General features: G+C 46.3%; 1 protein-coding gene across 2 annotated transcripts; it reads left to right on the plus strand.

The window, feature by feature from the left end:
- Positions 1 to 3,390: 3,390 nt before the first annotated feature.
- Positions 3,391 to 213,257, plus strand: LOC144798908 (cadherin-1-like). 2 transcript variants are annotated; one of them, XM_078670010.1, is made up of 16 exons: positions 3,391 to 3,789; positions 4,758 to 4,869; positions 90,440 to 90,654; positions 103,540 to 103,689; positions 103,892 to 104,047; positions 106,189 to 106,333; positions 114,822 to 114,997; positions 123,239 to 123,367; positions 125,133 to 125,318; positions 149,521 to 149,768; positions 153,941 to 154,086; positions 164,361 to 164,585; positions 166,093 to 166,311; positions 174,613 to 174,743; positions 176,623 to 176,766; positions 211,701 to 213,257. In XM_078670010.1, the coding sequence occupies exons 1-16, from the start codon at positions 3,730 to 3,732 to the stop codon at positions 211,905 to 211,907; spliced, it is 2,649 nt and encodes an 882-aa protein (XP_078526136.1). In that variant the 5' UTR covers positions 3,391 to 3,729; the 3' UTR covers positions 211,908 to 213,257. The 2 variants fall into 2 exon arrangements, with proteins under 2 accessions (XP_078526136.1, XP_078526137.1); XM_078670011.1 differs by having other exon boundaries at positions 3,397 to 3,789; positions 103,543 to 103,689.
- The last annotated feature ends 7,107 nt before the right edge of the window (positions 213,258 to 220,364 follow it).

Genomic DNA, 220,364 nt, shown 5'->3' on the forward strand with positions numbered 1-220,364 from the left:
AAAGAAGGGCCTCATGTACATTCCTCTGAGAACTGCGAGTGGAGTGCTAAATCCAAATGCCCCTTGACTCTGGCTGGATTCTTTCAAACCGAGCAGAAGGACTGCTTTAGCACCAGTTTTATGGTCTCTGGTTTATACTTTTATTTTCTAACTCTGCCTTTCCGAAATGAAAATAAATGGCCTATCCTGCGTTTGCTTCCAGTTTCCATTTATGGTCATTTACGATCATTATCTCAGAATGTTTCATCTTCCAGCGCTCCGAGACCGGGCTTTCTCACACATTTCCATATGAAGGCCTCAAAGTGCTGATCTGTGCGCGCTGAATGGACACGGCAGTTTTTAAGCACAGGTAGTGTGAGTTTATCTGTCTCAAGATATCTTTTTTTTACTTCAGTTAGAAATTCGAACTACTAGATATGTTTGTATTTTTGTTGGCTAATCTGTAGCTGAAACAAAATTGTGCAAGCCTTAGCTGAATAGTTGTTGTGGAAATTCAACAGGTCTTTCTTATTTTAAAAAAAAAAACATAGTAAAACTAAGGGTTTCGCATTTTAAGATGCCAGGTGTTTTGGTCGGCTGTATAGTGCCCCACTCATGATATTACTTAGAGTACCACAAGACAAGATGTTATATTGGCAGAGGCCTATGGTGTGCCCTTACTGCTATTGCAGGCACTTCCGCTGTTAGGAATGTAGGTCACTTGTAGTGTGTGTAACCCTGATCTATGTGTCAGGGAAGAATATGCTATACCTGTTGTATGTTTATGGGTGAATGTGTTTGTGTGAGAGAGAGTGAAAGAAGCTTGCACAATGGCGTCTGCTTGCACTGTTCCTTGCTGTTGGCAGAGCTTTGTCTGCTGCTGTGCTCCCTGTTACTGAATCTAGGTAAAGCTCATTCAAGTATACAGAAGCCAGACCTATTGACTTTGTTTCCATTCTTTACCATGCAGATGTGGCCATTTATGGTTTGTTCTGGAATTGCGGCATCCCTGACTGTAATCTATGGTTGGCAAGCATTAGTACATTCAGAGGCACAGCGGGCGATGGTTGACCTGCGGCACCCGGGGGCTGCAGACAGAGAAGGGACAGGAGAGGGAGGGAGCCTATACTGTGCGCAGGCGCGGTTCGTCCATTGGGGCGTGGGGGCGTAGCCCCCCTGCCCGACGCCGCCCGCAGCTCCCTCATGACAATCATGTCAATGAATCAACATGACGTCAGACCCCTGGGCGGGCGTCATGTTGATTCATTGACATGTTTTTACGGACGGCAACACAAGTACGCATGCGTGGGGACGGAGGGTGAATTTTTACCCGTGCCCACGCATGCGCAATTGTGTTTTGGCGGCGTTGCGCATGCCCATCAGGAGCCGTAATGGGCGTGCTGCGGGCGAGAGGGTACCTGTGCCCCTGGCACCAGGATTGGCCAGGGGCGCTGTGAGCCTGTGACGTGTGCGGGACCGGCAGCAAGGTAAGAGTGTGTGTTTTTCGGTGTTCCAGTAAACTAGCTTGTACAAATGACTTGAGATAGTTCAGTGTGTTAATGATGTATGGATGCAGGATGGGTGGGTGGATGGATGGATGATGTATGTATGGATGCATGCATGCATGATGGGTGGATGCATGATGGATGGATGGGTGGATGCATGAATGAATGATGTATGGATGCAGGGTGGGTGGGTGGATGCATGAATGATGTATGTATGGATGGATGGATGGATGCATGGATGCATGAATGGTGTATGGATGGATGCATGATGGATGGGTGGATGGATGGATTGGTGGGTGCATGAATGAATGATGTATGGATGCAGGATGGGTGGGTGGATGGATGGGTGGATGGATGGATGCATGCATGAATGATGTATGGATGGATGCATGGATGCATGCATGATGGGTGGATGCATGATGGATGGATGGATGGATGGATGGGTGGGTGCATGAATGAATGATGTATGGATGCAGGATGGTTGGGTGGATGGATGGGTGGATGCATGAATGATGTATGGATGGATGCATGCATGATGGGTGGATGCATGATGGATGGATGGGTGGATGCATGAATGAATGATGTATGGATGCAGGGTGGGTGGGTGGATGCATGAATGATGTATGGATGTATGGATGGATGCATGGATGCATGCATGATGGGTGGATGCATGATGGATGGGTGGATGCATGATGGATGAGTGGATGGATGGATGCATGAATGATGTATGGATGGATGCATGCATGGATGCATGCATGATGGGTGGATGCATGATGGATGGATGGGTGGATGTATGGGTGGGTGGGTGAATGAATGATGTATGGATGCAGGATGGGTGGGTGGATGTATGGGTGGATGTATGAATGATGTATGGATGCATGCATGCATGATGAAGGGATGCATGATGGATGGATGGGTGGATGCATGAATGAATGATGTATGGATGCAGGGTGGGTGGGTGGATAGATGGGTGGATGCATGAATGATGTATGGATGGATGCAAGGTGGTTCGGGCTGCGCTCGATCGCTGCGGTGCAATATGCAAATTAGTTTACGCCTCTCCACTTTCAAATGTCACCAGCCGCCCCTGACTGTGCGGTATCCCTCACAGCTGCCTTAAGCATGGTCTTCATCACTATACTGTGCCTTATCACATGAAACTACATTTTTGCATGGACTTCTACCACCATACTGTGCCTTTTCTGTTACAGCTGCTGTTAGCATGATTTACCTTTACCTTACTGTTAGTTATCCCTCTCCACTACCTTTAGCATAGTCTTCCATCACCAGGATCTTTGAGGGGCAGAGAAGGAGCTACCTGAGGCTGAAGCTCCATGTGCCTCTTACAACTGTCAGTCTCGTTCGCTACGCTCCCTCGCCATAGGGCACTCATCTCGAACTTTTACGCCACACCACTTTCAAATGTCACCAGCCGCCCCTGGGTGAGACCCGGGACCGTTCCCTGAAAACAGGGACTGTCCGGGGTAAATCCAGAACGTCTGGTCACCACACTCCCTTTCAAATTAAAGTAGCTCAGGTATTCCGTACCCATGTAAAATACAGCTCTTTAGAGTATCTGTTTGCTCTTTAGAAGTGCTGTAATCCCCCATTAAATGAATTGCAGCAATCCTGGGAAGCGCGGGTGTTCTCCCTTTCAAATTAAAGAAGTGCAGACTATTACTGCCCATTTAATGCACTGGCGCACACTAAGGTGAAGTGCTTCCTTGATAAAAAAATAAATGCACCTTTTTGAATGTTTGAACATATTCTAACAGAACCAATCCTCCTAAAGTGTGAGCCGGCGGCGGTAGGACCCGGCGGGAGCCGCCTCCCCTCGGGGTGGGGCGCCTCACCTGTGCTGGGTCACGTGCCCCGGGCTGGGCCGTGTCCGCGGTCAGCGCGTGCTATAGACAGGAGGAGGGGCGGGGCCTCGCAGAGGAGCAGCGACTGCGACGAGGCAACAGCGGGTCTGAAGCCTCTGGGGACAGCGGGACCCCGAATACCGGAGTCACAGGAACCTGCACTGGTCAAGCCGGAAGCTGCACTTTTCACACGGGACGCCTGAACGGGTGACCTGTATACAAGGCACACCGCCGACAGTATTTCAGAGTGCACCTGGGAGCCTGACCTGTGGATATTGGGCACCTTTTACCGGCCTCTGAGTGCTGACCTCTTCCTTCATTACTGGGGCTGACCTTCAGCGCTGCGAGGACCCCACAGCAGGCGCTCTCTGAACTCTCGGCCAATGGGCGGACAGCACCGGCCCCTCCTGTGGGGCTTTGGGTTTCTTTGCTTCCTCTTGCAGGTAAACTCGCGGTACAGACCCGGCCCCAGTTGGGCGCGTGAGCGGAACTTTTGTGATAATTCTTTCCATAAATACTTTTCCAAGGGGACCCTTACCCGACTGACCCGTTGCACTTCACTGACGGCTGATCAGGTTTACGGCAAAATGTATCATTGTAGTTTCCAAATGGAACTTTACCTGACTGGTCTAATCCTGTTGCATCTGCCTGACTTGCCTACCTGTGTTCATGCCTGCTGCATCTTCCCATCGTAGTGCGTGCCTAACGCTTCCCTCGTCTCCCCTGCCTGACTTTTGCCCACCTCATCGTCGCCCCTACCTTGCAGTTCACTCCCAACGTCACCATGCTAGCCCCCGCTCTCCCTTTATCCCCTCTGCCTGGCTCGCTCGCAGCCGCCCCTAATCTTCGTTTCCAGGGTGGTTCGCCCGGTCAGACTCTACCCCCTCGCCTAACCTGCTCCTAGCTAGGCCTCGTGCCTCCACTGTCATTCCTGCCTCACTCCCTTCCACCCTCCAGCCGACCTCTCAGGTCTTTACCCGACTGGCGCTCACATCCATTTCTTGACACGTCCTGTCGCCCAAAAAGTAGTATTTGAGTCCGAAGATGGCCGCCCGGACTGGGAGGGGAATAACACCCTGCTTAACCGCACCTGTAATGAAATGTTGCAAGTATTAAATAGAATTGTCTTTGCTCTCCAGAAACTCTGGCTTTCCAATGTATTTCACCGTGATTATGTGCTGTCTCTTTGGGTCTAATTCGTCATGAAATCCTTCAGCAGAGGGAGTTGCAATGTGTAAATTAGATCTAGTAATTTGTAATGGTAATATCATCTCCTTTGTGTGTGACAAGATTGCCCATGTCACATAAGGTATTTTGTGGAGGTGTCCTTGCCTGAGTGCACCTTAGATTGAGCACCTCCATTGCTGGTTGTTTAATAGCTGTTTTTTTGTTCATTTCTTTTCTTGGTTAGGTTGGACGAGGGCTTGGTGAGGGAACACTATGCAAACCCGGTTTCAAACCTGAGAATTACACCTTTGCAGTGAACAAGAGGGGGCTGGAGTTTGGGACTGTGCTGGGCAAAGGTAAGGAGCAATAGGATGTTTGTCCATTCGATGGCCAGTTTTGATTCCTGTAAATTGGTGCAGTTAGTATACCATTTGCTTTGGCTATATTGTGGGGGTGTATATCTATGGACCTACAACTCATAATTCAGTGTGGTGAATTAGCAGCTACAGTACTTCGTCAGTGAACTGGGAAAGTAGGCAATAGTCTTTTTTTCACTCTTTTCCTTCCAAACTGCTGAGGATACAACATCCTCAACCATGGAAGAACCTAGGAGGCATCTCTGTGTGTCTTGGTAGCAGAACAGAGAATGGCCAGGGCCATTGGAATTAGCGGATTTTGCAGCACTGGTATTTACACTTAATTATGGATTTACCCCATAATCCATCATCTTCTGCATAATCTGTAGATTTAAACAAACTAGTTTCTAGATCAAACGGATCAGAAGTTATAAAAACACTGCAACTCGTGTTGCTGCACATTGAAAAACCCTCCTTTAAGTTGACCGGTTATCTTTCTGTTGCTTATTGCTGTATTTGTGTCAGACTGGTACTAATGAGGGTAACACTTTTTGCCCAATAAGTGTTAAGATGTATAAAAATGGCAAAATAGAGTTAATACTATCACACAATGCAGCATATATTGCCTTTTCTTTCCGAATACTATGGTAAACCATGCCACATAATTTTGTCCTCCCCTACTGCATAATTCCAGTTTCCCTGAGAATCTGTTTGCTTCCCATTGGGCAGTCTATGCCCTGCGTCCAATCTTTGTTGCGACCTCCATCAGAGCTTGCAAAGAAATGGCAAACTAATTTCTCCTTTTACAGAGCCTCCTGGGAGCTCTTTTGTCAAACATAAAAACTCTGCCTGGGTATTTCCAATCTCACTCAACTGGCAGTTGCATCTAGACTTTCTGTTTCCCTCCTTTAGTAAACAACGAGTTTCTGCTGCTTTACTACTTCCTGGCGTGTTGCCTGTGTCACAGCTACTAGCTTATATTTCCCATTCCCACAGAGGTGTTTCAGTACATGGTCATCTGTGTCACGTTCTAATGCTTTGCATTGATTCCAGCCTGCAAAGTGCTGAACTGCCTGCTGCTGGCAGGCACTGCACTTTACAAACACTAAATGAGATGTCAAAGGGCACACCGACAACCTGTTCCCCTGGGCACATTCAGCTCTCTACAAAAACAACCAAACCACTTGTGAGAGACCCCCAAAACATTTATTTGTTTGATGCACATATATTGGTACAAAAATAATACTTCTGAGATAGTCCCAGACAATTTTTACATGGCCAAAATCGTTTTCTATTAGACCCACCTATATATTTTGGGTGAAAGATTTTTAATAGTCACTCCTTTGATTTGAAGCTGTAACACTCTTAAAGCAAGCCTTGTAATTTCAAGCCTTACCGTTTTGTGGCTCTAGTTTGAAAAGGTAGAATGTGTATCAGACACAATGAATCGTAGAGTTGCAAAACTGATTAACACGTGTTGGCCCATTCGAGTTTTCTAATTTTTTGCCTACTTATGCTGTACATAGGGCGTGGTCAGCGAGAAAATGGAGTAAATCTGTTTCATAAGTTTACGCCTATATGTGCCAGATGTTTGGGATTTACAACCTTCCCAAAGAGTGCTTTTAACATTTCTGAAAATTGCATTTCCGTGTGTACCTTTGTTATCACTTGTATTAAGCATTCCGATTACCTGCAGATTTAGGTTGTAGGCGCAATAGCTCATTGCTGTCTTTTTTTTTTTAATATGATCAGTTATTTTCTATGGTGCAAAATAATTTCTTTCTATCGGAACGTATGTGCGTACTTCTGGCTTTTTCTCGCTCTGATGAGAGGCACTTGTTTGTTAGTACTTAAATTAGATATGCCGTGGGTAGGGGTAGCCAATAGACATCATCCTAAAAATGTACAAAGTTGCAATTTAGTGGTAGTTGCTAAAATTTCATGTCTCTTCCTGTTTTGCCATGGGAGCACATTTTTCTCCACTGTATTCACTGTCATTTGCGGGTAAATACGACACAATTTGTGTCAATTATGTTACATGCGCACACTATATTGAGCCTTTATTTTTTTATTGCTTAATCAGACTTCCGGGTATTAAAGGGTGCCTAGAAAATAACCTCTCTCCTAAAGGGGCATGAAGAAGAGTGTCAAAATAGCAGACAAACTATAATTGGACTAAAGTTTTAGCCCGTGGGAGTATGCCGGAAATTCTGTAATTTGAATGACTAGGCACAGTTTTAAAAGAGATTACAATTAGGATATGAAATGTAGGAGGAATGTTCACATCTCAGATTGTGGCTAGATGGGGACCTCCTTCCCACCCCATCTTCAAAAATAGATTGGTACTTTCCCATGTTAGATTTGTGCAAGTGGCCGCAAGCCTTAATATGTACAAGGCCGGTGGAATTCTCTCATGCTGTTGAGTTAGATTTGACTAAACGCTGCTAGAATGGAAAGAGTTAAAGCCTTGTATAGTGATCATTACTGTGCATGCCACAGTGCTAAACCCTAAAGCGAGCATGTTATAACTAGCTCTGGGTAAAAGGGTGTGAACTATTTGACAGCCTCTCGCAACACTCTGGTTGACTGTGTAACACCTGAGTTCTTGCAGACATTTTTCCAGGGGCCAAAAAGTACGGTCTGTGGCATAACCGAGGGTCGCATAGATTGGCTGGAGGGTGTAAGGAAGACGTAAGGGAAGCAAAGCATGTGTGTACGGGTTGTGGATCGTGAGTTAAGTTATTTTAGGCCCACAGTCTCTAGAAAATACCTAGATTTGGCAGTTTTGTGTCATGCTGAATCAGAGTTGGTATCCCTCCTCTGTGCCCTGGGGTAAGCCTTCGTGCTTGGTATTGCTACCTTTTGGTAAATCAAGTGTACAAAGGAAGTAACTTGATTATGGAATTGGAATCGAATAGAATCTTCAGGAGTGCCAATGGCATGTGCTATTAAAAAAAATTCTTGACAAAGGCCCCCCGAACAAGATTTGCACTTCACTGAGGCGGGCAGACATAAACACCCAACTCCACTGCTAGACATGGACCCGTGGGAAAACTTTAGCCATGGCACTAGGAGACTTGACTTTTAATCCTGGTTTTACCACTTTGCCAAAATATGCTGGTTGTGAACGGAGTATCTTGTGATATAATCCAATGTACTAAGCTGAACGCTCCTGCGTGGTAATGAAATGCAGTTTTTTGAATTTGAAGAAACAGTATCATATTTTTACATGTCGTGCCAAGATGTCTTCTAAAATGATGGTTAACCTAAAGATTAGTGGTGCAGGACTCCTTTGTTGCTTATTTTCCTTTACTTAGGTTAAAAATGCTTGCTCTTTATTTAATGTCGATCACTTAAATATCATCTCAATGCTACTTTTCACCAGGGGGCTGCATGTATAGGTCAGGAGGGCCACAAGCGGTACTGGGCGTCCTCTGAGTATGACACAGGGCTAGCTTTGGTGTGACCCTTGTCTGGGCGCTGACCTGCAAGGGGGGCATTGACCTTGTGGGTGGCGGGGGTGCTGTGTTAGCAATACCTTACGATTTAAAAGCACCTGCTGCAGACTTCCTTGTGTGTCCAGCTTTCAGGCAGCAATTAAAATGTCATAATATCTTTTGTAATTAATGTTGCAACCAGAGAGGGAGATACGTTTTGTCTAGTGGCAGTTTTTACTCGCTAGGAGTTTATAAGCCTGCTGCAAAGAACAGATCTGTATTTAATGTGGATAGCTGAGTGGCTTAGTAAAGACAGCCTTTCCCAGCGCTTTAAAACGAATGAAATGTATTTGAGAGAGGGGCTATGGAGAGATGAGGGGCAGTTTTGACAGGTGGTAGTGAGGGGGATCCAAGGAGGAGGTGCAAAAAAGATTCACACTGGCCGCCACCAGCGCTAAAGCCTGCCCTGCCTGGTTTAACAAATACACCAGCCACTTTCTTCTTTTGAGGCTTCTTCTATTGATTACTACATGCCTGGTACAATTCGCTGGGCTAGTGCTCAGTTTATATTCTTTGATGTTGTGGTTACGAGGGAACTTTGGGTGGCATTTTTAAGAATACTTAGACAGGAAGTAACTGAATGAATTGCATATCGTTACTTTGCTGATCGAGTGCTTTTCGTTGCCCATTGCTGACCTCAATCAAAGCAGTTGTTCTACAAGGAAATCTAGCCTTATCTGGAGGTAGTGTGACATCCATGTCGGATAAAGCAATTCAACCTTTAAGATGGATGTTTTTTAGAATTTCGTGAGTATTATGTTGTGAGACTGAAATATGTTATCTGTAGTTACTCTAATGGGTGTCTTACTTCTGTAATTTTGGAAAATGGAAGCAGAGTTTGTGGCAAGCAGGTGTTTGCAGCCAGCTGGGTATGCCCACACATAACAAGAAACAAAACAGATGTGTGGAGGGTCTAGGGGAATATTTTATGACCTGTCTGCTCACTCCCCTGTATCAATATGCAAAACACACAAGAACAGACCAGGTCAGGAAATGGTGTGTAACTACCACAGCTACTGTGAAGCAGAATAGGTGGATGCGTTGAACAAGTTGTTGAAAACAGCGACTGTTAATAACAGAAGGCTACAACAATTTCCATCAGACCCCCCTCATGGTGGAGTTTTACATCACGTGGAAATTGCTGATCATACCATACCGAATCCGACCGTAAAGTGCCGGTACGGACCAGATGTCAAGAGTCTCCTAATAACGTACATCCTAGAGTGGTATGAATTCTAAAAAATGCAGTGCTTATATGGTGATAGTGAATAAAAATGGCTACTCAGACCCCAGGCAGCGTTTGGACAGGAGGCTAAGTGTCAATGTTTAAAAACACGCCAGGTACTAGAGTTAACCTATGGCGCTGTGCAGTACGGTCGACATGTTTCAGCCTGATGGACATTTAGCCCGGCTTTCTTCAGGACCTTGGATTAAATTAGCTACTGCAGGCATATGCGATATATTGCATAACAAGTAACAAGATTGTACTACTAGAGAGTTACATCTATATCATGAACTTAGATACTTAAGTGTCCACTGAGAGGGAAGATATGCGTCTTCTTCCTATCAAAAAACAGAAAAAGTTGGACAATATGTAAATCAACACTCAAACACACACATACACCTAAATATGTACACAGAGACCGTATAGCCACACCTGCAGGGATAATTTGTATCCTGCACAGTGAAAAGCATACTAGCTTGATTCCCCCCCCCCGAGGCATTTCCTCGGAGTGATACTCACCCAGCTTTGTGTGGGTGATGACCTCACCTCACCCGGCGACCGCTCGGGAGTGCGAGGCCCCGCTCTGCAGTGTAGAGAAAAAAGAACACCGTAAGCACACTACTTTACAGTATCCAGACCAATGGTTCTACACCTAAAACTCAACACACGTGTGATAGTGCCCTACTGACACGCCAACCACCTACAACTCAAGGATTACCAAGGGGCGCGTAGGGATTATACTTGTTGATATGTAAGTCATGTCACAGGGTTACTGCTGACTCGAGTATTAGATTCAAAATGGCTTCTATTACACTTATTTTCAACACACTGTAGGAGGTGGATTAGCAGAAAAATATTTCTTAAAACAATGGGTAGGGGTACTAAAAACGTATAAGGGAAGCTAACTGGGCCACTCATAGTTTTGTACTCCTCGACTATCAAAGGATATCTAGCCGACAGACAACCCTCCCAAAAGCAAAGTATGAAGGAGGAACAGGGTAATCCTGGCTACTTAAAATCTTACTCCCTTTGCAGAAAATAGCTAACGTAGCGCCCTAAGAAGGAACTGACTGCAGTTATGAGAAGACACCAGACGACTGACCTGTCCGTCGGTGCCCTGAATCCGGTACCGAGCGGAAGTGGAGGTGAGCGGGATGCCGCCATTCCTCCTTTAATAGCCTTCGTTGATGACATAACAAGACCTCCATAGCCTAAAGACTGGGCCAATTGACAGAAGGCGACGCTGCTACTGTAGCGCATGCGCGAGAATTAGTAATCACTATTCTCTGGCGCATGCGCAAACCTGAGATAGCGCGCATCGAAAGTATGCCGTATCTTATGCATGTAAAAAGGGGGTAAATATTCTAGAATCATGTTCTAGAAATATTTACCCCCTTTTTACATGCATAAGATACGGCATACTTTCGATGCGCGCTATCTCAGGTTTGCGCATGCGCCAGAGAATAGTGATTACTAATTCTCGCGCATGCGCTACAGTAGCAGCGTCGCCTTCTGTCAATTGGCCCAGTCTTTAGGCTATGGAGGTCTCGTTATGTCATCAACGAAGGCTATTAAAGGAGGAATGGCGGCATCCCGCTCACCTCCACTTCCGCTCGGTACCGGATTCAGGGCACCGACGGACAGGTCAGTCGTCTGGTGTCTTCTCATAACTGCAGTCAGTTCCTTCTTAGGGCGCTACGTTAGCTATTTTCTGCAAAGGGAGTAAGATTTTAAGTAGCCAGGATTACCCTGTTCCTCCTTCATACTTTGCTTTTGGGAGGGTTGTCTGTCGGCTAGATATCCTTTGATAGTCGAGGAGTACAAAACTATGAGTGGCCCAGTTAGCTTCCCTTATACGTTTTTAGTACCCCTACCCATTGTTTTAAGAAATATTTTTCTGCTAATCCACCTCCTACAGTGTGTTGAAAATAAGTGTAATAGAAGCCATTTTGAATCTAATACTCGAGTCAGCAGTAACCCTGTGACATGACTTACATATCAACAAGTATAATCCCTACGCGCCCCGTGGTAATCCTTGAGTTGTAGGTGGTTGGCGTGTCAGTAGGGCACTATCACACGTGTGTTGAGTTTTAGGTGTAGAACCATTGGTCTGGATACTGTAAAGTAGTGTGCTTACGGTGTTCTTTTTTCTCTACACTGCAGAGCGGGGCCTCGCACTCCCGAGCGGTCGCCGGGTGAGGTGAGGTAATCACCCACACAAAGCTGGGTGAGTATCACTCCGAGGAAATGCCTCGGGGGGGGGGGGGGATCAAGCTAGTATGCTTTTCACTGTGCAGGATACAAATTATCCCTGCAGGTGTGGCTATACGGTCTCTGTGTACATATTTAGGTGTATGTGTGTGTTTGAGTGTTGATTTACATATTGTCCAACTTTTTCTGTTTTTTTATTTTTTTTATTTTTATTTAGAAATTTTTTATTGGTATACAAAAGAAGGTCGTACAAAAATATATATATATATATATACATACAGATATAGGTACACAGATGGCGGTCATATCTATTGTTCTCCCTCCACTGGAGAAGAAAAGAGAAAAGAAGAAAAAAGGGGGGGGACGCACGTAGTTGTCCTTGATTGTCCTTTATTGGGTCGTCCTCAGGAGCTCATCGAGCGGGTCCCACATGTGCAGCTTGGCTTTGTGTTCTTTCGAGAAGGTGCCTGTAATGTTGTCGGCTCCCCTCAGGAAGGTAATCCAGTTGATCCATGTTTTAAAGCTTGCTTTGGCTGTGTTTTTCCAGTTCGTTAGGATCATTTTGAGGGCTGCTGTGAGAAGTAGGTCTAGGAGTTCTCTCTCTTCTTTACTTTTTAGGTTCGCTGTTAGGTGCTCAGTCGCCAGGCTGACGAAGCTGATCTCCAGATGTGTTTTGAGCATATCGTTCAGGAAAGTGTTGATTTGTGCCCAGAACTTCCTGACTTTCACGCAGGTGAAGATAAGGTGTTCGAGGGTCCCTTCCTCTTTCAGACAGTTCCAGCATTTGTCTGAGTCTGCTATGCCGACCTTGTGGAGTTTGGATGGCGTCCAGTATGCGTTGTGGAGCAGCCAGTATTTTGTTTGCGCTAGTTGTGGGGTGATTTTGTTTGTTGTCGCTGAGCTCCACATTATCGCTCGCTCCGTTTCATTTAATTGCCTGCCCAGGCGCGTCTCCCATGTGTTGGTTGCTTTTTTGTTCTGCGCCATCTTGGATGGGCTGAGGAGTTTATAGATTTTTGCCGTTTGGTGACCTGCTGAGTTGATGAGCTGCAGATACTTGATGATCCCCGGCTCTCCTCCGCACAGGTTGGCCTTTGTTATTGCTGTCTTAATTTTTAGGAAGTTATAGAACTCTTGGTTCGGGAGGTCATGTAGCTGCTGTAGGTTCTGGAACGTCAGCGGTTTTTTCTTTGTTTCCATTTGACTGGGCGTGCTGATGCCTTCTCCAATCCACGTGTCATTGTGCAGTGTCGCCCCTTGGTAGGTCACTTTAGTGTTGAACCAGATGGATTCCCAAGCAGTGCCTTTCAGTTTCTGCGCCATGTGCCTGTCCACTTTCAGCAGGGCGTCTCTCGTGTGTTTTAGTATGGCGCTCGCTTTCAGTGGGTGCCGGTTCGCTGTTAGGAGTGCTATTGGCTTGAGTCCTCCTAGGATGTCTTGTTCGACCTCCAGCCATACTGGCATGTACGTTTGTGTGGCATCTACCCAGGCGATACCCTGTCTCGCCAGACATGCCGTCTGGTATGTCTTGAAGTTCGCCAGGTTAAGGCCTCCGAGGTCTCTTGACAGTCTTAGTTTTTGTAGGCTTATCCTTGGCTTCTTGTTTTTCCACAGGAAGATGTTTATGAGCTGGTCCAATTTTTTGTGAAATGTCTCTGTCATTGGGAGTGGTAGCATTGATAGCGTGTAGTTTATTACCGGTGTTATCATCATTTTGATCGTTTCGATGCGTCCCCACCAGCTGATGAACTTTGGTGACCATAACTCCAGTCTCTCCTTTATCTTCTTCAGCGTGAGGTCCTCGTTGTGTTGCAGCGTTGACGTGAGGTCTCTCCCAAAGTGGAGCCCTAGGTATTTCAGAGGTTTCGTCTGCCATGCTAGGCCGGAATCGCCTAGGACTTCTCTTGTGGTGTGGACATTCATTGGCTTACACTCCGATTTCTCCTTATTGAGTTTGTAGCCTGAGGCTTCTGCGTATTCACCTATTGTGGCCATCAGAGCTTTTATCGACGTGGAGGGGTTCGCTGTTGTGATTAGGATGTCGTCGGCGTATGCTGCTAGTTTGACGGTCTTCCTCTTGAGCTTTACGCCTGTTATCTCAGTGTTGTCCCTGATTCTGGCTAGCAGGGGCTTTAGAGCGAGCAGGAATAGTCCGGGGGAGAGAGGGCATCCTTGTCTGGTGCCTCTGCCCAGCGTGAGCGTTTCGGATGCGCTCCTATTTACCACTATTTTCGCCTTCGGTTTGTTGTAGAGGGCCATGACCATCGCCGTGTACTTCCTGCCTAGGCCAAAGGCTCCCAGACAGTTACCCAGGAAGGGCCACGAGACTCTGTCGAAAGCCTTCTCCGCATCCAGCGCTATCATGACTGCCTGCTCGTTGCTGCTTGCTGTGTGGTTGATCAGGTGGAACAGTAACCTTGTGTTGTCCTGCGACAGTCTGTTCTTTATATATCCCACTTGTGAGGGGTGGATGATGTTCGGCAGGATCCTGTTTAGTCTGTTGGCTAAGACTTTTGCGTAGATCTTGCAGTCGACGTTTATTAGCGATATTGGTCTGTAGTTCTGGGGATATTGTGGGTCTTTCCCCTCCTTGGGAATTATGGTGATGTTGGCCTCGCACATGGACTCCGTCATCCTCCCTTTCTGGATGCATGTGGAGTATGTTTGTGCCATCAGTGTCTTGATGTGTTCGCTGAAGGTTTTATAGAATGTCGCCGAGTAGCCATCTGGTCCTGGCGCCTTGTTCCGTTTCAGTTGGCTTATGGCAGTTCCAATCTCTTCCTCCGAGATGTCAGCTTCGAGCGACTCCCTTTCCGCTTCGTCTAGCTTCGGCAGATTGGTTTTACTGAGTAGGTCACGTCCTGCATCTTTGCTCAGGTTTTGATCCTTAGTGTACAGTTCTTGGTAAAATTGTCTGAAAACCTCTAGTATTCCTTTGTTCGTTGTTTGGGATTTGTTCGTGCGGTCAGTTATCGCTGCTATCGTGTGTTGCCTTTGTTTTGCCTTTAAGTAGGACGCCAGCTGTTTCCCTGCTTTGTTTGCTGCACATAGGTTGACTGACTTGAACTTCGTCAACCAGGAGCCCGCTCTTTCGCTTAGGATCCTGTTCAGCTCGTATTTCTTTTTTGTGAGCAAAGTGAGCGTGTTTTTGTCCGTTATGTTAGCACAGTGACCTCTCTCCAGTGCTGTTATTTCCTCCTCGAGCTCACGGAGTTTCTTGTTCCGTCCTCTGTTCATCCTGGCCTTGATGTTTATCAAATTCCCCCTTATTGTCGCTTTGAGGGCATCCCATACGGTGTCTTTCCCTACCTCGCCATTGTCGTTGTGTTCGAGGTACTCTTTGATTGTAGCTTCAATTTCTTTGACGTTCTCTCTGTTCTGGAGGATGTCATCGTTCAGTCTCCACCTCCTCGTTGGGTTTTCATTGTGTTTCCCACTTAGAGTGAGTGTTATGTGAGCATGGTCTGAGACGGTGATTGTGGCTATCTCCGTGTCTTCTATGAGGTGCGTGTGTGTGTTGGACATCAGTATGTATTCGATCCTGCTGTAGGAGTTATGTGGGTGTGAGTAGAATGTGTATTCTCGCGCTGTCGGGTGTTGGAGCCTCCACGGGTCTGCCAGTTGATGTTTGGTGCATAAGTCTTTCAGGGTGTTGTTGTTGTTGTTGGAGTTGTGACTTGGTCTGTTTGGGTGTCTGTCTGTTGCCTGGTCCATCGTCTTGTTCATATCCCCGGCTGTGATCAGGAGGTCCTCTTGGGGGAGATCTGATAGCTTGCTGTCCACTCCCAGCCAGAATTGCTTGTCTTCCGAGTTCGGACCATAGATATTGACCATGTGGATTGTGTCGCCTCCTCTCTGGGCGCTTGCTATGAGCATGCGGCCATCTTCATCAGTGTCCACTGCTAGTGTTGTCATGTTGGCCTTCTTGCTCAGGATGGTTATTACTCCTCTTTTTTTCCCTTTTGCCGGTGAGCAGAGTACCTCCCCTATCCATCTGGCTTTGAGTAGTTTCGCCTCCTCTTTGGAGTGCTTGGTCTCTTGGAGCATGTACACATCTCCCTTTAGTTTGGACAAGTAGTCCAGGATTTTCCTGCGTTTGACTGGGTGGTTCAGTCCTTTAACATTCATGGACACTACCTTCAAATCAGTGGACAGGCCCGCTCTTGTTGGGTTTGTCATGGTGGTTTCGCTTCGTCGCTTGTGCTTTGCGTTCTGCGGCCCCCCCCGGGGTGCTGGATGGGAAAAAAAAAATAGGAAAAGTATAGGGTGCCTGTGGAGAAAGGCAAGATTCTAGGTCCTTTGTTCATGACGCAACCGGCGGCTCTGCCATGTACTGTCATATCTGCCGACTTCACTCCCCCCCCCTGGCCCGACCCCCTCCCCCCCTCCCCCCTCCCCCCCGTCAGTAGTAAACCGGGTGTGCGACAGCAAGGGTCCTCACACTCCCCCCCCCCCCCCCCCCAAGTTCTTCCTGAGTCTTTTAGTCCTTAGCGTGTTAGCCAAAAAAAACCCCGCCCCTCATGGTCAATTTCAGAAGAAAAGGATATGGTCAGCGGTTGCCCGCCCGTTCTTCCCGTGGCCACCGTGGCCTTGCTGAGGTAGGTATGGTTGTTCTTGCTGTTTGGTGGCTCACGGCATGTTCTGTATCCCGGTGGCTGTGGCCAATCTTGTTCTGTGGCCATCTGAGGTAGTATGTTGTTGTTGTGTGAGGTAGATTCCCTTTTTTGAAGTAGGTTGTTGTTAATGTCAGAGTTTCCTTGCATGGTTGCGCATGCTTGTTACTCCAGGCTATTGTTCGTAGCAGTCAAGAGTCTCGGTGGTTGCTGTTGCTCCTGTACATGGTTGTCTGCGACATGCGTGTTCCTTCAAAAGCACTCCTTCTTATTCACCTCCTTCGTGTGTTTCGTCAGAGGATGCCCTTCTCTTTGCCCCTGGGCTCGGCAGCTCCATCTCCTCTGGTTCCGGGTCTCGTAGGTATCGGTGCAGGTCGTTGGGGTCATCGAAGATTCTGCTTCCGTGTCTGTCTGTCACTCTCATCCTGGACGGGCCTGCAAATGTAAAAGCAATGTTCTTTTTCCGCAAATGTTCCCTTTGGGCTAGGAAGCCTTTCCTCACCTCGACTGTTAGTTTGGAGAAGTCCTGGGTGATGGTTACTTTGCTCCCGTTTATCATCATCGGGCGGCCCTTCCTGGCTACCGCAAATATCGCCTCTGTTTGATTTTCTCTTAGTGGTCTGCATATTATGGGTCTGGGGGCGTTGCTGTTCATTTGCTTCCTGGCTGGTATGCGGTACGCTTTGGTGATCTCCAGCGGTTTGTCGAAAGTAAGTCCCGTTATTTTAGGTATTAGGGCCTCCAGCATGAGGGCACATGCTCCTGGTGTGTCTTCTTCCTCCTCGGGTACTCCCAAGAGTCTTATGTTCCCCTTGCGACTCCTGTCCTCCTGCTCCGCTACGGCCTTCTGTAGTGCCGTTGCTCTCTTTATCACAAGCCCCATGTCCTTATGTGTTATATTTGCGTTGTCTTCTAGCGCACCTATTCGCTTCTCTGCCTCGTCAATTCTTCCATTGGCTCTGCTTTGCTCGGCTCTGATTGCTATTAGCTCCATCTGGATGCTGTCTACTGTTTTTTTCGTGGCTTTTGCCAGCTCGTTCCCCTCCGTTATTTTCTTCAGGAGCATGTCCAGCGTTATGGTGCCATCCCCCTGATTGTTTCGTTCTTTGCCCGGTGAGGGCGGTGTCTCATTCTTGCTTTTCTTCAAGTCGTTGGCCCCTTGTTTCCCGTCCCTGCCTGCCATGGCTTCTGTTCCTCTTTTGGCCTGGTTGAGACTGAGCCTCCCTTCTGTTAGTGGCTGTCTTTTTGCGGCTTTGTCTCCTCTTTCTCCCTCCTTGCCCCTCGAGGTGCAAATCGGCGTTATAGGGTCGTCTCTGAACCTGGGTGGCCACCTGACCACTCTGGTTTTAGTCCTAAGCTCCGCCAGCCTTCTGCGCTGTTCTCTGCTCTGGCCGTGTCCCCTCTACTATTATTATGCTCCAGCTCTCGCCGCCGTCTGCTCAGGCTTGTTTGTCACAGCGTCAGTGGCCTTATCGATGGCTCTCTGCCTCCTCCCCTGTTGTGTACGTGCCTGGTGCGTGACTGATTGCCCCTCAGTTCCCTGCTTCGTTGGAGAAGTGCGGGCTTACCGCTCTGACCTGCTTGCACTGTGTTGTCGGCTCGCCTAATGCCAGGAGAATTTTCGCAGTGAGGTACTTTGGCTTATAGCAAGATGGCCACCCCCGCTCACTCCCTCTCTACCAAGATGGCCACCTTGTTTTTGTCTTTTCTGCTGCCGTTGCAGCTGCGGCCTGGCCCCTCGATAGAATTGTGTGGCTGAGGCTGGTCGCCCCTTAGTTCTCCGCTGCGTCGGAAAGAGTGCAAGTTTGCCGCTCTGACCCACTCGCGCTGTGTTGTCGGGCCGTTTATCGCCGTTTGTCGCCGTAATGTACTTGTGGCTTTAGCAAGATGGCCGCCCCTGCTCCTTCCCCCTCTACCAAGATGGCCGCCTTGTTGTTGTTGTTGTCTTCCCTGCTACCGAAGCGGCTGTCGGCCCCTCTGCCGCGGTGTGTTACTGCCGCCTCGTCAGCATTCAGAATTGTGAGGGCGGGGGGGGAGCTGCCAGTTCGTTCCTTGCGCTGACCTGCGCGCGCTGCTCCGTTGAGCCGGTGCTCACTTGCGTGACTGATTGCTCCTCAGTTTTCTGCTGCGTTGGAGAAACGCGGGTTTACCGCTCTGACCCGCTTGCACTGTGTTGTCGGGTCGTGTAATGCCAGGAGAATTTTCCGCCGTGAGGTGCTTTGGCTCTAGCAAGATGGCCGCCCCCGCTCACTCCCTCTCTACCAAGATGGCCGCCTTGTTTTTGTCTTTTCTGCTGCTGTTGCAGCTGCGGCCTGGCCCCCCGATAGGATTGTGTGGCTGAGACTGGTCGCCTCTTGGTTCTCCGCTGCGTCGGAGAGAGTGCAAGTTTGCCGCTCTGACCCACTCGCGCTGTGTTGTCGGGCCGTTTATCGCCGTAATGTACTTGTGGCTTTAGCAAGATGGCCGCCCCTGCTCCTTCCCCCTCTACCAAGATGGCCGCCTTGTTGTTGTTGTTGTTTTCCCTGCTACCGAAGCGGCTGTCGGCCCCTCTGCCGCGGTATGTTACTGCCGCCTCGTCAGGATTCAGAACTGTGAGGGCGTGGGGGGGCTGCCAGTTCGTTCCTTGCGCCGACCTGCGCACGCTGCTCCGCTGAGCCGGTACTCACTTGCTCGGTCCCCGCACGCCGTGACAGCCTCTCTCTCCCTTCTTCCTGAGGCAGGGGGGGGGGAGCGGGGGTGTTGGGCGGTCGGTGTTGCGCTCTAGGTGGATCGGCTCACCTGTCTTTGTGTGGCTCGCTGTCTTCCCGGTCTTCTGACTCAAGCCGCCATCTTGGGGTCGCTCCTCTTCCCCCCTGGTCGCTCACCTTCTCCCCCGCCGCCGCCTTATTCTTGGCTCTTTTTGGTCGCGGAGCCTCTCGTAGGGTGCCCGTTTGGTTCCCTCACACTTTTTCCGGGGTTTGGCTCAGTTTCTCTCCGTTGGGCTGTAGTGCGCGCCGCTCGTTTGAACTTGGGGTCGGGAGCTCCGGACTTAGGTCTCCTGCCTCCTTGCCATCCAAGCCACGCCCCCCTTTTTCTGTTTTTTGATAGGAAGAAGACGCATATCTTCCCTCTCAGTGGACACTTAAGTATCTAAGTTCATGATATAGATGTAACTCTCTAGTAGTACAATCTTGTTACTTGTTATGCAATATATCGCATGTGCCTGCAGTAGCTAATTTAATCCAAGGTCCTGAAGAAAGCCGGGCTAAATGTCCATAACACACCATTTCCTGACCTGGTCTGTTCTTGTGTGTTATGCCCACACATAGTCTGTTGTTGGTGGGTAAGTGTAGTGACCTTGAATTGTAAGGGAAAACTCTGGTTCTGTAATTTCCTAGATACTTTTGTGTCTGTTACTCATGGCTGTGTGGCCATGTATCGTGTGTGCGACCAAGGCACAATTTTTAAAATTCACTTTGAAAGGGGTCCCTATTGAAATTTTTGTTCATCTCATTAACTTTACAGGCAAAATCACTCATCTGTTTCTCAACATCTCAACATGTAATCCATCTTAGCCCCTGTTTACCTTTCACCTTCTACTTAATCTCGCATTGAGCACTTACTTTTTCCACAAGCAGGGTATCTGTAGTTTTTGTCTTAAAACATGTAATTTCTTTGTAGTTCACTCTATGAACTGAGTTCTCCCCTAGGTATCTGGGTATGGTCAGGTGGGCGGGTGGAGAATGTGCACGATTAAAGGCTGAAGGTGGTGCTATTTTATCACTGGGCGTCAGTGTCTCTTAAAGGTGTTCAAACTGCGGGCTCACCCAACCCTTAACCTTCCTGCAGAGCAATAATCACATATGAGCCAATAGTTATCATTTTACGGTAACTTCCATTGTATGTGTGAGTGAAGGGGGTATTCACATATGTTAAATATAGACAAAAGAAAATACTGTCTTTGGTGGGGAATGAGAAGAGTTTGTGAGCAGGGATGGTGAAGGGGAGGTGGTGCATGGATGTGCAGGCAGGAGGACCGCGTGAAAAAGACTGATGAAGAGGAGGGAGATGATATGCAGAGGAGGGATTTCAGAAACATCTGGGAAGAAAAAGGGCACAAGTGTCTAAAAAAACAGTAAGATTGCAGAGTACTGGTGTGTAGTGGAGTATGTGAATGACTGAGAGACTCTAAAGACCCTACTAAAGATTGTAATAATGTTTGATTGCCAGTCTAGTGATATCTGAATATACGAAAGTATAATTGCTCAGGCCGCACCTCTTTGTTGTATATCTTTGGTCTACCTCTTTTAAAGACCTCACCCCCCCTTGTACACAGATGGAAGTAATCTGCATGTTCTGTGGCGTCTCTCATCATTAGTCCTTGCCTCCTAGACGTTGCATTTGCTGTATATCGCGAGATGTATTGCCTGCCAGTTGTACTGTGCCCAGCCATTGATTTCTATTGGTGGCTTCATTATTTCTCTAATTTGCTTTCTTCGATTGTTCGAGTGCAGTGGCACTGTCCTTATGGGGACTCAAGGAATTCAGCCCCCATGCAAATAATGTGATAGTCACTGCTCTCTTAGTGGTGTAAGGCCATCCCTGTAGTGCACACATTCATTGGTAAAACTCCAAGCTTATTTTCGCAGGCAGCCACCTCCCACATGCCTTACAGAGGGAAAAAAGTAGATACCTTGTATTTTCTTCTCCAAGGCTGAACTCTGTTCATGGCACGGACAAAATTCCCTTTCCTCCAGCCTGGGGGAGGTGAGAGGTGGGATGCTCAAGCCAGGGCCATCAACAAAGATGTGTTTTCGGTAGAAACCTGCTAGATTCCTGGAGGCTGTAGCTGTGTCTGTGACTCAAGGAAAGACTCTGGCTCGGGACGCAGGAGGTGTGCAGGCTGAGGTCAGTGTTTCTTGTATGGATTTTTGTCCTGCAGCTGACCAATTCTTTTTCCCATTTGTATTAGAAAATAATCACTTGCGAGGTGCCCATTTTTAAGAATTGTTTTTTTTTTTTTTTAAATGCCTTTTTTTGTGTATACTGGGTTATGACTTTGATTGCATGGTGCTCATAGCTGGTTGACTGTCAGGCGTGGACCTGGGCAGGTGGCACACAGTTTTAGTAAATGTACATATACTCGTCAACTTCCAGCCTTTTGTCAGGAGGCCTATTATGTTATTTTTCCTAAAAATGCCATTACAATTGGTTATCAAAAAACACTGTCCTGTGACCTCGTTTCCAGCGATGTCCTAAAGGTCAAAGAATGTGCCCTAAAGCTCAGCCCCTCTGGACAATTTGGAAGTTGGCTCCTATGTTAGTGTGTGGGGGCTTTCCTGCCCCTCTTATTTGTCCTTCTGGATCACTTCTATTGTTCAGCTGCTCTCTTTACACGCGTGACTTCTTTCTTTTTGTTTAAGCACTTGTTTTCCAGCTGGCCTCGCTCATGTACATCTCACCCTCCTCGGTGCTCATGTATGTTGCTCTTTCTCTGCTCGTATTTTATGCCCATGTGTGCTTATCTCCCCTGCTTTGCTTTCCCACAGCGGGTTTCTCCCGCTTTGCACCACATTGCACACACTCTCTTGTCCGTCCCCGCGTATCTTTCTCGGTGTTCTGCTACATCCTTGCGCCCATGCTGTTTCACCCAACCACTCTTCTATTGCTTCCTCAGCGCTCCGTGATTCATCACAACCCTGACCCCCCTCCCCGTGTTACTTTTTTTGTGTGCAAATCCAACTCAGATTGGCAAACAGCTTTTTTTTTTTTTTTTTTGTTCCTATTGTAACTCTAGGGCCCTAGGCCCTCATGCAGCACCAGTCACCACGCAGACACATAGTTGGGGTAACTAGAACTCGCCCAGGGCACATGCGCCCTGCCCCTTTTATCAGCAGGGTCACCTGACTGGTTACGCCTAAGATGGATGGGTGTGGGGCGAGTGTAGAGGCCAGCCCTTGGGGAGTGGCTGCTTACATAGAGCATATGCTGGTCACTGATCACTGCATCTGTGTCATTTTGTAGTGCATTAATATTTGGTGTGCATGCCTGCAGAATTATACAGCCGACCACGTGTTTTTTTTTCTTCCTTTTTGTAAAGCAGTGCTGTGCAACATCTGGGATGCTGTCCAGCAGAGCTAAAAACGTTGGCAAAGCTTAGGACCAAGGGATAACTATATTGGCTTTGCCAATGCTTGTTTTTGTGGAGATGATAAATCCCCCTTCTCTGACATCTCAGGCAGGCCCATTCACTTCTATGAAATCTCGCACTGCTCAGCAAATCTTGAGGCGTAACGCGGAACCAAAAGTACTTTGGTGTGGCGACCACTTCTAGGTCTTCTCTCTGGGATTTTGTCTACTAAACGTGTTGGTGATATTTTTATGTTTCAGTTTACACTTCACCTTGTGATTTATTTCATATGTTCGTGGTATGGTGGTACTAGGATTCTAATGCTGGTGTTGTGCTTTACTAGGGTTGCACTACACCCTGGGATTTGTTTTACATTCGCGTTGTCGATACGAGGGGATCCCATTACTTTTTTTCATGATTGGCGGCATTTCTAGGCCCTGTGTTTTGTTCACACTCTCATTGGCAATACTGGGAATTCGGTGGTGTTCCACTTTAGGATGGCCTACCTACTAGGCCTGGGCAGCAAATTCCGTTCCGCTTGCGGAATTTAGGTAATTTCACGTTCCGCGAAGAATGTGAAATTGCCCAAAATTCTGCGTTCCGCGACTTTGCGAAATATTTTGCTTGTTTGTGTTCCCAAAATGCGTGTTCGTGAGAATTCCCCCCGATCACACAACAGCGATAGCGAACAGTAAAAAAGCATTGCGAACAAGCAAATACGCGTGTTCGCAGAGATTTTTTACCGTTTCGTGGAGTAACGCGATTAGGCAAATTCCGCCCACCCCTACTTACTACACCTTATGATTTGTTTAACTCGCTTGCTCTGGCACGATTGTGTATTCCAGTTCTTATACTTTACAGACGTTTCCTTTTACTAAAACTCTGTACTTAGGCGAATGAAACTTGGAGACCCGGTTTCTTTTTATGCTTTTCACGGTTATTTACCACGCCCTGTAATTTATTTTACACACTCGCAGTGGCCATGCCTGGTGTTTTTTTTTTTTTTTTTTTTTTTTCTTTTTTTTTTTTTTTCTTTTTCCTCTTTCATGAGATTTTCACTAGGCCATGTGTTCTGTTTTACACAGTCCATGGGTGATACAGGAGGATGTGTTCGATATTACGCTCTAGAGAAGTTTTTACTGCACACTTTTGTTTTTTGCGACCTGTGAGAACGTTTGCACACTCACGTTGGAGCTATACTATTTTATTTTCTTTTATTTGTTAGCTCTTTACGGAGGTTGTTTCAGGAAAGGGAGGAGAAGGCGCTAGTTGTAGGTCTTGCACAAGCGCAGGAAACAAGTTGGCACCGGTCGGCCGCTTTCTGAATTTAGGGAATGTTTGCTCAAGGCCGAAAGGGTCGCCGCGCAGGCCGCCCTGAGACATGCGCACCTCTGCGGCGTCCTGCCTGGTACCTCCGCTCTCCTTTGTGTGTTAAAAGGTGGCAGTGACACCTTACTGTGTATCCTGGTAAACAAGTGAAAAACAAAAGCCTTTTGTGTTTGCTGATATTTACATGCTCTGTTTTATTTTGTGTGGTCCGCACCCCCCTACCCATTGCTTTTGCATAATTGCTTTTGCCTGGAGGCGCGAGCTTCGGTATGCGGTCTTTGTGTTGACACACACTGACGCAGGGGAGCTGCTGATGCCCCGACAGGAGGAGTTTTGCAATTTGACTTTAAACAAACAGCCGGCAGGGTGGGTTGCACAGGTAATGAGTTTTGCTTCTTTTTCCTGTTTGGCATCCAATGCTGTTTGGCATCCAATGCTTGGAAAGCAGGACCCCTGGACAGTTGAGTTTTCGCAGAACTGAACCACCATGAGCGAAATAATGGATACCCTGAAAATGATGGAAACATTATTTGTGTTGAGTGGGGGTGGCATTTTGTTGTCTTGCGTATTGCACAGCTCGTCGCTGCCACTGGTCGTCCTGAAGCACTGTGCAGACATTGTGCACACGGTATCTACAGTGTATGTTTAAAGTGCGTTCTTTCTGGTAGGCCTTGGATGTAGCTCGTGAGATCCTGAGGGGATCGCCATTGTGGCTGCCGACTTGGCAGTGCTTAATTTGTGCTGGTGGCTGGCACTCTTTTCTGGGGATCGAAATGTGTCATGATCAGACTTTGACAGGGGGAAGGAGAGGGAAACGTAGACAATGATGAGAAAAGGAGGCAGTGGGATGAGAAGAATATGCAAGAGCTGCCTGTCTGGTGTTTCCAAGATATATATATATATATATATATATATATATATAACGCCGAAACGCGTCTGCTGTTAACAAATCAAGCCAACATGACCCTGCGAGTGCTCCAAAAATGTGTTTTCAAGTTGCTGTGCAGCAAGAATGAGGTCCCACCCTCATCGTATGGAGACAGCACCCGCCCTGTGTTCGGAGTTTGAGGTGGGAGTGGTGTTAGCGTGGATATATATATATATATATATATATATATATATATATATATATATATATATATATATATATATATTTTCACTATCGGATATTTCCCTGGCCCTCCACCGCAGCCTGAGGTGTCATGAAATGACTGTTACCAGCGGACCTCTACTGTGTTCAGAGACGCCGTCACTGTACCTGCGCCTCTAAAGAACTCTAATATACGGAGGTTGGTGGAAGAAAGTAAGGGACATTTAGTTATTTAATTTTCAGCATGTTTCCCCACCGCGCTGCACCGAAGTATCAGCTTGTGGCATTATGGGACTGGTAGTTCCTTGTTATTCATGCAAGCGTAGGTAATGAAGTGCAGGTGAGCCAACCACCACTGGGGAAGGAGGAGCCTGCTACAAAGATTTTTAAGTGGGTAACATGCTGTTGGGATTGTAGCATTCGATAAAGGCATCTCGCCGAAACCGGTCATGCAAGCCTCCCATTAAAACTACAAATGAAGCCCCGCTGTGTCCTGTGATTTCTAATCCGAAACGGAATAGAAGTTTGCTTTGATTGAGATATATCTATATCTATATATATCATCCAAACCTTCGTTTCGGAAATACAAAAAAAGGCGCTGACTCCGTGGGATTCTGTCAAAGAGGAGTTTTTATTCACCCAATGATGATATATATATATATCCGTGTTACGGTCCCAGAAGAGTCCAGTCAGAGTTGTTCATACACTGAGAGTCTGCCCTGTGCCGATGTCCACTGCTTCTCCTCCACCTTAGACAGTCATAAGTGGCCTCGAGGGACGTCTTAACCAGCCTTACACCTCCCTTCAGGGGATATTCCTGTAGGTGTTTATTGCTCATTTTTGATTGGCTTCAAGTCAGGAGTTTGAATTCCAGGGCTATTAGAAGATTTCTGTGGAGCCTGGGTCCCTCCAGCATCAAGCAAGGCCCCTCTGGGATGCATGGGGCCCTCGGGTAAAAAGAAAACAAATTCCATAGACATATTTTAAGGCTTTGCCGGTATATGATGGCGGAGGGCTTTGCCCGCCTCGTTATTAATTCATCAGAAAAGCAGATGAGGCCTGCTTTTTGTATTAAGTAAATAAATACAACAGTAGCAGCACCAGGTAAAGAGCGAGACCTGGGGCAAACACCGCTGCCAGTACCCCCACTTGCGACCCGGTTGAAACCTAAACCACCCCCTGCTTTGATCAGTGCTTTGTAGTCTATTTGTAACAACAATGGATCTCTTTGTGATCTGCTTCTCGTGTGCAAGGCTTCCATCACAAACGGTCATGGAGCTAGAGCTAAGAGGAGACCATGAGATTTAATGGGCCAAACCATTGTTTTCTTGGGTTCAGAAATTCTTACACAATTCTGAATTGTCTTGTCAATTAGTTTGTTTATAGACTGCATAAATGGAATGATGAAACAACCACAAAGTCTTATGTTGCAGAGGAGTGCAGGGTGCGGAGGCCAAGCCAATAAATACACCTTAAGTAGGTGATAAACAAGTTCCTCAATCTTCTGTCACTATATTTAGCGTTACCTTCAGGTATACTGTGGCCATACTAAATATCTCATGACGTAGGAGGCTTTCACAGCTTTTTGTCCTTGTGAGGTAGAGAAAACAAAGAGACCGTTTAGTCAACTATATATACTACATGATTGTTCTGCAGTATATGTACTCAAATAGGCGTTTTTTTTTAGTTGTTACCACCAAGTTGAAATGGTCCGCATTTTGTCTGCTGTGGAAGGGTGAAATGAGGAGTTGCCCTTGTTGATGAGTCTGCGACCATAAGATTGCAGTGTCTGCTGTGTGGGTTTTAAACATCTTAGCTTCACCATGGTGCCGAGACTTCATTAATGAGAGTGCTAGATGTAAAACACAGGCTGTCACTAATGGCGCCCCTGACCTGCAGGTGAGTGTTTACTTTGTATACAAAGCCGGCAAGGAACCCATTTCAAGACTGTTCCTAATTATGTAGTGCACGAGGTGTACTGAAAGGCTGTTTTGAAGGTCTGGCACATCACAATTGTGCCACCTGCTTTCATCTACTGTTAAAGAGATTTTTTGTCTGGAACCAAGATGGGTGTGATTGTGGTAAGGTATTGAGACTGGAATAAACTGGGAAAATGGATGGTAGGGACAATGACAATGGAGTTTATATTATTCAGGGAAATTTGAGACTGAAGTCCTCTTTGTTGTTTTGAAACTTCATCTGTAAAGTGTTTGTAGTGCTTAAACCCTGGCGTGTGAAAGTGCTAAGATAGACTAGGTCTGACAGAGAAGGAGAGGCTAAAAGTGCCAGTGCCAACATTTTCCGAACCCGTGCTAAATTGTGGGGGAGGAAAGTATAGTGCCCCCAAGTTTTTTTTCTTGGGAAACTGGCACTGCCCAATGACTGGTTGCCGAATACCATGGCTGCCTTCTCTTTATTCTCTTTTGCACACCCTGCACTACTTGAGTCTTCTCACTTTTAGAGGTTTTTCTTTCCTACTTTCTCCTTTTGTCCCGATTTTCCACTCTATTTTACCTCCTTTTCACATTTCCCCCTCTTCTCCCTCTTCCTCTGGGTCAGTCTGTCCGTAACTGCATATTTCTAAAGCTGCAAAGATGGCCACCAAGAAACTAACCCTAAAGGACCCAGTCTCTAGCTTTATCCTTTCTCACCGTGTACTGTTACACTCTCAAACACATGTAATACGTGTGTTCCAACTCACTAGATATTTTCCTTGTGGTGCCAAAGATTTCTCCGGGCGGACACAATTTAATATTTGTAATTCCCACTTTCTAAGGTGCTCGGCGCGTCACAGTACGCTTGTGTAAGGTACTTTTGTGTTATAGGAGACCTCAAATTAGCTGGTCTGTTAAACATTAATAGTGTTATCAGCCTCCTGTGCTCAGCATTCCTCAGTTGGAGAAACTTGATAAAAGTTAGTTTCTGTTTGCTTTTCCCATCCTTGTTGGAGCATGGGTTGCAGGGGGAGAGATTTGTCAATTTTGGGTATAGCTCAGAGTTTAGATTTTTTTTTTTTTTAAATTATAGCGAGTGCCCACGTTTGCATAATACATTTTGGCACAATGAAATAAGATTTTCTCACAATTTTTATGTAAAATGTTAAACAATGCAAGTAAAGTAAATATTTGCAGTGGAGACATTTCCTCTGGGAAAAATAGACCCCCATCACACATGTCCAATGTTTCGAGTGAGATTTAAAGGAGGTGCAATAACAAAGTCCAAAAATCTGTTTTGTGCTGCGTTTGAGCTGAAAATAAATTCAGTGTTTGAAGTTAGTGTGCTAAACAAGCGAACAAAAACATATGTAGGGTTATGAATTGCATAGGGTCCATATCGCCCTAGGGGTAATTGCAAAAAGTGATGTTCTTTGATAGCTTTATTTTGTAACATTTATCGGCTTAACTTTTTGCTTATTACACTGATCAATTTTCTGTTTAACCCCTTCGACGCTCGTCATGAGTTGCGCCTCTCGTATGCTCATGACGAGCTGAGCTTGTCATGAACCGCGGGTTTTCGCAAAAGTCCGCGCACAGCGGGAAAATGCGCCGCACGCATGGGGTTAAAAATCATATTTATCCCAGCATCTGGGCCAAATGCTATTGATTTTGGCAGACACTTGTTAAGTGTCTTAGGAATCTTCGGTTATCTTGCTGACCTTGGTTTCCACATACAGAGCAATTCATTGGACCTTGGCAGGGGTTCATACTCCATTCAGAAGACCCCTGCATTGAGGAATATTGCCCCCATTTTATTAATTTGTCAGAGTAGTTGTATCTTTGAGATCTCCCGATTATTTCCCCTATAGGCCAGTTTCCAGAAAACGTGTTTATAGCCACCAAGGCCACAGCCACTAATTGTCAGTAGAAATCCCCCTCCTTCACACAGCCAAAGCCTTAATCTGTGTATAAGTCATGAGTAAAATGGATTACTCCGAGTCTTCTAAGCAGCCTACCTCTCTAGCCACTTTCTCCTCCAAAGAAAGTATTGAATGTCGCTGCGTTCTTTAACCTCATCATGCAAGCACATACATTTGGCTGGTTATTGGCCAAAACCAACTTCTGTTCAAACATCTGACTAGTTTTTAAGGTTCTCCCGTTGTCCTGCTGCCACATACCTATCCAAAACCCATCTCCAATTAATTCCAAGCCACTACATACTCTTTGCCAATCAAAATCTCCTTGCTGTAGGTAGAAAAGCAGGTATATGCCACGTCCAGATTATGTGCTTTCATTAAACTCACTGCTTAGTTGACCTTCTGACTTTCGCTTTGCAAGCCATGCTCAATATCCTCCTGAAAGAGTACCATGTCCAACTTTAAGGCCAGAATGTCCTCTCTAACATTGTTGCCGTCCCTATTTCTCCACACTGCCTCCGCCCTTCTAAATAATTAATATACATATTGTATTTGGTGCATTTGTTTGTCTTGTCTCCATCCACACCCAGCATTTGCCATTGCTGCAACCAAACTCCTAGTTGTAACCTCTGAAACTGACATTTTTCTTAGGTGCAGTTCATATCTGTTTTTAGCCCTATTTCTAGTAGATGCACTGGTGTTCTTCAATGCATACAAATTGTCTGGAAAAGGGATGTTTCTATTTGGTGATCAAGCATTTCACTGTATAAACTGAGATACAATATGTTGGGCCTCCTTTGATGCACTGCATTGTATGTTAGCATAGGCATAGAGCCTCATATCCCCGAGTATTCTGGGTAATCAAGTGAGTAGTGATGCATGGTTAGTGGACTGTGGGTTTCAATAATGATCTGTGGCAAGCAGTTTGGTGTCATCCATGAGGTGAGGAGGGTTCTCCAAACATGTTGCAGCAAATTCTAGGTGCTCTTCACAATGGAGGGAAACCAAGAGGTTTAAGTCAGATGGTACCATCTGGTTTTTGCCTTCGAACTGTTGATTATTCTATTGCCGTGGAGTGCCTGCACCAATGGGGTCACTGAAAAAGCCACCACTGTACTCCCATATAGTGTTGCGTGCCTTGAGTCTATTTATTCACGGTTTTTGTTCTTTTGCATAACCCTCTGGGGCAATGGAGCGTTGTAGAGATTTAGAACAAAAGAGCAGACAACAATTGGCGCCGCCCTCCAGTTGCTTTTCAGAGAACAATGCATGCAACCCTTAAAAGGCCAAAAAAGCTGGACAACTGCTCTCTTGCTAGGGAGGCATGCCATGAGCGTTTCTTGACCAGGTGCTGATAGACCATTTCCAGGTGTCACACATCAGTAATGATTGAAATGAGAATCTAAACCGTACACATTTTTCTGCTGTAAACAAATTCTATCCTATCAGTAGTGAAGCCTTGCTTTATGGTGCTGTCTTTATCATCCCTGTGTTTGCCCAGTTTATTGCATTGCTACTAGCTTTTATTAATCTGTACCAGTAAGGCCATCTATAAACCAAGGGTCATGTTCTTGCCCTTGCTGGCTTGTAGTGGGTCCACCATATCACAACTCCTCACACAATATATAGTAATTGCATGTAAAGGTCTTTAGCACAAATCAAGATTTAGTTAGCATCATTAGAAGATTTACTTCATTATTGTCTGGCAAGGCAAGTTTAACAAAAAATATATATTATAGTACAAGATTACTTTTTTCTTGTGACTTTAGTTATTTAGATTGGTCTAACTGGATGAGAAAGTTGCAACTAATGTTCAGTGCATGCTAGTAGCTCGGTCACTCACGTCTTAGGGGTTTTAAGCAGGGTCACTGGAATTATGTGTCAGGAGAGGGTCAAATTATGCGTCAGGGTTGAGTACATTATGGAGCAAGAAAAGGCAAATTCTTTAGCACATTTTGTAATAGTATTGCTTCATTATTTCATCATTTTTAAACTTGGCAGCACTGTCTGGCTATTGGTTGCACCTCATTAGTAAAGGTTTAACACTCAAATATAGCAATAACCAACAGAAAGGTGACTGGCCCAGCTTTCCAAAGGGCCTTCAACTGCGCTGCAACACATGTTGCTGCATTTTGTTGAAACTTTTGAACCATATGAGCTAGAACATTTTTTTGTTAATGTGCAGATTATGCGGAAGACGTGGGATTATGTGGCAAATGCAGCAAATTTATCATTATGCAATAAGTGCCCCTGCCGCACTTTTGGATAAATCTACTGGGCCTGGTTTTAAGATTCTGCAAAGGACAGGACATGATTCTTCGGTAGAACATTATATGAAACATCGGTTATGTTTTTAAAAAGGCCTTTCTGTCTTTGTTTACTTTAGTTATCTGTCAGGGGTCATTAAGGTAGCTCTAGAACCCATTTTAAAGGTTTTTTTTTTCTTACATTTAAAGTTTGTAGTGATAAGGGGGAAGAATACTGGCTTGAGGAGATTTTCCTAATTTTTATACCAGCTGTGATGTAAAAATATCAGTCAAACCGGTATAAAACCGGGCAGGAGCAAACCCTTTGCACGTCTAATACGCTCCTATGAGAAGTAACGAGAGAGTCCAAATGCCCCACCACTTATTGTTGAACAGAACTTCTACGATCGTGAAGGAATAACTGTTTCAGTTGTTTTAATGTCTTATTACGTTGACCATCCTTTCTCATTCACACTGAAGTATTATTGCTTTCTTCCCAACCATTTTTCCTCTTTTTCAAATGTTTTGTGCTCTGCCACTTGACTATTAAGTAATTGCTTGCCACGTTCTCTTTTTTGATTTGGCCCAGGGACAGCTTAGTTCATATGCCCGTTCAACAGAAATCCTTGCACTAAAAAAAAACCTACAAATATTTAAAATGCTGTCTATCTGGCACTTTATGGCCCCTTGCCATGCTGATGACGTGTAGGATACATAGAGGAGCGCATTGCTAGGGGAGCCTGCAGGTGGTTCTGGGGGGCAGCGTGCATCCTGTACAGACTTGTGTTCAGTGGCAGCGCGTGCCTTTCTGCAGCGGCAGCGGCGCGAGCGGTCTGAACCCTGACCCTCTCAGATCCGAGCATAATGCAGAAGCACTTATCAAGTGCGCTTCCAGGAAGAGGCGGGACGCGCAGAATCCACAGCAGGTTCCTGGCTGCTTCTCTTCTATTTTGTATTTATTGGTAGGAACTTGCTGTCAGACATGTTGTGCCCGAGTAACTATAATACAACCCGAGAAAAGGGACGGAGCTGGATGTAAATTGTGTGGTACTTAGCAGCCACCTCCTTTTCAAACCATTTAAATAAACACTCCGTCTCCTAGAGCGGAAGTGACGTCTCGTTGGCACAGGACGTTCCACATAAACCTGCCTGTGGCCCCTGATGGTGCAGCGCTGATAGCGCGTGGTGAGGTGTGCGTCGACGGTGGCCTCGAGCAGGCCTGCTCCAGGTTTCACGTCCCCCTGCGCGTGAGTCATGCCTGCCCCGCCCGGCCCCGTCCCGTCCCGTTTCGCCCGCGTGTTTGCCTTGCGTCTGCCAGGTGATGTCACACTTTCGCCTGAGCCAGGTGGTGGAGTAATGAGGCTCACCTGCCTGCCGGAAGCAAGCGCTGATGCAGTGTCCCTGGGAGGACCATATTTGGTGGCCATTGTTTTAGGCGCTTTCATATTGACTCCAGCGTCGCTCACCTGGACCCGAGCACTTTCCCACCATTTCGGGCACGCCTGGAAACTCGCAGCTTCCTGTTCGAGATTTAGTAACCAATGTTTATGTTCTGCCTTTAGCGCAGTGGTGTATCGGAAAGGGCGTGCGTGTAAAGACGAAGTGATAACATCCTAATTAATCACTTTGGCGTAGCGAAACTAGTTTCTATTGAAGATTATCCAGCAGCAGATACTCTGCTCGAATCATTATGCTAAATAACTGGCCAGTTTTCTCAAGTATGTTTCATTTAAATTGCTGATTTAAGAATCTGCAAAAAGCTATTGAGCGAATTTTAAGGCCTCTAGCAGAACCCGTTTGCTTGCTTTTTCACAGTATTTCAAAAATCAAAAAAAAATCTGCAAGAGTTATGGACTTTGTAACCGTCAAGAAGATCAAAAACCCTGGTGGTCTCTCGAACTGTTGCAGCATGTTTGTTCCCCGGACGGTGTGTACATAGCTCTAGAACCAGTTCGTCCTCCCTGCCTTCCGCTATTACAGGAAGAATCCGACCTGAGACTACGGTTTGTGCAAACCTTTGGAAGCACCTTTTACGCCAGTCGCAGGAGCCTTAACTCGAGCTTTGAGGTGTAGCATTATGTTGCAAGCGGTTAAAGTTTTACAGGTTGGTACTTACCAACAGTATTCAGCATACTGGCCTATCTATAGAGAACTCTGGAATCCCAATCCTTTTGTGGGTTTGGGGCCTATTCCAGTTCTGAGTTAATCTGCACTATTGAAGTGACTGTTTCCAATCCCCTTTTGGTTAGCTGGTGTGGTGAATGAATGGATGGATGGATGGCAGCAGGGTCTGTTAAACCATTTTATGAAGGGGTTGAATCTCTTGTGCCACTGTTCTAATTTCTTAAGGTTGTTGAAGACTGCCCTTTCAGATTCGAGCAGGTGTCTTCGAAGGAGATAGAGGCACATGCATCCTCAGATGTTGCAATAATATGCTTATTTACTTGAAGGGTTGTGGATGATATGTTCACGGGAATCAGTGTATGTATGTCTCAGACACTGCTTTCCATCCTTACAGTTTTATTCTTTGCATCTTAAGGTGGCAGGAATATGTGTGCTGTCTTGGCTTACAATGTGTCTTGGGCAGAAGAAGCTAAAGGGAATCCAGAGCTCCAAGAGTTGCACCCCAGCAGGTCAGCTTACCTCCCTCTCACATCGGGCCAGATTTAAATGTAATCTTCCGTGGGCTTTCTTCATGTCCAAAGAGGTTTCTAGCTAAGTGACATTCTGTTTAGGCAAGGGAGAGTATGTGCTCCTGGGCCTAATGTGTTGAGTGGAAAACGTGAAGTCATGGGTACCGGTGCCTCATTTCCGCATCAGATTGCACAATGCGGAGCCTGCCCATTTTTCTCCTCATGCCGCACATCTATTCTAGTTTTAAGCACCACGTAGGCATGTAAAAAAAAAATAACCTAAATTAATTGTGGGTTTTGTAAAGGGCCATTTGCCAGAGATTGGACGGTCTCCTAGCCCTTTGAAATGACTAGGACAAAATCGGGACTTAATAATGTAACCATCAATAATCTTGCAAAATCGGATACGCAAAGTTTATAAATGGGAAGTATCGACGTAGGATCAGGAGGCTTATATTCAGGATACCCACAACACATTCATGTACGTAAAATGAGTGTAAACCAAACTCATTTACATAGTGTCTATCCTAAGTATGCAATACCGACCCCGTCCTCATCGACCTACGTTGTACGAGCCATGCTAATTGTATTTGGATGATCGGTATTCCTTAGTAGAACAAGTGCTGTTTAGCTGTGCGTGAGAAGTTAGGTCTGGTCTTGGGCGTAATACAGGAAGTTCGATCTGTCCCTATCATGGCTTCAAAGAGAAAAACAGTTCTTTTTGCCCAGCCCTGCATCATTAACCACCACCAACCAGAAGCATTCTGGAGTGTGGCTTTGTCTGATGACATCTACTTGGGTTGTGGAATGGATTGTGACATCACTCACCGGATGGCGACTTTAAATAATAGTAATCCTCACATAGCACACAGCACTTCTTCATGGGTGTCTATGCACCTTATAAAGCTTGCAACAGAACTGGTACCTGCTAGGCACGTGGTGCCTATTTTGTCGTTCTCAGCAGTATTAAACACACAAGGGGTGCTACTGGTCTGAGTGGACTAGAAAGTGTCTGCTTTCTCCTAAATAGTGTGTGTATAAACTGAAAAGTAGTGAGAGATGAAGAGAATACCCATCAGCCCACCCATTGGCAGAGCTTCATCATCTGGGATTTTTTGAATCTGAGTTGGTATCCACTAGATTACTCACTATTGATATTGTGAGTAGGTTCTAGTAACGGATCCACCAATGATGAGTAGGAGCCAAAAGAATAGTGGTGGAAAGAGCTGAGGGCAAAAGGTTGCAGTGCTCAAATGTGTGCTAGTGAAAAACTAGTGTGTTAAAATTGACTAAAATGGTGCCAAAGGGTAATTTTTATTCTGGTGGTCACCATGATGACAAGGTTAAAAAACAGAGTGTGGATAGAGTTTCAACAAATACTTCTATCCAGATGGTAAGTTAACTGGTCGACATGTTTCAGCCAGGATTGGCTTTCTTCAGGACCTACGATAACAACACTACTGCAACTATAACCAAAAAAGTGTAACTAAAAAAAGTGTATTAAGAGTTACATACCATGCATAAATAGCCTACCATCTAACAGATTTAGTGAGTGGTAGCTTCGTGAGTCATGGATGTCTGAATCACCTCTCCCAAAATTTGCTTGGGAGTGGCCTCACCTCGCCTGGCACTCGCTCAGGTAATGAGGCCCCGCTCTGTCCGTCGGTACCTCCGAGCCCCTCTGAGCTGAGGGGAAGGTGGGGCTCGGAGGTACCGACGGACAGAGCGGGGCCTCATTACCTGAGCGAGTGCCAGGCGAGGTGAGGCCACTCCCAAGCACATTTTGGGAGAGGTGATTCCGACATCCATGACTCACGAAGCTACCACTCACTAAATCTGTTAGATGGTAGGCTATTTATGCATGGTATGTAACTCTTAATACACTTTTTTAGTTACACTTTTTTGGTTATAGTTGCAGTAGTGTTGTTATCGTAGGTCCTGAAGAAAGCCAATCCTGGCTGAAACATGTCGACCAGTTAACTTACCATCTGGATAGAAGTATTTGTTGAAACTCTATCCACACTCTGTTTTTTAACCTTGTCATCATGGTGACCACCAGAATAAAAATTATCCTTTGGCACCATTTTAGTCAATTTTAACACACTAGTTTTTCACTAGCACACATTTGAGCACTGCAACCTTTTGCCCTCAGCTCTTTCCACCACTATTCTTTTGGCCTCCTACTCATCATTGGTGGATCCGTTACTAGAACCTACTCACAATATCAATAGTGAGTAATCTAGTGGATACCAACTCAGATTAAAAAAATCCCAGATGATGAAGCTCTGCCAATGGGTGGGCTGATGGGTATTCTCTTCCTTTCTTTTCTTCTCTCACTACTTTTCAGTTTATACACACACTATTTAGGAGAAAGCAGACACTTTCTAGTCCACTCAGACCAGTAGCACCCCTTGTGTGTTTATTACTAGTTAGATTTGGGGATAGGGTGCATTTGGGTCGGTAAACTTTTTTCCCCTTTAGACCCGCTCACATCATTGTGTTTTTTGTTCTCCGCAGTAGAACATTCTCGGCCAGGGTTCAAAGCCTCACGACCAGCTGGTGACATGCAGAGCTCTACTGCGTGTGCATGAACCAAGTGTGCTCTCTTTACACCTAGACTGTGTTAGAAGCTCATGTGTGGTACTAGCATGGACCCTGCTGTGAAAATAAGAGTTCCACCTGTGCAGGAGCTTTGATTGTAGCAGGCCACTAATCCACAGGCCTGCCTGGCCGGTTTGAGACTTGTGTGGGTGTAGCCAGGACAACCTGCCATCAGACAAGGAAACTGCACAATAAGGGAGTGTTTCAGCCAGGAATGTGCTTTAGTGCTGAGAAACCGGTTTTATATCTAGCTTTTTTTTTTGCAAAGGTAGAGCAGAAGTACTGGCTAATGGCGACAGCTTGCTTAATACCTGCCTACCTGGTGTGCAAGAGAGGGTCTACTCTACCCTTTCCAATGTTGGTGGTGGGGGACGCTTTCACAGTTTCACTGTGGACAAGAATCTCCATGTTAGTGGTGGGGTAGATATGCTCTTGGCCTGTCGGTTGTGTAGGCTCAAATATGAAGCATTGTGTAAATAGTGTGGCGGTGAGGCCTGCTGGGCACGTGTGGGCAGTGGGAAAGAGAGCTCGATTTGAGGTTTGGGGATGCTTGCTCTACCACTATTGTAGTGAGAGAGGATATCATGTTGATTCATGCGAATGAGAGTTGCCTGCTTAGTCTGTTTGTGGTGACTGACTTGATTTTTTTGCAGTGGTAATAGGGAGAACACCTGTATTCTTTTGATGGTGGGTGGAAAAATATGATTACTTTTACCCACGTTAGTGTGAAGGGGGATGCGCATAAGTTTGTGGAAGAATACACACCTTCTCTTGTGGGTGGGAGGCTGGCGGCAGGCCAGCATGTGCTTATCAGCAGACGTGCATTTTTTTTTTTTTTTTAGCATAATGGGAACTGCACATGTTGGACTATTGATACGTGACGCTTGTTTTTCGTGGTTGTGCCTTCTTTTCTGGAATGTAAATTATATGTGGGTTTCTGCTGGTACGGCAATCTTTAGGCATGGAATGTTGAAGGTCATAGTCTGTTTTCTTTACCGCATTATTTTTGCTTTTTCACTTTTGCAAAGAAATGAAACCTTTTAAATGAAAGGGAAAGAAGGAATGGAGAGTGATAGTTGGGGAACCGTGTTTTTACAACGAGAAAGAAGTACCCATGTGGCAGTGTGACCCCTTTTAGAAAGGTTAAGATCCTGTAGACAGTATGTCTGAATAAATAAAACACATTGAAACCATTCAAGAATTCGTTTTTGATCTTATTGGCACATTTGAGAATGGACATCGAGGGTAAATGACTCGTATTTAATGAGGCGTTATGGTACCTTGAGGTACCAGCACTTAGTTTAATTGTCCTACATAGTATCCCACGTGCTCCCTGCATCCATGATGCTAACATTTGGTTAAAGGCATTGCAGCTATTCTACTGGGGGTTGGACCGGGGAAGAGGGGGGGGTCAGGTCAGTGTGTGGCAACTTGAGGTGTGATAGGGATTGGGTGCAGGGTTTATGTCCATGTTGCACTCTGGGCCAGTTGCCGTTTGTTGGGCCCTGTGCCAGAACTCCGCAAGAGCCCTTCAGAAAAGGACATGTAATGTAATACGATGTGACCCATGTCACTTAGCTCTGGCACCCAATCAGAGGCTGAGGTGGGGAGGAGCCTGGGCAGTGGGAGGGGTGAAAGGAGTATTGGGGATAGCTTGCAAGGGAGCAGTGGAGCCGAACAGGGTTCACCATTAAAGAAATGGGGTGACCCGAAGGTACTGGACCTGGGTAATGTATTAGTATAAACAAACAACGGTCCGAGACCTATATATTTCAAAACATGCAAAAAATCAAAACTTTTTCAATTAAAAGGCGTATGTTATTTAAACAACCCTGTTCAATCAATGATGAACATATGGAAAATAGGCAACAGCAACAAACTCAAGATATATGCAATATTTTTAATCTATTGTCAAAATGTAATAACGAAAGCACTATTCACAGTATTATGTACTATTCCTTATATACGTTGCCCCGTATTCAGAGCGTGCAGTAGAAAAAGAGGTGTCAAAAAGAGCGTGAACGTGGTAAGGAGAAAGGAAAAAGAATCACACAGATTTGTAAACAATTATTCTAAATCATTCAACATGAACACCAGCCAATGAAGGCCGGAGCAGTATATATCCTGGCCACTCCAATTAGTCAGCACAATTTCCCTTATTTTATTCCAAAACATAAGATGTAAAAAATGTCTGCACTATATCATAGAGGGAGATATAGTTAGTGGTCCAGGTTTTTAGTAAATGTCGTCGACGTTTCGACTCGTCTTGCGGCCTTGCGGTGGGTTATGCCTGGGCCATGCGAGTCTTCTTCAGGACAGGTGGAACGGGACAATAAGGGATCTCATTGATGACCCTATGAGAGATAAAAACCCATTAGGGTTGGGGCTGTTGCCTAGTCACTTAAAACAAGGGCAGGATTACAAGAATGCTTACCCTTCTAGGGATATAGTGGTCTCGGTTCCCACTCCAATTGGCTCAGTCCTTTTGAATCCAAGAAATTAATCCAAGTATTCTGGAAAATTAATGAGGAGCCCATATTTAAAGTCATGTACTTAACCTAATGTTCATATCAGGCAAGGAATTATTAAATAATTACCTCTACAATGTTGTTTAGGTTTCCTATCCAAGGTGGATTTACATGTGCCACTACATGTCTTTAGAAAACTGGTTCCAACCGTGGGTATTGGACACTTTCAATTTAAATTTGGTCGGGCAACTCCACACGATTTAGTTAGCCTAAGAAATGAAAGGAAGACCAAAGAGTAAGGGGAACACCCAAAATTGTGGCGCTTCACAAAAAGGACTGGTTAAATACACAATGTCAATTACCTGAGATAGTTAATTGTGTGGCTTAAAGTTGGTCACTGTATCGATGAATGCAAAATCAGGCAGCGGAAAGAAGAACCCATAGTAAATGCCTATTATCGATCAAAGTCTAACACAAGCGATCCTATCGAGTGGGTAGGAATCACGTGGCGTGCTTACCGTGGATTAAGGCCGGAGGTCCTTAAAAAACCGCACGCGTCTATCGGAAACCACAAAAGAAATGCTCGGGAGTGAACCGGAACATTGCCTAGCAACCTACTTTTGTTGAATTTGGACCACTTCCTGCTCGCGGAAAGCGAGGAAGGACTAACCCGATGCATGTACAGGCTCCGTTGTTCGAATTGAAAACAAGGGTTACGGGCAAGGGGACGGATTACCCTCATCGTAATGCGCGTCAGGGTAGTGTTTTGGGAGCGCTAGAGGTATTTTGTTATTTACCGCCACCGATATTGGTGATATTACGGTGTATGGAATGAGCCTAAATATTGATGGATAATAAGCACACACCACTCCTGGCTGAGTGTATAGACAAATAATTGTCTATTGGCCAATTTATACCTACTTAACATGCATTGTTAACCAGCCTTGATAGAATATGTGGCGGCCATTTTAGTTTGGGAAGACCGATATGTCAACATAATTCCCATCAATATGCACACAATTTAAAAACCATATTTACAACAGCATTTCATATGGCAATATTTACAAAACAGCCACTATTCCATACTTTTTACAAAATACATTAACAGAACAAACAAAACCAAAATACAGTGTTTCATATAGTCATTATCTGCAATAGCTATGGGGGGGGGGAATTAGAGAATTGCCCCCTGTCTGTTAATTTCCTCCAATTCGTTAAGTCCCTTATGTGCAGTGTCTAGAAGATATATCCAACGACATTCTCTTCTACTCAAAATGCTCTGAAGTTCACCTCCTCGTGGGTTAACATGTACCTTTTCCACCACCCACCATCTAATGCTTTCAGGTGGATGTGCGAATGTCGTAAAGTGTTGCACGAGTGGGGCTCCCACTGTCTTACACCGTATCCAACTAACATGTTGAAGAATCCTGCATTTAACTCGCTGTATAGTTTGTCCCACGTACATAAATCCGCAGGGGCACAAGATGGCATAAATTACCCCTGCGGTGTTGCAGTTACTATGTGCTTTCAACGTGTGTGTCTGATCGTTGTGTGAGAAGGTTATGCATTCGATGGTGAGGGAACATGCTTTACAGTTTCCGCATTTTTTATGTCCCAATACTGGCGGTAAGCCCCATAGTGTGGTTTGGGAAGGAACCGATGTTGTAGGGAGGAGTGATTTTATTAGGTGGTCCCTAATACTCTTCCCTTTCCTAAAGGCATGTAAGGGTGTTGGAAGTCCACCCACTTCGTCTTGTACTAGATGCCAGTGTCGATTTATGGCTTTCTTAATCTGGTTGCTTTTGGTATTAAACGTTGTCACACAGACTAGCCTTTCTTCACCTTTGTCCTTTTCTTGTACCGTAAGTAGTTGGTCCCTATGATTGTGCCAAGCTCGCTTGCGTGCCTTCTTAAGTAGGCGTAAGGGGTAACCCCTCTCGCTGAGTCTGGCTATCAAGAGTGATGACTCGTCAAAGAAATCCTCCTTCTTAGTACAATTCCTTCGGAGCCTCAGGAATTGCCCGAACGGGGGGTTATCCCTGAGGTTCCGAGGATGGTGGCTCGAATACCTAAGGAGCGTGTTGCGCTCGCTACTCTTTCTAAATAGGGTAGTGTACAAATGTCCCTGTTCGGACCTTATTTGTATGTCCAAAAAGTTGATCATGTGGTTATCGCATTCCAAGGTAAACTGAATATCGGCCAGTTGTTGATTGAGCCAATTGTGGAATTCAATCAAGGATGGTTTATTCCCATTCCAGATAAGAAGGACATCATCGATGTACCTGGCCCAAAGTTGGATTTGGTCTCTGTATGGATTTTTTTGGCTCAGCACAAACAAGTGTTCGTATTCATTCATGAATATGATAGCTAGGTTGGGTGCAAAGCTCGCCCCCATAGCCACGCCCTTCGTCTGTATATAGAATTTACCTTGGAAAGTGAAGAAGTTCTGTGTCATTGCTATATTTAAGAGTTTCAGGATAAACTCAGTTGGGACCCTGTGTGGGGCCGGTCTTCGATTCAAAACCGTTTCAATGCAATCTAGTGCTGCCTGCTGCGGAATATTAGTATATAGGGCAGTAATGTCCATGGTGGCAAGCAGGTTGGTTTTCGGATCATATTGGAGCCCGTCTACCAGCTGTATAGTGGCCGTAGTGTCACGTAAGTATGTAGGGGTAGCAATTGCTATGGGTTTTAGGAATGTCAATGTATTTACAAAGTGGTTCCAGGACAGAACCACACCCCGAAATGATGGGTCTCCCCGGTGGATCCTCTAAACGTTTATTCACCTTGGGGAGCGTGTAAATCGTTGGCATGCGTGGATACTTATTATTGAGAAAGTCAAACTCCTGTTTTGTAATGTACCCTTCCTGAAGTGCAAGACTGGTCTCCGTGCTCACTGTTTGGCAGATCATCTTGGTCGGGTCTTTTTTAAGGAGCTTGTAATTACCCTCAACATGCAATTGGGATAGTATCTCACTTTTATATTTCTCGACATTTTGGATAACAATTGCACCCCCCTTGTCAGCGGGCTTCACTACAATGTTGGTGTTATTTTTTAGGGTATAGAGGGCCGTCTTTTCCTGTTTGCTCATGTTAAATGGTACATATTGTCTGGTATTTAAAATCTGTTCCACATCCCGTATGACCACTTGTTCATAAGCTAGAATCTTGCTATCCACCATGTGGGAAGGCGGATTGAACTTAGAGGGAGGTCTCAGTCCGCTAGCTGAGAAGATTGGATTATGGGGGACCTTCAGGAAGTAGTGTTTTAGACGGACCTTCCTGAAAAATTGCTGTAATTCAATCTTAAGATTGAAGTCGTTGGGCATGGCTGTAGGGACAAAAGAGAGCCCTTTGGAGAGCACACTCTGTTCATCTTGGGTCAGGGTATGGTCGGATAAATTTATGACCGGATTTTCTGGTCTATGAACTACCACCTGTAGTGTTGGCGTCTTGTCTGGATCTCGCCATGTGAGTCCGACTGAAACGTTTTCTTGCCCCTGCCTGTCCCTCGATTCCACCCGTGTGCCCCTGGGTCGTCCCCAGGGACTTTAACCAGTCCTTTTTGTGAAGCGCCACAATTTTGGGTGTTCCCCTTACTCTTTGGTCTTCCTTTCATTTCTTAGGCTAACTAAATCGTGTGGAGTTGCCCGACCAAATTTAAATTGAAAGTGTCCAATACCCACGGTTGGAACCAGTTTTCTAAAGACATGTAGTGGCACATGTAAATCCACCTTGGATAGGAAACCTAAACAACATTGTAGAGGTAATTATTTAATAATTCCTTGCCTGATATGAACATTAGGTTAAGTACATGACTTTAAATATGGGCTCCTCATTAATTTTCCAGAATACTTGGATTAATTTCTTGGATTCAAAAGGACTGAGCCAATTGGAGTGGGAACCGAGACCACTATATCCCTAGAAGGGTAAGCATTCTTGTAATCCTGCCCTTGTTTTAAGTGACTAGGCAACAGCCCCAACCCTAATGGGTTTTTATCTCTCATAGGGTCATCAATGAGATCCCTTATTGTCCCGTTCCACCTGTCCTGAAGAAGACTCGCATGGCCCAGGCATAACCCACCGCAAGGCCGCAAGACGAGTCGAAACGTCGACGACATTTACTAAAAACCTGGACCACTAACTATATCTCCCTCTATGATATAGTGCAGACATTTTTTACATCTTATGTTTTGGAATAAAATAAGGGAAATTGTGCTGACTAATTGGAGTGGCCAGGATATATACTGCTCCGGCCTTCATTGGCTGGTGTTCATGTTGAATGATTTAGAATAATTGTTTACAAATCTGTGTGATTCTTTTTCCTTTCTCCTTACCACGTTCACGCTCTTTTTGACACCTCTTTTTCTACTGCACGCTCTGAATACGGGGCAACGTATATAAGGAATAGTACATAATACTGTGAATAGTGCTTTCGTTATTACATTTTGACAATAGATTAAAAATATTGCATATATCTTGAGTTTGTTGCTGTTGCCTATTTTCCATATGTTCATCATTGATTGAACAGGGTTGTTTAAATAACATACGCCTTTTAATTGAAAAAGTTTTGATTTTTTGCATGTTTTGAAATATATAGGTCTCGAACAGGGTTCACCAGCAGCACTACAACAGGGTTGGGGTAGCATGCAAACTCTTTAAGGCTTTGATTGCTGGGCCTTCTAGATTCCAGTCTAGTGATGCAGCTCGCCTACCAAAGTGACAAGTTGACAGAAGCAGCAGGGCCACTAGAATGAGCGTTGCGGGACATACAGAAAAGGAGGTGGTGAGCATTAAAAGGAAGGTCTGGTACAACCTCAGGGGGGGTGAAAACGGGGTGACTGACCTCAGCGGGTACTAATGGGCTGTATGGGTTAACATGAGGGAAGTGGGAGTTACCAGTCAGTGGACACACTGGACAGAGGGCCAGGTAGTCGGGTGCTGTGTGTTACGCTCATCATCAAAAGTGTGGGAACTGATTTACCCCCCAAAATAGCATGGAAACCATGAGTTTATCAGATCAGTGGGGATTGAGAGTTCCGGATCCGGAGTCACAGGCAGGGAGTGTACTGAAGGGAGAGTCCGGAGAGTGTCATGGCATTGTGGGAATGTAAAAAAAAGTGAATCCAATTATTTGAGGCGAAGTATAAGTTAATAGTGAAAGGTAGACAACACCATGATGATTATTAAAGAGGTAGAGAACACCATGGTCATTAATGTCCTTCCCTGCTCCATGGGATGGTGCTGAATTGAGGGAAGCTCTCGCCCCCTCACAGGAAGCCCTACCTTTTCCCCTCCACAGTTCTGAAGGAACATACTTGTTCCACAGCCAACAATGCATCACCTGGACCATCGCAGTTCTCCATATACCCCTCGCTGCATAGATCATATACAGGGGCTTTTCATGGCCTGATCACACACTGCTCACTTGTGCCCAAAGTTGTGGTGACTGCTTGTAGCACTACTCATTGTGCCACCCTCCCTCTGCTACTCATCAGCGTTGCCGTTTTTGCTGCCCCTCTTACTGATTGGCTTTCAGATGTCCATGTTTTCTTGGTGTTCCTCTCCAAACCCCCTTTTCTTCTATTGGTGCTGATCTTCGCGGTGATTTGGGCCCTAGCGAAGTCCCCCCACTCATTGATAAGACAACTGTACCGCTCTGGACTGCCATGTTTTACAAATGTGGTTTGGACGATCACATCCTCACCACTGCATGTACTACGTACATCAAGGGTTTGTCTGGCAAGAACGCCTACGATACCTCTCCGCCCACCTCGTTGATGATGTGGAATTGACTTTAGGATGGGACTCAACAAGTCTACTATTGGCGAGTTGGCCTGGAACCAAAGACTGTGGTTTGTTTGCATTTTGCACAATTCAGTGCAATGTTTGCCAATTAAAAGCTAAAATATTAAACGAAAATCCCAGAAATCTCTGGGACTTTCCGACTTCACTCACACCCGGGCAACCAGCGGGCGCTTCCCAGTGAAATTGGGTTTTACCATTCCAGGCGCTGTTGCTAGTTAATTTTGCTTAGAAGAACACATAAGCTGTGGAGCGAGGGAGGGGGCCAGAAAGAAGAATAAGGAGAACGAAGACAAAGAGCAATTTGAAGCAGTAACTAGGCCGCAGGTAGCCATACAGCTGTATAAATGGTCGGTGAGCCACAGGCTACTGAAGGCTTTTTGTTTTGCTCTATAAACTTATGGGTAATTCTGTATACAAACAAACAGGTTAGCTTAAAGAGCTACCACTCTAGAGACAGGAAAAGAAATGTAAACGAGACGTTTAAAGCCTCTTTCTGAAACATATTTTGTGCCCGGTTTTGCCCCAAAAAGCTGAACAGGTGTATATTTGCACACTGAAAGTTTGTCTTGTTTACTGCTGCTCCTGGCAATCTGTGGCCACTTTACTGCAGAAAAGCAAAGTACAACAGACATACCAAAATTGCAAAATAAAATGTTAAAGTGCGTAAACTTTCTATCATGTAAACCAAAATGGCCCATTTTACAAACTTGTTAGTATCAATGTGGAAAAATTGTTTTTATCTGGTTGTTATGGTAAGGTGAAAACCTGGTTAAGTCTCGGATTGAGGGACGTAGGTTCAGTGGTTGTGTATGGACTGGAACATCACGCAAGAATTCTTGGGCGGGTCTTTGCCTTGCAATATCAGTCTGTTCAGCTGTTTGCAGCAACAATGACATCAAGTAACAGTTTCTGGAGACTCGTTGAAGGTGGGCGAGCCAACCTATTAACAGGAAGAGCTGAGACCTAACCGAACCTAAGGTCTGGCTGGCTTCGGTCTAAGAGCCTGTGCACGAACTGAGCCATGAAAATAGTTTGCATGTAAATTATGCAATAGATATCATGCAAAAACATGATAAAGTTGCATCGAAAGTTTAGAAAATGTTTACTTAAATATGCGGAATCCTATCACTGTAGATTGCCACTGATTTGAGAGGAATTAAGTGATTGTTTTAGAACATGAATTTGGAAATATTCTGGTTGGTTCACCACTGATAATTTAGCATGGCATCACTGCCTCGAAGGCGGTACTGAATCCTGGCTATATTAAGCACGTTGTGCAAGTGACCAGAGGACATATGCTTTCCACCTGGGGCTCCTGATGGTTTTAGAAGACCGTCGAATGAGGGACCCTGTCGGGGTCAAAAAACCTTTCCACTTAATTTCTTAGCCTGTAAGACATCGTGTGGTGAAGTTTTCTTCCGTGTACTATGCAGCTGCACACAAGGTAGCAGACGCAAAATGCCCCGCCAGGATGGTGTCTGTGTCCACTAAGGGGCACGTGCAACGAGGCCCTTTGGACCACCCACTCCTGGATTGCGGTGCCCTGTCCTCCTCTGGCTGTCTACAGCGGGTAAGGATGTTTGTTTCTTGCCTTCCTGAAGATAGTGTTCTTCTTGCCTCCTTTATGGTGTTGAGCTCACAGGTATTGTTATCCTGTTTTTTTAATAACCTGCTCAGAGGGGTGTTGCCCGTCATGTGCTTTTAGCTCAGATTGGAGGGAGTCACCAAGTACAGGGTGTGTCCTAGTATTTTGGGAAGCTGAGTGGAGGGTTACGCCCTACCGCCACGTGATGGTGCACCTCTCCGATGGGTACAACCTCAAAGCTAGTTTTGTGTGGTCACAAGAAATTATTCCTGGCTGCGAGCTACCTCCAGAGTGTAGCATCCACTGAGGGCTTCAGACAGGGCATGTTGCTTGCTCAATTAGGCAAGAGCATACTTGTCAGTTTTACAGATTTGAGCAGTAGGCTGCTGTTTGGCAATGCTACTGCCTACAGATTTATGTAAGCCGCCCTCCTACTCTCGGGAAGCTGCGGCCTGAACCTGTTCAGAGGTCCAAGCTAGCTCCCTGAAGCGCACACAGTGCCCCGAAAGGCGTGCTTACAGCAAGGATAACTCACTGCGTTGCACTGCACATTCTTGCTGGTAAAGAGATGTTCGTGAGGTTAAATCTGCTATCCGTGCTTAAACGTCACTCATGAGTCTTCTTATTTCCTCGTGTTATCTGGCTTAACGTCACGTGATATTTTTATTACATTTGGGCCCCTTGCTAGGTAATACGATTTCCTGTTATGTGGTTATTTGGCCAGGGTCTTGTCATCCATGTGACGCCATCGGCTTGGCAGTTAGAGGGATTAAGCTGAACACTCTTACCTCCTTTATGGCTACGGAATGCTGGCAGGCTTGCATCAGTAGTAGGTCAGCCAATCAGAGAGCGGAATGTGCTGCGTGCTAGGCAGCGTCTGTGAGGTGGAGATCTGAGCAGGTACTAGTGTGCTACTAGCAACGGACCCGGCTATGCAAAGTTCGGTAGGGCGCATTCCAAACAGTTGAAAATGGCGCCACTCTGCTTTTGAACTGATAAGTAAAGGTGCAGCTTTAGAACCATTGCACAGAAGTTGTATCGAAGGAAACTGTTTACATTATCACTGATTAAAACTGTCTTTGGTTGTAGTTGACTATTTCTAGTAGATGCCCCAGTCCTTTCCTATTGAGAGTGTATAAAAACAAACAGTCTAGAAAGATGAGGCTCGACCCCGTATTGGGGTATGATGATTGGGAAGGGATACTGCACGGTTTTGTTGAAGAGTCCTAGTATCCAGACTATTTCTAGTAGGTTCGCCGCGGTGGGTAGATTTTAATGAGATTGGCTATACTTGGAATCTAGTATGTGCCCTTGCATTGAAGCAGGGTGTACGTCAAGCATAACTGGCTGGGCTCTTAATTTGCCCTACTGAAGTTTAGATTGGCTGTCACCATTACCTGTTGGGATTTTCCCTCTCTGGGACCATAACATTTTGTGATTATCACCTAACGTGGGCCCTTTTTAACCTATAAACAAGCTGAGGCCATTAACAGCAAGGAGTAGCTAATGGAGCTCCTGTTAAATATGAAATGTTGAGCACATCATTCGGTCTGGGTGAAATTTAAATTACGCTTGCATAATATGTGTAATTCTGGGAATTTCACGTTACACAATTCTATGCCATTATACTTGTAAGCATGATTGAGCTCTTTGCAGTAAAACCTTATCACAAATGGCGCAATTTGTGGTATTTTACTGTAAAAGTGTACAGGATAGCACATGTACAGGATGCGAGCAACTCTTGTTAGTGGTACTCTAGTTTAAATGCATCCTTGCTCCCAAAATTTACGTGGCAATGCATTTCAAGCTAAAATATAGCACAACATTACAGATTTGCATTTTACATAATTATGTGTAATTTTGCCATAATTACGCAAAAGAGAATTACGCGGATTTCACACACAGCTATACATCATACCTGCTCACTGACAGAGCCACAAACTGCCTGCGGAGCTCAGAATATTCTCAAAGCAATGTGAATAGATCAGAGACTTGTAAGATGCGGACTTCGAATTCCTAAACCAGGATGTGAGCTGCTGCAGACCCGACCAGCAGTGGCATTCCGCAGATCAGTACCTGGTCACTGTCCTGTGGAATCATATGGACATTTATTTAGGGATCCGTTTCTTATAGCTAATCCTAAACTGCCATTCAACTTCCGCGTTATGGATTTACCCAGTGTAGAGAAAAATACCAGTGCTCTTTACCGAGTCCTACATTTCTAACAATCTGCAACACGTGTTTCTTTGTTTAGGGTTTGCGATGTATTGTGACAGCATTGACGGGCTGACCCCTTTAAACTTAGACGCTTATCAAACATTTGGTTGTTCCTCACGTTTTAATTCACCTCTTTGTGCACACTCTTACCAGTATCTAAGGACCGTAGTGCCAGCTAAGTGAGTTAAACGTAACTGCTGGAATTAGCTCTTATAGTTGTAAGATTTTTTGCCTCTGCTCTGAGTGTTGTGTTGCTATAGGTGCTCTGGTTGGAGATACGTAACCACCTCTCCAAGTCTTGAATATATTCATAAAACAAACATCTTTTACAACGCAAATAGCTCTAACTCTCGTTTTCTAAATTATCACTCCGCTGCACTGCAAACAAAAAAAATAAGTAAACATTGTCATTTACAACGCCAATAGCTCTAACTTGCACAAAGGCGAGACCGATTGCATTGCAAATTATTGTCTTTCCAGATCCTGGCAGCCCTCCATCATGCTGCCTGTCATTAACAATGTACTCGTGTACAAGAAGTGGGAAGAAAGAAAGCAGCTTCAATATGTGCATAAGCCGGTGCCAGGATCAAAGCAGAAATAAGCCGGAGAAGCCCAGAGGGAGGTTTGACAATCATGTTGGTTGCAATTACACAGCAGTTAAACTAAAAAGAAGACGCGTGGGCTGGAAACTGGTTCGGAGGATGAATTAATAGCGCTTGTGATCGAATGTGACACGGTGGGGGCCGGCTTGTTGAAAGGAGGGGGGGGGGGGGAGTTAGAATTATCGGCTAGCCAGCTTCCCCATCACGGAATGATGAATGGAAGGTAGATGACGGTGACTGGCCATATGACTCCATGCTTCCAGTTCTGGGCTTTCATTTAACACCTCTGTGCATTCTGGGAGTTGTAATCTTGATTGATTTCACTTGAGCCAATTCTGCCAAAGCAGCAGACCTCCTTGGTTTGTGCTTGGGAAGACTGGAACTTCAATTACGCCACCATAGGCCTGGGAGTAAAGTGAAGAAGCGCATTGATCTGTGGTAGAGTCTCAAACAGCTGGTATTAGTCAATATTCTTTTTATTCTGACTCCATTGGCAATTCCTGCTAGTAGCAAAATTGCCAGCCAGCCCCCACCCTGAAATACCAGATTACCTCTTGTCACTGAGAACCCATTGAACCATGTCTTCTGCTCTTATGTAACTACCTAATGCCTTCTGGGAATTGTAGTCTTGTTTCACACCAATGAAACCGGTTCCACTAAAGAACCAGGTTACAGTGATTAGTGATAGAAGCTCATGACAGCTTCTCATCTTGCATCTAAGTGTTAAATGTGCAGCCTTCCAGCTCTGCTTGACCAGTTACACTGACCTAATCTTGTCATACCCTCGTTGCTGCATATCACGACTTGTTGGATATGTCTACATTGAAAATTCTTTGATATGTTATGCAATCCTAATAAGAAATGCAATAAAAGATTAAAAAAAAAAATACCCTGGTTGCTGCAGGGAGTACTGGACGAAGAGCTTAATTTGAGCTGGTGGTTTCCGGGATGGGCACTAGCATTTATTTGCAACACCAGCACATATGACAGTCTGCCACTTGGTGGCGCAGGCTGTTTAATTTAGAGAAGAACACAGCAGGAGTTGTTTATTATTCCCAGATACATTTAAAATGACTAATGTCGTCCAAGACATTCTTCTAGCATTGGGGGTCTGGAATGGTTTGCTTTGTCTAACTTATAGAAGTGTGATGATTCGCAGTTGTGTTGGTACTGTCACTGCCAGCGCTGGCAGGGGCATTATGTGCTATATGGTGCAGTAGGCTGCTGAAGGGCCCTGGCACTTATGCGTTCTCAAACTACGCTCTAGGTAGAGGAGGAGGAGGTGGTGGTGGTGGATTAAGGAGAAACTGCACGCCATCTTTTTTTAATTCTGTGTGTGGCTTCCAGCGAACCCACCAAGCCCCCCCCCCCCTTCCAATCTTGTTTAGGGAATAGATAGCTTTCTCTGGGAAGGACCTGGCCTTGAGGTGCTGTGATAGAGTTCCAAGAAGGATCCCATAGTGTGGAGGTTTAGTCTAGTACAGTGATACTCAAAGTACGGCCCGGGACCGCTTGCAGCCCACTTGACCTTTACATGCAGCACCCCTCCTCCCCGTACAGTAGCACGAGCTACTGTTTTCTTGCTGAGCACTAATATTCAGAAACATTGTTAAATTAACAGGCAAGCATTTATTTGCAGGTTAAATTAAGTATCTACTGTGGTGTTCTGCACCCCTTGTCTTTAGTTAACCTGCAAATAAATGCTGCCTGTATATTTAACATTTCTTTAAACCTCCTTACACAATCCGGCTGTCCCACTCAGGACGCCTTACCGCCACAGTGCGGCCCTCGGTCACACCACATACCATACTATACTTTGTGGCTCATGGGAAAATGTTTGAGTTCCCATGGTCTAGAAGGACCTGAAGCTGCTTTTAAGACTCACCGAGGCCCTCGTTATCATGACAACGGTGATCTGCACCAGCGACATGCCTAGTGCTTAATTTGTAAAAGAATAAGTACCGGGCCCAAAGTTATGCTCCGTATCCCACAGCCTGCGCCATCGGACGTTGGGTGATGAATACCATGGCTGCGTAGCCTTGATTACACCTCATGCCTCTTACATCCACCACCAGACCACGGGTTCAGTTCCGGGGGTCACTCAAGCGATCATTCCTTGCATCCACCCAGTGCCCTACACCAGGGTGCTAACCATTACCATGCTTACCTGCTAAACCCGCCTATGTCTGGATGGCTGTTACAAATTTCCCTTATGAAACTGATGGACAGCACTCTTCATTTACCAAGCAATTCCGAACATTCCGTGCCAGGTTTTACGCCAATTCCCCAAAAAAGTTTAAGCTGTCCTGGTGCTACACATCGGTGAAGAGTTAACATTGTGGTGCCCCGCCAAAGCTGCAAAATGGACCCCTCACCCCCTTTTTAGCCATTCACTGTTTTTTAGCCATCTTTGAGCAGCGTAGTAATGCTCTTTGAACTACTGACACTACACATCCCAGAATGCAACACGCTGTTTGCTAAAAAGCCAGGCATCCACGTAGCCTGCTGTGTTACCACAGATCTAGTCGCGGGCGAGGCATCGCCTGGAGTATTGTGTCCCTGTCTCTAGAGCGTCAGAATTGAACCTCTCCAGAGGTTGACCATGGACAGCCTGCAAGAGGCGCCAGGATTCTCCTGAAGAGATGATGTACAGGAAGAGAGGGGGGCGAGAAGAGATGGCCCAGGGATGGAAGTACAGAAGAGGGGAGTGAGCATATTCCCAGCGCGAGAGACCATGGGAATAGCAGTAAAGTGATAGCAGGCATAGAAAGGGCAGCAATAGGAACAGAATCGAAAGCGACATGCGATTTATGGTAGCGAATGATCAAAACCGTGCTGGTGAACAATGATAGTTTATATAATTAATTCAGGCTATGTATGGCAGATTAGAAACGGGCCTCAGAAGGGAAGGGGGGGGGAGGGTGAGTGTCTGTTTTATTTGGATGGCGCCTGTTCACCTCCCAGGTGGCAGCGAGGCTGTTCCCATAAACTCCATCTGATTTGGTGTGTTGTGCATGAGCGGGAGTGCAAGCTGCCACATGCCCCGCACCTGGCGGACCAGTTTGCTGACTTTTGTGCAGAAACTCACATGCTCTTTGAGGGCGCGCCGTGCAATCTCAAAGTGAGAATGCTCGACTAACTGGGCGCGCCTGCATGAGGAAGCACGACGTCTCCCCAAACGTATGAGATCCATGTGGGTATCTATCAGTAGTGCAGTAGCACCGGGGCCTAGAAGTGAGCCCAACCCCACAGCAATTACAGCTGTAACTACTATCAATCAAAACCTTGTGTTTTGTCCTCTTTGGGGGGATGGGTCTCAGCGGTCTTTATTGCTGCATTAGAACCCGGACATCTTTGCCACGCCACTGATGACATTGCATTAATCTAGGTGCTCTCATTTATTCGCCCAAAACCGAAGCAGCTCGAACCATCTCGCCGTCTTTTCAGGTACGGACTGGCCTGCAAAGAGGTTTATTTCCAGACACCGTGGGCATCCTGGTAGGCCCGGGCTCCAGCCTCACGTCCGGACATGTCATTGACCACTCCCTACCCACCTTTCAGAGGCACCTTGCGGTCTAGTCATCGAACTATAGCAAAAGGCCAGTCTGCAGCTGTAGGCCAGTGGAGTTCCTGGCAACATGAAGCAATTGTGGAGAAGTGTGGCTCAATGGTTAGAGCAGGCAGACCTTGATGCAGAGCTCTGGCCAGGGACCAGGGTTCGATTCCCGCCTTGGCGGGTCTCGGGCGCATTAATTCCCCTGACTGGATATTCTCGCCTCAGTGCCTGTTCTGATCATGGGTCCCACGCTGCAACTCTGGGCAATAGCTTGCTTAGTCTTCACAACGGCCCCAAAAGCGCTGGTATGCCTGGCTGCACCTGGGGGGTGCCCAGGAGTGGACATTTCCCAGGAAAGCCAGGAAGGGTTCCTAAGCGGTATACGGACAGCGCCGGGACACCTCCGGTGGAGGTAGCTGTGCGCTTTACAAATTCCGACATTTACATTTTACATTTACAATTACTACTCCGTAACGCCATTTTCCAAACGAGGATTGGCAAAATTAACGGATCTGACCTTTGCAAGCTTGCGTTTGTTTAAAAATGTTTCCAAATATCCAATAGCTATTACAAGTGTAAGCTTGAAAAAGTAAAAATGTGGCTTTCATATGTTTGAAAATAAAAATATACAATTAAATAAATTGTCTAGTATCCCTCGCGCTGAAGTAGACTACTTTGTTGCTGGTTGTGTACATCTACAAGAGGACACTGCTGTCACTCACAGTGAAGAGAGCCAGTGACTGAATGGCCCATAGCTGTGGACTGATGTGGGCAGAAGGAAAATTGGAGTGACGCTCGAACATGGTAATGGATGAAAAAGACCAAAAGACCCTAGAAGTACAGGTTATGTGTGTGTGTGTGTGTGTGTGTGTATATGTATATGTATATATATATATATATATATATATATATATATATATATATATATATATATATATATATATATATATATATATATATATGTATAGTGTTATTTTTTAAAAATAAAACAGGAGGATGGCGAGACATCTATTGCTGCCTGATTTTGCAAATCTTTTTGTTTTCGTTATCACTTTTAGCATGGGTGTTGAAGTTCACCAACATCAGTGCTTAACTTAAAAAAAAATACAAAACCAAATAAGTGCATGGGTCCAATATTTTTCTTGGAAGTCTGCCACAGCTGCTGCTGAATACCAGGATTGCTGAATGCCAAGTCTGCCTGGTCTTGAGTCCACCTCATGTCGCTATACATACACATCAACCTCCGCAGATGCCAAGGGTGGGAACCAGAGGCTCGGGGCTAAGGGGCAAGCCAGCCTTCACTCTACTATGAATCTACAAAAGAAGACTGCCCCTAGATTGTGTTCTTAAAGGTATCTACACAGTTAGGGGGAGACCGAGAGGACGCCTAAGGCAAAGCTGCTGGAAGCACTGAAGATAGACAAAAGTCTCAGTAGGTCCTTCCACCTCTGCCCTCCCATGGAGCAAGTAGGCTAGATTATAGGAGTCACTCATTAGGTTACTACACCAAGAGGGGTACTTGTAATTCACAGCCCCTTCACACATTAGTAGCAGGTCCATTTTTCTGACACTAGGTGCCGGGAAGTGGACCTCTAGGTAATAACCTCCCCTTTGGTCCTGAATGATGCTGCGTACCCTTCGGGGACACTTTAGCAAAAACGTGAAGGGAGATTAATGTCCCATATCACCGACCACTTCTTTTAACTACCATACCTTAGATACCTGAATAAACTTAGGATATGGGCAAGGGTAATGGTTTTTAATAGTGGAGTGGTGTGGCTCACTGGTTAGAGGCGGTAACTGCAAACACAACAATGATGGACAGAATGTGGATCAATGTCACACATTCACCCCAGTCCAAAGATCTGGGCCCAAATCCATCGTTTTTCCACTCCACACCACCCTGGGTTAGACAATGGCGATATGCAAATCAGCGCTGACCCTGTGCCCCATGGGAACAGTCCAGTCCGAACTACAAAAGCCATGTCCTTCCCAGAACGGAAACAAGCATCCGAGGACCGGCCCGGTTTCGAGGTAACACCTCTCTTCAGCCCGGCTAGCTTGATTCCAGTGGTGTGGAGTGCCTGGGACTCACGTCTGAGCATCCCCAGTACACTTAGAGCGGTAACTGCAAACACAACAATGATGGACAGAATGTGGATCAATGTCACACATTCACCCCAGTCCAAAGATCTGGGCCCAAATCCATCGTTTTTCCACTCCACACCACCCTGGGTTAGACAATGGCGATATGCAAATCAGCGCTGACCCTGTGCCCCATGGCAACAGTCCAGTCCGAACTACAAAAGCCATGTCCTTCCCAGAACGGAAACAAGCATCCGAGGACCGGCCCGGTTTCGAGGTAACACCTCTCTTCAGCCCGGCTAGCTTGATTCCAGTGGTGTGGAGTGCCTGGGACTCACGTCTGAGCATCCCCAGTACACTTAGAGCGGTAACTGCAAACACAACAATGATGGACAGAATGTGGATCAATGTCACACATTCATATATATGTATGTATGTGTGTATGTGTGTATATATATGTGTGTATATATATATGTGTGTATATATATATGTGTGTATATATATATATATATATATATATATATATATATGTGTGTATATATATATATATGTGTATATATATATATATATATATATATATATATATATATATATATATATATATATATATGTGTGTTATTTTTTAAAAATAAAACAGGAGGATGGCGAGACATCTATTGCTGCCTGATTTTGCAAATCTTTTTGTTTTCGTTATCACTTTTAGCAGGGGTGTTGAAGTTCACCAACATCAGTGCTTAACTTAAAAAAAAATACAAAACCAAATAAGTGCATGGGTCCAATATTTTTCTTGGAAGTCTGCCACAGCTGCTGCTGAATACCAGGATTGCTGAATGCCAAGTCTGCCTGGTCTTGAGTCCACCTCATGTCGCTATACATACACATCAACCTCCGCAGATGCCAAGGGTGGGAACCAGAGGCTCGGGGCTAAGGGGCAAGCCAGCCTTCACTCTACTATGAATCCACAAAAGAAGACTGCCCCTAGATTGTGTTCTTAAAGGTATCTACACAGTTAGGGGGAGACCGAGAGGACGCCTAAGGCAAAGCTGCTGGAAGCACTGAAGATAGACAAAAGTCTCAGTAGGTCCTTCCACCTCTGCCCTCCCATGGAGCAAGTAGGCTAGATTATAGGAGTCACTCATTAGGTTACTACACCAAGAGGGGTACTTGTAATTCACAGCCCCTTCACACATTAGTAGCAGGTCCATTTTTCTGACACTAGGTGCCGGGAAGTGGACCTCTAGGTAATAACCTCCCCTTTGGTCCTGAATGATGCTGCGTACCCTTCGGGGACACTTTAGCAAAAACGTGAAGGGAGATTAATGTCCCATATCACCAACCACTTCTTTTAACTACCATACCTTAGATACCTGAATAAACTTAGGATATGGGCAAGGGTAATGGTTTTTAATAGTGGAGTGGTGTGGCTCACTGGTTAGAGGCGGCAGACCCGGAAGCAGAGGTTGGTCCGGGACCAGGGTTCGATTCCTGACGCGGCAGGGTCGTGGACCAGGGTCAGCGGACTCGATAATTCTCGCCTCGGTGCCTACTCTAACCATGGGTCCCACTCAGCAACTCTGGGCAATAGCTTGCTTAATCTCCACTTAACCGTCAGCGCCGGGGATGCTTGTCTTCACCTTGGAGATGCCCAGGAGGGACCATCTCACAGGGAAAGCCAGGATGGGTTCCCCAGCGGTATACAGCGCCGGGACGCCCCTTTGCTGGGGCAGCTGTGCGCTTTACAAGTATACGACATTTAACATTTAATACACTTTTTCACTCTCCACCTCCCACCCCCCCCAAGGCCATCACTTAGATTTAGAAGTGCATCCCTGTCTCCAGGTGTATGCCTGCCCTCTATCAAACCAAATTTTTAGAGGGCGAGGACAGCCGACACCGGGCGGTGTGTGAGGCCAGTCTGGTGTGTGAGGCCAGTCTCCCCCTAACTCTGTAGATACCTTTAGGAACACAATCTAGGGGCAGTCTTCTTTTGTGGATCCACCTCATGTCGCCCTGGTAGGTCCATTTTCTTCCCTGCTTCGCAGTTTGTCACTATTTTCACAGGTTTCTTTTTTTTCCTTTTTCTGACTTTCTCTCTCGTTGTAGGTTAACATATTATTATGATAAAAAATAAGCCCTGTCCCCTTAAAATGGGTGGTGTTGGCTATTATTGAAGCACTTATATATTCCCTAATGCACCATTAGGCGTGCATCGATTGCATTCCGTAGAGCTTACTAACCCTGACGAGGTTGTGATGACTGAGGTGGCAGCTCTGGTCACGCATAGTCGTCAAACTCCTACCTGAAGTTTTCAGAAGAAAACGTAAAAACTTACAGAACCGGCCAAGACATGGCTGCCTGCTCCTAACATTGTTTGCAGAAAGGCTGAAGGTTGTTTTGTAGGGCAAGTCGCTGTGGCAATGCAAAGTAATCCATGCATTGGGGATAACTGCAAGGAAAGAGACAGGAATCTGGAGCATGGAGTAGCGTAGCCTGATGAGTGGTTGTAAAGGAGCGTGGGGGTTGGGGGTGGGTGTATGTCAATTTACACGCCTGTCATTTTGCTTTGCCCCAAGTCAGGTGTGGCTATCTCCCACCATGTTGTTGCACCACAGTCCCGGCTTTGTTTGCAGTCCTACGCTGTAGTTTTGCCCATTGCTGATTTTGCACCAATCCAAGGGCAAACTCTTGGTATACAAAACACAGGCCATCATCTATGGTAGATGGAGGTAGGTGGATCTGACCCCACAACTTGTCTGCGGTGGCCTCAGTGACTCCTGCTCTGACTTTCTTCCAGTCTTAAGTGTGCAGTGAATCTTTATTTTGTCACATCTAATTAATACACAGTTCCCACTTGCAGCTGAAAGCTGCTCTGATTACCCATTTAGCTTGGCAAACAAATTTGATTGCCTACGATATTTGAATGTTTACTATTTTTCTGTATTTGATGATCTAACATGCACTGCCTTGGGTTTGCTTGTGGCTTGTTTACTTTTTATCATGTCTATTTGATATAATTATGCACGTCCTGACGTTTTACCCTGCCGCATTATGCATGCTGCGATGTTCACAGCCATAAATGTACGTTAAAATTAAAGCTACACACCCAACCACACAAGTGTTTTTGGCTAAAACGTGACCACTGACTGACTGAAGGTGTCATAAAGATGCTGGTACTCAGTAGGTAAAAATAAAATAGAACCGAAGCATGGCATGAATCTAGAAGGCGTCCATGGCACTGATCTGGCAGGTTCACGAAGCCTTAAAAGGCTACTTCCAACTTGAACTTTTTTGTCAAAGTGCACTGTACTGAACAAAAAGTTTGGTTATCTGCCCCAGAGGTGTGTCGGTGTTATCCAGGTGCCAGGTTTCAACTCCAGTAAAGATAGCTTGGTTGGTTGAGTGCCTACAACAAATTCCAAAGGGAACGCAGGCAGTTTCTGGCCAGAAGAATGAGGGTCACTTCAGAGTTTTGTGATGGCAATTATTTGCTTGATTGATCAACAACTCTTTAGTTTTAATGTAAGGTGTAGCCCATCTGCAACCCGTGTAAAAAGTTCTTAAAACCTTCCTTGCGTATGGGACTTAAAATGTAACTTTAGAGTACCCCAGTATCCTCGGAGGGTTATCCCGAAAGCCCCTTATAAAGTATGCTGTAAATCCTGAAATGTTTCTTAGCCTAATATGCATAACAATGCAGTTTGCCACGAATTTCCCTATTATCAGATAGTTTTGGACAGGGTCCCTAACCTCTCTGTGAATCTATCTTCAATTTTATTAAGGGGAGTGACATACACTATCTAGGAAACCCAACTTGATCAAGCTACGAAACCTAAACACAATGTAAAGAAATATGTTGAACTTGAACAAGATCTAACACAATTCTATCAAGTTTCTGTCAAATTTATTGTGCTGAAATACTTGGAAAGACCCGTTTTGGCAATTTTTAATATATATATCTATATCCCTCCCTACGAGCACCAACTTACCAAAAATAATTCCGATATAGATTGTGACCCAGTATAAAACAATACTTTTGAAGCTACATGCTACAGCAGTTTTGTAGCGATTACTCTCTGTAAATAGGTGTTGCTAATATTCAATTTCAAAGTAATGTTAGCAACCTCAGAAGGATGGAAAGCTAAAATGGCCCCAACAAGATTCCAGCTTGTGCTTTGCATGTTAAACACATGTAGATGTCTACAGTGGATGCTTAAGTTACTGAGAAATCTTGTTGGTTTTAAAAGCCTCCATTCATCCGTGCATCTGAAACGAACACACTCCATGTGGGCAATCGAAGGGGCACACCACACGCTTTTTATGTTGGAAAAAAAAGCGGGACGCAGCCTAAAATACCTTGGGGCAGATTTACAAGCCCCTTGCGCCTCTTTACGCTGCCGTTGCGTCACTTTTGTGACGCAGCGGTGGTGCAAAAGATGCGCCATGGTGCGGGGTATTTACAACGTGACGCATCTGGGAGATGCATCACGTTGTAAAACCTTGAACTAGAAGGAGGTGTTCCTGCGCGGGGGGGGGGGCATTCTGGCTCAGGAACGCCTCCTAAAAGTGGCTGAGTGAAATCTACAAGATTTCACTCACTTTGGGGCCCAAGCTGCGTCAAAACCCTGCGCCTGCTTGAAGCAGGCTTAAGGATTGACGCAGCATTAACAAGATAGGGCATCCCCGAGCATTGCTGGAGCTGCGTCGCGCTTGCAACGCAATTCCAGCAATACGCCGCCTTAACTGCACAGATGCGTGACGCATCTGTGCCGCTTTTGCCCCAATGCGGCGCATCAATGGTGGCGGAGGCATGGCGCACAATAAGTGGTGCATCCCTGCTGATATGCAGGGATGCGCCACTTATTGTAAATCTGCCCCCAAGAGACCAGGACCAGTGCTACGACCTTTTTATAGGAGTTCACCACTGGCGTGTAATGAAGTTGACAGTCTAGTAGTTGGGGGGGGCGGAGCTAGTTGGGCTGAGGGGAAGAGGAGGGGTCAGGACAGGATGAGGGTCAGTTAGAGTAGGGACAGGGAAGATACTGGATGTGTGCAATAAAGCTCCAGTCACATACCAAGCAGTGTCTGTATTTATTTGTAGCACGATGCTACAACTGGCGACGAGGGTGGGATCTTAAAACTCACTGCGTGCAGCACCCTGAGAGAACACCCTGTCCCAGGCAGCGTCGAGGAAAATGCTGCCGAGTGGAGCCGAGCTGCCGCCTGAAAAGACTAGGCCAGCAGCCGGTGACCCTGCCCCTCCAGAGACTGGGAGGGAGCCGAGAGGGGCCGCAGGAACGAGCGCTGAACCGCTCGAAAGAAAAGGAGCTGATCGCGCTGAAGCGCGTCTCACACTGGAAGCGTGTGCCCTGGGTGAGTGGTACGAGTACAGCGATCGGGAGCCCACTCCGACCCTGTGTTGCGCCCAAGAAGGAAGAAGTGCCCCCAGCGCAGTGGGCATCGTCCGTGAAGTGCTGCTGGCAAGCGCCGCTGAGAGCGCTGAAGTCGGGGCTCGAGTGCTCACCGACGGTGAAAACCTCACGCCTGATGCGCGAGTCGTGGCATGCTGTCGGCGAAGAAGCGCGGGAACCTGCGGAGTAAGGTGGGAGGCCCCCCAACCTCACCTGGTGGCAGCAGTAGTTGAAGAGAAGTGTACCCTGATGTGCGCCGCCGCCTGAAGTCGCCTGCCGGTGAGTCCAGAGGAGATTGGGACTGAGTGAGCCGAGAGAAAGCCTCGTGTGCATGCAGTGACGGCGGCCATCTTGGAGTCAGGCACCTTTTGAGACAGACCCCGTAGTGATTGTGGGGCGGCCATTTTGAAGTCGGGCATCCTGCAATTTCAACAAGCACTGACAAGAACAAATAAACAAGCATTGGCAGCAAGAGGCAAACAAGCATTGATAAAAGCCAACAAACAAGCATTGGCGAAAATAAATAAACAAGCATTGACAAGAGCAAGCAAACAAGCAGTGGCGAAAAGGAGCAAACAAGCACTGATAAAAGCAAATAAACAAGCATTGGCGGAAAGAAGCAAACAGTGAGAAAGAAACAGCAACACGATGGTGACCCCCAACGTGTCACCGCAGCGGAATGAAGTTAAGCCCCTCGTTGCGGGAGGATCACACCTACGAGCTCCAGAACCACTGACTGTGACCACGGGAGGGAGCATGGGCCCCAAGTGGCAAGAATGGCTAGAAGACTTCGAGGACTATGTCGAGGGATCCAAAGTGACAGTCGACAAAGAAAAGCTAATTGCCCTCCGCAACCTAGCAGGCCGAGAGATAAGCAAGATTATTAAGGACCTTCCGCCTGCTGATGCGGGAACATACGACAAAGTACGTGAGGCATTAAACAAAAAGTTCCTCCATAAAAGGAATGTGGACTATGAATGCCATGCATTTCACCAGGCACGTCAAGGGAAAGAGGAAGCGATGAGTGCATTCATTACCCGGCTACGACGGCTGTCGAGACACTGCGAATTTGAAACCTTCTCGCCTGACGCTGCCATCAAATCGCAAATCATAACCGGCTGCCACTCGGATACGCTCAGGAGGCGACTGCTGAGGAAGCCCCACGGATTGGAAGAAATAGAAGAAATGACTCGTGTCTACGACCAAGCGGAGGAACATGCTGCCACCATTGAAACTGGACACAGTGTCAGTCATGAGCAAGCAAACCGTGTTCAAGAGCGACCCAGTAGCAGACGCAAGTACTCGCAAGAGAAACAGTGGAAGCCAAGACACTCATCTCGCCAACGATGCCCGGAATATAAGAGGGGAGATCCAGGCCGAAGGGACCGAAAGCCCGAAAGAACTAGACGAGGTTATCGATGTGGGTATGACTATCCTCATATAGACACTTGTCCAGCAATGGGTCAACGATGCAGGAAATGTGGGAGATCGAATCACTTTGAAGCCATGTGCGGAGACTATCGCAAAGAAAGGCGAAGTGAAACAGCGAGACCGTCTCGCTCTGATACAAGGAAGCATCACATACGAGCTGTCCAAGGAGAGACCATGCAGTCCCCAGGCTCATCGCATTCCAGCCGGGAATCACGCAGGTCACGTTGGGAACGCAGATCCCCGTCGCGTGACTCAAGATCATCTTCGTCCAGGGACTCTGCCTACACTGTAGAATACTTAAACATGATAGCCGATCCTGATCAACTCAAAAGGTACCCACGCCTAGACATTAAAGTGGGAAACCATGACACTAAATTCGTAATGGACAGCGGGGCTTCGCTGAACTACATCCCAGTCACGGAACACGAGAAAATGATCCTGAAGCCCCCATTGACTTTTGCACCAGTCCGTGTCTTCACGTGGATGTCCAAAAAACCACTCCCTTGTGTGGGCAAATTCCACACGACACTCACCCACAGCAATATCACCATACCTGCGGTCATACACGTCCTCAAGGGGCCTGAAGCCGACTGCCTACTCAGCCTCCCCACCGCAGAGCGTCTTCGTCTGGTGGAAATTTTGTTCAAGGTCTCCGACAACCAGAACTGCGTCAGCAAATTTCCCAAGCTATTCCAGGGCCTGGGCAAGCTGAAAGGGCGTCTAATCCATCTGCACATTGACGAACAGATAAGACCCGTTGCACAGCACCCGCGACGGGTTCCATTTCATCTCCAAAGTGCCGTCGAGGACGAACTTCAAGAGCTCCTGGCAGCGGACATCATAGAGCGCACAGATGGCCCGACCCCATGGGTGTCACCGGTGGTCATCGTACCGAAGAAAGGGACTCCCAACAAAGTGAGACTGTGCGTTGACATGCGCCTACCCAACACTGCGATTGAAAGGGAGAGGCACCCTGGACCGCACCTGAGTGACATGATCGCTGCACTAAATGGTGCCAAGGTTTTTTCGAAGCTGGACTTAAACAAGGGCTATCACCAGCTGGAATTGGACACCAAATCCCGATACAGAACCACGTTTGCAACGCACCTAGGACTTTTTAGGTATAAGCGGTTAAGCTTCGGTGTCTCGTCCGCCGCTGAAATCTTCCAGGAGGCGATCCGGCAGATAATCCAACACATCCCCAACACCCTGAACTACAGCGACGACATCTTAGTCTATGGGTCGGATGTTCGTGAGCATGACATCGCTCTTGATCGCGTCTGTCATGCCCTGTTGGACGCTAATCTGACATTGAACAAGGACAAATGTGAGTTTCACCAGGCCACTCTGAAATTCTTTGGCCACATTTTCTCTGAGTTTATGAAGCCGGATCCGGACAAGATTGCAACTCTGAACAATACCAAGAGTCCACAGGACGTCAATGACTTGAGATCTTTCTTGGGGATGGCCAGCTACTGTGCTCGCTACATCCGTGACTATGCGACCATCAGCCACCCTCTTCGGATCCTCACCAAACTTGGCCAGCCGTTCGACTGGACCCCTCAGTGTGAACGAGCGTTCAAAGACATCAAGCATGCCGTAGAGTCGGCCGACAGCCTCTTCTACTTCAATCCTCACAGGAAGACCGAGATCACGGTGGATGCCAGCCCCATTGGTTTGGGGGCCATCTTGGCTCAATACAATAATGAATCTGACCAGAGGCGGATTGTTGCTTACGCCAGTCGCAGCCTGTCCGATCCTGAAAAAAAGTATTCACAACCTGAAAAGGAAAGTCATGCTGTGGTCTGGGCGTGCGAACACTTTCATGTCTTTGTGTATGGCAAGCACTTTACCCTGATTACTGATCATCAGGCGCTGGTCACCATCTACGGCAATCCAAGATGCCCCCGAGGATTGAGAGGTGGGGTCTCAGGCTCCAGGAGTACACTTTCACCATAGTTCACAAACCGGGGAAGGCGGAGAACCCGGCTGACTACATGTCCCGCCACCCTCAGCCGTCATCTGAATCCAAACCATCGATCGCTGAGGAGTATATCCACTTCGTGGCTGACCAGGCGCTACCACCCTCCATTCCCATGAACGACATCCGGGAGGTCACCGCCCAAGACACTGTTCTGCAAATGGTACGCCGCCGGATTCAAACCAATCGGTGGAGGCACAACCCCCAAGAAGACACAGACCCCACAGTCCGGAAAGAGATACAGGCATTTCGGCACGTCTGTGACGAACTGTCAGTCACTGATGATGGAGTCATCCTGAGAGGTCAACGACTTGTGATTCCTAGCCAACTCCGGCAGGGAGTTGTCAATTTAGCCCACGAGGGCCACAGAGGAGTCGTATCCACGAAACGGGCCTTACGGGAACGCGTTTGGTTTCCGTTTCTTGACCAGATGGTAGAGTCAACCCTAAAAGACTGTCATCTCTGCCAATTGACTAACAAGAGCAATCCACCGGCACCACTACAGATGACCAACCTGCCCAGCGGAGTGTGGCAAGAAATTGCCATGGACTTCTACGGACCGCTGCAGTCTGGGAAATATGTAGTTGCCATAATCGACGAATATTCCAGATTCCCCAGTGCACAAATAGTATCGTCCACAAGTGATTCTTGCACTCTCAAGGTACTAGATGAAGTATTTGCAACATGGGGTGTCCCCAAAGAGGTTAAGACCGACAATGGTCCCCCATTCAATGGGCATGAATTCAGTGCATTTGCGAAGCACATGGACTTCAAGCACAGGAAAGTCACGCCACTCTGGCCACAAGCAAACGGCACCATTGAAAGGTTTATGGCGACAATCAAAAAGACATTTCAGCACGCCACAGCTGAGAAGAGAGCTGCAGGCTGCCTTGAATGAAGTCCTCAGGGCGTACAGGACAACTCCACACTCCACCACAGGACAATGCCCAGCAACCCTCGTGTTAGGGCGACCAATGAGAAATCGCATCCCAACATGGGAAGGGGCCCTGCAAGCTGTGTCGCCGAGTCACAACCACCATGAAATGGCTGCAACTGACAAACATAATAAGGACAGAATGAAGTCATATGCCGATGACAAAAGGAGAGCAAGGTCTCCATCCGTACATGAAGGAGACTATGTCCTCGTCAAGCAGGAACAGCAGAGAAAGACTGATTGTCAATTCCGTGACGAGCCACTGCTGGTCACTCAACAAAAAGGCACCATGCTGACTGCTGAATCTGACCAACGTCGAATCACCAGGAACGTCTCTCATTTCAAGAGGTGTCCTCGAGACATGAATGGGCCACTGATGAGCCCCCTTGATCCACCTGCAGTTGAGGAACTTAACTCTGGCGATACAGACAGCAGAAGTCAGCAGACTGGACTTTTGCCGATGGCGTCCACAGCAGCCATGTCTCTGTGACCACATCGTGATATCCAGCCACCACAGAGACTCATTGAGGAGATGGATTGAAACCATGTTTGTTTGTTTATTAAGAAAGGGGGAGATGTAATGAAGTTTACAGTCTAGTAGTTGAGGGGGGCGGAGCTAGTTGGGCTGAGGGGAAGAGGAGAGGTCAGGACAGGATGAGGGTCAGTTAGAGTAGGGAAGATACTGGATGTGTGCAATAAAGCTCCAGTCACATACCAAGCAGTGTCTGTATTTATTTGTAGCACGATGCTACATGGCGCTACTGAAAGCCTGGGTTGGCGACCACCAAGCCTGCCTAGCCTTGCTGCTTGTCACTCGCCTCTTTATTTCTATCTCACGGTTGAGGTTTCTTTTTATCCCTGCCTTACCTTTTGTCACTTTTTCCATATTTTCTCCTCTCCCTTTTCTGCCTTTCCCCAGCTTTTATCAAAGTCTGATGATGAACAATAAGCCCCCAAAATGAGTGCCGGTGCAAACATCAAACACTGATTCCGAATCCGACCGACCAGACCGTCAGTCCTTCAAGGAGGCAGATAGCCACGTATTGACAACCGCGCCTGGGAAGAGAAAAATTGGCTTTTCCTGAGTTTGCGTGTGTCCCTGCCTGACCCTTTAGCAAGAGCCACACGCCTCCCTTCTTGAAGCTTTTCACTTGTTCCACTGCATTTATGTACCTGGAGGTATTTTAATATGTCTGCCGAGGCGCCGGTTTTCCTCTGCTCAGATTAGAAAAAGTCCTGGTAGGGCCTGCGAGGCTCGGCCTCTGCCCGTGCAAAGGTCGCTGCGGCTCCCTGATCAGTAACTAGGAAATAAAATGTTCCCCGGATGGAGATGCCGCTCGCATGGCCAAGTAAACAGAGCTTCGCAAACACCGGGCATTGCGGGCAAGTCCCACGAGTGAGAGGGTGCAGCGTCGCCGGTGCTGTCCAAGGGAGAGGCCGTGTGCGCCCCCTTGTGGCCATCCGTGGCAGGGCTTGGAAGCAAGTGCGCAGCTGACAGCAGAAGCTGCCGCCCATGACGCAATGACGCGAGCAGGAGCCGTTCTGCAGTGCGCGTCATGGTTGTGTCGGCCAGTCCTGTAGTTGCCACTTTCCGCATATGGGGTTGATGTGGTTACAGTTAGGCGTATATGTGTGGTGATGAATGTTGTGCGTACATTTTGGAGATGTGCTCTAAATATGTGGGAAACTGGTAGTTGTGGTTTGAGCACGAGCTATTACAGAGAAGTTTTTGATTAGTTACAGTTGCCATTCACATACCTACTTTGAAAAGGTATGCGAGTGGTAAGAGCCATGTTTTCGACGCGTGCTGGAATTCGAGGTGGTTGTCAATGTCTCCGACTCTGTGACCACAAACACTTGTCTTTGCCTTTTGACTCTGCAGTTGTCTCCATTGAACCTTATTCTCCATCTTCTAGACCAAATTTCCATCTTATACGAATCGCACATAATTTTTTCCATATTGCACCATTGGTTCGATAGCAACCATGTGACCTTTCTTTTTATGAGGTGCATATGTAAATGTAAATGTAAATGTATTTCGATTTATATAGCGCACAAATCACCCAGGGGTCTCAAGGCGCTTGCTTAGGGAACCCGTCCTGGTATTCCCCTGTGAGATACCCCGGCAGGGTAGCCACAAGGTGAAAGCCAGGCATCCCGCCGCGAGGGGCCGTAGTGGAGATTAAGCAAGCTATTGCCCAGAGTCGCAGAGTGTGACCCCGTGAGTCGAGTAGGCACCGGAGCGAGAATTATCGAGTCCGTGGAATTTTGAGCCCGAGACCCGCCGTGGCGGGGAATCGAACCCTGGTCCACGGCCGATCTCAGCTTCCGGGTCTGCCGCCTCTAACCACTGAGCCACGCTTCTCCACGCTTATCCATATGGGTCCAGCTCACCTTCCAGCTGCCCTGTGGTTTGTGTGTTGAAGACTACTGGTCCTTGAGACATCCTATGGGTCGCTTCCTTTTCCTCAGTATGAACTCTGGGTAATACAACCCACTCACTCATGGCTCAGATGGATTAACTGCCTAGCTCCCACCTCAGAGCTGTTCAGCCTGTTTTCAAGTCCTCTATGGACGCCCCTCAGGCCTTCATTGGTGTCACTTAGGTTGTCTGCATTATTTCCAGGTGCTTGATTATAGATCTTCTCATTCGTTGGTAAAGTGTAACTAACGTCTGCCTTCGTCATTACAGAGCAAATAGACCGATTTGTAGCTAAGATTTTAAGACCTAGAGTGGATAATCCCAGCTCATTTGCGTCATCCTGAACGCTGTGTGATTTGACTGGTTCCGGAGCTCTGCAGAGAGGACAATCTAGAGTCTTGCTGTCTGATAGGACATGGTTCTTGTAGCCCGGTGAACTTGGCTAGTGATGGAAACTACCAGGGTTCTTGTTTTGGAGAACCACAGAGGCTGACCGTAATAATGCATAGTAATGTCTCTAGAATGACATGCTCGATAAATACTTATTAAATTAGGCATAATGCTTGTGTATCCTATTCTCTTTCACTGATAGTGAGTGTAAGGCATTCAGAAGAGGGTTGATGTAACCTACCCCCGTCAATTTCAGTAGTAGTTGGGCAGCTGACTTCTGAGTTGGTTGTAGCCTTTTTCCAGGCACTAGATAAAATGCCACCAGGACTCGAAATTTCCAAGTACAAGAAAATCTCTACACTGAAGCACTCGAGCAATGTACCAAAAAACCTGAGTATTCTACCAACACAAAGATGCTTGTTCGTGTCCCTACAAGAGTTCAAGGCAAGTTGAAAGTATAATTAGCTAGCTGCTAGTCTGTATTACATTTAGCATGCTTGACCTGAATGTCTTCAGTTCAATATAAAGCATGATTGCAGAAACTTTATAACAACTGCCCATCTTCGGTATACTCTGTATTTTCTCGGTTTCCATTCCTGTACAGTGATCCGGCACCATGATGATGGTGAAGACCATAGAAAAAACAAGCAATTGCTGAGGAATAGCTAGACAGAATATAACCCAAGAGAAATAGTAGGGTATGGAGGCAGAAGCCTGAGGGACACCACATGGAAGAACTCTGCAGGATTCTGCAACTAGGTGGCTGCAGTTTGACAATCCGTAGCAAAAGGCCTAATGCTGGCAAATGGTGCATCGCGGAGGGCCACTGAGTATTGTTGAGTAAGCGGAGTTGATGCATTGAAATGCCAACCCAATCCCAAAAGAAACAGTGCCGCAACATCCTCTCCACCAGAAAGCACTCTTAAGTCATCTCTAGTTTAAGATTTCTTTTTTAGTGGTCAAAATGGAAGCCGGGCCTGTTGGCTTTGCCAGTGCTTCTTTTGGTTTAGAGTGACAGGAACATTTAAACCAGAAACGCTGTATGGCATGTGGACCTCATTGGTGTTGAAGTTGGCTCGCTGTCCTGTGGATTGTCCTTCGTGATGGCGAACCTCTCGCTTCACACCTCCTTTTAGGCCACTCTCTGCAGGCTCGGCACTGGTGTTCATTTTCAGGTTGTGCAGCGTGTGCTGAACGCGTTAGCAGGCCTGTGTTTGGAGGCGTTCAGCGTTTGGGGAGAGTGATACAGATGGATGGGACGGAAAAAGTAACACTATACTCTGATATGCCAGGGTGAGGCAGGACGTCTACCTGTTTTGCTCCTCGTAGTTTCTCGGATTCCTCAACTTTTTCTAGGTGGGACCCCCGCGAGGCAGAAACCAACGCCTGCCACTGCCGGGAAAACGCATTTTTCACCTTCGAAAAGCCATTGAAAGACCGCCCCCCCCCCCCCCCCCTCTCCGGTCCCCTCCATTGTGAAGTCCCCTGGGGTGCTTCCTTTGTTTGTGGCAGTAAAGCTACCTGCCACGCCCGTCCCCACCTCCCGCCAGGGTCCCCCTGACTCCCACCTTTAATCCTCGGGCTATAAAGACAGAGACAATGCCCGAGACCCCTCATCAGCGGCGTCCATCAGAGGCCTCGCCCTGGCGGCGTGCTTACCTGCATCAGGTTACCCTCCCGCCTCCCCTAGACATTCCAGCCCGGTGAGGTCAGGCAGGCAAACACGGCTGGCAGGGATTCGAACCGGCACCGGAGCTAAAAACAACAAGCTCTTTCTGCAATACTACACGCACCTTGTGTTTTTTTAATCTTTGCTGGTGTGTGTGCGCTGTGTTACTCACACAGCCCCGGCCCCCGCTGTTGTCTGCCCAGCCCAATGCTTTGCCACCTTGGGCCATACAAGCCCGACATTACCCTCGCCCTCCCCCCCCCTCCCACCTCCAGTGTATTGCAACAGCCCATATAATCTACAGGTTTTTCACTTCCTGTCCCCGCCTGTTGACGACACAAGGGCAAATTCCCAAGGACATGGCTGGCAGGGCTATGGCAATGCGTCTTTGGAGGCTGCACAAGGCAGCGGAATTGCTTCATACACACGCACAACCCCAACAGTACAGAGAGGCGCTCTGGATACCAGAAATATTCACTTCTAACCGCAGAAAGACTTGTCACAGCAGGAATGTCTACGACTTTCATTAGAAAAAACGTTTAATTCTGATAACACAAACGGCTCCTAACAGCAGTAAAATACAATTTTATCAGCTAAAAAGTACTTTGGTTATAGTATAATTAATTCTAACATCAGACATAGGGCACTGAAATGATCTAATGTTAATAGCGATTCATAGGCGATCACATCTCGGTAGCAGGAGGGCGCAACCAGAAAGATGTCGATGTTGGTCTCCTTAGTTTGGTGCTAGGTCGAAGGAGAACGGCAAATCAACCTCTTAATCGCCCCTCCACGAGCCCAGGAACCGTTTCCCTGATTTTCCAGTTTTTGGCCTCTTCAGAGCCATGGCTGAATTGGACCCATATAGTCTCAGTGATGCCCAAAGCGCCGACTAACATCCGGTGTAATGGTTACCCAGCCTGAATGTAAATGGTCCCTGGCCACTTTGATTGGCTCTTTTTGTCCTGTCAGGTGGCCACCACCTGTTTTGTTCCTTGACCAGCTGCATGCAAGAGCAACAATTGCATCACATCCGTCATCCTTATCTTACGGAAGTCGTGAAATGAATCATTGCTTTAAATGGGTTCAGGAGAATGCAGGAAAAGTTGTAATTGACTGCCTGGAAAAATGGGGAACGAAATGTCTTTCAAAGACTGGGCCTAGCTGGTGCGCAATACAAGTGCATATACAAATACAATACATGAACTTACAGACCATCGGTAATACATTCCTGCCTTATCTCCAACTGCGTTCCCTCACCGCGCTGCTGCAGTTTAAACCTAATATTCTGGATGACCCGAGTAGAGTAGATGTTTGTATCTCTCTTGCAACATAACTGGCGACCTTTTGTAGTTCCACTCTTTTAATTTGAAGAATATTGGGCGCTGTTGAGATGCCTGACCACTTTGGAGCACTTCTCTAGGGAAAAGCATGACCTAGAGCTGTTCCATTGTAACCTGGAGAGGTCACAGGGGGAGGGAGTGGTTGAGGCCTAATAAATGTATTTTGTGCTAAATAGTTGGGTGCAAGTGCTTTCAGTCGGGTATGGTGAGGTTTAGTAACTAATAAGTGGCAGTGGAGAGCCCCACTGTCCACAAGAAGGGGTAAGGATGAGGATACCTCCTCCTAAGTTAAACTCTACTCACAACAGTGCATCTGGACCCCGAAGTGGCTCCTAAAGCCTTCTCAACTCCTTATGGTGGCGTATACGACAACCGCGGAAAGGAAAAGATTCCTTTTGTTATTTAACCCTCACACACCCTATGGGTTTCATGCTTCATCATCGGGTTCACCCAGACTCCTAAAGGTCTGGGTGGGCTCAACCTGCTTTCAGGAAGCTCTTAGGAGATGTAGGCCGGGGGATCTTAAAAATAACAGTCCTACTGCACCCCCTAGGTATCCCTTTATTATTGAGATGTAGTAGATGCTAAAAAGATAATAAAAGCGGGTCTTTTATGGAGGTTATGGCCCTAAGACCCTAAAAAACTGCCAACATGTTTCAGCCCAAAATTTAGTGGCCAATAATGGCCCTAGGCTTTCGTCTGGGCACAATGAAATTCCCTCCCTGGTGTAACATTATGCTGACCTATGTGTAGGTTTCGAAGGTGCAGAAAGCTGCAACCTTCGTGGCCCACTGTCCACCTGCACAAGTACTGTAACCAATAAGTGGCAGTGGAGAGCCCCCCCACTGTCCACAGAGCCAGGGATCAGAGATGCCGAATAGGTTTACCGCTGTGCAGGACCTTTGGAGTACGTTTGACTACAAGACTGCCCTAGGGTGACCCTGTTGATACTTCCATTCCCTTCTAATTGGGCGGAATTTTTTGTCAGTCAGTCAACAAGCTTTATTCGAATTCAATAAAAAATTCATAAAAGCATACAAAAAAAACACATAACATAGTCACAAAGGTTAAAAAGGATTCCTTATACTAATAAAATCGTTATTACAAGTCATCATAAACCGACCCCAGCAGCTATAGTACAAGGTGTGGTCATATCAATTTAACAGCTTTAAAAAATAGTGTTGTTTGACTTTAAGCAATTTATGAAGACATAGTTTAAAATAAAACAGAAACTTCAAAGTGTACAAAAGAGCAAAGTGCATATTTAGTTTCTTTAGTAAGGACCATTCCCCAGACTTGGTGTTAGTCGTTATCATATTCAGTTTTTAGCAAAACCGTTCGAAAATCTAATTAACAAGTCAGTGCACCTGATCTATACCAGAGAATAAAGCAAATTGATTATAGCTGGGTATTGTGTGCCAACTAGGTCCCGGGCCTCTGATACCCATGCAGTGGTTATTTTGTACATATGATCTTACAGGGGGGAGGTATGTCGTTCTAGGGTAGAAGTCACACAGTTCCCAAGTGGGCCATCGCCCATTTGTGGCTGCCAACTTCGCAAGTATTTGATGACTCGGGTGTCCCTAAAGTTGACCAAAACCAGGTCTCCCGGTATATCCTTGGGGGTGGATCCTAACCACCCTACCCTTCTGACATTTAACATTTTTCCATCTATATTGTGTGGAAGGGGTCTATTTTTGGTAAGCCAAAAAGATACCTTATTTGCCAGATGCGCTGGTCTTTCAATTTTGCTGTTAGTGAGTTCAGGCACGCCTGAGAGGATGCACACAAAAGGTGCTGCCTCCAGCGGTAGATCTATATGTTTAGCCTTTCTTTGCCTGTTGCCATAGTTGTAAGACATCCCCTCTGTCGGCGTGTGTTCTTTAGCCGACCCTTTTCTAATGGCAGAACTTTCGGCAACTGGGGGGTTTGATATGAGTAATGTTTCGGATGTTTTTGGGGCAACTGCGTACATTTGTGCGGATTTACTTTGATAAGAGGTGATGGAGATGTCAGTAGCGACTGATGTCTCTACTTGTTTATGTCCTACCATACTTTTTGTGAGTATCAGATTTGCCTTAATGGTTTCCTCTAAGGTTGTGAGCTTTTCCCCTATTACCTTAATTCTTTTTTCCAATGGGGATATTAAGGATTTAACCAAAAGTTCAATCTGAACCAATAAGTCAAATTGTATAGGGGATACAGGGGAATCCAGAATTGGGCGTACCTCAGATGTTTTTGGGGTATTGCTGGTGGGCGAGAGGGGACTTAGATACAGTTTTTGTTTTTTAACTAATCTTTCAGTCTGTTTAGCACCTTTGCGCTTTCTGTTAGGACGGGGGGGCCTGGGCATTTGCTGACAGTTGGATAGTATTCTTAGGTGATGTTAAGGGGGGGATACCAAGATGGTTTACGTTTTAGTTAAGATGTAATGCTAGGCTGGGGACTTGTATTACTCATTACACATGCAGGAGCAGCTGTTTGCTCGTTTCCATTTTCAACATTGGTATATACAGTTTTACAAATCAGATTCAATTCATCCAGTAAGGAAACATTTTGGATTTGGTCTGGTAGCACCAGGGGAGATTGGATACTCGATGTGGGCTCTGCGGAAAGACTTTGTTCGACTCTCTCTATTTCGGACTCGATTGTAGATGTAGCCCTAATTAGATAGTTGTCCAATGTTCCCTTCCGTTGCCCCCCCTTGAAGGAAATTATTTATATGAAGCCCTTTATCAGTCATGGTGTGATAAGCTTTCTGTATATGTATTTTGCGACAAATACCTATACAGGTTCTACACGTAATATGGTGGCCAAAAACGAAAAAGTCAGGAGGTGGCCCTTTAGGGAATATCAAAGTGTATGTGGAGTCAGTCACTTTGATGGGTTCGTTCGTATTACCTCCCTTTTCCAGCGAGAATGAGGCGAAGATCAAATAGGGTGGACCGTCCCCGTCGTCCTCAGGCCCCTGAGGGCCACAGAGGGCCCGCCCTTTGCCCGGGCTTAGCCCGGCGCAGCCCGCGCACGTCCCGCGGGGCGGGAAAAGCTCCACATTGTTATGGCGCCAGCAGGCGCAGCAGGAGCGTCACGGGAGCGCCGGGGGGCCGGGGCTGCTGGGGGATGTAGTCCCTGACCCAGGAATGCCTCGATGTGCTGGCCGTTTCCCTCACGGCAGGATTACCCTGGACGCTGGCCGTTTCCCTCACGACAGGTAAGTGGCAAGCAAATCTGGTCTTTTATGGAGGTTATGGCCCTAAGACCCTAAAAAACTGCCAACATGTTTCAGCCCAAAATTTAGTGGCCAATAATGGCCCTAGGCTTTCGTCGGGGCACAATGAAATTCCCTCCCTGGTGTAACATTATGCTGACCTATGTGTAGGTTTCGAAGGTGCAGAAAGCTGCAACCTTCGTGACCCACTGTCCATCTGCACAAGTACTGTAACCAATAAGTGGCAGTGGAGTGCCCCCCACTGTCCACCTGCACAAGTACTGTAACCAATAAGTGGCAGTGGAGAGCCCCCCCACTGTCCACAGAGCCAGGGATCGGAGATGCCGAATAGGTTTACCGCTGGGCAGGACCTTTGGAGTACGTTTGACTACAAGGCTGCCCTAGGGTGACACTGTTGATACTTCCATTCCCTTCTAATTGGGCGGAATTTTTTGTTAATAGAAGGGAGATAAGTATTCTCCCTATTGTGATTGTTTTTACTGTCACTATTGTCACGAGAGACCAGTGTCACCTCTGCGACGCGTCTCAGCACAAGAAATTCTTGAAACTTCAGTAGGGGAAGAAGATAAGGGAGTTTCAGTCGGTTCAATGTAATCCTTTAAGTAGTTCCTGTAAGACGTTCCTCAATGAAAAGTTGCAGAGGCAGCCTGGTCTGGGAGTTGGCGTGTAGGGTTTCCTAGCAGTCAAAAAGACGGACATGACTGACTCTGCACCAGCCCTTATAGTCAACCATTCAACCAGCAGGACAGGCTCTGAAGGGCTGCTTTGTTAATGTGGTTTACGTTTATATTCAGATGCTTTAAAACTAATAAATGCGAATATTATAAAATCCTGCAGAAGGAGGGCTGCAGATCTTTTTTGCCATCACCCTGTTACTCCTCTTGGCTCCAGAGATGTTACTGCTATGCATATATTGTCCTGTTTGTAAGTCTACGTCTCCATTGTGATACCTCAATACTCACTTGGCAGACTAGAATAGCTGAGAGTCGGAAAAACAGGTTTTCTCCCGACCCCCGCCTCCCCCCCCCCCCCCGAACCCCACCCTAAACGGAAGAAGATTATTAAAAACGTATAAAGATGAAAATATAGCATTCATTCAGCAATGTCATTTTTCTCTGGGAATGTTTGTCAATACCTTGTATTATGTGGATGTGGCTATTGGCCAGAGCTGAGGACTTCAGAACTTGGCAACCCGGCTCAATATCCTTTAATTTTGGGCAAGTCACTTAATCTCCCCGTGCGAACAAAAAATGAATGTGTCCTTGTGTAATGTAACTGGTGCTCATGAGAAGTGCTCCAATACCTTCTGGCCAAGTACGCACTAAATAAAACTGCACCCCCCTGTCCTATGTAAGTACTAGAAATTAATGAATAAAAACCTTTTGAAATCCAATACTCCTGCGCAGTGTCTCTGCTTTGATCCCTTGTTCTGTCCCCTTCCCGCTCAGGTTTAATGTGTTGCATCCTGCCGTCTCTTCCATCTCTTCTGTGGACTGTACCCCACTCTCATTCTATTTCTAGGGTATCCAAGGTCGGTCCAGGAGGCTATTATTGAACATAGGAAAAATAGACCTACATTTATGTAAATGGAGCGTATGTACATTGTAAGAGCTGTTCGTGAAAATACTGCCAAGGGTTTGGTAAACCTGGACATACATTTGTCACCCCCACCGGAAAGTTCATTGGCTTTTGATGAATAGGCAAATGGAGTTCACGAAGCTATGCATTATTCACTGTGTGCACTATGAACTGTGCGCCCACTTTTCATCGGCCTGATCCCTTATTCCTGCCTTACTAGATTGCCACTGAAATCGTAGTACCATCTTACAACAAGACACGCAACCACATCCTTTCCTTTCATGTACAAGCAGCCACGTTCCACTCCGACTCCCATCACCCTGAAGGCAAGTGGGAGTTAAAAAAAAAAAAAAATTAAAAAACGAACTTGAGCCGGTCTCTGGTTTCTCTCTTTCAGATTTACTAGTGTTGAGATGCCATCAGTGACACTTCAATGCGTTCAGGAAATGAGCATAGCATCCCCAGGCGTTCTCTTCACTTCGATCACAAGACTCCTTAGGCATGTGGAAAATCTCACCATTCTGTTTGTCAAGCTACACGCTACATTGATAACTCTAGGCAAAATACTACCAGAGTCCCCACACCACCCTGGTTATCGTGATTCCCCATATACTTCATATCCGCCAGTGGAGCATTTATTGGGGAAGCAGGCTTCTGAGGTAGAGGAGGTAAAGTTTATGCTTGTTCTTACCCCAAGATCTATGTTCGAAAGCCCTTTTCCGTCTCTGTGTCGCCCAATATATTTTTTCGTGTTCGTTCAAGACCGCCAACGTCTTTGGATTGACCTATCCTAAGCCGGCATCCTCAGTTAGGTGGGAATGGGACAGTGATTAACTTATGTAGGGTGTTCCAAGAAGCATTTTCCTCTCTTTATTACATAGTGTGTTAATTATGACAATGTTAAATTTGCTTTAAGGTTGAGGGGTGTGTGTAGCACATAGTGACGGATAACTTCTCCAAGAGCTCTGGCACAGCTCCTTTGTTTCCAAGAGGTGATCAGTGACTATGCACAGTGGACTGATGCAGAATGCAGCAGGAGCAGAGGTGCACTGGGTGCTAGCGACTCTGACCAGCAAACCTAAAATGCAGCTGTCTAGGCCCCTGTTCATGTGTGCAAGGTGTGTACTTCCAGGTGGAGCAGCCGAGGTTCAAGGTGTCTTCAGCACAGCCTTTCCCACGTGACTTGACGTGGGATCCACGGACCCTACCAACCACACAAATGATCCAATCCCCAATGTACTCTGGTATAAATCCTGCATCTCACCAAGATTGCCAGAGCCCTATGTGTGGCTCTGAGAGCTGACCCAGGATGGCAAGGAAGAGAATCAGGTGAAAAGCAGGTAAGCACAGATCTAGCGGGCTAGAAGCCCCGACCACTGCCCGCTGCAGCATCAACCAGCATCCCAAAAGCACTGTTACAGAGGGGAGCCGTGAACATTGCAGGTCCCTACGGGTGATCTGCTGGGAACATGTACTGTGGAATTTTATCAAGTTACATTTTATACTCTTGTGAGTTGTATTCCTTCTAGAGGGAACAGTTCGAAATCCTTCTAAAATAAGAGGACATTGTTTAGGCCCAGATTCTTCACATGGCATGAGGGTAATAATGGAAGGAGTAAGATGACCCTTTGTTAGCCAACCTGACGAATGGGTGCTACTTCAGCTGCTGCAACGCCTTCAGGAACCGACGTGGACCGCAAAGTGTAGTGGAGCTATTCTGTGGCACACAAAGTCCTTTAAACAGATTAGCTTCTGGGATGAGTTTTCTGGCTAAAGCGGGTCCTGTTATGTACCCTGCCCTCTACGCACAGTCCGTGCATTATTTCCTAGTGCTGTTGATCAGGAAGAATCTCCACGCCCAGCCCTTCTGTGCTCCGATTGGTCTTTTTCTTCTAAAATCCTTGCCTACACAGTGACATCCCGTGTTCTGTCTACTATACCTCAAGGCTGGGAACATTTAGATGGATTTATTGCATTGCATTTTTTCTTGACTTGGGAGTAAACCCCACGGAGGGGGGGAGGGGGTGTTATGAGTAGGATTCTCTTAAGGAACAAAAGGTCCTCCGTCTGACTTGGCCTTGACAGTATGTCTAAAGTACCCAACTTGAAGGCTGTACAAAGCGTTCTGGAAGCAGACCACATCATGGCATCTGCATAAGCAAAGCACATCAACTCCACCCTTTGGATTATGTGTCTGTGGATAAGGACTTCATGTGGCTTCGGCCGCCTCCATGTACATCACTTCGGAATAACAACCCAATTTTTGTGTGAACACTCCCTGCCTTTTTGTTCTTGCACCGAGGTCATGCGCGTAGTTTCTTATTTTGAACGTGTGGTCAGCTAATGCCCGAGGCACTTATGCAGCAGCTATTCTTGTCCTCTTCCCGATGAGTTGCGCTTTCAAAAGCTGAAGCTTTAATGTGGGCTAAGGTTCTTACAAAGGGATGCATTATTGATTGCGTATTCGCTGCTGATGTTTATTTCCCATCATCACTAATGTAAAGAACCGTGAAGGCCCGGCTGGATGTGGGACTCGTTCATAACTGTGGTCAGTAGGCGCCTCTGTAGCCTGTGGGCAAAACACCCCTGGCTGAGAGGGCCTGTCCACTCCGAAGCGAGCGAGTCATGGGACTGACTCAACAATGGCCTCTCGGGTTTCTTAACTCACAAGCCTGCTGAGAAATAGATACTGTTTATTACTGGACAGTCCACCACTGCCTACTTCTGTCTCTACCACTGTCCCAACCCAGTTTGTGCATAACTACCATCCTCGTTCATTTTGGGATTTTGCTGTAGAACACCTCCGATCCAATGATTAACAACACCCATGCTTGGTTCACATTTTGTGTACAGCACATACAGAAATCTATGTAGTAGTTACAAAGGTGTGTGATGTATGCTGATGCAGGAATACACGGGACTGTACCAGACCGCAGGCAAGGCACTGGGTCTAGTTGTGAAGAATTGTCTAGTGCTTTGGTTGTTGTAGGGATGAAATATACTTGGGTGACCGTTTTTGGCTGCCCACCAGCACTAGTATAGTGGGCAGAACAGTTTAAAGATTTTAGGCTTGTAGGTGGTTGCAGGTGTGGTGTGGGACCAGAGAACGGCAAACATTTGGTGGGAACTGGAGGTAGTGGGACTATACAAATGCAACAGTTTTGCTCATTACTGGTAAATGTAATTATTAAAAACTAGGTTTCTATTCAAGTCTGGAGATAATGCGCCCTGTGCAATCCGTCAAGTTCACACATGGCATTTACGCTGATGTTACGTTTGGCTCTCTCTGCGTCCGTGCTTTTGCTTCTGCAGTGATAGCCTAGAAAGCAGTTCTGAGGTTTCCATCATGGTCCGGAGTCTGATTTGCTTTATGGAGGTGTCCAATCAGTAGGGTTAAGAAATGTCTGTTAGGTAAGTGGCCGCATTAGTGGGTTTTGGGATTGAAAGGTGAAGCCAGAGGATTGTCCCGGCTTGCTTACGTATCTTCTCTTTTGGTGTACATGCCCAGAACTTGCCACATGTATGTGTTTGTTATGTTGTGAGTGAATGACAGTGCTGTTATATGCCCCGATTGCAAGTAAGTTGCATATTTGTGCGGTGCTAAATGTCCACAATTGTCTCTTTATGCATTTTGTTGTAGGAACGTGTTTTGTGTGTGGGAGTAGTGTTACACACACTGATACTAGAGTTTGGCATAACTGTACTGTTTTGGATGTGACTGTAGTATTCTCTTTAACAAGTACTGTGGCTTGTTAAGCGGAAGGTATTTCGTGCTATGACTACCTCCATCTTTCTTTTAGCCATTATTTTTCTCTTTTTGCTTTTTGATTTGTGCTTACTGGTTGTAGCTGAGCCCCTTCAAACTCCCTGGCCCATCGTAACTTACACTTGTGTAACACACACGTCGTCCTCTGACCTCTTGGATTCTCCCCAAGTTTGGGACGTTCAACTCCATTTCTCCCTCTTTCCATTATAGCCTTAATTGGTTAATCAACTTTAAGGTTTGTACTTCATTTGTATCGTATTAGTCTATGGGCTTGGCGTACTATGTCATTCATTACCGTTCTTGGCTGTGGTGAGGGGCCGCGACTCGTAAGAGGGTCATTCCGTGGTGGATCAAAATGATGGCCTTCATTTCTTCCCCAACAAAATTATTAAACCGCATATTCAACTAGTCTGGTGTGCAGTTACAAGTTATGCCATGCTGTTCTTCTATGTGTATTAATTGTAATTAAATAGATTTAACCCAAGGTAGGAAGTGAGATGAAGTGTAGTGAGATGGAAATCGTAATAGGTAGGCCAGAGTAAGTGAACACTATGCCATTTCTCAGCTACAGCTGGCGCTACAATCATGGAATACTAAGTGTTGCATGACCAAGATGGCCGCTGACCAGGAGTCCTAGGCAAGAGCTCCGGGATTTGGGATCGCCAAGCCTGGCATAAATCCCTGAATATCCCCCTCTGCAGCTCAAGACCGCCAAGACCGTCGACCCAGGACACGGAAACGGAACGAAAAATAAAAGATAAGAGAGTACCTCCAAAGGAGACGTAGCAGCCTCGCATCATCCGACTCCTGAACCGAGAGGGGTGTTGGACTCGGAAGCCCCCGGGCAGGGACGACATCGGCTGACACTTTGGGGGCTATTGGCGGAGCAGGCAGAGAGCGGAAGACTCTCAGGGCGATGCGAGCAAGGTCCGATCCGTGAGGAAGCTGAGGCTGCTTCACCGGGACCCAGGACGGGGACCAAAGACCGAGCACAGCAGCGAAGAGGTACAGGCACCCGCGCTGCTGCAGCGCAGCTCCCCAACGCCCATCCTCGCCCCCCCCCCCCGCCACGCTACAAGAGAGAACAGGAAAAGTGATCAGGGAAAGTGAGAATAAGTCTGCAGTCCGCCCCGCCTGACCTTAAAATGGCGGCCAATGCGGACAATTAACAATTAACAAATAACCCAGAGGATCTGGCACAAATATCCACACACTTGTGTGAAAAGCGGAACTCTGCTAGTTTAGGTGCAACTAATAGAAAAGCGGAATCTCTGCAAGTCTACGTGCAACAAACAAGGCAACAGCAATCTAACTAATTAAAGGAGAGCCAAGGAAACGGGACCAATCGACGAGGGAAGCTGGACTGGAGAAAGAAGTGGAAAGAGAGAAAGGCCTCCCTGCCTGTATAAAACAAACATAACGGCAGCCATCTTACAAGGATTAGCTTTTACACCCAACATAGAGCAGAACAAATGTCAGCCGGCTAATAATTATTAAGCACTCTGAAACTACAACTACCAGAGGTAAATGAGGAATAATTATGGAAAAGAGAAGCCATATCCAGTACTACTCAGCAAAACTATAACTACACAATTCTAGATCTGGGAATAAAAGCAGCAATAAATAACATCAGCAGTGGGGCTACCTGGAATAAAACGGAAAAAGAATCACCATAATACATGCAGAACGGAGCTAAAATGAGCGAAAGATACCTAGAGTCTGCTGGCTTGAGTGCCCAGAGTATAAAATACCCCAATAATTTAACTAAAAATGCAGCTAAGAAGTTTAAACACGACTACCTGAGGAAAAACCCGGACATACTATTCGCAGACCTATACTTTAATGCAACTAATGGTACGAAAATGAATGACCTCATATTCTATACATACAGAACAGCTAAATGGCGCAATGCCTTCACTAGGATGCTTACCATAAAAACTACGAAAAACATTCCTCATGGCTTAAAAATGTCAACCTCACCGTCAGAAAGATGCAGAGCCGAACTTAGCATCACGATATATAAATCTGGAATGGTGCTGATACAAGCAGCAAATCGAGATCTAGAGAGATTTGCCAAGACTTTCCAATCGGTAAAAGACTCAATGGACGACCCGAGTAATCAACTTCTCCTAACCACACCAGTAGACACTCTAGATATTCACGATGTCACCATCAGAGGCGCAAATAGAACCCGGAACCATCATGCGCTAAACCCTAACCAGGTAGAGTTAACTGGTCTAGTAAGGCCAGTACCGGAGAACACGACTATAAGAACTGAGAGGTCTACCTATCAGACAAACAAAGAACATTATCAGCGCCTAAGAAGAGTCGTCCCTACTCCCGAACCACGAGGCCCCTCACGTAGATCATACACTGGCATTGAGGGTAGTACCACCTAACAACCAGGAATTGGATGAGACCGAAGACATCAGCCTTCCTACATCCCGCACCCTCGCCAGCACAATACCAACGTCGTACACACCTCCACCAACAAACAAACTCCCAAAAACACAGGACCTATCTAACTCCATCAACCTCCCTATACCTCGCGCTAGTACAACACCAGCGACATGCAGACTTTCACCCACAAACATGCTCCTAGCAACTCTGAACATATCCAGCACCAACGACCCACCTAATAGAGTTGGAACCGACAATCAAAAAGAGGAGATAAAGAAAATGGCAGCGCAACTAAGAACTGTTCCAAAAAGGAGAAGAGTAGAGCGGATGTACAGATCTGCCGCCCCTAAGAAATCTCACCAGAACAAGAAGGACTTTAATAAGCTTCAGAAACTAGTGAGCAAGCTAGCACAAGCCACTATTAATACCGTACAGGCGATAGAAAAAATCGAAGAGATGACGGTGAACATTCACGCTAAAGTCACGGATATCCAAAATCTTGTACATTCTTCACATAGAAAGAGTAACGAGGCGGACATGCGTTTAAAACAGAGAGACAACCGACCAGACAGGACTAAATCATTATCTAAAGAGGAAACGCTGGCCTTAATCCAAACATATGACCTATCGGACCACAAGGAAGAGGAGAGAATCAAAACAATTCCACTAGACGCTAACAGAACAGCGAGAAAAAACGATAGAACATCCAACCCCCACAACTTACAGCACATACAGCTAACACCAAACGAAGCCGAAAATGCGAACGCTAGTAATAAAGAAAAACATCTGACCTGTCTACTACTCAACTGTCGATCAGCAACCAAACATGCATCGGACATAGCGGACCTCATCCTCAACAAGGACATTGACCTGGCAATCCTTACAGAAACATGGCTTACGGAATCTTCATCCCCAACCATGGATCTGTTAGTACCACCGCAATTCAACATTTTGAGACTTGATAGACACAGAAAGCTAGGGGGAGGGATAGCCTGTATTCATCGATCTGACATAGAGGTTAAACAAATTCAGGCCGACCCGCTAGAATCCTGTGAGTATCTTGGTCTTAACATAAGATCAACTAACATTCAACGTTGCAACTTGCATACATTTTACCACCCACCAGGAGATAACGCAAAGTTTATAGTAGAGTTAATGGAGATCATAACAGCCAACTCTAACAACGCTGCCAATAACATATTTCTAGGCGACTTCAACCTTCACTGGGAGAACCGCAATGACAAACTGGTCAACATGCTTAAAGGTTTCCTCACTGAACTAAACCTCACTCAAGCGTGCACACTACCCACACACTCTAAAGGAGCGACGTTAGACTGGATTATCTCAAGAAACAAAGTTGCAACAATCCACTCCATAACACCATGTGACTGGTCTGATCATCACGCCATAACATTCATGATACCCACAACGAGAAAAGGTAGGACCAGGCAACCTTTCAAGACCAAAAAATGGACTCGAGACACAAAAGAATCAAATATGGAACTACTGGTCGAAAGCTGTGAAAGAGACTTACAGCCACCCAACAACCTGGAAAAAGTTAACGAGCTGACGGATCACTACATAGCAACTGTCGAAAATATCGTTAATAACACCATGCCATTAAAATTGAAACGAATCTCAGAGAAGACTTAAAACCCGTGGTTTAACGAAGCACTAAATGAAGATAGACGCAAATTGAGAATGGCCGAAAGAAAATGGAGGCAACACCCATCATCTCCTGAATTGGAAGCCCTCAGAAAAATAAGGAATCAATATAATAAAAAGATCATCAACTCAAAAAAGGAATTTATAAGAGCAGAACTGGATAATGCCAAAAACAGACCACGAAAACTATTTGAAATCCTAAAGGAGCAATCAAACAAACTAGCCAAAACAGTGCAAGAAAATTCAAAAACACCTCTAAGCTGTGATGAATTTTCCACATTTTTCACGGAAAAGGCCAAAGCACTCGAAATAGAGCTTAGAAACTCGGCGTTGAACCTTCCCAACGAACCTCGGTTTACTAACGATGCCGACTCTACAACGGATTGCACTATGGCAAAAAACAAGGCGAGTTGGGAAACATTCGAACTGTACGACCAACACATGATTGCTAAGACGCTCTCAGGAATCAAACCTAACAACCACTACCAAGACCCTCTGCCTGCAAAATGCGTAAAAGAAATCAATCACATCCTGATTCCAATATGGACCGAAATAATAAATGCGTCACTGTCACAAGGGATCCTTCCCGACTGCCTAAAAACAGGTCAAGTCGTTCCCATAATCAAAAAACCCACAGCGGATGCATCAGATCCAAATAACTTTCGCCCAGTGACCAACATCCCTTTACTGGCCAAGTTGACTGAGAAATGTGTGCAGAACCAACTGAGCCAACACATCACCAAATTCTCCTTGCTAGATGAATGCCAATCAGGATTCAGAGCAGGGCACAGCACGGAAACAGCGATTCTCCATATTATTGATGACGCGCTACAGGCCCTTGACCAAAATCAAGCATGCTTACTGATTCTCCTAGACCGGTCATCGGCATTTGATACGGTAAATCATGAAGCATTACTGACAAGGCTACGGGACAGGATGGGATTATCGGGAATTGTGCTGAAATGGTTCGATTCCTTTTTACAGAACGCAGCGCTTCCTGGTTAACCAATCAATCTCACTTCCTTGCCCTATCTCAATTGGAGTCCCTCAAGGATCGACACTATCCCCAGATCTGTTTAACCTATACGTCGAACCACTCACAGAAATTCTCCAAAAATCTCAAATATCCTATCACATGTATGCTGACGACACGCAAATATACTTAAAGATCGAATCCATAAAAGAATTGGAATTAATGAATGAGACACTAAAAATGGCACTTCAATGGTTAACCGCAAACCACCTGAAGCTGAATGCACATAAAACAGAGTTCCTACTAATTTCTCCACCAAGGAGCCATACAGAAATAAAGGAATGGATGAAAGTCGTGACTGCGCTAAACTGTACCCCAACCCTTGTCAACTCAGCCAAATCTCTAGGAATCACCTTAGACGAGAATCTAGACATGAAAGCCCACATTAACTCAATGGCGAAAAGTGCCCGCTTTCACTTGAACTACTTAAGAAAATTGAAACCATTCATCAGAGTCAGACCTCAAATTGGCAATCCAATCCTTAGTTATCTCGAGGATTGAATATGGTTGCACCACCTTGGCTGGATTACCAAAAATGTCCACAGCACCACTGAAAGCCTGCCTTAACGCTGCGGCAAGACTTATCACCGGAACCAGGAAATATGATCATATATCCCCGCACCTGAAAGTATTAAACTGGCTACCGTATGAAGCAAGAATCCAAATGAAGATAGCATGTATCACACACAAAGCATTACACGACAACACCCCAAGATATCTAGCAAAGAAAATTCAGTTGTCCGGTGGCAACCGACCAGCTAGGAGTGCTGAGGAGTTGCTACTACAGCCAGCCTTCTTCCGAAAGAAAAAAACCTATGACAGAGCGTTCTCAGGAGCTGCCCCCAGAATATGGAACTCACTCCCTCCAAACATCAGGAAGATCCAGAATCTGGTAACATTCAAACGGGAAGTGAAGAGCCTGCTGATGAATAGATACATTACTTAGTGAAGAACACTGTTCATGGTTCTGTTATACTACTGCCTTAGTACAGATCATGTACGCCATTAGAAAGGGAGGCATAGGCAATACTATAATGGAATATGTATCCTATGATATGAGAACAACCTAAAGGCCAATAGTAATGGTGATTTTGATTGAACAGGAGAACAGCATCTTTCATGAACCTATACCGAGCTACCTCATATCTGTTGTATATACATGTTTTTGTTATTAATTTAATCATAGCATATTTATTTACGCTAACGTCACATGTGTTTCGACTATATATATATATCATCTACCTCACAGCGGTTGCTTGCTAACTGTTTATATATATGTTAACCCTTTTCCTATTTCATGTTAAGCGCTCTGATACCCACGGGTCTTGTTCACGCTATACAAAACTTTATAATAAATAAATAAGTGTATGGCTGTACTTTTATCACTATAGCTCCTCAAACAGTGGCCCACATTTATTTACTTTTTGATTGTGTTAAGTGCGTTTTAGTTGACTTTTAGTGTTGGGCAAGCTTTATTGTTTCATGCGACAAGAGGCTGACACCGAAGCACAAGGAAGGGGAGACGGAAAACATAAATATTCGCTGGGTTTTATTTGTTTCCGGATCCTGCACTGGTCCCTCTACCTGGCAGGTTGAGTGCGTTCCACCTAAAAGAAAAACATCTACCTGTGGAGCCTTCCACGTGGGAAAAGGCCAGGATGCATTTGAAAAAGTTTCTTATGAGGCCTGCAGAGGAGCTGCCTTTTTAGGTTTTGCCTGGCGAAAAGATGCGCTCTGCGCATCTTTTTCGCGCAGGCGAAATCCTGATGAGTTCTGTAGTGTGGCTTTGGGTCGGCCCTCGTCATTCATTGGCTGGCTCCATAAATGGAGCCTAGCCATTGGACGAGGGGCCTGTCCGTCAATGCCGGACCAGATTCGGGGGCGTTCCTGCGTTTCTTTGGCTTTTGCCGACGTCACGCGACGCCGGGAACGCCCCCGATTCTGTTCCGGCATTGCCGGCACCTCCCTTGCTCCCCCTCCCGCTTGTTTCCTGGTGCCCGCCTTCGTGCTCCGGCCGGCCGTCGTCAGCGTCTCTCCTCCCCCTTTCCCGCCCCCTCCCGCTTGTTTTGGTGCCCGTCTTCTGCTCCGGCCGGCCGTCGTCAGCTCTCTCCTCCCCCTTTCCCGCCCCCTCCCGCTTCTCTCTGATGCCCGCCTTCCGGTGAGACACTGTGATGAATGCCACTGAAAGCCCTGGATGGACTGGGCTGGGTCCGGGTCAGTCTGCTCGGTAGTGGGCTGACTAAAGCGTGAACGCTTGAAAACAGCTTGAAACATTGAAAGAACATATTTGAACCAGCCTTTGACAATAAATTATGACGTAATGCAGCTAACACAAATGTAACGTGTGAAACTGCAGACTGTTATGTTCAGCCAGAGTGGAGCTTCAGAGTGGAGCTTCAGAGTGCAGAGTGGAGCTTCAGAGTGGAGCTTCAGAGTGCAGAGTGGAGCTTCAGAGTGGAGCTTCAGAGTGGAGCTTCAGGAGTGGAGCTTCAGGAGTGGAGCTTCAGGAGTGGAGCTTCAGGAGTGGAGCTTCAGGAGTGGAGCTTCAGGAGTGGAGCTTCAGGAGTGGAGCTTCAGGAGTGGAGCTTCAGGAGTGGAGCTTCAGGAGTGGAGCTTCAGGAGTGGAGCTTCAGGAGTGGAGCTTCAGGAGTGGAGCTTCAGGAGTGGAGCTTCAGGAGTGGAGCTTCAGGAGTGGAGCTTCAGGAGTGGAGCTTCAGGAGTGGAGCTTCAGGAGTGGAGCTTCAGGAGTGGAGCTTCAGGAGTGGAGCTTCAGGAGTGGAGCTTCAGGAGTGGAGCTTCAGAGTGGAGCTTCAGGAGTGGAGCTTCAGAGTGGAGCTTCAGAGTGGAGCTTCAGAGTGGAGCTTCAGAGTGGAGCTTCAGAGTGGAGCTTCAGAGTGGAGCTTCAGAGTGGAGCTTCAGAGTGGAGCTTCAGAGTGGAGCTGCAGAGTGTCAAGAGCAATGCCAATAGCTCTAACTTTAACAAAGGCAAAACCATTGCATTGTAAATGCTTGTTAGTATGTGCCTGAGATGTGGCAAAGCCCACGCGGCCGCCTGTGGTGGTTCACTGTCTTGAGTGTGGGGGGCTGGAGATGGGACAGAACGTGGCAGGAATCCGGTGCGATTGTCTCGCCGGCCTCTCGATGGGTGGCGGCATCCTTCCGGCGTCACTGCTCTGGTTCCAGCAGAAAGCAGGCTGCGAGCAGTGCAAAAAAGTACGAATTATGCATGTGAAATTCTGCTTGCGTAATGAAAAATAAATTGCCCGGCTTATTTTCGGCTAACAAGACTGTCCAGCTTGACATTTTTGTGCCGACTTACAAGTTCAGGAAAGTGCATGTTCTCAAAAAATTCACTCATTTTTTTTTAATAGTTTTTTTACTAGTAGGTGTCGCACGTGAAAACGGTAAATAGGCAGCAGTGTTTCCCTATTCAATTCCTTTGAATTAAACATTTTGAAGCCTCAGTGTAGGTATCTAGCCTTTTCCTTAACTAAAAATGAGTGTAAAATGAGGCCGCACCTACAAAATAATGATCATTTAAATTAACAGTGTGCCTAAGGTGGCAATATGTGGCAGGGCATGCATGACCATAAGAGCCGAGTACGATGGGGGGAGCTGCCAGTTGTAGGTGTTCAGCAGCAGTTATCAGTTACGTAGGAATATGGTCCTGACGTTGGGCTGGTAACTAACTTTACATTCTTAAGAAAGATGTTACTTCTCATTGTATTTCACTAACTAGCAGATTAACTTACTCTGTAGAACTATTGCTGGATATATTACCGTGAGATTTTTTTTATTTTTTGCGATTTTATATAGCGCGGACTTTACCCGAAGGCGTCAGAGCGCTTCACAATAGGAACAGAAAATTATAAATGAACAAATTACAAAAGCAGATAAGTTACATGAGGTAAAAGTGACAATTGTGAGCAAACAAAATACATGCGCTAGCAAACAGTGCAATACAGGAGGAAAGTGACAAGTGTGCAGGTTACAAGAGAAAACAAAGTACATTTAGAGGTAATATACTGCAATATATGCTAGACACAGAGGCACAAGAACAAACGTTACGTAGGCAAAGGTGGCACTTGTGCAAGTATCAAAAGCAAACAAAATGTGAGAGGTAGCAAACCGTGTGTTACAAGAGAAAAGTGGCGTGTGCATGTTACAAAAGAGAACCAAACACAGATACAAGGATAATACTGCAATAAATGGCATACACTCCAACCACACGAACACACTGGGAGGCACTTCCATAGTCCTGGAGAAAAGAGTTTTCAGTGATGGGAGGTCTTCCTTAAGATAATAGACATTTTGTAATTTCACAAAATGACAAAATGTGTTTACAACAGGGTAGGTAAGGTGTCAGAAAAGATGCTTTTGATTGCTTTTTGGCGAGCCAGAATGTTGAAGGGTAAACGTGGTGAAGTAGTTTTCGTCTAATGAAGATCGGTCAAGCAGCTTGTCCTATATCGACATCTAGTGGCCACATCGTGGCAACGAGCTCTTTGCCTTTTCTGTGTTTTTTCAAAATCTGTATGCAAATATATACACGACTGGTTCCTAGTTTGCACCAGAACCGACAGCTCTGCATACAACTGCATTCTAAATGCCCTTTTTGGACTTGCTGTAAAATCCCTGTCTAATACGTAAATGCATGCAATTATAAGGCTTGTATATATGCTAAAATAATGCCGAATACATTCTATGAGTGAAAAAAGTCTATTTTAACAATACATATGCTCGAGGGGCTAGAGTGTACCAGAAACCGATCTCTCAGACGCTGTTCGGTTTACCTCTTGATGGTTTTGCAGGGGTAATAGTTTCCATGGTGGCTGTTTTGCACACTGCAAAGTTAATTTACCTTTATAAACTTGCGTGCAGTGTCTTAAAACATATAAGCTATAGATATGAAAATGTCATATCGTGCGTTTATTCGATCATAGTTTCAAAACTATGCCTACACACCCTTTATGCTACTGTCATATACATACCCAGCTCGCCTCAAAGCGCTATATGTTAAACTTAGGTTTTGAGTTCTACTCCTGGATGTGTACTTGGTAGAGTAAAAGCCGCACTGATCTCTGAGCCCATGAATCCTATGGTTAAAATAGTCCTATGAGAAAGAGATGCACGTGTCAATCAACTTTGTAAATCAGACGTCATTCCTTCTGTTCAATATGCTGGTAAAAATTAAGGGGCACCTTATTTCAATTGTACCGAGCTTCTGACGCCCACCCTGGGATGCAGGATTGTGTGCCGCTGAACCGAAGGACTGGTTTTGTCACTTTAGTACTTCACTGTGACTTGTATAAACTATTTGCTGAATTTGTATATTTCTATGTATCTCTTGTCCGATTTTAGATGCCATTTAAACCAGTAAAATTCACTTTTAAGTGTTTCTGTAATGTTTTTTATTTTGTATATTTGATTCCACTTATTGATATTTGTGTATTGTATGGATTTCTGATTATACTCAAAAACACAACATTAGACTGATCAACGTTAAAATATCACTTCAACCTCTTATCTGTAACAAAATGTAGGTTAACAACTTGGTCTTGGGGAGGTTAGCTACATTTATCCGTGTTTCAAAGGAGGTGGGGGCATTAAGTAACACACTACATCCACACTACTATTTGATATTTAGAAAGTGATGTAAATACAGACCAGAGATCAATGATTTACAAAAACAAGTGTAACGTACAGTATACATAAGTTACATCTTCGCATGAGTATAGGCATTAGTCAATAAATATTTCGATTGAAACCGGTGTAAGTTTTGCGTATAAAAGAAGCGGGTGTGAGTGTACGGGGCACGTATGTTATGCACAGGGTAGAATCCCATACCTGTCTCTTATTTTACATTCTTATATTTACATCTCTCTGACTCATGCCGGTCTTCTGCATACATATATAACACCCTTTCTATGCATAAGGCTGACTTGCATTTGGAAAACCGTTTGTAAATTGTGGCAAAAATCTCTCTAGTTTCAAACTTCACACTTGAAAATTATGTTGCCAAGTGTGTCCAGATTTGAGCATCAAATTTACTCTTCAAGTTCTGCAGTAAGACGTCAACCTCTAATAAAGGGGATTATCTGAAACAGCACACAATGGTCTGCCTGCCATCACACCATGGGAGTTTATTTTTATTATAACTTGGTTGTTACCTTTATCAGCTCTTTAATAAACTGTTATGGACTTTTTTTTTCTCATGGGTCCGCCCTAAGGGCCACTTCTTTATTGGTTTTTTTCTTTTTTTTTCTTTCAAGCAATTTTCATTAAATAGAAAGTTTTAATTATCTGTTTCTTTAGCCGATTTGTGACCCTTTTCTGAGTCTCTATTCAGGGATTGCCCTCCAATAAGCCAGCAATTTCTCATAGCACACTTTTCTTTACTCCAGCACGTGCTTGTAAAGCCACATTAAAGAAATACGTGTTCTTGCCCTCTGCTGCAGGCATTCATTGCTGTTATATGCTTGCTTAGCAATCCTGGGCCTGAACCAAAGCCAATTTTCCACATTTAACAAAACTTCTGTCCAGGCTTTCCTTCTTCAGTGGTTCTTGACTTCTCTTCTCTCTTCTGCTCACAGTGACATTTGATGACTGTTTGGGATCGAACAATGTCCTCTACCTCTCAGAGGAAGAGGAGCTTGCCGTACAATCCGATGGGATAGTGTTTGTGAATCAGGACATACATCTGCACGGCCATAAGCGGATCTTCTCCATCTTCGCTTGGGCTGATTCCGACAAGATGTTCTCTACCACCATCACCCTGAAGAGGGAGAGCCATCATCACCATAAGAAGGTAGGATGCTCTTTAATTCATGCATCGCAAAAATGTTCTCTGGGTACTTTCCTTCAGACATTACGCTTTCAGTGCTCAATTCTGTTTGTTACAATCAAATTCTTTTGAAAGACTGTTTTCTAAGGGTATTGCAACTGAATTGTTGGTACATTTAGTGACAAACTACTTGCAGCACATACAACACAATCTCTGCTAAGTAGACTTTATTACCAAAAGTCCAGCTAAACCCGATGTAGGGGCCTTTCACAGTTTTATGATTGTTACCAGGAAAGGACCTCTCCTGAGAACATTCGAGGGTGGAAGTGGAGGGAGAGTTGCAAGATGAAACTGGAAGGACAACTTCTAGAGATAGCCAACAAATCACTATACAGCAGTCTGCGCACAGGGCTAACGCAAAGCATGGTAGATGATGCCCAGATTATCACAAGATTCCCATGCACCTATGAAGAGCCCTTAGAAGTGTGTTGTAGGTCTTTGCAACTGCATATGTTATTCCATCTGGTTATATATGAAGTACACAGACACTTGGAATTAGAACTGTGTTGGTTCCTGTGACCCTCCTGAAATGTCAGTTAGGTTGACAAGCTATGCAGGGTTTTGTAGATGTAACCTCTTCAGGCGACACATGGTTTTTAATTTAATTTAATTTTTAACTGGGGACCCAGTGCCGGTGTTTTAGGCCTGGGTATGATGCAGTAAAGTGTTCTCGTTTCAGAGGCAAGTTGAGCATCTGAGTGAAGGATTCCTCTAAGAGCGAGTGCTTTGTGAGTCCACCTAGGACCACACTCTCAAAGTCGATGCATGGTATGATTAAGGCTTGCTAAGTAGAAATTCATCTAGTGGGATGAGACATTTGTTCCTCGCACTGTTGTAGCTGAGAGTTAGCTAACCAGTTTCTTTGACATGGAATCCATTGTGAGGTTGCCATCTGTGGAGTCAGTTGAGCAGAATCTTTTCACTGGAGCTTCTGTAGCCATGAACAGTCGAATTAACCATGAGTTTCTGGGCGAGATCTGTGATGTATACATTGTGTCTTTTGGGGGATCAGCACGAGGATGTTTCGAGGCTACCAGGTTTTAATTTCCTTGAGGTATGGATTTTGACTGTATGTGTTTGATTGAGGAACGTCTGCTGGAAATGTTAATTCTATTCCAGATAGGCTACATCTCTGAGGCTATCCCAATTGTAGCAATACAACATTTCGAGTGACTTAACATAGTTTTAGTTTAGATTGCAGTACATCTGTGGATCACTTGAAAACCTGTCAGATCATAAAAATAAGGCATGGTAGTGGATTAGACTTATGTGCTACCATTTGACATCACTTTTGCCCCACTTTTTAAAAACATTTTCATTTCAATAATTACTCTTTTGCTCAGCAAATTCCTTCCACCTGGGTAACGTGGCTATCTGTGACGTGATTCACAATTGAATGACTCCTCCCATTCGCTTTGTGATTGTGTATTCCCATATACAAATGCCAAGTGGTACCTTACCATTGGTGACACCGTCAGATAATGCTTGCTTTTTACTCCTTAACATCTCGCATTATAAGACCAGTTTTGCTTGTGTGAGCGAGGAAAACCCTGCATGCAAAGTGCTGCTGGCTGCAAAGCTAGGGCTGGCAGAAGGTGTCGCCAGTCCTAGTTGGCCACTCGGCAGTTTTGTGCACAGAGAGCTCAAGGGCACATCTGCTTTACAGCAATCCTGATGGAAGCACTGAATTAACCGCTTCCACGAATATCCTGTGGTGCACATGCACACTGTCTGCATGGGGAGCGGAATAATTCAACATCTCCTCCTGATTGTCATTATTCCCCTATGGTTGCAACAGTGTTTTTGTGCACATCCGTTGTGCATCAATCTTACCAGGTGCATAAAGTCAACCTCTCCTGGGAAGATCACTGTGCTGCACATGTGCAGTGTGTACGCGAGGAGACTGCATTGCTGTGAGGACTGAGTTTGTCAATTTGCCAATCCTGTCATGCACCTGCCAGATTGGCTGTGAACACAGTCAGTCTTGGCCGTAATACTCCTAACAGAGACAGTGGTGCAAAACCCTGGGTGTTCTCCTTGTTGGTTGTTGATTTGGGATGCTGCAGGTCAGTGTCCGGGCTGCTTGTGTGAGGTTTCAGGGCTGAATGATGCTTAACAGCTGACCTTTGAGTGGAGTATCCTGGTCCTGCTGATGGATTTAAGGGACCCTGTTTACTGCTTAATAGTTGTCGGAAAACCAGAATGTTAAAATGCCAATAGTGATAGATCCGTGGGTAGTGAACTCTGTGAGTGAAATGCTGTTTTTAGATACTGGTGAGCAGATGGAGTGTTAGGTCGCAGCAGGGCCTGATTGCAGTCTCTCAATGTGCTGCCTACCGACCATAATGAGATTACCAAGGTATGGGTGTTCCTGTTCTGGAAAATGCAGTTGCTTGGTTTGCTGGTCATTCCTGGGTGCAGTAGAGGCTTAGGGTACTGTTTGATAATCTTTGGTGGAGTGAGTCAGGCTGCTTACTTCTGGTGCACCTGTGCTTGGGTCTCTGAGCACAGCTGCAGATGATGGAATCGTGTGAGGGTCTGTGGGGGAGGAGGTGGTTCCTGAAAGTCATTCAGTCTATGGCTGAGGAGTGGTTGTACCTGAGCGAGCTGAAGTTGACGATACTTGGGAGAGAGAATGCACTTCCCTTATGTCCTCCGCACATTCAAGCCAGTTATCTTCTATCACCTAGGCCTTTGCTTTAAATGAGGTGCGGGAAGGGACTCCAGTATGAGGTGCTGGGGCAAACCCCTTGCACTTTTCTGTTGAGTACCTTGCAAATTGAGTCTCTCATCTGGTGATCCCTTCCACCAGGGTTTTGAAAGATCTTGTATGAAGAGGTCCAGGAAGGGATCCCCTTGGGTATGTCCACAACAGCATCTTACCTCTGCTCCCTACACAGAGAGCAGGGGGATGTAAAGGAAAGCTGGAGTCCAGGGGTACTATTTGACAGTGAAAGGCTCGTTCAGAGAAGCTTAATAGGAGTCCTTACTAATGTGTTTCAAACGAAATGTACTTTGAGTGTGCATGCTTATGTTAACAGGTTTACTAGTGTCAGCTTCCCAAGCTTTTCATGTTTTGGCCAAGGTGATGGGTGAATTCTACTTTAAAATGTGTTATTTTTGTTTTACCTAAACGGTTTTCCGTTACATCGTGTTGGCCGCGGACATTGACTGCGGTTGCTGAGCGTGAGCCGACGGCGAGAGCGTGTGACGGGGTAGCGGCGAGGGGAGGGGCTGAGCTGAGTGAGTGAGTGGGTGGCGGCGCGATCAGCGGACAAAAACGGATTAGCTCCGCGCGCGGGAACTTCCCCCCCCAACTTCCCCCCCCAACTTCCCCCCCCAACTTCCCCCCCCAACTTCCCCCCCCAACTTCCCCCCCCAACTTCCCCCCAACTTCCCCCCAACTTCCCCCCAACTTCCCCCCCAACTTCCCCCCCAACTTCCCCCCCAACTTCCCCCCCAACTTCCCCCCCAACTTCCCCCCCAACTTCCCCCCCAACTTCCCCCCCAACTTCCCCCCCAACTTCCCCCCCAACTTCCCCCCCAACTTCCCCCCCCCGGGGGGGTGCGGAGGTCGGGCCGAGGCGTGGTGTGTGCTGGGTGCCGAGGGCGCCGCTGTAATCGCTGTGGCTGCAACTACGGTTGTTGCTACTGCTATCTGCACCGCTACCGGCTGGGGGAGCTGACGGAGGATCGGCAACGACAAGCAGGGACACCTGGAGGCGGAGGCGGAGACCCAAGAGGTCGATAAGGTAGGGGGCTTCTGAGACTTGGGAAGTGAGAAGTGAGTGGTGGTGGCATCAGCCTGTCGGCCCTCATGAAGTGTGCACTCTGACTAGAGTAAGCCCCAAGCAAGCTCTCTTCCCCTTGGTCGCCCTGCCATCTAAATCGCCTGCACTACCGCCCAGTGGGTACCTAGCTGTCTTGGGTCCTCTCACCTTTCCCCGGCCGGTGTAATCGCGGGACTCAGGGTTGCGCTATACTCGGCCCCACTTAGCGACCGCGCCTTGGTGACCGACCAACCTAAGCCAGGTTGTTCGGGGTCACCGTTTTTTTTAGTTTTGTGGCTGCTCTGTCCTGCTCCTGCTCCTCCTACCCTCTGTCCCCATCGCCTGCACCACTTGCCACTACTTGCTTAGGCTTTCTGCTTACAAAAGCACTCCCAGTTCCTGCCCTGCTCCCCCGCCCCCCCCCCCCTCAACCTTAGCCTGCTTAGCCGCTGTTGGTACTATACCTAGTCGCAGTCGGGTCACGACGGCCCTTTCGCCCCCTTGTGCAGCCTTTCTGGTAGGGGGGCTGCACTGGAGTGGGGAGAGGTGACCGCCGTGGTCCAGGGCGAGGGGTCAATAGGGACCTTCAGATAGGTGCAGGCAGGGGACGGGGATTGGGATCAAGCGTGCGGGGGGGTGCCACGCGCTTCATCCTCGAACGGCGCAAATCCCCTCACCCTTCTGGACTTTTTAAAAAAAGCACCGGGTGATACTAAGTTGACCTCTCCTCTCCAACATCTAGAGTCAAATAAGCCTTGTGGGACAGAGCGAGCTGCAGATCTAAATATGTTTCTGCCCCAACAACAGTCACCAACAATCAACAAACCCACCCTGGTCAAGGACATGTATATCTTTGGCTCCTCACCCTCCACCCGGAACACCCAGAACACCTCCCTGGAGGACCCATCTTGGAGAACTTCCCAAAACTTACCATCAACTCTCCACCCAGCTCCGAGTCAGTTCTCCTCCCAACAAGACCTCTACAAGCAAGAGGTTTGCTTTAGACAACCACCACCTCTGACATACATGGGGAGAGACCCTCAAAATGTATTACCATGTCGCCAACCCCCCCCAAGACTACCCTTGCCCCAATTTGATCTCCCGGAGCAAGAAGTCTCCCCCAGTCAACCGCCTCCTCTGCCTTTAATTTTCAACCTAAGCCCTGAAGCATGGCATTCTCAGCAATCAACGAAGCCTTTAGTCCCTTTACCACAAACTCATGAAGTATCCAGGGAGGGCCCCCCAGCATCACATTCCCATTTAATTTTCGCACAAACACATGCGCAAAAACCCCCCGCATCAGATTTTGAATTGTTCAGTTTCCCCGTTCCTCACGATCTAAGTCCTCCTGAGGGAAGCGCACATTCGCCAATAACTGCCCCCTCAAACCCACCTCAAAAAACCGACACCAATGATCAACTGTTAGCGGACCTGTCCATTTTTTTCAAAAACACGCAGAATTCGTCTAACTTTACACCAAAAACAGACCCACTGTCAGATGCCCCCACACAATTGAATATTTGGCCCCAACTACTTCTCACTTTTCAATCAACAGTTACTGATTTGAATTACCACTCGGACAAACTGGACATCCAGGTTGACCTGCTGAACACTTTAGCACTGTTCACAGCAGGGATCGATAACAAATTGGACAAATTAAACAATCTAATTATAGCAGCACAATCATCCTCCAAATTAGTCCAATCGGTCTGTTGCTGCTCCCCTATTATCGACTCGCTATCCTCGCTTCCGTCCTTCTTATCCACCGTTATAAGCGAGGTTAAGCAGTTGAAGGGAGGTAATCAATCTGAAATTCTCCTTAAGTCAAACCAAAACTCCTCAGCTATGACCTCCGAACCGCTCAACCCTCCGCACAGCTTAACGGCAGTCCAACAGTCGAGCGGGGTGGCAGAATCTGCGGCAACTGTCCATCGAGAGGCCCCTCAAAGCTCCACGGGCTTACCCCCCATGGCAGCACTGCCCGCGACCTTGGCCACAAGCGCTGACCCTCCAAATGGGGGCCTGGAACCCACTAGCGCCAATAGGGTAACGCCGTTTACTAGCCCTGCCACTATTTCCACACAAGACACACTTACTGCCCCACCCCCCCATATTAGTAAGAGGGAGCGCAAACGCCAGCGCAAACAGAGAAACAAACTAAGATCAAATCAAACAAATGATCTCCCAAAATTATTTCCGTTATTTATAAACGCTAGTAATAAAAAAGCCCAAAGCGTCCCTCAACTAACTCCCAGGGCATCAATTTCTACTAAAAGCATACTTAAGGACGACTTAAACCACCACATCTGTAATTGTAGCAGTAACTGAATCCCACCCCCCCACCGACCCACTAATAGCCAACATCAGTGACCTAACTCATTCAATGACTAAAGTTAGGACAACACAACCTCAATCTGCCCCTACTTCATCTCAGCAGGCTAACTTAACTACTAGTCCCAGTCTCGTAAAAGTAATCCATAACACTAAATTAATCGAGGCAAACCCACTCATTGGGCCCAGCACTGCAACAGAAGCCCATAACAACAAATCCACACAGGGCGCTAAAATACTCTTCGCCCCAGAATACATCTCAAAGGGTCGACATGACACCCTTAATAGGTCAAATATAATAAAACTAGCGAACGGAGTACCGGGCTTTGAGGCGTTTACAACAGAAGACATTGACTCCATTGAATTTTTGCCACCACGAGGTAATCAACCCTCTGAGGTAACTTTGGTGTCACTTAAATCAGCAACCTGGGCACGAGCATTCACCGAAAAAAGTGCAATCTTTCGGGAATGGGGCATTAAAATCTACCCCCATAACCCCCCAGGTTACCCCTCGCAGCTGCTTAACCATCAGGACACCCTGAAAAAAGCCGAAATTATAGAACCAGGAGCCAAATCAAGGCCTTACTCTATTCTAAGAAATGCTCTGGGGACAACGGAGGGGATCACAAATCCCTGGAACAACATCTCCAACCTGGGCAAAACGAAAGACTGGGGGTGGCTCCCAGCAGCCCGGTCTTGTAACAAAATGGCTTGACCCCGAGAATCTACCCTTTTAAACTCAAACTGTGAGACCTTGGTCCTCCGGACACCCCGAGCTGTGTTACTCGAAAAACCCCCAACTTCGGGCCGGGATTCCCTATTCACTTTGTGCTCATGGAACATCAGCGGTCTCCACAATAAAAACACCAACTTGGACACACACTCCTTTATATTTGGGCACACAGTAATAGCACTCCAAGAAACATGGGCCACCCAAAACTCCCCAGTTACAGGCTTTATTGAATTTTGGAAACCAGCAACTAGAGACTGCCTTTTCGGCCATCCCAAAGGGGGCCTGTCGATCTATGTCTCCGAAAACCTAAAAGGCCCGATTGTATCTTTAAATTTTGACGAAGATTGGTTACTGGGTGTCAAAATCTATTCATGGAGTAAACAACGTCCACTCCTGTTGCTTAACATCTACATCAACCCCAGCACCCGCACAAAAAAGAGCCATCTAACTCGTCTAATGAAAATTGTACGGGCCCTGGCAGCGGATCAACCTCACGCAGACTGCATAATCACAGGGGACTTCAACACCAACCTATTTCAAGGCAATACAGAAGACTGCGAAGGGCTAACTCCATTTTCATTTGCAGAGGTTAAAGAACAGTTTAAACCACCAAACCAAGGCTATTGCGGTCTGGGAGAACTCTGCGTGCTGCAACTCCACAGCGCGGGATTTCTGGTAATAAATGGAAGATCTAAAAATGACACTCCTCCAAATTGGTCTTGGACGAACGGCCGCAAGCATTCGTATTTAGATTATACCATCTGCAACTCGGCTCTGCTGAAACACCTGGGCAACTTTAGTATCCACCCGCGAACAGAAAGCGATCACCGACCTCAGTCCGTAACTTTAAAAATAAATCCAGAGTTCCACAAAACTGCCCCAAACTCATTCACAGGAACGCACTGTGATAACTTGAAGCGCCTAAGATGGAGTGACGACATAATACCCCTCGTCAAGGAGGCAAGCCAGGCTTTTATCTCAGACTGTTCCGACCCGGGGTTTTCTCCAGCCGCGGCATGGTCGACGCTTTGCGCACAACTGATATCCCTTTTTCCAATTAAACACCACCATCACACGGACTCGGCCAGTCGCCAGCATTCAATCTCTCGAGAAACAAGGGCGCTAAAGATAGACAGGAATTGCGCACTGCGGTCTTTAATGAAATCTCCGGGAGACGCCGAGCTCCATAAGGCATATAAATCTGCACAAAAAATGTTCAGGCAGGCGGTAAAGAAAGAAAAGCAACTTCAAGAAAATGAATTCTGGTGCAAAAACTGCAACGCAAGAAAATTTTGGGCCTTAATTAATCGTCAACTCCAGCAACCACAGCTTTGGGTCAGCTAACATTCAAGAAGCCAGTTGGTTTACTTTTCTGGCAGAGCACTTTAAGTCCCCAGAAGGAACAGCGCTTACAGACACACGTGCTCTCAGTCCGAAGCAAACAGGTTCTAGCAACAGCTGGAGCAGGTCCACCGGTTGCTGGGACTCATGCACCGATGTCCTTCAGATCTCCCAAGAAAGAGTCACTATAGCATTGTTGAAAGCAAGATCGGACGGAGCCCCGGGCCCCAATGGCCTTCCACAGACTCTATTTAAATCAAATGTACCATTTTGGTCGGGTCATCTAACTAACCTTTTTAACTACTCTCTCAGAACCTCAATTATACCAGACTCCTGGCGTGGGGCAATAATCCACCCAATATATAAATCAGGCTCCCACTCGTCCCCAAATAACTACAGACTAATTGCTCTCTTGGACATTGAGGCCAAGCATTACGCCGGCATTCTCCTGAGTGAATTGAGAGCATGGGTGGACGTGAATAACCTGATTCCAATGACTCAAACAGGCTTCACTGCTAAATCCGGGACCAACTTATTAACATTGGCCATAATCGTCGACAAAGTTTGCGCTACATCCAGGGCGGTTTTTTGTTTCGTTAATTTTAAAGCCACCTTCGACCGAGTGCCCAGGGCAGCACTATGGGAAAAGTTAAAGAAATGGGGAATCCCACAAAACCTTCTGGAGGCAATTATCCAGTTACACTCCGACACATGGGTTCAGGTGAAGCTGGGGTCCGGCACACATCTCTCCCGGAAAATCATGACAACCAGGGGCGTCAAGCAGGGTTGTGTGCTGGCCCCGCTTCTCTTTAATCTGTTTATAGCTGATTTGCCAACAGCCTTGGAAGAAACCAACAGTCACCCACCAAAGATGGGTGGAGCTCCCATAAGCAACCTGCTCTACGCTGACGATCTAGTGCTTTTTAGTCTCACACGAGTGGGGTTACAAAGGCTTTTAGCTAAATTATACAATTACACTACTGCAAATCAACTAGAGGTTAACCTAAAGAAAACACAAGTGGTTACCTTCGGTAAAAAAAGAAAAGCAGGGGGAGGATGGATGTACAACAACATGAGTATTGCAGTAGGAAGCACCTATAAATATTTAGGGGTTAACCTCGACTCAAGAGGCAACCTTGCTAAACAACGTAAGGAGATATCAGTTAAAGCTGTGACCCTACAGGTGACCCTCTCAAAGCTCTCAAAAAAACTGGCCGGCCCAAGCCTAACACCTTTACTTGAGGTAATGAGAGCTAAAATTGGCCCGACACTGGCATACGGTATTGAAACCTTTAAGGGTAAACTAAATAAGATTTTAAACCAACATGTCATTAAAATCTACAAAAAGGTCCTCCGCTTGCCCAAAAGTGCCTCTGCCGCTCAGATTAGGCTAGAACTTGGCTTATTAAACTATGAAGTCTCTAGCACTGGCACGTTTTAAAATTTTTGCCATAATTTGAGACAAGCAGATGCAGGCTCACTGGAGTCACTAGTTTGGCTAGACATCATCGAGAAAAACCCAGGGGGCTCGTATGGTCGCCTTTTTAAAGATTCCTTTTTAGAACTTTCTGCGGGCGACCTATGGGACCTCAATCCCAGCGTGTCAGTATTTAAAAGCACTGTCAAGAAAATTGTTAGAATGAGTTCTCTCATTACTGATAAAAATCTCCTTGCCAAACGTAGACACGCCTGGGCTATTATGAACTCGTACGGGCGTATAGCCCCCGCATCCTATCTGTCATGCACGTATTCTCTGCACCTAAAACTTAGTTTTTTGGCCATCAGACTCGGTGACTGGCAATTTTTAAAAGATCTGCCAGGCTGGCGCCGTACGTCCGACGCACTATGGTGCAGAGGGTGCGGAAGAACGGTCGAAACAATGGAGCATGTGATCTGTCTCTGCCCAGCCTTTACGTCACTGCGCAGACTCAAACTGAAAGCGGAGTGGAACAGGCTGGGAATTCGGTCTTGCAGGCAAGCAATTATCGCGGCCCTAAGCCCAGAAAAGACAGCCTTAAAAATAGGCCTCACAACCTACATTCGCCATGTATACCGCCTCTTGTCGATAACCTAAATCAAATTGCAAGATTTTTAAACTGTTAAAAAACCCTGTTTACCATTGCATTTTCCTACAACCTGTTGCTATTGAACTGTTGCTGCTATTTTTATTTTTATTCATTTTTTAATATTTGTAATTATTTGTTAGCAGTTGTTGGTTCACGAGCTCATTACTGCCAATTACTGGTACAACAACTTTTTTCCCTACTAAAGTTAGTTTAACACCATTTGGATTGCTTACAAAGGGGAGATGTATAACGTTTCGGACCAGTACCTACCTGTCGCTGCTTATGTGCTGCTAGTTTTTTAAGTTTCTCTTTTACATTGTGCATCGTTGTTGGTGTCTCTTTTAAGGATGTTATTTTTTATATCCAAATAAAGATTGTATTAGGTTTTACCTATGTTGTTGCTTTATTGCCTTTCGAATTTAATATATTTTGGACCTCTGCTAAAGAAGGATACTTCTGCTCAATAGGATTTACTTCTAAGATGTATTCCCCATAATGTCTGTCTTTAGAGCTCTGACTCACTGCATACATCTGTGTTAGACCAGTCCTTCAAATGCCTATCTGTCTACTTTACCTTTCATCCTTTTGAGGTCGATAAAATGAGTGGTAGTGAGTTGGGTAACAATGAGTCTGTACAGCGCCACAATACCCACAGATAAGTGTTCCCTTTACAAATACACTTTGCTAAAGTTATACACTGAAACCGATACAATATCTATGTAGTATACTTTCCAGTAAAGAAAAGTTAAGATGCTCTTTCTAATCTTCCCCAAAATATCTATATAATTATGCCTTATTAAATTATGAATATCCTGTTGTAAATTTGTACCTAATCATTTCCTATCCTCATTTAAAATTCCACTTATTCTTCAGAATCAGCCATTTGATTCCATAAAAGCCCCTGTCTTTTTTCCTGTATTAATTTCATATGCTTAAAAGCTGTTAAATACTTCATTAATTTCAAAGAACGATCAAAAAAATTGTCCGTTAAAATGGACAGCGCATTATCTAGGAGAAGGAATTATTTAAATGCTCATTAAGAGCTACTCTATCAATATCCAAATTTGCTTGGATATCTTCTGCGAAAGGGGGCAGAGCCAAATTTAACAAGAGGAGACTGGACATACTTCACATTCATCTGCGGAAGATGCAAATACTGAGACCTGCAACGAACAGCCAAAGGGAAACTTTTGATGAGATTAATAAACATTGTAGTGTAAATTAGATATCGGGTATTAGTCATCATGCCTGCCATGGACCAGGCTTGGCTGGTTTTTTTTTTTTTTTTTTAGTGAGTAGTTTCCCTATTACATTTTTGTGTTTTTTTTGTTTTTTTACAGTCCACGTTTGTGAGCTATTAGCTATAAAACAAGGCCTTATCCCTTCCATGTTTAAGGGTGTTCTAAAATAACTTTCCTTGTAAATAGGTTCACTACTACAAGCAACATCTCATTATCAATCTCTCATTATATGCCAAATTGGTACTAAACTACTAACGTCATTCAAATGGAACTCAAATAAAGCTGATGATTTCTCTGTACCTGGCCCGTCTTCAAATTTCCAGAGCTGCTTTAAATGCTGTCACGAATGTAGGCTTCTATCTGCCATGGTTCGAACACCAGATTATTGACACTTTTTCAGAAAGCCTGTCTTTTTTGGACTATATGTACCACTTAGGAGTAGGTGTGAGCTCTAGTTCAGCTTGATATTTGTGGATGTTACATATGCAATGCAGTACATTCATACTAACATTTTCTCATGCGTCTTAAGTAACTTTTCCCCCATTTGTCAGCATATTCCATACCATACCTAAAAAGTCAATATGACCACAATCCTCTGTTATGATGTGCTTTTAAAATAATCCTTTTTTTTAGAGTGCCACATTTATCACAAGGATCACTTACACATTTTAGAATGACCAGAGCACATCTATAACTTTGGGTGCAGAATCTGGAATATACTACTCAACCTAGATTCCTTCACACTTTGCTCCAGTACTTGATCATGCATGACTGAGGAAAGCATATAATTATTCTCTTTCAGAAACCACCTCCTCCACATGAGGAGTGTCACCTGTGTTTTTATTTGTGAAGATACAGTTGTTTATGGGACTTAGGATCTTTATTTTCAGGAGCCGTACAAGATACATTTCTTCAATAAAAGCATCCAGGCATTTCAAATTATTTTAGAAAATGTACCCATGATGTTTTGATATCAGAAAGAATGAGAAGGCATATTCCATATTCTTCCGTCTTCATAACAGGGGATAGAAGTGTGTACTTGTTCCTGGTGGGCAAAGATTAGTTGACAAGAACATATGACCTACATTCTGGAAGAAATAATAAAATGTCTAGTCCTTTATTCCAGAAAGAAAACTATATTGATGGGACTTTTGGGTAATATGAGTCAAAGTAGGTACCTAGTGTGTAACGAGTGATCACCATCAGTTTGGTTTAAAAAAACTGTTTAATTTACCCGTCCTTTGTTCACAGTTTGCTTCTGATCAATTGAAGATGTTGCAAATTTGTATTGTTCTTGAGAAGCAATTGGTTACCTAGTGCAGAAAATTCCACAGGATCCAGTTTTGATTCTATAACTTTTCTTTCAGAAGTCCCATCATGCCAAACATTCTGAACCCCAAGTGATGTACTTCCCAAAGTCGCAGCAGGGCTTGCACAGACGAAAGAGGGACTGGGTCATCCCACCCATTAAGGTCTCTGAAAATGAGAGAGGTCCTTTCCCAAAGAAGTTGGTGCAGGTAATTGAATTCTTTTGTACATTTGTGGTGGTGGATGAAGGGCACCATTGGTGCTTTAGTAACTGTCCTTCACTTAGGGGACATAAATGAAATCTGCACAATTGGCCTACATGCTACACTAATCTGTTGTGTAATCAGTGAGAAAATAAGATCTCCAATTGCAAATGTTTTTTTTTTCTTGTTCTTGATTTTCAACTCTTAGATCAAATCCAACATGGATAAAGAGACCAAGGTTTTCTACAGCATCACTGGGCAAGGAGCTGACACTCCTCCGGAGGGAATCTTCACTATCGAAAGAAGCACTGGACAGTTATATGTGACACGTCCCTTGGACAGAGAGGCCGTAGACAAGTATACTGTGAGTCAAATATATGAATCTTTCTTAATGAAGGGCCATGATTTATCTTAAATATAGGATGATACACAATTACAAAGCAAGCGTTCCTGCTCAACCAGAAAGTACTTAAGATTGCATCTAGTACAGTGCTTCAATTCTCAGAAAAAGAAATCGGTAGACCGCCCGGGTGTATAATTGGAAATACACTTATATAAGGCAGTTGAAGTTAAACACCCTCTTGAACTTCCTATCTCGGAGGTCTAGACCAGAGAGGACACTGTTTAGGTCTCACCTGCAACAGCGCATGCACTCTTGCTTGCAAGAGATATTGCAAACAATAAGGAGCTTGCAGCCCGCCCATTGCTTAACATTTGTTGGTGTCATTGTCACTCTTATTTGTTGGTTTGTTGGTTTCTAATTGACCAGCCCTGCTAGCTTCACTTCCTCTTCTTTCGGCTGGAGCATGGGCCAGGTACTGATTGGTTCAGTTTGATGTTACCGGTTTCAACATTTATTTTCATTAAAACATGGGTGCAATTGCTTTCTTTATGTGCTAAGATTTTTAGCCAAACATATTTTTTTTTTATGCTCCGAATCACAGGGGTGTTGTGCCAAGACCTAACTAGCATTGACAAAGCCAATAGGTCTCACATTCAAAGTATTGGCTGTGCAATTGCCATTCTGTAGGGTGTGGGCATTGCCAAGTTAGGCAATTATGTTTAGCCATGCTGTATAGCAGTGCTTCTAAAAATATTAATAAAAAAAGACCATAATGCATCCAGCTCTGATGCACTTAAAAAAAATAAAAATAAAAAAAGCATTAGCCCTGGCTGCATCATAGTGCTTTTTAACTTTAGCTAAATTATAAAGCATCTGCGCTTCCGCACAGCTGGCTACAAAACATTGCCAAAGTCAATAGCTCTTATAGGCAAGACCTATTTACTTTTTTCTGTTGTCATGGAATTGATAAAAGTTCCTGAGCTCTATCACATCTCTTCATCCTTCGCTCACTCTAACTGTGTTCCTGTAAATGAGGCTGGGCTTGGCGAATTACTAGTTACCCATGCAGTTCTGGAAAGTATTTTCCCAATTGGATGCTTTCCGTGATCTTTTGAAAAATAACTTACATTTTTTCTTCCAATGGGGCAAAAGGCTTTCACCTCTCATGCACTACTGATCTAAACCAACATCCACACCCACCAGGATCACTTCTCACCCATCTTATATTTAGAAAAGAGCTGAGAACATGCGTTTTTGTTGCAACAGAACAAATTGTCCACCTCTCTCTCAGAACCCACCACTCCCTACCTAAATTCACTGCCTGTATTTTTCTGCCTTTGACCCTACACAGCGCTCCACTCCCTTTCATCAGTTGCATTACAGACACTTTAATTATTTTTATGCATGGGAAGATTATTTGCCCAGAATTACAGTATATTTGAACCTCCCGCCAGACTTGCACCTGTATCCCCAGTTTCAAGGTCAGACGCTCTAGCCGTTAAGCCACACCCTCTTCCTTGACTGCCCCCTCATCAGTGCTCTATTTGTAAACTTAAATAAGCGCATGGGCCCAAAGACTTTCTGAGGAACCACCCCCTCCACTGCCAACACACCCGCTGGTTCTGAGGAATGCTGGGATTAACTGGTATCAAGGCTGACTAGCAGATTTATAATCTTGCAGTTTTTTTCATCGCGGTTTCCTTCCTGTGCCACTGTTTTCTTATATTTTATCCCTTTTCTGATATTCTCCCCCTACTATGGGTCAAAGTGTGGGTCTTGATCACCAAAATAGATGCTGGTGATCACCACCGGCACAAATAGCCCCTACCGTTTCTACCTGCACACTTCTACACCAGCGTCATTGGGCCACTACACCAGGACATGTAGATGCTTTTGAAGTTCAGAAACTGCTAAGATGCCAGAATGCAATCAGTAGAGATTACGAAAAAAGCTTATTGGGTCACGATTTCCAGAAGACCGACACAACAGTAATAAACTGCATGCTGTGTTGCTTCACCAAATAGTTGGTTTGTTTGGCCAAGCCTGGTGGTCACGAGTAGTCTTATTGCCTGATAGTTCTGTTCTTCTGAGGTAATTTGCTATTGTAATAATTCAGGACGGCTCAGTTGTCTATTAAAGCCGTCATTTTCAATGCTTTTCAGCTTTTCTCTCATGCTGTGTCTGTGAATGGAAAACCTGTTGAAGACCCAATGGAGATCATCATCAAGGTGACTGATCAGAACGACAATAGCCCAGTGTTTACAGAGGCGATCTTCGAGGGTGAAGTACCTGAAGGCTCCCAGCCAGGTAGAGACTGATTTTACATTGAATGGATTGGAGATCACCCACATCATAATTTACTGCTTTGTGGCAGAGAATTGTGAGGCATTGTAAATTGTTGTGGATAGCTACTGTTGCAATCTCTCTCTCTATATCTCTCTCTCTATATCTCTCTCTCTATATCTCTCTCTCTATATCTCCATCTCCATCTCCATCTCCATCTCCATGCCGAAAACTACTGAACGGAATGACCCCAAATTTGGCAAAAAGGTAGTGCTTGGGTCAAAGTGACCTTTTAATTTTAATGGTGTAAATCAGTTCAGTAGTTGCTGAGAAATTAGAAAATAAGTTTCGATATCTGGGCGGAGCCTAAGTCCCGAGCATGAGCTTCACTCTGATTGGATGCCAACACTGCAAACCAGGAAGTGTTGACAACCATCTTGTTACTCTGTAGAAGCGAGTCACCAGAAAACAGAGAAACAAAGATCTAAAACAAGAGAAGGGGGCAGGGTAGAAACACCCTGACCCCCTAGGCCTGCTCAGGGGGTCCCAGAAGGCCCCCATGGCCCAAAAAAGCATTAAAAAAATAAATTTAGCGCAATTCACTCTGGGGTCGCAGGTTCTCACATTTTATTTTAATGAGGCCTCTGGGTGGCCTAGGTTCCGGGGGCATTTCTTAAGAAATAATAGCGGGGGCTCACTGGGGTTGGGGGGGCCCCCGCTGAGGCCCCAGCAGCCCCTGGGCTTCACTCATGTTGGGAAGGGAGATGCGTGGCCCCCATTCTGGAGTCCTCCATTTGCTTATCAAATCTTTACGAAATTCACCAAAAAGTTTCTCTTTTTTGATCAGCTCTTATCTTGAAAGTTTGGGGGTGAGTGGTCAAGGGGGGGGCTAAGAAAAAAGGGGGGGGTCCCAAAACGTGTTTTCTCAATGCATTTTTCATAGGAAACTTAAGCCAAGGCTACAGATCAAACTGCTGAACGGAATTATGCCAAATTTGGCAGAGAGAAAGGTCTTGGTCCAGAAAGTATGCTTTTGTTTAAATGGTGTAAATATGTTCAGTAGTTTTTGAGAAATCAAATTTGTCAGATAACGATATTTGGGAATTCTGACATGTGATTGGCTGAGGGGTTACGAGCACGAGCTTGCATTTGATTGGCTGTAAACGGTTGAAACTAGGAAGTGTTGCTAGCCATTTAGTGATTCAGTCCATCAGCTGGCATCTCTCCTCTACAAGCCATCAGGGCCGTAGTTCTACCTCTGTGAGGCAACACTGAAAATATACCGCAGGTCGGTCTGTGCGAGATACCCCTTTCACGGTCCCTCTCCCCACATCACCGGCTCGCTCCCCACGTCACAGGAAACCAGGACCTCGGTATGTTGTGGTGTACCAAAAGCACTCCTCCATGCACAGAAAAAGTAAGTATGGCATAATTTTTTTATACTCATCTTTATTGAACGAACACTAAAAAACAGGAAGAGTGTTTATCACTTTAAATAAGAAGCCAGCGTCGTCATACGCGTACCGACGCTTGAACATAGCGCGCGAAGGTCGAGTGTACTACACGCCAGCCATACGCCGGCCAAACGGTAAGATCAACAACCATAGCCGATACGGTAAACAAGATGAGCCTGATGCAACCGGATAAAACGTTAGACTTGTTAACTTTGACATGCCTTTAGCAAAAACATGCGCGAAAATTAGTTTAACCGGCAGAGCATCGTGATCGTGACCATTAGCCATTTAAACAACTACCTAGGGGGTCTACACCGAGAGGGATGCATATCGCTGGCATCAGCAGTATTACCACCATGAGGAAGTTAAATTACACATACGGATACACAAAGTTTACGTAATAAATAAAGCACAGCATATGTAAGCGCCGGGGCACTCAATGGGAGGGTGGAGGCAACTCTATAATTATATTTGAACAAATGCCATTTACTTTACAGATTTTCCCCAGATGAAGGCATACTAATGTGGAAATGCATTGGGAATGAAATGGGAAGAATGCAATTGAAAAATGTAGACATGGCATTTTTAAAGAAAATTAACTAATGTGAAATCAAACATTGGTGAAGAATAAAAAGCTATATTTGAAACTTCAAACGAAGGAGAAGCTATTCATTTATACAAAAAATTTGAAACATATGGTTGAAATTAAGCTGGATACACAGCAAACTACTTAGTGCCCTGGGAGACAGTTAAAAATTTTTTTGGACCGCAACCTATAACACTAGCTGGATGCAAGTATACCAGGGATAGCGGAAAGACAAATTGTAAGGCACGCTGAGAGTGGCCAGCGGCAAGGTACCATAATAGTCAAGCATGCGGTTGCAAAGTAGCTGTAGTAGGGCTGGGTTGTGAACGAGCACAAGTGGAGCAGCCATTTCTGAGCATGCAGATCAAGAGGAAACGTCTGGCAGCCAAAGCTAGTCGAAGTGGCAACCTGCTGAAAACACTCGAGAAAATAGAATGAATAAAAGCAGGGATCACACCAAAAATAGTTTGAAAACATGTTACAAGGCCGGATCTCACAAGCTAAAAAAATGCGCTAGCCCTGTTGTATGCGAAGCATTGAAAATAGAATGAATTAGTTCAGCAAAATGTTGTGGGAGATCAGTGTTTAAAAGATTATGAACTTCTGTTGTCGTGTTGGCCCCCTGCAGGACATAAGTCTCAAGGGTAGAAGTGAAAAAAACTTCTTTCTGGACAATAAGGCTCTTTTTCGGCTCAGCTTGTCAAACTCTGCCTTCAAGGTCTGAATGGAAGGCCAAATCGAGGTATCGAAACTCCCCTGTGAGGGAGGAAACGGCACGTTTTTACAGCAACCTATACGTTGTTACACAGTCACAATGTATGGAATACCTTTTAAGATGCGCCAGCATTTTTCATTATTCAAGAGTAAATAACTGCCATTACACAACATTGTTTTGTGTGTTTATATTGTAGAGGATGATGCATCTGTGTTATATCATGGTCAGAACCAATTGCGGCTAGCGGCTTTGCCTTTAAAAACCAGTGCATCGGCTCGCTGCTGTGCGCCAGCGAGCCTTTGTGCCCACAGCTCTACCTCTATGAGCCATCCGGTTAGATCGTAGGTGTGTCTCTGCTAGCAGGCCCGACTGCCCATAGCTCTACCTATGCAAGCCGATGTATATATTCACTGAAAAAAACATACGTTTTACTGACGTTATAGTTAGAAATTAGCATTTAAAAACACCTTAGAAATTCACTGAAAAAACCATTGGTTTCAGGGACGTTATAGTTGGTTGGATATTTCACTCGTACAAAACCATAGAAATTCCCTCATTATAGTTAGTTCAGCTAACTATAACTCGAGCCCTGCAATGCACTGCTGATGATGTCACATATTACATCATTCACGACATGATTAGTGACATCACTGATGACATCTCCAATTACATCACTGATAACATCATCCATGTGATAATACAATGCACCTCCTCACATCGTAATATAACCTTTGATACACCCATTCTAAAATATAGAGTACCATTTTTTAAACCATAGACACACCAATACCAGTTACTACATACCCACTCGCTGATTCTTAGGTCTACACACACATCCACTCATTCACCCATACAATCACTCATACATAGTCACTCATCAATACAACACTATCATATGCACTCATACACCTATACAGACAGACACCCACCGCCACTCATCCATCGAGTTACTTACACACCTAGTCAGTCATGCAAAGAATCCATCACACTCCCATTTCCTTATCTATACAGTTATACACACACCACCTCACTTATTCAAACATATACTAACACATACTCACTCTCATACAATCACTGATACAAGTACAAACTCATCCATACAGCCACTCTCAGTCACATGTGGGGTAATTAGCAGTGCATAGCGAAGGCGTGAGTTATATTTACCTTGGGCCACGAGTTATAGTTTCTAGAGATAACTCTAACTGCTGAAATTCTATGGTTTTGTGTGTGTAAATCCTATACCTAACTATACCGTGCCTGTAACCCTTGTTTTTTTGTTGTTGTTAATTTCTAATGTTTTTTATAATTCTATTTTTGAACTAGAACGTTTCTGTAACCCTTTTTTTTTCAGTGAATTTCTAAGTTATTCTTAATGCAGCGGGGAGGGTGGGCGTAGGGCCTGGCCTGCAGCCAACCCTGCCTCCCCCCAGATGCAGCCAACTCCACGCTGTGTAAAACGTTCAGTCTTGCACAGTGCGGGGTTGGCCACAAGTCCTGGCCATTGGGCAAACCCTGCTAGCAACCCCGCCCCACGTGCAGCCTACCTTTGAGGCGGGCACTCAGTACCCCTTCGTGGGGCGATCTCGACCCCAGTTAACCCATCCCCCCTGGGCTGCCAAATTTTTTAGGGGTTGGGGGTACGGGGTCCCCCTCCCAGGCCATATTTCTGCCCCAGGGTCTCCACCTCCCGGGGCCTGGCCTTGTTGTAAATGTTAAGAGGGCATGCAGCCTCCCTCTCCAGACCAGTGTCTGGCCCCGGGGACCCCATCTACCGGACCCAGCCATATTTATACGAGGGGCAATATTGTCCCCAGGGTCCCATGCCCGGGGGCTATATAATTAATATTTCTGGAGGGGGCCTTGTGCCCCCCCTTGCTGTTATGATTTCAGACCTGAGGACCCCATCTCTGGTTCCAGGAGACCCTATCTTTCAGGTCCTGGCTAGTAACGGGTGGGTACCCTGGAGCCCACCCAGGACCTCCTTTTTGATGGAAGCCGCCGTGGGGGAGCCCCAATTCCCCGGCGGCACCAACTGGCTCCATGCCTCTAGCGGGGACAGTATTGCTCCTGCCCGCAGGGATAAGCTAAACATGCTGTTACCTGCGGGCAAGAGCAATTTTTGCATCTGTTTTCCTGCCCACTTCACAGCGGGCAGGAAAATAGTTGAAAAGACCGCTCCCAGCGGATGCATTTTACTGTGGGACCCCACCACCGGGTCTGGGTAAGGGGGGGGGGGGCGTCAGCATATTCCTACACTGTCCCCTTTATTTATTTATTTTTGGCTACCAACACTTATTGGTTGAAGTGTTTGGCAGTCAATGAGCTCTTCATTTTGTGATCAGCCGGTTCAGAGAACTCTCCATGTCCCTAGATATCCGTTTCTTTTTCCTTTAGTAACTCCAAAACTACTGAATGGATTTGCACCGCCAGTAGGTGATTATTTCTGTCTGTCTGTCAGATATATTTCTTATGCTTTGTTTTGCAGTTAAACATATAACCCGCCTGTTAACATTTTTGGAGGAAATGTCATAACATTCCATAACTAGTCAAGTCAAAAAATATGTTTATTTAGACCATTTGATCTATAAACAGTTCATCCTTTATCATTTAAAATCACAACACAAATTCATATTCTTAACAGTAAAAATTATATTATCCTAAAAACAACCTTTATACAATTTTAAAACCAGAGTTCATTTGGATTATAGGGCTATTGGATATTTTGGGCCTCCAGACAAATCGGGAACTTACATACCCCCTGCATAAATTTCCAGATGGCTATCGCAATGTCGAGATTTTCCATATCAACTAGAAGCTCCCGTGCGATCCTCAACATCATATCTTCAAAATATCGGGCGAAGAAACTGTTTACGTAAATTTAAAAACATATAACAATCCAGTAAGCTGTGCAAAATATCACATTTCATTCCTATTTTACACACACATTTACCATCAGGATGCATTAAGGCAGTTTTTATTGCACTATTTGTAAATAACGGATTAATACCTATTTGTAATTTAAGAACTTCTGTTCTTAACCAATGGTTTGGTAGCAAGTCTATATATGGGAAGTTTGAGTCTTTCTCCCATCCTGAGCTCATAAACTTTACAGAGTCTTTCTCTCTCAGATACATTTGGTCTGTTGCCCTAGAAATTTCTTTACCCTGCACTTTAAGAACATTCTTGATTACATTAGTTTGGAGTGTCATAGGGTCGATGTTCACATTCAGGTGGTCACAAATGGCCAGGAGTTTCCTTCTTGTTGCCTTCGCCCACTTCAACTCACTGGTCTGAATTTCTTTCATACACCATTGTGATACCTTAGTGACTTCCCCCTGACCCAAGCGGTTCCAGAATCTAAGAAGACTCATCTGCACCTGGACATTCCATGCGGTTAGGCCCAATTCTACTCTAACTGCCTGGATCATTGCCGACCCAGGGAGGGACAACAAGGATTTTAAACATTTTCCCTCCTCTTTATCCCAGGTGCTTTTCCCATCAATGCAGAGAACTTCAGCCCCATATTGGAATTGTGGCGGAACCATTGCTTTAAAGGCAGTCAGGAGAGGTTTATGTGACATATCGCCATAGCTATGGTTGAATCTTTTCAGTCCACATACTGCTAAATGCACTTTTAGCTTGTGAGCTTCCAAATGGGTGTCCCACTTCAGAGACCTTGTAAACCATATGCCGAGGTATTTATATTCGCTTACAGTTTCTAGCTTGGTTTGGCCCAAGTACCCGCTAAACTTCGTATTCTTATTCACAAGGCATAGAATTTTTGTCTTATCCATATTTACTGTAAGTCGCTTTGCAATAGAATATTCATTGAATACATTTAACTTCCTCTGAAGCCCCACCTCTGTTTGATCTATTATTACAAGGTCATCTGCGTACAACAGACAGGACAGATGGTTACCATTTATTTTTGGGCTTGCACCTCTGGCAGTACCCATGAGAAGGGGCAAGTCTGCTAAAAATATGGCAAAAAGTAACTGGGCCAGAACACCGCCTTGCCTCAACCCATTGTTTATCGGTATTTCCATTGTAAGGCCGCCGGAGGTATCTTTAATTACCCGTGCCCAGTTATGGCTATGCAGTTCTTGAATAATCAGCAAAAGATCAGCAGGAACATCATACTTTCTCAATGTCTCCCACAAACAGTCCCTATCCACCAAGTCAAAGGCTGCTCGAAAGTCCACGAAGCAACAAAACAATTTGCCCTGTTGCTCCATGGACTTCCTCGCTACAGCCCACAGTGCGAAGCAGTGATCAATAGTTGAGTGCTCCTCCTTGAAGCCACCTTGCTGTATTGGAACTATTGACTGCCGCTCCCCCCATTCCTTCAAGTTTCCCAGGACTATTTTAGAAAATACCTTTTCCCCAATATCTAAGTTAATCAACCTATAGTTCTTAGGGTCTTTCTTTTCCCCTTTTTTATGCAAGGGTCTAATTATGGCACCTCTCCAGGATTTGGGGAAATGACCTGAAGCTATAACTAATATTTTGGAAGTCCCTTCTTATTTCAAAGTATAAATACCTCCATGCCTACAATTTTGAAAGTGAATGACCAAGATCATCCTCTTGATTCAGTTTTTTCTGTTCTGATAGCTGAAGGGAAGGTAAAGCCACCATTGGGATTTGTAGAAGTTATACCTAGAAATTGGAGGTGGAGGTAGAGACTCGCTGAGACATTGGAAGTAAAACAATTGTTTGTTTGGGTGAGGATGCTGCAAAAGTCCTGTGTAAATATTAATTTAAGCACGCTGCAGTCTGAAAGTATTTGATTTTCTGGCTTACTACGTATGATGCTTTCATGTCTATTCTGTGCTTAAAAATGTCTGAAATGGTGTAACAAAAAGCAGTGACCAGAGATCTTGATCCACAGGTGATGCTTTAGTATGTGTCATTTGTAGATTAATTACTTTTTTCCATCACTGATTAATTTAGAATCCGAGTGTGAAACTACTTCTTATTTGGAAGTCCAGCACTGATCTATGCCTCCTTTACAGCAGGAACTCAATTGTGGAGAAGCGTGGCTCAGTGGTTAGAGGCGGCAGACCCGGAAGCTGAGATCAGCCGTGGAACAGGGTTCGATTCCCCGCCTCGGCGGGTCTCGGGCACAAAAATTCCACGGACTTGACAATTCTCGCTCCGGTGCCTACTCGACTCATGGGGTCACACTCTGCGACTCTGGGCAATAGCTTGCTTAATCTCCACTACGGCCCCTCGCGGCAGGATGCCTGGCTTTCACCTTGTGAATACCCTGCCGGGGTATCGCACAGGGGAATACCAGGACGGGTTCCCTAAGCAAGCGCCTTGAGACCCCTGGGTGATTAGTGCGCTATATAAATCGAAACACATTTACATTTACATTAAGGAACACATAGTCTACAAACTTACATGATTGCCTTCCCTATGGTAGGATTGCTCTCCAACTGTTGTTGCTCCTGTGGTGGCCTCCAAAATGTTCCTGTGAATGAGACCCAGGTGCCAGGTAGAATGCTCTGCTGTTCAGTGGGTTCTTTCCTTTTTTCATCACCCTAACATCCTTCATTACTGCTCTCGCTCCTTCCTTTGCTACTTTTTCAGTCATTCCTTCACTGATTACTAAACTATTTTGGTCTGTTTTTCCCCTGTTGTACCAAATGGTGCATGGATGCCTGTCATTATTGCTGTCTACATAATGTACTACATAAAATATCTTGAAGCGGTGGTATTTCCCTCTTTGACTTTGCCCGTCTTTCTTGTTGTCAGGTACCTCTGTGATGCAAGTCAATGCTACAGATGCAGATGACTCGGAGGACACTTACAATGGAGTTGTTACTTACAAAATAGTAAATCAGGAACCAAAGCTGCCCAATGATATGATGTTTACAATCAATAAGGATAATGGAGTGATCAGCGTGATCTCAACTGGGCTGGACCATGAGGTTGGTGAGAATGGGAAGTGCGTGAACCTTCCTTAACATTCTGAATTTATCTGATGTTATGCCTCCAGGGAAATATGCCCATACCAATTGCCTTTCTACCCCATTGTAGCAATCGAACAATTTCTCCTTAAAACAGAATACCTGTTTTTTTTTTTTATAAATCTTTTTATTATTTTGAGACAAGAAAAAGGAATAGACATGTTTGGTGCCATACATTCATACATAATAATAGGGCGGACAGGTACAATAACAGGATAAGCATGAAGCAACAAAAAAATCGCTGAGACGCCTGTGCTCATAAGTACCAAGCAGGATTTGCAGCATTACATTCAACAAACAATTTAACTGCAGGCCCACAGAGCCCGCCCACCCATAGAATCAGAATAGTTGAAGAAGCAAGGCAACCAGACACTGGAATGTGAATAAAATCAGGATATTTCGCAAATATTACAATAAGGGAGAAACTAAAGAGAAGATTTGAAGAAAAGGAAACCATAAGAACGAGCACGGAAATAAATTAAAAAAAACGTCCCCCCCCACCCTGCACCTCTACATATGGCTATCGCCCAACCCCAACTAGCAGTGTGCCTGTCGCTCAAACTAACTAGGTTCTAAAGATAGAAAAGAGGAAACATGTGGGAGGGCATTTCCGTTTGGGCTCCCGGTCCCCTTCTCCCCCGCCAGAGAACAGCACCCCCTATGATGAAAATACAATTTTATCAGAAATCACAGAAAAAGTAAATTAGGGGGGAGCCGTGATATACCGCCCAGCCTCCCGTTAGACAAACAGCTACGAATCCCAAATCAATTAAGGCCATAATACCAACCCCGGTCAATCAGTCTCAGCCTTGGCCCTTCCGGACCATCATGCGAACTACTCCCGGTAGAACCACTACTTCTACAGGAGAATCAAAGTGCAGAAAAAGTCCGAAAAATTGCAGGTCAAACCAAATCAAAGTCAGTAATTCCTCAAGAACTCCATCAGCACAGAAAAGTTCCCTCATGGACTGATAGTCCCAATGTTGTTTTCTCCGCTATCGTAAAGTCACCAACGAGGGAAAGGATGAAACAGAAGTACAAGAATAATCACAAACAAAAGTCACCGGGAAGGGAACGCCACACGATTCTTCAAAAGTCAGCAATGATGGTAGGCGTAGTAACACTTTCGAAACACCGGGTTCATGATTTTCCAGAGTACCGACCGAGGGCTTCGGTGCCTCTTGTCGCACGGGGTCCTCGTCCAGAATCAAAATGGTCGTCATATAAACCACATCTGGTGGCAGTTCCTGCAGTGGAGCAGGGTCCGGTTCCACATTCTCCATCTCAGATAGGCCTGTGATTATTTTGTGAATCAGGGCATCCATATGTGCATGAAATGCCCCGATGGCTGCCAATACTGTCTTCAACGATGGCTCACGCTCCGTCCGGTCCAGTTCTCCTCATTCAGTACCGATCATATTGACTCCCCCCCCCCCCCGAGAGCCCGGTTTCTCCGGGAACAGACAGGAGCGGAACGGACGGCATCGGAGAGTGGCTGATCGATTTCTGCGACAGCAATCTGCAATCCGCTGCCGCGAGCGAAGACCCTGACCCACTGAGCCCCGGCGGCGGCAAACCGGTTCTGCGGGACAGGGACCTCTACCCACAGCCACTGTCGTGTCACGTCACTCCTCCCCCAATGTTAGTCAATCAAAATGACCGCCGTTAAATTTGGGCGAAAAGACCCACTGCGGTAGAGCAGACCCTGCTCGATTTTCATGGCCGATGTTGTTCAACTGCAACCCGGATGGTTCAAAACTCGAGGCCCCGGCTCTCTCGCTGGACTAGACCACAAACTTCAACTCGACACAACTTCGTCAATTGAGCCGATAAAGTTTTCAGGAGTTCACCATCGGAATGTGCATCCGTTCATCCACACGGAGGTCGGGCGTAATATCAGGATTATTGACAGGATCATCTGGCGGTACACGGAGGTCGGCGGAGCCCGGAGCCTAAGCAACCATCTTGTTTGCTAGCGTAGCTCCTCCTCAAAACAGAATAACTTTGAACTCGTATCAAGTAGGCCCTTTTCTTCTGTAGGGTCAAGTTCTGTGGGTCCCCCGTCTCCATCGCTTTATGCAAGATCCATCTTCGTGGTGTGGTCTGACCTCTACTGCCCAAGTCCAGACGTGACCTTTTCATTGGCATCACTGAGGGAGGCCTCTCCTCTTGAGTGCCCAAGGGGGGTGGGGGCTCTACTTTCCAGCAGTTTGTGCGCCCATTCTCTTCATCCCCACCCAAAATGGAAAGCATTCATGATCTACTTCCAGCAGCAGACTGGTGCCCTGACCACCTACCCTTTGCATCCTCCTGAAAAATGGTCGCTTGTGTGGTTGTCTATTCTAATATTACATTTGTATTATAAAATTGCCTTGCCCTGAAAAATGGGATCCCCTTTGATGACGACTTCATAATACTATAAATACTGTCCTTTTGCAGCCAATGCTTCAAGCCATCTTGAGGACTCAAAGGAACGCAGTGAGAATTATGACATGTTCTACTTGCTTCTGCCTGCCAGCAGACCTGAGAGCTACCTCATTGAAAAAATGAACATGGCTCACATCGAGCCAAGTCTTGCCATCCCTGCCTAGCACCCAGAGATTCATGTAGTTCCCCAATCTACAAGAAACAGCCTTGCACTAGAGAAAGCTGAGCAAGGGCCTGAGAGTATCAATCACGAAATTTATAGAGCGCACTACTCCCCCGCGAGGGTCTCAAGGTGCTGGGAGGGCGGGTGGGGGGGGGGGGGCGGTACTGCTCGAACAGCCAGGTCTTGAGTTGTTTCCTGAAGGAGAGATGGTCCTGGGTCAGTTGTAGGTGGGTGGGGAGGGGAGGGTGTTTCCACATCTTGGCCGCTAGGTAGGTGAAGGATCTTCCTCCGGTGGTGGTTCTGCGGATACGTGGAACGGCGGCGAGGGCGAGGCTGGCGGAGCGGAGCTGGCGGGTAGGTGTGTAGAACTTGAGGCGGTTGTTGAGGTATTCAGGACCCATGTTGTGGAGAGCTTTGCACACCTCACCAAGTGTGAGTAATGGTAATCAACTCGGCTTTGATGTCTCACACTCACTGATCTTTCACCTTAATTGGCAAGCCAGCCTTGCTGGAGCACTTAGTTGAACCGCCCAGTCTGGGTCAGACCATGCCAGAGGGAGGCTGGACCTCTGTATGCCACTGCCATTAGTGCATTTTCCTTCAGTCCCACCAGAGCACAAGATACACTGCCTTATTGTGTTGAGTCCAAGTCTGAGGTCTCTTTGTCTTGCATGTGTACATGCATGATGGAAACCTTTATAAGAGATACTGGACTACTTAGTATCCCTGTAGCCCTTCATGACAAACCACATGGCGCTTCAGGGGTTAGTGCAAAAAGAGAATATTAACAGCTATGATCAGGAAAATGATCACCTTGTTTGTACCCCACCAAAAACTTGGGATATTTTTCCAACAGAGAAAGCTGCATTTTCAGGCACCAGACGCCTCAAAACAGCCATCAGTTCAATGGCCGCAGATTCCTACCATAGTCGTCTATTATAAGATGTTTTGGGAGTTTGGACATCCCCCATAACTATTCATGGTGTTGAGCTGCATGGAAGAAAATATAGGCCCACATGCTATTTTACGGTCTCTTGCATAGATACTGTAGTATCTGCATTTGTGTTAAAACTGGTTGGGCTTGAACCTTGGAAAGTGAGAACACTGCGGTCTTCTTCATGCTTATATTTCTTAGTACTATGTAGGAAAGTGCTCCTTTTTGACATGTTCACCCCCAATTTTTACCTGGTACATGATGTGATTTAGACGGGAAGTGCAGAGTTCCTACTTACCAGGTACCCAGTGCCTGATCTTTTTTCCAAAACTGTTCAGTTGTTTCCCCCAATTTTCAATACCTTGAGCACACTCTGTAAGTCCCTAGTAAGTGGTATCCCTCGCACCTAGGGCCTGGGGTATTAAAGAGGTCCCCCAAATGCTGCAGCTTGATTGTGCCACCCTAAGGGACCTCTCACCAAACATATGCAAGACTGCCACTGCTGGCTGCGTATTTTGGTGCCATGTCCCCTTACAATGCATATAGCATTTGTAATTCACCCCTACAGCAGGCTTTACAGCCCAAAGGCAGGGTGCTTAATACTGCATGTTAGGGCATACCTACATGAGCAGATATGCCTCTGTGCTGGTCAGTTTCATTACTGCCTTTACAAGAGAACAGGGAAGCCATTTTAGAACATGTGCTGGACACTGGTGAAAATGAGTCCCCAGCTACATGATGGCTTCATTGTAGATAGGGATCTCGTATTAATAAACCCACACTGATTCCAGTTTTGGGTTCATTAATCCAGGCACCCAGAAGGCACCTTAGAGGTGCCCCCTGAAAACCAAACAGCCTCTTGTATGTTGGCTGGTTGGTCTTTGCCAGCCTGCCACAAGATAGACTTCTGACCTCCCAGGGTGAGGGTCTTTGCTCTCGGGAGGGTAGAAACAAAGCACTCCTAGGTCGTCAAGCTTCAAAGAATCTCCCGTCTATGAAATGCATCTATAGCAGTCCTCTGAGGAGAGGAGGCTGACCCCCCACTCTTTTATCCAGAGCCCTTCACCTGAACAGGGGGCATGCCCACCCCCCAGGCTAGTACCAACCCTAAGGTGGCTTAACCTGATGTCCGTGTGATTTTTCAGAAGTGGCCATCTTTGTGATGGCACACTTAGGAACTCTGGGACAATGTTGTGCCCCCTTCCTACAGGAAGTGGACCTATAGGGGGCGTAGTGGCCCCAAGGGTGAATAGCCCATTGGCTACTATCCTACACTCCCTAACACCCCTAAATTCAGTTTTTAGGAGAGCCCTTGGCTCCAGGAAATCAGATCCTGCCGACATAAAATACGACGGACGTGGAGAGTCGCATCCTGCAAGAACAGACATGGCGCCAACCCTGCCGGTCAGTCTGTCCGACTTCAACAGTGGCACCTAAAGTCAACTTGTCCTGCAGCTGCTGATTCCCCAAAATCTTGGAGAGCTGCCAGCACTTCATCCTGGAACCAAGGCCTCCTGAGAAGTAGCGGACCTGCTTCCCTGCAGGCAGCCAAAGACTACTATGAGGACTTTGTGATTGCAGAAATCCGACACCTGAAGACACCACTGCACCCGTCGCTCCAAGCCAGAGTTTAAGTTAGCCAACTGTCATCGTGGTGCCCCAACCCTCAAGAGACAGTCCACTGTGGTTTCGCTCCTAGTGAACTGACATGGTCTGCAGCCTCTGCTCGCATGCTCCCTCTACCGCGTCTGCTCCCAGTAAGTAAAACTCAACGTCTAAAGACACCTGTGACCCCGTCGCCATGGAAATGTCCGTACGTCCCGAGCATTGTGAGGCCTGAGCCCCCCCCCCCCCCTCCTGTTAGTTCATCCCGACTGGCCTCCCAGTCCGAGCCTGCAGCCTCTTTGTATGAAGATCGATCCCTAACACTGGTCACCCAACACTATTTTGCACCCCTGTGCCTGGCCACCCTAGTGCCGCTGGTGGTGATCTGCTGGTGCTGCCTTGAACCTTGCCCACCACTTACCTTAACTCCTGGAGTTTGGTCCCGTAAGCTGCTGTACTGTACCTAAATGCCGCATTGACTTTCCCTCCCATAGGATAACATTGCAGGTTCTCAAAATTGCACTGTCAACTTTTTTAACTAAAAAGAATTTGTTTAAAAATGTACTTACCTGAACTAATTGCTTCTGGTGCCTAAACATATATAAAGATGCGTGTTATTTTCATAAATTAGTGTGATCTCCTTATTGAGTCGTGTAATCCATTTTTTAAAAACATTTTTTATTTTAAAGACTTTTATTTAAGATAATTGCAGGATCAAAAACAGTCTAAGGCCTACAACCCCTCAGGCCGTCCGCTTCAGTTATACGTTTCCTTCAGCATTGTTCGTTAGTACACAGCCTTAAGGCTGACAACCCTGGGGTCCGGCGGCGTATCATACCATTTTGACATATGTTACATTCTGTGTCTCGTTTGACAATTTTCAGGTGTATCATTTTTTCATTTTTGTATCATGAACCATAACTTGCAACTGAGGTCAAGATGACCAATCACACATATCGTCAAGTACTATGCCTGCGTCTACCCACTGGTTAGATCCATATGTATACCGTGATGTGGCTATGAGGTACGCCCTAGTTATGGTGTATCCCCGTTTTGCAGCGTGAATCTTTCTGGATTCACTATGCTGTGCATATTCCGCAATCTGGTGGTTGGGTCCGGAATCGTAGTCTTTTTTCTCTTCTGTTTTTTTTTTTTTTTTTTTGTCGTAGCCCAGGTGGGCGTCGACGTCCTACCATTTGGTGTACCTTCGTCGGCGTGCTTCCGGCGGAAGCTACCACCCTTGGGCGCCATCTAGGCTGTTCGACCACACTACCCACTAGAAAAGCATCTTGAGATTACCCTAGAAAGCTCCAGTCCACTCATAAGGGAACCCATGCACTCTTTACACAATACATCTCATTTTGATATATCAAAGAAAGAGCCAGCTTCCTACATACTGTAATTCTTGGCAAGCTGCTCCTTTTCAAAGGGACACATTAAGCATAGCACCAACATCCCGGCCTGTAGAGAGCACACGCACTATGTTCGTTAACACTACCCAGGACAATTGCTGCTGGTTGCTATTCCTCAGGTCAGACTCGAGAGCTTTGCTAAGGTAGGCTTCTATACTGGGATTCCAGTTGGGGAGTAACCAATTAGTAGAGTGACACGAAATATGGTGGCATAGATGACACCTTGTGATATATAGTCAGTTTCTCTGTGGTAGTATAGGAGATGTAAACAAGTTAGTAACTGATTCTTAGTACGTGGTTGGTGGTGTTGCAGTGAGCTGCCACACCAGCACCCGCTGCAATACTGCCAAACCCGTAGAAAGACTGCCCAAAGGATTCTGACATGGAATTCAGGTCGGGCGGTCCGGATTTGCTGTTCCCACTGTGGTGCCTTTCAAAGGCTCTCGTGTGTGCCTTAGAAAGGCAACGCCGTGCGACTGCTGCAGTATGTTCCTGCATGGCATGAAATGCACCATGTTATGCAGTCCATGCTGTGTAGGAACTTGGAGCTGCACACATACAGGGGGCACACATGTGCCCCCTGCATGCATTCCCAGGCCCAGAGGCAACTAGGGACCCTGTAAGGGCCCCAGGAGTTGCTTCACCATCAATCTTTCCATGGCGGGATCACCGCCATGGAAATTATGGAGGTAAGGGCAACTCGTAATATGCTTGATGGGCCCACAACGGTATCACCAGCATATTGCGGCCCCAGACCGCTGCATCACCAGGGATTACCGGAGGCAGCAGTGGTCCTGTGGCGGTCCAACCACCAGTACTGGAATATGTCACCAGTGGACTGCTCTAGTCGTAATAAGGCCCTATAGAGGCAGGTCACTGTTGAATACTGTTGAAGACTTTGGGCAAATTGCTTTTACGTTTAAGGAGTTAACAAACCACAGAAAGTCAGTCTGGATGCACTATAGTAACTTCATTTGATTTGTTTTCTTCCCTGATCGTATTGGTGAATCCAAATCTCAATGACACCTGTAAAACTGAAGCAATTCTACCTTTACTGAATAAAAACACTAATATCCCAGAAATTAGTGCTGCTTGCATTGATGAGTAATAGAGGTATGTACCCAAGGTGCCGATAGATAGTTTTATGCGTCGACCTGAAAATAATTTGCCAGATTTGGTTCTTCAGTCATATACTCTATTGCTTCTGGTACAAAGCAAAAGAAAAGCAAGTGACTTTGGGAACGAGATGTAAACCCAAATCATGAAATGGATTAACATAGTTGCAATAGTTTACCTACCCCACTCGAACTACCCTTTACCTCTGACTGCTGGGTACCAGCCCAGTTACCGCCGCCCTCCTCGCAGCACCCCTGTAGCATAAGTAGAATCTACTGGAGGTCCTGCATATATGTACTTCTCTGCAATGTCACAGCAATCTGCAAATGATTAAGAGAAGGGGCGTGAGGGAGGAAATTTTGTGAAATTTGTTTTTCAATTACTTCTGGAGGTCTCATTAAATGTGCATGTTAAACGTGTGTTCCAGTGAACGCTAGTATCACATTCACCATTCAATTTGATACCAAGCTTGTGCGATACTTGTGTATTACTTTGCTTTTTTAAATTCTCAAATGACTACTTAATCAACTATTTTTATGTTTCAGAAAGTCCCCAAGTACACCTTGACTCTGACGGCCACTGACTCTCAAGAGATTGGAATGGTGACGACTGGCACTGCCGTGATCTTGGTTACAGACACGAATGATAATGCTCCTGTATTTGACCCAACAGTGGTGCGTCTGCCAACATGTTACAGCTGATCATGTTCAAAAGATGTGTTGTGATGCAAAATAGTCAGCACTTCATGATGAATAACGTATTTTGATGAGCTGTTTGCATAGATTAATACACTTTACTTTGGCTGCTCCTGCAATTCTACAGGAGACCAATTCCATAGGTTTGGATGCGACGCCTGTCATTCCTCTCTAGCCCATGAACATAGTTGGGTCCACTCAAATAGGCTCCCACTCTGGGCATATTCTTTGCTTTGTCATGACTCAATCAGCCCTCTTCTCATTAAAGAGAGCCTAATTGGATTGAGCATCTTCCAGGAGGTTAAAGCAGTGGCTTCTTTATTTAATTGTTAGCTAGATTAACAGCTTTCTGATAGGACAGGAGAATGGGAAGCCGTAAAACTGCCATCTAGTGATACAAAGCTAATGTGATACGCAAGGACAACCTTTATCACCCTACCAGAGTTTCTGTGAAAGAGGGATCCGATTTGGTCAAGGTAAAATCGACTTGATGCCTTTCACCCATTTGTCGGAGTCTGAACCGGAGTCATTTACTGGCTTAGTCATTTCATCAGTTGGTCATTTAAGGCGAGTGTGGTGACCAGAAAACAGTTGACACTTATATTACATTAATATGAGCAGCATTATTACAATTTTCCAGTACAGTAGCATAATTGATATGTTTCAGCTTTAGTACTAGACTATGTGCAACACCACAGTCACTCATAGCAGTAAAATAGGATGCTATGTAAATGGAGCCAAGCACAATTTAGCAGGGAAGGTCTGGCAACGTTTTCCTGCTGAATTGCTCTAAACATGGTACTTCAGACAGGGGTAAAATTAAATACAGGAAAGAGTACAGTTGCAGGGGTTTGGCTGATATTTGTGAGGAACTTCACTGTTGGGAATAGATGGACCCATGGAAATAATCTGCTGCATATAAGAGCATGTAATTGTATGAAATTTGCAATAAATTACAGGCCTAACCGAGAGGTAGACACGCCCACCACATATTTTGACAATTATCTTCCCACCTCTGGCTCATTTTAGCTCCTCCGTTTTGTGCTGCTTTTAAAACTGGAATTAAAATGAGCTAAATGTCACATTGGTCCCATGAAGTGCCATGCACGCAGCCATTCGAATATGCCACTGTGAAGCATCTACTGCATATGTACAGCACTTTTGTTTTGATGTTCGCTTCTGCCTTCATCTTTAAAGTCTTAAAAAACATCATAACCTTGATGGTTAATGAATTTACCAGTGATTTGGTGACCTTGAATCTGATCTCCTTTTTACGTACAAGCAGGTGTCACCCTGGAGTAGAGTTAAGGTGCATTGGTGGCAAGGTATGTGGGAGGCTGCTTGATCTGCTTCGAGTACCTAGAAATTCAATGTGTAGCGGGCAGTCTGCCACACTAATAGATTGACGTTCGGTCCTCTACCTACATGTATGCGGACTGGTCCATCTATTGTACTCTCTTACATTATCTTCCTTTCTCTGGCTCCCTCACTTTTCATTCGATCTCTTCTTATTTTATTGTTGCAGTAGTTGTGTACATTGATCCAGCTATTTTATATTTATACCCGCTACGTGATTAGTTGACCACTAGTCTATCTGAATGGACGTTCATTATTATTATATACACGTTGTTTTTATAGTGCCTATAGAGAGAAACTGCGGGTTCTTGAACCTTACAAATACCTGCATTCTTGAAATAGCGTTGCAATATTATGAACTCACATTATTTGCCTTCCTGTCTTGCAGTACACTGCTGAGGTGCCAGAAAACGAGGTGGGATTTCTGTGTCATAGGCTTACTGTGACTGACAGCGATACAATTAACACCAAAGCTTGGGCTGCAGTGTACAAAATCATAAAAGGCAACGAGGGTGGCAACTTTGCAGTTGAAACCGATCCAGAGACGAACGAAGGAATCTTGAAAACAGTCAAGGTAAGGCATAAAGCGCGTGTCTCACGGTGTAAATTCTTCATGTGTCGTTGGGAAGGTTTGTCCTTAACCAGTTTGCAATGTCATGACAATCAACGCATGAAAGCAAGTATCCGCACCTGCATAATCATGACTTCTCGTAATCGAGGCCTCCATCCTTTAGTAGCCACTTCCTTGTCAATAAATCTGGCACACAGACTCAGGATATTTGCAGCAACCTTATGGGAGATGTATGTGAAGCAGTCACAACACTTGGGTGTGAGGAGAGGCAATGATGGTGGGCTGGGGAGGAGCGATTAAAGGAGGAGTACTTTACTTATAGAAGCGCTGCAAAAGTTATGCGGTGCTACAATCCCCAGCTGACTTAAGTAGGTGCAAGAAGCTCATATGTCCTTGTGGTTCCTTTACTCCCAGACCCTTTTGGTTCCACAAACAAAAGAGAAGAAAACGAAGTTATAAAATTCAAAGAAATGGATTGGGCAAAACCCCTACCCTGGCATAGGACACTAATCTTGGAATACTACATCTGCCATACAGATCTACTAAGGAAACTATGTTAAAGTATGCGAATACCATCTGGCATAATTCACAGGCAATTAGATATGAGAATCTGGCAGTGGTATTTCTTGGCATCGAATCATATGTTCTACTTGGATTTCCTTTTCCACCTGGTCCTGAATATAGTCTAATGGTGATGTTTGTTCCTATGGTGGATGTTATTTTTTAGACCTGCTACTAGACTATGAACGTTTTATCCAAAAACTCATGCTAAAGGTCTGTAAAGATCGCATTGTGGCTAGCTTAGATGCACTGGAGAGTGATACATTTTACTAAGATTAACTAAACCAGTTAAACAGAATCTAGCAACTGCCATGGATGTCACTGCGTACAATCACTGCATCCCACGATTCACATTAATTTAATGCTGACCGAGCCTCTTATATTAAGAATGTCTCCAACTCAAACCCTGAGGTGCAAGGAAATCCTCCAGTGGAGCAACATTGATACTTTTATACTAGCTTAAAAAGAAAATAATCATGATCTCGTTTATACAAAATCTACTTTTTCGATAACTAAATTGGCAGTGCCATAAACTAAACCGTGCTAGATAAATATTCATCTGGAAGACTTCTTTCACTCTGGCAGTGATGTCTAGGGTCACACCTTGTCCATGCTCTTTTCTATAAGGTTCTTTCCTATTGCCAGAGTGTTTAGAGACAAGCTACCTGGTAGCAAAGAAGGCTGTTCATTTCACAGCAGAGCAAACCGAAAGCATAGTTTTAAGAGTTTTCCCTTTTAACTCGTATTGTTTACTTGATGAATACCACTATAGCACAGCCACACCTGGACATATTATGCATTCTATAAAACTGCCTTACAGAGAACCTGTCACCTGCCCTTGAAATACACATTGTGTCAGATCTTCCATTTCTGTGCTGATATGCACCACAGGGGCATGACACCTTTTGACTTGATTCCTGCCCCTGGTGGTAAGACATAGATGATGACGATAAATAACCTCATTATGCAAATGTCATCCGTACCCTAACACGGGGTACACCGTCCATTACTAGATCTTTTCGGAGGCAACTTCCTGCGCTGTGTCATAGAGAATATTCCATAAAGCCTCTAAATTATTTTCATTATGAAAGAGTTCAATCTTAAGTCCATTATAGCAGACAAGCTCTGCACGTCAAACTCCTTACACCCACATTCAAGGCACTACACAATTTAGGTCCCATTTACTTGAAACTTCACATCTCCATTCATCAACCACCCAGACACCTTCACTCTGTAGGATTCCTACTCGCACACATCCCACACATACACAGAGCCAGATCAGGAGGACGGGTGTTCTTACATTGCTCCTCAAGTGTGAAACTGAACCCCACAATTGAGAGTTAATGGTAGAATTACAAATCGTTTTTCAGACCTAAAATTGAAGATAAAAAACAGGTATAAAAATACATGAATCAAAATAACCCAAAGGAAACGAGATAGGGCCACTCATAATAGAATAAGTAATTGTTCCAAACATGGTGAATACCTAATTCCCAGACGTTGGAAAGTTTATTTTCCACCATTATATATACTGTTTAGGACGCAACAAGTCTCTGCTGGGAGGGAAGTCCATTGATGGGAAGGTGCAGTAGAAACAGACTGCTTGGAAACTTACCAGGTAGAATATTTATATTGTGAAACCTACAAAAAAAATCTGCTTCATGTCAACCTGCAAGAAACTACGACCCAGAGTTTCCTGTTAGATACATTTTATTGAAAATAGAAACCACAAGTTTATTTTTATTTGAAAGACTGACTTGAAAAACACATCTCCCAGCATGTACTGAGGGCTCCACTGAGGAAAGACCAATTGAGACTCTTTCTTCCACTAATGCTATTTCACATCACTCGTCTTCTTTGTTGTATTGACCTGATTGCCAATTGAAATAGCTGTGCAGAAGTGCTGTCGCACAATAGCATTTGACAACTGCATTTGCAAGAGACTGCTCCATATAAAGCATGGCTAAAAAGTTCAATATCTCAACTCAGTAAAAATTAACACCGACCAAATTGCCTTAAATTTTAATTGAATTTTTAAATCTTGTGTTTGGCAGGACTGACCCCCAAACTGTTTTTGATGATGGTAAATTGAGTGTAAGAAGATGTGTTAAAGCGTGCTTTAATTGGCTGTAGGCTGATTCAGGGCAGTCCAACGTAAGTTTAAAGTGGTTGAATATATGCCAGATGTTAAGCTTGGGCACATTTGCTAATTTTACATACAGTAAACCTATGTTAAACTCATTTACATAATCTATCGATTCCATGCTGGGCTGATATATATCTAGCTCACTTGAACCTACATTGGACACTCCAGACATAACTGGTACAAAAGCCTTCCTCTGTCTGGACCTTCGCACCAAAGCCTTTAGATTCACTCCACCTGCTATTTGTTGCAGAGACCAGCCAAGCTTCTACAATATCAGTGTCTAAGTTATTGAAAAACAATGCATGGTTGACATTTTCAAGAGCCAGACTTGCGTACCAATGTACCTGAAATATTTAATTGGTCTACTAAAGCGCTATACTAAAAAATATTTAAAAGGAGACCCAAAGTGTCCCCTGTTGCTGATCATCCCTATTTCAACTTCGTGCATATTGTATCTGTGAATAGGTGAAGCCAGAATCCGCCATGTACTCACCACCTTGTTCAACACCTCAATTGTTAAGGCCACTTTCCCTGAGGAGTGGAAACATGCAGAAGTCAAGGCCCTACTAAAGAAATAATTGGCAGACCCCAGTAAACTCCACGACTATTGCCTGAGCTCCTTGCTCCACTTCCAAGCCAAGATATTCGAAAAAGGCACCAACCAACAACTGTCCTCACATCTGGAACGGAGCATCCTGCTCCTCGACTCCTAATCCGGATTCTGTAGCAACCACGTCACCGAGACAGCCCTCCTCACGGCTACTGATATCTGAGGACTGCTCAACTGGGGAGAGATGGTGGCTCTGATCCTCCTAGACCTCTCTGCAGCCTTCAGTGTGGTCTTCCACCACATACTCATCACAAGGCTGCACAATATAAGCATCAAAGGAGCTGCTATCGGAGGAGGAGCTTCGCGCGCATCCGTGATGGCCGCATGAGCACAGGGCTCCCGAGGACCCTCGCCGCCTCCTGCATTTATCCTGGATAATATCCTGATTTGATGGAAGGTCATTGAAGACACAACCCGGCTGATGTACTAGCAGGTTTCTTGGTCGGAATCGGACGCAGGGTACCCGAGTTATGCCGTCCTGAAGTTTGTGGCCTTCTCCATGGAACCGCCTGGGCCTTGAGTTGTGGTTTTACCCGGGTCGTAATTCAACAACAACGGCTGGCGGGGATCAGTTCACAGCCTCACTTCACTTTCGGTTTCGTTTCTCCTGCGCACCGTCTTCCCTCTGCGGGGTGACGGCTGATCGGGCTGGCTCCTATGCCAGTTCATTGGGCTTGGAGCTAGCGACAGTTTGGCTGTGGACTCAAATTAACTCAACTCTGCCTCTGGCATTCTCGTGGGTGAATTCTAAGGAGCCATTTGGACCAGGTCCCAAGCCTCCCTTCGGGGCACCCGGCTCGCCATGACTGGCAAGCCCGAGGGTGAAAAACGGAAAGTCAAGACCACCTTCCGAGGAGGCTCAACCCAGACGAATGTCATGTATCGCTACACACTTTCTAAAGGATCCCCCGGTGGCATACCTAAGACCCGGGTGGAGGCTGTCGACGATCCTGCTGTATCAGCAGACTTAAGGCTACAGGACGTGATGGGCGCCATTGCTGGTATCAAGTCCTCTATTGGCCAACAATATGAAGCCCTGGCTCTGAAGCTGGACACGGTGGCCATCGATGTCAACCTCATTCGAACTGATTTGGCTAAGACGAACGAGAGGGTGAAGTCACTTGACCTAAAGACATCCAGCCTCACTACGGATGTGTCCGACTTGCAAACAGAAGTGCAAAATCTTAGAACTGCCAATGACTTCTTTGCGCGTCGCTTGGAGGATTTTGAGGGCCGTGCACGGCGCAACAACGTGCGTATTATTGGGGTCCCGGAAGACTCTAGTTCACTCTCCACTGATCTTCGAGTGGAGGACCTTATCCTCAATCACCTTGCACCCAAGGGCCTGAGCAAATTCTTTGCCATTGAACGTGCCTACAGGGTGCCGGGGGGACAGGCGAAGCCCGGTTTTCCCCCCCCGTCCGATTATTGCACGGATCTTCAACTTCAGAGATCGCGACGCCATCTTGCAGGCAGCACGGACAAGCGGTCCTATGCAGTTCGAGAACGCTGCTGTGAACTTTTATCCAGACTTTTCCCAATCGGTCCAGAAACAACAAATGGGATTTCAAGGGGTGAAACGGCGGCTTAGAGACATGGAGTTAAAATACGCGATGCTGTTCCCGGCCCGACTGCGTGTTGAACACGACAATCGAACATTCTTCTTTGTCCGGCCTGAGGACGCGAGTGATTGGTTGGACACTTTACCGGCTCGCCGTGCTGGCCAGGACCATACTGGTGGCGCTGAGGGGGTCTAATGGACCAAGAATGACTATGGCGTCTGTGTCCGGAATACTATTCACCGTGAACAGCTGAGACTCACTGACTTCTTTGATCATTCCCTTCGTATCCTGGGAGGTAGCGGGGATGACGGGACCCTTTCCTCCTCTGGGGTTCCTTTGTGTAGACTAGTTGTTTGTTTGTATTGTTAGGGCGACAGGCACACTGCAAATTGTGGTGGCTTCTGAGTCTGTGCAGGGGTGCAGGGTGGGGGGGAGTTGTGTTGGGAACATGGGGGGAGGGAGGGAAATGTTTTGGGATTGTTCGTTTTTTCTTTTTCAAGGCAAAGAACTTTCACTATTTCTGACATTGGTGTGGTGCTTGTTTTGAGATGGGAGTTCATTGTGGATCTGGATGGGGGGTAGGGGGTTGAGGGTACTGTGCTGGAATGTGAATGGGTTGGGTGATCGGATAAAGAGAGGGGTGGTTATGCAGCTTTTGCGGCGCCTCTTGCCCGACGTTGTTCTGCTACAAGAGACGCACTTGATTGGGAATACTTGCTACGCTCTTAATAGACGGGGTTATCGTCTTGCTGCCCATTCTGGGTTTACATCTAGTTCTAGAGGGGTGGGTATATTGCTTAGGACTTCCCTCCCCTTCGAGGTTGATGATGTGGTCCTTGATGCCAGGGGTCGATATGTTGCACTTGTTGGGCGGTGGGAGGGAAAAACGGTTTTGTCGGTGTATGTTCCTCCTGGCCTACAATCCACGACATTTGCTGACTTGGGGCAGATGGTTTTGGGTCTCCCGGAGGGTGTTTTGATATTGGGTGGTGACTTTAACTCCGTCATTTCTGGCAGAGCGGATCGCTATCCGCGCAGAGACCTTCCTGCTGCGCAATCCTGGTTGGGTGACTTTCTGGAGACATTGGGGCTTGTAGATTGTTGGAGGCTAATGCATCAGTTTACCTTCCACTCGGGAGCACATGGTGGTCTTTCTAGATTGGATTAGATCCTGATACCGGCTGCCCTGTCCCCTTCGATTGGAGAGATTAGACACCTGGCTCAGGGTATATCGGACCATTCCCCTATCTGGTTTCATTTTAATCTTAACACAGGCGCTGAAGGGAGGATGGCCCCGATTAACCCCTGGTATCTTCTTAACCCCAAAACTCGTACTGAATTGATTAAATCATTTGCTCTGTATTTTGCTGAAAATGTGGGTTCTGTGTCCTCACCTGTTTCGCTGTGGGAAGCCTTCAAGACTGTTATCAGGGGACAGGCATTGTCTTTGATTGGGTGTGCTAAGAAATGTAAGAATGAGGCAATTGTTCATCTCGAAACAGAAATTACAGAATTAGAGACTGCATTGGAGCGAGATGTGACTCGAGAAGCATTGCATATTCTCCACCTTAAACAATTGGAATATAAAACTTTGGTTACTGATGCGGCCAAGATGATGAGTAGGGAACAGCAGGGACGGTTATATGATGTGGAGAAGTGTGGCTCACTGGTTAGAGGAGGCAGACCCGGACGGTGAGATCAGACCTGGGACCAGGGTTCAATTCCCGACGTGGCAGGGTCTTTAACCCAAAATGTCCACGGACTCGATAATTCTCGCTTCGGTGCCTACTCGAATCACAGGTTCACACTCTGCAACTCTGGGCAATAGCTTGCTTAATCTCCACTACGGCCCCCCGTGGCGGGATGCCTGGCTTTCACCTTGGGGATACCCAGTAGGGGCTATCTCACAGGGAAAAACCAGGACGGGTTCCCAATGCAAAGCGCTTTGAGACCTGGCGGTGATATTGCGCTATATAAAAACCCATCCATCCATCCATCCATCCATAAAGCAGGAAAATTGATTGCCTGGCTGGACAGAAGGGAGAGAGCAAGTTGTGTGGTTCCGGTGATTGAGAAATTGGATGGTGGGCGTGTAACGGACCCTGTTGAAATTGTTGAATGCTTTGCTGAATATCCGAGAGGTGTATACCTCGGTGTCCAACAGGCCCGAGGAGGATTCTCGGTTGTTGCTTAGAGATATAGCACTGCCGTGTTTGTCAGACTCAGATCGGGATTGTTTAGATGCCGCACCCTCGGTGGATGAGGTGGCTCTCGCGCTGCGCTCCATTCGTTCCGGCAAGGCTCTGGGTCCCAATGGCCTTCCTATAGAATTGTATAAATTACGCCCTGATACCCTAGCTCCCTATCTCCGAGATATGTTTTTGGCTGCGCGAGAAAATGGCTCCCTCCCTAGGGATCAGCGTCTTGCGACCATTGTGGTGATCCACAAGGAGGGTAAACCACGGGATCGCTGCTTGTCTTATAGACCCATTTCGCTCTTAAATGCGGAGCCTAAGATTCTCGCCAAGCTACTCGCTAATCGTCTGATTCCGGTGATCAGCGACCTGATCAATCCGGATCAGTCGGGTTTTATCCCTCATCGTAACACGGCATTAAATTTGCGACGTTTGCATAGTGTTCTCGCGAGGGCCCCGACGTTGCGTGAACCGGCCATCCTGGCGTCCTTGGACGCCACGATGGCCTTTGACACAATTGAATGGTCGTATCTCTGGGCCGCACTCGCCAAATTTGGATTCGGCGCTGGCTTTATTGGTTGGGTCAAACTCCTGTATGAAATGCCACTGGCGCAGGTGGTGGTTAATGGTCGTGTCTCCATGCCTTTTGCTCTCGGGAGGGGCACACGGCAGGGTTGTCCATTGTCCCCGCTTCTCTTTGCTCTTGCGTTGGAGCCACTCGCCGCTTGGCTACGGTGGGAACCTTCAATGAAGCGCATACGTTGGGAACCTTCAATGAAGCGCATACGTTGGACTCCGGAATTTGAAGATCGTATCTCCTTATATGCGGATGATATTTTATTGTACCTCACATCTCCCCAAAAATCACTTAACGTTTTGTTCGACGTGCTTAACTCCTTCGGGAAGAACTCGGGCCTTGTTATCAATTGGTCAAAATCCTATATCTACGTGCTCGTGGGTGATGTCCCTCGTTTACCGCAGGGCTGTCCCATCCAGTTGTCGCAGTCTGGTTTTAAATACTTGGGTGTATTTATCTCGCTGGATCCGGCGGTTCGCTACGAACGTAATTTACTCCCCCCACTCCAAAGGTTGCGCTTGGATGTAGCGCGCTGGCTTAGATTACCGTTGTCTCCCTTGGGGCGTGCGGCCCTTTTTAAAATGATGTCCTTACCGCGATTTCTATACGCACTTCAGAATAGTTTTGATGTGATCCCGTCGAAATATTTTCGGGAGGTAGAATCGCTGCAGAGGCAATTGATATGGAACGGACGTTCGCGCATCGCTCTTCCAAAATTAACACTTCCCTGGTATGATGGAGGCATAGCACTTCCGGATATTCATAGGTATTATTGGGCTTCCCAACTTGCTTCCATCAACCATGGGATGTATGGTCCGGCATTGAATCCGGCTTTTGAAATGGATAGGTGGCTGCTCCCGGGTGGTGACTACTACAGGGCGCTTTACTCTGGATCCTCCCGTTCACAACTTTCGGGTACTACCGCTATAGCTGTGCGGGTATGGCATAGCACGACCGCAGCTATGGGCTGGAGTGATAAACTAACCGGTGCAACTCCGCTTTATGCATCTGCAAAATTGGGTTGTCTATGGAAGACTAAGGGATTTGATAAATGGGACACGATCGGTATTAGTAAAGTGCGTGATCTCTGGGTTGAAGGAGGGGTGAAGACCTTTTCGGACCTACAAGCGGAATATAAGCTGAGTGACAGGGAAATTTTTTGTTATGTCCAAGTACGCCATGCTTTGAATTCTGTGTTTCCTGTGGGTAGTGATATTCCGGAATCCTCCCCCCTCGAAGACCGTGTATTAGATGGTCATGTGCCAGATAGTACGATTTCATTGTTTTATAAAAAGATGATTAATGACCGTTCGAGTTTGCTTGATCGCCTTCGTGAAGCCTGCATTGCTGATGGTATTGAACTAGATGATGACTGGCAGTCCGCGATCTCCTCTCCCAGGGAGGTTGCGATTCCGGCCTGTCTCCGTCTGGTCCAACTCAAGATCCTCCACCGAATCGGTCACCGGCCCACGTCTGATCCATATGGGCTATTCCACGGATGGCTTGTGTAGGCGTGGTTGTGGTCTTCTTGGCACCTATCTTCATATAATATGGGAATGCCCTGAGGTGGTGCGTTTTTGGAACCGTATACATGATGTGATGAATGAAGTAACGGGTGTTGTGATGATGCCAGAAGCCCGGCAATGTATATTGAATGTATGGGGTCCGAATGATTATAACGTATCGCAGCTTCGGTGGGTGACTCTTGCCAATATGGTTGCCAAACGAGACATTGCACAATTGTGGGGGTCCCCGAGGCCGCCTACAGTGACTGCTTGGGTAGAGAGTGTGGACTGGTGCATATTCAGAGAGAAGACAGTGTATATAGCAAGAGACAGACCCAGAAAATGGGGAAAGATTTGGGACCAGTGGAACTCATACCGGGGCGATATCTGTACGCCCCCACTTGCAGACATTCCTAGTCCTTCTCAATCGCCCTGACCTGCATTCCTTCTAAGCTGTGGTACATTGTGCTGTTTATATGCAATTTTACCTCTGCCCCCCCCCCTCTTATCTGTATTCGAAGAATCTTCTTTCCTGTTTACATGTGTCTCCCGTCCTCCTTGAGCACAGACCTAATGGATGTACTATTGCTATATTGCCTTGAATGTTTGTTGATGTGTTTTCTTTTTTCTGTTTTATATAATAAAAAGTTACAACAACAAAAAAGGAGCTGCTATCAGATGATTACCTCGTTCCTCACCAGAACAACACAAAAAGGTCCTCCTTTCCCCCTTCATCTCCAAACCCAAGGATGTCATCTCTGGAGCACCCTAAGGATCCTCGCTCTGCCCCACTGACTTAAACACTTAAATGACACCTCTGGCCAGCACCACCAAAACCAATGGACTCCACATAATATCCTAGGCAGACGACACACAACTCGTAGTCTCTGTCTCGGAAAATACTGCCAAAGCCAACTTCCACAACCAGTGGCGGCAGTTGACGTTTGAAAGTGGTGAGGCGTAAAAGAATTATCGTACTGCACTGCACTGCGGTAAGCGAGCGATCCAGAACCCCCTACAGGGGGTTCAGGGGGGGGGGGGGTTCCCCCCATAAAAATTCTGAAAAGATTGGGCAAATGGTGCATTTTCAAGCAAATTTGAGAAAGCAGCCCCTGTGGCATAAATATTATCCTGGTTTGCAGCCACCTTTTCATGCTGGTAAAAAAGTTGGAGACACACATTTTCACAAAGTTCGAGTTTTTGGCGCATCTACAAATAAAATCAGGAACCTCCCATAATCCTAAACAAAAAGCCAGCTTTCACCCATGATCAATAAAACCGTACATCTCTGCAATATTACACTTGTGGATATACTGCACTGCACAACTGTGGTTGGGATGTTTCACCTGTCAGTAAAACAGTTTCTCCTCTTCTGTATTGTGATTATTCTGGCATTAAATGAACTTCAGTGGGGTCTCTACCAGGGCACCACTCGTTAATTGGCCCCAACGCTTTGTGGGTTCTCTCTATACAACTACTACACAAGGCTACTTCTCATGTAAGATATGTCCAATGTGCACACCTCCTATGCTGACCTGGCATCTAAATCTGACTCGATTGCCTAACTCTTTTCCAATGCAAGTCACCATGCCAGAGCCAGTCACTGCTCGTATAAGCGCAGAGTCAATTACTATCGTGGCCCCCTGTGACAAAGATTTCATTGGTGAATGAAGACTCTAATAACAAGACCACCACACGCTACAGGAGTTCTACTGGAAAGGAGGCTGTTCAGAAGCAGCCAACACAGCATAACGTCGCCTCATTTTACTCTCTTCTGTTTCTTCCTCTTCCCACATTCACTCTTCTAGAAGCCCTCTGTGCTCTGAAATAGCAATTGTTGCAACACTAAAAGCGGCCATCATGGCATACGAAGTACTAAACAATATTGTGCAGGCAACTCTTCTGTTTGTCTACTTCCATGGAGTGCAAAAATGAACTAAGAAATCCCAACAAATTACTGTTTTCATTGATACTATTCTGAATAAACATGGTTTTGTTCAAAACTTTTGTGATGGGCAACAAAAGTCCCATTATATTCTGTGACTATTTTTGCCTGTGGTTTAAGTACGCGTACACAACTACCCATTTAAGCACACTTTTAAAGCATGTAAATAAAAAAGGGTTCAACATAACTGGTTCAACATAACTGCGAAGCACACTGTCTTTAAAAAACAATGATTTATGAAACTACCACTAAAAGCCATTTGGTTTCTTTAGCACTCTTTTGAAATTCGGATCTCTATCATATCGCACCGCCATGCCTCTCCCAAAATTAACTCTCTCAACACCGTTCCTTAATCCTCTCTCGCCTTGCAATTCAAGGCAATAAAGATGGGGAACTCTGTGCTGCACATGTCCAGTAAACTGACAAATGTCACCATTTATTCGGCGATACCTGGATTTTGATGAACTTTGCCGTGGAAGCTCGGACTCAAGCTAGACCCGGACTCCTCCGTACTGCAGCCTCCCATTGATGAGGGGTGTAACCTGAGGAATAGGTCTCCTGTTTAAGGTCTGTGAAAGCTGTGGGAAAGCGCTGCTGTCTCTAAGATCAGCATACCCTGGAGGACAGCCCTGCTTGCTGGGATCAGAGCCAGTACTTTTGTGTTCAGTGACCTTGAGCTGAGCACCACATATGGAAACAGAGAACCCTGTGTTTAATTGTGAATGGTATAAGAAGCAGCACCGTTCCTGCACCACGAGCACACCGTGAACTGCAAATACTCAAAGAAATATGAACAATTATGCAAAAGCATAAACTGAAGATTCAAAGACTGTCACAGATCCTGCAATGGAAGACTGACTGCAACGCACCCCTTTAGGACCTCTTGTAGCCCCAACAGGCTGTAAAGTACCCTTACCATGCAATCCAAATATGTTTATTTCTTCCACATCGATAGACCTGGGCAAAATTAAAGGGTTACACGCAATTCTCTGTTTCCAGGGGCTCTACGTTCCCAGCATTGCGCTTTCACTAGTAACCTACTGCATTCTGGGACTTGCAATCTTACTTCTCTCCGACGGGCCAGTTCCACTAAAGTGTCATGTGTGAGACTGAGAACTGGTTGTGAAATGCAAGCCCAAGACCAATCAGACAACAAAAATTCAACAAAGTGACAACCAACCTCTAGGTCTTCAGGGATACTATTTGCAGTTCCGGACTTTTGTGTGATAGCGAAATGCATTCTGGGTGTAGTAGTCTTGTTTTGCTTCTATTTAACCAACTAGATGCACACCTGAAATCCTCACACCTTACCAACCAGCTCTCCAGCGCCAAACAAACGTGCAAGTTACGGACCTATGTCTCTGCAGCAGGTGCATCAACCCATGCATCAGGCGCATCGACCCCTGCAGCTGGAATAAGTGACCTACTAGTGGTACTTTCAAACCACATTAATTCACCAGATTGGTTGTTCTGCCCACAGTTCTGACTGAAAATAAGATTAGAAGAGCCACATGTGCCCCTAAAATTATACATATTTATCAGATCGCTCTTAAAATGTGCACTCAAACCCTGAAAAGAAACCAAACAATGTTCACCTAAAACATCGGACGTTGCAGTAAAACGCAGGTAGAGCAGCTCGGTGGGTGGAAGGGTTCATTGTGGGTTACTCTGGGCACAACTTGTGAATTAGCGGCCTGCTCTCTCGATTTATTTTAAATTTATCTTACATACATCCCCACGTGAAAAAAGATAATAGTTCTCACACCCTCACACAGGTGTCTTCTAGGAGAAGTAAGTAAATGAAAGGTGGCGATCTAGTATTGTCATATATTCTGTGAGAGCCGAGGTTCACGCTAGGCTGCTGCAGGCTACCTCTCCGATGTGGAATAAAAGCCCAAACATGCCCACGGGCCAGAGTTAGCTTAAGGCCTGTAACTTCCCCCAATTTCCCCTTTATTTTTGTATATTGACTGAGCCTCGCCGTTTAGCTGCCTGTCGGGGAGGAATCCACACAATGCTGGGTTTTCCTTTGAAAAAACTATAGAAAAACAAACCACGTTTAAGTCTTAGGATACTTTGTGACACATTAAGGGCTTAATAATTGAGTTAAATCACCTCTCCTTCAACGAAATACACATACTCCCTGGTCAGTGATTGTTTGATCTTTGGGCTAAAACTAGTGCATCATTCGCCGAGGTGTTTGTCACCCTTGGAGCCTGAAGCTGAGCACAGGAGTTAGAGGGGGCTTTAGCACAGAGACGAGCTTCTGTGGATTTGGGATTATAAGCGTTTTCGAGCTTTGACAGCCCACTATGAACCAGACTTTACTCACCCATTAATTGTAAAAGCAGGGTCCCCACGCTGTCAATGCGAAATCAACTCTATTACTGTTTCCAACATGCAACTGCTCAAAAAAGTTGATCCGCTGAAAAAAGTTGACCAGCTACAAATGGTTTGTGCTGGTTTTAGCTGCTGAAATGTAGGATTCGATAGTTACTAAAATTGTATACGGAAAAACATAGTAGAATCCATCTGAGTCTTAGAACTGCCTATTGCTGACTTTTGGTTTCAAATGATGTGTTTTAAACCGCAGACCTTCCCGTGCGTGCGTGCTGCTCTATTATATTCCAATGCTAAGCATTCCTACAAGTGAAAGGGGGATATGTATGTCTCGTATTTTAAGAAAGGAGCCCGGATGCTGCAGGGAGTCCAAGAGCCAGGCTCAGTCCACAGAAGCAGGTAATAAGTTAGTAGCCTCAGTGTTTCTCTTGCATCATTTCAAGCGGCCCCCTACTGCCAAAGTGTCGTCCAGATTCCTGGATCTGTGAATGATCGCGGCGGTGCGACTCTTGACGAAAAGATGGGAGGCGAGGGAACCGCCCAGTGTATGGGCGTGGACACTATCTCTCCTTTCATGGGGATGGGCGGAATGGACGGCTATCAGGAGGGAGGAAACGTTGGGACTGCGCAAGGAGCCCATGGTGGACAGTTGGGAAAGTATGCTCATAGCACTCCAGGTGGCAGAGACACAGGTGGCTGCGGATGAGGTTGAGGACATGGAGGGTGGAATGGAGCGCCAGGGCGAGGGATGCACAGCGACCACCATTGACAGCAACAGCGGCAGGGGCGGCATAGACACTAACGAGTAGGCAGGAGCCCCAAGCAGGGACGATGGGAGGGTGTGGTACACGGAGGGCACCCAAGGGAGTCAGCGGAAGGAGTTTGGGGAGGGGTGTGAAGGGCTGCCCAGACAAATCCAGAGGTGCAACCCACATTAGCGGAGGGGGGGGAGTGGGAGGAGGGGGGCCTTGGGTCGGAGCAGGGGGGGACTGATCTGTAATGTGCACGGGTGTTATGACTGCATCTTGTTTCTCTTTACTGTTTATTCGCTACAAATGTTGTGGTTACCACTGACCAGGATTTATAAGTACTGGCAACTCAGGTGGAGGGATGGCGAACAGGCTAACATGCACTGTGGACTCACGAGGAGGACTGATGCTCCCTGCATATAGCATAACGAACTACTGTCTTTGTAGCGATAGATGCCGCCAGTATACTGATAATGGAGCACTGGGAAGCTTGTAACTATGAGTGTAAATGTTGCCTATTGGAGTGCCCATTGTGATCTTTGGAATTGTTGATTACAAAATGCCAATAAAAAGAGTTGACAAAAAATAAGTTAGTAGCCTCTAGCCGCCGCACTCCCTCTCATGTGCGTGCGCTCCTGTGTGTACCGCTGGGTGAAGTTAAAATTGGGTCACAGGCCAGATTTGCTCAGGAGTCTACACTCGGTGGAGTAGATATTTGTTTTACTTATGGGTTCTCCCAGAGCTAGAACCCTCCTGTTTTTCTCATTAAATGCGACCAAGCGTGCCCAATTCTGCTTACATCCCGTTATCCAAAAACAGCAGCAGGACAGATGTGTGTTTTCCACCCTGTAAAGGAACACTGGCCCAACCAAACCCCCTCTAAGGCAGAGGACATCAAAGCTGAGATCAGAATATTTATAGAACATAGCACGCAGCCCCCTTAATCCCACAACGCGATTCTGCCAAAATGCATGCATTTGTTCTGTATTAGTTTATTTACATGTCTTGCCGAGCAAATACCAGTCACCTGAGTAATTAAATTTAAATAAAACTTATCTTCTCCAGGCCGCCTCAGCTCCTGGCCAGGTCCTGATTCGCACGTTTTCTGCTGCTCCAGTCCTTAACAGGAAGCAGTCACCCACTGGCAGGCTCCCTCCCCTCCGCCAGTCACAACGCTGCAATGGCAGCGTTGTGATTGGTGCGGTGCAGGCGCACAGCGCCCCAGCCGGGCACCTAATTGGAGGCCCCTTTCTCTATGTAGGCTGTATGCAGCCTACATAGAGAAAAGGGAGAGTGCACATGACTTCTTTGGTCGGTCAGGGCCCACACAGTTGGCAAGTCACTCTCCCCCTGCCCTCAAGCAGGACCATCCACCCGCCTGCCCACAACTGGGCACTTCTGCTTTATCGCAGTGCGTAAAGCAGAAAAATAAAATGGTAGTTTTATAATTTTGTGTTGCTGCTTCTCGCACTGCGAGAAAGCAGTGCGGCAACGCCCCCACACCCTTATGGAGGAGCCGCTACTCCCCACAACTGATGATAAAATGTCACCAACTGGGTGAAGAACTGCCCTGAAGCTCAACATGGACAAGAAAGAAGTACTGATTTTTTGGAAACAAAAGGTTCGAGGCATGTGGGCTGCTGAATTCATATCTGTGCATAGATCGCCGCCTAGTGTTGAGTCCGGATGATTGCACTTTTTTGTCTGGAAGAGTCTTCGAAGTATCACGAGATAGGTGACTCCTCCCCTGGACTACAGTGCGCATGGGCATCTTCTCCAACCTCAGATTGTTTTTTTCCGCCATTGGGTTCAGATGCTAACTCCACAACTCCAACTTCGGAATTGAAACAAAACTTTTCTAAAGGCCAAAAGGCCTTCGACTTCGATGGTATTGTTCTCGTTCGGTACCTCTCTACTCACTTGATGTCTTATTTTACCACCATTCACCTCTGATTCTGCTATTTCACCTGATTATCAGTCTGGGTATTTATCATATTTACCTGCTGTTCCGCTAATTTCGCTTGTGCCTACATCATTTTCTCTTTTAATTTTCTACACCTTGCCTCCGCTGGATCCCGACCGAGACCAGGAAGACTGTCACCCAGGCACTCGTCACCAGCCGACTGGACTACGGAAACGCCCTCCACGCCGGAACCACAGCCAAGCTACAGAAAAGACTCCAGCGCATCCAGAACGCCTCCACCCGACTCATCCTGGATGTCCCCCAACGCAGCCACATCTCCAGCCACCTGAAGAACCTGCACTGGCTCCTCGTCGACAAGAGGATCAGGTTCCGGCTCTTCACCCACGCACACAAGTCTCTCCACGACCTGGGCCCCAAGTACCTCAACGACCGCCTGACCTTCTACACGCCCACCCGCCAGCTACGGTCCACCAGCCTCGCCCTCGCAGCCGTACCACGCATCCGAAGAGCCACCGCCGGAGGAAGATCCTTCTCTTACCTGGCTGCCAAGACTTGGAACGCCCTCCCCATCCACCTTCGGCTGACCCAGGACCATCTCGCCTTCAGGAAACAACTCAAGACCTGGCTGTTCGAGTAGTAGCATACCCCTGCCCCCAAGCGCCTTGAGACCCTCCCGGGTGAGTGGTGCGCTATACAAATGGCATGATTGATTGATTGATTGATTACTCGATCCAGCTTTCCATCTCCTCTCGGTCGTCGACGCGGGCCGTTGGGCCTTTTTGACGCCACGTGAGCCGACCGTCGATGGAAAGAAGCCCTTATAAAAGGTGCCCACAATGCCACTCCAAGTTCCCACATACTGACAAACACTCAGTATGCAACAAGTGCCTTTCCCCAGACCATAGGGAAGAAACCTGCCCGGCCTGCGCCCTGTTTTGGTAGAAAAAAAACATACGGATCCGAGGGGCCACTAGGCAAGAGATGCAGCGACCGGCACTGGAACCAGACAACATCTTCGATGATGACCAGGAACTAACGGAAGCTCCAGACTAGGACCTAGAGATAGTCACCGTCGAGGACTACTCGGACTCCGATGACGAGATCCCACCGGGGCAAATCGTGAGTACACAGCCCCCGACACCAATTAGCCCGTTACCGAAGGCTCCGGTCGAGGCATCGCCAAAAGGCCTTAGCCAAGATCATTAAAAAGTTTCGCCAGCCCCGCCATCCGGCTCTGCTCCGAAATCGGAACCGAAACCTTCAGAGACCCCAGGGCCCAGTACCATCGTCCCAAAGAAGGTTCCAGAGCCAAAAAAGGTCGTCGAACCGAAGAAGGCCGCTCAGCCAGAAACCGTCGACCCCAAAAAGGTCGCCGACCCAAAGAAGGTCGCCGACCCAAAGAAGGTCGCCGACCCAAAGAAGGTCGCCGACCCAAAGAAGGTCGCCGACCCGAACAAGCCTTCTGGTCCAAAATCTGTCGACCCGGCAAAAGGCGCAGACAAAAAGGGTGCCGTACTGAAGCCCGTAGCATGGCCGGAAAAACCTGTCGAGCCAAAGATGTGCTCCCAAGACACCAGTCGATCCGAAAAAGAATGTTGACTCGGAAAAGGACACTCATCCAAAGAAGCCTATGGAGCACAGAAAACGTGTCGAGCCGAAAGTTCCGGTCGACCCCGAACAAGGGCCGGAGCCGAAAAAAGCCAACAAAACACCAAAAGTCGTCGAAAAACAGTGTTACCGACCCGAAAAAGTCTAACACTCAACCCAGGACTGAAGAGGAAGAACTCTTCCACCCAGATCCATCAGACGACCAGGCAAAGATATACATTAATCCAGAGACTGGTAAAGTTACCATCCTGCACAGAAAGAAGAGGCCTTTGGACTCTGGCTCCCACTCCCCTATTCCATTAAAGAGAAAGGACTTGGACTTCTCCCTCTAGACCCTTCAGCCCCTTTCAACCTATCATGCCGACTACACCCTTTAATCCTTACATTCCTTACTCTCCTTCTCACCACGGGGACAATGAGGGTAACATGGGGGATGAGCCACAGCCTCAATATGATTTCCCACAAGATCCTCAACCACAAGAGGAACCATGGGAGGAGCAAACAGACCCTTACAACACCCACCCCATCCCTGATGTACCCTCTTATGCTACAAAGCTATCTCCCACAGATGACACCATAGTCTTTAATCAACTCATAGACAGGGCTGCACAATTCCACAATGTAGACATGCATAATTACCCTGTTGAAGAAGACTTCTTATTTGACACCTTCCCCACATTTCAGAAAAAAGTGTCAGAACACTTCCCATGTTAAAGGGAGTTCTAAAACATGCACCTGACATATTTAAGGATACTTCCAGGGCACGGGTAATCAATCCCAGAATAGAAAAGAAGTATAGGGCAGCTCCTACAGACCCTACTTACATCAGAGGGCAGTTACCACTAGACTCACTGGTAGTGGCTAATGCACGTAAAAGGGCCAACTCCCAAACAGGGGAAGCACCTCCCCCCTATAAAGAGTCAAAAATACTGGAGGCATCAGGCAAAAGGGTAGCAGCACAAGCCTCCAACTCATGGAGGATTGCTAATACACAAGTCCTACTGGCTCGTTACGACAGGGCCCATTATAATCAACTAGAAAGCCTAATGCAACACCTGCCTGAGCCGTTTAAAGCACAAGCTAATGACCTCATACAAGAGGGAACATTTATAACAAACGCCTCCATCAAATGCGCGCTTGACGCAGCAGACTCCGCAGCTAGGTCAGTCAACACTAGCGTTTTACTACGCAGACATGCATGGCTGCGTATTTCCGGCTTTAAGAATGAGTTGCAGTCCACCATTCTTAACCTACCTATCAATCAAGATTTTCTATTTGGCCCTGCTGTCAACACCATTTTGGATAAAATGAAAAAAGACACAGAAACCGCAAAGTCAATGGGGGCATTGCAATTTCAGCAACACAGAGGTTCCTTTCGACGCTCCTCATACAGGGCAACTACACGAGGAAATACCTCGCAAACATCTGCCTCATACAAAAGTAACACACCAGGTTCCTTCAACAAAAACACAAACAGAGGAGGTTATAGAGGAAACAATAATAAGGGAAGAGCACGTGGAGGCAATAACACCAGAGCCTCCACTGCCACAAAACAGTGACTTCATTACACTGCCTCCAGACCACCTAACACCATTCGGAGGCAGGCTCCAACAGTTCCTACCTGTCTGGCACGCAATTACCACGGACAGGTGGGTGAGAGAAATTATCCAGTTTGGTTAGTGCCTAGAACTAACTTCTACACCACCAAACATACCACCCAGACATCGTCCTATGTCTACGGAACACATCACCCTGCTCCAACAAGAGGTGAAATGCATGCTGGAAAAGGGGGCCATAAAGCAAGTCCCTTTCCACCAACAAGGGACAGGAGTATACTCCCTATACTTCCTTATTCCCAAGAAGGACTGCTCCCTCAGACCAATATTGGACCTCAGACCCCTAAACCAATATATACTATCAGAGCACTTCCATATGATTACACTACAGCAAGTGCTCCCGTTGCTCCAACAAGGAGATTTCCTAGCAACACTGGACCTCAAAGAGGCGTATTTTCACATACTCATCCATCCAGCCCACAGAAAATATCTCCGGTTCACAATAGAAGGTCAACACTTCCAATTCAAGGTTTTGCCCTTCGGGGTTACCACGGCTCCAAGAGTGTTTACAAAATGCTTGGCAACAGTGGCAGCACACCTCAGAAGGCAACACATCCATGTGTACCCCTATCTGGACGATTGACTCATACAAGCGAAATTGTACCAACAGTGTGCAGCACACACATCTCAAACACTTCAGTTGCTACACAGCCTAGGGTTTTCAATCGATTACCCAAAATCGCATCTGCAACCATCCCACGAACAGCAATACCTGGGAGCCACCATAAACACCTCAGTGGCAAAGGCATATCCAAACTCAGCAAGGATAGCTAGCATACAGATACTCATTCGCAAATTCCTGCCACAACACTCTATGCCAGCTCGAGTGCAGCTCATAGGCATGATGGCCTCCTGCATATTCATTGTCCCCCATGCCAGACTTCATATGCGCCTATTACAAGAATGCCTAGCACGGGAATGGAACCAGGCTCGAGAACAACTAAAAGACCTAGTGTTGGTAGACAGTCGCGCTCACTACTCTGCAGTGGTGGAACCTACAAAACCTTTCCAAGGGGCGACTGTTCCAAGAGCCGGTTCCACAACTAGTACTAACAGCGGACGCATCACTGACAGGCTGGGGAGCCCATCTCCTTCAATACACAGTACAAGGGCTCTGGACAACCAAACAGAAAAAGCTGCATATCAACCAACTAGAATTGCTAGCGATATTCCTAGCCCTGAAAGCATTTCAAAAATACTTGTACAGCAAGACGGTGTTGATCCGGACGGACAACATGACCGCAATGTACTATATCCAGAAACAGGGAGGAACGCACTCTCCACAGCTGTCCCATCTGGCACAAAGCATATGGAAGTGGGCGATTCCCAAAAACATTTTTCTCCTAGCAGAACACCTTCCAGGGAAGGACAATCAGATTGCAGACCTGCTCAGCAGGCACAGCCAACAACTACACGAATGGGAAATTCACCCCCAAGTTCTCCAGCCATTCTTCGAAGAGTGGGGTCACCCAGAAATAGACCTGTTTGCCACAAAAGAAAACTCCAAATGCCAGTACTTTGCCGCCAGATTCCCACATCCGTTGTCACAGGGCAATGCGATATGGATGAACTGGTCAGGCAGATTTGCGTACGCTTTTCCCCCAGCACCGCTGATCCCGCTGGTGGCACGCAAACTGCGGCAACACTCACTCATGCTAATTCTAGTTACTCCCACATGGGCGAGGCAACCATGGTACACAACGTTCCTAGAACTTTCAGTAGTACCTCATCAAAGACTGTGCCTTGCACCCCATCTTCTAACTCAGAACCATGAAAAAATCAGACACCCCGATCTCAATCGGATGAACCTAGCGATCTGGCTCCTGAGGTCTTAGAATTTGGATACCTTAACTTGCCCCCAGATTGCATGAACATCATTAGGGAGGCAAGACGACCAACCACTCGAGCGTGCTATGCAGCTAAATGGAAAAGATTTGTTATTTACTGCAACAATAACCAAATCAACCCATTAGACACTGCCATACAAAACATTATATGTTACCTGCTGCATCTACAAAGATGTAACTTAGCATACTCTTCTATAACACTACACCTCGCTGCTATAGCAGCATACCTTCAAAACCGGCAACACCTTTCACTGTTTACAGTACCAGCAATCAAAGCCTTCATGGAGGGTTTAAAAAGCATGATCCCTCCAAGACACCCCCTTCCCCAGTCTGGAATCTAAATATAGTACTTACCAGACTTATGGGCCCTCCTTTCGAACCTCTACAATCATGCGAACTACAATTCTTAACGTGGAAGGTTGCTTTCTTAGTGGCCATCACCTCAATCAGAAGAGTGAGCGAATTACAATTCAAGAACCTTTCATGCAGGTGCATGCCAGCAGGATGGTTCTTAGAACCAACCCTAAGTTCATGCGTAAGGTTGTATCCAATTTCCATATCAATCAATCAATAGAACTGCCAGTATTCTTTCAAAATTCAGTCAGTAGCTGAAAGAGCCCTACACACATTAGATGTAAAAAGAGCTATACTTTATTACATAGACAGAACTAAATCATTTAGGAAGACAAAACAACTATTTGTTGCTTTTGCACCACAACACAAAGGAAATCCTATTTCAAAGTCCGGAATAGCCAGATGGATAGTTAAATGCATTCAAATATGTTATCAAAAGGCAAAACGCACTTTAACCGTCCCCCAAGAGCACACTCTACAAGGAAAATGGGGGCATGTATGGCTTTCCTAAGAAATATTCCTCTTGAAGACTTCTGTAAGGCAGCCACATGGACAACCATACACACTTTCACAAAACACTACTGTGTAGACGTGCAAGCAAAACAGCAAGCTGCTGTAGGCCAGGCTGTCCTCAAAACTCTTTTTCAAACTGCTGCAGCTGGTACAGGTAGCCACCGCTAGAGGAGATACTGCTATACAGTCTATGCACAGATATGAATTCAGCAGCCCACATGCCTCGAATGGAATATGCTACTTACCAGTATGCATCTGTTCTTGGCATGTAGGGCTGCTGACATTCATATCGCCCGCCCTCCTTCCCGGTGCCTGACGCAGCTGCAGCATTATCTTTGGCATGGCCATCTCTTACTTTCCTATCTCCATCTCTGCCACAATGGCGAAAAACAATCTGAGGATGGAGAAGATGCCCATGTGCACTGTAGTCCAGGGGAGGAGTCCCCTATCTCGTGATACTTCGAAGACTCTTCCAAGACAACAAAGTGCAATCATCCGGACCCAACACTAGGCGGCGATCTATGCACAGATGTGAATGTCAGCAGCCCTACATGCCAAGAACAGATGCATACTGGTAAGTAGCATATTCCTTCCCCATTGGACACATCCTGGTAGCCCTCTGAGCTCAGACATGCTCCTATCCCCACTGACCATGCTAGGAACCTAGGCATCATTCTGGACCACAAGCTAACATGACTCAGTTTAACTCCATCTCCTCCTCCTGCTTCCTTTGCATGCTTTGTAAGATATTCAAATCTCTACCCAAAGCTCAAGATGCACCATCACCCAGGCCCTCCTTTCCAGCCGACTGGACTACAGCAAAGCTCTCTACGCAGGCATCGCAGTTCATCTCTTCCGATGACTGAAACCATACAGAATACCACAGCCAGACTAGTCCTGCATTTATTTAGATGAACCTACATCACCCCCTACCTCCGGGAACTCCACTGGCTCCCTGTACAGAAAAGTTGCCAGTTCAAGCTCCTGACCCATGCATTTCAAGGCTCACAAACCTGTGGGCCCGCCTACTTGAACCACCGGCTAAACTCTTCGCTCCGCATCCCTTTCTTTAACCCTCACGCACTGCATTCGACATTGCAGATGCAGAGGTCGCCCCTTCTCCTACCTAGCGGCGTAGACCTGGAACAAACAACCCTTTCATCTACGGCCCTTCCAGTCTCTTCCAGAATTCCAAAAGTCCCTGAAGGCCTGGCTGGTTGGCTAGTCAACTGGACTCTGCCAAAGCCTGGATACACTCACTGGTCACAAGTAGCACTCTACAAATCTACTTATTGATTGAGGGAACTATTTAGCATTCAAGGCCGATATATGAATTCCGGGTAAGATCTGTCCACCTGATAAAAGTAGTGCTTGATCAGAGTTATTTGATCACCTCAACTTGAAGTGTCTTGGCCTTACTTTGCAGCCGTCCCTCTTGCAAATAGCATCTGGTGATCCACTGATCATGAATATTTAGGCAACACAATGTTGCAAAAGTAATAGCTCCTTCCTTTGCTAAAAGGTCTCTGGCACTGAAATCGAACTACACAACCCCAAAAATTCACAATGCATTAGTGAGGTATTTTAAGTTGAATGTTAACAAGGCCACAGATGCTGCACACCCAACTAAATTCCTATTGGAGCACTACAGCTCCAATATATCAGTTATCTTGCTTGTTCTGAGATTTCATATGCTCAATTGGCCACTTAACAGTCAGCAAAACACTTTCCTTGGAACTTGCCTTTTTAAGGATATATTACAAAGTACATTTGTTCAGTTGCACTTGCTTTCCAATATTGTGAATGAGATCCCCAACTAAGTAATTTTTTTTCCAATGACCACCACCTACAGCACTCCCAAAGTCTTTTTTTTTAAATTAAATGTGTATTGTCCTGTTGTACTAAGTTTGTATTTTTCTGTGTTAATGCTCATTGTATTTTCCATGCATGTTATGTTCATAATCCTGGAGCGTTTAGATTCTTATCTTGTCTGCACTCTGCTCCTCCACTTGCTTGAATCTGGGAACTGAGGAACTAAGGGCATCCAATAGATCCTCTCCCAGCTTTTGTGTTTTTAAATCCTCAATTTCTCCTTTTAACATGTGACACATATGTGAAGGTACTACTTTAAGAGTTGACTTTGTTTTTTGCAGAGCTTGGATTTTGAGGCAAAAAAGCAGTATGTTCTTTCAATCACTGTGGTGAACCAAGTTCCGTTTGCCATTCTTACCCTGCCCACCTCTACAGCCACAGTGACAGTAAACGTCAAAGATGAAAATGAAGCCCCGATATTCATCCCACCAACAAAGGAAGAGCAAGTCCGAGAGGATTTGCTCGCGGGGCAGAAAATTACCACATACACAGCAAAGGACCCTGATACGCAGCAGAACCAGAAAATCACGTAAGTTGGATTTTGTGGCAACTAAGCTCTTAGTAAATCACACACCACCTATGCATGGACCTTGTCAGTGTCTTGGACATTGATTGTTTACATAGTAAATTTAAAGACAACCAGATCTTCCTGTCTGCTGCTGCGTTGCCCACTGTCAAGTCTGCTGAAGCTGCTTCAGGTGTTTAGAGGGCTTCTTGCAGGTGTACTTGGAGTTCTCAAGTTTCCCCGGTCTCTTTGCATTTTGCAACCCGCAATCCTGATTTCATAATGAATAAAGAGGACCAGAAGTCCTAGATTGCAAAGGAAAAGGAAACTAAACTGGCTGACCTACTCGGGGGTGGGGGGTATTGGGAAAACATGTGCTCTGGTGTACTTTACCTGTATGCAGTCACCAAAGGACTCCGTAGGGTCAATCACTGCAGCCCTCCCTTCCCCACTTTGCTGTAGTCCATGGTGAAGACCTAATTTCCATCCTTACGAGAGCCTCAAGTGGTGGAGACAGAAGAGCAAGTAGGAATGCAGATTTATCTTTACTTTCTCAGAGGAGCTTCACATGGGTACCTGTGTCAAATGATTAATTTCAGTTAGTTAGTCTTTAGTTTTCAGGTGCCATAACTTCAGCCCTATACATCTACAAACCTATGAGACTTTAGAGGTTCTCCATCTGGTGTTGCTCAAAGTTTCACCTGTGAATGAAATATGAAAGGGCTTCCCTGCAAGATGCTAGGACTTGCCAAACTTAGTAGGCAATATGGGTTTACCACCTAGTGGGGCAGCCAGCATAGATGCAACCACATGAAAGCAAAAATGTTCTCCATTAGGCTGTGTCTAGGAGGGTGACACAAAATATCACTTTATCTAAGGTTCGAGAAATCCCTGCACCTGCCTTTGGGTTACCATAGCAGATAAGTCTTCTAGAGGAATGCTGTCCTGACAGTTCAGTAGCGAAAATCGTTAAGTGGAGTTATGCAGAAGCATTGCTTTTACCATCGAGGCAACACTAGAAACAGAACTGGGATCTTCCTGGGATACAACCTCCACACTCAAGCTGTTTCTATAGGTGAGCATACAATGTGTAGTACCATCATGATAAACCTTCCTCGATAAACTCGAGAGGTGGAAAAGTCGGAATTATAGGTGTGTGGGTAAAATCTTTGGCCAGAAACTAGGCAGAGGTTAGTATATGGCAAATTTGTATTTCTTCGCCTCTCCCAAGAGACCCGTTCAAAACAGCTTTTGCTAGTCTTTCAGTACTACTGGGTTTGAAAAGGAATATTGAAATATAGAAATGTTCTGTAGAGGGTCCATAACACAACTCGACCTATGTCTGACTGGATGTACATTCAAGTTGATCAGTGAGAAAAGGATAAAAAAAAGTTAGCTTTTTTGTAAGCGTTTTTGATGCTTGGCATATCTTCTGTTTCTTTTATTTGTTATTGTTAACTGCCTTCAACCTCTCAAACAGGAAGTGACATGAACCTCAAACAGGAAGTGGCATCACAGGAGGACAGGAAAGGCATAGTTCTGATCATTGTATCTGCAAATGGGGCAGAAAGAGTTGCTTCTTGTATTACGTAGCTAGTAGCCCTGCTATCTAACTACTTGGAGGTCCTAGCTACTTATCACCTCACAAACTTTTATAGATCTACTCGTCTTCAACCCTTAGACTTATGGATTTCCTCCTCCATGCCCCTAACTGAGCTATTTATTGACCCAGTATCACTACAGCCATTGGTAATGGAAACTCTGATAAAGGATTAACTGCTACTACTACAGATACTAGTAGTACAGCTACTTTTCGCCCAGCTCCTAGAATAGCCACTGATAGTTTTAACTTGTATGAATTCTTTATCTGTACCCAAAGTGTGCTCCAACTATCGAACTGCATCATTCCAGTGCCAACACTATTCCTTTAATTCTATCACACCTGGGCAATGACTCCTATGCTCCTGGTTGCATTGCACTAAAATAATAGTGAAGACTGCAGATTGATTTGAATTAACTGCAAACTGCAACAAATGTCTAAATTGCTAGTCAATCTTTTTGTGACACCGTATCCAACTATTTTTTGGAAAAAGTGGAAACAGTTTTTAAGAATTTCTCCACTTCTAAGTCTTCTATCTTATCAGACAACATCTCTGGTCCGTCCTTTGAATCAACCAATATTTTGCATGAATTTACTGCTCCATCCACAGAAGATATGACTATTTTATTGAGAATGTCCACTTCTGGTTCTCCATACAATGCTTGCCATCCCAATGTAGCCAGACTTCCTGCAGAGGTGTGTGCGACCAAGCTACCTGTAATCTACCAAGCTATGTTTAAAATGTGTATCTTCCCCACCATATGAAAGAAAGCAGCACTGCTTCCTCTACTTAAAAAAGCCTGGGTAGACCTGTAATATGACCATAACTTTCGCTCTATCTCCCGCTTCCCTTTATCAGCAAAAATAGCTGAAAAAGTTATTAACAATCAGTTTATGGCTTTCATTTAAACTAATAAGCTATTGGACACCACCCAATTCAGCTTTGGAAGCGGTCATAGCACCAAGACGCCACTGATCAAGGCAACCGAAGAGATCAAACGGGTATGGGATCAGAGAAAAGGGGCCAGCCCTTATCCTGCTTGATCTCTCGGCAGCTTTTGATACGGTCAGTCACAAGATGCTGCTAAGCTGGCTGGCTAATTGTGGATTTCTTGGGCTCGGCCTGGGATCTGCTAAAATCCTACTGGCTGGATCGCAAGCAAATAGTTAAACTGGAGAACTGTGCTTCTTGCCCTTTCTCTCTTCCTTGCGGGGTCCCCCAAGGGTCCTCGTTGAGCCCTATTCTTTTTAATATTTGTCTCACCTCTTGCTAATCTGATAAGTTTTGGATTCTCTCTTGTCTTAAGCATTGGAAATGATGAGGTGGGTACAGGGGTCAGATTCCACAACTGCATGCTGGCTGTCCATCATTGGATGAACTCAAACTGCCTTAAATGTAATGCAGGAAAAACAGAAAGCCTACTTTTTGGAGCCCAATCATCTTTTTGGACTCCATCTATGATGGGTTACATCCCAACACCGCTAGCTGAGGATTTGAATCTGGGGTGATTATGGATGAGAAACTGAATTTCGCTGATCAGGTGAATAAGCTCCCCTCATCCGCCTTCTGCACCCTCAGAACAATCAAAAACATACTGCCTCTAATTCCTGATAACCTCCCTAAAAAAACTTCTCTTCCCTGATTCTGTCAACATAAGACTATTGCAATAGCCTATTTCTCACTACCCATAAATACTGTATCAACAAACTACAAGTCCTTCAAAACGCTGCAGCTAGACTTCTGTTAAAAATTCCCAAATGTTGCTCAGTATCTCTGGATATGAAAAACCTGCATTGGCTTCCCATCAAACAAAGAGGCACTTTCTCTGGCCTATAAGGCTCTTCATGATCTTAGCCCTGTTTTCTTTTCAAATAGAATCTCTCCAACAGAAATCTACGCTCTGCTAATGCTAAATTAGCTGTACTATCCAGGTTCAAACGAGTCCAGTGGGGTAGCAAGAGCTTCGTGCTCTAAGCATCTAAGGCATGGAATGCCTTGCCTTTTTTCATAAAAACGGCACTGAGTCTTCGTGCTTTCAGGAAAGTCTTAAAGGCATGGCTGCTTAGGTCTTTGTAATTCTGTGGTCTCTCTGCTCTGCTCTTTCTGCTGGAACTGAAGAGCACCTAGACACCTCCAGGTGCTAGTGCGCTCCTCAAATCCTTCTAACATAACATAAATGTGAATGGTTAATATGCACGTACAATTCATATTGTCACCAGAACAAACATTAAGTAAATCTATCTTTTAATTCAGTGGTAGTTGGAAACCTAATTTTACCACGAGTTCTAGAAAGATCATAGGAAATTGTACTTCCTTGGCAGGCAAACCTCAGGTGGGTCATGTGCATTTCGCATTTATTACTTTCTACCATGCCTGAAGAAAGATAGTGGTGATGCACCTCAACAGCACTCATTTAGGCCATTCCGGCTTACTTTCAAGGGGTGTGGCATTTTTGTATTGAGCTGGAGAAACATCTGGGCAACTGAGGGGGAATCCGTTTCTTCTAAGAAGCCACAGTGGGAGAGATTTTCTATCCAGGGTTTTGATTTGCTACGGCATGGAACCTTTTCATACTTATCCCATTTGTTTTTGCAGGTACAATATAGACAGCGACCCCGCAGGATGGCTCACCATTAACCCTAACACTGGCATCATAACTGGGAATGGCAACTTGGACCGCGAGGCAAAGACATTTTTGACAAATGACGTTTACAAAGCCTTAATCTTGGCTACCGACAATGGTAAGAACACCTTCCACTACTGGTTATGGTAAACAGAGGCACCTGGGCATCTGTGTTATTGGCATTGTACTCATGTTGGCGGTGCACCTTAAACCTGCATCATTGGCAGTGCATTCAGTTTTCAGCTCTCCTGGATACTTGTCTTTGGTGCCTTGATCCCCTGGTTCTTGTCACGGCATACGTCAGACCTTTCATTTTGGCTCCGAAACGGCTGCAAAATGTCACAGGGCTTAGTGTTAATGATTCTTAAACTAGTCATTCCTCGTAATCCTGGTTTCTAGGCAACTATCATTCACTGGTTAGTCTGGTGTCTCTGCACCTTTCAATCAATCAACCAGGGGTTTATAAAGCGTGCTACTCACCTGAGAGCGTTTCAAGGTGCGGGGAGGGGTGCAGCTCTGGATCAGTCAAAAAGCCAGGTCTCGAGGCTCTTCCTGAAGGTGTGCAAAGGAGCATCTGATGACTGGGAGCTTGTTCCAGGTCTTAGCTGCGACGTAGGAGAAGGCACTTCCGCCTGCTCTGGTTCTGTGTATGCGTGGGGTTTCTGCCAGGGTGAGGTCGGCATAGCAGAGGTTCCTTTTGGGTACGTGGAAGTAGGCTGTTTCGTTCAGGTATTTGAGTCCGTTGTTGTGGAGGTATTTGTAAGCGTGGGTGAGTAGCTTAAAGGTTACTCTCTTTCCGATGTGGAGTCTCGTAGGTGCGGGGTCATGAGTTTGTGTCGTGGGGTTCCGAGGACTATTCTGCCTGCGGTGTTCTGGATGATTTGGAGCTTGTGTAGCAGGGTTTTGTTGATTCCCTCGTAGAGGGCGTTACTTAGTCCAGTCTGCTGGTTATGAATGCGTGGGTGACTTTCTTCATTCGTTGGGGATCCACTTGAAGGTCTTGCGGAGGGAGTTGAAGCAGGTCGAGGCAACGGCGTTGATCTGGTGGGTCATGGTGAGGGAGGAGTCTAGAATGAGGCAGTGGTTCGGGGCGTGGTCCATCGGGGTGGGTGGGTTTCCGAGGGCAGGGGGCCACCAGGTTGTCCTTTGCTGTCCCACTGGTTTAGTTGAACCTCGTCACTTGTACTATTAACACCTTGGACCATGGTCGCAGGCTACCATTTACAACTTATTCTTGTATTCGCAGAGCTTCTACTTTTCACATCTTAGTCCGATCTCTGGACACCTGAACCGTTCACACATTGGTCCTAGTATTTTAGCACCATATGTATAACTTAGCCATAGTCTCTAAGCACCTATAAGCTTCACACTGTCATCTGTACTATTCAACCACATCCCATGGTCTCAGGGCACCCGATTAATGAAACCGAACCCATAAAACCTTAGTCTTGTATAGGCAGCTGGGCTTTTCACAACTTCGTTCTGATTTCTGGGTGCATATACTCTGAATTAAGCCACCCGCACCAATTGCGTCTTAGCCCTGGACAATGGATATTTGTGCCAATCATGTTATCCTAGTTATTTCTATGTACCCATAGCCTCCCCATTTAGCCCTGCTCTCTTTACATATCATTTCACTCCTTAGACATGTTCTCTGGGCATATGTGCCCCCCATATCGTAATCTGGTCTATAGGTACTATGACTATCAGGCCCGGACTGGCCATAGCAGGCACCGGGCAATCCCCCGGTGCGCCGCAAGGGTGGGGGCTGGTTTTGAGCCCCTGGGGGCTGATTTTGTTACAGGGCCGTTTTTGCAGCATAGCTGCAAAATCGGCCCTGCAACAAAATCGGCCGAAAACCGGCCACGGCAAAGAGCTCGGTGGCACCTCCAACACCCCCCCCCCCCCGAGTGGGGAGGGGGGGGGGGGGGCCGGCCGAGCACTTTGCCAGGGCCAGTTTTGGTTCCCAGTCCGGCCCTGATGACTATTGCACATAAGTGTGCCTTGCCACAGTGCCTAATTTGTTCCAGTGTTGCCGGTGTTCAATACCAGCACCTAATTCTTAACATTGGCACTTTGTTTTACGACAGTCCAACACATGGTGGTGCTGTCTGCCTATTTCCAGCAGAGCACATTGGTCTAGAAATGCAATATATACGCCCACATTTTTTTAAATATTTGTGTGTCCTTAGGTAATTGGTGGTGCTGGCGTTTTGCAGCACTGTCAGGGGCAGTAAGGGGTGAAAATTCCTTCCTTATCGATACCTGGGGCCCTGGCCTTTAGTTACTTTGAGAACTTAAGCACTGTTCTCCACCCATCAGTAACTGATGTGCAGCATGACTGCATGTGCAAGAAAGTAGTGTAAATGGATTGACATGTTTTTTTCAATGTTGTTGACAGTCTGTGAATTAAATACAGTAGCACTCTAGTATTTACCATTGTTGGCAAGCAGACCCACGCACACTTCCATAAATCGTGCTTCTAAACCCTTGAATGATGCTAAGGTGCTTATGGCGGCAACCTGTCTTCTATGATGCATCGTGGTCAAGCACCCTCTTACTTCGGATTCTCCTCGTACTGTTGCGCACACATGCACTCCTGGCTGCAGGTATGTAACTGCGCTGATGGAATTTCTCCAAAATATAGTGGGAGTGGCGATCGTTCACTTGTGCATGTTTGTCCTTCTGTAACTAGCAGGTGGTGGTACCACGCAGCCAGTCTTTACTTTGTGTAAAGAAAAAAAAAGTTCCAGGGCCCAAGATATTTTTTAGGAGGCCACTGCATCTTGTTCCTCGTACAGGCCGAGGTGGCGCTGCCAAATACTAGTATCAGTGCTGGTACCGTACACCGGCAAATACCGGTACAAATTAAGTACTGCACACAACTTAATGTTACTTAATTTATAGACAAAGGAACAATAAAGGGTGTCCTTGGTCAATCTATAAATCCTGTGACGGTCTCCAGGCACTGGAGTAGCTAACTGTTTCGTGGTCATAGTTCATTCAAACAGCTAGGTACTTAGTCTTTTCCTGAATTCTAGGAGCGATGGGGTGGTCCTGAGGTGCAAGGTAATGTCGTTCCAAGCTTTGGCCGCCAGGTGTGAGAAGGAGCATCCTCTGCTGTTGCTTCAGCGGATCCAGGGGATGTCTGTGAGGATGAGGGAGGCTGAACGTAGGTGTCTGGTCGTTTGGTGGAAAGTCATGTGTTCATTGATGTATGCTGGTCCTTCCTTCATTGTGCGATATGTATGCGTAGGTCAACATCTTGAACTGGCATCTCCTCTGGATCGGGTGCTTATGTAGCTTCTTGCGGTGCAGTGTGATGTGGTCATAGCGAGGCTTTGAACTAGTTAGTTACTCTTATATCTCATAAATGTCAACAGAAGGCACTCAACTCCCTTAACTCATTGAGCAATCTGTCTAGCAAAATGGGTGTAAAATAAATGCAACGGCATACAACTTACCTGGTTGGATGTTCAAAATCGAGCAAACATTAGATAGTGCACTTTAGTGAGATAGACCACATTGCAAATTCAGAGTCTGTCTCCTGCAAGGTTTTGATATATACCCACCCAAGAAAGCCGCACACAAGAAGGTAAATCTTCACACTTTTATTGGAGAAAGCTGCAACCTGGAGGACAGGACACTTCCCCTGTAATCTTCAACGTCCAAAGCATTTTGTGCTTCCACGCACTTAGTCTTGGGCAAAGTCAATAGTCAATTAACCGTTACATCACTTCCAGCACCTGTTATTATTCATGCAAGAGTTTCATTGGTAATCTTTTGTTGTGTTTATCTCTATAGACTCCTTCAACTTTCACTCGTAGACTCAACTCTACCAATTAGCATTCATGTCCTGCATAATTGTTAATTTCCTGCTCTGTACAACAATCCTGTATGAAATGCTAAAATACAAATACTTTTTTTTATACTTCTGTTGTACATCGGTGGTGATGTAAAAATAGACCAATGAAGCGCTCTTGCTGGGGCTCCTTCAGCTTCCCCAACCTGTGGATTTCAACCAGAGTTCCCGATCAAATGGGCAATCGTGCTAGAAGATTCACTAAGAATGCAAGCCCCTGCCCTCTGTCGGCCTAGGCAAATGTCTGTTCTTGCTTAATTGTAAGGCTGGTTCCGAATCGCTATCCTTCACACCATCATCCTGGGCTCAGGGCACTTGTACCCCTGTAACTTTACTCTGGCTCTCTCTCTCTCTCTCTCTCTCTCTGGACCTGTGCCCGTCACACCTTACTTATGTTCAAGGCATGTGAGCTGTAGATCACATGCTTTGTATACTCCTGCCATCTAGTGTTGGGTCCGGATGTTTGCAAGTTGTTTTACTTCAAAGAAGTCTTTCCAGTCATGAGGTAAAGTGACTCCTCCTTTCCGTGATAGTGCGCATGGGCATTAACTTCATTGTTAGATTGTTTTTTTTCCACCATCTGGTTTGGACATGTATTGCTGCGCTCCGGTTCAAAGCCTTTCTTCGGGGTCCCCTCTGTGTGCAATCCACTATACCCTCGACAGTATTGTTTCGTACATCTGAAAGAGACAATTAGTTATAGATTCCTTACCTTTAGAATTACCCCCTGGCGACCGACTGGATCCGGAGAATTTTTTTGTCCGAACCAATGAAAATCAAAAGGTGGCATCGGTCACAACGCCAATGACTAACGTGGAACTGACCAACGTCACCTTTTGACACGCAGGCGTACTGCTGACGAAAAAATTCTCCAGGTCCAGTCTGATGCCTGGGGGTAATTCTAAAGGTAAGGAATCTAGAACTAATCTGTCTCTTACAGATATATCGTTATCGAAGATAAGTAACTTGTTCAACTATTTCACTTCTCCCCATATTGGTAGGAGAACATTTCTATTTTGATCGGGAAACTTTTAGCCGAACCGCGTCAGTCCACCTCGCAGTGAATGGAACAGACTCAATTCAAATTCTGTCCTCGGTGCCGTGCAAAGTATCCACGCACAGACTTGCACAAACTATGCAACTTGTGCTTATCTCCAGAGCACAACGAACAGGCTTGCGACACGTCCAGATCATTTGGATCAAAGAAAACGCCCCGTGAGCGTCGGGCTCTACATTGTGAAATGCAAAGCCAGAACATCAAATACATGCCAGATATCTTCGGTGAAGGTTCAGAGCAGGAAGAATTTGATGCACAAGGAGCTGAAGAGGAGTAGGAAGAACCTGTATCCATTCCGGAATCGGACTCCGAGATGGAAAAAGACCTACCTCAAGGTCAACGTCCCGTGAGTAACGAGCACCCCTTGCCCGAAATCCACTTCAGCCCAACTGCTTTGGATCCACCCCCAGGCCATGGTCGGCATCAAGAAGATATTTCTAACGCCCGCCTCCCTGCTTGGCACCAAAACCCGTCTGGTACCGAGCCAAAACCTTCGGGCTTGAAGCCAAAGACTGCTTCTGAGCCAAAACCCTTGACGTCAACGTTGAAAAAGGCGTCCGAATCCAAATCTTCCGCGCTGAAAAGTAATTCCACCTGGCACCAAAGTTTTCGGCGCCGATACCGGAAAATGCTCCTTTGCAACTGCAGGATCCGATCTTAGATCTCCCACCTCCCAAATCGGACCAAAAACAAAAGGAACTTTACAATAATCCTGATACAGGACATCTTTCTACTAAAATGCCTCAGCAGTGCAAACCTAAGTCAGAGGACACATCACATTCCTTTGAAGTGTAAGAATGTCAGTACTAGGGGGGGTGGAATTTGTGTAGTCTCGCTACGCAAAGCTGATCGAAACGTTAAAAAATCTCCGCGAGCACGCAGAGTTCCGCGAATTGCTTGTTCCACCCATTCACGTTTTTTTTTTTCCTGTTCGCAAACGCTGTTTGCGTGCTCGTGGGAAATGTCTTGCGACCACGCATTTTGAATGCGTGAACAAGCAAATTTCGCGAAGCCGCAGATCGCGGAATTTATGGCAATTCTGAGTTCTCTGCGGAATGCGAAATTACTCTAATTCCGCGAGCGAAACGGTATTTACCGCCCAGGCCTAGTCAGTACTAATCCCTTTTCTCCTCCACCACCTTCCCCACCATTAGAACATTTACTTATTACACCAACTAACTCTCCACCACCTCAGCCTGATGATGATGAGAATGGTGGGGATGATCTTTTACTGGTAGATCCCTGGAAGACTACAACACTGATTCACCCACAGACAATGAGCCAGGCCTTTACCCTGCAAAGCCTTCCCCTCCTGACGACAATGTAGGATATCTAGAATTACTGACTAGAGCTGCAGAATATCACTGGGTACAATTACACAAGAAATCCCTAGCTGAAGATTTCTTATTTGAAATGCTCAGTAACACACAAAGGTCTAGTCAGACTCTCCCTATACTCAAAGGCATGATGAGACATGATGATATATTCAAAGACCCTGTTCGTGCTCTTATTCTTAACCCCAGGATAGATAAAAATATAAGCCTGCTCCTTCTGATCCAGCTTTGATTAGATGGCAGTTAACACTAGACTCTTGACTTGTCTCTAAAGCCCGTAAACTGGCCAATTCACAAACTTCACGGGATGTGCCCCCTCCAGACAGAGTCTAAATTGATAGACGCCTTGGGTAAAAGTAGCCACCCAAGCAGAGAATCACTGGTGCATTGCCAACACCCAGGCTCTACTAGCCAGATATGATGGAGCGTACTGGGATGAAATGGAGCAATTGCTCCAATATCTCCCAGTAAAGCTCAAGGTTTAGTACAAGAAGGAAATCTCATTTCCGAATTCCTCTTAGTTGTGCTTTAGATGCTGCTGACACCGCAGCTAGAGACATCAACACTAGTATGTTGCTGAGGAGGCACGCATGGTTAAGGATTTTGGTTTTAAACCTGAAGTCCAACAATCCATTTTAGATACTACATTTGACAAAGAGCATCTCTTCGGGCCAGAAGTAGATAAGTCATTGGAGAAAATGAAAAAAGATACGGAAGTGGCTAAGTCAATGGGAGCCCTACTGTCTCCCTCCTAATCGTGGCTCCTTTTGTTGCGCCTTCTATCATGGGGGGGTATAAGACCATGTCCTCAGACAAATGCAACAATCAATCCTCCTCCTCCAGAAGCTTCTTTGAAGGAGGAACCACGGGTAACAACGGCAAAGGTAGGGGCAAAGGTTCCTGAATACGTAGTTTCTCCCCCCCCCCCAACAAGCACTGACTTGCCTACCCCACCCCCCCACCCCCGATCATTTAATACCTGTCGGGGGACGTCTTTTACCATTCCTTCCCATTTGGCAATTCGTAACTACAGACAAATGGGTGTTGGGAATTATCAAACATGGTTATTGCCTGGAGCTTACCTCCAATCCTCCTAACATTCCACTGCGTTCTCACAAAATGTCACCAGAACATTTATACCTGCTCAAACAGGAAGCCCAGTCTCTCTTGCTAAAAGGAGCCATAGAGCCTGTGCCATTACAATATAAAGTGTCAAGCATGTATTCCCTGTCTTTTCTAATTCCCAAAAAGGACTGCCCCTTGAGACCTATTCTAGACCTCGTAGAACGAAACCACTACAGACTTTTAGGAACATTTTCATATTGTCACACTTCAAGTGCTCCCACTTCTACAGCAGGGCGACTTTGTCTACTCTAAACTTAAGACACATTTCCACATTCCAGTTTATCCCGCCCTTCGCAAATATCTGATTCATGATGCACTCTCTCTAACTGTCACACCTAGCTCAAGCCATTTGGAAATGGGCTATTCACCACAAGTTTATCTCCTGGCAGAGCATCTTCCAGGAATAAACAATCCGATTGCAGACCTTCTCAGCAGACCAAGGCAGCAAATCCACAAGTGGCAACTTCATCCCCAAGTTCTCCTCCCCTATTTTCAGGAATGGGGATTTCCTCACTTAGACCTGTTCCCCACAGCTCAAAACGTAAAATGCCCAAACTTCGGCTCCAGGTTTCCACACCCGCTGGCAATTCCCTATGGATGAACTGGTCAGGGATATTTGCTTATGCTTTTCCACCTCTCACACTCATTCCGCTGGCAGTTCGGAAGCTCAAGCAACCATCCCTCAGACTGATTCTCGTAGCTCCCCATGGGCACATCCACCCTGCATCACCACCATGCTGGAGCTGTCAGTAGTTCCACACCAAAAGTAGCATCTCATCTCCAGACTCCTCACTCTGAGCCATGGTGAAATCTGGCATCCAAATCCCAAAGAACTCAACCTAGCGATCTGGCTCCTGAAGTCATAGTTTGGTTATTTACAATTACCACCAGACTGTATGAATATCCTAAAAGAGGCTAGGAGACCTACTACTAGGGCATGTTATGTAGCAAAGTGGAAACGGTTTATCTATTGTAACGATATCAATCCGCTTAATGCTTCTGTGCAAAACATCAGCTTTTCATTTAAAGCAATCTGGATTAGCCATTACATCCATTCGTTTACATCTAGCAGCAGTAGCTGCATACTTAGAAAAAAGACAACACTTATCTCTGTTCAGAGCAACAGTGATTAAGGCCTTTCTGGAAAGATTAAAAAGGGTCATCCCACCAAGAGACCCACCCGCACCAGTATGGAACTTAAACATAGTCCTTAAAAAGCTAATGGGTCCACCATTTGAACCAATGCCAAAGTGTCAATTACAATTCCTCTCATCGAAGGTTGCTTTTCTCATCACAATCACTTCACTAAGAAGAGTTGGTGAACTCTGTGCATTAACTATACAAGAGCCTTTCTTTCAGTTTCACAAAGACAGAGTGGTATTCAAACCAATCCTAAATTTCTTCCTAATGTAGTCTCTGTTTTTCATATCAATCAATCAATCAGTTGAGTTAGCTGTGTTGAATCCTCAACCTGATTCTGTAGCAGAACGATCTCTACACACATGTGAAAGAGGAGCTCTACTATATTATGTAGAAAGATCAAAACAGTTCCGCAAAACAAAGCAGCTTTTGTTGCTTTTGTAACACCACACAAAGGCAATCACATATGTAAATCAGGCATTGCAAGATGGATTGTGAAATGTATCCACACATGTTATTGAAAGCAAAAAGAACTTTGCTAATACACCCTAGAGCGCATACCACTCACAAGATAGGGTCTACTATGGCCTTCTTAGGGAATATTCCCCTAGCTGACATCTGTAAAGCAGCGACATAGTCTACACCACACCCATTCACCAAGCACTATTGTGTAGATGTGTTAGCGAGGCAACAAGCTAATGTAGGCCAGGCAGTACACAAAACCCTGTTTCAAACAGCTGCCACAGTTACAGGTTAGCCACCGGTTTGGGATTATACTGCTGTATAGTCTATGCAAAGCATGTGCTCTACAGCTGACATGCCTCGAACGGATAATGTGACTTACCCAGTAAGCATCTGTTCTTGGCATGTAGAGCTGTAGATTCACATGCACCCACCCGCCTCCCGTAGTTGTTGCGGTTTATCAGTTTACATACATATGCATCTCTACACTTACTAACTCCATTCTCGCCCTCTGCGGGAAAACAATTTTACAATGGACTCTATGCCCATGCGCACTATCACTGAAAGGAGAAGTCACCTTAACCTCATGACTGGAAAGACTTCTTCAAAGAAAAGCAACTTGCAAACATCCGGACCCATCACTAGATGGCAGAAGTATGCAAAGCATGTGAATCTACAGCTCTGCATGCCAAGAACAGATGCTTACTGGGTAAGTAACATTATCCTTATTTTGGCTAGCAGCTTACATTCTTTGTATGCATTATTCCTTAGTCTTGCTCTCTGTAAGCTTATTTCAGGTAGGTTTACAGATACCTTTCTCCTTTGCACATTAACCTTGGTCTCTGGGCAGTGGGAATACCGTATCGTTTAGCACGTTGATGTGGTCTTTGGGCACTTCCTTCCATAATGTCTTATTTCTAGTTTGTGGGTGGCAATGCCACCTACACCTTACTACTTGCTACTGCGCATGCGCCCTGTATACTTTGTTTCTAATCTCCCGGTACCTGTGCCATTGGCATGTGAATAATCCGAGCACGCCACTGGATTCCTGATGCTGTTTGGAGCCTGTACATGTGTAGCTATTTAATGGAAGGTAGTGATGAAGCATGTGGTGTTCAAAGGCTTCTTATTACTTGTATACCACACAGTATGTCATTTGGGTGGGGGGGGGGGGGTCATGCTGGTTTGCAAAGTTACCATTGGTCTACAGACTTGGCAGTCCGTTTTAAAGCTGTTTCCGCCTTGCCAAAGTTTGAACCTGTTATCTAGAGGTTGAATATTAAAATCCTGTCTAAGGCACATTTGACCTGTGGAGCAATAAAACGACAGCGGTGCTTTAAGCTATAATGACTCATTACATTTGTGTACGTTGCATGGTTTGAGAAGTTATTTTCCCTCTTCTCCTCTCTTAGGTACCCCACAAAGGTCTGGGACTGGCACTCTGCTTCTTAAAATCCTAGATGTAAACGACAACGCCCCTGAACCTGTCCCCAGAGATTTCCAAATCTGCATTCAGAACCCCCTACCACAAACCTTGAAGATTGTCGACCTGGATCTGGAACCACACACCTTTCCATACACGGCGGAGCTCAGTGTGGAGTCGAAGGAAAACTGGACAGCAGAAGTGAACGACAAGGGTGAGTGTTGGCTGTGTTTGCTGTTCTGGATCCTTAGCTGGGGGATTAATTGGAGGCTGAAATCCAGGTTTCTAAACTGCAAAAATGTAAACCAGCAATTCGTAGGCCACTCCAATTTGTTGTTTTCAGCGTGTATATGCAAGGTGGGAAAGAAGCACCAAAGAATGATGAAGCAGCCCCAGTTCATGCTGCGTTGGTGATGGGTGCATAAGCCTATCCTTGTACCATCACAGCAGTAATCTTATTTACGAGACTAAAATATTACAGCCTTTATATTTGATGGTATTGATGTTACTTTGAAACGCTGCTGATTAGATTATAGGTAATTCTACACACATTATGGGGAATCGCCACTTTTCTACGCACCCCCAATGTTTACAGGGTTAGGGATCTGTGCACGGTGAGATGTTAACTTTTAGAAGTTGTATTACTGGTCCAAATTCACTAAACCTTTTAGAAGACTCTGTAATCTGTGCTCACATGATTTTCATCTATGACTTGTCTAGGTTTATGACAAATTATGAGGCTTTCTAAAGATGCATTTGAATATGCATGAATGTCTACACTCGTCTTAGATTTCATTGAAACTCATGTTCCTACAAACAGACCCTTGTAAATTCTCACCTAGCGCAAAAGTGCATGCGGACTTAGTAAAAAAAATAATAATTATTATTAAAAAAACGTACATTTTCTCACCACCAGAGACTATATTTCCTGAGGTGAAAACCGCATAAAGCACCTACATTGAACACGTGGTGGTCTTTCGAGCCTTCCCTTTCACATTCAGCAAAAGCACTTGTGTTTTTCACTGACATAGTCATACATGTGTTCCCTTAGTAGTAAACTACCAGCAAATGTATGTGTGAATGCCCACAGAGTTTGTGGATTTCTTGCTTTTGCATTGTGCTCACCATTTTCCCGTATCATGTCACACGTCTTTTACAATCCCTAACCATATACTCAGTACTGTAGACAATCCATTAGACTAACGAATTGTCTGCAGCATTACATTTTATTTGAGGAGGAAAGGCTAACTCCGATTCTGTGAATTCAGATTTAGGCCAAAAACATTCACACATCTGATTTCGGTTTCCGAACCGCTCTTGGTAACATTGGCCAAGCAGTGAGTGAAACCGGTAATTTGTTTACTACTATACATAGGTATTTGTCCGGGATCGAGTGGCAATCTGTATCTTAAGCGGGCAGTGTAGGAGAGGCATAATCCACTCATGCTCATCTTCGACCTCTCTCTTGTAGGAACTTTGGAGTAACGTTTGGCAGGTAAATGATGGTGGAAAACGTGATAATCTTCCGCCGTCCATGTTCCTTTTCTGCTGCTTGTCAAGAGTTAATTAAGTTTCTTTATTAGTCAGTCCAGCTCACCTGCTCTCGCTTCAAAATCCCAAAGTGAACTATGGAACATCGTTTTAGCTGCAAAAAGTTGCGATTTTCTCTCTAAAACTGTTCTTCATCTTCGATGATCAGCTTGTCTTTGTCTGGCCCATAGTTCTAGTGATCAAGCCCCTGAAGGAGCTGGAGCAGCGGACATATACCATTGCGGTGACGCTGGGGGACAACCTAGGCGAGTCCAAGCTGACTACCATCGAGGCCACTGCCTGCAATTGCAATGGGGACAGCAAGGACTGCGAGAATAAAGCTTTTATTGCTGGAGGAATGGGGGTGCCTGCCATCCTTGGAATACTGGGTGCCATCTTGGCCTTGTTGAGTAAGTATCCCTCGTATTCCCATTATTCATTGTGGTTTCAGTTGTTTGATTTAGACAGTCCAAAACTGGTAGGTATCATCTTGCATGTATAGCTGTGTCTGTTCTCTCCCTTTTCTCCAACACCCACAAGTAGCGGTAGCTACACACTTGCCTGCAATGCAGTTTGAGTAGACTCTGCCATATAAGGAGGACACCGAAACATTTCCCACACACACACCACCCTACCCTCGCACACTTTCTGTCTATCCCTCATTAGAATCTAATGCTTTAATGTCATATTTCACTCCTCTTTGCTTCAAATTTAGGCTTAGCCACAGCATCAAAACATGAGTGAACCTCTGGTCCTCGCTCTAGGCAAGCACTACCCATATAGGCCACATGATAGACACACGCTTAGTTCCATTAGTATACTAATGGAGTAGCGTGCTATCCATTTGCAAACAGCATTATATACCTCTCCAGTGGTGTGAAGCGCTTTTTAAATGCAACTATAAAACAATATACAGAATGCAGCATATTTTTATATTTGCATTGCCTTAGCGTGCAGGGTTAATTCTTTCTGCTGAGTCCAGGTATGTTTGGATAATGCTTTGCAATGAATCGGGTCATGCAGGGGAAATCTTGGCTTGCCACAAAATGTTCTGGATGAAGTCTCATTGCATCAATCATAGCCTTCCTGTGTTCATAGGAAAGCGTTTGGTCTGTTGGCTTTGAATTTTTTTCTTAGGCTTCTCCTACAGGGCCAACCTGTTAAGTCCTAAGCCCATATCTTTATTGGGTGTCGCAACATATTTTTATTGTGGATGCAGTATGCCTTTCCTTGCCATGCTGAAACTTGGCAAACTTTTTTAACCTAAACACACTGCATGCTGGTGTTTAGCTTAGACTTGGAGAGATTGGTATTCTGTGGTTGCTCCTCACAGGTATCCAGTTTCAACTATACATACACGTTTTTGTATAGTAGGCACATCAGTGCAAGATATTACAGAAATGGGAGCTTTATTACATTATTTTACATTGTTGTACCTGAGATGGAAATTGTATTCAAGAGTTAAACCTCTTCATCCTCACTTGTTCTTGAAAATGCTTTTTGACCCTGGAATACCACTAGGGCATCCACTCAACACCTGAGATCTTGCCTCGCTCTTTAGAAACAACTTTAGAAACAATTGTTTATATGTAGCACCAGAATAACGTAAGCTGTGGTAGAAGTGATGCAGTGAAGTGTATTGTGGCATGCCGCTTATGTGAGCTGCCTTTTGTCACAGTCAGATAATTTGTTTTCACGGGGAGGTTTTTCATGAAATCTTAAATGGTGTAGACTGTAAAGGGTGGTTTTCTACTATCTCACTTAGTACCTTAAAGCACGCTAACTTAAGTTTTCCCTAGATTCCTGTTGGAGATTTATCATGCCATACCATCACTATGTAAATTCAAATTTTAAGAGCAGTACTTTAAAATAAATTTAGCAGGGCTAGTTTAGGACAAGAGGAAACAATTTTCAGTTACTTGTCCAATGCTTCACCTCAGAGGCTGTTATATCTCGGAGACACTAAAAATGGGCTGTTTTGGAAGAAGTTGCGAATTGTTCTGAAAAGAGCTGGGAGGCACCCTTTTTGAACAAAAGGGCCATTGGTGAATAACAGAAATATCATGAAGGTGATGCACACCAACAAACACCGAAAAAGTTTCAAGATGGTTGATGCATCTTGGGTGCATCTGAAGTCCTTTGACTTTGTCTAAGGCTCTTACCCATTAGAGGTGACTATGTACACTGAGACTAGCAGATGAGGTCATGTGCCATCCAAGGTAGGGCACGGAGCACCACCCCCAAGGCCAGACATGCTGCTTCTTTGTGGCTGTAAAAGGAACCCAAGGAGGATACTGCTTGCTGGGTGATCTAAAGTAGCACTCCCTCTAAGCACATTAATGGAGATACTAGAGTGAATTCCTGACCTACCTGAGCACCAAATATGAAATCTACCTAGCAGATTATATCTAAAGTCAGGCTGACAAAACGTAATCACAGCAGGCTGACTGTAACTTGGAAGGTCCGATTGCCCCTTGCTATTCACATTAGGCCCGGTAAGGAGGCAGCTGGATGTGGGTACAAGAAAAAACAAACTACAAAACCCAAGAAGATTAAGTTTTTTCATCACTGATCCCCTCTGCCAGAAAGATTTTTCAGGGATCGCTTTGGTCCCAACGATCCGAAAACGTAGAATAATTATTTGGGGTAAAACATTTTTGACAGCGATTGGCCTCCCTGTAAGGGCCATATTTTCAGAAAAAGAAAAAAAACACACATGGTGTTGACCGAAGGTTTATTCCACTTGAGGCCAAAATGGGAGATCCTTTCCAAGTGAGTGGCAAACACAAGAAAGGCATTCAGCATTTGTTGAAGGAAAACGCTGAAAGTGTTTACATCTGTGATTGTATTTTTGGGAAAGTGACAACTACTTGTCAACACTATCTCAGCTATAACAAATCTCAAATGGCGTTTGGCGTTCAGGATAGAAACTCTTGAAATCAAAAAGAGAGCAGTTTGTGTGACTGTCTTTGGGGCACAGCCTAGACTAGGTGTGTTGAACCTTGGGATGTTGATAAACTCTTAGTACTTTCAGCAAGGCCATCTACAGGAGAATCTCCTTTATCACTCAGAATTTATAGGGAAAAGTGACGAGACAAAAATATACATAAAGTGAGCGTACTTTTGAATTGTCGGTAGCTGGCGATTTTCTGCTACACAAATAGTTTGGTGCATGCCTGGGGGAATAATGGACAATGCCATTTATACGGGTGGTTACCACCTGCTTAGTCAAAGCTCTTAGAAAGCTATCCTTTTGACTTAAAACCTTCAATTTTGAGTTTTCTTCTCCCTACTTTATTGTGCTGCATCAGTGGGTGGTGAATCTGAGGTCTTTCATTACTCAATAAGGTGATCTCTTTCTTATCTGTGCTGCCAACTTCATTTTCGACCTCCCTAGATCTGCCCCGCCAGTTTTGTACTTTGCTTGGGCTAGCTAAATGTGTAAAACAGTGCTTTACCAGAGTGTTCACAACATCCTGCAGCCTTTCCTACAGCATACCTCTATCCCTTCAGATGTCCTCCGTGTTCACTTGGTCAACTCTTACCACTTCTTACATGGATTACACGTGATATCTCTCTGCACTTGTTGTAATGTCCCTAGTGTCATGCATTATCTAAATCTAGGCAACCTTTTTGCTGTTCTCCAGCTCCCAACTAATGTTATACCTCAAAATATATTAAGTACCTTCGGTCTTTAATTTAATTTAAAAGCTTATAAAGTGCATGAATCACCTCGAAAGGGGCATCTCTGCGCTGAAGCAGTATCATAACCGAGCCGGCAGACAGTTAAACCACAAGCAGTTCAGTTTTCAGGCGTTTCCTGAAGATCAGAAGATCAGAAGATCATCAGATCATCACATCTTCGAAGTGTGAGGGGCAATCGATTCAATATCCGTGGGGCCATTTAAGAAAGGCTTTTCCTCCTGTACGAGATTACTTCACTCGAGGAATAGTAAGGATACTTTTCATACCAGCGCCTAAGATCCTTCCCGGCTAGAAGGGAATACGTTTCTCAGCTAAGAAACTGGGTCCTTGGGCTTTGTGAACAATGCAGAAAACTTTGAATATAATTCTCTGGTGAATGGGCAGCCAATGTAGTTGTTGCAGGAGGGGCAGAGAGGACATTCTAGGAGACATATTAGTAACAAGCCGAGCGGCCGTATTCTGTACTACCTGTAGTCTATTCAACAATGGGAGAGCATTGCATTAGTCCAGGTGACTGATGGCCAGTGCCAAAACCAAGGCACAACTTGTAACATGTTTAGCATTATAAATTAATAGAAAATACCTTAAGAACTATTGTAATTTCTTACCATGGGTAATGAAATCATTTTCCATCTAAAAAACTAAATGTCTGACAAAAGTCACGAAAATGATCACAAAATTCAGTGCTTCAGGTTCAAACCAATCTTGCTCCTTGTCCTCAAAATTCTATATTAATGTACAAGATAGGGCTGGCCTTCCTGCATGAGGAGCAGTGCTTATTTAATGTTGTTAGTTGTGGGTGGTGGGTACCAGTACTAATTTTTGAGGACTAGGATGTATTTTCCATCATGAGACTCTGAACCCCACAGCAAATGAGAAAAAGGCAGAAAAAGGGAAAAAAGATGGGAAACTGTGCCAAAGGGAGGTTTTATTTTTCAATGTGTGTTAATCTGCTTTCGTGAATGCAAGATCAATGAGGGGATGACCTGTTGCGTTGTTTCTGACATTTTCCTCTGTTTTCGTAAACAACCAACCTGATGGATTACAGATGCTAACATTATTCTCTTCTGATTGGCCTAAGTAGGAAGCTGGCTATCTTTATAGGGCACCAAAATGAGGTACACTGCAGATAGTCTAGGCAACCCTTATTGGTTGACAGAGGCAAAAATGTTAACACTAAATGCTCTCTATTGTGGTAGTGTGGGCAAGCATAATAGGCTTATCTGAGGGTAGTGCTAAGCATTTGTTGTACTCCCAGAGGCAATAAATGAGACGCACAAATAATAAATCTGAGACCAATTTAGAAAAATAACTCGTATTTTTATGTACATTTTGATACCAAGAACTTTGATATCAAGTAAGTACTTTTTAAAATATTGAATTTCACAGGTAAGTAAAATGTTCACTTAAATGCATCTTTATGCAGAATGCTTTCCTATGGAAGAAAAAGGCATAAACGGTATACAGGTACTTGCAGTAGGTTTCCGGGAGGGGGTCCCCTTCAGGACTTAAGCTGGTAGGGGGATAAGGTCCAAAGCATCACCAGCAGTTGGAGTTTACCTGCTCTGAGTCATCTGGATGCAGAGGTGCTGGTAGCTTTACTTGCTACTCTGTAGGAGCTTGAGGACCTAAAAACAGGCTGTCCAGGGGAACTTGGGGACACGTCTGGGAGCTCCAAATGAGGGGATCAGTTGACAAGGGTCCTGGGAACAAGGCAGCACAGTTAATTTTCTGGAACCCGAACCAAGGCGCTTGGGTGCAGAGGGGTTTGGACGGCTGGGCTGGTTTGTCGCAGGGCCCTGCGGTTGGCGGTCTCACCAGTTGAGGGTGCAAAAATTAGGACAGCTGGGCCACTCTGGGAGTGAGTCTCTGCAGTGCGGACGTCCCTCGATGGCTGTTTGGTCTTAGTGCCGTTGGAGGCCTGACTGGACACTTAAACAGGGCTTTGTTGCTGCAAGTGGTCCGTGACCCTGGGCAGTGGTGTTGTGGTTGGTCCTGGCGTCTTCTCACTTGGTGAGGAGATGGATCTGAAGTACAGAGACCTCTTCCCTGGGTGGCTGCTGTGTCGTATGATTGGGGAGTGGCAGTACGGTAAACCAAACTCTATTTCAGAGCCTGCGGACTACAGGGAAGTAGCTCCTCCACTCCAAAGGAGATTTCTGGCAAGGGCTGGCAGTCTACTGGGGTGTTGGTAGAGGTTCAGCTATAGGACAAGTCGGTTTCCTCACGATTGATGAGACTGGTGCAGGAAGGTACGGTTTGGCGGCAAAAGTCAGTAGCAAGTCTTCAGTTCTCATTTTCATGGCTCTTCTTTGTCCTCATCTTCTGGATCTGTAGAATCTGAGTTCCTGGCATCAGGGGTGTCCACTAAATACTCAATTTAGGAGTCTTAAGGGAAGTGACCGGTAGTAGCCAATGGTCTACTTACCTTTAGAGTAACTACACCCGTATAAGACCACTCCCTGTGGGAAGTGGGCATAATCCTGGCCCAGTGAGACAAATTACACCAAAAACCAAGTTGGTGGAATTCTATTTTTCGTGTTCACATCATGTAGCCCACCTTAGGGGCTGAACTAGCCTGATAGTGAACTCGCCTCATGACTAGCTAATGATCCTGACTGTTCTGGTGCCAAATGGGCCCAGGGCATGGGGTGGCATTTCCCCTGTCGGGGGGGGAATTCTGGGTCTCATATTAAATGTGGCAGTGCCCTTTGAAGTCACCTGTCTTGATATGCAGATTACTTACCCATCCAGTTTGGGGGAGGTGACCGCAGTTCTGGCCGGAGCAGGCATTGTTTCTGCCCTCTGAGTGTGGGCTCTCGCCTGTAGCGGATGCAGGGGGTGCAGTCAGAAACCTGTCTATGGTGGCAGACTGGTCTACATCAGTAAGCCAGTACACTAGAGGTTGGTAGGTTTTCAGGGGGTGCCTGTAAGGTGCCCTCTTGGTGCATGTATTAATAAATCCATCACTGGAATCAGTGTGGCTTTATTAATGAGATGTTTGAAACCAAACATCTTAGGCTTCAGTGAAGTCCTTATGTATCTGGGGAACTCTTAATCACCAGTGCCCAGTACTTATACTCAAGGTGGCTTCCTTGCTCACTGGCAATGTCCAAGAATCTCCTTGGTTACATCCACCTGCTTCAGCAGCCTCAGAATGCTCCGGAAGGTCTTCAGAGGGATCCTAGCCGACACCAGAAGAACAGTCGCTCAAGCCCTCCTCACCAGTTGACTCGTCGACGGGAATGGCCTCTACGCTGGAACCACCACCCTCTCCCTCAAGCTCCTCCAAACAATCCAGAACGCAGCAGCCAGAATCATCCTGGACCTGCCCAGACAAGCCCACATCACCCCCTACCTCAGTAGCCGGCACTGGCTCCCCATCAAGAAGAGATGTCACTTCAAGCTACTCACGCACTCCTGCAAAGCCTGCCACAACACGGGACCAGTGTACCTGAACAACTGCCTGACCAACCACCATACACTTGCGATCTGCCGCCCTGGCCCTCGCCTCTGTCCCCCACATCCATCGTACCCGATCCAGAGGATGCGCCTTCTCCCACCTCGAAGCCAAAGCCTGCAACAACCATCCCATTCACCTCCAAAGATCTACCTCTCTGGCAGACTTCAGGGGTAGACTTAAGACCTGGCTCTTCAAGTAGTTCCACCTCACGCAAGCGCCTGGATACGCCTCGGGGTAATTAGTGCGCTCTACAAGTCCTGATTGAGTGATAGAAGAATCGACATGGGCATCACAGGAGCTTATCTGCTCATGCAGATATGTCCTCACGTTTAATCTAATGCACCGTGCCTTAGGGCTGTAAGGCCAGCATTAGGGGTGACTTACACAGGATGTGTGCCATTTTGTGTCTTTACATTTCTCTGCACCATGTCTTGCAGCTTGCAATGGCAGTTTGCATGACTGTAGTGAGGGGTCCCTTAGGTTGGCACAATACATGCGGCAGCCCTTAGGGACCCTCTTAAATACCCATGCCCTAGGTACCTGTGGTACCATTTACTAGGGACTTTAAGTGGTGCTAAAGGTAGGGACAATTGACTGAACAATTATATCGTTTTCGGGAAAGATCTGGCATGGGGAACCTGGATAGCAGGATGCCAGTGCACTTTGTTAAAATTGCATCCATTACCAAGCAAAAAGAGTGGTTGACCATGTCAAAAAGGGGCACTTTTTTACAGCATAGAAGACCTATGTCACCAATATCTCTTGCAATGTAATTTATTTTTATATGCATTTCTAGGGATCAGTATGATTAGCTGTCCATGTAATAATAATTCCGTCATTTTTCATTTATTCTTACTTCTGCTGTTTCCTGTTTTATTTTGTGTGAATAAAAAAGGGAGAAAGTAGAATGAAAAAGAAACCACATTGGTGAGATTGAGATGAAATCAAAACAAGACAGTCTTGACATTCGGCAAAAATTGTATTCTGCAGTGCCGAAGGTGGGGACATGAAAACATTGCCACATGGTCCGAACAATGCTGGAACTTGATTGCCCCATGGCTTGTCCACGAGGGCCAGACCCATGACAGAGTTTCAAAATAATCACTGGCTGTATAATATATTCCCATTTAGATACCTGTAAATGTATTGTATGTGAAGATCCAGAAAGTCTGTCATGGATCTCCCCTTATTGGAGTCACTATTCTGAGGAGTAGGCTCAAACAAAACATTTCAGTGATGTCTTTATAGCTTTGTAGATTAACAGACAGGTAGTATGAAAAGAAAGAAACTTGCTACAGTTCTTTTTGCCACTGCTTTGCTCTGTCAATGGGAAAACGACGTAACGGTGATTCCGGAGCTGGTTCTTTAAATATTTGTTAACATTTGAATCCGTTTTTAAAGTTGTGCAGTGTGGTTACTGATGTTTCCTACTTGCTGTATTACTGCTGTCAGGGCTATAATAGTGGGTGTTATATCTATTGTTATCATATTATTTGTTAAGTTCAATACTGATAATATCACTCTGTTCTGTTCTCCTGTCCAGTCCTGCTGCTGCTCCTCCTGTTGTTTGTTCGAAAGAAGAGGGTGGTGAAAGAGCCTTTGTTGCCCCCAGAGGATGACACACGGGATAATGTTTATTACTACGACGAAGAAGGTGGTGGAGAAGAAGACCAGGTACAAAATGCAGTTGGAAAAAGATCTCCGCCAAAGAGCCCCTCTTTGAGGTGAGCCCGTCGGGGATTGCACCGCCTCCCCGACGAGGAGCAACTGCCGATGATGAAGCATGACATCCTTCGGGGTGTGTGAGGCCATTATATCCAACAAAATGGATGCCCCAGGATGTTACTCTGACATCTGTGGTCATGCCAGCTAAACACTCTCCCCATTTCCCATAGGAACAGTACAGCGACCTCTTTTGTTTCACAAAATGAATGGTGTCATTCAAAAGCCTTTTTCAGTTTGTGTGCATAGATTCAGTGTAATAAGGCTCATCTGGTTGGGCAGAAGGTTCTGAAATATGTTCAAAAGACCCTGCCTTCACCATGTTTGCAAATGGCAGCAGCTTGACTCTAGCTTTTATTGGTCTGGACCATACCCAAGCCTTTGAGTCAATAGAGACGCTTACACTATGGGCTAGTGCCTGGATCATGGAGGTGCATATAGGTTCATTATATCCAATGCAGATGCATTGTCATCATGCTACAGCCATGTTTGTTCCTATGCCTAACCGGGATTAGACAATGTATTGATATTGTGGTGCTACCTATTTATTCTCTGATGAATTACTCCAAATATGCATGCCTCCTAAATGTGGATGATATTAACTGGGTCTAGACTTTGCAAAATGGGTTGCTAATAGCATGTTAATACATTAAATTGAGAGGTCTTGGCCTACATGTATATAATGGAAAAAGTATCCACTTTAGAAGAGGGCTATGCAATTTAGATGGACGTTATATCGCTGTGGGATTAAGGAGGTTGAATTCTAAACCTATCTCTATTATATTTTCTAGGGCTGTTAGCCAGGCACTTAATGTCTCAATCTTATTATGTAAGTAGGAAGTAAGAACATTCAGGCACATTCATTCTGAAGTGTGGCTCACTGGGTGGAGAAGTGTGGCTCACTGGTTAGAGGCGGCAGACCCATAAGCAGAGAACGGCCCGGGACCAGGGTTCGATTCCCGACGCGGCAGGGTCGTGGACCAGGGTCAGCGGACTCGATAATTCTCGCCTCGGTGCCTACTCTAGTCAGAAACCACACTCGGCAACTCTGGGCATCAGCTTGCCTCATCTTCACAACGGCCCCCCCAGACCGCCGGGGATGCTTGGTCGCACCTTAGAGATACCCATCAGGGACCATCTCTCAGGGTGAGCCAGGACGGGTTCCCCAGCGGTCGAAGCGTGGAGATACTCCTCCGGGAGTCGATTCCTAGCGCTATATAAACCCACAATTAATTATTTTAAATTCTAAGAAGAGGCATCAATTCTACCTCTGACTACTGTCTTTGCAAAACTGAGACAAAGTGTCAACTTTAACCATCCATCAGCTGATACACAAAGGATACTTATCGAGTAACTGTAATCTGCAATAATGCCAACATGACGAGAAATGATGAGGCTGAAGAACTCAGTAGCTTATAAATATCTCCAGAAACCAGGGATGACTTTGTTCAACCATAATGACCATCAATCTTTTGTATTATTTTTTTGTTGCGTGCTTGGTTTGGTTCACTTTGCATAAATTCGTTTTTTTACCCAAACTGCAAAATAGTTGTTGAAGAAAGTACAATAAAATTATGCTATGTTTGGTTGGTTCCAGGGGGTCTTGCAGCTTACCTCACTGCACTATTTAGCTAACCCAGAGCTAATGAGTTAGACTGTGAAGTCTTGCCTTTAGGTTAAAACTTTCATTCTTGTGATTTATGAGAAGCACATTGGTAAAACATTGTTCCCAAATATTATGGGTCTTGAAACCATTACTATTTGTACAATCATATTTGACAGGCAACCCTTTTTGCTAAGTTTACATTTTTTTTGTATACAATCCTTGCAGGACTACGATCTGAGCCAGTTGCACAGAGGTTTGGATGCCCGTCCTGATGTTATGCGTAATGATGTTGCACCAACTCTTGCAGCTGCTCCCCAATACCGTCCTCGCCCAGCTAACCCTGATGAAATTGGAAATTTCATTGATGAGGTGAGTGGAGAATGTCACAGAACTAGGTTCTGGCTCATCTCGGTTTATAATTTTTAAGATGTGCCACGCGTGAGAATTCACAATATGGAAATAAAATGTGCTGTTTGGAATCTAGCACCCTGATTCCAATAATAAGGCACTTTGGATGTTAAAGGTAAGAAGCTTAGGAAACCTTCACAATTGCAGTATGATGCTGATCAGTACATTGGAAGGTTAAAGAAACTGCAGTCCTGAAGCAAAAAATTAGAAACCGTTGTCGAATTGTAATTAATATTATTTCTCATTGAATAGTCATAAGTTGAAGTGTCCAGATATGCCTTTTATGATCTGTTCTAGCAACATGAAGGATCTTGGTGGTTACTGACCAGTATACCTCTAGGGTACTGTAGCCTATTACTTGTATCCTAGGGTTACAGGTACCATTGCAGTGAGGGTTAAATCCAAGAGTCGGTAGGGTTGGACACAGATGCAGCATGGTACAGTAATAACTCTCAATATCCTGTTAGAGCTAAATACATTGAAAACTCTAGCCTGCATGTCTCCTTTCTCTTTCTCTTCTGTCTACTCCCTCCAACTGCCCCCTCTGCCTTCTTTCTTGCCCTGTCTTCTCCTTTTGCTTGTCCCTAACAGTAAGCTGCTGACATGGAAGATTAGCCTTTTGCGTGTAGTTATATGGCATGAAGATAAGTAAACTGCAAAGGTCCCCAGATTCCGAACAGTGCAGTTATTTTAACAAAGACATGGTATTTTTATATATGTAACCTTCATGTTTGAGGCATGTGTGGCTGTAGATACACATGTTCTACATACTCCTGCCATCTAGTGTTGGGCCTGGATGTGTGCAAGTTGTTTTTCTTTGTTGAAGTCTTTCGAGTCACGAGGTAATGTGATGACTCTTGCTGGTAATGCGCATGGTCATCGGCTTCATTGTTAGATTGTTTTCTCACCGCAGTGCTCCAGGTCTACACAGATTCCGCCCCTCTGTCTGTATTGTTTCTTTGATCACATTCCCTCCCCACACACCCCCACTAACTCCTTGTCTCAGGTTGACTATCATTACTTCACTCGAGTGGGCCTACCTCCACCTCAGCCGCATCTCTCCATCATGCCTCGTCGGCAATGGAATGGAAACCTTTTAGATATAGTCCTAGTTGACTGGCATTGCGTAGTACTTCAAACTTGTTGGCTTTTAGGAAGGGCTTGAAAACCTGGCTTTTTGCCTCTTAGACCCCTTTTGCATCTTTCCTGTCTCTGTTTTTAAACTCTGTGTTGTGTTTGTCTCTCTCAGGTCGTCATTAAAGCGCCGGGACACTCTTTTCGAGTAGCCGCGCGCTATAAAAGACATAAATAACATAACATAACACGCGAATAATCCTCGAAGTGACCTCCATCAAGTTTGCTATTTGTGCCTCTCGCCAGAGTGCAATGAGGTCACCTGTGATGTCTGCCGTTTGTTTCCTTCAAAAAAGACTCTCTGCGACAGTCAAGCTCGTCGACTCGATGGAGGAGCGGCTATGACAATACAGACCTTTGGTCCCGAGGATATTGAGAGGGAACATATTCCAAAACCCTTGGCTGCAGATGAAGAAGCTTTTTTCCCACAGCACCCCCCTCCCCCTCTACACCACTTGCAAGTTGAGCAGCCCACTACCGAAGGGCACATATCCACTTTAGTGCACCAGAGTCAGGCTTACGGAATGCCACTGGCTTCGGGCAATGGTCAGCACCAACAACCTACTTCGGACACTCTGCCCAGCTCCGGCTTTGCACCAAAGAGACCCTCAAAGCCGACTACTTCAGCGCGGAATACTTGGACTTCGGCACAGAGCAGACTTTTGGCGCCAAATACATGTGCCTTGGTGCCGAAACGGCCCTTGGAGCTGAAACCTTCAGCCTTCACCAACAAATCCAGCGTTGGTGCGGACTCTGTTGAACTAATCTCCCACAAGCTGCAGGAGGAGATTGACGCAAGGCAGAAACACCCGGTCATTCATCCCCATACAGGCCACATCCTTGCCCGCTCTCTAGGGTCTACTGCTGCTCCAGCTTCCAAGCGCCAGCTGTGCTTCGAGGACGCTTTTAATGTCCCGCTTCCTGGAAAGCAGAGCAACAAGGAAGATTGTGCAACCAGTCCTTTACCCCACTCTCAACATTCCCCCTCATCCTGGTCCTCAGCCTTCACCTTCCCAAACTACTTCTCCAGGGGACCCCCTTGATATCACACCCCAGGGATCTCCTTACTCTGACATGGGTGGGCTTTGGGGAGGGGGTGATACATAGGACATACCTCCACGGGGTAAACCATGGAACTCCTATGATGCTTACCCACCAGGGGACGCAGAACCTGACCAGTATACTGCCCTTCATTTCCTCCGGGCAATTCTATATCCTATCAGGAGCTTGTTGGTAGGGGGGTCCTATTCCACAAGGTGGATCTTCATACAAAGCCCTTAGAGGAGGACTTTCTCTTTGAAAACTCTTCCACCCATCACTCTACTCAGTAGCTCCCCATGCTCAAGGGCATGCTATGCCACACTCCTGACATCTTAAAGGACCCGGTCGGAGCCAGGGTCATAACACCCAGGGCCCCCTTACTAACCCTATTTATATTCGGGGCAACTCCCACTGACTCCCTCGTAGTACTACTACTCGCAAACAGGCCAACTCCCAAGCCAGTCGGGATGCCCTGCCCCGAGAAAGAGAGCAAGTACATTGATGCCGTAGACAAAAGGAGTGCAGCGAAATCTGCCAACCACTAGCGCATTGCCAATTCAATCTGCCTTCTCTCACGATATGATCGTGCCCACTGGAACTAAATGGAGGAGCTCCACCAATACCTCCCAGAGGATCACAGGAAGAGGGAAAATGAGATAGTCCTAGAGAGCAGGTATCAAATGCTACCATTCGCTGCGCCTAGATGCTGCAGCCACTGCTACCAAGGGAGGCATTCTAGTGTTCTTTTCCGCAGAGACACCTGGATCGGTATCCCTGGGTTCAAACCGGAAGCTCAGCAGCACTTTGCCGAACATGCCCTTGATGGCCTGCCCCTCTTTGGCCCACAAGTAGAAAAAATAAAATAGAATACAGAAACAGCTAAAGCAATGAGCACTTAAGACACCTGCTCCTCACGGCTCCTTTCCCCACATCCCCTATTGTGAAGGCTTAAATACCACTTTCCCTGAAGCCTCCACATCTGATCAATGCATCCAGGGACAGCAATCCTCTCCCAGGGCGTACTTTAGAGTTCCCTTCCGGGGAAATAATTCAATAGTTGGAGGGAAAGGCGGCTTCTCCCAAAGGAGCTGCAACTGCCCCCAAATGCTAGCTTGCCCATTCCCCCCCATCCCCCCAGACTACCAAGCACTGGTCAGGGGGCAACTCCAAGGCTTTTTCCCCCACATGACAGTCCATCACCTCAGAGCGGTGGGTATTGGATATTATCCAACATGGTTATTTTGCAAACAGGCTTGCTCCAGAACAGCTACATCTTCTCAAAGAAGAGGTCTAATCACTTTTTATTACTGGGGCTATAAACACGTCCCCTATTTTCAGCAGGGTACGGAAGTGTACACTCTGCTTTTCTTAGTACCCAAAATACAGGTCCTTCACACCTGTTATGGACCTCCGACCACTAAACTAATTCATCCTGTCAGAACACTTGCATATGGTCACGCTCCAGGATGTTATTCCATTCTCAAACAGGGCGACTTCATGACTGCCCTTGACCTGAAGGACACTTAATTCCACATTCCAATACATCCGGCCCATCGCCGATATCTCAGGTTTGTGGTCAGCAGAAAATACCAATTCGGGGTTACTATTGCACTTTGAGTGTTCAAGTGCCTTGTGGTGGTGGCCGCACACCTACTCCTACTTGGCGCCCACGTCTTCCCTTATGTGGACGACTGGCTGATCAAAAGTGCCACCCGCCAGTTATTTGGCAAGCACCCATAAGTCACAATAGAACCCCCTTCACAGGTTAAAGTTTACCATCAACACCACAAAATCCGACCTCTAACCCCTACAAGTCTAACCCTACTTAGGGGCCAATCTCTACACGGCGGTAGGCATGGCTTATTCAAACCCTGCTCGGATTCAGTCTTTACAAGCACTGCTCCCTCTTCTACAAGCACACCAACAAGTCGGGGTCAGAACAGTCATGCTTCTACTAGGCATAATGACCTCCTGCATTGATATAGCACCCAATGCCAGGTTACACATGCGTCCGTTGCAAGAATGCCTAGTGCAGCAGTGGTCTCAAGTGGAGGGATGTTAAGTCGATCTATTGTCGATCGATCCCCACACTTGACGCTCTCTGCATTGACGGAACACCAACAACTTGTTGCAGGAGTGGCCTTTTCTCGACCCTTTTCCACAGAGGAGTGGAATGGGGTCCTGTCTACAGGATCTGACTGTTCAAGGTCAAAGGTAGCCCCCGCAACAGGGTCTCCATATCAACTATTTGGAATTTCTAGTCATCCATCTAGAGTTGAAGGCTTTCTTACCTCACCTGATAGGCAAGGTTGTCCTTGTCCGCACAGACAATGTGACAGCCATGTATTACCTTCAGTAACAGGGGTGGGGGGGGCAAATGCTCTCCACAACTCGCGCAGTTATCCCAGAGCATTTGGCGGTTGCCCACCCGTCACAAAATGCATTTGCTGGCCAAATACCTCCCAGGGATTGACAACCACTTTGCCGGCTTCCTCAACAGGATGCGGCAATAAGTCAATGAGTGGGAACTCTACCCCCAAGTCCTCCTTTGCTACTTTCACAGGTGGAGCTTTCCAGCAATAGACCTGTTGACAACCATAGAAAAAACCAAATGCCCAACCTACGAGTCAAGGTTCCCACAGTCCATGGGCAATGCACTATGGATGAACTGGTCAGGGATATTTGAATAAGCTTTTCTGCCTTTCCTTCTCCTTCAGTTTGTGTTTCGGAGGCTTCAGCAGACGCCCCTTACTCTCATCCTGATGGCTCCCAGATGGGCCCACCAGCCATGATTCATAACTCTGCCCGAACACTCTCTGGTTCCGTACGAGAGGCTCCCAAACAGGCCGGACCTTCTCACGCAGAACAATGGTGAAATTGGACACTCAGATCCTGGGTTGCTCAACCTTGTGATCTGGCTCCGGAGGTCATAGAATTTGGATACCTCAACCTTCCTCCGGAATGCATGAGCATTCTTTGACATGCAGAACTACCACCAGGGCCTGCTATGCGGTAAAGTGGAAAACATTTGTGTGCTACTGTCATTCAAAACAAATTGATCCTTTGAAGCCACATGCAGGATATTTTGTTACCAACTACATCTGCAGGTTTATGGTCTAGCCTTTACCTCCATACATCTACACTTGGCTGCTTATCTGCTGAATGGACAACACATCTCTTTCTTCAAGATTCCAGTCATTGAAGTTTTCATGGAGGGTCTCAAGGTTCAATCCTTCTCTGGTTCCACTGGCCCCAGCATGGAATTCCAACATCGTACTTACAAGACTCATGGACGCTCCATTTGAGCCCCTTCAGTTCCTCTCTTGGAAGGTGGCATTCCTTGTTGCGATCACTTCACTGAGGCGTGTCAGTGAGCTAGAGGCATTAACTCTGGAAAAACCCTTCTTCCAAGTCCATAGGGAAATGGTTGTCCTTTGTACCAAACCAAAATTTCTCCTTAAGGTGCTCTCTTCTACCTTAACCAATCTATTAAACTTACTGTGTTTTTACCACAACCCAATTTTGTTGCAGATTGGGCTGTCCATACTGTGGATGTAGAGGGAGCCCTCCTATGCTACATTGACAGAACTAAACCATTTAGACCAGACACATCAGCTGTGTTACTTTCTCCAAACCTCACAAAGGGAAGGCTCATTGGGTCCTGTGCACTGCAGGTTATTCACTTGTCTACTCCTTGCAGATTTCCACGCCCTCTACCATCTATGGCACTCCAGATTAAATATTGGGGATAAACACTCAGCCCATGTACAAAAACATTTACTTTCCCAAGTGCAGATAACATTTATATTCCACTTACAGCTTACAATAAGCGTTTCCACATAATCAATATCATGTGTCACACGTCGCTTCTGTTTGGGTATTATAACCAACCCACTATAAAAAAAAATCTCACTTCAATAATGAGAACAGTAAACCTGTTATGCCCGTTATTTCAGAGGTATGGCTACAGGAGGAGAAACAAGAATGTGTTCCTGTTTATCTTATTGCTTAACTATTGTATTGTACTACTCGCTAATGCTTATATTAGCTGTATGCCCACACACCTTTTGTTTAAAATCAAGCTAGAGTCTGCATCATCCTGATTCTTGGCTCTTGTATGGATACGCAAAAAAAAATCCTCAATTTCCACAGTTGGTTCCTCGTTATGGTTCCTCTTCTATATGGTCTTGGGGCTAATTAAAAAACGTTCTGATCCTGAAAGGGTTTTGTAACATTGGGTATATGTACATATTTGTTTAACTCGTCTTGTATGCGCATGACATTTACTCTTCAATTTTTGAGGGGAACTCTCAAAAACAAGCAACTCCCTACTGCACGTTAGTTTTCTTGTGCCGGGCTCAATCATGCCTCTAAACTGCATTGTAAAAGAGCGCACTCCATTGTGCGAAAACTACACTGCTGTGAGAGAGACCTTGTTCATAACCAATCTTACATTGTAGTGTCTGGCCCTATGTGGAGCCTTACACTCTAGACCTGCTATGCAAAAGCTAAAAGGACTCTTCCCCAATCTTCCTAGAGCCCACTCCACTCAGAAGAAAGGAGCCTTTATGGCCTTCCTTGGGAACATCCCAGTAGCTGACATAGGTAAAGCAGCTACTTTGTCCACACCACACACTTTCACAAAAAATTATTGTGTGGATGTAATAGCTCGCAAACAAGCTAGGGGCTGCAGGCGGCGTCTGTGAGTCCACAGTGGGCAAGTGCAAGGTGGGCTTTGTCTTTGGAGGGCCGGGTTACCACGTTGGCCCACTTCAGCTCGGGCTAGGCGGCCCTGGTGCTTTCATATGTCTGGTCTTTGTGTTCTGGAGCCATCACAGCTCGGTTGCTGGCACCTGAAGGATTGAAGGGGAGCAGCTCAGCTGCTCCATGGGAGTTCTTCAGTCTTTGGAATAGGGCTGCCAGTCCTCTCAGGCTTTGGAGGATCAGCAGCTTGCCGGGTAAGATGACTTTGACGCAGTTGTCGAGGATAGGCAAACAGGCTGGCAGGGTTGGTGCCAACTCAGTGGCTTCTTCTCAGTTCTTGCTTTTCTTGGCTCATCGGTCCTTCTTCTTTTGGAAAGCAGGACCTGATTTCCTGGTGCCAAGGGCTCCCCCAAATACTAGATTTAGGGGTGTTTGAGGATAGGGTAGGAACCAATGGGCTACTCACTCCTGTGGTCATCACATCCACTAGATGACCACTTTCAGTGGGAAGTGGACATAACCCTGTCTCCGAGCTCCTAAGTTTGCCATCACCAACATGGCAGACTCTGAAATTACGTCTTTACTTCAGGCAGCCTACCTTAGGGGTAGAACTTGCCTAAAGGTGAACATGCCTATCTGACAACTAATTTTCCCACCTTGTCCCAAAGCCAAATGGGTCCTGGTAATGAGTGGTTGGCATCCTTTCCTGTGAGGGAAGCCAGATTTGCATATCTAAGGTGGTGGGCTCTTTGAAGCTACCTGCCTTGGCATGCTAATTCGCTGCTCATCCTGTGGGTGGGGGTGTAAACGCCCGAGCAGGCTTTGTTCTCGAACTCCTCAGAGCAAAGGCCCTCATCCTTGGGGTTCAGAAACTAGTCTCTGGTGGCAGGCTGGCTCAGACCAGTCCATGATCACACCAGTAGGTGGTAGGTTTTCAGGGGTCACCTCTAAGGTGCCCTCTGGGTGCATTTACTAATATATCCAACACTGGAATCGGTGTGGGCCTATTAATATGATATGTTTGATACCAAATATCTCTGGTTTCAGTGAAGCCATCATGTAGCCAGGCAACTAGTTTTCACCAGTGCCCAGCACATGAACTTAAAATGGGTTCCCTGATTGCTCGTACTGGCAGTATTGGAACTGACCAGCACAGGAGCAGATCTGCTCATGCAGGTATGTCCACACAAGTAGTTTAGTGCACCCTACTTTCAGGCTGTAGTGGCGACTTACCTATACCGCTTGCAGTGTCTGCTGGCATAGCACACAGGGATGTGCCATGTCTTGTTTTCACTTTTGTCTGCATCAAGGTACGCAGCCTGCAGTGACTAGGTGTTTGTTGAGGGATCCCTTAGGGTGGCACCATACGTGCTGCAGTCCTTAAGTACCCTCTTTAGCCTCCTTGCCCTATGTACCAGGGGTACCATTTATTAGGGAACGCTAAAAGGGCTAAAGGTATTGCCAATTGGGGAAACAATTGTACAGTTTTGGGAAAGATCTGGCACTGGGGACTTGATTAGCACTTCAAGCCATAATCACATCAAATACCAGGCAAAAAGAGGGGGGTGACCATGTCGGAAAGGGACACTTTCCTACACCCACCATCTTCCCCAGAAGCCTCTGGCTGTTGCAGTGTCCTTTGCCACTTTCTTTTCCTCTCTTGCATGAACATCTCTTAATACTTTGCTTCCCTTCACATTCCACCCTCACCTGCATCGCAGGAACACAATCTATCAGTGGCGCTAATTAGCTTTACTAGCAAGAGGAGTTGCACTATCTTGTGACTCAAAAGACGACTTTGAAGAAAAACAACTTGCACACATCCAGGCCCAACACTAGATGGATGACATATGTACAGCATGTGAATCTATAAGCACTACTTGCCACGAAGAGATGCTTGCAGGATAAGTAACAATTTCCTTATACTAGGTCTCGTCAGCTTTCACATGGACAGATTATTTTTTTACCTATATCCTCGTTCTCACTGAAGCAGGGTTGGGAAATTTTATTGTAGCCCTGATACCTCCAGGCCAATTTTTATCTTGATGTAGCCATGAGTTTACAGGTCATACAATCTCTTTATGGGAATTTCCTGGACTTGGAAGCTTTTGAACCATTGTTTGCGTTTTGAATTGTGTTGTGTATCTGATAGCATCTGTTAAGTTCCTCTACTGGGGAGTATTTAGGCAGATTTAACCAATGTTAAGTTGGTGTCAGCGTTTTTTGCAGAATCCCTCCCCATGCGTTTCAGCAACCACTTTCTACGACTCTTCATAATTAGACTACCCATGTAGGAAGAATCCAGGTTGGCTTGGCATAATCAATACTGGAGCCGGATAGTCGCACCGAGTACATATGTCAGGTGGACTGGATATTGCAGAGACACGTGGTACATGCGGAGCGCCATGTTGCTCATTTAGCAACTCCAAGTCGTAGTTTTGGGGTCTCTCAGATTGTGATAGGGGAGAGCAGAAGGCGTATAAGCCACTAAACAGTTCACTGCTTCCATCACTGAGTTACTGTGTATTTCCTTTGCTTCTGGGTAAACGCATAAACACCACTGTGGTATTCTATTCACATGAGCTATATGAAGCTACTCTAAACAATCCCATTATTTAAGAAAACACCAACTGTATTCTAGGAAACCAGGACATTTAGTGATGTATCCCTGCAGTTCCTGAGGGATGCTGTTCTCGGCATCCATCTCCTTTTCATGCTTGCATTTATTGTGGACCTTACTTTCTAAAGAATCCCTTGTTGCTCCATTAGTCAAAAAGAGAAGGTGTAACCAACTTTGGCTCGGGAGTCCTACTCTTAAATGAGCTCCACAGATGAACATGCCTCCTCGTCTACCGTCTTCGCATGGGAAACTATGTCTCTTCTGAAGAAATGACTTTGCTGCTCTTGGAACAGCCAGCACACTACCCCTGTGTTCACATTATCAACTACATTTAGTCCTTGCACCGACATTGAGCGCACTTTTTAAAAAGGATCATTCACCATTTCTGGACCTGATCCTCTAGGCCTTGTTTTCCAAACATTTTAACTGCTGGGGATAAGATAAGTCTTATGTTGCTTGCAGACAGTACTCAGCAGCCACTGTTGGGATAGGTGTGATTAGACATGACTAAGATGTCATAGGTTACACGGGTCAACCCCACATCCCTTACAGGTTAGTAAGAGTAGCAGTTGAGCTTTCTGTAATGACTGCTTGATGTTGCCATATGCAGGTTTCCACCATGAAAAAAGATACCTGGAAAGTACAAGGTGAATTTTATGCTTTTGTTTTTATATGGTCTTCCTTTTTTGTTGTGAAATCTACTCAAGTGTACGCACTGAGGGGAACTTGCCTGAGTCTCACTGTCACAAGGTGCAATACTGAATTTAACTTTTAGGCATCTTAGAGAAGTGAAAACGTTCACCTACCAGAGCTTTGCTCCCCCACAATAAGTACTAAGAGAACCTCATAATTCATACACAAGCGAAAGACCAAGTAGGTTGCCTTTCTCAAGGGCCCAAGGGGATAATTGTTTCAGTACAGTAGCGTCTTGAGGAAGTGCTTGACTATGAAAACTAGAAATAGGCTGTTTTCATCCATTGAGCATAACAAGAGGTTATATGAAGCCTTCCCAACCAGAACCCGCTATCTGTTGTCCTGCTACACTCTGAACTGCACAAGCTTTGAGCTTCTGTTCTCATGCTTGCCGTCTGGTGCATTGCTCTTATGCTTTGTCTCCTACCACCTGCAAATTCGGAGCCTACTGTCCAAGTTTAGCTGAAGGGCAACTGATGTCTTAATGGACCTGTCTGGCTTTTTTCAATCCTAGTCTTGATGAGGACATTCAGTCATTGACTCCTTCAGCGATTTAAAATCTATGTCTGTTCATCCTTTTCGTGTTTTCATGTGGCATCTGTATGGTCCAAAAAAGAAGAGGATAAAAAAGGTAATTATAGAATCGCCCAATGTCTTTCTTTAGTTCAGCTGATGCTGTCAGTTTTCCAACCATCTTTCTTCTACTAGGCATTTAAGCAACTCAAAAATGCTTGGATGATCCAGTGTCATGAGGATGTGGGTGGTTTGGATGTCAAGAAAATTTTCATATGGGCTTCTTTCCTTTATCAGGGCAGTCATTGTATCCAGATTTCTTTTTAGATGATCTTTGGATGGCAATTGAAATTAGAAGTGTGCGTGCCCTATTTTTTTTCACTTATCTCCAGAGATGTGGGATCCGAGCAACTGCCTTGAGTTTTTGTCTAAGCAATATCACCCCCCTAAGACCATTAAAACCTTCAGAATTTCTTCAAGTATATTATGTTCTCCAGGGCTCTCCAGTCGCCTCTTGTTCAAAGTCTATCCTGTGGTCTATCTGAACCTATAGTTTCCATTAAAATATTAATGCTAACAGGAAACTGGTTTTATTGCTAAGCGGCTCCAACAAACCACCACATTAGGTGACTGGATGGGCGACTCCTGGCTAACACTGAACTCTCTGGTCCCGTTTTCTTTCACTTTGGAAGTGAGTGCTTGCCATATTCAGGCTAAGGCAGTTAAAACATGGGTGTTGGATTTAAATTTCAGGCAGATGTGTCTCTGCACCTGCCACAGGTTAATGATATGTTGAATAAACTAAACACAAGGAAATGATGGACGGAGCGCTGAAACTTTTCAGACACTCTCCCCCCAGTCACAGATCTGGGTTGAATCAATCATCGTTATTTAGCTCACTTCGCCACCTCAGTTCAGACCCTGCTCTATGCAAATCAGTCTTGACCCTGTGCCTCATGGGAACAGTCCAGCATTAACTGCCAAGCCAGGTCTCCCTGAACCGGAAACAAGCTTCCTGGGACCGGTTTTGGGGTAACACCCCTCATCAGCCAGGCTAGAAGGCTTGTTTCCAGCCCAGGGAGGACCTGGCCTGGCAGTTCGGGCTGGACTGTTGCCATTGGGCACAGTCAAGACTGTTTTGTACATGGCTGGGTTCAAATTGGAATGGCATGGTGAGCAAAAAAACGATGGATTTAGGCCCAGATCTCTGTACTGGGGTGAATGTATGACATTGTTTTGCATTCTGTCCATCAATTGTTCTTTTTGCATTTGTCACCCCGAGTGGGACGGGTATGCCCAGATGTGAGTCCCATGCTCTCCATGCCACTGGAGTCGAGCTATCCTGGCTGATGGGGGTGAAAACTCTGTCCATCAATTGTTCTTTTTGCATGTTCAATAAGCTTCCATCATCCACGGGTATCCAAACATTTTCCTTTATTTGACATGTAGCTGTCATTAGTTGACATTCAAGAAATGATGATGTGACTCAAACTTTGGGATGTGTACTGTGCTCGGGACACTCTAAATCCTTGCTGGTGTGGCTGTAGCTGGCTTGCAGAAGGGACTGATCAATATTTCCCCTAACAACACTCAGCTGAGCTAGTGCATGTTAAGTACTCTGCACTATTTATTGCTTGTTCTGTGTGACTTCCAATCCATTCTGACAGCCATGTTTGTTCCTTATCTCACTCTTTGCAATCTGTAATTTAGTCAACAATGCAATCTCTTAATACTTGTTTTTTCTAGGAAGTGGAAAGGTGGCCACATGTTCTGTGCAGCGCCTCTCGCTGGGGAACTATCTTCTAGGATTCTCAGAAGACCTCTCTTTGACAGTGATGAAAAACAGTTCAATTCATTATTACACTGGCAAATGTATCTGCTACTGCTTTTAAGTGAAGCCCTCTACAGCCACACTCAATTGCACCAAGACGTACAATTGATCGCTTATTGCCATCACTCATTTCAAACCCAGGAAAGTTTATTAAACATTAATGCACCCAGTTCTTTATCCATGTTACATCCCAAGAGCTGGTTTGTTTCAAAAGACCCACCACCATTCCAAGTAGCACTAAAATCGCCAAACCACTTGCTTCAGGCTGAACTATTCTATGTTCATGCTCACACCACTTTGGACTGTAAGCGGTTTAGGAGCCCTAGGGAAATGCTGCTGTATTATAAAAACGTGTTCCCGCTCCCACCCCTCCTGCTGTATTGTTTTATGAATGAATACATTTTTTTTAAAGAAAAGAGTTTCTGAATTTTGTGAGCCCGGCCGAGATTGGCGTAGAAGAACATTCGATGTTCTACTTCACTGAAAGAGTTGCTGTCATTCTTTCAAGTGAATGCTCTCCTGTGATCTTTTCTCTTCGCTTTAATTGAGGAAACATGAATGTTAGTTTTAATGCTCTTTGGTTTCTTATTGCTTTCATTAGTGAGAAGATTTTTAATGAAAGGGCCCCAATTCACCTCACAGGATTCTTCCCATGACTGTCTCTGCATAAAGAACAAATCACTGGCTACATAAACATTGCCTAACTGCAATCTTATGACAGAGTCCAGGCAAATCATTTCCAAAAACCAGAGAAGAAATTGAATTTTAAAAAGCATACATGAGAATAAATAGGGAAGAAAATATAATATCGGAGAAAAAAATATCACAGCTAAGTTTTCTATCTTTTCTTGTAAACAAGAAATGTAGAAGTGCAGTATATACAAGGTTGGCGGTAATGGATTTTAAATGGAGGTTGCGTTGAAAAACTATAAGCAAATGCCATTATGGCTGTTTTGTGAAATTTAAGTGCTTCCCGTCTGCCCACCGCCCTCTTCTGTAAACCTCTTCTGTAAACCACATGTCCCACCCTCAGTTTTACACTAATGTTTACATAGAATCATTGTTATGGACAATTTTATAAGCGATACAGAAGTTTTAAACCGAATATGGGGTGGCAATAGAAGCCTACAAATCTGTTTCAGAGCAGTTATAATATGATCGAATTTCCGAGCCCCTGACAGCTGCATGAAAGACTGGATTCAGGAGAGGAAGAGGGGTTTGGGAGGTAGATTAGCACTAGCTTTGCATGGGTATGGGATTTTGGGTCAGACCCACTCTAATTTATCAACTGCCCACCATCTAATTTCTGTCAAATAATGTGCATGGTCAGTTCAGATGAGGGTCAAGTCCAACAAAGAAGACAAACAAAGAAAGAAACGCCCGATGGAGACAGAAGTGTGTTTATGGTGTGTAAAGTCTCTTCTTTACACAGCATGCATGTCTTTTGTGTACTCATTTCTATGCAACCAGTTTGACAACTGAAGTTTGCAAGCTTCCATATAGCATAATGTTTTACGGAGGTCAGCATTTTCTTTCACTGGCACACCTAGGCTGGCAGCAAACCGCATTTGACATTCTGCCAATTGCAGTTTCCATTTTTCGATTATTCATCCTGCTTTTCAGTGTTCCACCATTGAAAGTGCTGTCAGGTGCCTGAGACAGCCTGAAAGAATCACACTGGACATGGAGTCTCTTGCCATCTATGGACTGCATACACGTGACTATAGGATATTTTACAGCCACCTTGTTGAAATGGAAAAGATTTTTTTTTTTTTTTACTCTGAAGAAATATATTGTAAAGTGGTGATAAAAGGCAAAAGACATTTGAAAAAAAGTGTTTACTAAAAACTAATATTCATAGCACAGTTAGCTGTAGATACACTTGCTCTTAATGCTCCTGCCATTTAGTGTTGGGCTTCGAAGCTGGCAAGTTGTTTCTCTTCGAGAATGGTCTTTTGAGTCGCGGAATGCACTGTGACTCCTCCCTTCGTTGGCAATGCGCTTAGTCAGTGACTCCATGGTAGATTGTTTTTTTTCCCCGCCATCTAATTTGGAGGTGCACAGACAGGGCTCCAAGACTCAACGTGTTCTCCACTTTTCCCTTCCAGGCCACATGGTCAAATTCAACACTTACGATTTGGGAAAAAGCGTTTTCATCTGTGCTCTTCTCTGCCACACCCTGCGGCTTATGCCCATAAGGTGGTGAAATAAAACCCTTTTCTGTCCAACTCAAACCAGGAGGAAGAACCGGAGGCTCCCTCGATCCCTATGATCACATGTCCTCGAGCTTAGACCTCTGGCAGTGTTGTGGGTATGGTTAACACCAATATACAAACCAGGCCTCTGAGGACGCCTTGCATGGAGGCAGAGCACCGCACTCATGGTTGTTGGGCGTCAAGACCCATATTGAAGCCTTTACAGTGTTTAGGGCACCTGCCACCTTTAAACACCAGTCCACACAGACGGAAAGCCTCCAAGACGACAAAACTTACACGGTCTGGCATCGACCCTCCACAGCCATCAAGCCCCAAAATCCTCCACAAGTCTCGACTCCACTGTAAGAGGCCCTTTCGACTCTGGCACCAAAGCAACTGTAGACTCTGAAGCCTTTCGATGTCAAAGACTCCAACAACTGGCTGCCACAACTCACAGAAACCAAAGGCTGCTGGAGGAATTGGACACTAGGCAAAATAAACTTTTTCTATCCAGTGACTGATTTAGATGAATCCACTTTTGCTGCAATCTACTGAGTCAGAAGAGGGAGTAAACATTCAAGGAGGACCTTACTGCAGAACTGCCTCCAACTCCTAAGCTTAAAAAAATATAGTGATGAGCACAACCCCTTTCCCTAGATGTGTCCCCCTCACCTCCTCCTCCACCACCACCAACACATCCTTTTCCACCAGCACCTCCTTTCCTTACTACTCCATCTTCTCGCTCACCACCTATACTGCCTTCAGGGTCACCAGAGGGATCCTCACATTCCTCTTATGTTCCTGGCAGCTCCTTCAGCCCTGCCAACCCTTAGGAGGGACCCTTTTACCCAGGTCCTACAGATGAGCAATGGGACAACTAAGATGTCAACCCCCCCCCCACCGAGGGAAAAGGCCATCTGTCAGGTAATGGGCGACTCCCCCACCGGATAAGGAGAACTTGAAGGATGAGGCTGCCAGCAAAAGGATTAGAGTAGGAGGCGCTACCCACTGAAGGATAGTCAACTCCCTCATTCTCCTCTCCTGCTAAGACAGGTAACAGTGGGACGAGATGCCAGAGCTAGTCAAGCTACTCCCAGAAGAACTCAGGAAGACTGCGGAGCAGGTAGTCTCAGAGGGCAAAACTAACTGCAACACCACTGTGCCCTTGTCGCCATAGGCACAGCTTCCTGAGGGGGGTCAGTACCAGCATACTGTGTAGATCCAACACCTGGCTACCCTCTTCTAGCTTCAAGCCAGAGGTCAAACAGCATCTCCTTAACATGCCCTTCGATAGTGAACATATATCCGAGCCACAAGATGCTGGAGAAAATGAATCAGAATACAGAATTTGCCAAATCCATGCGCTTCAGCCCATATTGGCCAGAGGCTACTTTTGGGTGCAGCAGGCTTGATAAGGCACAAAGGCTACTTACCTGGACTCCACCCCCTCATACCAGAGGCAGAACACTCATTCCGCTAGCAGGCAGCACGAGGGTACACCAGGGGTGCCTACAGGGGCAACAACAAAACCAGGGTTCGAGGCGGCTCCAGCAAGGTGGCCTCCACGTCCAAACACTGGCTCTCTCCCACCAATCACACAACACCTGGCAAGCGGAAACAGCACAATTTCTCTCCCCGTTGAAAGGAAATTCCATCAGGCCAGTGTGAGTTAGCTGACCATTTGTTTATAGCCTTTGCCAAAACCCACAAGGGGTTTCCAAAGCCGGTATTGCCAGGTGGCTAGTCAAGTGCATCTAATTTTGCTCTCAAGAGGCCAAGAGAGTCTTCTCTGTTACCGCCAGTGTATGCTCTACATACCAGAAAGAAGCAACCATGCATTCCTAGGCAACGTAAAGCAGCCACTTGGTCAATCCCACACACTTTTACCAAGCATTATTGTGTGGGTATCTTAGCCAGACAGCGGGCAATGGTTGGGCAGACACTCATAAGGACATTATTTCAGACCTCTGCATTACCCATATGCTAGCCACAGCATATAGCGGGTACTGCTTTGTTGTCTTTGCAGAGCATGTGTATCTACAGCAATGCATGCTACAAACAGAAAATGTTACCCTGTAAACATCTGTTTGTAGCTTGTAGTGCTGTAGATTCACATGCACCCACCCTCCTGCACGGAACGTGACTAAATGCTTATTTTTTTTTTTTTGAAAATATATTTTTATTGCAGATATTCTTGTACACATGTATGCCGGTCAACATTACATAAACATCGTGTGGTATCGATGATACATTAAAAGTCATATTACACAGCCATTTAGCCCACAACCCGGGGGTCGGGCGGCAAATAAAAAAAAAAAATGTGATATGCATGTGTACTTCATGCAACTATAACCATGTCCATCAAAGAATTCCTGTATCCACTTTTCTTTTACTCCCACTTTCTTAACATGCAAACCATAACTACCCCTGGGAGCTAATACTGAATGATACATCCCACTATCCCCTGAGTTCGCTGCTCCCGTATTTCGTGCCCAAATACTCTTCCCTGAAATCGTAGCACAACGGTCACGATATCCAACTCCTCAGCAAATGTAATCGCTATCCTAGCCAACCCCCAGTCAGCGGGAATTCTTCCCTGGTATTCAGCTCCCCCCCACCCTCTCAATTCCCTCCCCCTGTACATGAATGGTGGTGTGGGCGCTCACAGATGTGCTCAACAATCTCAATGGTGGTACTGATGGGCTAACAAAGCCATATGTTATTTGTAGTGATCACAAGGATGGGAAACTCACTCCTCTCCGTCTGTCACCTGTTGGTCCTTCAATGTTTGGACCAGTGCTTCCCATGCTCGAGCTACCTCCAACTCTTTAACATTACCTGAGCGGGTAGCCTGCCGGAGCCTCACTACACTTTCGCAGCTTGCCCATTTGCAGAGTTCCCTCCTCCATCGCCCAAACGATGGGCCCTCTGTGGCTTTCCAATGCCAAGTAATTTCACGTTTAGCTAGCAGAAGCCCTAAATCAATAAATTTGCTAGTTACCTTAGTTTTGGCCGTATGCGGAAACCAGTGTAGCAGGCAGGTGGCCATATCATAATCTAATTGTCTGTCTGTGATCGCGTTCAAGAGTTCCCCCACTTCCTCCCAATAGCCTTCCACGCGGGGACAAAACCATAGCATGTGTTCTAGCTCAACATCCTCCTCCTTACATCTCGGGCACGCCGCGTTCTGGACTTGGAAGTATTTACGGATTTTCCCCGGTGTTAAATAGGCCCTATGCAGCACAAAGTATTGAATTAGCTGGAGAAAAGCATTCCTAGTGCTCTTCCATGCCTGTTTAAGAATTTGTTCCCAAGTGGTCTCCGGTATCTCTTTACCTATGCTTTATTCCCATTTTGCCTTAAGAGCATCTAGGGGTCGCATGCCTTCCCAGAGTAGCCTAGATTGGAGGCAAGTCACAGCCTTGACCGTACCCGCCGCCATCACAGTATACTGGCAAGCAAGGGTCACCACCGGTTCCATTTTCCCCGTTTTCCAGTGCTTTTGGATTGCAGTCGTGACCGCAGCATGAATCAGAAAGTCCCCCTCCGGGAGCCCATATAGCTCCTGCAGCACCGGGAAGGGTACCAGCTCCTGGTTCACATACAGGTCTCCTACCATCTGGACGCCCAACTGTTCCCAATTCGCTAGCGGGGTCCAATCCCCACCGTGTGATAGCGCCGTCAACATGCCCAGTGGGATCTCCGGTGCATACGGGCGAAGAGTTCCAGCCTTTCGCTGCATTCTGTTCCAACATAGTCTCAGGGTCCTTTCTTCCCCGGTCAGATCCCTCAGGTCGATCTTTTGCTGCAGAACTATATAGGCCTGTACATGACGTGGGATCCCTGTCCCCCAGGCAGTCTCCGGGCCCTGGTAATCCCGTGCTATGTTTTGTGTCAGAACTTGTAATTGGGCTGCCAAATAAGAGTTCAAAATCCGGCACTGCCAGGCCACCCTTCAATCTGGGCCTCATCAGCGTCGCCAAAGCTACACGTCGTCTACCGCTGCCCCAGATGAAACCCACCATCAGCGACCTCAGTTTTGCAGCGTGAATCTTTCTGGATTCACTATGCTGTGCATATTCCGCAATCTGGTGGTTGGGTCCGGAATCGTAGTCTTTTTTTTCTCTTTTTTTTTTTCTTGTCGTAGCCCAGGTGGGCGTCGACGTCCCACCATTTGGTGTGCCTTCGGTGACGTCGGCGTGCTTCCGGCGGAAGCTACCACCCTTGGGTGCCATCTTCAGATTATTTTTTCCGCCGTTGGGTCTGGATCGTCTCGTGAAGCTCCAGAAGTTTTGGAGAAGGAAAGGAGAAAATACTGCAAATCTTCAACCGAGAAGACCTGAGAAGATCGGCAGAAGAGGACCTTTAGAGAGGAGACGACGAAGAAAGGAGAAAATATCGAAATCTTCGACGTACTTCGAGGAATGCACACACAGGGGGCCCCCTGAGCACAGGGATGTACAAGACGCCCTTTAAATTCTGCAAGAACTGCCACCACAAGTTCGCACAGAAGGACCAGCACCCAGTCTGCAACCTCTGCCTACCTATCGACCACGAGAGCAGAGACTGCAACGCCTGCTCCGTCTTCAAGCCAAAGACACTCCGAGTTCGAGAAAGACAGAGGACGGCTCATCACACGATGCAGGGCAAGGGCCAAGCCCCGACGCTTTATGAACTTGGCCTCTCCACAGACGACGAGGACAACATCGCCGAAGGCCCAGATGACTTCACGGTCGCTGAGGCCGATAAGAAAACACCTGAAAAGGTAGGAGAGTCTATGACCCCGAAAACTCCCACAGGGCCTCGAAAACCAGAGGCAGACTCTCGAAAGTCTGAGCCCAAAGCCTCGAAAGGAGCACCGGCGTCGAACAAATCGACGACCGAAGCTGCATCCTCCGAAAAAGAGCCCAGCGGATCCTCCGAGAAGGACTCCCGGCGGGAGAAGACAAGCGAAAAGCAAAGGTCATCGAAGCAAGCACCCGAAAGAGGGCCTTCGACTTCGACCTTGACTTCGACGTCGAAAGAAAAGGAGCCAAAGAAAGCTTCGTCGACGGCGCCGCCGAAAAGGGCGGCCGAAACGCTCGACGACGAACAGGCCGCAGAGATGCAGAGAAAGAGGCTCGAGGCCGAAATGGAGAACATCCTTCCGAGAAGGAAGGATTTCGATGAAAAAATGAGAAACTACAAGATCCCCTCGAAGCCAGCAACGACCGTCGCTGAGGTACAGGAGCCCGAGGAGTTCGACGTCGAAGAGCCGCCGAAAACCCCAGAACCTTCGGAGCACGAAGAGGAGGAAGACCTCTACTATACAGAAGGGGATTACGGGGAACAGCAGTCAAGCTACGGCTCAGGTTCCTCGACGGCCCAAGACCAGGAATGGCAGGACATCGAGGCCGAAAACCCAGAGGAGGCGGTGGAAACATACCCCTCGAGGCCTTCACCACCGGATGACATTGGGGCATACAATGAGGTGGTAAGAAAGGCGGCAGCAGCCTATGGGGTTAAGATGGAAGAGGAGAAGCCAGAAGCAGACTTCCTGCTCGAGACATTGCTCCCCATACAGACAAGAAGCCAGTTCCTGCCCATGCTCAAGAGTATCACAGACCAGGGGAAGGAAGCCTTCAAGGACCCGGCTACGTGCAGATCAGTAACGCCGAGAACGGAGAAGAAATACAAATTCTCCTCCCAAGACCCAGCTTACATCAAGGGATCCGTCACAGCAGATTCTATAATCGCTGCAATGGCCAGGAAAAGGGCAAACGTCCCAACAACGTCTGGACCCCCACCTGACAAGGAAAGCAGGAGGATGGATCTAACTGGCAGGAAGATTGAGAGGAACGCCGGAACGCACTGGCGGATGGCGAATTCCAACGCCCTCCTGAATAGGCATCAATACCAGCACTGGGAGGAGATGGGACAGTTGCTCAAGCACCTTCCGGAACAATACCGTGAGAGGGCATCACACCTCGTGGAAGAGGGGAAGAACATCTCCAATTCGTGCCTGAAGACCGCCTTGGATGGGGCAGAAACATCCAGCAGACTGATGGCTATAGGCATCACAGAAAGAAGGCAAGCCTGGCTCAGGATCTCAGGATTCAAGGCTGAGGTTCAGAACAACATCCTGAACACACCCTTCAACGGTGAAACACTGTTCGGAGCCCCAGTTGATGATCAGCTCACCCAACTGAAGAAAGACGAGACGGCAAGGTCCATGCAGTTCAGAGAGATGAGAAGGGGCACTCCTACACGGAGGCCGAACGGCAGAGGTGGAAATCAGCGAGGAGATTCTCACCAAAGTTTCCACCAGGGGCAACAGAGTGACAACCAGGGCCAGCAGAGGCAAGGCTGGAACTACCAAAGCAGGGGCCAGTCCTTTCGGTCAAGAGGAAATGGACGAGGCCAAAGAAAGAGAGGCGGTGAACAACCCCCCTCTAAGTGACTTCAGACGAGAGAAGGTGCCCCACCACCCAAACCCTCCTCGGGAGGAGCACGGGAAAACAAAGAGGAGAGGGCTACACGGACAAGACACAAAGAAACATGTAACACCGGTAGGAGGAAGATTAAGATTTTTTTCTCCAGGAGTGGAGCAAAATAACAGACAAGTGGATACTCAATATCATGCAGTACGGATACTGCATAGAATTAGAAAAGAGGCCACCAAACAGAAAACCAAAGAAAAGACAGCACTCGGGAAAAGAGCTGCAACTACTGCAAGAGGAAGCCCAAGAACTGCTCCTCAAAGCGGCCATCGAACGAGTTCCTTTCAAAGAACGGAACTAGGGAGTGTACTCTAACTACTTCCTAGTGCCAAAAGTAGACGAAAGTCTAAGACCCATCCTGGACCTACGGTTTCTGAACAAATACGTCAAAACTAAAAAAATTCAAAATGACGTCCCTACAAGAGGTCATCCCACAAATAAAAGCAGGGGACTTCCTGTCTACAATAGACCTCAAAGATGCGTACCTGCACATCCCCATGAACAGGCAGCACAAGCACATGCTAAGGTGCACAGTAAACCAGGATCACTACCAATTCACGACCCTGGCGTTCTGCCTAAAGTCTGCTCCAAGGGTGTTCACCAAATGCCTCGCAGCAGTGGCAGCACATCTAAGAAGAATGGGGATACACGTGTACCCCTACCTCGACGACTGGCTGGTAAAGGCAAGCTGTTACAGGACATGCAAAGAGCATGCAGAACAGGTGACAAGAACGCTAACAAACCTGGGGTTCTCCATACACTGGGGAAAATGCTCGATGGAACCAGAGCAGGTGAAGATCTTCCTGGGAGCCCAGATCGACACCGTCCAATGCAGAGTCCTACCGAGCGAGAAGAGAACGCTCCGTCTGTTAAGGGAGAAACGTCACTACCAGAAGGGGCGAGCTCTGACAGTGAGGACTGTGAGCAAGATCTTGGGGATGATGGCATCATGCATACACCTGGTCCCCAATGTACGCCTTCAAATGAGACCACTCCAAGAGTGGCTGCAACAACAATGGTCACAAGCTACAGGAAGTTGGGAGGATCTAGTGGTTGTAACGCACAGGGTGCAGGAAGAGATAAGGTGGTGGACCAAGGAGAGAATAACAGAAGGGAAACCTCTAACACCACCGGACCCAACAGTGACCATCACCACAGACGCATCCCAGAAGGGGTGGGGCGCACACATGAACAGGCTCAGAGTGAGGGGTCTGTGGAGCCCTACAGATGCAGTCAGGCACATCAACTACCTGGAACTGAAAACTGTGTTGCTAGCCCTCAAGGCCTTTCAGAAACACCTGTACAACCAGAAGGTGCTAATACAAACAGACAACACCACAACGATGTTTTATATAAACAAACAGGGGGGAACTCAATCGTTCCCTCTGTCAAACTTGGCACAGGAGATCTGGAAATGGGCTATACCACTAAAAATAGACTTGCTAGCCATACACCTGCCAGGGAAGGACAATGTAGAAGCGGATTGGCTCAGCAGGCAGACTTCAGCGTCCCACGAGTGGGAACTCAACAGTCAGGAAACAGTCTATTCAGGAAATGGGGCACCCCAACAATAGACCTATTTGCAACACACCGGAATGGAAAATGCCAATACTTTGCATCCAGGCAACCAGAGGCACTGTCCCAGGGGAATGCCCTATGGATAAGCTGGTCAAAAACATTTGCCTACGCTTTTCCCCCGATACCACTGATCCCCAGGGTTCTCAACAAATGCATGAAGAGCAACATGACGCTCATCCTTGTGGCACCACAATGGGCCAGACAGACCTGGTTCTATCAGATAATGGAGATGGCGCAGGGGCCACCCCACAAGTTCTCAAAAAGAAGAGACCTACTCTCCATGGAAAACTGAGAAGTTCTACACCCAGAGCCAGAGAGCCTCAACCTCTCAGCCTGGCTCCTGAGGACTTAGAATTCGCACACCTAAAACTACCAGAGAGCACCCTGCGGGTGTTGCGAGAGGCAAGAAGGCCCAGCACACACAAGTGCTATGGGGAAAAATGGAAAAGATTCACTAAATGGTGTTGCAAGAAACAGCTCCAAAGGAAACTGACCAAGGAATCCACGGTGCTAAGGTACCTCACGCACCTAATTAAAGCTAAACTAAGCCCATCCTCGCTGAGGGTGCACCTAGCAGCGATTGTGGCATACACAAGAGGAGAAACAGGGAGAAGCTTCTTCACATCCCAAGTCGTAAAAAGATTCCTGGAAGGAGCTAAAAGAATAGCGCCACCTAAAAGAATGCCGCCGCCGGCCTGGAACTTAAACGTGGTACTGACGGAGCTCATGAAAGCACCTTTCAAACCCATCCATAAAGCATCACTGCAAATGTTGACAATGAAGATGGCCTTTCTGGTAGCAATCACCTCGCTACGAAGGGTGAGTGAGCTGCAGGCTCTCATACTGCAGGAACCCTACATCCAGATACACAGTGACAGGGTCGTGATGAGAACTGACCCTCACTTCATGCCAAAGGTGGTGTCGAGGTTCCACATGAATCAGAGTATTCAGATCCCTAGCTTCTTCCAAAACCCCACCACAAGCGCTGAGAGGTCGCTCCACACCCTAGACGCAAGAAGGGCTGTGATGCACTACATTGAAAGAACGAAGGAGCACAGGAAGACAAAACAGTTCTTCGTGTCCTTCGCAAGCAGTTACATGGGCAAACCAGTAACTAAAAACACCATAGCTCGTTGGATCGCATAGACCATTCAATTCTGCCACAAACAAGCTGGCCAGGAGCTAACAGGAGGGGCACAAGCCCACTCCACCAGGAAGAAAGGAGCAACAATTGCCTTTCTGGCCAACACACCAATTCAGGACATATGCCTGGCGGCAACATGGGCTTCAGTGCACAATTTCACTAACAGATGAACAAAGAAGCACAAGTAGGGCAAAAAGTGCTTCAACATATTTTCAACAACCAACGCTCATCTTCCACCCAACCGCCACAAAAGTAACGAAAACCGCTACAAAATCTATGCACAGCATAGTGAATCCAGAAAGATTCACGCTGCAAAACGAATAGTTTCTTACCTGTCGGTGTAGTTTTGCAGCTTGAAGATCTTTCTGGATTCACTAGCGAACCCACCCGCCTCTGCCAGAAAGAAGAGGCTGGAAAAGAGGGTGGAAACAGATGGAAAAGAAAGCAGGTTGGAACAATTACGTGATAAGTGGAAATACGAACGTTGAAAAACGATTAACAAACATAGCCATGGATTCACTACAAAGACGAAAAAGAGACAGAAAAAAGAATCTGAAGATGGCGCCCAAGGGTGGTAGCTTCCGCCGGAAGCACGCCCACGTCACCGAAGGCACACCAAATGGTGGGACGTCGACGCCCACCTGGGCTACGACAAAAAAAAAAGAGAAAAAAGACTACGATTCCGGACCCAACCACCAGATTGCGGAATATGAACAGCATAGTGAATCCAGAAAGATCTTCAAGCTGCAAAACTACACCGACAGGTAAACTATTCGTTCCTGAAAGATTCTTGGTGGGAGCCAGATCGGGAGTGTACGGAAATAATATAATAGCCTGGGGAGTGCCACCATCTTAAGCAATGCCACTCTGCCCATTACTGACAAAGGAAGCGTCGCCCAGAACTCCATACAGTTCCTTAAAGCTCTAATACCCCTGCATATGTTACCCTCCAGCAAATCTTGTTCCGTGTGATAAATCCGGACCCCCCAGATAAGTGATGCATGCCGGTTCCCAATGAATGGTTTCCAGCTCGGCAGGCGGAGGGAGATTCCGTCGCGTTGGGAAGAGGCATGTCTTGGTCCAATTCACCTGAAGACCAGAAACCCTCCCAAAGCTGGATAGCATAGCAATCGCCCCCTGTAGATCCACATCGACCTCCCTGAGAAAGAGGGGCAGATCATCTGCATAGAGGGAAATGTAGTGTTCACTGCCCCGATGCGTCAGTCCCCTATACAACCGCCCCAACCTTGCTTGTGCCGCCAGAGGTTCAATCGCCAATGCAAACAGCAGTGGCCCTCATGATTGGGTAATGGCCAGATATCACCTCGCCCAATTTCACTCTAGCCGTGGCCGAAGAGTACAACACCGTTGTCCACTTCACGAATCTGTCGCCCAGACCGAAGCGGTCCAGAACTCTGCAGAGGAAGGCCCACTCCAGGCTGTCAAATGCCTTTTCTATATCCACCGAGAGCACCGCCGCTGCACTCTCGTCGTTTTGATGTTCCGCCATAATCCGAAGAAAGCGGTGAATATTCGTAGCCGTGCACCTCTTAGGAATAAAGCCCGCCTGGTCCATATGAACCAGCGATGTCATGTGCGGCAGTAACTGGGTCGCCAATATGCGACTCAGGATTTTGTAATCCACCGACAGCATGGATAAAGGCCGATATGAGGCCACGTCCAGCTCTGAGCGACCCGGTTTCAGAAGAGGGATTATCAAGGCTTCACGCATCGAGCCCGGCAGGTGACCCTCCGCTTCTGCTTCCTGATATACCTCCAGTAAGGCGGGTGCCAGTTTATCAATGTAGTGAGCGTAGAATTCGATAGGCAGCCCATCGGGCCCCGGCGTCTTGTTCCTGGCCATATGTTTAATCGCCCCACGTATTTCAGCTAATGTGATATCCTGTCCCAACAGTTCAGCGTTTTCTTCCTCTAGGCGCGGTAAGGGGGTTCCCTCTAGATACTCCTCTATGTCCATCTCTGCCTCCCCCCTTCTGCTGCGATACAGGTCTTCGTAATAAGTAGCAAAGCGAGATAACACCATATCCTGTGAGTGGGTCAGAGCGCCACTATCTAGTGCTATCTGCATAACTGGACCATTCCGCTGCACCGGGGCAGCCAACCTGGCTAACAGCGTGCCGACCTTATCCCCCTCCGCTTGAACCTTCGCCAGGTAATCTTTGTGGTCGAAGCATCGCAGCCGTTCAGTTTTGGCCACCACCTTCTCCTTTGCCTCTAGCAATCGTTGCTGCAGGGACGGCAACTCCGGCCTTCGCTGCTCCAGATCTCTAAGGACCTTATCCGCCTTTGCTACATCATCTGCCACTGATTTCCTAGCTCCAGAGTACTTGCCAATACATAATCCTCTGATAACCACCTTAAAAGCATCCCACTCCACTGCTCTCGAGCTCGCCGTACCCCAGTTCTCCCGGAAGTAATCGTCAATACCTTCCCCCATCTCTGTCCTAAACACCTGGTCTTCTAGAGTCTCAGGGCGCAAGCGCCACATCGGGATCGCCGACCTCATCCTCTGCCAATTAAGTGACATCAATAGCGGATTGTGGTCGGAGATGGTTCTGGTAAGGTATTCAGTACGCGTCGCCATAGGGGCCAACAGAGGGGAGCAGAGGATAGCGTCAATGCGTACGTGTAGGTCATGTACAGACGAAAAGAACGAATAATCCCTATCATACGGATGGTGAGCACGCCACACATCTATGAATCACCAATGTTCCTGCCAATCGGACCTAGATTTAGCCAATTTCCTGATCGGTGCTGCCGCCAGAGGAGGGTGCGACCTATCCATGTCCACGTCTGAAATAGCATTAAAATCCCCGCCTATAATGTCCGGGCCAGCCAATGGGGGCGCCAGCGCACCCAATAGATCAGCTAGGAAGCGAGCCTGTTCCGTATTCGGGGCATAGATACTGCACAACACAACGTCCCTGCCATACAGTCTACCCTCCACAGCTACATACCGACCTTCTTGATCTAGTATTTGCCTAGTAACCTGGAATGGGACTCCCCGCCCACACCCAGATGAGTACACCCCTAGCGAACGCAGAGTAAGCTGTACTGAAGACCTGGCCCCTCCATCTCCGTTGCAATGCCTGACCTTCCACCTTGGTGAGATGTGTCTCCTGCAATAGAGCTATGTGTACCCCCCTCCGCAGTAAATAAGCATGCTCTTTATGTCGTCTAGTCATAGTATGTAAGCCTCTCACATTCCAAGTGATACATTTCAAATCACGTAATGTCTCCATCACTGTATCCTTGCTTTCCTGCCCCCATCACAATACCAGCACCCACACCATTGTCAACCCCCAGAAACTTAACACCCCAAGACAACCCCCCACCCCCCAATACAGGACCCCCCCCCCCCCAGAACAGGACCCAATAGCAGTGTATCAGTCCCCGTCCGACCTACCATAACACACACAATACTATCCTGCAGTAGTCACTACAGGTTGCCTTAAGGGCAAAAGGGAGTGCAGGTCAGCCCCGAAAGGCGGCAGCTTCGCCCCAGCCTCCAGCACTCAACCCCATACCGCAGCATTCCCAGCCACATAAACATAAATATTACCAGGGGCTCCAGTCCCTTTCAATGCAGTCCAGTGGTGAAGATCCGCAGGCAAAGATGATCACTCTACAGGTCGTCCGCTGATCTAGGTGTCACTTCCGGCCCCTGGGTGCTGTCCACATCCGAAAGTTCAGTGCCCGATTTGCCTCTTGTCCTCATCAAGGTCTGACCCTCTGTTCGAGTCTTCTTTCTGCGACCCTGTTATTTCCGCCGTCGCCACCAGAGCGCCCCGCCTGTCAGCCGCCAACTGCGCGAGCAAGAGGGCCTGCTGTTTCTTGTTTTTCTTCCGGAGACGCTGCGATTGGCGAATCCTTGGCGGTTTCAGTTGTCCCTGGCCTCCCCTGTCTCTGTTATCCGTGCCTGCCCTGTAAGATTCCAGCCACGTCCAGGCATCCTCAGGCGTCAAGAAGTGGGTCGTACCGTCCATAATGACTCTCAGTTTAGCAGGGAATGACAGTGAATACTGGATCCCTTTGTCTCTAAGTTCTTTTTTAAGGGTTAAATAGGAGGCCCTGCGTCTCTGGATGTCCTGTGTGTAGTCCGGGAAAATCGTAACAGTACTGTTTTCCACTTTAAAGGGCCCATTTGCACGCGCATTCTGGATCAACAGGTCCCTATCTCTGTAGTGGAGGACTCGCTTTAGCCGGGACCCTATGCGCTCGCTCGAGTGTGAAACAGGGGGAGAGGCCCTCCGGAGCAACCTGCATTCTGAACCAATTTTCCATGTAAGCCACCATGTCCGAACCCTCCACTTTCTCAGGCAGGCCCACCACTCTGATGTTGTTGCGCCGATTGCGACTTTCAGCATCCTCGGCCTTCTTTTCAAGAGTTGCGAGGCGCTGTAGCACGTTCTCCAGCTTGCGTTCCACTGTCACCACCGCTGGTTTTAGTTCCTGCACCACCAACTCAGTGTCTTTCACTCTGTCCACCAATTTCGAGTGGTCCGCCTTTAGTAGGCCTAGCCCCGTCGCGACCTGCGAGATGTCTTGCTGCAAGGACTCTTTCGTCGCCGCGATGGCCTCCAAGATTGCGTCTAGGCGCCTGTGCAGTCGTTTCTCCGATTCCGTGCTCTCAGTACCCTGCTTGTCGTCGCGGACGGTGCTGTGTTCCGCAGCCTCTTCCGTCCTAGTTAAGGGCTTCATCATGGGATATGTGGGACACCCTGTCCCCCAGAGCTAGGTCTGTATGCACCCGGGAAGGCGCCCTCAATGGTCGGTCAGGTTATTGCACACCAATGTCGGCTCCCGCCAGCATCAGCGCTCTGTGTCCTCTTCGTCCCAACGGGTCACCACCCCAGATCAGTCGTCCGCACACCACCGCGACCGCCAGGCCGTCCGGCACAGCCCACCTCCAGGGGCCAGGGACCGCCGGCCACTCGCGTGCACCGCTAATCCTTGCACTGCAGCCAAAGGCCAACAATAAGGTCCGGCGTTCAGTCTCTGCGCCACTGTTCAGATCCCCTTCAATGCTATCCGCTGACGACCGCGCTGTGTCAGTGCCCAAGCCGTGCCATCAGTATGCGCTCAGTGGGTGATAGGACTGCGCTATGCAGGCCTCTTGCACTGCTATCCCTGATGGTCTCACTATATCTGCGGCCAGGGCCATGCAGTCAGGGGAGGTAGAAGGTATTGTGAGGTTGAAGCGAACCTCCGGAACCCAGTCCTTCCACCAGTATGTAGATCTCTGGTACCGCTATCACCGAAGTTCCCACTGTGTCCGCACCCAGGGCTGTGCAATCGATGGGGGCAGAGCACGCCAGGATGCCAACATTAACTTCTGGAGCCCAGACCTTCCACCACAGTTCAGGCCTCTTGTACTGCCATCCCCAATAATCTCACTGCGTCCTTACCCACGATCCTGCAGTCCACGGGGGCCAAACGTGCCATCAGGGTGAGGTTAGAAGCGCCCCTACAGCTCATATGCCTGCCACCGTTGTTCAGGACAACCCAGGTGCTCGGAGCGAGTAAGCGTGCGTGTTCTAGATGGGTCGCCATACTCCCCCGTCGGCCGCCGCGAAACTGCACCCGCTATCCCAGCGGCGCCGCAGATGGGCCCCTCTCCTCCTCCCCCTCAAGTGCGGATCCGCAGCCACAGACACCTCAGGACCGCCAGGGGATATGTCCACCAACCGGGTGCTGTCCCCGGTCCACCTTCCCGTAGTCTCTGATCTCACCCGCTGAATGCAGGAAGTCGGGGTCGTCCAATGAATCGGGCCGCAGCGGTGTCCAGCCCAGGTCCCGTTCCTCATATAAATATTCCAGCAGCCCCGGGCGTCTAAAGCCGACCGCCCTACAGACACTGCTCTCCACACCTCAATGCCCGACAACACCGGCAGCAGGGCGAAGATCCTCCGACAGCAGGTACACGGAGCAGCATATCCCAGGTAACCCGTCCGGCGGCCGCCCTCTTAGGGCATCTCGCTAGTCTCTTCGATCTGGGTTAAGTTTGATCATGCCCGCTCGCCAGCATCAGTTCTCCGTCTTCGGCAGGAGAGTCGCCAGCCGCTCACAGCCCCCGGTGCTTATTGTCCCTCAGTCCGGTCGCCGTGGCTCCAGCAGCGGGCCTCATATCACCACCGTATTCTGGGTCTCCAACTGCTGCCGCCATTTTGTGGGTCAGCCCGCCGTGTCTCGGGCACTTCACTCAGCTCCTACAGCACATCGGACCCCTTTCAAGCCGAGATATTGCACCTCGGACGTGCCCCCGGTATTCTGACGTATGCTGTGCTGCTTCGGTCTGCGATCAGGATAAGTAAACAGGATGAGATTGGGGCTCGGGCGCGGAGCTATCGGCTCACGCCGCCGTTCCCATCGGCGCTCAAGCCACGCCCCCGTGACTAAATGCTTATCTTTCTTTTTGCCACATTCTTTTCACAATACACATGTGTGCTATACTGTGTTCACTTGCTGTTCCTTACTGCTCTCACCCGCTGAGCAAAAAATAGTCTAACGTTGCTTGTGCCCATACCAATTTCCAAATAAGGGAGTAGTGACAGAGTATCCTTTAAATCTGAAACACTTCTTAAAATAAAAACACACCTAACCGAGTGATCTAAAATAGTAAGGAGAGGTAAAAAGTGAGGGCAGGCAAGGCATGCTTGAAAATGGGATGGATTCTCTTATTTTGTGTTCACATGAGGAAAACAATAAAAGTAGTCAATTCTGGATGAAATTTTTCTTGATGAGGACGGTGTTCAGCTTCTTACCTGAAGTGAACGAGTGAAAGTATTTCAGATCTCAGGACCGATCGTACGGTTCTTTCTTGCATTTCTTAATTTACTTCCTAACAATGTTTGTGTGTGCGTCTGTGTCTGTGGCTTACGACTAAAACTCTTGATTGCTAATTGGAGGTACCAGTCTTGAATATGGTGCAGCAGATTTTGAAGTTATTTCGTTCTTGGAAGCGAGGTGGAAGAACCATCCAGTTATACGTTCTCAATCCCTTGATGAGCCTTGGTTGTGCATTTTTGACGTGTTTATTAGCGTGAAGTAGATTTCTGAGATTCCAATTGACAGGACATTGCGGCTGAATAGCTGTGACAGAGCTATTGCTGCATCTTGGTTTTGAAGTCATGCTCTGGGACGTATGTTTTGACATTCAAGAGAAGCGAGAACTGGTGCCAGGCTCTCTGTCCCTAGTGTTGTGGACCTTGAAGATGGTGCTGCAATGCGATTTTCGAGTTAATGGTGAATCAGTCAAGGGTGCTTGCAGAGTAAATCTTCTCTTTATTACGTGTCAGTGGAGATCATAAGAACTGTTTTCATGGATTTCAACTTCAGGAAAGTCATTTGAACCCAATCTGTAGATGGTGGAAAGACCGTTCTTTTAGATGGTTGATGAGTCTGTTGGGCGAGTTTCAAAAGTAAAGCTGTGTTGTCGGAGTACTGACCATGCTTTTTTTTTTTTTTTTTTTTTTTTTTTTTTTTTTTTTTAAACCTTTATTGTACAAAGAGTGCTCACAAATACGGGCCTACAACCCAGCGGGCTGGCCACCACATAGTAGAAGCAAAATTCGCAATACAAGTTTGTCCACAGGATATGACAGCAAAAACACAGGAGATAAACCAAAAGCCATAGAGCAATCAGCAGGGACAGGATATTGGAAGGTTGATTTTCTATTACGGGAACGGGGAGTATAGGATCATGATGGGCAGTGAGTCAAACTACAAGGGAGGGGCCGTGGTGAGCCGCGAACCGGCGATCAGAAAAATACAGGAGAAGGCCAACACGAAGTAAACATATCGATAAATACAAGCACAATTGAAGCACCACAAGGATAGGCAATGGCGTTCGCCGTCCAGCGCCCACCCACCACAGCAACAACCCGACTTAACAAACCTAAGTAAAAAGACCCCATCGTAAAAGCAACACGATACGCACCCCAACAAAAGGAAGGAAGTCCCCCATGAAGAGGGAGGGGAAGGAAAAAAAAGGGAAAAAGAAGGGACTCCTACCCACCCACGCGCCCCCCGGCGACAAAGCAGGAAAACAGAAACCGGTACACGGCATACATTAAAGGTCGATGACAGAACACATAGCGAACCATAATCACAATACGACCGGAAAATCAATGCATCCGAAACACCCCAGGGGGACACATGACGAGACAGGGTCCCGAAAAAGGGAATACTCAAGAGCCATAGAACAAAAAAGGGGAAGAAAAAAGGGGGGGGGGGGGGGAAAGACCCCCCAAAGTGACAGACCCCCCCACCCACCCCTCAAGCCCACCCTGCACCCCTGCAGAAGGCTATGGCCTACCCCCCAGCAGCGTGCCTGTCGCCCTAAGTAGAACCCGAAATATAGAAGAGCAAAGAAAGACGGAAACAAAGACAAAAACGGGGGAGGGGAGGGGAACGGAAAAAGGGAAAAGAACACACACGGGAGAGGGCCAAGAGACAGTATTATCTGCATCCACCCACCCGCCTGAGACAAAGGGCAGAGCCCTCGGGAAGTCAAAAAGTATCAGGATACATTCCAGGAGTACCATAAAGTCACATATAAGCATACCGTTACATGCCGATCATCCAACCAGTACAAGACTACCGCACACAGAGGCAAATTTGTATCAGCCCTGTCCTTGTCTGTCCAAAGTTGTAGCGGTCCGATCCACTGAGAACCAGACCGCGAAGAACCGAAGGCATAGAACAGGGAGATCAGACGGCAGTCCAGATAAGACACATGGAGTATAACACGGAAGATCCAGGAAAGTCATAGAACATCGCACACAATGCAGGCACAGTTTCAGGGACAGTTCAAAAGAGGCCGACCCAGCTGGGTTGGCACAGGAACCATGGCCGGTCGGTCGAGGCGAAAAGAGGCAGGAAGAGTCATCGAGTCCAGGCCAGACGGAATCCGGCCCCCGGACCAGCGGCAAAGGAGACAGCACAGGACAATGAAGGGCAACGGAACTCCGCACACCCACAGACGCAGCTGTCGCCGGGGCCACTTTTCCTAGGATAGTTCCAGCCGCACCCTGCAACGGTGAAGCCACACCCGGTTTTGAGGGCCCGAAGAGAGGATCCACCTCCAGGGTGAAGACGGGTGCAGCCACAGAAGCTCGCCAGGAGTGTAGGGCGTCCAGGATATCCTTAAGTGTAGGAAAACCTTTACAGTATCCGGCACCCGGGCCATGCGGCGGGCCTCCAGCGCTCGTCCAGGCCCGGCTGAGACACTCAGGGTCGGCCGCCATCTTGGAAGCCCGGCGAGGCCGCGGCGGCCGTCAACCTCCGTCGGGGCAGCAGCGAGGCAAATGAAGACCAGCCGACCGGCGGCAGGGCACCCCGGGGCAGGAAGAGGGGCCACCAGAAGATGGGGACCCGCCGGCTCCCCAATGCCGCCGGTCCCGTTCTCCGAGTCCAGGCGGAGGAAATCAAAATGGCCGGACCGGAGAACAAAGGGGGAGCAAGCCGGATATACGAGTAGCCCCGTCAATGAAAGGCAGCGCCTCCACCCAAGGCCTCCGGCCCACCGGAGCCGGCCAGCAAGCACAGCCGGCCCACACGCACAACGGCCTCCACGACCATGTCCACTGCGCCATCAAGGGCCGATCATCGCGCTCCGACCCGTCCGGGCGCCGCCGAGAAGGTCCAGGCCAGCCCGCCCCGGAGGTCCCGAGGCGAGCGGGAGCGCAACACAGGATCCACGGCACCCAGGACCACCGGAGCAAAAGGTGAGTGCCTGCAAGGCGTCTTAGCACTACAGCACAGCAAAGAGGGCTTCCCGGGGCAGGATAACGGCAGGATAAATGAGAAAAACAGGCTGGCGAACGGAGCCGAGCTAAAACGCGGCCATCTCGGACGCGAGCTTGGCTCCTCCCCCTGACCATGCTTGATGTTCATGTAAGCCTGGAGTATGAACAGAGATTGCCAGTAAAGTATAAACATTCTGGCAGTGATGGGATCAAAAATGTACCTGTGGCACAGTTACCCGAATACATTTTGATTTTGAGCTCACTTGGACCAGTTACGTAGGTGTTTTGTTGAGATGACAAGACAACTATTTGAGGCTCATGCAATTTAAGGCCATCTGCAAAAGACAGTGATGTGGATGTGGAGGTCGAGCTTGGTCATCTTTATTGAATACTATACAGTCTGTATGTGATGAGGAGGGTGTCCTCTGGTTGGGGCTGTCTGTATACTGCACTGTTGTCTGAATCCTTGTGTGGCATGCTTATTCCTGCCTTCTTGGTGTTCTTACCAGGAATGGGAATTGACTTTGTAGTAGCTGGAGAAATCATCAGGATTATAGTTTGCTTGCTTCATTATCTAAAGGGTATGTCTTTATAGGGTGTCAGGGGTGTGATGCCTTGTATGATTGAGGCACAGTGAACCATAAAAGGGTGAATGGTAGGACATGATGTCATGTAATGCTCACGGTTATCTGTCAATTAAAAACAAACCTAAAGTATAATCTATGTCACCCACAATCCGTTTGCACATACTTGTATTTATCTCCAGGGCACTGCAATGTAATAAAAAGGTTCTGTGCGACTCTTCAGTAGCTTGGAAACTTCTGACGGGACTCATCCCTACCATTACATGTAACATGAAATGGGAGATGCCTGACAGTGACTTGCATAACTAGAGTCGGATCAGTCTTTTGAATTTGACCTGATGCAAGTGCATCTTTATAAAGAAATTTTGTTCTGAAAGTGGTGGCACCCCTGATCTGCATGAAACCATTTTCCTATCCCCTGTACATAAAGAAAGGCTTGTTGATGATCCACAGGCCGAGAAGGTTGATATTTTGTTTTTGAAAAATTAAATAATGGGGGTCTCAGATTCAAATGTCTTTTCTTCTCATTCAGTAGGTGGTAGGGGGATCAAAATTGATTGTTGATCGTAAATTTTATGAGTATTAACCTCTCATGTTGTCCCCATCCAGAACCTGCATGCTGCAGACAATGACCCCACAGCCCCACCGTACGACTCTCTACTGGTCTTTGATTACGAGGGCAGCGGCTCGGAGGCTGCATCCCTCAGCTCCCTGAACTCCTCCAACTCAGACGTGGACCAAGACTACAACTGCCTGAACGACTGGGGACCGCGTTTTAGGAAACTGGCTGACATGTATGGAGGTGATGAGGATTAAAAACAAAAAAGCCTCTCTGCAAGTATTTCAAAATGGCCACCTTCAATGGACAAAAGTTGTCGGAAGCAAGCCGTATACGCTCTTGGCACTGCAAAAACCAGCACTATGAAAATGTTTCTTGGTGGATTTCCTTGTGATAGTGTGCCATTTTATTTGGTTGAAAATACTTCTTATGTGTTAAAAATGTGTTTAAGTTGCGCAAAGAAAATGCTGTGCTGAATTATTTTATTATCTAATGTACCAGAAGATATTCTTCTAGTGGAGTGTTGCGCCATCTTTTGTACTGTATGGGGACAATGCCACTTGTTTCTATTTTTAAAACATTTTTAGCTGATTGCAGGAGATGATCCGATACTTTATTCTGGTCTTTCACGTGGATTAATCCCATAACATTTAGTATGTTGCCAGCACTCATTTACAGAATTTTCCTATCTTTTGTAGTTGTCATAATTTGCCAGAATTGTATTTTTGTATTATTGCTTTATTGCTTACAGGGTCTGGAGTTTTTGTAATATCTTTTAATCGTAAAATATATATATATTATATATAAATATTTAGGATTTGTGCTTCTATCTTTTGTACGTCGGGCAGTAAAAAACCCAAAGATGATTTAACAGTTACATGATTACAATAATCCTGAAAATGTTTGCCTTTTTTCCACTAGCAGTGATGAATGTTTAGTAAGGTTGTACTTCAACCTATGATGCAGTGGACTTCTTTGAGATATACCAGAAAGTGCAATTAGCTAGGAGCCAATCTCTCTTCAAATCAGCAACCATACTTCTGTTTATTTCCGAAGCGCAGCCGTTGTCTCTATGATGAATGCAGATTTGTTCTGGACTAGTGTTGGGATCAATTAATGGGATTTATATAGTTTCACCTGTTTATAAGTATTCACTGATGTAAAAAGTTGGTTGTTCTGTTGCACTACATATGATCGCTGAATTAAGTGCCACTTAAATTAGAGTAAGTTTGGTCATGGTTAAAATGCCAATTTAGTGGCTATTACTGGATGTGACCCACTTATTTGTCCGGCGATGGAACGTTTGATTCTTGCTTGTAATATACCAAAGAGTATATTTTGGCATGACCTTATGATGATGTTAATGAAGATTAACTTTGCAGGTTTGGTGATGCAAAAAAATGGTTATTATATAGCTCTTGAAAAAAACACAGGAATACATATAAATATATATGTATTCATACAATTCACGGGTTGCAGCTGTGCCATACAAATAGGATTTATTAAGCGCTCTCAGAAGCTCTAATTTTCAAGGATGCTTTTAAGAGTCACGTGTTAATGTTACTGTATGAAAATAAATCAATAAAGTGACAAGTTTTTAAAATAAAGTGTTTGCTCCTTATTTCTATACAGCTTATGGGTCCGGTGTCTGATCCATTTAGTTTCTGTGAACGTTGTGTTAACTAGGTTTGCCTTTTTTGGCCACCAGCACACTTGCTACCTCTTTTTCCTTCCTACTTCTCAAGTCCAGATCTGAACATTTCCAAATACTCCTTTGGGTCACGTTTTCTTTTCTGTTCTTACCCAAGAGCTTCTTCTCTTCTTCATTGTTTATTTTATGTAACCGTTCGTCCTGTGCCCTGTCTGTTTAGTGGTGGTTTACTCTGATTGATTTGTGGTGGCTGCCACTCCCTTCTTAAGCACTCACTCGGTTTGACCACTGGTGTATGTTCACTGAAAGCATTTGTTAATGTCTAGAACACTGGTGTTAGACACTGAACACCCACCCTCCTGTTCAGCACAGTTGAGCTGTTCACAAGCGCGTTCTCTCACACGCTTGCATATCCACTGCACAGGAAGCTATAACATTGCAAATACATTTAGTAGTTGTACAGCCCAGCCAACATTGCCTACTCATCATTCTATCATGTCGGGGTTCTGACTAAGCTGCCATGGATTCTCATCTGCCTGCCTCTTCCTGTTGGATGTTTCTTGGTTTACAAGCAGACGTAAAATTATTCGTACTGCCGTAAACTGTTCTGGGCTGTTCCTTTGAAGCCTCAGAATAGAGAAGCCAGAAAGTACTACTAAACAACCCCACTGCTCACCTTTTTAAGACGATGTCCCGAGGTACTGCGAAGGCGAGCAATCGGACAACGTAACGGGATGGCCCTAAGGTGGAAAATCAGATAGAGAAAAGGCAGGGACACCACTGTGGTAGGAGATAAAACACCGGTAAATTGGCCCTAGGATAGAATCCTGCACAAAACGTTTGATAACAGGTCACTGATATAGAAACCATGGATGCCATTACAAATATAAATCTCTTTCCAAAAGGAACTTGAATACAAACGAAATAAAGGATTTAACTTTTGCCCGTTTCCATCTTGTACATTTATAGAGCTACAGTAATCTCTGAAAAGGAGAACTAGCTTTACACACACTTACTGGTGATTCATTTCTTGGACTATAATCATGAAATACTAATGCCCATGCTGTGATGGAATTGAATATTCATGATCTCACAATGCAGGTTACCAGCATCACCTGCAGTACAATAGTGGCTCGTATAAAGTTGCATAGGGTGTCAAGTACCTTACACCTTGGTCTCCTACTGAGGCAAGGCGGAATAAACTTTATTGCCAACACCATAGCAAACCCAGGGAACGATGCGATGGACGCGGCCTGTTCACAACCTGTTGATTTGCTTTTATCCTTTATGCGCACCAAACTTTCATCCACAAACCATTATTAAGCAGCCCCCCGCCCCCCAATCTTCAATTCCTGCATTTTTTTCGACAATACTTATCGGTTGAGCAGGAACAATAGAGTATACATTTCCATTCATCCTCTGTTAACTGTTCCTCAAATCCGCACACCCACCCTATCTGCACCTTCATAGGAGTCTGAACTTTATACTCTTTTAGGGCCCCGTACACATGTGTGATCAATCTACACCTGTGCCCATTTCCAGAGCACGTGCTTTGACATAGTGGCGGTGGGAGAATCCGGGAATACGCTTTGCACTAACTTGGTATATAATATTCCAAGAATCGTCCCTGCACCTGAGTGAAAGCAATGAAGCAATCATTTTGGTGGAAATACTCCAATGTACGACAGACGCCTTCCCTACAGCGCATTAGTGTCATATGTGCTAATATTTCTTGTTTTATTTGCGCAGCAGAGCGTGCCTAAGAAATTACCCTATTTGGATTTAGTTTGTTTAGATTCCCGCCTTCTCATTCCCCTCCTATGCCTATGTTATGTTATAACAATTTATATCGCCCACTACTACCCGTAGGTGTCTAGGCGCATTACGGACCACATACTGCAGAGAGGAATTAGGTTTTAAAAAGCCAGGTTTTAAGATGTTTCCTGAATTCAAGCAAGGATGTGATCTTCCTAATAGCAAGAGGAAGAGTGTTCCATAGCCTGATGGTGCTGTGCCTAAAGCTCCTTCCCCCGCAGTTCATTGTTTTAACTCTGGAGGTAAGCATTAAGAAGGCCTTGGCTGAGCGTAGAGACCTACTGGGGGTATACCAGTTAAAAGCATGATGAAGAAACTATGGGCCCTCTCCATGAGCCTTCTGTGCAATACAGAGTGCTTTGAAACTTTACACGTTGGCCGACTGGAAGCCAATGTAGATCTTGAATTCCCGCTCTAATGGATTGGCATTTAGGAACTTCCAAAACCAATCTAGCGGTGGCATTCTGAACCAATTGCAGTCTTCTAAGTTGCTTAGACTGCACATTGATATACAAGGCATTACAATAGTCCAACTTAGTTAGGACTAATGAAGTTAGAACAGTTTTTCCTAGCCTTTCTAGGATGTAGGGAAGGATTTTACACACTGTTCAGATAGTATTAAATGCCGAGGACACCACCTTTGAGATCTGAGGTTTAAAATTACGTTTTTCATCTATTTTGACCCCCAAATTTTCGCTTTTGTCACTGGTGTCAGAGGGGGGTGCCAAGGAATCAGGCCACCAAGCAGGTGACCAACTAGGAGAAAGCTTACCGAAAAGCACCACCTCGGCTTTACTTGAATTTAATTTTAGGCAGTGCCTACTCATCCACTCACTCAGGGAGACCATACAGTCGTGGAATTTGGTAGAGTAGTTGACATCTTTGTCAATGGTAGAGATCACCAACTGGGTGTCATCAGCATATGAGGTCTGAACTAGATCAAATCTTCTAATCAGTGGAGCCAATTCGGATACATATATATTAAAAAGGGTACGGCCCAAGGAGGAGTCCTGCAGTACCCCACATGGCAGAATAAAAGGTGCCGATTTAAAATTGCCTAGCTGCACTGTGAGTTTTATCTGTTTAAAAAGATATTAAAAGCCTGAGAGCATTTCCTCCCAGACCCTATATACCTTTAGCGTTTAAGCAGCAAAGTATGGTCCACGGTATCAAATGCCGCGGACAGGTCCAGGAGGATAAGAGCTGCCGAGCCTCCCTCATCCATGGCGGCTCGGATTTCCTCAGTTGTCTTTATTAAAGCTGTCTAAGTGCTGTGGCATGATCTAAAACCAAACTGACTATAGTCTAAAACATTATTTTCCGAAATATGGTTAGAGAGTTCTGTATTTACAATCTTCTCCAGAATGTTGTCCGGAAGCGGAAGTCTCGCAATCTGTCGATAATTGGCCGGATCCGTTAGTTCTAAATTAGATTTCTTTATTAACAGTAGAGTGCATGCTTGTTTCCACCTGGTGGGAAATACTCCTTGTGGAAGCATCTGATTAAATATATCAGATAGTCTTGGACTGACGAGGTGGCTAATGTGATGAAGGATTCTTGAAGGGCAAGGGTCCTCTGGTGAACCAGATTTTGTTTTTATAAGAAGGGTAGCAATTTGCCCTGAGGATGTCGGGGTAAAATGTAAAAGGGGCGTTGTAGTTTTAACTTCCTCTTCTATTAAATTAGGATTTGGCAGATGTAAGGCAAACTGATCGTATATTTGATCGACCTTTGCCTTAAATGCCTGTGCTAAGGTATTATAGAAATCTTGGGTGCAGTTAGCCGTATCGTCCTTTTTAGGTTTTGCCTAGCGAAAGCTGCGCTCTGCGCAGCTTTTTCGCGCAGGCGAAATCCTGTTGAGAACTGTAGGGTGCTTTGGGTCGGCCCTCGTCATTGATTGGCTGGCTCCGTAAACGGAGCCTTGCCATTGGACGAGGGGCCTGTCCGTCAATGCCGGACCAGACACGGGGGCGTTCCTGACATTCTTTGCCTTTTGCCGACGTCACGCGACGCCGGGAACGCCCCCGAGTCTGGTCCGGCATTGCCGGCACTTCTGCGTCTCTCCTGCCCCGTGACTGGCCGGCCGGCCAATCCTAGCGCGGCCGGCCGGAAGTGCCCGCCCCCCGCAGCCCGGGGAAGAAGGAGAGGAAGACGGCAAGCACTATGGCGGCGCCCGCGGGGAGACCGGAGAAGTGCCTCTCCAACCTGCCGCTCTAGCTGATTCACAGCATCCCTCCAGCTCTCAGGCCGTGCAATCAGGCTCTCGACGCTGCCTGCCGCAGGTCACACCGCCCTCCCGACAGCCCAGCCCGCCTCAGATCGGAGTGAAGTGCAAATCAATATGGTAATTACATTCCCATGCTGAACCGCAGCCAGGCTGGTGTGGCGGGAGCTCCGAGCCTCAAGTCTTCGCTTCCAGGCGCTGCATTGCGGTTACACCTTTTCTGATCCATTCTCGGCAGGCAGCGCTTGGGGACATCTCAGAGTCCCCGGTCTCGCTTCAAGGCGCTGCATTGCATACATCCTCTCCTTACATAAGTATCTTTCGTTCCCTTTTTGTAGGGGAGGAGGTGCGAAGCCTCTCGAGGCGCTATGTTCCCGTCCTCCTGCGCTCTGAAAGTTGGTGATCTTCGCCCAGCCGAGCCCGTTTCGAGGCGCTGTATTGCCTTTTCTCCTTGCCCCCTCTTCTCATGGGCGGGTTGCGGCCGCTTCTCGAGGCACTGTGTCCCTGTCATTCTGTGCTCCGAGGGATAGTGATGTAGACACAACTGAGCCGGTTTCAAGGCGCTATGTCCCTGTCCTCCGCCTGTACTCTGAGGGTTGGTGATCTGCGCCCAGCTGAGCCGGCTTCAAGGCGCTGTGGCACCTCCGCCTCTTCTCTCGCCTCTCCCCCGTCCGCTCCACCCTCTCGGGGGTACCTCGGGGGTGGGGGGCGGGTACCCCCGAGGCCCGGAGCCCTCCCAGAGCCCTCCCGGAACCCGCGGGGCTGGCCCGGCTCCAGGCACACCAGCGCCTCACAATCGCGGCTTGTAGCGAAGTGCCTCTCCAACCTGCCGCTCTAGCTGATTCACAGCATCCCTCCAGCTCTCAGGCCGTGCAATCAGGCTCTCGACGCTGCCTGCCGCAGGTCACACCGCCCTCCCGACAGCCCAGCCCGCCTCAGATCGGAGTGAAGTGCAAATCAATATGGTAATTACATTCCCATGCTGAACCGCAGCCAGGCTGGTGTGTAATAGGCTTCAACACATTGACAAAGCCAACAGCTCTTACATAGGCGGGACCTGGCTTTGCCAATGCTTGCTATATATTTTCAGTTTTATATAGGCTATCTCGACCGAAGGTATTGGAGCGCTTTATATGAGCAGCGGTGACATCACACGCGGTCACATCCTATTTCAGGCACAGGAGATATAGTGGTGTGCCGAGGATCACAGGATGTTGAGACGATGCGAGACTCGAACTTGTTTCTTCAGTGCCACAGTCAGCCGCTCTGGTCCTTAGGCCACGTCCTCGCGGTGTTGCCTTCCCATCCGATATTACTCTTGTGGATTGTGGGGTACGCTTCAAAGCGCTGCACGTACCCCTCCCCCCCCTCCTCCATGTCGTCCTGTGGATGTGGGCGACTCTGAAGCCCATGGTCCGCTTCAAGGCGCTGCACCAGGGTCTACAGACATGTCCAAGGTCAGAGTCAAGGTGACCCCGTTGAACCCGGCTCCCTGGCCGTCCTCCGCCGAAGCCTTAACCCCAGCCCTCTCCCCCCGCCCCCACCGCGTTGACAGGCCAGAGTCTGTCTTCAAGGCGCTGCATTAAGTGTATACCAACTTTGGCACTTTCTATGCAGAGGGTGGGTGTGGCGGGAGCTCCGAGCCTCAAGTCTTCGCTTCCAGGCGCTGCATTGCGGTTACACCTTTTCTGATCCATTCTCGGCAGGCAGCGCTTGGGGACATCTCAGAGTCCCCGGTCTCGCTTCAAGGCGCTGCATTGCATACATCCTCTCCTTACATAAGTATCTTTCGTTCCCTTTTTGTAGGGGAGGAGGTGCGAAGCCTCTCGAGGCGCTATGAAGATTAATAAATGTTTTATATTTTTTTACTTTCTATGTCTGTCTGTTACATGGTTACAAGACGGGGGATCTTAAATGATTTTATATCTATGTATTTTATGGTCCCTGCCCTTTCCCAGCCTGTCCTCTCCCAGCCTGTCCTCTCCCAGCCTGTCCACTTCCAGCCTGTCCTTTCCCAGCCTGTCCTTTCCCAGCCTTTAAACTTCCAGCCTGTCCACTTCCAGCCTGCCCTCTCCCAACCTGCCCTCTCCCAACCTGCCCTCTCCCAGCCTGCCCTCTCCCAGACTGTCCCCTCCCTGCCCTCTCCCAGCCTGTCCCCTCCCTGCTCTCTCCTAGCCTGTCCTCTCCCTGCCTGTTGTCGTGTCCCGGCTGCAGCAGGCAGCAGCGTGCACTGCGTCCCCGAAGTAACAGCCCTAAAGCAAGCAAGAAGTACGCCCCCCTCCCACCAATCCCTGTTAGGTAGTGGAAACTGTCCAAACTGGGGTGCAGACAGCCCCTCTCACCTTTCGGCCTGGTACCACTGCACCAGCCGCACTACTTCCCGAACTGACCGTTCTCCACTTCAGCCCCGTCTAAATTACAATTCATGCTTGTGACCCTTTTGCCTGCTTGTGCTTGTTTTCATGACCCTGTTGCCTGCTTGTGCCTCCGTGTGCCCCTGTTGCCTGCTTGTGCCTCCGTGTGCCCCTGTTGCCTGCTTGTGCCTCCGTGTGCCCCTGTTGCCTGCTTGTGCCTCAGTGTGCCCCTGTTGCCTGCTTGTGCCTCCGTGTGCCCCTGTCGCCTGCTTGTGCCTCAGTTTTCGTGCCCCTGTTGCCTGCTTGTGCCCCTGTTGCATGCTTGTGCCTCCGTGTGCCCCTGTTGCCTGCTTGTGCCTCTGTGTGCCCCTGTTGCCTGCTTGTGCCTCTGTGTGCCCCTGTTGCCTGCTTGTGCCTCTGTGTGCCCCTGTTGCCTGCTTGTGCCTCCGTGTGCCCCTGTTGCCTGCTTGTGCCTCCGTTTTCGTGCCCCTGTTGCCTGCTTGTGCCTCCGTGTGCCCCTGTTGCCTGCTTGTGCCTCCGTGTGCGCCTGTTGCCTGCTTGTGCCTCCGTGTGCCCCTATTGCCTGCTTGAACCTCCGTGTGCCCCTATTGCCTGCTTGTGCCTCCGTGTGCCCCCGTTGCCTGCTTGTGCCTCCGTGTGCCCCTGTTGC

The sequence above is a fragment of the Lissotriton helveticus genome, chromosome 12 (assembly GCF_964261635.1).
Source record: "Lissotriton helveticus chromosome 12, aLisHel1.1, whole genome shotgun sequence".
Classification (NCBI taxonomy): domain Eukaryota; kingdom Metazoa; phylum Chordata; class Amphibia; order Caudata; family Salamandridae; genus Lissotriton; species Lissotriton helveticus.

Coding starts and splice junctions, on each gene's coding strand:
- LOC144798908 (XM_078670010.1), top strand. CDS start 3,730: ATGGGCGGACAGCACCGGCCCCTCCTGTGGGGCTTTGGGTTTCTTTGC. Junction 90,655..103,539: donor GCCATCATCACCATAAGAAG/GTAGGATGCTCT, acceptor CTTTTCTTTCAG/AAGTCCCATCATGCCAAACA. Junction 166,312..174,612: donor TGCCATCTTGGCCTTGTTGA/GTAAGTATCCCT, acceptor TCTCCTGTCCAG/TCCTGCTGCTGCTCCTCCTG.